The 280,410-nt window shown below is 45.8% G+C and overlaps 7 protein-coding genes and 1 pseudogene across 14 annotated transcripts; 4 read left to right on the top strand and 4 right to left on the bottom strand.

Moving 5' to 3' along the window:
• Window positions 1-2,751: 2,751 nt before the first annotated feature.
• On the bottom strand, window positions 2,752-88,292 carry OXSR1 (oxidative stress responsive kinase 1). 2 transcript variants are annotated; one of them, XM_020914943.2, is made up of 18 exons: window positions 87,889-88,292; window positions 69,524-69,636; window positions 62,684-62,792; window positions 54,789-54,930; window positions 42,772-42,827; window positions 33,809-33,918; window positions 30,952-31,053; window positions 28,347-28,480; window positions 25,127-25,175; window positions 24,431-24,496; window positions 19,797-19,919; window positions 16,003-16,038; window positions 13,135-13,281; window positions 11,450-11,514; window positions 9,183-9,235; window positions 7,403-7,471; window positions 5,865-5,929; window positions 2,752-5,459 (listed from the first exon to the last, which is right to left on the bottom strand). In XM_020914943.2, exons 1-18 carry the CDS (start codon window positions 87,956-87,958, stop codon window positions 5,385-5,387), a joined length of 1,584 nt encoding a protein of 527 aa, XP_020770602.1. In that variant the 5' UTR covers window positions 87,959-88,292; the 3' UTR covers window positions 2,752-5,384. The 2 variants fall into 2 exon arrangements, with proteins under 2 accessions (XP_020770602.1, XP_070311526.1); XM_070455425.1 differs by lacking the exons at window positions 69,524-69,636; window positions 87,889-88,292 and adding an exon at window positions 60,057-60,193 and having other exon boundaries at window positions 62,684-62,774.
• A 22,265-nt stretch (window positions 88,293-110,557) lies between these two features.
• Window positions 110,558-114,837, bottom strand: MYD88 (MYD88 innate immune signal transduction adaptor). The gene is made up of 5 exons (XM_020914932.2): window positions 114,454-114,837; window positions 113,429-113,563; window positions 112,901-113,081; window positions 112,640-112,731; window positions 110,558-112,369 (listed from the first exon to the last, which is right to left on the bottom strand). The coding sequence occupies exons 1-5, from the start codon at window positions 114,779-114,781 to the stop codon at window positions 112,215-112,217; spliced, it is 891 nt and encodes a 296-aa protein (XP_020770591.2). The 5' UTR covers window positions 114,782-114,837; the 3' UTR covers window positions 110,558-112,214.
• A 2,304-nt stretch (window positions 114,838-117,141) lies between these two features.
• ACAA1 (acetyl-CoA acyltransferase 1) lies at window positions 117,142-149,353 on the top strand. Of its 3 annotated transcripts, none has more exons than XM_020914923.2 (13): window positions 117,142-117,412; window positions 117,613-117,706; window positions 118,680-118,737; window positions 135,651-135,730; window positions 136,028-136,070; window positions 137,704-137,802; window positions 138,585-138,665; window positions 139,880-140,070; window positions 140,220-140,399; window positions 140,670-140,725; window positions 140,834-140,979; window positions 141,180-141,291; window positions 148,982-149,353. In XM_020914923.2, exons 1-12 carry the CDS (start codon window positions 117,242-117,244, stop codon window positions 141,253-141,255), a joined length of 1,275 nt encoding a protein of 424 aa, XP_020770582.2. In that variant the 5' UTR covers window positions 117,142-117,241; the 3' UTR covers window positions 141,256-141,291; window positions 148,982-149,353. The 3 variants fall into 3 exon arrangements, with proteins under 3 accessions (XP_020770582.2, XP_070311524.1, XP_020770574.2); XM_070455423.1 differs by lacking the exon at window positions 148,982-149,353 and adding an exon at window positions 148,223-148,528; XM_020914915.2 differs by lacking the exon at window positions 148,982-149,353 and having other exon boundaries at window positions 117,143-117,412; window positions 141,180-141,493.
• Window positions 141,644-240,550, bottom strand: DLEC1 (DLEC1 cilia and flagella associated protein). Its single transcript, XM_020914822.2, has 39 exons — window positions 240,269-240,550; window positions 234,007-234,205; window positions 228,862-229,702; window positions 227,715-227,865; window positions 213,457-213,567; window positions 211,739-211,932; window positions 211,312-211,532; window positions 209,809-209,887; window positions 183,327-183,414; window positions 182,643-182,816; window positions 181,943-182,079; window positions 180,235-180,327; window positions 178,468-178,558; window positions 177,676-177,838; window positions 176,599-176,791; window positions 175,791-175,849; window positions 175,045-175,213; window positions 174,717-174,810; window positions 174,377-174,507; window positions 174,107-174,265; window positions 171,112-171,251; window positions 153,710-153,863; window positions 153,146-153,256; window positions 152,095-152,225; window positions 151,487-151,678; window positions 150,504-150,574; window positions 149,896-150,047; window positions 148,064-148,182; window positions 147,511-147,581; window positions 146,609-146,811; window positions 146,416-146,523; window positions 146,188-146,313; window positions 146,015-146,109; window positions 145,786-145,870; window positions 145,465-145,680; window positions 143,043-143,204; window positions 142,267-142,420; window positions 141,902-142,025; window positions 141,644-141,815 (listed from the first exon to the last, which is right to left on the bottom strand). Exons 3-39 carry the CDS (start codon window positions 229,255-229,257, stop codon window positions 141,689-141,691), a joined length of 5,244 nt encoding a protein of 1,747 aa, XP_020770481.2. The 5' UTR covers window positions 229,258-229,702; window positions 234,007-234,205; window positions 240,269-240,550; the 3' UTR covers window positions 141,644-141,688.
• Window positions 218,986-219,548, top strand: LOC139031292 (thymosin beta-4-like). Its single transcript, XM_070456140.1, has one exon. It carries the CDS (start codon window positions 218,996-218,998, stop codon window positions 219,128-219,130), a length of 135 nt encoding a protein of 44 aa, XP_070312241.1. The 5' UTR covers window positions 218,986-218,995; the 3' UTR covers window positions 219,131-219,548.
• LOC110151587 (NADH dehydrogenase [ubiquinone] 1 alpha subcomplex subunit 3 pseudogene) lies at window positions 225,962-226,254 on the top strand (annotated as a pseudogene).
• On the top strand, window positions 237,218-258,705 carry PLCD1 (phospholipase C delta 1). Of its 2 annotated transcripts, none has more exons than XM_020914897.2 (15): window positions 237,218-237,395; window positions 244,447-244,611; window positions 247,795-248,023; window positions 254,560-254,689; window positions 254,790-255,021; window positions 255,434-255,635; window positions 255,874-256,018; window positions 256,095-256,244; window positions 256,337-256,495; window positions 256,711-256,870; window positions 257,060-257,176; window positions 257,568-257,746; window positions 257,839-257,971; window positions 258,049-258,198; window positions 258,345-258,705. In XM_020914897.2, the coding sequence occupies exons 1-15, from the start codon at window positions 237,362-237,364 to the stop codon at window positions 258,428-258,430; spliced, it is 2,271 nt and encodes a 756-aa protein (XP_020770556.1). In that variant the 5' UTR covers window positions 237,218-237,361; the 3' UTR covers window positions 258,431-258,705. The 2 variants fall into 2 exon arrangements, with proteins under 2 accessions (XP_020770556.1, XP_020770550.1); XM_020914891.2 differs by lacking the exon at window positions 237,218-237,395 and adding an exon at window positions 241,095-241,295.
• A 332-nt stretch (window positions 258,706-259,037) lies between these two features.
• On the bottom strand, window positions 259,038-278,672 carry VILL (villin like). Of its 4 annotated transcripts, none has more exons than XM_020914859.2 (20): window positions 278,006-278,672; window positions 273,360-273,426; window positions 273,146-273,220; window positions 272,608-272,813; window positions 271,290-271,398; window positions 269,967-270,077; window positions 269,470-269,669; window positions 269,009-269,087; window positions 268,818-268,916; window positions 268,024-268,162; window positions 267,774-267,874; window positions 265,710-265,847; window positions 265,446-265,604; window positions 264,767-264,946; window positions 264,080-264,225; window positions 262,996-263,140; window positions 260,460-260,645; window positions 260,220-260,291; window positions 259,539-259,814; window positions 259,038-259,289 (listed from the first exon to the last, which is right to left on the bottom strand). In XM_020914859.2, the coding sequence occupies exons 2-20, from the start codon at window positions 273,423-273,425 to the stop codon at window positions 259,176-259,178; spliced, it is 2,601 nt and encodes an 866-aa protein (XP_020770518.2). In that variant the 5' UTR covers window position 273,426; window positions 278,006-278,672; the 3' UTR covers window positions 259,038-259,175. The 4 variants fall into 4 exon arrangements, with proteins under 4 accessions (XP_020770518.2, XP_020770510.2, XP_070311523.1 ...); XM_020914851.2 differs by lacking the exon at window positions 278,006-278,672 and adding an exon at window positions 277,746-277,828; XM_070455422.1 differs by lacking the exon at window positions 278,006-278,672 and adding an exon at window positions 275,622-276,272.
• Window positions 278,673-280,410: the final 1,738 nt, after the last annotated feature.

Below are 280,410 nucleotides of genomic sequence, written 5' to 3'. Positions count from 1 at the left end.
AGAACCTGCAGCCTGTCTCTCTCCTCTTCCTCTCCTTGCACCTGTCTTTAGTCAATGGCACTGCTAAGACCAAAGAGAAGAGTGTTCTGATCACTGTAGTAGTGTAACTTGAATGGATACACAGTCATCTGCCGGTAGGGTAGAGGGTGGTGTTTGTACGTATGGTGCAGGGAGGGGAAAGTACTCCCCAGACATCACCTACAGGGATGCACTGGAGGATGTCTCAAATCTCTTCCAAATTTGAGAATGACTCTGAATATTTATTTATTTGGCTGTGCCATGTCTTACTTGCAGCACACAGGAGCTTTGGTTGCAGCATGTGGGATCTAGGTCCCTGACCAGGGATCGAACCTGGGCCCCTTGCACTAGGAGCTCGGAGTTTTAGCTACTGGACCACCAGGGAACTGCTAAGAACGACTCTAGTAAATAAAAACATGTGGTAGGAGTTCTGGTTTCTTGTCCAGGATGTAAACAGCTTAGCAGTTGTCACTGTGTTCTAGCAGGTAGAAAGCTGGACAAACTGAAAAATCAACAATTCTGCTTAGATCCATCAGGTCACAGGGCAAACTGCTCTCCCTCAAATTGGAGCCAGAAAGTTCAATACAGAGAATTATAACTTCTTGGAGCAGAAATTCACAAACTCAGACTTCCACAGCAATCAGTACCACAGTGAGAAAATCTGACTGTAATTGACAGACTGCTTGGAGGCCCAGGGTGGGTAAGTCTGAGGACAGTCAACACAGTATTTGAGAAGAGAGGTGCAGGACTGAGAATACCTGACTTCACTGTGTGGTACAGGCAAAAAGATCACACACACACATCAGCAGAACAGAACAGACAGCCCAGAAAAAAACCGATTCAACTGATCTTTGACAAAAGAACAATGGCAATACAATGGAGTAAAGATGGTCTCTTCAACAAATGGTGCTGGGATAACTAGACACAATAAAATGAGTCTGTTTTCTAGTATGAAAGCTGTATTTATACTATAGTCTCTTAAGTGTGCAACAGTATTCTAAAAAAAATATATATACCTTTATTTAAAAGTACTTCAGGGACTTCCCTGGTGGTCCAGTGGTTAAGTCTTTGCCTTCCAATGCAAGGGGTGTGGGTTTGAGCCCTGGTCGGGAAGGTAAGATGTCACATGCTTTGAGGCCAAAAAAGTCCAAAACATAAAACAGAAGCTATATTCTAACAATTCAATAAAGACCTTAAAAAAATGATTAAAAAAAAAAAAAATCTTAAAAAAAGTGGGCAAAAGACCTAACAGACACCTCATTGAAGAATATACACAGATGGCCAAGGGGCATATATGAAAAGATTCTCACACGCCGTCATCAGGGCCCAAATCTAAAACCGTGACAACGCCAAGTGCCTGTGAACACATGCATCAGAAGGGACTCTCACTCCCTGGTGGGAATGCAACAATGGCATAGCCACTTTGGATGGTAGGTGGTCTCCTAAGAAAAGACTACTTTTACCACAGAATCTGCCAGGGGGCTCCATGGTATTTACTCAACCGAGCTGGCACTCATACCCACATATTAACAAAAACATGCACAAAGGTGCCTAGAGCAGTTTTATTCGTAACTGTCAAAACTTGCACACAGCAAGTGAATGGATTAATAAACCGTGGGATATCCAGGCATGGAATACTAGCCATCAAGCCACAAAAGGGAATGGAGAGACCTTAAGTGCATATAACTGTGTGAAAAAAGCCTGTTCTGAAAAGCCTGCATGCTTTTAGGACAGTGAGACTATTCTCTGTGAGATCATAATGATGGGTACATCTCATTATCCATTTGTCCAAAACCATAAAATATACAACAGCAAGTGAACTCGAAGGTATACTATCGACTCTGGGTGATAATGAAGAGCCAAGGTAAGTTTATCAGTTCAACACATGTACCACTCTGGGGCAGGATGCTGACAGTGGGAGAGGCTGTGCCTGCCTGGGCCCAGGGGGTATATGGAAACTCTGTATACCTTCTGTTCAATTTTTCTGTGACATTAAACTACCCTGAAAGACAAAAGTCTACTTCAAAAAAACAAAACCACAAAATGTGCAGGGTAGGTGAGCTGATCCACAGGAGGAATCCATCAACTGTGGCCCTGAGCATTGCTACTATGAGTAGGCAGAGGTGAGGAGCCTGGCTTCTGGACAAGACCTGATCTTGCTAAAGATGATGGGCAAGTGGAGAGGTCTCCACACTTTACTCATGTGCCTGCCCTGACCCCCACATACACCATGGTCACTTCTGAGTAGTCAGCACCTCCTCCTCTGTCTCCACACAACCCGTTTACCTTAAAAGGAAATTCAATCAGCTATGATACCGTCAATTCCCAAGGTCCCAGGACCTGAGCCCTGAATTACCAGGACCTACCCCCCAAAGCAGTCCTGTCAAGGCTCAAAGACCACCTGTGGGGCAGGAGTTACTTACCCAGAAGGTGAAGAAGGGCTGAGTAATGGGAACAAGTTCAGCCTTGCTCTGAACTTTCCAAAAGAACTTCCCAAGGACTTGAATCTGGTATTTTTAGCCCACTCAATAGCATGGGCAGAGGTAAACAGGAAAGGTCGGTGAGAGGAGTTCATTATGCCACCCTAACAAATTTATCTGGGCAGATTGCTCTCTTTGGGGATTTCAGCTTCCCCATTTGTACAATGGCTTTACATTGTTTATTAATACACCTTTTCACTTCCTGCTGCTCCCATCAACAGTCACCAAAGTGAAGCATCCTTACACCACCACAGACAATTTATTCTTTATTGATTAAAAATGAATGAAACATGCAGCAAAGTACAAAGTCAAAAAAAAGGGGGGGGAGGGGAAGTCAAATATTTTACATCTTCCATAATCTAGCATATGTCATAAGGAGGAACCGCCATTTATTGATATACCATTATTCTGTCCTCCAGATTATTAAGAGTGTCAGCTGGCTCTAGGATTTGGTTCACAACTTAAGCAAAAAATCCCAAACAAATCCATGAATCATTTAGAAAGACCATACATTTTACAAATAGCATTGGCACATGTTACCTTGTGCTAAGTTAGTCCCTACCCCAGGACCCAGGAGATCCTAGGGGTCTAGGGAGAGAGGTGTATCCTGGACCACCACTCCCAGGAAGGAGCGAGATTGCTCACTAGGTCACGTGCTGTCTCACCTGCGAAGTTTCTGTTCACTCATTTTTTTTCAGCATCACTGCACATACCAGCAAAGGGAGTCCACCATACATCATGCAAAAGAAGAAGTAACACTGTCCTGGGGCTTGGTGTCTGGCTCCTAATTCCCAGCAGGGCAAAAGATGGATGGAAAAGAAAGAGAAAGCCCCAGCCCACTTCAGTTCAAAGGTCATGCCTGTCCCACTGCAGCTCACAGGTAATGGCCAGCAGGAGAAACTCAACAAGGAGATGGGCTGCTGCTTACTTCCAGCCTGGGCTTTTGATCACCTCCAAAAAAAGCTAGAACAGAGTGATGCCACTACCCTCTGGATTCAGAAATAAGCAGACTATGAAGGGCTTACTTGAAACGAAAATACAGACTCTAAGGTTAAGCCCCTAGTCTTGTGCCAAAGGGGACACTACATCTTTTCCATAAACTTATTCCTACCTTCCTGTCCTTTCCCCCTCAACTCTCTTCTAAGAAAAGAAAAAAGAAAAGCTAAATATCTGTCCATCAAGCTGATCAATCTCCTGTCTCCAGGCTCAACAGGCTCCCTCCTTTGACCAATCCTGCCAGGACTCTGGCATCTGATCCTCTGATCTATTTTCCTCCCAACCCTCTCATACCAAACCATTCCCTCCCTTCCTCTCCAACACCCACCCCTTTCCCAACATGCCTCTGTATCCAGGGCCGGTGAAGAAAGCCCAAGATTAAAACTATGAGCTCAGAATGAAATTAAAACTGTAACAAGTCAGTTGTGGGGAAAGCTTTCAGAGGTGCTCCAAGAAAAAACTAGGTAAAGCAATCTTGTTATTCACAGACCAACAAAGATGGAAAGGGATCAACTGATTCTGTAAGAGGCAGCTCTCCCCTTTCACTGGGGCCAAAGCCCATCTTTTTGTGTTGTTTTAAGGCCAGATTGAGGATCTCTTTCATTTGTAAAACTTGTTAGGGCTAATCTGCAGTTAGATAAAGGCTGACTGTGAAACAGTAGGAAAAAAAAAAAAATCAACCCCACTGGTGATTCACATATTGCATTATGAGTGCTCTTTTTTAAACCTAAAGAATAATTTATATTATTTCTGTAGAAAATCAAACAAACACTGTCTACTCATAAATCCTAAAAGTCACGGCACATGTGGTTTCACGTTCCATCTTGGGTCAGGTTCAGCACACGGAAGTGTGGACCCCTCCTAAGGGCCAGTGCAGGAGAGGGGGCAGAAGGCAGGCCTCTGGGGCCTAGGGCGACTCTCCTTTATTGCTGTAGAGATCTCAGCCTTGCATTTCCTCATGACTCGGAGGCCAGGCAAACTGATTTTCACGGGAGGATCAAGGAGTAGTTTTCTTCAGTTGTTTAAGATCTGAAATAAATATTTCCACACTGATATGAGTTATGATTTTTTCCTGTTCAAAACACCACTGCTGGGGTAACTCTCGTTTATTAGCCGTTATGTGATTTTCTTCCCTAAAAACAGTCCAAAGTTCCGCTTTGAAGGGTCCGATGGCTGAAGTTCGATTACAGTCAGATGTTTTGCACCAGCTGAAGTTAAGGCGAGCAACCCTTTCTGGAGCAAGTAATGAAGAGGGGTGCCTGAGAGCAGCTTCAGCAAAACGCTTAGAAACATCATCAACAAAACAAGAACACAGTTTAGGTTGCCTCCTTCTGAGGCTGTGCTTTTTCCTAACGAAGGTTGCTAGAATTCATATCAGATACAAAAAAAAAAAAAAAATCACTAAACTAAATTCTCTGGGCTCCAGCTGAACAATCAACTTTTAATTGCTACTTCAGTGGTAAAGAGATATCCCAAGATGCCCACATCCCGTCTGGTGTGGGAGAAGAAGCAGGATGAGGAAGCCCAATAGAGCTGCTACTTTCCACCCAGCACCATCACTGGAGTAAGGCAAGATGAGCTGATAGACCTCCCTCCTGGGCCTTGAGGCACCCGGGCCACTTCTCAGATGGAGGAAGACAGGGGATGCGTGCAGTAAGTTTACTAACGGAACTCTTTAAAAGGGATGCTGGCCACTGGTGATCCAACTTTTCTTTCCCTGTGGGAAAAAGCAGGGATGATGGCAGGAAAAACATAAAAGAAAGACCTCTAAAGCTCCTAGCTGGGAGGTTTGTTGCTGGGTTCTTTGGCAGTAGTGGGTTTAGGCCAACAGAAGCAACAGAGACACGCATGTGTGGAATCTCCTTCAGCTGCCTCTTCCAGGGCTCTGTTTTAGCTGATGCTGAGCTGGGCAAATCCTATTAGTTTACCATCATCAGGAATATCTGAGCCTTCGACACCAGATGCCTAAGAACCAAACAAAATGAGAAGCTGTGGTTATTCACAAACAAAACTGCAGGTAATAATTAAAACTGACATGGGGATTGTGAGAGAGAGGGCAGTTGGGGAAAGGTCTCTGGGATACAAACAGGAGGCAAAGAAAGGTGTAGGTGGAGTCTAGGTACAAAGGTGGAGTCAGATTGACAATCTCTTTTGAGAATAAACAGTTGAGAGCCTCAGGTAGGAGGCTTCCTGGGAGGGAGAGGGGAAGGGAGGCCAATGAAGAGAGACATCAGCCCAGGGCATGGGGAGGCTAAACAAACAATCACCAGACTTGATTATTCTTATCACTCAGGGAATATGGAAGCTGGTCTGCAGAGGCTGCTGGTGTGGAAAAGTGAGACAGTTTAACAAGAAGGAAGGGATGAATACCAGTTTGAAGGTGACAGATCGATTTGACTGGGGTTCTTCCACAATCTTCTGCAAATTAGCTGCCACTATAATCAAAAACAGAGAAGGTAATGACAAGTTACGTAAATCCACATTTCAACTATATGTTAACAACTTAAATGGTAGTTCAGAATCTCCTACATACAATCAAAATGCAAGCATTCTGCTTGCATTTAGGGAGCAAAATGCTCCCTAAACAAGAGGTGTTTTAAAATACAAGTCCAAGTAGCACAAATAAATCTTACCATTGTCAAATTAACTTTCTTTAAGATGCCGTATTAACTGAGGAACGACACTCCAGTTAAAGAGGTAGGACTTGCCTATTCATGGGCCAGAAGGCCCTAGAATGGGAATCAGCCAATTACGTGTAAAAATGACAGAGACACGTATACCCCACTGTTCATTGCAGCACTGTTTATAATAGTCAGGACATGGACGCAACCTAGATGTCCACTGGCAGATGAATGGATAAGAAAGCTGTGGTACATATATACAATGGAATATTACTCAGCTATTAAAAAGAATGCATTTGAATCAGTTCTAATGAGGTGGATGAAACTGGAGCCTATTATACAGAGTGAAATAAGTCAGAAAGAAAAACACCAATACAGTATATTAACACATATATACGGAATTTAGAAAGATGGTAACGATGACCCTATATGTGAGACAGCAAAAGAGATGTAAAGAACAGACTTTTGAACTCTGTGGGAGAAAGCGAGGGTGGGATGATTTGACAGCGTAGCACTGAAACATGTATATTATCATGTGTGAAACAGAACGTCAGTCCAGGTTCGATGCACGAGACAGGGTGCTCAGGGCTGGTGCACTGGGATGACCTAGAGGGATGGGATGGAGAGGGAGGTGGGAGGGGGTTCAGGATGGGGAACACATGTACACCCATGGCTGATTCATGTCAATGTATGGCAAAAACCACTACAATACTGTAATTAGCCTCCAATTAAAATAAATAAATTAAAATAAGTAAATAAATAAATTTTTTAAAAAATGACAGAGACTATTCATGGTTCACAAAGCCTAAACTATTTACTATCTGGCCCTTTAAAAGTCTACTGACTTGTCCTACACCATGGTCTTTTCCTTGAAAAACATGTACCTGTGGCCTGCCTGGGCCTGTTCTTACCTCCTGCTTTTTTTTAAGGACTATATCTGTAATGATTTTTTTCTTACCTCTTGGCTGCCCAAGGAGAGCTCATCCTCCAAAATGGATTAGATATGGCCAAGCTTACTCTAACTTGTGACTTCTGTCATTATTTCTACGATCTCCCAGAGACCTGGGTGAGCTTTTACTCACTATCACTGGGGGTAACAAGCAAATTCAAAAGTGAGATTTTTCTTTTTTGTTAAGAAAGGAGCTATCCCCAACACCTATTTCAACAAAGCCAAGAACCATCCCTAGAACCATTCGACCTACTCAGTAGAATCAAGGCCCGATTTTCTAGATCCTAAGGATATAGGCAAAGAGACAAGGGCACAAGGGCAGAGCACAAAGTAGTTACCTATGACTAAATCCCTTCCATCGACGAGGCCGGCAGAAATGAGTTCCTGAGAGACACCCTCCGCTGTGTCTGCAAAGACAAAGAAGAAAGTGATCCATTTTCTTGTGCATGCAAGTCCCTGCTAACTTCCAAAGCAGGTGCCGGAATGGCCAGACTAAAGCTAGCTGCTAAATCCACAGACCCAAGGTGGTGGTGGGGGGGAGGCCTTCTTCCACACAGAGGTTTTCCCTACCACCAGGATTACCTCAAGTGAGGGACATATCAGAGGTCGAGCTAGAGGACAGAACCTGGATCAATCAACCATAAGGCAAGTATGAGCTCAGTGTAAAGATAACATTCTAAATGACGGCACAGCTTAGATGGGGTCTTGCCTTTGTCACAAGAGTGCCTGACAGTGATGCTGCAGAAGAAACTACTAGCCTGAGGGCAACCCTGGACCCAGCCCTGTGAGCCTGGGGATGTGACGATGTGTGTGTAACATCTCCTGGAATAACACAGAATGATTCAGTCCCAATTGAATCTTTTTTTTTTTTTTTTTGGTCACACTGCAAGGTTTGTGGGATCTTATTTCCCTGACCAGGGACTGAATGCGTGCCCTTGAGAGTAAAAGTGTTGAATCTGAACCACTGGATCACCAGGGTATTCCCCTCAATTAAACCTTAAGAAAACAAATTTTAATCACTTTTCTTTGGGGATCACACTCCTGGTTTTTTTTTTGTCCTTCTTCTTTTTTTTTTCCCCCCTAAAATCATTTTCTTCTGTATTCTGGTAGGCTTTCCCTCACATCCAGTCATCCGAGGTTGTACTATCTGAGTACATATAGTCTATGGGCATACAACTAAAAAACTAAAAAGATGAGGTGAGAGTACCATCAATTAACCTCATCTCTAACTGACTCCTTCCCAAGGCCTGAACACTAAGGCTCTCAGAGGGAATGAGAGGACCTCTGGGGAGGGGCCGTGCACATACTTGTGCCGATGACCAGTGATGTGAGTGAGTATCTTAAAGAGCGACTCTGCCTGGCTTTAAGGCAGAAATCAGATACATCTCTGTATACGTGCATTTGTTCTCGTGTTCTCAGCACTTCAGTGAGCTGCTCATGAGACCGAGGCAGCGGGAAGACTACGCATGGCACACAGGACAGATGCCCAATAGCTGTGAGCCATTTCACAAATACGGATTCTGAGTAACAAAGGCAAGAAAGAAAATAATAAACCTTGTCCCTGGGAGAAGTTCACGGACAGAAACTACGCGCGACGGGGCTCAGCTTCAGCTGGGAGGCAGGGGACTGGAAGCCTTGCTGTTTCCTTACTGTCAAGGAGTACAAACATGCTCAGTAATAAGAGCCAGAATTCGGCACACTGGCAGATCCAGCTACACCTCTTCTCAGCTGTGGGAACTGTAACCAGTTACTTCACTCTCTCGAAACCTTGATTTCATCATCTATGCAATGGGGACAATAATCTTTCCTTAGGGGCCATTTTGAAAATTTAATGAAATGCTGCTTAGCACAACATCTGCCATAGTAAACTGGAGCTATATTTACTACTGCTTGTATTATACTATATTTTCTAAATGAGGTAGTTGTTAAAAAAAAAAAAACCAACAAAAACTGCGTTTTTACTTTATTCACACGTACACTCAACCTTTAGGCCAGGAACATTTTTTATCACCCTTTAAGAGGAAAATATACCTAAAGGACAGAAACTTCACACACATTTTCTTCAAATGACAAATGAGCAGTTATTTTGTTTTCAATGTTTTGATTTTGATGCCTCACCTCTCCCAGGAGTAAACTCAAATCGAATATCATTTAGTTCCTTTTTTGAATTCCTATGAAAGAAAACAAAATGTGTAAAATAAATTTCTGAATTTATACATTCAGAGCCTGACTACATATATTAGGAAAGCTATGCCAAGAGAAAGATCTTTCTGTCCGAAAGACCAGATGATCTGTCCTAATGAGCTCACACTGAGGGCTCAGAGCAAACAACTCAGAGTGATCATTCATTAAAAACTGTCCTACAACTCTTTTAATCTATGTCCTTCACTGGTCACTATATGCCCATTCTCATCCTTACACCCAACAAGACAACCATATTAAACTAAGAGGAATATACGAAAGAGCACTGGGAGGTGTGACTAAAATGACAGAGGCGGCTCTTTTCTTCCTCATCTCCACTCCTACCCCCGCCACACCCCTTCGCCAAGGACAGTACCTTGCCCACCACTGGGGATCAGTCTGAGCAGACTCATAGAATGAAATACATGATGCGCCCTCAATTCCACAGGGGTTCAGAGGAGAAGGATAAAGAATATACAGATTGGGATAATGAGGAGAAACTTTAGAAATACTAGTAGTTTTGTTAGATAGGATGTAATGGACAGGAAGGCTTTGGGAAGGGAGAGAAGATGGGGACAGGAATGGGGTCCATACTGGCCGGAGAGTTAATAAAAGGCTTCAGAGATTAAAATGTGACTGATGAGGGATAGTAACAGTGATTGCTCACCCCACCAAGTACTGAGATTAACCAAGCTCCCTGGAGGTTCTGGTTAAAGATGGAGAAATCAGAATACCATCCATAAAGGCAGATGTGCCTGATTACTTAGGACCCAAATCCATTTTATCTAAATAATGTAGAGGGCTTAGGTCTATCTGACACATGCTTGATGTTACTGAAATTGTGTTTAAAATACAGCTCCCCAAATCCAACACAACCTGCCCAACAGGGATTTTCTCCCTCACATTGCCTCTTTGCACTTGTTTACATGGACTTATACTTCGCTGCATATCTACTACTAAAACTTGCTTTTAGCTATGCTAAGTACATAATAAAAATCAACTTCCAACACAGACTTGACTATTGCATTTCATTTTCTCCTTTCTCAGTGTCTTAGCACAACAGCGAATAGTGCTGTACTTAGTCTGCTTAATATGTAATTGTTCAATCTATTCTTTCTGAAAGCTGAATAAAATTAAGGTCAAGTGTTCAGTATCACTTTTGTGATGTGACTGTCATGCCAAGTACAAACACCTTCAAAGATAACAATATGCTAAACTGAACTTCAAAGTCTTCATCAATGAGACTAAGACTCTAGCCTCCTCTTCCATAAACAAGTCTGGAACACAGTCCATTAAAAACCACCCTTCAAAAAGCTAACTGCATCACTTACGAGCGTTCTCTCCCCTTCTGAAGCGTATGTCAAGTAACATTTCATACTCTATATTAACTGATCTAAGATTTTAAAACAAAATTTTTAAAACAGACAAGTAGCATTCTTTGTAGACAATAAAAATAGGATGAAATTACCAAGACACTGTATGATTCAGAACGATCTGGTTCAGGTATACAGAATAGGCTTCTACAAAGAAAAGGTAGCCAAGTCTGCTTTCTTCACGTTCATGGCATAATTTCATTGCTCTTAGTGGTAAAATCAAAATATCTTCCAAAGGGAAAATTACAGAGTTTGGGACTGACATGGACACACTGCTATATTTAAAGTGGATAATCAACAAGGATTTATTGCATAGCACAGCAAACTCTGCTCAATGTTACGTAGCAGCCTGGATGGGAGAGGGTGGTTTGGGGGAAGAGCGCTTACATGTATACAAATGGTGGAATCCCTTTGCTATTTATCTGAAATTATCACAACATTGTTAATTGGCTATATACCCCAATACAAAATAAAAAGTTCAAAAAAAATAAATAAAAATCTGAATTTTAACCACCTCTCCAAAAAATAAACAATTAGTTAAAAAAAAAACCCAGAACATTCATCAAATAGGTCCTGCTGCCTCCTCTCTAATTATGGTCATACTGAGATGACTAGGAATTCACATGTGGAAAGAGGAATGGGTCAATGGTAATTCAGGTTCTCACACTACTGCTATTATATCTGAGGGAAATAATATACCTGAGAGCAAACACAAACATTTCTATCCAGTTACTCTCAGGCATGCACTACGAAAAGGAAGAGTAACTTCCAAAGAGAAATCAGCACATTCAGAGTATTCAGAAAAGAACAACAACAAAATGTCTTACTTACCGTAATCTTAGTACTAGACTGATTGGGACCTTGGTTTCTTGTGAACCTGCTCCTGAAGACAGAGCCTAAAAAGCATTGAAAAGTATAAAGTCATTGCCTGGAGTATTAAGTGTGGTGGTGACTGATGCTCATCTAGAGATGAATCATCCACTTGGCAGCAATTTTCTTCATCTCCAGGTGTGGGCATCCTAGTCCCCAGGACTCTCTGCTGTGGGAGGACATGCACCCTAAGGCAGCAGCAATAGCTGAATGTCAGTCTGAATCAAACACAATTGGAAAGATCACTGTCAAACCTACATGAAATGCCATACACAGTCACATCTCAATTTTGCATGTTCCAGAACTCTGTTCCCCTCTACAAGAGTGAAGAACAAGATATTGGGTTTTTCCCTTAAAAAAACCTGCCAGTGGCCATACATCTGTAGTAAGGTCTGAACTAGCTGCTGCTCAGGAAACCACCCAACCTGGAGGTTCCAGATCTTTAATCCTCTGAAAACCATAGAGCTGTCCCTTGCTTACTGGAGGATATACATTCTATATAGGCTGTTTATAAAATGAATCCAATCTTTTCACCAGTTTTCATAAGATGACTGTCTCCTTTCCCATACGATGGGCAGAAATGAAAAGCTCAGGCAAAGAAAAGGTTAAATGTAGTCAGGACTCTGACTAACTGGAAACACTCAGACAGTGGTCTCCAAAGGCAGAGCATTGCTGGGATGCAGCTGAAAACATCTGAACTTCTATTTTTATTTCTTCCTACCTGAATTTTAGGAAAAACAAAATAAAAGCACCGCTCCTATTTAATAAACGGGCAGACTCTGAACTTACTCTCACCACGGAGCCCAGTCACATGTTGCAGACAGTCCTGCGGCTTCCCAAGGGAAGAGTGGTGGCTACCCAGCAGGGGCGGGGGCAGTCCTCAGGGGGCCCTCACGCCCTCGGCACTCTCAGTGCCTTCTGATTTAATAAAGGGCACCTGTGCCTGACTGGGTGGATTCACAGATCACTTTACGACACGTTAATAAAATCAACCCCCACAAAACTGACAGGTATCTTAAAAAGAGCAGTGCAGGAAAACCACGGTTTGGAGGTAGTATTAACAAAGATGGCAGAAGAGCTCGCTGCTCCCTAGTGGCAGCTGCATTCTGAACTCAAGCACAATCAGGATACAATAAGAAGCTGATAAGACAGGGAAGCCCTTCTCGTTCGGCCCACTGTCCAAGCAGCAGGCACTGGTACGAGAGGGTCTCACTGTGACAGCGAGTACGCGTGTCTTGCCCAGCCTCCTGCAGCACTCCCGGAGCTCTCGAGGTGGTCCCTCGGGTGCCTAAGTGGCATACCCCGAGAGCAGCTCCCTTTGGAGGTTGGGGCAGGCACTGAGATCAGAAGAGAGGATGGAGGCTGACAAGAAATTTCAACGCCCCAAACTTTTGCTGTTTGGGATATTTCCATCATTAACTTACTTTGGTGCTCAAAAAAAAAAAAAAAAAAAAAAACACCACCCATGCGATCTTTGTTAAACTCTCTTATCTGCATACATGTAAAACTGTGAGAACAGAATTTCTAACTTATTTGAAAATCTACCAGGACATCATCCTTAGCGCACAAGGTGGTGTTCCACGCTAGCCTCCGCCTTCTTCTCCACCCAGAAGGCTGACCACAGAAGAAAACAGTCCCTGCTGTACCTGGGCTGCTATCGCTGGCTCCGCAGTGGGTGGCAGCGAGACTTGAGTGGGCTGCGCAGCCGTCGGCCCTGCTGGCTGAGGTAGATGAGCAGAAATCTGTTCTGGAACTTGGAGTAAAGTACCCACAGGATCAGTTGTGGAAAACAGCTGTAACAATAACACAAGCAGTGCTGCATAAGCTGAGAGGAGAGGGAGGCAGGCCTGCTGACAGTCGAGCAGTGTTAGGAGGGGCGACCTTTTCAAGTAGTTCTTGTGTAGTGAACTGGCCCATCTCTGCAACCTCAGTACACCGCTTTCAAATAGAAGTCAAATACGTCTATGCTTTTCTGTTTTTAAGAACTTTTGAGGTGTAAGTTTATGTCCCACTAAATCTACCTATTTAAGTATACAACTCAATGGTTTTTAGAAAATTTATACGTGTATAAATATCTCTACAATCAGGTTTCAGCACTTCTATAAACTCAAAAACTTCTGTGTCCATTTATAGTGAACTCCTACTCCCACATTTAGCCTCAGGCAACCACTGATCTACTTTCAGCCTCTATCAATTTGTCTTTTGTGGACATATCATATAGACCAAATCTTACAATATGCACTCTGTGTCTGGCTTCTTAGCACAGTTTTTTTAATCAGTCATGTTGTAGCAAGTACCAGTAGTCCATTTTTTTTTCCTTCTTCAGAACAGTAATTCTTTGTATCATATTTATTTTTAACTATATCTATGCCATCTCCTTTGCCCAGCAAAGCAGCACCTACAATATATAGACTTAAGTATATACTATGAAATTCTAGAAGCGACACTTTCCTATATTGGGGACCCTCCTTTACTTATAAAGAAAGAAGATCAACCAGTGATTCCTTAACATATCTGAAATGCATTTCAAAATGAATGTGAAGCTTTATAACATTAAACATTATTTTGCATGTTTGAAAATTTCACAAATTTTAGTTACGTAACTTTGGGAAAAAAGATCAATGTTGAACACAAAGTCAAGTTAAACATATTCAAAATTATAAGTTAGTAGGGAAAACAGTATCAATGCAATGGCCAAAATTTAGAGTTAAAAGAGAAAAAAAAATTAAAAGGGCAATGAGAGATCTAATAGCTGTTATCATATAAGCAAAATCAAGGAGACAAGGACGTATTAAAATTTTGTGTTCGCTGTGCTTGACAGAGAGGAAACCAAGTTACCTACTGGTTTTAATTTTTGATAGAAGAACAGAACTTTAAGATTAGTTTTGAAAATGCCTATTATTATTAATATGGGCTTCCCTGGTGGCTCAGATGGTAAAGAATCTGCCTCCAACGCAGGAGACCTGTGTTCAATCCCTGGGTCGGGAAGATCCCCTGGAAAAGAGAATGATAACCCACTCCAGTATTCTTGCTTGGCAGGCTCTAGTCCATAGGGTCTCAAAGAGTCAGACATGACTGAGTGACTAACACTTTATTAATATGGAAGGACTGTTGCTGAAGCTGAAGTTCCAATACTTTGGCCACCTGATGCAAAGAGTACATCATGAGAAACGCTGAGCTGGATGAAGAACAAGCTGCAGTCAAGATTGCCGGGAGAAATATCAATAACCTCAGATATGCAGATGACACCACCTTTATGGCAGAAAGTGAAGAAGAACTAAAGAACCTCTTGATGAAAGTGAAAAAGGAGTGAAAAGGTGGGCTTAAAGCTCAACATTCAGAAAACTAAGATCATGGCATCTGGTCCCATCACTTCATGGCAAACAGATGGGGAAACAGTGGCTGATTTTATTTTTTTGGGTTCCAAAATCACTGCAGATGGTGACTGCAACCATGAAATTAAAAGATGCTTACTCCTTGGAAGGAAAGTTATGACCAACCTAGAAAGTATATTAAAAAGCAGAGACATTATTTTGTCAACAAAAGTTCGTCTAGTCAAGGCTATGGTTTTTCCAGTAGTCACGTATAGATGTGAGAGTTGGACTATGAAGAAAGTTGAGCACAGAAGAATTGATGCTTTTGAACTGTGGTGTTGGAGAAGACTCTTGAGAGTCCCTTGGACTGCAAGGAGATCCAACCAATCCATCCTAAAGGAGATCAGTCCTGGGTATTCACTGGAAGGACTGATGTTGACGGTGAAACTCCAATACTTTCGCCACCAGATGCGAAGAGCTGACTCATTAGAAAACACCCTGATGCTGGGAAAGATTGAGGGCAGGAGGAACAGGGGATGACAGAGGATGAGATGTTGGATGGCATCACCAACTCAGTGGACATGAGTTTGGGTGGCCAGGAGTTGGTGATGGACAGGGAGGCCTGGCGTGCTGCGGTTCATGGGGTTGCCAAGAGTCAGACAGGACTGAGCGACTGAACTGAACTGATGCAAAGAGCCCACTCATTGGAAAAGACCCTGATGCTGGCAAAGACTGAAGGCAAAACGAGAAGAGACCAGCAGAGGATGAGATGGTTAGATTGCATCACTGACTCAATGGACATGAATCTGAACAAACAGGTGGAGATGGTGGAGGACAGGGAAATCTGGTGTGCTGCAGTCCATGGGGTTGCAAAGAGTCTGACATGACTTAGGACTGAACAACAACAGGCTCCTCTGTCCATGGAATTTTCCAAGCGAGAATACTGGAGTGGGTTGCTGTTTCCTCCTGAGCCTAGCAGGCCACAGTCCTTGGAGTAGCAAAGAGTCACACTTGACTGAGGATGCAGTAAGCATAAGGCAGGTCAGCCTAACAGGAGTCTGTTTAGTAGGATTTCCTATCATGCCATTTGACTAGTATAAATTCCCATTCCTATTTAAGCACATACAAAAAATGTGCTTAACATTAAAACCAAAACAAAAGCACATATACTTTAATGATTCAACTATCACAACTACTTACCTCAGAATTTGTTAATGATTCTTTCACTCTGGGAGACTAAAAGAAATACAAAAAAAGGAGGCTTGTTAACTGAAAACTCAGGTTACTTGTAGTCAGTTCCAAAACTGCACGGAATGGTGAAATGCAAGTCAACTCCATTTCATTCTGATCCATAATTAAATCATCGGTAACTCTAGTGAGTTTTCTGGAAAAAGAAAACTAAAATGATATGACTGAATTCTTTATCCAGCTAGCCTGTAATGTATCAATATTAAGAGTTCAGAACTTGAAGTTTATAAGCAAACATAAAGGGACTATCAGGTAGTAAGGAGGTCACATTCTTCAAAGTACAATTCTTTCTACTAGTCATCAACATATTACATGCGTAATTTCTCACATTAAATGTAAACATTCAAGCTAATTATCCAATATATTCTTAAAGCAGAGTAATTCTGATTATGGACTTCAATAAAGAAAACTTGAGCCAAAACTGAAATTCCAATTATAATCTGCCATATGAAAATTTAAAGTTAAACTGATTTAGTAAATCATAAGTTACCAGTAATTCTGGATACAAGCACTGGAAAATTAAAAAAACAACAACATATCTCTAAACAAATTCAATTTATGGTAAATTCTACCAAGTGTGAATGTGGATTAAGGTCAATTTATAGGTTTTTAAATTTTTCATTACCATTTCATTAATGAGAATCAAGGTTCATGCAATACCTAAGGTATCACAGCAAGTATATGCCAACAAAAAAATACCTTAAAAAAAAAAACTTTGTTTGGAGATAATTCAAACTTACAGAAAAATTGTTAGAATAAGAATAATACAAAGAACACTGCCATACTTTTTACCCAGACTCATCCAATATTAACCTTTCTCCTTATGTGCTTTATTAGTGTTCACTTTCTTTCTTTTTATATATATTTAATCAATAATGTACCATTTGAGAATAAGTTGTATATAATCATGGCTCTTTACAACTGAATACTTGTGTACTTAAGAATAGGAATATTCTATTACAGAACTTCACTCTACGAAAATTATCAATTTCAGTAAATTTAACGATAATACTTTAATTAACTATCCATAATCCAGCTTTTCCAATGACTTGATACTATCCTTTAGGGCCTTTGTTTTTCTAGTATAAGATTCTGTCTAGGATCATGTACTGCAGTCAGTCATCATGTCTCTCTAGATTTTATCTGACACATAATCACTTTCCCTGCCTAGTACATATTCTGAATAGACTGTTCTATGAGTCGGACATGACTGAGCGACTGAACTGAACTGAATTTGGGCTCTGATGTTTCTTCATGATTCAAACTGAAATGAATTCTACATAGTGATTATCTTCTTACGGTACCGTGTTTTAGAGAATCTCATGTATCCTGTGACCCTCATTAGTGATGTTAATTTTAATCACTGAGTCAAGACATCTTCTGATTTCTCAGGTAGGGCAGTAGCTATTTTTCCCCTTGCAACTAATAGGCAATCTATGGAGAGATACTAGAAGACCATGTAAATAAATAGCCTGTTTATCATAGATTTCCCATTTATTTAGCACCCACTGATGATCTTTATGATTGCTTTATGATGGGTGTAAAATGATGAATTTCCCCATGCACTCCTAGATTTACCACCACTGGCAGTTTATTGTAATGAAAAATCATCCTTTTCTCCCCATTTATTTATATATCTATGTATTACTTGTATAGGCCTATTGACTCCTACTCTTTTAATGAGTTATAATTATTTCTACACTTTATGATTTTGATGGTTAAATTCTCCCTAATTTTGCTAGTGGGAGCTCCTTCAACTTGGCTCTTACATTATTAAAAATAAAAAACCTTTTCTGTCAAAACAAGATATCCCAGATTTATCTTATATTTTCCCTGTGTAAGCCCTGGAATCAGCCATTTCTCCAGTGAGCCTTTGTTCTTTTAGTAGGGCATGGCATTCGAAACCAAGAGCTGGGCAAAAAGTGTGCTTACTCTTACTGTTTTCCTGACATTCTGCGTACTTGTAATCTTCGATTAGATGCCGGACACTGAATTTCACCTTGTTGCATGATGCTAATTTTGTATTTCTATAAATCTTGAAGCTTTGTTCTGGAATACAGTTAAGCTACTGGAAACAGTTTAATCCTTCTGGATCCTGCTTTGATGAGTTTTAGTTGGGTCTGGAGCAGTGTTCAGTCTAGGTTAATATATTATACCCCATTACTGAGAACTCTACAGAATGTCCTGTGAATTTTAAATTTCTCCAGTCTGGCTGCTGTTTCTGGCTGTGTGAGTGCTGGGCACTGTTCTCCACATGGGTAGTTTTTTCACATACGGTAATCGATAACTATATTCTGCTAAATACTCAAAAGGGAAGCTCTAAGCTTTTTTCTCTGGATAACTCTCTCCTTCCTGGCAATCTATCAAATTTTATATGATTTCATTTTTTACTTTTATTTACTCAACTTGGGAAAACACTTTTCAAGCCACAATGAAAAGAATAATCAATCAAATAAAACTGCCCCCAAACTGACCTGGATGTTGGAATCAGCAGAGAAGGACATTAAAATAATTATATTACATAACTTCAAAAAGTTAAGGAGAGACACGGAAGATGCAAAAGCAAACACCTAACTTTAAGTATCTAACAACCAAACCAAACACCAAATCACAACTCTAGCATTATGTCTGAGTTGAAAAAGAGATTGCATGGCATTAGTAGCAGATTAACACTGCAGAAGGAAAGAATGATGAACAGGCTAGCAATAGAAACTATGCAAAATGAAACTGAGGAAAAAAGAATTTTTAAAAAGTGAAAAGATCAATGAGCAGTCAGACAACTTTAAGCCTAATATACATGTTATCTGACTCTCCAAGGTGGAAGGACAGAAAAAACTATTTGAAAATATGATAGCTGAGAACTTTCCAAACTTAAAAAACAGTGTAAACCCAAAGATTCAAGAAGCTCAATAAACCCTAAATATGAAATGTGAAAAAAAAAAATCTAGGTATATCATAATCAAATTGCTCAAAACCATTCATAAGGAAAATAATCTTAAAATCAGTCAAAGTTAAAAGAAATGTGACTTGTAAATGAATAAGGTAGGTAAACAAGCAGATTTCACACTGGAAACAATGCAAATAAGAAAACTTTGGAACAAATTCTTTAAAATACAGGCCCATGTCATTTTATTGCACTATGCTTTCTTTACTGTACTTTGTACATATCATAGTTTGTTTATTTACAAATCAAAGATTTGTGGCAATCCTGAATTGAGCAAGTCTATCAGTGCCATTTTTCAAACGTTATTTGCTCATTTCCTGTCTTGGTGTCTATTTCCAGCAAAAACTAACACACTCACACTATCCAGGATATACAAAATGAAAATAAGGTACACTGTTCCTCTTCAGATAGAAGGTTAACAAATTTTAGGGACTAGGTTTCAACTGTTAGGCTTTCAAGTTCACTAATCCTTTCTTTTGAAATGTCTCATCAGCCATTAATCCAATCCAGTGTACTTTTATCTCAGACATTACAGTTCTCTTTTCTCAATTTAGGTCATTTTTATACACCCTAAATATTATCACAGTAAAACTGATATTGCAGTCCCCCTCTCCATGGAGATTTACTTGGGCTCCTGTTGTTAATAAGGTGTTCAAAATATTCTGTCTGTATTTTTTTTTTGTCTGTATTTTTTAATATTTTAGCTGGTTAAGCTGAACAGAACCACAGAATATAGTATTATCTCAGAGGCTTCAAACAGTAAAACAGAACTCTATAAAGCATATAGTTTAACAAAACGCACCCTGAGTTGTGAAATTGCTGCTTTTCCTTCCTCACTTTCTTCATCAAACTCATCATCACTCCACTCCCAGCCACCATCTTCTGTCTTATGAAGACGGCCACTGGAACCTGGTACTCTCCGAACCTGCTCATTAGGAAGAGAGACATGGACTGTGCTAGTGTTTGACACTTATGGTACAGAAAAGTCAATCATATTTCTCTCTCCTTCTATTACTTCAACACAGTAAGCAGATAATAATTTTCCCCATAAATAAGTTTTCCCATGTAAAGTCACATCCACCACCCTTCACTTGCTTTCTGGTCCTCATCTGCACTGTTTGTCTTTATTCACAACCACCGACTTTCCCTGTACTTTGGTAGTCTGAGTCTGCACACCATCCAAATCCCTCTTATGTGAAGTCATATGAAATCTGAGTAATGGCTTCATATCTTCAGACATCAAGAAAAAAATCAGGGCAGTTTAAGCCCCAAATAAATACGTTCAAGATAAAGAAGTTTATGGGTTTTTTTTTTATTTTAACTTTTAAAATCACAATTATACTTGCCAGTTCAAGAGTATTACAGCTGTGCAAATGTTAAGAAAAAGAGCAGTGCCCTAACTTTCATCTTCTTCCCCACAGGCAACCACTTTCAATTCATTTTAGCTTATTCTTTTAGAATGTATATATATTTATCTGAGTAATCTGTTCTTATTATTACCCCTTGATTTTCTGGTTTTAGAAATTATCTATTGACTTCTTGTTACAGAAGATGTGAATTTAACCCTATTATTAATTCCCTACTCTTTTTTCAAGATACATTGTAATTTTGGGTAAATCAATTGTGTTTTTTTTTTAGTTTAAAAATATCACATTTTAACACTTCTGAGTATTAAATGAAAGTAACATTGGTTAAAGTACCTGGCAAATAGAAAGCACCTAATAAATGTTTGTTGATTCTCAAACTGAATGTCTTTGCAAATAAAAATGACAAAGTAACATAGGTTAAAGTACCTGGCAAATAGAAAGCACCTAATAAATATTTGTTGATTCTCAAACTGAATGTCTTTGCAAATAAAATGACAAAGTAACATTGGTTAAAGTACCTGGCAAATAGAAAGCACCTAATAAATGTTTGTTGATTCTCAAACTGAATGTCTTTGCAAATAAAAATGACAAATGCATCTATATGTAACTAATTTATAACAAACAAATATAAATTATTTCACAGATCCTTTTAATGAACAGTGTTTCATCTTTAAGACAACAGTTCTTTAACCATTATCAAGATTGCTTTCAAAATACTTTAAGGCACTGAAATAGATGCATGCATAATTTCAATACAATTAAATAAAATGAAAACTACTCTAAATGACAGAATTATATAAAACAAATAAGATCACCTTTATAACCTGGATAATGCATAGTAATTTAAACAATAAATTAAAATTTGTAAAATTCAATATGTACTTCTATATAACAGGCCTAACAATGCTGTTAGACTGATTGAGGCCAGTTTTCAAACAACTACTTAGGTCAAATTGTATTCCACACGAAGATCCTGGCTTATTTTCAAGTTTGCCTTCCTTTGCAAAATTCGGTTTGTTTTCTAAAGTCAACATGTTTGGACTATATTAGACATTTAATTAACAACTTTAGAATTTTAAACTTTCACATAAAAAGTTTTATGAGGTGGTTCTCACTTTAGAAAACCTTTAAGAATATCACCCGTGTTAAAGTTTTCACAGTTACAAAAATGAGGGTTATTGCTGATGACAGGTCTTTCTCTAAAGAACTTCTCACTGTGGTGTACTCTACATGTACACCCAAGAAAACTTCCAGTATGTCTTCTGGATAATAATTATGGTAAACTGGAAAACCCACAAGGGAGGCTTTCCTATACGTATGAGAACAATATTTCCAACAAGAAGCCCCTTCATATAAATATATGGAGAATCATAAATTGATATATTTATGCAAAGGAAAATTATAAAATGCTTCATGATAGGCCTATATGAAACATTTTCTTACAGATTCTTGAAAATATATCAACAATCATCTTATGTATGATCTTAGCATCCCCTCACTTTTTTAAGAATGCCATTATTTTTGTTTCACTAGCAAGAGGGCTCTATCATGGCCGTAAACGTTACCGACAATAAATATTTTCTGTTTTGTGTCTGTGTATTTCTGAGGGTGAATGACAAAAGGAAAATGCTCTCCTTTCCCCCCGCTCCCTGATAAATGGGTAAATCAATGTTTATATAACATGATTATATAAACTATACAGTTGAACCATATATATTACAATTTCTTTTCTTTCCTGCAGAACTTTTTTATTTCCTCTGGAGTTAATATTTGCTTTCTTTCTTTAACAAAATAGTTATTTATTTTTGGATGTGCTGGGTCTTCGTTGCTGCATGTGGCCTTTCTCAAATTGCAGCGAGGAGGGGGGATATTCTCTAGCTGCAGTGTGTGGACTTCTGATTCGGAGCACAGGCTCCCAAGTGTGGGCTGAGTAGTTGCAGCACATGAGCTTAGTTGCCCCATGGCATGTGGAATCTTCCTGGACCAGGGATCAAACCCTTGTCCCTTGCATTGGTAGTGGATTCTTAACCACTGGACCACTAGGGAAGTCCTGCTTATTTCTTACTTGTCATATTTATCCCCAGATTCTCTCCCTGTTATGTAAACCTCCTCTCGTCATACTCATATACATTAGGTATTCATCAGTGTCATCTTCTAGAGGAAGCCTCTCACCAGAGCCCTGCGATCTGTTCCATCAGACTGACACCAGGTTTGGTACCTCAGATATCACTCTATCAACCAGAGGACTATGCTTCCTCAATCACATGACTTCCCTATTCTTATTTTAAGCACTTACTCTACTATTAGCATGGTATATTTACTAAAGCCATGCATTTCTGAACATAATTTGATTCCATTCCTACACTCCACTTAATAGTTTGCCTGGTAGAAAAAGAAAACAATTCTGGGTTAGAAAACATTTTTTTTTCCCTAATGTTCAATGTAAAGCTCCATTGTGATGTGGCTTCCACACATGCTACTGAGGTCCTTATGACTGTTGATTCTATCTGTAACCTTTCCCCATTCTCTGGAAGGCTACAGGATCTTTTCACCTCCAGTATTCCGAGCTGATACAATGAACATGAACTTGGGCAAACTTCAGAAGATGGTGAGGGACAGGGAGGCCTGGCGTGCTGCAGTCCATGGGGTCGTAAAGAGCTGGACATGACTGGGCAACTGAACAACAGCAACAGCATTCTGAGCTACCATGGAAATGTGCTTTAGTGTTGGTCTATTTCCATTCATTGTGCTGGGTACCTGAGCTCTTTCAAACTGGAAATACATGAAATTTTTCTTGAATAATTTTTCATATTTTTTCTTCTGTTTTTCTCAGTTTTCCTTTTCTGGAACTCCTTTTACTTAAACATTGACCCTTCTCAAATAATCCTCTAATGTTCTCATCTTTTCTGTCTCTTGGCTTTTTGGCTCTATTTTCCGGAAAATTTCCTTAACTTTACCCTAAAATCTTTGTAATGAATTTTTCCATTTTTTCTATAATGTTTTCAATTCTCAAGAGCTTTTTGTTGGTGGTAGTGCCATTCTTTAAATGCTTCTTTTCTTAAATTAACAGCTAAGGCATAATTCATAAAACATTGATCCATTTAAGGTATTACAATCCAATGATTTTTAGTATGTTCAGAGTTGAAAAACCATCTCTACAATCACATTTCAATCATTTTCATCACTCCCTCCACTTCCCACAAAACATCCCATACCCATTAGCAGTCCTATCCATTCCCTTACAATCTGCTCAAGTCCCAGGCAATCAATAATCTACTTTCCGTCTCTATACGTTTGCTTGTTCTGGATATTTCACATAAGCAGAATCACAGAATATGTCTTTCAGTTAGCATAATGTTTTAAAGGTACATCCATGCTATGCCATGTATCAGTACTTCACCCCTTCTTACTGCTGAATAATATTCCATTGTATAGGTTCATGACATTTTCTATATCCATTTATTAGTAGATGGACATTCAGTTTGTTTTCACATTTTAGCTACGAATAAAACTTCCATGAACATTCATGTACATATTTTTATGTATACAAGTTTTCAATTCACTTGGGTATGGCTAGGACTAGACTTGCTGGGTCATACAGCAACTTTGTTCAGTCTTTTGAGAAACTGCCACAAAAGTGACCATACCATCTTCCATTTCCATCAGTAATGTGTGAGGATTCCAATTTCTCCACATCTTTATCAATACTTGTTATTGTCTGTCTGTTTTGTTATAGTTATTCAGGTGGGTGTGAAGTGGTGTCTTCATTGTTTCTGTATGGTGGAAAGAAACTTCCCAACTTCCCAACTCACTTCGGTAGTTGCAAACAGTGATTTAACACAACTTATAATTAATTGATTATGTACCATCCTTTTTCATTCCAGTTGAAAGTGGAGTACTACTGAGGCATAGACTATTGCTAAAAGAATATATCAAGCATGCTAAAGAAAAGACTGAAAGAAAATGAGTAATATTCATACTGTTAACATAGTATTAGTCAAATACACTTTCAAAATGCAAAAGTAAAACTTCTAATTTTTCAAAAAAACTGAGTTAAATCCACATTTACCTTTCTAGCTCTTTCAGAAATGGTTGGTGCTCTCTGCAATATTTTTTCTTGAAGAAATTCTTTATTCTGGAGAGGAAAAATAAGTTTTCTTTTCATAAGAAGTTTTTAATGAACAAAAAAATTGACATAGAAATATTCACCACAATTAATGTGATATAGTAACTGTTTTTATAAAGTTTGAGAAAAGCTTCTATTCTTTCATTCTGAAGATCCTTTAATATACTACTACCATGACTTTATACATTGAGACAAAGCTTTAATGTATTGTATGAACCACCATCTATGAAAAGTTTGCTTTAACATATGTCCTTTGGGATTGTGGTCCCACATTTCCCAACTACAATAACATCTTATTTATCCCAAATCTTTGGGAAATGACATGTTTACAAATTCAGTAGTAAACCCTGAAATGATAGTTCAGTATATTTCACAGGATTTTCCACAGATTTTATTTATAGTGGTAATATTCATTTTTCCTGTTTTAAGTTTTACCTGACACTTAAATGAATTTATAGAAAAATATATTTAACTTAAATATGAAAGACTGTCTAAATAACGGCCCCAGCAATTATCTGACCTACCATCATCCTTCCAAAAATAATCATCTGAAGGTAATGCAACCTCTGAATAGTAAACCTCATGTAGGTGTTTGAGGGGGATCATCTGAATACATGAAACCAAGTTAGAATGTCCTACCTTGGCTTTTTGGAAAAACTTGTGCCTTAACAGTTCTGCTGCTGTTGGTCTAAAACCAGAAAAGAAAGTTTTTATAGTTAATTGAAGTGGAATGTGGGTTTTCATCTTCAAAAATGAAAACATGATTTCTTGAGCATCAAGATAAAAACTCAGAGTACTCCACTGTCTTTAACCTGCTAAAAATGAAAAAGGAAAAGCTCATTACAAGGCACTGAATAGAATTTAAAAACTCAACTAGAAATTTTCTGGTAACAATGATTGTAGGTTCTTGCAAAAATTCATTAGTGAAATGTTTCTTTTAGAAGCATGATTTCTTAATGGCTTTCAATATATTTGCTATTTAATATTATTTCCCACGAAGTTGGCTTTATCTACTTTAAAGAAGCAAAAAGTATATATTTAAACTGACAAATCAAGAACGGTGCTTCTTGCCACATAATTACCTGTAAGTCTCAACTTACGTAATTACACATTCTTAAAAAATAATTTCACAATTTCCTATAAAAAACTGAAGATTCTAAGAGTAATATATAGTTTCCAAATTTAATCTAAAGTTAGTTTTTAACTGTGCACAGTCTTACTTCATTTGAGTACAGGTATTGTTGTCAACTTCACAAACTAGTATAAGAATAAAGAATAAACAATGCTACACTTAAGAAATTGGATCTAACTGACGCCACATACCTACTATGTAACACTGAACAAGTCACTTCTTTAAGGTTCAGTATTACCTGGCTAAATCCCTAAAAGCAGTGATTCTTAAACACTGCTGTGCATTATAATATCTGGGAGTTAAAAAAAAATCCTTTTGACTAAAGAGATGAGGGTCATAATCTAGCTATGTAAGAACAAGACAGCAGGTAGCCTAGGTTTTGTATTGCCCTCCTGGAATACAGTTGGCATACCAGATGGGAACTGTTACACAAGAGAGAAATAAACTATCTTATAAATATAAAAAATCCCAGGCTGTTCCCTGTAACAGTTAAACAGCAAAATCTGTGGGGGCAAACTTGGGTACAGTTTTTAAAGCTCTCAAGGTGACACCAAAATGCACTCAAGCTTGAGAACCAAGGCCTCAGAGGATTCTCATAGAAATTAAAAGAGAGAATAAATGTGGAAGTGCTATGCAAACTCGAAGTAGACATTACCATTCCTACTTTTTCATTCAGTCACAATTTCAGCATGTTTAACAGTTCGTACAACACTGCTTCTTATTTGTTCCCTTCTTATGGGCTCATTTCCTTCTTTCTAAAATACACTTCAGAGGAGTTCTTTAAGTGATAAAACATGACTGGAAAACTCAATTTTTGACTGAAAATTATTTCATGCTTACTGGTGAATGATAGTTTGACTAGATTTAGAGAATTAGAGAATTCTGGGTTAACAGTTATTTTCTCTCAGCATTGTTCCACCAAAGTGTCTAGTCTTAACTGTTGTTATCGGGGAAGTGGTTTGTCCATCTGCCTGCTATTCCTCAGTTAGGTAATCTGTTCTCTCAGGCCGCACTTAAGACCTTCTCTTTGTATTTGTGTCCATTAGTTTCATGACAATGTATACAAGTGGAAAAAGAGGGATACTGCTTGGAATCTAGGACAATAATTCCTTAGCCTGAAAATACAGGTATGTCATCAATTCAGAATATTCCTCGCCATTATTTCTTCGAACGTTGCTTCCGGTCCACAGTGTGGTGTTTCACTGTGTGTTCTGTAATTCTGGATTGTGATCTCTTCAGTACAAGAATTGCAGGGACCTGTGTTTTGGAAGTAGTCTAACAGTGCAGTTTCTGATTGCTTCTGCCAGAAACAAAACTGGCTTAGTAATAACTGTTTTACTTTCTAATCCTGTGGGTCCCTGGATAATATGGGTATAAATTCAGACTGTAATAAATAAATAAATTCAGAGTGTCCATGTCAGAGGGCGTGATTATTCAGGAAAGATTTCTGTTGTGTTTCTGTTATAACAGATTTTTGTTGTTGTTGTTCTTTGATCTATCCTTTCACTCAGGATGCAGACTTATGAATGTTCTAGCTTTAGGCAGAAATCTTAGTACAAAATCCCCATATGGGTGGGCTCTATATCTCATTTTTAGTCCCCACTTGGAAGTTAAAAATCCAAACCAGTAGGTTATTAGAATGAATAGTGTCATACTGAAGGCAGCCACAGGATTAGTTTATAATAGTTCTTGGATTTATGGCTTCCTTATTGATTCTGGCATCTGAAGACCTCCCTTTATTATAGCTCATCTCTATTCTTGTTATTTAAGTCTGATAGATTTATCCAGAATTTCTAGGTGTTTGTAACAGAATTCTGTTATTTCAGTCAACTAATTTGGCAGAAGTAAGTGTTCCCTATGTTTTAATACCACTGTATTAAGAAAGAGGAAAAAAGTTCTAAAACCACAGGTTTGAACTTAGCTGCCTATTTTTCTTACCCTTTCCAATATTTCCAACAGTAAATTCTGAAGCCCATTAAATATACTAAAGACATGATCAAGGAAGTCAATTCAAACCTTTTAGTTTTGTTGAGCTTTAGAAAAATCAAAATTAAAAATCTTTTAGTGCTACGAAACTGAGTGGTCTATACACCACATGAAACAGAAAAATATGATAGAGAACAGGGCCCAAGGTTAGGAATCAGGAGTTTTGACTGACCTCAAAGATAAAAAATTATATGCAATAATCTTTAACTTCTATACTTCTGTTTAATTCACAGATACACATATTAGATGATCACGTTTCTTTAACTCACCTGCCATTCAATCTTTCTAGTGTTAACAATAAGCTATTTGATTTTTTGCTCTACTTAACTAAAATACATCTCCAATAAGGAAGTATGACTATTTGACATTAAATATAGTATTTGTTATTTCCCCTGTTAATAAAATCAAAAAGAGCATTAAGATACTGGTTTACTTATAACTCTTAAATGCAAATTAAAAATAAGCCCTCCCACTAACTTTGCAGCTCATTAACAAATACATTTATAACTCTAAGAAATTAACCAAGAAATAGCTTAACTATTTAGGGTGCACTGTATACTAAAAAGAAAGGAGAAAATATATAATTCACTCATTTTCAATTTAGTATAATGGTCAGTGTATATTTTTTCTAATGTTTAAGTTTAGTTCTTTTTAATTCTCTGCACACGTATGTACGTATGCATGTGATTCCCAATGGTTTACATATTATGTGAAGAGGATAAGTTTTATCTCATATTTTACCTTTTTTCTGGATCTTTTTGAAGGCACAATGAAATCATTTTTCTAAATGATTTTCCGTATTTTTTCAGCATTTCTTTATCTTGAACACCAGTTTCCAAAGAAGGAGGATCATTTTGCAGTGTCAGCATTAAAACCTGTGAGAATTTTCAACATAATGTAAACTTCTGAAGATTCAGTAATCAAATATTGTGGCCACAATTTTTCAGTATAGACAACCTCCAAACATCTGAGCAGATTTTATTATCTGAAAGTTCACATCTAGATCAGTTGTTTGGAAACTAGAGCTATTTAGGTGTTTTCCAGATAAATAATATCCTATAGACAGTTGGCTTCTCAGGCAATGTGCCTGCAAAGGCTAAACTGTATCAGCACTGTATTGTATGTACTTTAGTTGAAATCTTTCCTTCATGTCTTCTGTCCAATTCTTACACCAGCAAACTTAAAAAAAAAAAAAAAAAAAAAAACCATAGCAAAATTAAAGAGTGTGACCTTGCTAACTTTACCTATTCATAGCTCTATTTCAACTTGACCCCTTGTAACCTGGACTTCTCTTCCCAGAACTCCTCAAAAACTTAGATCACAGCAATCACTGATGATGTACTAGTTAACAAAGCTATAACCTTTTTAGTTTGCATTCTTTCAACCTTCCCTGCAGCAACTGTCCATCCTGAATCTCTCCTTTCTTTGACTTACATGGCAACACACTATCTTGATGCATAGAGACAAAGTAACAAAGGTCCTATTAATATGAGGCAATTTGGGGTGATTTTCTATACTATTTGACTTTTCAATAAAAGTATAACCCATTTTTCTAAGCACAAAGTCAAAACCAAAATTAAAAGGCTATAGTCAGAATTGTTATTTGCCATTCAGATTTAATTTATATTTACTAAAAGGGGATTACTAAGGTTGCAAGTATTTCTCATTTTGAGCAAATAGGTTAACATGTGTATGTCTGGCTACAACTTCAGGAGTCACTGCCTACAATAATATAAAGTAAACCTCATCTTTCTCTCTGACCTCCTTTCAAAAATAAGCCATTTCTTGGGCCTCAAAATAGCCTCCCATCTTACAGTTATAAAGAGTAATCTTTTTCAAAACCTTGTGAATATTCATTTACACCTAAGCAGTCTTGACCTTTAGGAAAAAACCAAGGCCTTAAAGTATCACTAACCTTTCACCCATCAAACATATAGGTTAAAAAATATATACAAACGTTTTGAATATGGACATTCAGAGAGGTTTTTCCTATTATCCTTACTGATTTTGTCTCTCTTTACGTTCTTAGTGCCTTAAAGGGGACAGAGTAACATTTTAAAGGTTCTAAAGTGCTCCAAGAACATAAATACATGAATATCACTATGACAAAAATTCACAATGGTACTCACCATTTTAAACAATCATAAGGCATTTTGTAAAGCGGGCAAGCAAGACTATAAACAATGGCTAGAGCTACAAATAGAATTCACGTGCATATTCTCACTTAGGGGTCACACAGATGAAAATGGTTGCCAACAGTACTGGCAGGACATTCTTGAAACACAAAAAACTCATTTATTACTAATGCTGGGGACATTAGGATTAATAACTACATTTCGGGTAACTATTCCCTCAGGATGGGGGCTTCCCAGGTGGCGTTAGTGGTAGGAAATCTGCCAATGAAGGAGACACGAGAGACACAGGTTTGATCCCTGGGTCAGAAAGATCCCCTTGAGTAGGAAATGGCAACCCGCTCCAGTATTCTTGCCTGGATAATCCTACAGACAGAGGAGCCTGGTGTCCTACAGTCCATAGGGTCATAAAGAGACACAACTGAGCAACTGAGCCCACACAGACACACACACACACACACACACTTCTTCAGGATGTAACAGGTCCTTAAACAAAAGATGCTTAGAGTCTTACCACAAAGCAAACTTGTATTCAATAACAAAGAAAACAATACATATGTATGGAACATGAACAATCTGCATGGATCTAACATACAAAAAGCACTTAAAAACAGTAGCTGACACAGATGAGTGCTCAATGAATGTCAACAGTAACTACGGTTAACATGCAACTCTTCCAACAACCTTAAGAGGTAGAAATGATCATCATCCCCACTGAGGCTGCTCTACACAGGTGACTGTGGGGGAACACACACTAAAACGAGACAGATTAGATCCGAACATCAAACTAGCTACATAGTCAGGAGATGGTGAGTCATTCAAATAAGAAGGTCAGCTACAATGTAAAGCTACCCAGTGTAACATACCAAATATCTAAAAGATATTCTAACTGCTAAAGAAGTTAGAAGGAATGCAGGGCAGAATACGATGGATAAGAATGTCAAATGATCCCACAAACACAAGCGCTCCAGATATGTGTGTTATTTACATGCAAATGGAGGACAAAATGCTAATATGAATGGCTGAGTTAGTGTAAATGAGAACAATTACTATTTTTATAAACTCTTACATTCACATAGTGCTTTTTAATATAAAAATACTTGTTCATATACTAATAAATCTACATAATTCTTAAAAAAGAATGTCAAATGAGGTAACCCTCTGAAAGAGAACTGAGACATGAGCTGGGATAGTATTGTGGTTATAAGCCTTACCTTCATTGGAGGATACTTATGATAAGGAGCTGCCCCCGTGGCCAGTTCAATGGCTGTGATCCCAAAACTCCAGATGTCAGCTTTGAAATCATAACCACGAACCTGTACAGAACAGAGAGATGTACAAGATTACTTTTACCACCCAGGAGCACTTTCAAGATAGCTTCTAATATGTATCAAGAACCACAGACTTTAAGCTGATAAAATATAATCTAAAGTAGGCAAAAGCTAAATTTACTTGGTAAGTGGAAAAAAGAAAAAACTGAATGAATGTCTAGCATCAACGAGGAAATGGTTAAGTATTGTATATTCACTTAGAGAAACATTATACATTCAACTAAAAGCAATATTAATGAATCCTATATGAAAATATTGAAAACCACTTTATGATATAATATGAGAAAGCACTTAAGAAAGAAGATTATGAAATTCTTCAGAAGTTTTGATACTATTGCAAACAGGTATACAATCTATTAAAGAAAAAAACAGAAAGACCTAAAACAAAAATAAAAGTTTGGCAGTCTTTTGTTTTCCAAATTTCCTATGTTACAATATTATTTTATCACCTTAATTTTTGGGGTGAAAAAAATTACAAGGGTAAGAAAATTTTTAAAGTTGCTAGTGTGAATATGTTGCCAAATTTCTCTCCTTTATACTGTCACCAGCATGTTATAAAATTAAATATTTTAATTTTCTATCCTAAGCAATATAGGAGGAGAAACAGGATTTGGGAGTGTGTGGTTTGAAACCTAAAATTAAAGCTCCATATTACATACTGCCTCAACATGGGATAAATAGAAGGACCTGTAATGACCTAAGGACAGTGACCCACTGTTCTCCCAAGGAGAATGTGCCCTAGGCCCCAAACCCTGCTTATCAAACAATCAGGTGCAGTTCCTGTTTATTTCTGAGTAGTAGGTTTCTGCTCCCTGCCAGCCCTCAGAAAACAAGCCAATCACACCTTCACAAGGAAACCAAAGGGCACATCACTTTCTTGACACTACAAAGCCTGCCTCCTGGAACGACTGTTCATTCCCTTCCTAATTGCAAACCCATAAGGCATGCAGTGTCCTCTGCCTCCAGATATGTGTACAAGCAAATAATAAATTGCGGCCAAGCTCATCAGGCCCAGTGTCAGGTACCTGCATGTTCAGTCATCTCCATAACCCTAGTGTGGGAAGTCCTGACCCACACTAGGGTCAATACAGGCATTGTAACAGAGTGAAAAGTAGATTCAGTTCTACATACAGAGTTTGACATAAGACATTAATGTAAAACATCTACAGGGAGTTGGAATACCTCCCCAATAGCTTAAAAAACAAGACTCGACTGGATATAATTCATAAATAATGAACAATGAACAGGTGGGAAGTAGAGACAGAAACAGCAAGTATGTGTAGTCAGAGAAGAGTCAGAGATAAGGTGCTGGGAAGCAGTGTTGCTTAGCAGTAAAAGGAAAGCCAGGGAGAAGTCAGAGAAATGGTCTAATAAGTAGGAGAATGAGGAAGCTAAAGATGTGAGTAAAGGGCATGCCAGTCAGAATGGCTGCTATCAGAAAGTCTACAAACAATAAATGCTAGAGAGGGTGTGGAGAAAAAGGAACCCTCTTACACTGTTGGTGGGAATGCAAACTAGTACAGCCACTATGGAGAACAGTGGCTTAAACAGTGGCGATTCCTTAAAAAACTGGAAATAGAACTGCCATATGACCCAGCAATCCCAATGTTGGGCATACACACCAAGGAAACCAGAATTGAAAGAGACACGTGTACCCCAATGTTCATCGCAGCACTGTTTATAATAGCCAGGACATGGAAGCAACCTAGATGTCCATTGGCAGACAAATGGATAAGAAAGCTGTGGTACATATACATAATGGAATATTACTCAGCCATTAAAAAGAATACATTTGAATCAGTTCTAATGAGGTGAATGAAACCGGAGCCTATTATACAGAGTGAAGTAAGTCAGAAAGAAAAACACCAAAACGGTATACTAACGCATATATATGGAATTTAGAAAGATGCTAACGATGACCCTATATGTGAGACAGCAAAAGAGACACAGATATAAAGAACAGTCTTTTGGACTCTGTGGGAGAAGGCGAGGGTGGGATGATTTGAGAGATAGCATTCTAACATGTATATTACCATACGTGAAACAGATCGCCAGTCCAGGTTCAATGCATGAGGCAGGGTGCTCAGGGCTGGTGCACTGGGACGACCCATAGGGATGGGATGGGGAGGGAGGTGGGAGGGGGGTTCAGGATGGGGAACACATGTACACCCATGGCTGATTCATGTCAATGTATGGCAAAAACCACTACAATACTGTAAAGCAATTAGTCTCCAATTAAAAAAAAAAAAAAGATGTGAGTAAAGGGGGAAAGGTCGACAGCTTCAAATGCCACAAAGAGAATAAAACAAGGAGCAAAATATGAGCACTGGATTCTAGAATTAGCAGAGTTTCCTTCCATAAGGTGATGGGATGAGTGACATAAACTGCAGTCTGTTCGACACAATCAGGAAATAGGGATGCAAGGAAAACTAGTCCTTCAAGAGCCACGTGTAAAAAGATCAGGTTATTTAACTTGTACTAAGGATATTACCATTAAATCAGTCTTAATTATACTATTCCTTAGGTTGCCTTTGTATAAATCTTGAGATTAACATGTCCTTTGCTAAGTTCTAGAGTTTGGGGTTTGTTTATTTTTAAGCATGATGCCAAGTCTTAGACAAGGAACAGAGGCATGTTTCCCAAAGGTAACCTAGCAGACCACTGGAAAGCAAACACTACTCAGTTTTTTTAATTTTGTAAAAAAACCTAAATCACTGTAAAAAGACAAAAGACCCAGTACCTGTTCCATAACTTCAGGCGCCATCCAGCAAGGGGTTCCAACAAAGGTTTTTCTCACTTTATTTCGAGTAATGTCACCACCAGTTGCTAAAAAAGCACTAACTCCAAAGTCTAAAACAGAATATAACCACAAGGGATTAAAAGTACAGTAACTAACATAAATACATAGGAAAATAATATAATGTAGTTATGGTCCTACATACATAGTATGACCTTTTTTCGTTTTTCCGCTGAACTTCTTGACTAAATTAACACATAGCTTAATGGGTTCCTCATTCTATTCCTCTCCACCTCCACACATCATCTCCTCAGATTTTCCTCCTTGCTCCAATCCATTCTTTTCATCTTCCCAAACTGAAACTCTATATCCATTAAACAATAACTCTCATTGTCCCTTTTCCTCAGACCCTGGCAACAACCATTCTACTTTCTGTCTCTGTAATTTTGACTACTCTAAGCATTTCATATTAGTGGAACCATACATAATTATCTTTTTATAATGGAGTTATTTCACTTATCACAAGATCTTCGAGGTTCATTCATGTTATAGCATGTGTCAGAATTTCCTTCCTTTGGAGGCTGCATAATATTTTATTGTATGTACATACCACGCTTTGTGTATACATTCATCCACTGATGGACATTTAAATTGCTTCCGTATTTTGCCATTGTAAGTAATGCTGCTATGAAAATGCGTGTACAGATAGCTGTTTCAATTCCTGCTTTAGGTTCTTTGGGGTTATATATTCAGAAGCGGAATTGCTGGATCATACAGAATTTTTATCTTTAACTGATTTAAGGAATTGCCATACTGTTTTCCACAAGAACTCTACCATTTTATGTCCCTCCAAATAGTGAACAAGGATTCTGATTTCTCCACATCCTTGCTATTTTGTATTTTTTTGATAACAGCCACCCTAATGGGTATGTTATTATCTCCTTCTAGTTTTGATTTGTATTTTTTCCCTGATGATTAGTGATACTGAGCATCTTTTCATGTGCTTTCTGAACATTTGCATATCTTCTTTGGAGAAATGTCTATTCAAATCAATTTTAAAATTGGTTTTGTTGTTGCTCTTGAATTTGAGGAGTTCTCTGTATATTCTGGATATTATAAGTCTCTTGTCAGATACATGATTTGCAAATATTTTCTCCCATTCTGTGGGTTGCCTTTTTCATCTGTGGATAATGTCTTTAAGTGCACAAATTTTTAAAATTTTCATGAAATTCAATCTATTGTTTTGTTTTCTGTTGCCTATGCCTTTGGTGTCATATCTAAAAATCACTACCAAATCCAATGTCATGATCATGTGCCCTGTTTTCTTCTAGAGTTTTATTGTTTTAGGTCTTTATATTAGAGTCCATTTTCAGTTAATTTTTGAATATTATGTTAGATAAGGGTCCAAATTCACTCTTTTGCATTTGGATATTTAGTTTTCCCAGAACCATCTATTGAGAAGACTCCTTTCCCCACTGAATGGCCTTGACACCCCTGTTAAAAATCATCTGATCATATTATACGAGGGTTTATTTTTGAGCTTTCTATTCTATTCCACTGGTCTTTATGCCAATTTTTATACCAACAATATACTGTTTCTATTACTATTGCTTTGCAATAAGTTTTGAAATCAGGAAGTGTGAATCCTCCTACTTTGTTCATTTTTTAAAGACTGTTTTGGCTACTTGAGGTTCAAGCTTACATATGCATTTTAGGATTTTTTTTCTATTTCTGCCACAAAAAAAAATTGAGGTTTTGACAGGCATTATTGCACTGAATCTGCAGATTACTTCGGGTAGTACTAACTTTTTAAAACAATGGTAAGTCTTCTAATCCATGAACAGGGGGGATGTGTTTCTATTTATTTACATCCTCTTTAATTTCTTTCAGCAATGTTTTATAGTTTTCATTGTACAAGTATTTCACCTCCTTGGTTATGTTAACTTCTAGGTATTCTAATTATTTTTGATGCTACTTGTATACAGAATTGCTTGTAATATTTTTCTCAGATTGTTCATTGTTAGGGTAGAAACTGAACTGATTTTTAAGTGCTGACTTTTTATCCTACTTTGCAAAGCTCATTTATTAGTTCAAGCAGCTTTTTTTTTAATGTAATGTTATGCTTAGGATTTTCTGCACGTAAGATCATAGAATCTGCAGAGATAAGTTTACTTCTTTCTTTTCAGTCTGAATGTCTTTTACTATTTTTCATGCTCAATTGTTCAATTCAGAACTTCCAGTACTAACACATTCTTCCCTGTTCCTGAACTCAGAGGAAGAGCTTTCAAGTCTTTCATCACTGAGTATGATATTCATGGTAGGTTTTTCATATGTAGCTTTTACTATGCTGAGGACGTTTCCTTCTGTTCCTACTTTGTTGCATGTTTCTATTATGAAAGAGTGTTGTGGTGGTGGTTTAAGTCCTGCCTGACTCTTGCGACCCCATGGACTGTAGCCTGCCAGGCTTCTCTGTCCATAGGATTCTTCAGGCAGGAATACTGGAGCGGGTTGCCATTTCCTTCTCCAGGGGATCTTCCCAACCCAGGAATCAAACCTGGGTCTCCTGCACTGCAGGCAGATTCTTCACCAACTGACTACGAGGGAAGCCCATGAAAGGGTGTTAAATTTTCTCAAATGTTTGCTCTGCACTGAGATGATCATGTGGGTTTTCTTTTTCTCTTTGTTCTGGTAATCTCATGTGTAACACTGATTTTCACATGTTGAACCACTCTTGCATTCCAAAGAAATCCTACTTGGTCATGGTGTATCATCCATTTAACATGCTACTGAACTTGATTTGCTACTAGTATTTTGCTGAAAATATTTACATCAATGTTTATAATAGATACTGGTCCATAGTATTCTTTTCTTGGGTTAGTATCTCTGCCTGACTTTGGGAATAGGGTAATTTTGGACTCAATAAAATGAGTTAGAAAGTGTTTCTTCCTTTTCAAATTTTTGGAAAACTTTGAGGAAGGCTGTTATTAGTTCTTCTTTAAATGTCTGACAGAATTTACCAGTTAAACCACTGAGTCCAGGGCTTTTCTCTGTCAGAAAATTTTTGATTATTGATTCAATCTCCTTACAAGCTATATATAGGTCATTTAAGATTTTCTATTTATTCATGATTTCATCTTGTTAGGTTTAATATTTCAAAAAATTTGCCCATCTAGGTTATTCAATTTGCTGGAGTAGAATTGTTCACATTACATCTTATAATCCTATTTATTTTGGTAGAATTGGTAGCAATATCCACATTTTTGGTTCTGATTTTAGTATTTTGAGTCTTCTTTTGTTTTTTTCTTAGTTTACCTAGCTAAAGGTATGTCAGTTTTTTCAACTTTCGGTTTCATCAATTTCTTCTATTGCTCTTCTTTCTCTATATCCTTTTCTCAACTCTAAATTTTATTATTTCTTTCCTTCTGCTAGCTGAGGGTTCAGTTTCTTCTTTTTCTGGTTCCTTAAGCTGTGAAGTTAGGTTGTTGATTTGCTAGCTTTCTTTTTTTGTAAATAAAGCATCTAAAGCTACAAATTTGGCCCTTAGCAATGCTTTCACTGTGTCCCATGAGTTCTGGTATGGTTGTGATTTTGTTTTCATTCATCTCTAAGTATTTTCTAGTTTCCTGTGTGATGTCTTCCTTCATCCATTGGTTGTCAAAATCTATTTGTCAATCTATTTTTGTTTAGTTTCCACAAATTTGTGAATTTTCAAGTCTTCTGTGGTTGGTTTCTAGCTTTACCTCGTTGTGATAAGAGAAAATACTTTATATGATTATCACTTAATCTGTGGCCTAAAAAATGGTCTATCCTAGAAAATGCCCCTTGGACACTTCAAAAGAATGTGTACACTGTTCTTATTGGGTAGAGTGCTTTGAATATGCCTGTTTCTAGTTAGTCAATGTGTTGTTTAAGTCTTCTATTTCCTTACATTCTGTCTGTTCTACCCATTATTAAGACTGGAGTACTAGAGTCTCCAACTATTACTATAGAACTCTCTACAGTTCCTTTTAGTGTTACAGAGCTATCTATAGTACCCTTCAGTTCTGTTACTTTTTGCTTCATATATTTTGCTGGTATGTTAATATTTGCATGAATGTTTGTAACTGTTTATCTACTTATTATATCTATTTAACCTTTTATTAATATATAATGTATTTCTTTGTCTCTTACAACCTTTTAAATACAAAGTTTATTTTGTCTGATATTAGAGTAGCCACCCTGTTCTCTCTGGTCACTATTTGCATAGAATATATTTTCCCATCCTTTTGCTTCTAATCTATTTGTATCTTTGGATCTAAAGTGAGTTGCTTATAGACAGCATATAGTTGGATCATGTTTTAAACCATTTTTTAATTGGACAGTTAATCTATTTAAAGTGATTATTGATAAAGAGGGACTTACTTCTATCATTGTGCTATTTTTTTCATGTGATTTAAAGTTTTGGGGGGCTTCCCAGGAGGCGCTGGTGTTAAAGAACTTCCCTGCTAATGCAGGACCCACAAGAGACATGGGTTCGATCTCTGAGTCAGGAAGATTCCCTGGAGGAGAGCAGGGCAACCCATTCCAGTATTCTTTTTTCTATTTAATGTATTTGTTTATTTGTCTGTATTGGGTCTTACTTGCTCCTGGGCTCCTCCAGTTGCTGTACATGGGCTGGAGGCATATGCGATCTTAGTTCCCCGACCAGGGATCGAACCTACATCTGTTGCATTGGAAGGTGGATTCTTAACCCATGGACCACCAGGGAAGTCCCCACTCCAGTATTCTTGCCTGGAGAATCCCACAGACAGAGAAGCCTGGTGGGCTATGGTACACAGGGTAACAAAGAGACATGACTAGAAGCAACTTAGCATGCATGTTAAGTTGCTACATGCAACTTAAAAACAAAAGAACAAAAAAACTTGTTCCTCATTTCCTGTATTACTTATTTTGTGCTTAACTTTTTGTTGCAAAATGCTTAAAATTTTTCCTTATTTTAAAAAATTTATATTCTATAGCTATTTTCTTTATGGTTACCATGGGGGTTACACTTACCACCCTAATGTTTTAACACTCTAATTTGCATTTACACCAGCTTAACTTCAATAACATGCAAAAACTTTTTTCTTTACAGCACTATTCTCATCTTTTCAGGTTGCTGTTATCACAGAATTACATCCTCATAAACTGTGTGCTCAAAAACATAAACTAATCATTTTAAATGCATTAGTCTCTTAAATTATGTAGAAAAGAAGATGTGGTGTTACAAACCAATGCTATTGTAATATCAAGTTTTAGACCAATAACTGTTTTCTGTAATGTGTTAGTCTCTTAAATTATGTAGAAAACAAAAAGTGCAGTTACAAACCACTGTTACAATAATAGTACTTTTTTTAACATACCCACATATTTACCTTAATTGAGTTCTTTATTTCTTCACACTGCTTGGAGTTATTATCTAGGGTCCTCTCATTTTACCTTGCACAACTCCCTTGAGTATTTCCTGCAGGGCAAGTCTAGTGGAAATATATATCCTCAACTTTTGTTTATCTGGAAATGTCTTAATTTTTCCCTCACTTTTAAAAGCATCCTTGGTTGACACTTTTTCCCAAAACTTTGAATACATTGTCCCTCTGCCTTCTGGCCTCCAAAGTTTCTGATGAGAAGTCTGCTGACAACCTTGTTTAGGACACCTTGTATGTGATGAGTCACTTGTCTCTTGCTGTTTTTACGATTCTTTTTCTTTGTCTTTCTTAAGTTTGATTATGTGTCTCTGTGAGTCTCTCAGAGTTCACTTTAGCAGGAGATCACTGAGCTTCTCAGACGTTTATATTCATGTTTTTCATTAAGTTTGAGATGTTTTCAGCCATTATTTCTCCAATTATTCTCTCTGCCCCTTTCTTCTCCATCGAGGCCTCACATAATGTGGATGCTGGTCTGCTTAATGATGTCCAAACAGACCCATCAGGCTCTATTCACTTTGTTCAATCATTTTCCTTTCTGTTCCTTGGAGAAGGAAATGGCAACCCATAAGTCTGTTCCTTAGACTCGATAATTTCCATATTCAAGATCATCAATTATTACTTCAACCAGATCAAATCTGCATTTAAATCCTTCTAATAAGTTTTTCATTTCACAATTCAAGTTATTGTACTTTTTAGCTCCAGAATTTCTTTCTTGTTTCTCTTTAAGTCTTCTTTCCTTATTGATATTTAGATTTTATTAACAATTGTTGTTTCAATTTTTCCATATCTTTTAACTCTCTCAACATTTTTAAGATGGTTGTTTTAAAGTCTTTGTCTAATATATCTGCCATCAAGCCTTTTTCAGTGATGGTTTCCTTTCAATAGATCATACTTTCCTGTTTCACTGAATGTCTTGTGATTTTTTCTTGTTGTTATTGAAGATGGACATTTGAATCTAATAATGTGCTAACTCTGGAAACCAGATTCTTCCCCTTCCCTGGGATTTACTGTTTTTTGTTATTGTTTTGTTTTTTGAGGTTGCTGTAGGCTGTGTCTATGTCAAGCATTGGCCTGAAATGTAAACTTAAGGCCTTCTCAGATCTTTTCTGCACCTTTTCCTGAGAACAAACATTCACTATTCAATCTTCCCTGCAAATCTTGTTTTTGTTTTGGTTTTGTGGCCACATCACATGGCTTGTGGGATCTTAATTCCCTGATGAGGGATGGAATCTAGTGCCTTGGCAGTGAAAGTGCAGAAGTCTAACAACTGGACCCACAGGAAAGTCCTGTAGTTATTTTCTATTGTCCTAGTCTTTAAGGCTTGGCTTCAAAAAGAGGAAGAGGAGAGAAATGAAGGAAGGAAAAAAAGGCAATGGCCTGTTCAAGTGCCTGGAAAGGAGGAGCTGTAACAACAATGGCTGCCTGTCTCTTTGTCTGCATCTCTGTGATCAGAAGCTGCAATTAGTAATCAGAGCAGATGCTAGGATATTTAAAGGACAGGGTTCTTTCTACCCACCATAGTTCCTGCAAGTTGTGTGCACGTTGCTCTAAAAACATATGCATAGCTGCCTGCCATGCGGCTGATGGGTAAGAAATCAGCAGCTCTGAAACCGACAAAAATTAACTGCAATTTACCTTCCAAGTCTTGTTCTAAAAGTTTCAAGCAATCAATAGAATGCAGAATTCCAAAATAGCTACACTAGACAGATTCTGCCAATTCAACTGTTGTCTAGGTAGGGAGAAGATTCTTGGTGCTTTCTACTCTACCATTTTCCTAGAATTCTTTCTTTTTTGTTCCTTACCATTTGATTGTGCTTCTCTACCCAATACAGCATTAATTGTGCCTGGTTTTGAACTTATGTAAATGGAATCACAAGCTATATATTCTATTTCGACCAGCTTCATTCACCCTGTGTTTTTATAATTTATTTAATGCTTCTGTGTACAGCTGGAGTTTCATTCATTTCCATCACTATGTAGTATCAAGCTCAAGTGCGTGTGTGCTCAGTTGTGTCCGATTCTTCGTGAGCTCATGGACGGTAGCCCTCCAGGCTCCTCTGTCCCTGGGATTTTCCTGGCAAGAATATTGGAGTGGGTTGCCATTTCCTCCTCTAGGGAATCTTCCCAACCCAGGGATCGGATTGAACCCATGTCTCTGGTGTTTCCTGCATTGGCAGGCAGATTCTTTGCTACTGAGCCACCAGAGAAGCCCATTATATAGTATTCTAAAGTAAAAATTAACTACAATTTACTTATACATCCTACTAACAAAAGGCTTGGTACTGTTCCAAACTTTCAATGCTTATTAGCACTACAGCACACTGAAGTATGAGTTTCGCTACACCATACATGTAGAAGCTCAAGTCTCTGGGTATGAACATCTTCAACTTATTAAAATGTTCCTACTAGCTTATATTCTCACCATCAGAAGGTGAGATTCTCTCTTGCCTTACGCCCACAATGATAACCAGTACTGTCAGATATGTTTGCTACATCAGTCAATATAATGTGATTTCCCAGTGTTATTTTATTGTGCATTAATTGCTAACTAGTTGAGGTTGTACACCTTTTACTATGTTTTGATGTCTTATTTGAGGTTATTTGACTTTTCCTTAATTAGTTCTTTGTACGTTCTAAATCTGAGCTCCTTGTCAAGTTATTCATTGTGCAAATGTCTTATCTACTCTGTGGTTTTTGCTTTTTTACTTATTAATGGTGACAAACTTTTCTTCTTTTGATGAACAATAGTTGCTAATTTTACAGGAGTTAAATTTATCAATCTTTTTCTTTATGTTAGAACATGATATGGCTTAGTTAAAATATTCCCTTACCTGAGGACATGAAGATGTGTGCCTAAATTTTCTTCTAAAGCTGAAGAAATAATTCAAGGTTTGGGTAGTTATCTTCCTCCTGCCAAACACCTGACTGTTCCAGCAGTGTGGGACCAAGCTGAGATTTTCTCAGATGATCTGCTTGCTCAACAGTCCTGCAGTTCAGCCATTCTGGAGTCTCACCCTGGGGGAGGGGGCATTTCACCAAGATACCAACACTGGAAGGCCTTGGACTCTAACTCTTATCTCTTCAACTCTGAGTCTACCAAAAGTACACTTCCACCTCTCAGCTGTGTCTTCCTAACTGGCAAATAACCCATTTCTTCCAGAAGAGAAGTATAACGTCCCTAAAGCACATTTATTAAACACAATGAAATTTCTTGACTACTTCTCCTTTAGAGGAAAGCTAAAGAATGGTATAAGAACTGACAGAAGATGACTCTAACAGGAGTTAGGAATAGATAACCATAGTAAGTAGTGGTTAGAAAATGCCTAAGACTGAAAATGAAGGATGAGTAGTGGAAGATACCTTGAGTCAGCAGGGATGTATCAACATAGTATGTGTGACCAGAGATGGTCCAGGGTACAGAAGAGAAAGCTGACTAAGAAAACATAGAAGATAAGTAATGCTGTTCTATCAGCCATTAACCTAAAATAAAAAGATAAAATAAAAAGAAATACTAATAAGTACCTGCAATCTGTACCGAGCCATCTTCTCCAAGAAGAATATTGCCAGCTTTCACATCTCTGTAAGGAAAAAAAAATTACTTATTAAAAAACACTTATTCTTTGGGGTTACATAATTTAAGAAGTTCAATATATTCACAACACTGGTAATATTTAAATGCTTTAATGCAAAATTGCATTAAAGAGTATTAGGGCCAATAGCAGAACTTTTATTTATTTTTTTTAATAGCAGAACTTTTAAAATTGTAGTCACTTGTACTAAAATCCAAACACAGTAAATAGAAAGCTATAGTAACATATAGCTTTTACTAGTAAATCTGGAAAAACTCAAGATTATTAAATATTTGACTGAGATAATAGGGGCCAAAGAATGTGACCCTCACTCTCACCTTATCTACTTTTAAAAATATACTGATTTTTCTACACATTATGAACACAATTTTAAAATGATCAGTATGTGGCTGATAATAGGGACTATTCTATGCTTGTAACATAAAGATATAAATTGTTCAAACTTATCTATATTCTTATTAGTAACTAAAACAACTCAAGTAATACATAAATACATTTCTGTTATAAAAACCTAAACATCACTGAAAAGGTCAAAATCCCTTTTGATCACTGTTCTCAGGTCTAATATTCTCTACAAAGTTTCCAACCATTATCAGTCTAGTTAACAGAATATGTTCCTGCGACATATCTGGGCTTTTCTTCCAACACAAATGATATTGTACTATCCATTCAAATCTACAACATGTTTTTCTCATGCAATGTGTCAGCAGAATCTGCAAAATTTACATTCCTCAACTCCTATGGGTAATCCATTTCTTTGATAACCTAGAGAAACTCTCACAAGGCACACAGAATGTACAAGGGAGGTGTCTATAGCACTGTCTGAAGTAACAAATAAAAAATGGTAACAATCTAGAAAGTCAACAGTAGCAGAAAGGTTAAATTAAATCTGTTACATCCATGAAATTTATTAAAGTCAATCAATATGTTATGACTTCAAATGCTCTCTAATACATAATACATACTGTCAGTGAACACTTCAAATAGGACAGTGCATTTTGTATGCCACAATTAGTTACACACACACACGCATGAACACATCTTTCCATACACACCAAAAGGAGAGCAATGAATTTAGTTTTTTTAAAGGAGAGGAGTAGGACCAGAGTCAAGGGGAACAGTGTTTGACTGTCCTGTGGGAGCGGACTCACCTATTTATTTCATAATTAAAAATAAATATAATTAGACAAACACAAGAGAGCCAGAACTTGAAGCTAGACCAAAAGAAAAGTGAGGCTAGGTCATGGAAGAAGGCCATTATTTGTCAGGAAAGGGAACCAGTGAAAGGACAACACATCTTCTCTTCCCTGTCCTTCCCATCTTCTTTTCCCCATCCTTAGATAACCATTCCTTGGTAAATAACGAACAACAGTTTCACAAATGTTATGTAGCAGCATCACCATACCAAGAGTACATAACACTTTTCCTGAATATATACTGAAGCATAAAGAAATCATGTTACTCAGTATTTTTTAATGCTTATAAATGCAAGGAATTTATAGGACTTCTTTCCAGAGGCTGACTTACAGTAAAGGCTGGCTCACTTTGTCCTACAAACTTAAAGTCTACACAATGAACAGGAGAGAAATGAGAATATTTCCTTCCTGTGGTGACAAAAACCATTCAACTAAGCCAACCATGAACCTTCAACTCCTTTTTCTGAATGACATCTAAAACTTAATGGAAAAAAACAACGTACAGTTCAGTCACTTCCTCCTCTGTTTTTGCAGCAGATTACAACATATAGTGTTAGTACAGAAGCTGATCCTCTTACAACTACATGAGAAGTTGGTGAAGAACTCAACGTCAACCATTCTACAGACATTCATCATTTGAAGCAATTGAAAGGTGAAAAAGCTTGATAAGCAGGTGCCTTACGAGCTGACCGCAAATCAAAAATATCATCGTTTTGAGGTGTTGTCTTCTCTTACTCTACCCAACAACGAACCATTTCTTGATCAGACTGTGACGTGACAAAAAGTGGGTCTTATACAACAACCAGAGATGATCAGCTCAGTGGTTGGACTGAGAAGAAGCTCCAAATTACTCCCCAAAGCAAAACCTGTAACAAAAAAAGGTCATGGTGGCTATCTGCTGGTCTGTCTGCTGGTGAAATGATTACATCTGAGATGCACCGAAAAATGCAATGCCTGCAGCCTGCATTGATCAACAGAGTAGGCCCAATCTGCTCCATGACAATGCCCAATTGCATACTGCACAACCAACACCTCAAAGGTTGAACGAACTGGGCTACAAAGTTTTGCCTTATGTACCATATTCACCTGACCTCTCGCCAACAAACTACTACTTCTTCAAGCAGCTTGATAATTTTTTGCAGGGAAAATGCTTCCACAACCAGCAGGAGGCAGAAAATGCTTTCCAAGAGTCTGTGGAATCCCAAAGCACAGATTTTTACGTTAAAGGAATAAACAAACTTATTTCTGTTGGCAAAAATGAGTTGATTGTAATGGCTCCTATTTTGATTAATAAAGATGTGGGAGTGAAGTTGTGAAGTTGCTCTGTGGTGTCAGATTCTTTGCGACCCCATGGACTGTAACCCACCAGGTTCCTCTGTCCACGGGATTTTCCAGGCAAGAGTACTGGAGTGGGTTGCCATTTACTTCTCCAGGGAATTTTCCTGACCCAGGGATCGAAACCGGGTCTCCCGCATTGTAGGCAGACACCTTTACCATCTGAGCCACCAGGGGAGATAGGCATGTGTAGGATGTGTGGGAGCCTAATTACAGTGATTTAAAATTCATGGTCTAAAAAATAAATAAATAAATAAATAAATAAAATTCATGGTCTGAAACCACAATTATATTTGCACCAACCTAACAGTGCATACAGCACACCTCTTATCTACTCATCAAATACATTTAAATAGCTAAAAAAAAGACAACCTGCTTTATATCAACTTACGGAGATAAATGAATCACTAAATCCATCCATCCATCCAACTAAACACTAAAATAAAACTTGGTTATCTCTGAAGAGATGTGGAGCAGCAAATCAATCAATTCAACTACATACCAAAACAAAATCAATTGTTCCCTCCTGTTGTCCCAGCTCCCAACTGCCACCTCTTAACTCTGTTCCAAATATCAGACTTATAAACTAGTATGCTGTAACAAAATAAGACAACTATCCATCTACACAGGAGACCAGTTAAACTACGACATACTATACAAACAAAGTACTACAAATACTAACAAACATATGTGGTAATACGTTTATTTCGGCATAAATCTCTCTCAAAGGAATCACAAGAAAATGGCAAGAAGTAGTTCCTTCTAGAGCAGGATACTAGAAGTTCAGTGGAGGAAGGAGACTTTTTAAAAATGCTTTATTTTTTAGAACAATTTTAGATTTACATAAAAATTGAGAAGATGGTGCAGAGGAGCTCCTACACAGCTGTCAGCTAGTTTCCCCTATTCTTTTTTTATTTCCCCTATTATTAACACTGCACATTAGTATGGTTCCTTTGCCACATTAGTCAATCAGTACTGATGCACTATTAATAGGATGTCCTTCTAATGGAATTTGTATGATGTTTTCCTCGTGATTCAATTGGTGTTAAGAGTTTAGGGAAGGAAAACCAGTGAAGTGTCATTTTCATCACACTGTGTCTAGAGTACATAGCATTACCATGAGTTAGCACCACTGATCCTGAGAAGGCCTGCTTTTTTATCCTTTACCATTCTGTACCATTTGAACTTTTAAGCCATGCATTGGCATTGTTACTGTTGTTCAGTCACCTAGTCATGTCCGACTCTTTGCAGCCCCATGAACTGCAGCACGCCAGGCTTCCCTGTCCATCACCAACTCCTGGAGCTTGCTCAAACTCATGTCCATTGAGTCAGTGATGCCATCCAACCATCTCACCCTCTGTCATTCCCTTCAATCTTCCCCAGCATCAGGGGCTCTTCCAACGAGTCAGCTCTTCCCATCAGGTGGTCAAAGTACTGAAGCTTCAGCATCAGTCCTTGCAGTGAATATTCAGGGTTGATCTCCTTTACGATGGACAGGTTTGATTTCTGTACAGTCCAAGAGACTCTCAAGAGTTTTCTCCAGCACCACAATTTGAAAGCATAAATTCTTTGGTGCTCAATCTTCCTTATGGTGCCTCTAACATCTAGTCATCATCTATATGACTACTTTGAAAAACCAAGACCTTTGTCAGCAATGTCTCTGCTTTTTAATACATTGTCTAGTTTGTCAAAATTTTTCTTCCAAGGAGCAAGTGTCTTTTAATTTTGTGGCTGTAGTCACCATTTACAGAGATTTTGGAGCCTGAGAAAATAAAATCTGTCACTGTTTCTGCTTTTTCCCCTTCTATTTCCCATAAAGTGATGGGATTGAATGCCATATCTTAGTTTTCTGAATGTTGAGTTTTAAGCCAGCTTTTTCACTCTCCTCTTTCACTTTTATCAAGATGTTCTTCAGTTCCTCTTCACTTTCTGTCAACAGGGTGGTGTCATTTGCATTTTTGAGGTTACTGATATTTCTCTCAGCAATCTTGATTCCAGCTTGTGATTCATCCAGCCCCAAAATTTGCATGACACACTCTGCATATACATTAAATAAGCAGAGCAACAATACACAGCCTTGATGTACTCCTTTCTCAATTCTGAACCAGTCTGTTGTTCAATGTCTGGTTCTAACTGTTACTTCTTGCCTTGCATACAGGTTTCTCGGGAGACAGGTAAGGTGGTCTGATATTCCCATCTCTTTAAGAAATTTCCATAGTTTGTTGTGATCCACACAGTGAAATGTTTTAGTGCAGTCGATGAAGCAGAAGTGGATGTTTTGGAATTCCCCTGCTTTTTCTGAGATCCAAAAGATGCTGGCAATTTGATCTCTGGTTCCTCTGCCTTTTCTAAATCCAGAAAATCCTTTTCTAAATCCAGAAAATCCTTTTCTAAACCACACATCTGTAAGTTCTCGGTTCATGTACTGCTGAACTGTAGTTTGAAGGATTTTGAGCATTACTTTGCTAGCATGTGAAATGAGCACAATTGTAAAGTAGTTTGAACATTCTTTAACATTGCCTTTCTTTGGGATTGGAACGAAAACTGACCTTTTCCAGTCCTGTGGCCACTGCTAAGTTTACCAACTTTGCTGACATACTGACTGCAGCACTTTCACAGCATCATCTTTTAGGATTTGAAACGGTTCAACTGGAATTCCATCACCTCCACAGGCTTTGCTCTTAGTAATGCTTCCTAAAGCCCATTTGACTTCACATTCCAGAATGTCTGGCTCTAGGTGAGTGATCACACCATCCTGGTTATCCTGGTCATTAAGACCTTTTCTGTATAGTTCTTCTGTGTAGTCTTGCCACCTCTTCTTAATCGCCTCTGCTTCTGTTAGGTCCTTACCATTCCTGTCCTTTATTGTACCCATCTTAGTATGAAATGTTCCTTCGGTTTCTCTAATTTTCTTGAAGAGATCTCTAGTCTTTCCCATTATATTGTTTTCCTCTATTTCTTTCACTGTTCATTTAAAAAGGCTTTCTTATCTCTCCTTGCTATTTTCTGGAACTCCGCATTCAGTTGGGTATAACTTTCCCTTTCTCCTTTGCTCTCTGCTTCTCTTCTTTTCTCAGCTATTTGTAAGGCCTCCCCAGACAACCATTTTGCCTTTCTTTTTCTTACAAATGGTTTTGGTCACCACTTTCTGTACACTGTTATGAACCTCCGTCCACAGTTCTTCAGGCGCTCTGTCTACCAGATCCATCTATTCATCAGCTCCACTGTAAGGGATTTGATTTAGGTCATACCTGAATGGCCTAGTGGTTTTCCCTACTTTCTTAAATTTAAGTCTGAATTTTGCAATAGGGAGCTCATGATCTGAGCCACGGTCAGGTCCAAGTCTTGCTTTTGCTGACTGCATAAAGCTTCTTCATCGTCAGTTGCAAGGAATATAATCAATCTGATTTTGGTGTTGACCATCTGGTGATGTCCATGTGTAGAGTCATCTCTTGTGTTGTTGTAAGAGGGTGTTTGCTATGACCAGTGTATTCTCTTGGCAAAACTATTAGCCTTTCCCCTGCTTTATTTTGTACTCCAAAGCCAAACTTGCCTGTTCCTCCAGGTTACTCCAGAAGTTATTTCTTAATTTCCTACTTTTGCATTCCAGTCCCCTATGATGAAAAGGACATCTTTTTTTGGTGTTAGTTCTAGAAGGTCTTCATAGAACCATTCAACTTTATCTTCTTCAGCATTAGTGGTTGGGGCATAGAGCTGGATTACTGTGATACTGAATGGTTTGTCTTGGAAAGGAACCGAGGTCATTCTGTCGCTTTTGAGATTGCACCTAACCACTGCATTTTGAACTCTTTTGTTGACTATGAAGGCTACTCCATTTCTTCTAAGGGATTCTTGCCCACACTAGTAGATATAATGGTTGTCTGAGTTAAATATTGGTGTTACCCATTCAAAAACTGTTTTCTGAGCTTCTGTCTTTTAAAAAGCATTTGCTTATTTTGTTGTGTCAGGTCTTGGTGTGGCAGGCAGATCTTTCACTGTGACACATGCATGCTCTAGTCGTGGAGCGCGGGCTCCAGAGCACACATGTGGACTCAGCAGTTGTGGTGCATGGGCTTCGTTGCTCTGAGGCATGTGGGAGCTTAGTTCTCTGACCAAGGAATGAACTTGAGTCCCTGCACTGCAAGGCAGATTTTTTAATCACTGGACCACCAGAACAGTCCCTAAGCTTTTGTCTTAAGTGAAGAAACAGCAATCTCTTGTCAGCAGAACCTATACTTTGGATGGCTACTTTTTCTGATCAATTAAGATAATAAATTCATGTTTCCCTTGTCAGACCAAAAATTGCAATCTATAGAACAGCTTCCAAGAGTAAAAGCAGAGGAATACCATGAAGCTAAATGGCTCACTGGATAATTAAACACCAGTCTGTCCTCACACACAACAGGACAAATTGAACTTTGAAGGAAAAGATTTGTAACTAAATATCTGGAAATCAATATAATAGTCCTTTTTTTTCTTAAACTTCATCTCAAATAATATCAAGCAACCCACCAGCCCCCAGTTATATCCTCCAACCACTCTTAAATAGCAAGAACAGTAAGTTCTGTTTTTCACAGCTTGATGCCATTTCTCACATGTCACTATTACACCAAAGTTGCAAATTCCTCTTAAAATTAAAAGTACAGAACAAGTTTCTCCCCATTACATTTTCATGACTCAACAAACGGCATGCCATGTGCTACGTGCTAAGTAACTTCAGTCATGTCTGACTCTTTGTGACCCTGTGGACTGGAGCCCTTTGCCCATGAGATACTCCAAGCAAGAATACTGGAGTGTGTTGCCATTTCCTCCTCCAGTGGATCGTCCCAACCCAGGGACTGAACCCGTGTCTCTTACATCTGCTGCACTGGCAGGCTGGCTCTTCACCACTAATGCCACCTGGGAAGCCCAATAATAGGCACAGTTCAAGAGAAGAAAGGAATCATAACAAAGCTGAAAAATACACTACCATTTATGCATCTTAAACTGACTAAACATCTACCATTTCTGTTAAAGCTAACCCCTTTAAATAGGAAAAAATATTTGGGTACATAGATACAGAGAGAAAAGTGTATCTCTAATTTAGAGACCTGTTCACTCTAGTAGAACTAAAGCCTCGGGTGTCAAGGAGAAAACACAGTAGAGACAGAGTAAAATTATTTGACCTAATCCAGCAGACTGATACAAATCTATCTGAAATAACAATTGGACTCTAAAGATATGGGAAGTAACAAAATCTACTGAAAACATCCATGTCTGCTTCCCAGTAAAACAACTTTCTCCCAACTTTCTCCTACTGAAGTATCAGTGCAGCTCAGCTGAAGTGTTAAGTAGGGTTTTTAGCCTTGGCTGCATACAAGGATCTCTGGGGAAACTTTCAAAAGTCCCAATGCCAAGGACTCATCACAAATCACTTAAATGAATTTCTGGCAGTGGATCTAGTAATCAGTACTTAGTAAACTTTCCCAGGTTATTCCAATATGAAGCCAATGTTGAGGACCTCTGATTTAATGTATAAGAGAATTTCTATTGCAACAACACGGCAAACAGATTTTCATCACTTACTACACAGGCCTTGGCCCTAAGACACACCATCCTCTGTGCCAAACACAAAGAAAAATGCTGGATAAATTAGGGGAGAATACTGTCACATAACTCAATATGAAATAAAAAATGGAAATCTTCAAGCTTCAGAAATGAAAAGGAAAAGAGTAGAGCCGTCAGCCTTGGAGGGCTTCCCAGGTGGTGCAGTGGTAAAAAGTCTGCCAGCCAAGGCAGGAGATACAAGAGACAGGTATGATCCTTGGGTCGGGAAGATCACCTGGAGAAGGAAATGCCAACCCCTCCAATGTTCTTGCCTAGGAAATCCCATGGACACAGGAGTGTGGCGGGCTATAGTTCATAGGGTAGCAAAAGAATTGGAAACGACTTAGCAACTAAAAAGCAACAACACTGAAATGATCGAGATTTTATCATTCATTGTGTTAAAGCGGTGTACTATACTCATTGACTTGAATATGCTGGACCATCCCTGCATCTTTAGAATGAAGCCCACTTAATCATCCTTTTAATGTATTGCTGATTTTGGTTTGCTAATGTTTTGTTGAGGACCTTTGCATATAGGTTTACCTTGTAATTTTCTTATAGAGTCTTCATCTGGCTTTGCTATGGTGGCCTTGTAAAATGAGTTTGTAATGTTTCCTTCTCTTCTAGTTTTTGGAAGAATGTGAGAAGGATTATAAAGTTCCTGTTTAAATGTTTAGTAAAATTCACCAGTGAAATTATTGGTCCTTGACTTTTGTTAGGGAGTTTTTGATTACTGATTTGATCTCCTTAGTGGTAACTGGTCTGTTTAGATTTTCTGTTTCTTCATGATTCAGTCTTGGTAGATTCTATGTTTCTAGGGATTTACCCATTTCTTCTAGGTGCTACAATTTGTTGGTATATACCTGTTCATAGTAGTCTCTTAATGATCTCATATTTTCGTGGTGTAAGCTGCAATGTTTCCTCTTTCACTTCTGAACTGGAGTCCTCTCTTTCTCTTGGTGAGTCTAGCTAAGAATCTATTTGTCTTTTTAAGAAACCAGTTCTTAGTTTCACTCATCTTTTCAACTGTCTTTTTGGTCTGTTATTTTATATATTTTCACTCTTGATGTTTTTATTTAATTTCCTTCTGCTAACTCTGGGTTTAGTCTGTTCTTTTTGTAGTTCCTTAAAAGTAAGTGATTTTAAAGATATCTATCTATCTATCTATATATATATCTATATCTATATATATAAGGCATATACATATCTCTTGTTGTGTTCTTCCACTCTTTCTGCCTTCTTTGATTTTAATTGAGCATTTTATGTAATTCTATTTTTCTCTCCTCTCTTAGCATATTCTTTTTTTCCTTTTTTAGTGGTTTTCCCTAGAGTCTGCTCTATACATTTACAATGAATTCAAGCCCACTTTCACATAGTACTATACCACTTCCCTGAGTTTTCTTTTAATTTCATATATCCCGGAATGGGTATTATAGTCTTGCAACCCAGAACTGTCAACAAGTACAGATAAAAAAAAAAAAAAGCTCTAAGCCTGCTCTCTGTGGCCAAAGAGGCACCAAACCTAGCAGGGACCTCATCCTTGATTACATAGCTGGACTATAGAGTCGCAGGCTGACCAATTAGGCCAGAACCAGAGGTGCCAATGAAGATCACACAGGAAACTTCACTCATTGTCCAATCTACATCTAGTGTAGACAGGTCCATGCTGCCTATACCAGCACCATTGACAGGCCCAGCCAATACCTCCCATTCTTCCACCCAGCAGCTGAGAGTGACCCAGGTCTGGTAACTTTTGCTCCTCTACTCAGTGGCAATAGATGACTTGAGACCCAGTGTCTCCCAACTCCTCACCCAGTAGCAAAAGGTGACCTAGAAAATGTGCCTTTCAAGTCCACAGGGAATACCAGAGAATGAACGGGAGCCCAACTAGCATCAGGTGGCAGGCCATAAGGTGAGCCCAAGGAAGTGTTCCCAGACTCACAGGCACAGCCACTCTCCCCCACCTTTCACCGAGCAGCAGCAGGCCCGGGCAAGTGCACTCTACCCCCATGGGTGGCATCAGCAAGAATCGAGAAGAGAGCCTCTAGTGCTACACGCACAAAACAAACCAGAACACCACTGCGAGGGCTCTCAAAATCAGGGAAACTGCCTGGTAAAATATATTACTTCAATATATCATTATCTCAATAGGATCAAAAGTCTTCTAACATAATATCCAAAATATCCATGATACAATTTTAAAAAAGTATTCAACATACCAAGAACCAGAAAAAATTCATAAGAAAAGACATCTAAGGGACTTTCCTGACAGTTCAGTGGTTAGGACTCTGCTCCGAATGCAGGGGGCACAGGTTCAATCCCTGGCGGGGAACTAAGCCCCTGCATGCCACATGTCATGGCCAAAAAGAAACAGGAACAGAAAGACTGATATCAACATGAAGAAGAATCAGATGTTGGAACCATTTGACAAGAATTTTAAACCAGCCACCATAAAATGCTTCTAATATGCAATTTGAAATTCTCAAATGAAAAACAGAAAATCTCAGCAAAAAAATAAAAAATGTAAAAAGAACCAAATAAAAATTATAGAACTGAAAACCTACACTAGCAGAAATAAAAGCTCCAGGAATGGGTTCCAGAATAGAATGGAGAGGACAGAGGATAGAATCAGCACACTTGAAAGAAAATCAAGAACATTTACTCAATTTGAACACAGAAAAAAATAGGCTGAAAACCAAGCCAGAAGGATTATGGTACAATATAGGTTCAACAACAAAAGATCTAACATTTCCATCATTAGAGTCCCAGAAAAAAAGGAAGGAAACTAGCTTACAAAGGTATTCAAAGACATAATGGCTGAAAACTTCCCAAAATTGGTGAGGACAAAAACCTAGATTGAAGAAATTTGGGAACTCCAAACTAGATAGACCTAAAGAAATCCACACTAAGACACATCATAATTAAACTTCTGAAAACCAAAGATAAAGAAAGCAATTGCTTTTTTTTTTTTTTGCTAGGCCATGCAGCATGGGGGGGATCTTAGTTCCCAAACTAGATACTGAACCTGTGCCTTCTGCATTGAGAGCACAGTCTTAAACCACTGAACCACCAGGAAGTCCCACAAAGAAACAATCTTGAAAATAGCCAGAGAAAAGCAACATATTTGTGCCAATTCACATGACAGATTTCTCATCTGCAACCATGATGGCCAGAATTAAGTAACATATCTTTCAAGTGCTGAAAGAAAAGAAATGTAAACTACAAATTCTTATATCCAGGGGAACTATCCTCAAGAAATGATGGGGAAATAAATATATCTTCAAATGAAGGAAAACCAAATCCAAGGACTAAACAAATTTGTACTAACAGAATCTATCACCATTTGTACAGATAACAATTCTTGTCATCCGTACACAGGGACTGAATAGATATAAAGAGCCAGAAATACTTGAGCCATGAAATGCTACATGGCTCTTCAAATGTTATTTTATTTAAAAAAATAACAATGTTTAATTTTAAAAGTTATCTTACAAAAGCTTTTAATAATTTCAGGAAATACCCAATATATAAAACAAATTAGAAAGGAATATTCCAAACTGTTATCAGTTGATTAAGGCAATTGACTCCTGGTAGGAAATTAGGAATTTATTTTTGGAGTTTCCAATTTGACTAGAGCATTTGTTATTTTCTAAATGTTTACTAGCTGTGTAACCACAGTGTATTGGAACTAATAATATAATACCAAGAGCCCTGCTAACACTCAGAGATTATGAGTAACTGTGCCAAAGAATAAGGAACAGCCTCAATGAAAGGAAACACTATTAACTACTGCTGCACTTATCCAAAAGAGAAGAGTGCTATCTTTACATACCTGTGAATTTGTCCATTTTTATGCAGGTATTCCAAACCCTCCAGCACTTCTTTGAGTATTGTAGCAATGGTAGCTTCATCCAGGACTCCACTTTTATGTTCCCCCTTTGCCACAATGTGCTTAATAATATCTAGAACAGAACCTGAAAAGAAAAGAAACAGTTTTCCATAATTTTTTAACTCATTCAATATAATTCAGAGCCATTTAAAAATCAAAACACATGCAAATCTTCTCATAAACTTAGCTGTGTAGGAAAGGAAGGAAAAATAGCAATACAAAGAAATATAAAAGTTTAAAATTAATATATTAATTCTACTCTAAAACAGAAAGCAACCTGATAATATCCAAATAGAAGTGTTACACCAGCATCTTCTTTAGACATCCAATGAGAATTTGAAAAAGGTAATAGAGGATTTTAAAATCACCTCTGAAGAATCCCTAGGTAAACCATATCCATCAATAACACTCTAGCAAAAGATCTAACAAACCAATTTAGGTTTCGAACATCAGATTAGAGTATGCAACATTGTTTAAATAAAGATATAAAACACAACTGAAATGCAGGTCAAATTTATTATTACATGTGTATGCAAACTAATTTAAAGGTTAAAATTATATGTCAGGTTAATAAGTAATTGAAATAAAACAGGTAAGGCAAAAAAAAACATGCAAGGAATAAAAGTGGAGGTTCTCTTTAAATAAAAGCCTAGATGTATTATCAATCTCATTCTTCCCAGGATGGGAAATGATATTCCTACTAAAAATCAGAGGGAGGGAAAACACACCAACATAATAATTAAGGGCTTCCCTGGTGACTCAGCTGGTAAAGAATCTGCCTGCAACGTGGGAGACCTGGGTTCGATCCCTGGGTTGAGAAGATTCCCTGGGGGAGGGCATGGCAACCCACTCTAGTATTCTTGCCTGGAAAATCCCCAGGGACAGAGGAGTCTGGCAGGCTACAGTCCTTAGCGTTGCAAAGAGTCAGACAGGACTGAGCGACTAAGCACATAATAATCAGAATCACAGAATGTTATCTACCATTAAAAAAAAAAAGCTTGCTAGAGATCAGTAGAATTTCTGGCAGTACAATGGCCCATAAAGATCAGAGAACCAAAACAAAATAATCTCCAATATTAAAAATTGTGCCAAGGAGTCTGGAATATAACATAAAGTACACTGAAAAGACTGAATGTCCACTTCTTGGCAAATGTTTCTATTGAAAATTTGCCCTGGTGGGTGTTTTTTATTGCACACACTTAAAAAGAAAAAAACATATTTCCAATAGAGAGAAAGAAGTGGTCTAGATGGAATCCTTGAAAACATGAGAGAACTGAACACATTTACTTCAGCTCCCACTGGAAATCCACTAACTTGATAAGCCTGATTAAAAGGGCATAAATCCAGAATAAAAAAGAAAACAAGATAACAGAAGAGATACATCATTAATTTTCTGAAAGACAGAAAGGAGAAAAAGTAACTTTGAGTATGCAGAGGGGGAAAACTGGAAACTTCAGTGCCTGCAGAAGAGGTGTATCAGTTAGGAAAACACAGATCTTGAGCTCCAGAAAGGCTCAGAACACAAACACCTTAGACCACATATAAGTATGTGAGGAGGAACTGATGGAAAGGTCTGAACATATGAAAACTGGTTGAAAGCTCACATAAAGCAGACTAAGATTCCCAGATCCCACCCTCCCCATCCTAGAAAGCAAGGTAACTACCATGCCCCACCTCTAGCAGGAGACAGGCTGTTTCTTCTCTGTAAACAAATAATGGGAGACTTCAGATTCTTGGTAACTTTTTAAAGATTTTCTCCCTCTTTATTTCTGGGATTCATAAGACTATGATCCACAAAGAGGGGAACTAAGGAACAAGTTTTGTTCTGTTTAGTTTAACCAATCACACGTTGACCCCCAGAGCAAAGTGACTACACCAACTGGCCAGGTATTTCATTCTTCTGAGAAATCCAGGCCACATTAAGAACTGTTCAGTAAGAAAACATATATACAAATGCCAACTGAGTTAAATGTCTGTAATGTAAAGAATATCTAAAATAAGGAATGCAAAGGGAAAAACTCCTACTAGGAATTAAAATCACAATTTTTTCATTCAATAGTTAAGTCATATTATATGAGATCTAGAACTAGGTGCCACAGAGTATGTGTCCAGATCCACAGAGCATGACTGCTGACTTTCAGGGACCTTCTAGTCTGGTAGATCAAAGAAATGGGGCAACAAACACCCTAGGGCACATCAAAGTCACCAGATATGCATTTTAAATGAGTCTGAAGCAGGAACTCCTTTTCAAAAATCTTAGATTTCTATTAATTTCACATCACCCAGTGATTAATAGGGAAATTAAAGCAACACACATTCCCAGATTATGCCCAGAATGGATATACCAAACAAGGCTATGTAAGAAGCCCCTTCTTCCCTGGGATAACTTGTCTTTTCAGTTTTAGTTTCCCAACAATATGATTTTTATAGGTGAGGGATGATCATGCCACTAAGATCTACATCCTTAACTGACAAATATTGGTCCTGGAAGGTTCCCCCTTCTTTCCAATACGATTTCCTCAGCATCTTGCAGCATCTTACACAATGCCCTACGATCCTCCCTCTTGAAATATCGAAATTATATATAATTCTTCATATAAACTAAGAGAAAGATGAAAGTATAAGCAAAAGAAAACTATCACTGAATGATTCAAATTAATATTTAAAGAAAAGGAACAATGAAGGAAGCCTATATCAGCATATAGAATACTATGTCCTTGGGCATAATCTGGAAGAAGTGTTCTATAGGGATAATCTGTTCTCAAACTTAAATACATTAAGAAATTACTTAGCAAACTAGCGAAAAATGCTGATTCCCAGGTCTTATAGATTGCCATTCAAGAGATCTGATGTAGGGCCCAAGAAGTTGCACTTTAACAACCTAGATTGTCCACTGAAACCCAAGAATTTTTTAAAGTAAAAGCAAGTAAATTAAATAATGGAAAACAAGAGGGATTTGGTACAAATTTTTTAATAAAGCAAAAAATTAAAGTGTAGATCATCTACTCCCCAATCTCACATCTGCCTTCATAGTCTATGGCACAGAACATTTTAAAAAAAGTGAAAACTTTTACTGTCCAAGAAAATCATTACTAAACATTAAAATGATATTGAAAAAGTGGTGAAGCAGTTGCTGGTTCAAGACATTTGTTAAATCTGACAATTATAGCTCAATTGAATTAATCACTCTGTCAATATGTTTATTTCCTCAGTTTATTTTTATGAAAAAACACTCTAAGTCCAAAATTAACTCACCCATTTTAGTTACCAGTATTTTTACCAAGTTTTAATCAATCTTAAGCCACTGGATGCTGCTTATGTCTTCCTAAGCCATGTAAGTTTTAAAAGAAGCCAAAATTTGCTTGCTCTGAGTATTCCATTTCTGATCAGCAGACATACCCTCACTGTTATTTGACCATCCAAAATTGGTCACTCACAATACCATGTATTTTTCACCTGGGTCATGCTCAGGGTCAATAAGTCCCATACTTTTTCTCTCTCAGAAGATGACAAAGATGAGAGCATCCTTAAATCACAAAGTAATTCACTAAGACAGTGAATTTAAATTAGATTTCTGCATTTCTATAGTTCCTCCCTTTAAAGCCTACAGATTCTTCTTTATCTTTTCCTTTCAGAAACTTTCTTAATTACTTTGATTTCTAAAAATCTTATATTGCAGTTTGGTGCTAATAAATGATAGAAATAGCTATTTAGATATAAAGTGGTTCTAATTTCTAAAGATTAACCTTCTATACTAATAAATTTCAACATTCAACATGAGTTCCAATTATTTAATTAATAAAAGATAAGAATATCATAGTTTTAAGAAAGCATTACAAAATAATTATAATAGGCACATTTCAACTTATTTTAACCATGATGTCCTCCTGGTCCATGGGCTTAAGAGTGCCAGTTGCAGTTCATTTTACAATTTAATTAGATTATTAAATTCTATATCAGTACAATGTTGCTAAATCAAAAATATGCATTTTAAATATTTTGGTTGGAAAAGTTGGTGTGAAAGGAAAAGGTAATATGAAAGAATGCAGCCTACGCATACTTGTGTTAACTCTGGCTGTTTACATTTTTAAATTATTCAGATAGAGCCCCTGCTTCTCAGTGGTCCCCGCCTCTCACTCTCTCTGCTCCAGCTGTGATCTCCTTATCAGATCCCAAGACACACCACTCTCCTCCATCTTGCCTCCACTCACCCCCAGTACAGCGTTCCCTCTCTCTGGGTCTTTCTCCCATTTTCCCCCTGATACCACCTCCACATCCATGTCACCCGGCTAATTATTACCTATTCTTCGAGTCTTCTGAAAAACATCACCTCCTGAAGGTGGTCTCGATCCCATCACAGCCATTCTCCCTCAATAGTTAGGTTCTCCTGATACTTGTTCCCATGATACCTGATACTTCCTCATGGCACTCTACACACTTATAACTATTTAATTACAACTTTTTCTTATAAGACCCATAAGAGCAAGGAACTGATTGACTGATTCACCAATGTACTGGTAATCAATAAGTATTTGATGAAAGGCATTTTAACTGAGCTATCTTGACAGTTCCCTCCTATTTAAAAAAAGTTTTTTTTGTCATGCTTAGTTCTATTTTTTGTTTTCTACATATTGCTTAATGTATCTCTTCAGTTTAAATGTGTTCACTTTAAAACTAAACAAGATTACACTTTTCTAAGAAAGATGCAAAATTTTTAATATTTGTAAAGTAAACATTTAGATGTAAGGTTACGTTGACTCATAAAATTAAAAGTAATTTTTAAAAGAATTAATGCTTGGAACATATTTGAAAATTATTGTCCAGGAAATTTGCTGAGTGCTATGCTGGAAAAACTGGGCACCATCCCAGGAAACTTAAGACCCGGAAGAACAGAAAGGTACATTTCAAAGACATCCCACCCAGATACATATATCACATCCTGCCTTGTGATCAGGACATATACTCACTGAGAGAGGAATGAGAATTCTTTAAAAACAAACCAAAAAAAAATTTTTAAGGCATTCTGCTTATAAGAAGCAGAAAGGATGGACTGGCATACAGCTATGGATGAGAGAATCAAGCAGACAATTTATTCCTATTCATCAGAGGACTTTTTAGCAAAACATTAAAAACTCTGTATTACACATTTTGCAAATTACATATAAAGAAAATTATGCTATAGGTGATCAATAACGAAAGACACAGTATTACCTAATATTGCCATATCTGTCCATACTGAAAGAACCATGCTCGACCACCATCTTGAAAGGTGGTTGGTGTTAGCAAGGCTTCCAACCATCATATGAACAGGGCCTTTAACAAAGCAATCCAGTTTCTCCAGTGTGTCACTAATGGGATTGAAAGAAAAAGGTGATTCTGGCTACACTGAAAAGCATCAAATAACAAGGGCTCATTATTATCAATGACTAAAATTTCTTGTGCACATACTACATGTCAGCACAGTGATGGATGCTTTACACAGTCATCTCACTTACTCCTCCCCAAAACCCTGAAATGCAGGAAAGGCATCCCCATTTAACAGACAAGTAAATAGGTTCAAAGAGTTTGCCTAGGGGCATAACCACCAAGTAGAAAATCTAGAATTTAATTCTAAAGCCTACAGACTTTTCTTTAAAGCTTCTCTGGGGCAGTGAGGTGTTCAATGAGTAATGGTATTAAAATAACAAACATGGATTCTCTTTCCTGTAATCCTACACTACAATCGAAAATGGAAAATAATGCTCCCATGTTAAATATGTATGCAAACAAGCAGCAAAGTGATGGGAAAGTTGGGCAGCTCCATCACTCACTTGTCTTATCTCGCCACATCATTCAAATCCATGACGTAGCAAAATGTCCAATTTATTACATGGCATGGACTTCTGGGTAACCATAACAAAATTTTCAATCTATACATACTAAGGGTCCACTGTTTGCAATTAGCAATACTTACATTTTATTCTAAGGACTAAAGCAGAAATAATTGTATACACAATAGTGCAGGATATAGTACATAATGATGTTAATATGGGGGACCAAGATTTTCTGTGTGAGAGAAAAGAGATTCGAGTATAATTTTTAAAGTTTTAAAGGTCTGCAAAGTTAAATCTGAATTGGAAATACTAATGTCAAATTATGATTTGTTTTAATATTCTATATTTCCAAGCTCTTCCAAACAGAAGCAGGGACAAAATAGTAGCAGTACTCAGATATCCAAGTTATGCTTTCTGAATACCATTCCCCATAAAAAGGATCAGGGCTCCTTAGAATATTGGCTGATTCTGAGAAAAGCAACATAAATGTGAACCATTTCCTGGAAAAGGAAATGGCAACCCATTCCAGTATTCTTGCCTGGGAAATCCCATGAACAGGGGAGCCTGGTGGGCTGTAGTCCATGGGGTTGCAAAAAGAATCAGACACAACTTAGTGACTAAACAATAACAGTTGTTCCATATATATGTTCCACATTTATATATGAATCTATTTCCCTTTATTATTAAAAGTGGTGAATAATTTTTCCAAAAAAAAAAAAAAAATGCGAACCATTTATACTGAACCAAAAATCAAGGTTATCAAAGGTTGATGGATCATGTCAAAAGGACACCACAGTATGTTTGAAGAGACTTCCACTAACAAAATTTTGAATAACCTGAGCATCAAAAAAAAAAAAAAAAAAGAGTGTAACCAATTGAAAGGCACTGAATATATGAAAAAAAAATCTTTGAGTTTATATAGTAATACTTCAAAAAAGAAAGCATCACTCAATGGGAAGAAAGAAAAAAAATCACTGGCAGTGATTATTAAACTAATTCTTTACTGTGAAAATTGGTCCTTAAAAAAACACATTTATCCTGTCTAAAGTGACTGCCCGCAATGCGGGAGACCCAGGTTCAATCCCTGGGTCGGGAAGATCCCCTGGAGAAGGAAATGGCAACCCACTCCAGTATTCTTGCCTGGAGAATCCCATGGACAGAGGACCCTGGTAGACTACAGTCCATGGGGTCGCAGAGTCAGGCATGACACAACTGAGCGACTTCACTTTCTTTAAGTAGGAATTACAGTATAGAATAATCAAAAAGTCCCAGTTAATATGGCAAAGTTCCTTTACAGCGAAGAATGCCACTTTATAAAAGTTAATTGAAAAAAAGAAAAAATTACCATTCTGCAACCTCTGACAAAATAATTGATTCAATCAAGGACTGTTAATGGATATTAGAAATCATTAGATCAAAGACTTGGGGAACTGGATACTCACAGTGCCAAAGTATCATCCCAAAGACTACTTGCTAGCCGCAAAGGGAAATAAAGCCAACTTTTCCATGGAGAGACCTGGCTGTCATAATCTTCAGCAATCAAAATCAACATCACTATTAAAGATACAACCGGAGAGCAAATACTACTTCTTGACATGATGCAATATGAAGTACACAGCACCACCTACAAAATACTCTGTCCAAACAACCCTTTAGGTCTAATTTTTAATTTGTAGGAAACAGAGGAATATAAATCAAGTTAAACATCACCAGGAAGAAGTAACCAGATAAAGCCAGAATGTGGAACATCCTACAAGATAGACCCTTCAAACCAGACCTTTCATAAGTTTGTGAAATGGAAGAGAGGAAGTAGGAGGAAACCATCCTAGATTAAGAGAAATTGAAGAAGCGTGACAACCAAATGCAACATGTAAAACCTGTCTCACCTTGCACACTAGCATTGTTAGTTAGATATTGTAACCTCAGTATCTCCTCAAATGCATGTCCATGAAAACCAAACCACAGAAGACAGTTGTATTTACTTTCCAAACCAGGAAAGTTGGCATTTCATTGTACTCTACTCACCTCCACTTAACAGCTTCATGACTAGCCACAGCTCATCTTTTACCACAAAAGATGTGTAGTAAGACACAATATTAGGATGATGGCACTGACTCATGGCTTGAATTTCTTTCTACAAAGAAGAGAAAACATGGTAATTCATTATATGCAAGCCTAAAACAACACTAGAATTTACTGAATCCAGATTTGGGAATTCCAAAGACTATGTCACAACCTTTTTAGGATTTTCGTGGTTCTGATCTCTTCAAGAATGGTTAAACCAAAAAACCACTTTGTTTCCCTCAGTCCATTCTGATTCCTACTCCTTTCACTCATTAAACCAGTAATCTCTGAAACCAGAAATGTACTATTTATCACACCTTGGCACAGTATCACAGAGGCCTCCACTGGGACACATTTTTTACTTCAAGGTGTCCCTGAAGAAATCTTGGGAAATCAGGTTTTACAGTCACAGAGAATAATTACTAATAAACAGAGAGTGGTTTTTTTGTTTGGCACTTTTTTCCCCAAAATAGTTTCATCTCATTTTTGTGAAATGATTAACAGTTCTCACTTTACAGAGGCCATAAACTAAATCAAAAGTAGAAACCTGAGCCCAAAGTCTAAGCTTACACTATTCTCAGTTAATTAATTTAAACTGGATTTGGTGTGATCAGATGCCTTATAGAAGTCCTGTGGTGCTTATCTTTCCTGTGTACTTATCTTTCCATCACTCCCACTGCCTTCACTGAAACTACCCTCAACACACCCCAGTCCTACGATAATAACTTCAAGAAAGCCATGTTGCTTCTAATCATGATTCTAATTAAACTTCAAGCTCCAGCTATAACTTCAAGTGAGCCATGCTGCTTCTAATTATGCACATTTAACCCTATTGTTCCCTCTGCCTAAAGTACACTTCCCTCATTTTCATCCAGCTAAAAAGACCAAATCACCCTGCCAATCTCAGCCAAAATACCACTTCCACCCAGCTTCCCAGCTTTAGTGACATGTCCCTTCTCTTGGCTTCTAAGCTCCATGCACATCTTACACTATAGCACATATGTATGGATAGAAAATTGGATGCTTATTTGCCTGTCCTCCCCTGTGAAACTGAGAACTTCAACCAAGCAAGTACTTAAAAGTGGATTCCTACACATGGTGGGAATTATCATACCATACTGTAGTTGCCTGTTTATTTTTCTGCATCCCTCACAAAACTGTAAGCTCAATGAGAGATCAGACTCTGTATTACTAGCACTTATCATTGTGCTTGGCACACAGTCTACCCTCAAAATATATTTGCTGAATGAATGCAATCCTACAGCGCTTTATACAGCTTTTTACTTACTGATGCACTTGCCCTATACCCTTGGTATTTGTTCAGTAAGATCAACTGTGTAAAAGTTGCTCCAAATCCCTGATTCATAAGAACTGTCCAACGAAAGGTATTCCTTCTCTTCTCATCTTCCCTACCCGAATGTAAGTTCTTTTATGGCAAGGACTTGGTTCTGTGCGTTTTTGCTACCCACGAAGTTATTAGCACAATCTTCTGTACTAAAAGCTAAGTAAACACAAAGGATAAGGAAGAGGAACTAAAGTAATAAACACCTGCCTACTGGCACAGTTATATAGGACTTGAATAGATAAGGTATGTACACATAAGAGGGAATGTACAGGACAGCACATACATGCCAAATGAGGTAAATGTTACCAGAATTCCAGAGGAAAGAACAGTTAAGGCAAGAAGTCTTCATAGAGTAGGCGGGAATTACGTTTGTGTTTTACAAGATGTGGGATATTATAGCAGTGCAAGGTACAAAGCACATAAAATTACAGAAAAGAAGAAAAGGATGAAATATGCAAGGCAGATTTTAGACACAGGAGTAAACCTGTCTAAACACAGGTCATGCTTTCAGCAGAAATTTACCAAGTGCCTACCTTATGCCAGGTACAGTACTAGTATAATGATGAACCTTCATGAAACTTACGGTCTGGTGAAGAAGTTAAACAAATACTAATTTACAATACATATGAATAAGGTCTGATAGGAGAAGTACTAAATACTATATGATTTCACTGAAGAGGTGAATTATCCAAAATTAGGAGTGACAATCAGGGAAAGATTCCTATAAAAAGTTTTACTACACTGACATTACAACCCTGTTGCGTGCTTAAGCGTTCAGTTGTGTCCAATTCTTTGCGACCCCATGGACCAAAGCCCACCAGGCTCCTCTGTCCATGGAATTTCCCAGGGAAGAACACTTGAGTGGGTTGCCATTTCCTACTCCAGGGGATCTGCCCAACTCAGGGATGGAACCCACCTCTTCTGCACTGCAGGAGGATTCTTCACCACTGAGCCACAGGAAAGGTCAACATTAAAATAGGAAAAATAAACATGTTTTTATGGGTTTTCATTGTTTAATTACCTGGGACCATACCGTAAGACCCAGGTAATTGTAACTGTGTTCAAGAATTTAGGATTCAACACATACCCCAATGTTTACTGTAGCACTATTTATAGTAGCCAGGACATAGAAGCAACATAGATGTCCACTGACAGATGAATAGATAAATTGTGGTAGGCCTTCCCTGGTGGTCCAGTGGTTAAGAACTTGCCTTCCAATGCAGGGGACATGAGTTCAATCCCTGGTCAGGGAACTAAGATGCCACATGCCACAGGGTAATTAAGCCTGCACGCTGCAACGAAGATCCCACGTGCCTCATTCAAACTCAAATTTCACAGCGCATCCTCAACACTCATAAGTGCTTCCACTCCTAGTCATGAAAATGCCTTCCTGACAGTCCTATATGTCTGGAGTACCAGATCTTTGTCTGGAATTTTTAGTGCTCCACCTCAGACTTTCGAAAGCCATGTTTTACTGACCATTGTTCACTCCTTTTTAAAACTCATTCATCTTGATTTCTATTCTTTGCCCTCTGGCTTTCTTTTTTCATTTTTTAAAATTTATTTATTTCTTAATTGAAGGTAACTGCTTTACAGAATGTTGTTGCTTTCTGTCAGATATCAACAAGAATCAGTCATAGGTATACGTGTGCCCCCTCCCTCCTGAACCCCCCTCCCATCCCACCCTTTAGATTGTCACAGAGCCCGTCTAAGTTCCCCGAGTCACACTGAAGATTCCCACTGGCTCTCTATCTTACCTGCAGTATTGTAAGTGTTCATGCTACTCTCGCCATACATCTCACCCTCTCCATCTCCCCCGACCCCCCACCACGTCTTTGAGTCTATTCTCTAGGTCTGTTTCTCCATTGCTGCCCTGCAAATAAATTCTTGAGTGCCATCTTTCTAGATTCCATATATATGTGTTAGTACATGATACCTATCTTTCTCTGACTTACTTCACACTGTATAACAGACTCTAGGTTCGTCCACCTCATCAGAACTGACTCAAATGTATTCCTTTTCATGGCTGAGTAATATTCCATTGTATATATGTACCACAGCTTCTTTATCCATTCATCTGTTGATGGACACTAGGTTGCATCCATGTTCTAACTACTGTAAATAGTGTTGCAATCCCCCTGGTTTTCTAATTACTCCAACATAGTTGACTTTCCTTCACTTCACATTACTGAGTCACTCCCCAAGTAATGTTAATTTATTCATTCATTCATTCATTCAGAGTGAACAGTCTCTGCCAGCAAGAAGTGCTCATCCTAGAACTAACAACTTTTCCATCTATAAAATTTTGACAGAATTTCTGTCTTTACAGTGTTATTCCCTGAATTTAGAGTCTCAATATCTCTTTGTGCAGTCCAGTGTTCCTCAATCTATGAGATCCAATTCATATGGGTCATGAAATAAACTTAGCAGATCACATTAAAAAACAGACAAAAACAGGATAAAAAATCATAGTGCATTCCACATAATATAATTAAGAACTATTTTATGAGAACGCCTCAGTTACATTAATATATATAATATGTATTTTATCAACACATTCATAACGTTATTAGATAATATGCTATCCTTTGCTGATTTTAAACCCCTGCCCAGCAGGGTCTCCCTCTGTGCCTCTTCAAAGTCTTCCCAGCCCAGGTGGCCCAGGACACAAACATCTCCCCAAAGGCCTCCACCTTCATAACAGGGAGTTCGCATCTACCTTGTACTTCAACATAGTATTCAAACTTTTCCGAGGCGTTGTCACACTCTGCCTTGTACAGCAGACAAGAACCTTAACTCTTCAACCAGATGGTGAGCTTTATGATAGAAGAAAAGACATTTTAAGCCTCTTAATGGTCCCCTCAGATGTTTGTCCAATGAAACTAGTCCAAGCATTTACCGAGGAGAGAAAAATCTCAATCACCTGCATTCTATGCCTTTCCTACAGCCTGTAAGTAAAATCTCTGGAGAAAATAGATGTAGTACTATCTGACAGCTGATTTTGTGATCACACTTTTTGCAAAGGTTGTTAGACAAGAAAACAGTTTGACAAGAGAAAGGAGCAATATACCGCCTCCTCACTAGTAACTGTCACACACAATACACACCTGTAATTGGTTTACATCAGTATTCTCTGGAGAACCCAGAGTATCCTTTCTGCATTATAATGAAGACAGTTTTGAAAAAACAATCTTACAACCACAACATCAAAAGTTGAATATGCTGAGCTGATAATTTTTTTAAAAGATAAATTGAAGGCCTTTGTACCTTTTAGATACAGAACCACTGGCACTTAGATCTCAAGTCCTAACACTAACACAAATACCACAAATCAGGCAGTCTTTATAGTTTTGATGCTTGTTCAGGGTTGAATGGAATCCTACCTGCATATGCACCAATTATTTTAAAGTCACTTTAAATCACTTTCCCCCATCTTTATTATTTGTTGATTTGCAAATACTATATATGCAATGTAAAGAGTTCTGGAATATGTGGGCAAATTTTATAAAGGTCTAACCAAATTTCTTTCCTTTTACTAAGCTATATCAAATGTGCATTCCTCTAAAAGTAAGGCCCTAGTGTAATAACACAAATATTACTTTCAAGAATGTCAAATGATATTTGAGAAGAGATGCTCTTTATACTTTTGAACTAAGATTTAATCATTTTATTAGTATTTTATGAAGTTAAAAAAATAGTAGACTTGAGTCATTAAAACCTGATTTTTTAGTCCAGACTCTGTTGCTTATCATGATTTAATTCCCTCATCTACGGAGTGGAGCTATTACCTATCTCGGAGATGTTTCTGAGGTTAAGGTACACTTTAACGCCTAGTACTGAAAAGGTGTTTGCTATTACTGTTATATGAACTTAGTCAAGTTATTTAAACTTTGAGCCTTAGCTGCTTTAGTCATAAAGTAGTAAATAAAAAGACGTTCATTCCTCTTTATACCATCCTTATGGATTATGAGGAGAAGGCAATGGCACCCCACTCCAGTACTCTTGCCTGGAAAATCCCATGGATGGAGGAGCCTGGTAGGCTGCAGTCCATGGGGTCACTAAGAGTCAGACATGACTGAAAAGTAAATGGCAAATGATAGGAATTCATATTGGACTTTTCAAATTCCAGTGTTAATACATGGATTAAAAATACTGTTTTTCTTTAATAAGAATTAGTTTACAATTTAGGCATCTTTTATGATCCCTGCAGTTCACATGTCCAAGTGGTGCTCTAAGGTCCTTGCTGGCAGCTGTAAACCCAAGTTCACCACATAATGTTTCAATCAGCATCTCCTTCCAAGTATGTGTTCTCTCACCAAACAACTCAAGATCCCTCTAGCAACCCAATTCTTCAGCTTCTGCATATGCATTACCAATTTCTGAAGAAATACATCTGCCCCATCTGCTGAAAATTCAATATATAATTATATTATCTCTTTATCACAGTTATACTACAAATTAAACCCAATCTGGGACAATGGAAAAGAATTCTGGACTGACAAATCATCCCAGTCCTAGTTTCTGCCCTTTCTACTATAACTGTGCATGATCTTAGAGAAATTATTTAACAATTTAACAATATTAATTCACATTTGAGGGGTAGTTTATGGTTTTCCAGTACTGCATCATTTGATCTTCAAGAAAAACCTCATGAGGTATACAAAGCAGAAGCAGATAGATATACTTCCATTTTAAGCCAAAGAAGTTGAGGATTTGAAAAATCAAATGATGTGGATATTCGCTTGCTGAATAGTTACTACATACTTAAAACTACTCTAGGTGTCATGGAGTATAAAAGAACTGCCAAACAATCCCTGTGTTGATGGTTCTTAACACCACAGAAACCTCACACAGCTGTAGATTCTCGGGGCCCCCTTTCTTCTCCCTGACTCTTGGAGGAGCCAATGCAGCCAATGATGCTCTCAATCTGCATCAATGGTCAGATGCAGATTGGTCCCACGTTCCTAGAAGACCAAAGCCTTTTAAAGGATGCTCCATTTGACCCAGGAATCACAATTGCATGATACTATTTTAAAGAGAGAAAGAAGCAAGCAAGCATTGTTTATAACAATAAAGAGAACACAAAAATCATTCAATACCAGAGAACAAGTTAGATGATATATTCAACAGAACACTACATACATATTGAAAACTATATTCATATTTATAGACATGGAATTCTGTGATAAATTTTTTAAAGACAAGAACAAGTATATGACATTATCATCATAAAAATACAAAGACTTAAATGTGCACTTATAACACATTTAGTGTCAATCTCAGAATGAGAGAATTGTAACTGATTTTCTTCCTCTCTAGTTACTTGGATTTTATAAATTTTACAATAAGCAATACTTATTAATGAAGAAATCACAAGTTTAATTTTAAAAAAATAAAAAACTTCAAGTTATTTCCCACTTTAACATGAATATACAAGAAATATGAGAAGTGCATACCAGGAGTTCATCCATGCTAGTCTGACATTTCTCAAGGTTTATCCGTTTGATTGCCACCTTCTCCTTTTTAGGGGCACAATACGCTGCTTGGACCACAGCCGTTGCTCCACTCCCTAAAGATAAATAAATAAAACGAGTAAATAAAAAGACGCAGCGATTAAAACAAGACATTTCTGACTCCTATACAATTTAAGGGCACACAATTTAAACAAAAGAATAATTCTTAACTTGTTCAGACAACACTCAACAACAGATGCAGAGAAACACTCTGAAAAGTAGGGTGTCAGTAAAAGCAAAAGCCTTGACCATTCATAGAACTATCAATAAATACCAGCACACATACACCGAAATAAAAATTGTTAGACTTCTAGAAGTTCTAGAATATTATAGTATAGGCTCACATTTCCCTGCTCTTCTCTTTTAAATACAACTAAACACCGTAGAAATAATTCAACAGACAATCATAAAGATAATCTAACAGACAATCAGAGAGGTAGAAAGAAGTAGATAGAATAGCTAAGGACCCTCAGGATGTGCGGAAAAGCATCACTGTGAGCTCCCTGGGTTTTTCTTTTATCTCCTACCTATCCACAAGTGGACACCAGAAGAGCCTGCCTCCCGGAACCACCAACCAGGATAGAAAGACAAATAAACAAACAATTGTGAAACATCCTTTCTGGACAAAGTACTGTGAAAGGGGAAGCTCAGTAGTGATCTAGAAGATAGATTTCTCAAACCCCATCGGGACAACCCAGCCAGGCCACAGCTTCAGCACCAGCAGCGTCTGCACCCCACATCCAGAGAACAGTTGACCAGATGCACCAAAGGGACAACTAGTTCCCTGTCCCACACCCGGGGTGGGGGAAGGGGAGTTGGGGGAACTGAACAGACACCCATCAGTCAGTCCAAGTAACACCTGTAGAGATGAAACAGGAGTCCCTGCAGGGCCAGAAGAATAATGCAGAGGAGAACAACACTGCCAGAACTCTGAAAACTCAATCATCACAGGAATTACCGAGCTCACCAAAGTAGGCCAGGACTTACACGCTAAGCCCAAGCAGAGTAACTGCCTACTAAAATAGAAATTTTAAATAGGATCAGAAGTCTCCTAACATTAATATCCTAAGCGTCCAGAATATAATTTAAAAAAAGAAAATCACATTGTCACAAGAGCCAGGAAAAACACACTTGAATGAGAAGACAATCACACTGATGCAAACACCAAAATGAATCACTAGTTGGAATTTCTGACAAGAATTTTAAGCAGCCATCACAAAAATGCTTCAATAAACAGTTAAGAATTATCTGAAAACAAATTTTAAAAATATAAAAATGTCAACAAAGAGAAGTTTTTTTTTAAGTACCAACTGGAAATTACACAACTGAAACATATAATTTCCAAAATTTAAGAAAAAAAAACCTTGCTGGAGAAAGCTCAATAGAAAAATAAAGATAACATAGGATAAATTTAGTGAACTTGAGGATAAAGTCAATAGTTTTACTCAATTTAAAACAGAGAGACTGAAAAAAAAAAAAAGAACAGAGCCTCAGGGAGAAATGGGATAGCAGTAAAACCTCTAAAATCCCTGTGGTAGGTAGAATAATTAACCAACCCCCTCTCTAAAGACAACCACATTCTAATCCTTGAGACTCATAAATGCTAACATAAACGGTAAAGACTTTGCAAGTGTTATTAAATTAAAATAAGGGTGGAAAGATTACCCCAGATCATCTATCTATCTAGGTGAGCCCAATGTAATCACAAGGGTCTTTACAGAAGAGGCACAGGAGTGTCAAGTCAGAGAAGGTGAAGCAATGAAAGCAAAAGTCAGAGTAATGGACCATAAACCAAGGAGCAAGTACTGACACATGCAACAACATGGATAAACACTGAAAACACACTATGTGATATAAAGCCATCACAAAAAACCATATATTCTATGACTCTATATCTATGAAACGTCCAGAACAGGCAAATACATAAACACAGAAAACAGATTAGTGGTTACCAAAGGCTAGGAGAAGAGGAGAATGGGAGGTCACTGCTTAATGGGTACGGTTTCTTTCTGGGGTGAGGAAAGTGATCTGAAATAAGACAATGAAGATGAATGCAAAACACTGCAAATATACTTTAACAAAAAAAGAAAGAAAGAAACACTAAATTTTACACATAGAAATGGTTCAGTCAGTTCAGTCGCTCAGTCATTTCCTACTCTTTGCGACCCCATGGACTGCAGCACGCCAGGCTTCCCTGTCTATCACCAACTCCTGGAGCTTGCTCAAACTCATGTCCATAGAGTCAGTGATGCCATTCAACCATCTTATCCTCTGTCATCCCCTTCTCCTCTTGCCTTCAATCTTTCCCAAACTCAGGGTCTTTTCCAGTGAGTCAGTTCTTCGCATCAGGTGGCCAAACTATTGGGAGTTTTAGCTTCAGCAACAGTGCTTCCAATGAATATTCAGGACTGATTTCCTTTAGGATGGACTGGTTGGATCTCCTTGCTGTCCAAGGTACTCTCAAGAGTCTTCTCCAACACCACAGTTCAAAAGCATCAATTCTTCGGCACTCAGCTGTCTTTACAGTCCAACTCTCACATCCATACATGACTACTGGAAAAACCATAGCTTTGACTAGATGGACTTCTGTTGGTAAAGTAATGTCTCTGCTTTTTAATATGCTGTCTAGGTTGGTCATGGCTTTTCTTCCAAGAAGCAAGTGCTTTTTAATTTCATGGCTGCAGTCACTGTCTTCAATGATTTTGGAGCCCAAGAAAATAAAGTCTGTCACTGTTTCCATTGACCTGATGCAATGACCTTTGTTTTTTTGAATGCTGTTTTAGGACAGCTTTTTCACTCTCCTCTTTCACTTTCATCAAGAGGCTCTTTAGTTCTTCACTTTTTCCCGTAAGGGTGGTGTCATCTGCATATCTGAGGTTATTGATATCTCTCCTGGCAATCTTAATTCCACCTTGAGCTTCATCCAGCCTGGCATTTCCCATGATGTACTCTGCATATAAGTTAAATAAGCCGGGTGACAATAAACAGCCTAGACGTACTCCTTTCCCAATTTGGAACCAGTCTGTTGTTCCATGTCTGGTTCTAGCTATTGCTTCTTGACCTGCATACAGATTTCTCAGGAGGCAGGTCAGGTGGTCTGGGATTCCCATCTCTTGAAGAATTTTTCCAGAGTTTGTTGTGATCCACACAGTCAAAAGCTTTGGCGTAGTCAATAAAGCAGATGTAGATGTTTGCCTGCAACTCTCTTGCTTTTTCAATGATCCAATAGATGATGGCAATTTGATCTCTGATTCCCCTGACTTTTCTATTTTTTTAAATTAAGTTATTTATCTTAATTGGTCCCCTGCCTTTTCTAAATCCAGCCTGAACAACTGGAAGTTCACAGTTCACGTACTGTTAAAACCTGGCTTGGAGAATTTTGAGCATTACTTTACTAGCGTGTGAGATGAGTGCAATTGTGCAGTAGTTTGAACATTCTTTGGCATTGACTTTCTTTGGGATTGGAATAAAAATGGACCTTTTCCAATTCTGTGGCCACTGATGAGTTTACCAAATTTGCTGGCATATTGAGTGCAGCACTTTCATAGCATCATCTTTTAGGATTTGAAATAGCTCACCTGAAATTTCATCACCTCCACTAGCTTTGTTCATAGTGATGCTTCCTAAGGCCCACTTGACTTCACATTCCAGAAGATCTGGCTGTAGGTGAGTGATCACACCATCGTGGTTATCTGGGTCCTGATATTTTTTGTATAGTTCTTCTATGTATTCTTGCCACCTCTTCTTAATATCTTCTGCTTTTGTTAGGTCCATACCATTTCTGTCCTTTATTGTGCCCATCTTTGCATGAAATGTTCCCTTGGTATCTCTTATTTTCTTGAAGAGATCTCCAGTCTTTCCCATTCTGTTGTTTCCCTCTATTTCTTTGCATTGATCACATGGAAGGCTTTCTTATCTCTTCTTGCTATTCTTTGGAACTCTGCATTCAGATGGGTTTATCTTTCCTTTTCTCCTTTGCCTTTTGCTTCTCTTCTTTTCTTAGCTATTTGTAAGATATCCTCAGACAACCATTTTGCCTTTGCATTTCTTTTTCTCAGGGATGGTCTTGATCACTGCCTCCTGTACAATGTCATGAACCTCCATCCACAGTTCTTCAGGCACTCTATCAGATCTAATCCCTTGAATCTATTTGTCACTTCCACTGTATAATCATAAGGGATTTGATTTAGATCATACCAGAATGGTCTACTGGTTTTCCTTACTTTCTTAAACTTAAGTCTGAATTTTGCAATAAGGAGCTCATGATTTGAACCACAATCAGCTCCAAGTCTTGTTTTTACTGACTGTATAGTTTCTCTATCTTTGGCTGCCAAGAAAATAATCAATCTAATTTCAGTACTGACCATCTAGTGATGTCCATGTGTAGAGTCATCTCTTGTGTTGTTGGAAGAAGGTGTTTGCAATGACCAGTGAGTTCTCTTGGCAAAACTCTGTTAGCCTTTACCCTGCTTTATTTTGTATTCCAAGGCCAAACTTGCCTGTTACTTCAAGTATCTCTTGACTTCCTACTTTTGCATTCCCGTCCCCTATGATGAAAAGGACATCTTTTTTTGGTGTTAGTTCTAGAAGGTCTTATAGGTCTTCACAGAACCGTTCAACTTCACCTTCTTCAGCATTAGTGGTTGGGGGATAGACTTGGATTACTGTAATACTGAATGGTTTGCCTTGGAAATGAACAAAGATCATTCTGTCATTTTTGAGATTGCACCCAAGTACTGCATTTCCGACTCTTTTGTTGACTATAAGAGCTACTCCATTTCTTCTAAGGGATTCTTGCCCACAGTAATAGATATAATGGTCATTTGAAGTAAAATGGTTAGTTTTATGTTATGTGACATATCTTAATCTCTTTTAAAAAGGGAATACTACTAACAACTTTAACTCATAATTCAACAACTTAGAAAAAAATAGAATCAGGAATATTTTCCAGCTCATTTAATGAAACCAGTATTATAAACACCAAAACTATACAAAGACATCACAAGAAATAAAAAAAAAACCTACAGACAAATACCTCTCGTGAATTTAGCTGCAAAATCCTTAACAAAATATCAGCTAATTGAAACCAGCAACAGAGTAGTATGTATTCCAGGTATGCTACTTTGGTGTAATATTAAAAACAAACAAAAAGCCAACAGTGTAATACACTACATCAACAGGCTGAAGAAGAAAAGTCATAAGATCATATCAATTGATGCAAAAAAGATTTTTTAATAATCCAAGAGCATTCATGATTTAAAGAAAAAAGCTCTCAGTAAACAAGGAATAGAGGGTAACTTCTTCAACCTCATAAAGAACATCTACAGAAAAAAGTTACAGCTAACATTATACTGATGAAAGACTGGCTTCCCTTTAAGATTGAGAAAAAGGCAAGGATGTTCATTCTTATTACTCTTTTTCAATATATCACTGGAAGTCCTGGACAACACAATAAAGCATGAAAAAGAAATAAAAGGCATCCAGATTAGATTGGGTTTCCCTGATGGCTCAGATGGTAAAGAATCTGCCTGCAATGCAGGAGACCCAAGTTCAATCCTTGGGTCAGGAAGATCACCTGGAGAAGGAAATGGCAACCCACTCTAGTATTCTTGCCTGGAGAATCCCATGGACAGAGGAGTCTGGAGAGTCCCAGTCCATGAGGTCACAAAGAATTGGATACAAGTGAGTAACTAACACTTCCACTTTCAGATGAGAAAAAAATAAATCTGATCCTGTTTGTAGAGGTCATGACTGTCCACATAAGAAAAGCTTCTAGAACTAATAAGAGAGTTTAGCAAGGTTGCAAGAAAAAACATCAACCCACAAAAATCAACTGCATTTCTAGATACTAACAACAAGGTAGAAACCAAAATCTTAAAACACAGTATCATTTACAAGTTCCCCCAAAACGAAACAAGAACAAGATCTGTATGCCGAAAATCATAAATTACCAAAGAAAACAAAAAAAGACCTAAATAATTGGAAACATACCATGTTTGTGAATTAGAAAAATCAACGTATTAAAGATGTCAGTACTCTCCTAACTGACTTCAAACAGGTTTAATGAAATTCCTATTAAAATCCTCACAAGGTATTTTGTACACATAGACAAACTTATTCCAAGGTTTTTTTTTTTTCATTTTAAAATGTATATGAAAAACGAAGGCCCTCAAATAATCAACAGAATAGTAAAGATGAATGAAGTTGAAGGATTCATACAACCCAATTTAAAGACATATTATATAGTTACAGTAATCAAGACAGTATGGTATAAGAAGAGGGACAGAGACACAGACACACATACACATCAGAACAGAGAACCCAAAAATAGACTCACACAAATGTAACACAGTGATTTTTGACAAAGGTACAACAGCAATTCAACAGAGATAGGATAACCTAACAGAATGGCTAAAGTAAAATTTCTTAAAATTTTTAATTAATTTATTTTTGGCTGTGCTGGATCTTCATTGCTGCTCAGGCTTTTCTCTAGTTGCGGCAAATAAAGATCCCGTTCCAGGGGATCTTCCCGACCCAGGGATCAAACCCAGGTCTCTCATGTCTCCTGCATTGGCACGCAGTTCTTCACCACCTCAACTTTACATTCTCTTCACTATTCTGCGCACCGTGGTGCACAGACTTCTCAGTGCAGTGGCTTCTCCTGTTGTGGAGCATGGGCTCCAGGGCATTCGGGCTTCAGCAGCTGTGGCACGTGGGCTGAGTAGTCACGGCTCCCAGGCTCTACATCACAGGGTCAGCAGTTGTGGCATATCAGCTTAGTTGCCCTGCAGCATGTGGGATCTTCCTAGATCAGCGATTGAACCTGATCAGGAATCAGGTGTTTCCTGCATTGGCAGGTGAATTCTTTACCAGGGAGGCCCTAAAAAAATTTTTTTAAAGTGATAACACCAAATGCTGCTGATGACGTGGTAAAACAGCATTATTATACATTGTAGGTGGAAATATAAAATATGGTATAGCCACTCTGGAAAATAGTTGGACCATTTCTTTTAAAACTAAAAAAAAAAAAAAGAAATGAATTTGTACAACTTGGCATTTATATGCCTGGTATTTATCTGAGAAAAACTAAAACATGTTCACACAGAAACTTGCATATAAATAAATATTCACAGCAGCTTTACTCATAATAGCTAAAAACTGGAAACTACCCAGATATCCTTTAATAGGATAACGGTTAAACATATGGTACATCCACACAGAGGAATACCACTCAGTAATAAAAATGAACAAACTGTTGATATTTGGATGTGATATGATGATATGATGACCAATGATAATTGGTCATCCAATGACCTCAAGGGCATTACACTGAGCGAAAAAAGCCAATCTCAAAGTTACATATTTTATGACTCAATTTACATGACACTCCTGAAATAACAAAAGTATCAGCAATGGAGAATAGATTAGTGGTTGGCAGGGATAAGGGATGTGGGTAGACAGGTTGTGCGTGCGTGCCTGCTTCCATTGGGTCTGACCCTTTGCAACCCTATGGACTGTATCCCGCCAGGCTCCTCTGTCCATAAGGATTCTCCAGGCAAGAACACTGGAGTGGGTTGCCATTACCTCTTCCAGGGGATCTTCCAACCCAGGGATGGAACCCAGCTCTCTCATGTCTCCTGCATCGGTATGCAGGTTCTTTACCACTAGCGCCACCAGGGAAGCCTGGGTAGACAGGTTAGGATGGCTATAAAGCGGTAGCCTGAGAGACTGTGTGGAAGAATACAGTTCTGTATCTTGAATTTAGTGGCAGTTACACAACCATGAAAAAGTGAAAGTGAAGTTGCTCAGTCGTCTCCAACTCTTTGGGATCCCGTGGACTGTAGCTCACCAGGCTCCTCCGTCCAAGGGATTCTCCAGGCAAGAATACTGGAGTGGGTTGCTATTTCCTTCTCCAGGGGATCTTCCCGACCCAGGGATCGAACCCAGGTCTCCCACATTGCAGGCAGACGCTTTAACCTCTGAGCCGCCAGGGAAGCCCAGTAAGGTAGCATCTTATACACACACCCTTTTCCCTTAACAGTATCCAGTGTGACCGCATGGACTGTAGTCCATGGGATTCTCCAGGCCAGAATACTGGAGTGGGTAGCGTTCCCTTCTCCAGGGGATCTTTCCAACCCAGGGATCGAACCCTGGTCTCCCACATTGCAGGCAGATTCTTTACCAGCTGAGCCACCAGGGAAGCCCAACCATACATCTGTAATAAAAGTGCACGGAACCATACACACGTGCACACAAATGAGTACAGTACACATATAGTTAGCTATGAGTAAGTTCCACAGATAGCTAAAAAAAACCCTGCCTAAGCTTCAATCCATCTGTTAATCTTAATAATCTTCATACTCCATTTGCACAATATCACTCCTCAGATACTAAACCACAGACACTACTTGATACTGTACTTCCTGACAGTGCAACACTTTAATTTACTTTCCATATCCCAGATGCAATTTAGTTCATCCCCATCTCCATGCCTCTGGGCGAGCCATCCACCTTGTTCCCTACATATTAATCCACACCTCCCCCTCCTTTTAAAGAAAGCACAATTCAAAACTCACCTAACTTCAGGAAGCTCCATGGAAAACACACTTAGATTCAAACTTTAGCTCCACTACCATTAGCACAGTAACTCTGGGATCTCTATATGCTTGGAAATACTAGTGGTAAAGAACCCGCCTGCCTGCAGATTCAGGAAATGTAAGAGACACAGGTTCGATCCCTGGGAGGGGAAGATCCCCTGGAGAAGGCAAGGCAACCCCCTCCAGTATTCTTGCCTAGAGAATCCCATGGACAGAGGAGCCTGGTGGGCTCCAGTCCATGGGGTTGCAAAGAGTCAGACACGACTGAAGTGACTTAGCAAGCATCAAGTGAAGCAATGTTCAATGAATGTCATTCTTATTCATTTATTTACCTATTATCTTACATGTTTAACTGTCAAAAAACATAGCTGTGTCCCCCCAAGAATCTGGCATAGGGAAGGTTTATTATGCTTCTAAATTATGTGAATCTTTCTCAAAATATGTGAGGATAAATTATCCTCACCAGCTCCCCATCTTCACCCATACCATTTAAATTGTAGCTTTTTCCCATGTTTTAATCACCAGTTCTCCTGCACATACAGCCTTGGACAGAGATGAATTGTAAACAGTAAAAAGAATAAAATGTGCAAATCATTAAACCTTTCCTCCTTCCTCTCTATTCTCTCATCTTCTTTCCAAATAAAAAGGTAATTTCACCAAAATGTTGACAAAAGAGGGTACAGGGAAGAAAAATATTGAAAGCATGTTGCATTTTATATGATACATTCTACTCAAATTTGCATTTTCTTAATGTAAGTACTGTGCGATACATATTTTCTCTTTCTCTTCTTTAGAGCAGGTTCCTTCATGAGGAATTTTTCAATCCTTAAGTCAACTTACTGGATATCAACCATCATTTTTTCTTAAACAGAATCAAATTAGAAACCATCAGGACACACTGCACATGTGTGTGCTTAGTCGCCCGGCTGTATCCGACTCTTGGCAACCCCATGGACTGCAGCCTGCCTGGCTCCTCTGTCAGTGGGGATTCTCTAGGCATGAATACTGGAGTGGGTTGCCATGCCCTCCTCCACGGAATCTTCCCAAACCAGGATCAAACCCAGGTCGCCCACAGTGCAGGCGGATTCTTTACCATCTGAGCCACCAGGGAAGCCCAGTAATACTGGAGTGGGGAGCCTATCCCTTCTCCACGGGATCTTCCCAACCCAGGAACTGAACAGGGATCCCCTGCATTGCAGGCGGATTCTTTATCAGCAGAGCTACCAGGGAAGTCCATATTGCACATAGTAAAAGTAAATATTATCTATCAACTATACTTCAATAAAATTAAAATGCAAATATCATCTTGTAAAACTTTTATCTCAGTGTAAATACACACGCAAATATGTAAATGCTATCTGTTAGGAATGGTTTAGCCAAAGTGTGAAAGTTACTGTTCTAATGCCCTCAAATAAGCACTGGCCTAATATGAAGAATAATATGGTGGAAAATAATTGTAAAACAATGTAAAACCATTTCCAATAAAGCATCCTAATTCAGTTCACTATTTTTATATATTGTCCATCCTCCATACACCAACCCCCAGGTCCCCTCTCTTCCACTCTTCTGTCCTCTTCGAGCTGATTCTTTAACTGCTGAATTAGTGTACATTACATACCAGAATGAATCAAGTGCAAAATCATGACTGAGTTTTCTTCTGAAATCCTTCAAACTGGGTGATGCTATCCCTTGAGACAGAAAAGAAGCTGCCCAAAGGCATGAGGGGAACTAAAAAAATTTACTTCCAGTCTCTCTCCACTTAACTAGATCCTGAAATAAAGAGTAGGCAAAAATATGGATTTATTCCTATCTGTGAGGAAAAAATAAGTCAAATGAACCAAATCAACGGCAGATATTTTTCCCCCAAAATTCTGACCAACCATCACTATAACAGATAGGTATTATAAAGATTTTAAGTATTTTTTAGTAAGGGTTTACACAGCCACTAAAGAGTTAGTCCAGGCTGGTCATTCAGAAAGATAACTAAGGCGTTTTCACCTGAACCATGGAAAGCACAAGAATAAACAATCTTGTAAACCTTTTTCTCAATCAGCCTTCTTGTCAGAGTCATAGTGAAAATTAAAACTCCTTTACAGAAACACCTGTAAGGGCAGTCATTATCATAAAAATCATGCTTGTTCTCCATACAAAGATGAAAATAAAGTCGCTTTGCCATATGCTCTGAGTAATTATTCAAGCAGCCTGATGGTTTTACAATGAATCATCTCTCTTGTTTACTCTGGTGATCTCTATCTCAATGGATAGTAACCCCATCTTTCCGGATGCTCCTGCCAAAAAATCTTGGATACTTCTCACATCTAATCCAAAGGCATATCTCTAACTTCAAAATGTATTATACCAGCATCTGACGGCTTCTCATCATCTCCATTACTACCTCTCTCCCTGGGATAACCTCCCCTTCTACCCCCATACCCGCACAACACTATTTTCCACCTAGCAGCCTAGGTAATCCTTTTAAAACTTTATGTGAAGCAAAAGCCAGGACTTGCTAGGCTTCATACCATCTGATAGCCAGGACCATCCATTCCTACCAGTTTACTCTCCCGATCCCTTCAACCTTGTTTCCCTCTGCTCCAGCCACCCTTGTCTCCTTACTCCTTAGTCACATAAGCATGTTCCTTCTCCAAGACCTTTGCTCCTGCTATTCCCTCTGCTGGGAACCAACTTCCTGCAGATAACCACAACACTCACTTCTCCACCTCCTTCAAGTCTTTCCACAAATGTCATCTTCTCAGGAAGGCTTTCCTTGACCTACTTAAAACTCATCTCTCTCCCCAGGGGTTCCCATCCCTTCCCCTACTTTTATTTGTTCTTCATCATCACCAGATTATAAAGTCCATAAAAGAAGCGATTTCTGTCTGCTTTGCTGCTGTCATCTCTAGCATCCAAAATAGTGTCTAACACACAAGAGGAAGTAAATATTTGGTGAACGGATTAGTCAATCGAGCAGTAGCATACATTTTCAAGAAAAAAAAATCTGCTCCCTTGAGGCAAAACAAACACAAAAATATCATAAAAATCATGCTCGTTCTCCATACAAAGATTTCATGGGTGTTACCTCATTATTACCATCATAAGCACTGGTTAACATTTATTGAGCTCTTATTTTGTGTGACAAATGCTACGCTGAGCACTCTTTACTTGCATTTTTTTCTCATCTAATTCTCATAATAATTCCATGAGTTAGGTATTATTGATCTTACAAAGCAAGGTAAGACAGGTCATTAATTACTGAGCGGCACAGAAGAGCCTAGAAACTGGAACTACATGATGTTTCAACACCATGCTCTTGACTGGTGGGCAACTGTCTCTTCAGATTAAAGCTAACATTTATTAACTGATTATTATGTGTCAGGTTAAATTATTTACTTGCAATGTCTTATTTAACTATTTTAATTTTAAAAAACCAAAAACAAAAAACACGAGGCCAACATTTTCAGTTGCCTAATCCAACATACAATTTTCCCTTCTTTAATAACAGAACTTTGACCTGTTTTTTCTGAAGTAATAATGTGCTGGATAAAAAGCGTCATTCATTTGCAAATGGCCAAATGACACAGTTCTGCCCAATAAAATGGAAATGTAAGTCACTGAGTAAGGCTTCCAGGAAAGAAAGCCCTTTCAAAGGGAACCACCTGAGTTGTCCTGTGACTCTGTCCTTTCACCATACTCTTCTGGTCTGGAACACAGGCACAAGGCTAGGAGTGGAACAACTATCTTGCAACTCTGAGAATGCAAGTCATGTGCTAAGTGAAGAGGAGTGAAAAAGCAGGAGTCTGGGTGCCTCATGGCACCCAGGCTGCCACCTCAGTTTTCCTGTCATACAAAGGAGTCAAAAGAGTATTTTACTAAGCCACTATTATTTGTTTTCCATTACAGAGAGTCGAGTGCAATCCCTATTTGATACAACCCTATGAGATTGTTGGCCCAATGTGGCCTCCTGAAAATGTTACCATAGTGAAGTCTTCCAATCAGGGGAGAAAATACACTAACCATTAAACATCACTCCATCAACGGAACATTATGTCTTTCACATTAATAGAGGAGCTAGGGGTGGGATCCTGAAATCTGTACTTGGTAACTGATACTTTAGACATCAAATGTGTAGCTAGTGAACAACTGATGAAAATTTAAAAGGCAGGGAGATAGTAGAGAGTAAACTTAGTGGGATGCCTTCACCAAAGTATCAAAGGTTGGTGAATCACACCTTACTAAAAACAGATCTTAAAGAACAATTTTTTAAACCTAGGCTGAGGTAAACACTAAATATTTACTGAGGTTTTTCAAAATGCATGATAACAAAAGCAACATGGCAAAGCCTTTGTCAGACTGATTTCCCACTTTGCCAATATATTGTACTGTGGGCAATATAGGGCCTTACACAGCTGTACTACCATGTCCAGAATAAATCCCCAAATCCATCTGAACTTGAATGAGATCTGGAAGTAAGAAAAAAAAAGATTCAGTGATGTTCCAAAAAACATTACAACAGATTCAAAATACTACAAGATTACAAGTGTTAGAAGACTTCAAATCATGTAGTATTTCGCATTTTATGGCAGTACCAAAAAGTAGGAAATGGAAGAAGGAGAAAAAAACAAAAGGATAACAATCATCAGTATGGAGTAATAAATACGAGCTAAAAGCTTCCTATAAACACTTGTAGTTCCATACAACAGCCCCAGTGACAAACGTACCATTATCCCCATTTTACAGACAAAAACCTGAAACTAAAACTAATAAATTGCCCAAGATCTGATGGGTAGCAAGAGGTAAAGCCAGGATTTGAATCCCAGGTCAGTCCAACCCCAAAGTCCATACTCTTACAGTTGCTTCAACACATATCAAGTACAGCAGAACGCCTGGTCAGAAATTCTAATACAACAGCAGAGACTAGGAAGGAGTGCAAAAACACTGAAAAGATGAATGATTATTGTGAGATTAATACTACATCTTTTACAAGCAATCATACTTAAAGAACTTCAAACCCTTGCCAAAACATGCTTAAGATAATAGAATTTTTTAAAAGGAAGTCCTTTGAATTCCCAACCTATATTTTTTATTATGTTCTAGGAAGGGAATTTTCTTTTGTCTATAGGATTTTGCTAGAAAATGAGGGAACAAAACAACATGAGACACTAACCCCACAAATACAGTTCTAAGAAGCACATGTAAAAAAAAATTATAGTTCAAATAAATATACATTTTGATAAGAAAGGAGACACCATGATATTATTTCCTTAAAATAGAATCTTTGAAAACAGATATTCAAAAGATTCCCTCAAGCCTTTTTTTCCAGACTTTGATCATTTGTTTCCTGAAAAAAAGAGAGTATAATCTGGAGAAATTACAAAAATCCATTTTGAAAACTACTTAGAGCTTATTACAAAATACTGTATTTCAAACATTTCAGCATGGAAGCAAAGTTAGAAAAACTGTACAGTGCTTTATTGGCCCCTGCTGCTTGTGCTAAGCTGTAGTTCAAGAAAAAGCTTTTTTTCCTCCCTTTTGAGAAGATGAAGTGAGACACAGTGTATAAAGAGTGGAGTAATAGAAGTACATTAGGAACTTCTAGGAACTTATTAACAAGAAAGAAAACATTTTAAAAATGACAAAACAGGATACACAAAAGAGAATAAATCTAACTAAAAGGGTTATCTACAAAAAATCTGCTCCAGTTTCCCCCCCTCGCCCCATTGCAAGGATATTTCCTTTAAGGTGGGATGATGACCACCATCTTTCAGTTACTTCCAAAAATCAATCAAAATGCAGACGCAAGGACAAGAATCCTGGGTTAGGCAATAGTTGGACACCAGTACTGACTGCGCCCATAACTAGTTCTGACTTTGGACAAGTCATTTTACCTTTCTGTCTGTGTCTCTGGGCTTCCCAGGTGGCTCAATGGTTAAAGACTCTGCCTGCCAATGCAGGAGATGCACGTTCAATTCCTCTATCTCCTGCACTTACAATATCTCTAAGTCTTCCATTGTGGCTCACACTGTAACAAATCTGCCTGCAATGTGGGAGACCTGGGTTTGATCTGTGGGTTGGGAAGATCCCCTGGAGAAGGAAATGGCAACCCACTCCAGTACTCTTGCCTGGAAAACCGCATGGACAGAGGAGCCTGGGGGGCTACAGTCCCTGGGGTCACACGACTGAGTGAGCATGCATGCACGTGTCTTCATCTGTAAAACCTTACCTCATGCCTTACAAAAAACTCAACTCAAAATACATCAGGGGACTAAATTTAAGGGCTAAAACTATAATATTTAAAAGAAAACATAGGAAAAAATGTTTGTGATGTTGGGCTAGTTAAGATTTCTTAGATACAAGACCCAAAGCACAATCAATAAAAGCAAAAATCAATAATCTCTACCAAAATTCAAAACTTTCATGCTTTAGCAGACAGCATTAAGAAAATGATAAAATTGAGGGGGGGGGGGGAGGGAATGCTGTAATAAGGGAATTCCCTGGTGGTCCAGTGGTTAGCACTTGGCTCTTTCACTGCCATGGGCCACTTTCGATCTCTGGTCAGAGAACTAAGATCCAGCAAGTCCTGACTCCCTGCTGTCCCACTTTGCCAAAGAAATGAAAAGACAAGAGTAAATATCTGAAATCGCGTATCAGGTGAAGGACTCATATTCAGAATGAATAGACACCTAACACTCACACTCGCCTCTATAATTTAGTGAGAAGAGAACAACCCAGTGGACAACTCAAGCGGGAAAAAGATTGGAATACACATTGCACCAAAGAAGAGATATGAAAAGCTAATAAATAAGCACATGAAAGGATGCTCTCCATCATTAGTCATTAAGGAAATGCAAAACAAAAATCACAATCAGATATACTTCCCATCCATTAGGATGGCTTTAATCAAAAAGACAGACAACAAATTCTGGCAAAGATGCAGAGAAACAGGAACCCTCATTCATGGCCGAAGAGAATGTAAAATGGCACAGTTACTTTGAAAAATTTGTTCCTTAAAAAGTCAAACATATAATAAATCTACCATGTGACCCAGCAATTCCACTCAATAAAAATGTAACATGTTCACCTGAAGATTTGATGCAAAATGCTCACAGCAATATTATTCAAAATAGGCAAAAGGCGGGAGCAATCCAGTGACCATCAAGTGGTATCCAATAAAAAGGAATAATGTACTAATACAGTCAGCAATATGGATGAACCTCAAAAAACATTACTCCAAGTAAAAGAAACAAAACACAAAAGATCACGTATTATATGATCATATTTATGGGAAAATGTCCAGGAAAGACAAATCTATAGAGACAGAAAGTAGATTTGTGGTTGCCTTCGGCAGGGGGTGGGAACAGGGAGTGACTGCAAATGGACATGAGACATCTTTTTGGAATGATGGAAATGTTCTAAAATTGGATTGTGGTGATGACTGAACAACTCTGTAAATTTACTAAAAAAAAAAAAAAAAAACCCAAAAAACTATAGTACTGTACAGTTAAAACAGGTGGATTTTATGGTATATAAATTTTTAAAAATGAAAAAATTTTATTCTATGTGAATGAAGCAAAACACAAAACACTATATATTACACAATCCCATTTACATGACATGTCCAGAAAAGGCAAATCTATGAGTTGGAAACGTTTGCGAATGCCTGAAACTGGAGGTAGGAACAGGGATTAATTGTAAACAGGCACAAGGGATCTCACTGGGGTGATGAAAATATTCTAAAACTGGATTATACTGATTGGTGCACCACAATAAATTTACTAAAATCATTTAATTTTACACTTTAAAATGGGTTAATTTTATACTAAAAAAAAATGGGTGAAATTATATCTCAGAGTAAAGTTGTTTTTAAAAATAAGGTGGTCAAATCACATGAGAGTTCTTAACTTTTGGAGTGAGAAGATGACTAACCCTATCCCAGAGGGCTGGCCTCCCTTTTGCTCACTCACAGACATCCTATTGGTCTGAGAATAGCAAATCAACAAGTTTCTAAAGCTCTAGAGCCTTGTGCCACCTTAATACCAAAAGCATTAACAACCACAATGCTACCCTTCACCCTAGAAAGATGTACACCTTACCAGAAAGGTAAAGCAAAATTCCTCTTCTCAAATGATAAGAGACCCCTTTTCCTTGCTTTTTTAGACATCATTTTGGAGTCTCCCACTTAATCCCTTTTTTCAATATGAAATTCTGATGGAGGTACTCAGAAGCAATTTTAGAACGAACCAGTGCAGATCAAAGATGTAGCACATGGTAAGGACCAGATCCATGAAGCAACTTAAGGAAAAAGACTGGATGTCTTCACATAAATCTTACCCCAGATTTGTTTTGATACAAGAAGCAAGTGGGGAAAAAAAAAGAAATGTGACAAAGTTTCTCTAAACACTGACAAAATGCAATAAACAGTCACTCCCCCCAACTCCCAAACAGCTAAGGAGTTTTCAGCCACTCTTTGTTATAAAACTAATTTAGGACAGGATGCTGATCTAGCAAAGCAGACAATCATCCTCCAATACACAGGGGTCTGCTGATGTCCGTTGGATCAAGCTTCTGTTTAGCTAAACCCACTCCCTTCTGATTTCTAAGATCACTAGATTATTGTTGTCCAACAAATACTCCCCTTATCCCCAGTCCCCACCCTCCCCCAATCACTGTGCCTCTGAGAATTACAATTCATGTTTGTGCAAGCTTTGATCTCTGCCAGCTGGTATTCCCAGACCCCTTTCAAATCCATTCCACACACAACAGCCAGACCCATAGGATCGTATCATGTCTCTGCTTGAAACCCTCCAATAACACTTAAAATTTCCTAGGCTGAGAAGGTCCCTAAAATCTGGCTCCTCTATTACCTTTCTAACCTTACCAGTCTTCTTTCGGGTCCTAAAACACATCAAGCTTTTCCCCTTCTCTGGGGCCTTTGCATTTCCTCATCTCTCAGTAAGGAATAATCTTCCCTTTGCCCTCAAGACTCTTTCTCATCCTTCAGCGCTCAACTTACATGTCGACACCTCAGAAAAAGCATCTTCCTTGAAATGGCCCCAATTAGGTCTCCACGTTATTCTCTCTCAGAACATCTTGCTTGTTTCCTGACTAGCACCTGTAATTCTTTTTATTTGCTTACTTATTTAATGTCTACCTCCCTGGCTGGGAAGTCAATTCCAAGCAGTCGTAAGTTGGTCTATGTCGCTCAGTGCCGTACCTGCAGCTTCATCTGGAGAGGCTCCCCAGTTCCGCCCGAGCAATGCCTGGCACTTCCCGGGGGGTTCTCACGCGGATGCAGAACTGAACAGAAGCACCTTAACCTATCACCCCATAAATAGATGACCGAGCCCCAACTGCAATACCCCATTCCTCGCAACGCCTTGTAAAGGCCTGTCCCACATATTCACTTTTCTTTTTTCTCTCAGACACATCTGTGGCTCAGGTTCAAACATCTGTCGCCACACAAATCTCTGACGAGCCTCTCAGACCCCACCCCACCTCGCCGCACCGGCGCGCCTCTCAAAATCCCCTCCACGCCTTGCAGGAGCTGCACAAACCCCGAGCCTCACCCACGCGCCCTACCAACCCCCGAGACACTCTAGCGCCCACGAATATCTGGGAGACCCAAGCTCCCCGAGCTCCCGCGGGACCCCACGTTCCGGCGTGTCACCCGCCGCCCAGCGCGGCGCCTCCCCCTTCCGCGGCGCCAGCTCTCACCTATCACCTCCTGCAGCTCGTAATCGTCCCTGTTGATGGACCAGGGCAGGGCACTGGAGTCCTCGGTCATGACGGCGGCACGACACTCGGTCTTCCCGCAAACTCACTGACCTCTCTCTTCTCCTCGCCGCGCCTCTCCCCACCCCCAACCGCTGCCGCCGCGCCCCCACCAACCGCCTCGCGAACAGCCACGGGTCGGACGGCGCCTGGCGCTGGGTGGCCGCGCGGCAGAGCGGTGGGGGGCTCGAAGCACCCGCGAACCTCGCCTCTTTGCTCCTCCGCGGCCGGCACTCCCCTCCCCGGCCCAGGTCCCGGCTTCGGCCTCCACGGCAGCAGCGACAAGAGCTTCGCCTGGGCCCAGCCCCTCTGTCCCGCCCTCCACCTCAGCCCCACGCACTGGCCAAACTTTCCCTTCTCCCTCCACCTGCCGACACGCAGCGCGCTGACGTCACCGCGTCGGGCATGCCCCCCACCTCGGCCCCGCCTCCAGCTGCCATTTCAAGTGTGGCTGGATAAGCAGCGAGCAAGAAGGAAGCCCAAGGAAGACGAATTTGATAGTGGAAGAGAAGAAATACTTTGAAAGGAGTTTAGCAAGGGCATCGGAAAGCCATAAAAGAGCTGAAAGTAGCAGCGGTAGTAGCCACACTAAACATGGCGACCAAAGGGCAACCTAGTGGAGGGGGCGGAGCCACTTCTGGCGGCGAGGGCACGTTGCCGTCTCCGTCGTCGCATTCATTGGCTTATTTGAGAAGGAATCAGAACGGCAGTAAGTGGATGTGGACGTCAGTCATAAATTAGTCCCGCCTCCACGCGCTCGGCGCGCTGTTCTGCGACAAGGCTCCGGTCCCGCAAGATCACGGGTACGCTACTCGCTTTGCAGCGTTCTCCCAAGTGACGTCGCCACGTAACCGTCACACCCCCGAGACGTGCGAACGGCTCCGCAGGGTGTGGAGAAACCCGAGGGAGCAGCTGGGTGGGGTCGCCTTGCGGTGTGGACGACTGCCAACTGGAATAAAAGGTCTCGGTCCACGGGACAGAGTGGAACCGGAAGCTCGCCTCTGTGACGACACTTTTTTCTAGGCGGAAGTTATTTCTACAGCGCCAGGCTCGGCCTTCCCTGTAACTTTACTGGATAGGGAAGGTGTTCTCTCCGTTCTCAGCTTTGGAGCTCAGATGATCACCTGTCTTGGGGCCTTGGAAGGTTGCCGTTTTTTCCCTGAGGCAACTGGGACCATTAAGCTAGTGCTATTTGGTTCAGCAGATTCGAGGTCATGTCAAAGACCTTGGCTTTTGTGTGACGTCATTGAACTTCAATTTTTCTCAGGTTGTCCACTTAGTTCCTTTGGGGAGGTCAATAAGATGAAACTGAAAGCCTTTGGTAAAATGGAGTGAGGAGTAGCCACGTGGATTGAGCTAGGTTTGAAAGTCTTCTCAGTTGGATGTCTTTCAGATCAATAGTAGTCATTATGAAAGACATCTTCACCCAAGCCCTTCCAGGCACCGGAAGCCCTGTGCAGGAAATCCAGCGACCACGAAGCCAAAGCAGTCAGCTAGGAGCTGCGGCCACCAAGTTAGCACGTTTCCACATTTTTGGTGGGATTAGAGAATGTTTCAGGAGGGGATCCTGAAAAGCTAATATGGTATAAAACAGGTGTAAATTGAGAGGCTAGAATATCCCAGTCACAGAGAAGTGCCAGAGTTTCCCAAGTTTGAAAGCATAGCACAGGCGTTACTGTAAAGATTGGTTTCAACCGTTGACTACTGACACCTTTATTGCCGTGTGTTGCCTTTTTGCAGAGAGAAGGATGGGGATCAGATCTATCAGGAGCTAAATATGATGATAAAGATTAGAGGTCTCAAGATTTGTACAATAGATCCATAAACCAGAGATTCTTAACTTGAGTTTATTGGCCTTGTGGACCATGAACAGCCTTCAGAAGATTTGTGGGGGTTTTGTGTTTTTTGCACGCCTTTAAATTGTATGCAGAATAATAGATACTTAAGGGAGAAATTTGACCACCTTTCCCCCTTCTCTTTTTCCCCAGTGAAAAGGAGCTACTGACTTAAAAGTGAAAATCCAAGATGTTTATTGACCCACATTCTTGGTGATCAGGGTACTATACATTGGTTGATGGGTTGTTTTCTACTTCTTCCAAAGTAGAAAGCTTGATGGTTTAGTTGAGCCAGAACCTGCTCTGCAGATCTGGTCATTTTATTTCCTCTTATCTCCTGGGCTTTCTCCATGTGGCCTGTTAGTTGTTAAGATCTCATACTTTTAATGAGCAAGGAATTGGTGGCTGTTTGAGGCCAGAATCTCAGCGTATGAAGTATGTTCCATGTGAGAACACTTAACATAAACACTGGGTGTATAGTGGTAAACAAGGTGACTTAGTTCCCGTTGTCACGGAGTATAGTCTAGGAGACAAAAGGCAGTGTGTGCTATGTGCTCAGTCACTCTGGCTTGCCTGACTCTTTGTGACCCAGTGGGCTGTAGCCCACCAGGCTCCTCTGTTCATGGGATTTCCCTGGCAAGAATACTGAAGTGGGTTGCCATTTCCTCCTCCAGGGGGTCTTTCCCACCCAGGGATTGAACCCACATCTCCTGCATTGGCAGGCGGATTCTTTACCATGAGCACCAGGAAAGCCCTGTAGATGGCATCAAGTACAGTGTGTAGAATCAGAAGATGAGAGTCACTGTCTGGGCTGAGAAGCTGGGAGGGAAATTATGTTCATACTTCCTCTTCTTTCTCTGTTGCCTTTAAGCTGTTTACCTGCATCGTCCTTTGCTTTTAGCACCTGCAGGGTAGAGGGAAAAGGACTAATTTCAAGACTAGTGATGCCTTGAAGTGGTAATTACAGCTTTAATAGTTCAAGTTTTATAGACTTCTTAAATGAAAGAGAGTTGAAATCTATAAATGAATGTGTACCATATGTGAAAAACCTGAATGTAAAGAAAAGCACAAATTTAGATCTCCTAAGTTGATTTTCTTAGCAGTTCCATATCAGTGCCAGGACCAACTATAAACTCCTTGAATCTTTCTCCCCCCTCCCCCCCCTCTCCATTATCACACCTCACATGTAGTATAAAGTCATCTCTTGTAAGAGGGCATTTCATCCATTCCTGGCATAGATGTGCTTCCCACCTCTGCACCTGGAATAGTCCCTGCACAGACACATATTCGGGCATGGTGTTGATTAAATCAATGGAGTTCACGAGTAGAGAAGATATGCACAAGCTAGGAGTCTGGAGCCTGGGGAGAATCTGACATCTTGGCAAATCCAGGAAAGGGACCAAGGGCATACACATTGGACTATGGTGACAGAGTCTCAGAGTCTCAGAACCTGGAAAAAAATAGGTAAGAAAGTAGAGTCTCAACATCAAACTGAATTCTGAGCCAGAGAGTAACTTCACATTTACCCAGGCTGGCACCATGACAACTTGATGAACTCAAGCTGAATTCAGCAAAAGATGGGAAGTACTTGACTGAGCTGGAACAGGTTCCTAGGTACCTACTACTTTTGTAACACGATCTCTTAAAGGTGGAATGTGTCTAGAAGCCTTCATTAGAATGTTTATTGTAGTGTTATTGTAATAGGAAGAAACTGGAAACAAACTTGAATGAAGATATCTGTTGATAGAGGAATGATAATTGCTTGTGTATATTATGTGAAGGGCTTCCCAGGTGGCACAGTGGTAAAGAATCCACTTGCCAATGCAGGAGATGCCAGAAACATGGGTTCAATCCTTGGGTTGGGAAGATCCCCTGGAGTAGGAAATGGCAACCTGCTCTAATAATTCTTGCCTGGGAAATTCCATGGACAGAGGAGCCTGGTGGGCTGCAGTCCACGGGGTCACAAAGAGTCAGACAACGTAGTGACTGAGCACATATTATGTGGAACATCTCAGGATAAACAAGAAGCTCATGTGTTAATGCTAGCTGAAGTAACGACCCCGAACTAAACTAAACTGGCTGGTATAACCCAAAAGCTTATTTCTGACACACATATAGTCCAGGACATATGTCCTTGGTCCCTTTGGTCCAAGTTGACAGTTTGCCTCCTTCAGTCTTGTGGCACCACCGTCTTGTCTTCCTCCAGACCCTCTGCATTCAGCCAGCTGGTTATCTGAGAGGGAGAACACTGCAGAAGCTTGCCAACTCTGGAAGTTGTGTTTGTTGCTTCTTCCCAGGTTGTGTTGGTCAAACCGGTTGACTGACCGCAACTGAAATCCAGGAAACTGGGACATGGCCTCGCCTGTGCCCAGGAAGAAGCAATGGGATTAGTCGGCATCTAGCCAGTCTCTGCTACAACTGGCAGCTTTGGTTGCCGCCAGACCAGAGCTGCTGACACGTAGAAGGGATGTTCTCTTCTGCACATTTTGAATTTTGTAAATCCAAATATTATTTGTTCAAAAGAAGTTAAGGGAGGACTGGTTCATCCATCCTGTGAAATATTACATAGCAGTTAGAAAGAATGCAGTAGGTCTATACATATTGGAGTGGAATGATCTATAATCAAGGTAAACAAGTTGTAGATAAATTTCTGCATTGACTTAGTTTGGGCAAGGATAACAAATTACCACAGAATGGGTGGCTTAAATAAAATTCTTTTCTCACATTTCTGGGGTCTGGGAAATCAAAGATGAGGCTGCTGGCAGATCTGATGTCTAGTGAAGCCCTGCTTCCTGGTTTGTAGACAGCCATCTCCTCATTATATTGCATGCGGCAGAGGCAAGAGCAACCTCTCGTCTCCACTTAGGAGGGCACTGAACTCATTCATGAGCATTCCACCTTCCTGACCTAGTTACCTCCCCAAAGCTCCACCTCCTAATATTACCACATTGAGGGTTAGGATTTCAACATATGAATTTGGGGCAGACACAAACATTCAGTCTGTAATTTACATGTATGTAAATATATGGAATAAGGTCTGGGAGATGCATGTAAGTTATAGACTGAATGTTTGTGTCACCCCAAATTCAAATTTGGCTTTAAAATTTTACCTGTCTGGTGAAAGTGAAACAATATCTCAGTTTTAATTTGCATTTTCTTAATTATTAACAAAGCTGGGCATTATGTTCATGGGTCTCCAGAATACTTTCATGAAACGGACCTTAATGAATTGCTTTAGAGAATTACATTGCTAGTGTTACACAATATTATGTTGTTTTCTCCTTGCAGTTCAAACAATATACACAAAGCAGTACATATTTGATGATAGAAACAAACTAACAAAAGTGTACATACAAGAGTGATTGCACTCACAAAGAGGTCAAAAGTAGGCACAATTGAGTACAAAACACTTCAGTTTCAACGAAACAAAACAATTCAGTTTGGTGACTAGGGAAAACGAAAGGGATGCAGCTAGGATGGGGTACCCAAGACTTCCAGGATTCGTTTAGTGTGCTGTTTCTTAACTTGGTGATGAGGACAACAGTGCTCATCAACTATCCCGAGATGTCTGTGTGTCCTTTTAAAGTATATTTCATAATTGCAAAGTTTGGTTTCTCATGGCTCAGATAATAATAATATACATGGTACTTGACGATCTGCGTACCCCTTCTTTTGAGCTGAAGGGGACGTCTGACACTCTTCTCAGCCTGGTTTCACTGTACCTCCCTTTGTTCAGGCCCTTCCTCCCTCCAGGAATGCCACCTGTGTTCTGTTCCACCCATCCAGGTCTTACTGGTCTGCCAGGTTCAGCTGATGGTCAGCCCTCCCTTCCCCCCTACTCAGATCGCTTTTTCTGAGATTGTTCCAGGCCTGAGGGAAGTCATATGCATTTATTACCTCACCCAGACCATTTCTGGGCACTTAGCCTGTACTGCCAGGTAACCATAGATTTCTCTTTTTCTGAATATTCTGTATTTCAAATTGGGTGGTAGATCACCCATGAGGAGTGTGGGATACCCTATCTCACCAATAGAAGTAAAGGATTTGTGTGGAGTTTTGACCTTGGTAGTGACGGTGGATTGCCCACCTTAAGCCTTGCCAGCATGATGACAGTCTAGAAATGTATAAAGAGCTGCGTTTCTTGCCTTTTTAGGAAAATTTTCAAAAATATATGTACCATTCAATACTCCACCTTAGGCAGGAGTTTCAGAATCTCTGAGTCACAGCTGTAGTCACAACATTGAAAAATATAAGTATCTCTCACTAAGCTCAGGAACTGAATAATCAGATTTATCTTCTGATAATTTGGTGTCCCGTGCTCTCTGAACTTAGGGTAGGTTTGGACAGCATGGTTCATCAAATTAATATAAATTCAGATAAGCCTAAGAAAATATTCATCACAACAGTTAAACTGCCTGTAATGTGCCAGGTAGTGTGCTAAAGGGTTATAAATGTATACTTCATGTAGTCAGTAAAATAGCTTTGTGAGGTGTCTATGCCAATTTTACAAATGAGGAAACGAACTGAGAAAGGCTAAGAGGCTTGCCTCCAGATATTCCTGGAAATGCTTAGCACAGAACCTGGCTTGTAAATGCTCAGTAAGTGATAGCTGTTGCTCCTCAGTTTGGGGGACTAGAGTGACAAAGCTTTATGGAACGTGGATTTGAGCAACAGTTCCAGCAGGTCTGCTTGCTCAGGAAAAACAGGTTTCAGTCACCATCATGCGGTGTCATTCATATCATAGCATGACCTGATTTTTTTTTTAATCTTTTAAAAAATTTTTTTAATCTTTAAAAAAAATATATTTTGTTCGTTTATTTTTGGCTGTGCGGGGTCTTCGCTGCTGTGTGGACTTTCTCTAGTTGTGGTGATCCGGGGCTCCTCTCCAGTTGAAGTGCATGGGCTTCGCATGGCAGTGGCTTTTCTTGTTGAGGATCACAGGCTCTAGGGCTCGCAGACTCAGTAGTTGCAGCTCCCAGGCTCAGGAGCACAGGCTCAAGAGTTGTGGCACACAGGCTTAGTTACCCCATGGCATGTAGGATCTTCCCACATCAAGGATTGAACCCGTGTCCCCTGCATTAACAGTTGGATTCTTTGCCACTGAACCACCAGGGAAGCCCCAGTACTACCTAATTCCTTGTTGCAATGTCTGGGGAAGGAAATAAAGGCTTTCTCTTTGATTCTCGGTGGATTGTCAAGCCTTGTTTGCCTGTAACATCCAACCTGAATGAGAGAATTTGGGGTTCAGGCATACCAAAAGTGGAGTTCTGCATGACTGAACGTTGAGTTGGAAATTTCAGGACATCAAGAAATGGGGACAAAAGCACCGTATCAGGTGTAGTGCGCATACATTTATGGGCAGTTCTCCACGTGCTCAGCTGTGAGCAATCGGCCAGAAAATGGGACTGTCCTCCGTCATCCAGGGGGGCCTGGGCTCCAGGCCTGATGTTAGTTCCCTGGTGAATGGTGGCAGACGGTGACAGAGGACGGGCTCTGTCCCTTTGGGCAGAGTCTAAGCTCTGTCCACCCCATTCAGCAGACAGGAGGTTTTGTCAGATTCTAATGTTAACTCAGATTCTTCTGCCTCAGTCTTTTGGGGGTGACTTGTTCTCACTTAGTGTTAATTCACCCAAATCCAAGAGGGAAAAAAATAATTAATTTTAAAGATTTGGTTGCTTTGTGGTAACCATTGTAGAATAGTTGATGCTGTAACGGGCCTTCTTATGCATCTGACAAACCTTGGGACACAGCCTGAAAGCAGGAAAACAAAGAAGAACTGCCTATTGCACAAGCACCAAGTTTGTCGTCAGAATGAAAAGCTGTTGCATCTGGGAAGAAAAAAAACTTTCTCAATATGGAATTGAGTAATTTCACCTGGTAACGTACGTACACATGGTGTGTTATTCACGTTTCACCTGGCAGGGAGACCCAGGAAAGAAGCAAATTTGGAGTGTGAAGGACTCCTTGGAAGGTCCTGGTAAAGCTTGTGCATGTGTATGGACATATTCAAGCATGGCATTCTACATTAAGTCTAAGTTACCAGTCTGTAGGAAATATATGACCAGGAGGTGAATGTGCCCACAAACTGCCTAGGGAAAAGGAATGGATCTTAGGACCACAGCCCCTGGATATAGAAAGGCTAGGGAAGGAATTTGCACTGTGAAGATTTAGAGAGGTGGGCAGATTTGAAGGCTACAGAGTAGAACATGCAACTGGCATGTTGGTTCAAAGCACCCCAAAAAAAGGGTCTTAATTTTTCAGCAGAGGGACTTCGCTGGCAGTCCAGTGGTTAAGACTCTGCACTTCCACTGCAGGAGGTGCGGGTTTGATCCCTTGTCAGGGAACTAAGATCCCACATGCCGTGTGGTGTGGCCAAAACTTAAAAAAACAAAAATTTTTTTTTAACATAAAATTTGAGGGATGGATTGTTAATATAATTGTCCCTGAAAGGGCCCAAATTCACAGTTTTCCTGCAGCCCTTATGTCAAAAGCTGTTTCTTACTTGCTCAGATCGTGGTGTTCCTTGTATACCGTAGGGGTGAAAACTCCCCTACCTGTGATGTCCAGACCATGAGGGGAGAAAGGAAGAGGAAATAAAAGCACTGCCTGCAGGTATGTGAACAAGAGAAATGGAAGAGCAGGCAGGCAGGCGTGCTCCAGGGTCCTCATTTCTGCCGTCCATTCTCCTCAGCACCCCCCACCCTCAATCTTGAATAGGGGAAACGGTAGAAACATCTAAGACAGACGGGCCAACTATGAAGAATTCAGAATGTCAGAGGCTTGTGGGCTGCTTCCCTAGGTAAGACTTGGGGGAGGCTGCAGGCCGCCAAGAGAAGCCTTCCACTTGGCTTTGCATCATGTCCAGTATGCTGTAGGAACAATAATGTAGCAGTGACAGAGGGCAGAGCCTAGGCCGTGAAAACCAGGATACCCTATCCAGTCCCTCACAGCTTGTACTTGGTCCATGGGGAATCGGAAGCTTCCCCGTGCTCCATGACAGCACTTGGAAGTGCCGTAGAGGCTGGTGTAGAGGCTGGACGTGAAAAGGCTTGCAGGGGGGAGGATTTTATGGCTAAAGGCAGGTGGTTGCGACCATGGACTTCAGCTCTGAGGGCTGGCATCTCATTCTAGAGGCCAGATGAGGTGCACTGCATCCAGGTAATTATAGAAGTTCAGGAAGGAAGCCAGGTGTTTCATGGCAGAACTAGAAGACCTCACTGGAGTCCAAAGCAACACTTTCCTTCTACCGTGAGTTCACATTTGAACCTCTGATTTCCTGAGCTCCAAGACCTTAGTTGTTTTTTTGAAAAGCTATGCTTTTTATATCAAGAGTATAGCCAATTAGCAATGTTGCGATAGTTTCAGGTAAAACCACAAAGGAACCCAGCTATACATCTACATGTATTCATTCTCTCCCAAACTACACTCCCATCCAGGATGCCACATAACACTGAGCAAAGTTCCCTGAGCTATACAGTAGGTCCTTTTTGGTTATCCATTTTAAATACAGTGTGTGTATTAGATCCCATACTCCCTACCTCTTCTCCACTGGCAACCATAAGTTCATTCTCTAAGTCTGTGAGTCTGTGTTTGTTGGTAAATAGGTTCATTTGTAAACTTTCTTTTTAGATTTCACATATAAGGGATATGTGGGATATAAGGGATATGATAGTTCTCCTCTGTCTCCCAGATCTTCTTGGTAAGGTGAACAGGGGAAGAGAAAGAGACCCAAGAAGCAACGTTTACTTAAGAGAGACCAAGTTACTCTGAAACATACTGTTTGAACCAAATCAGCTAATGCTCACCAGCAAGCCTAAATGTCCCCTTGCCACCTGGCAGGATAGGGGCTTATAGGAAAGATTAGAGTACAGAAGACAAACCACGTTGTCCTTGCACCTCGCCGTTAGTGTGATTTAATACGCATCCCTGCATAGGATGTGTCCAGTTAAGGCCAGCCTTCTGGTGGAGCACACAGACCCTCACAGCCAGCACGGGGGCAGGAAAGGGGAGCCTTTGTCCAGGAGCAGCAGTGATTTGAAGCAGCTTATGGGCCTAGTGTTCATCTGAAAAGTGGGCAGGCCCCACAGCAGAGCAAGGAGGACACCATCAGTGGGCATGGTGGGACTGTGGTTGGCTGAGCGCAGCAGTGGGCTCGCAACAAACCTGTTTTGTCACTTAGGACCTCTTGGTTGCCAGTGACAGAAAACCCAAACTGCATTAAGGATTCTAGCATTCCTACTGTAACAGTAGCCAAAGTAGAAATCTATTTCTCTTGTATGTAAAAGTCGAGTAGAGACAATTTTGAGCTGATAGTTCAACCCAATAATCAAGATCCCAGGCCCTTCCTATGCTGTGTCTGCTATCCTCAACATGGAGCTTCTAAGGGATTTCCCTGGTGGTCCAGTGGTTAAGACTGAGCTCCCAATGCAGGGGGCCCGGGTTCAATCCCTGGTCAGGGAACTAGACCCTACATGCCTCAACTAAGACCTGCTGCAGCCAAATATTTTAAAATAAAACAGAGCTGCTAACTTCCACCACTGCACCCACATTCCTGCAGCATGAAGTAGAGGGAAAGTAGAGGGCACACAATTTTGTTAAGGTCATGAATTATAAGTTGCATATGTCACTTTCTCTTTTTTAAAATATTTTATTGAAGTATAGTTGATTTTCAGGGTTGTGTTAGTTTCTGATGTATGGCTAAGTGATTCAGTTTATATATATGTGTATATATATATATATATATATATATATACACATATATATACATATATATGTGTATATGTAGATGCAAAGTGATTCAGTTATATATATATATATGCTTATTCTTTTTCATATATTTTTCTGTTAACGGTTTATCATAGGGTATTGAACATAGTTCCTTGTGTTATACAATAGGGCCTGGTTGTTTATCGGTCCTGTATATAATAGTTTGCATCTGCTAATCCCAAACTCAATGCCTTCCTCATATATGTGAGCAACTCAATTCCAGAATCCTATTTGAAGGCCATTGCTGATACCAATTATGGTACTTATCCAGTCCCAAAAGGAAGTAAGGGGCATGCTCAAAGTGGGTCATTTGAGGAGAGTTTAATAAAGGAGCTCTCTGCTAAGGCATGGGCTGGGAAACCAAAAGGAATGTGCAGTAGTCCTCTGTTGCCAGCCTCAGGAAACCAACCGTCCCGAGGCTTGAAGGAGCAAGGATGCAGAGGACTGCTGGAATCAGAGAGGGTAGGTAAAGGAGAGGTCTACCTGAAAATAGCTGTGGCCTGTGGTAGAAAGAAGTCAGCCCTCAGCAGCCCCGCAAGAAAGGAGGCAAGGGAGTAAATATCCTGACCTTAGTACTTCCTGTGCTTCCACTTTCTACTTGTGCTGACAATTAGCCAATCCCAACAGAAAACCAGAAGGCAAGGGGAGCCTATTGATATAATTCTTGAAGATCAATATCCAGGGGCACAGAGCCTTGCAGAGAACAAGGGGAGGAGAAAACAGATAATAACTATCTAGAACACAATCCAAACTAGTTTAAACAAACAGTTTCCTGAAGATCAAACCAGTCAATCCTAAAGGAAATAAACCCTGAATATTCACTGGAAGGACTGATGCTCAAGCTCCAATACTTTGGCTACCTGATGTGAAGAGCCAACTCATTGGAAAAGACACTGATGCTGGGCAAGACTGAAGGCAAAAGGAGAAGGGGGCGGCAGAGGATGAGGTGGTTAGATAACATCACCGACTCAACAGACTTAGATTTAAGCAAACTCCAGGAGATTGTGAAGGGCAGAGGAACCTGGCATGCTGTAGTCCATGGAGTTACAAGAGAGTCGGACACGACTTAGTGACTGAACAACAACATATCTGAAAAGTCAACTGTAAGACTTATAGCAGGGGCTCAAAAGAGGCCGTCAGTTTTTTCCCTCCATTCACAGGCTTCATATAAAGGCAGGATCTCCCATCATGCTGCACGATGGCTCTAGAACTTACCTTTTTCATTCAAGGACAGTGGGATTTATCAAAGAATTCATTGGATCTCATTGAATCTGGTTGAAACATTTGGCATGCCTGAACCAACTGTGATGCTCAGCATCAAGGAGAGGTGTTGCTTGGTTTAGATCTGTGTCTGGAACTGGTGTTGGAAATCACGAAGCAAAATCACAGCATGGAGCCTAAATGAAGAGAAGCAATGTTGATGTTAGGTAATAAAAACACAGAGCACCCTATATCTCTCTTCCCAGATGTACCTAAGAATCACCTGTAGAATTTTATGAATTACGCCTGCAGTGGGGCCTGAGATTCCTTATTTCTAGCAGATGGTATGATGCTGCCCGTCCAGGGACCACATTTTAAGTAGCGAGATTCTACAGCTGCACTGTATAATGGTGTAGCCACTGACCATGTGTAGCTGTTGGGCACTATAAATGCGGCTAGTCTAATTGATATGTGCTGTAAGTGTAAAACACACACTGGATTTTAAAGACTTAGTATGAAAAAAGAACCCTAAAATGTCATCAACAGTCTTTATACAGATTCCATGTTGAAATGATATTTTAGATAGATTGGGTTAAATAAAATGTTAAAATTAATGTCACCTGTTTCTTTTTGCTTTTTTAGCATGGCTACTAGAAATTATAAAAATACATATGTGGCTCACCTAGTTCTGTTGAATAACGCTGTGTTCGTTATCCAACTCGTGAAGGTGGTAATTCTCAAAAGCAGGTGAAGTTGGGGTTCTTAAAACATTTTCACTGGTGATACTCAAGTCAGAAGAGCCTCATAAAGCAGAGACCTCATGAGAGTTAACCTCGTGGGTCTTTGGACTTGGTGCGCCCTCAGGATCTTGTGATCTCAGGGTTAGGAATTTGCAGATTCAACTGATGCATAAGTGCTTAGGACGTGGGACACTAGAATGGGCGAGGCAGGGTTTGATCTGAGGAAACGGAATTCTGGAGATCCCAGAATCTCTCCTGTAGCCAGCAGTTACTCCTCTCAATCTTGTTTGTGCACTTGCCTAAAGCAGAAATGATCAGCTTGCTTATCAACTCCTCAGATCTATCCTGCACTGTAGCCTCAGCTAATCTTCCCTACCCTCTGGGTTTACCAGTCCTTTCCTGCCCAGACACATGTACCCTGTCACAGCCTGCATTTCAGGGGCTCCATACTGAACCTGGAGGGATCTCATCCTATCAGTCTACTCGCCCCTAGATGTGCCCCTCACTTTTTCCGTCTGTCTGTATCATTCCCTTACTGCTTGGATCTCCTCCTCTGCCTGGTCTCTACTCCACCAGTTTCGCCACCTTTCAAAGCCAGCTTCAGGGTTATCTGCCTCTTACAGAGGTCTGTCTTCAGGTCTTACAGGACACATTGCCTTTGGTACAAGTCAGCATACGTGCTATGGAAGGCTGTGTGGTCTAATTCTTGAGTTATTTGGGTTTTCCTGCATTTGTGTCTTGATTCATTGCCTGGGTTTTAAATTCCCTGAGGCCAGAGCCCTGGGTAGTTTCTGTTTATATTCTGCTTTTGAACTGGACCAAGATAATAAGCAGGTCCTCAAAAACAAAATTTGGCTCATTTTCTCAACACAGAATGCTGATTGAAAATGCACAGATTTTTACATATGCATAAATATATGTTGCCAGTGATCATTTTTATATTGAAAATAGTTCTTTTTAAAAAGCACAATGGTAGCTAGATGCTGATGAGGATGTGGAAAAAAGAGAAAACTTGTGCAATGCTAGAAAAGTAAACTGGTGCAGCCACTATAGAGAACAGTAAGGAGGTTCCTCAAAAGATTAAAAATATAACTGCCATATGGTCCAGCAGTTCCACTTCTGGGTATATATCCAAAGCAAATGAAACACTCTGTCAAAGAGATACCTGCACCACCATGCTTTTATAGCAGCATTATTCGTGTCAGGCGAGCGTATGCTCCTCGGTTCTTTGTCTCATCACAACAAAGATTTGGAGTGACGGACATTAAAGCCCTCATTGCGTCACAGCTGTTGGGTCTTGGACAGACCATGTCATAGCTCTTAGACAAATCAGTGTTATAGTTTTATTTTATTTAGAAGATAGCAGGAGAATCCATCTTCAAAAATGAAAGTGGAGTAGCGCGCCAGCACGTGGGGTGGGTGGGTAGAGAGAGAGAGACAGAGAGAGAGGAAGAAGGTACGCACGCGTGGGAGAGAGAGAGAAAACCCTTTGGCTCCTCTTTTATGTTTTTTTCTTCCCCCTGGGCCTGTCCTATGCAAACTGGGCTTCGGCAGGAGCGCTGTTCTACCTGAAGTCCTCACTCCGGTCCTCAGACCTTCCTTTGACCTTCCTCTGTTCTATTTTTGAGGGCTTTTCCCTTCCTTGTCTTTTAGCCACCGCCATTTTGGACTCCTTTTCCCTATTCTAACTACCTAACATTCCCCCCTCAAGAGATGGGAGGCCCAATTCTTTGGGAATAAGGGTGTCGAGGTCTTTCTGGCTACTTCCTGCTGAGCTGGGACGGCGAGGGGTATTGGGCCTCCCCCTCCTGCTAGTCTCAGGCCTCAGAGTCCTTATAGCGGTGTCCATCTAAGGGTGAGTGATGTTTTCCATGGTCAGCTGTAGTTTTGTATCTTTGTTGAACTGGCACTGCATGTTGTAGCTTGTTGACCTGACCAGAGACAAAACAGGTTAGACAATTGATAATGCATGGAACAATCATAAGCAGCATCAGTATGGCGTAACAAGGACTAGTAGGGGCATTAGCCAATTCTAAATTCACATCGCCAGGATGGCGCAAGTCTCTCCTTGTTCAGAGATCAGAAGATCTGTCTCCTGTCTGTTTTGGAGTATTATTTGCAACAACCAAGATGTGAAAACCACCTAAGTGCCCATCAATGGCTGTATGAGTGTGTTTATGTGTGGTGTGTGTGTGTGTGTGTGTGTGTGTGTGTGTGTGTGTGTGTGTGTACACACGTTTCATCCATTAAAGTGCTTCTGAGGTGGCTCAGATGGTAAAGAATCTGCCTGCAATGCAGGAGATCTGGGTTTGATCCTTGGATTGGGAAGATCCCCTGGAGAAGAGGATGGCTACCCACTCCAGTATTCTTACCTGGAAAATTCCATGGACAGAGGAGCCTGGTGGGCTACAGGGGGTGGCAACAAGTCAGACACTAACTGAGTGTTGGACACTCAGACAGTGAGTGACTAACACTGTCATCCATTAAAAAAGAAGGAAATTCTGCCATTTGGGACAACATGAATGGACTTTGAGAACATATGCTAAGGGAAATCAGTCAGACAGAAGAAGATAATTTATGTTCTCAATTATATGTGGAATCTAAACAAAACCAGACTCATAGAAAGAGAGATCAGATTTGTGGTTACCAGAGGTGAATGTTGAGGGGAGGGGGAATTAAAGTGGTTAGAATGTACAGACTTCCAGTTATAAGATAAATAGCTACTGAGGTTATAATATATAGCATGATGACTGTAGTTAACAGTTATGTGTGACATACAGAAAAGTTAAAAGAGAGTGTATACTAAGAGTTCTCATTACAAAAAAAAAATACTTCTCTTTTGATCTATACAAAATGATGGATATTAACTAAAGTTACTGTTGTAATCATTTCACAAAATATATGCAGGTCAAATTGTACACCTTAAACTTACATAGTGCTATATGTCAGTTATATCTTAATAAAACTGGGGTGGGGAGGACAAGATGGAAAGTTAAGCTTTAGGCATTGCATAAATACCCAGGAGACTTTGTTTTTTACTTCATTTTTATGTTAAAATTTTTCAAGTTTTTTATCTTGAGATAATTATAGACTCACAGGAAGTTGCAAGAATAGCACAGAGAAGTTTCTGAACCCTTCACACAGTTTCCCCCAGTGGATACATCTTATGTAACTAGAGTCCAGTATCAAAACCAGGAACTTGACATCGGTATAATGCGTGTATGTGCAGTACTTTGTCATTTCATTATGTGCAGGTCTGTGTAACCATCAGCACAATCAAGATATAGTACTATTACAACACCTTAAAACCTCCCTCTGCTACTTTATAGCACACCCATCCCCTTCCCCTGCAACTATCTCTGACTCCTGACAACCACTAATCGGTTCTCCATCTCATTCATTTCCAGTAGAATTTCATTTTGATTTATTGATAGTTTTTGTAGCGTCTCTCTTTGTGTAGATATTTAGGTGTGGCACTGTGTATACATACATAACTTACCTCAGTTCTGATTGTGTTGACCTGACCAGTCTCAGTGAGGGGTAGGAACCTTTCTTTAAGTCCATTTACTCTCCCCGGTTTATAACTGTCTCAAATATTTTCTCTATACAAATCGAGGTCTTCCCTGGTGGTCCATGGTTAAGACTTTGCACTTCTACTGCAGAGGGCATGGATTCCATCCCTGGTTGGGGAAGTTCCGCAGGCCATGCAGAGTGACAAAAAAGGAAAAAATAACAACAATAATAATAAAAGATTGAGAATCACAATAGATGATATGTGAATACTCAAGATAGAGGACGCTAGACCGGACCTAGTGGGCTTTGATCTTTTTAGGAAAGAGGAAATAGAAAGGACCACAGAGTCCCTCCTCCCAGGCAGCAGTCACTTCATTTCTCCCTTTTGTTTGAGCAGATGTAAACACTTGAAATAGAGATTACCCCGGTGCTTATCAACTTCTGTAATCTGCCCTGCACACAACTACTAACCTTTCGCTTAAACCATCAGATATGATTTAGAAAACTGAAGAGGAAAAGGAAAACATTGTATTAAAATATTTTTATTCTTTTGTTCTTCCTTCTTGGTAGTCCAAGATTCCTTTTCCGATCATTTATTTTTTGCTTCATAAACTTCTGTTAGCTATTTTTTAAGAGTAGAACTGCTGATGACAAATTCTTGCAGTTTTCCTTCATCTCAGCATGTCTTAATTTCCTCTTTATTCCTGATTTTCTCTGCATATAGGATTTTGAGTTGACGGTTCTTTTCTTTCAGCACTTGGGATATGTTGTGCCACTTCCTCTGACTTCCTTGGTTTCTGATGAGAAATTTGACCTCATTCAATTTTTTTTTCCCCCATTATAGGGAAGTTGTCATTTCTCTAGCTACTTTCAAGATCTTTTCTTTGTCTTTAGTTTTCAGAAGTTTAACTACAGTGTATCTTGACATGGATTTCTTTCTTTTTTTTTTTTTTGACATGGATTTCTTTGCGTTATCTTGTTTGGGATTTTATCAGCTTCTTGAATCTATAAGTTTATGTCCTTGCCATATTTGTAAAATTTTAACCATATTTATTTGAGTATTTTCTTAAGCTCCACTTTCTTCCTCCTCTACTTTTGAGACTGCAATGACATAAATACTAGGTATTTTCTTACAGTGGCACAGATTCCTGAGAGTGTGAATTTTTTTTTGTCTGTTATCTCTTGTTCAGATTAGGTGATTTCTATTATTCTTTTTTAAAAATTTTATTTATTTTTTTAATTGGAGGACAATTGCTTTCAGAATTTTGTTGTTTTCTCTCAAACCTCAACAAGAATCAGCCATAGTTCATTTTGTTATAGAACTCATCTAGGAAGATTTTTATTTCAGTGGGGTTTTTTTCAGTTTTAAAATTTCAATTTAGTTCTTCACCTGTTTTGTCTCTTTGCTGAGACGCTTTTCATTTGTTTGAGGTATGTCTAAAAGCTCACTGAAGCATTTTTACATTGGCTGCTTAAAAATCATTGTCAGATAATTTTAACATCTGTGTCATCTTGGGGTTAACAACTGTTGGTTATCCTTTCTTGCTTAAGTTTAGATTTTCCTGGTTCTCGGTATAAAGAGTGACTTTCAGTCCTGGACATTTCGGGTATTGTGAGACTGTGGATAGATATTTAAATCTTCTGTTTTAATAGGCTCTCTCTGTCACCAGACCGGTGCTGTCAGATAGAGGTCAAAGTTCAGGTTCCCAGCCCAGCCTCTGTTGACGCCCTAGGAAGTAGGGAGGTAAGCCTGTGAGCTTAGTCTCTCAGCTGTGTCAACCCTGCGATCGGCAGCCCGCCAGGCTCCTCCATCCATGGGATTCTCCAGGCAAGAGTACTGGAGTGGGTTGCCATTTCCTTCTCCAGGGGATCTTCCCGACCTGACCCAGGGATTGAACCCAAGCCTCCTGCCTTGGCAGGTGATTTTGTTAGCACTGAGCCAGCTGGGAAGCCCGCGGGGAGGTAGGGTGGGTGCCTAATTACCGCTGGGCTAGTGCAGGAGTCCCGGCTGTCCGCTGCGCCTGTGCGCAGACCACTCCGGTGGGAGGGCAGGATGCCTTGCTAACTGCTGCCCTGACTGCTTGCACCCCCAGCGGAGGAGGACGTTGCTGCTGGTCGTGATGCTGACCCTGATGGCCAGGCCTCCTGAGCGCTCCCTGCAGACAGGAGCCGGGGCCCAGGTTCCTGGTTTGCCTCGGCTGCAGTGTGCCGGTGGTATTACCTGCAGTTTTTCCTGTGGTTTGGCTGGAGTAGAGTATTAGTGTCTAAAAGTATTCTTTCTTGTTAGGTTGCCCCTTCCTGGCTAGAAAGAGCAGGACTTCTTCTTTTTTTTTTTTTTTGTCTGTACCCATTTGTTTCTAGGTTACTAGCTTCTCCAGTGCTCAGTCTGAGATATTCGAAGCAAAAAGAAAGACCTGGGAATCACTGCCATGTCTTCCTCCGAGTCCCAAGGCCACTAGCCTGTTTATCTCCCTCTCTGTCCTTTGAAGTCTTTTTATTTATTTATATATTTCTATCTTGGGGAAGGAAATGGCAACCCACTCCAGTATTCTTGCCTGGAGGATTCCACGTGGACAGAGGAGCCTGGCGGGCTGTAGTCCATGGAGTCGCAAAGAGCTGGACTTGACTGAGTAACTGACACGTTCACTTTCTTTCTAGTTATCTATCTATATCTCCCAGGGGTGTTAAGCTGTACTTAACAGAGGGACGGGGGAGAGGTGTGTTTATTCCATATCTGGTACTTCCCCGGTACCAGAAGTCCCCAGGGACTTATAGACCATCTCTGCTGTCACCTGGTGATCAGCAGCCAACGGGGACGATGTTCGCCTGAAATAACGGTGACTCCCTCCTCCCTCGCCTCCCTGCCGCCCCGTGGCTCTGCCTGTGTTCTGCTCTGTGATTCTGAATTCACCCTCCGGAATTTGAGATCCTTCCAGCCTGGTTTGAACAGGCATTCTCCAGTTTTCTACCACTTGCCAGTTCCTGGCCCGAGCACTCAGAATTCCCTTCAGCCAGAGGCCCACAAAGGCTGCTTCTTGAGGGCGGGAACTCTATCTGTGCCTCTCAGGCTGGAGACTTTATCCCCTTGCAGGGTGACTGCTGCACAGCCATGTCGCGTCTCCCTCTTTCCAGGATCAGTAATCTGGTCCTTCTGTCTCAAATGTCATGGAGTTCCTGAGAATCTCTTTTAAGTTAAGGAGAAATATTTTTGAGTTGAAGAAAATATTTTCAGTATGTTTATATTAAGACTCAAAACTAGTGAGTAATTATTATTATTATTATTTTTTTTTTTTAGTGAGTAATTTTTAAAAAGCCAACTATCCAAGATGAGATTTTCAGATGTCTGGTAATATATTATCAAATTTCCTCCACTCCCCCACCGAGGCAGGAAACAGTTATTTTCTTTTCTGTTTCAGTCATTCTTAATGAATGAATGATTTTGAAATACCCACCTTAGGGAGATGCAGGAAGAGAGACTTTTGTGCAGGTGGAGTAGCAGTGATGCTTGTATTTTTTAACTTAAAACATTTTTTTTAATTGTGAAAAATTTTAGACACATGAGCAGAGAGAAGAAATGCACCTCCAGTTTAATAACTGCTATATGGTCACATTTGCTTCATATAGCCTTTGTTCTTTTTTCTTGCTTAATTATTTAAAGGAGAATCCAAGACATTACTCATTTCATAACAATATGCTTCAGAATTAGACTTTAACAAAGTGCTCATTTCCTTTATGTAACCACAATGCTATATCACATCTAAAACAAATAGTGATAATTCTTTAGCATCATCTAGTACCCAGATTTCCCCAGTTGTCTCTCTTTTTAGTGATAAAATATCCATAACATAAAATTTACCATAGCAATCAATTTTTAACAACCATCTCCAGAACACTTCATTGTGCAAAACTGAAACTCTGTACCCATTAAACAACTCTTTTTTTTTTCAAATAATATTTGAAATTGCCTTTTAAGAAAATTGAAATATAGTTAATTTACAATGTTGTATTAGTTTCAAGTATAGTGAGGTGATTCAGTTTTATGTGTGTGTGTTTATTCTTTTCAGATTCTTTAAAAAACAACACTTCATTCTCTCCTTCCCACAGGCCCTGGAAACCACCATTCTATTTTCTATCTCTAAGAACTTGGCTGGTCTAGATACCTTATATAGGTGGAATTATATAGCATTTGTCTTTTTGCAACTGGCTCATTTCACTTAGCATCATGTCGTCATATTGTAGCATGTGTCAGAATGTCATTCCTTTTAAGGATGAATACTATTCTGTTATATGTATATAACCACCTTTTGTTTATCCATTCATCTGTCAGGGGATACCTGACTTGCTTACTCATTTTAGCTATTGTGAATAATGCTCCTATGAATATGGGTGTACACATGTCTCTGATATTAGCACCCTGCTTTCAATTCATTGGGGTTTATACAAAGAAGTGGATTTGCTGAATCATATGGTATTTCTATTTTTAATTTTTTTGGAAATTGGCATACCACAGCAACTGTACCATTTTACATTCCTGTCAACAGTGCACAAAGGTTCCAATTTATCTACATCCTCATCAACTCTTGGTATTTTCTGAGTTTTTGATAGTAGCCATCCTAATGGGAATGAAATGCTATTTCATTGTGGTTTTGAATTGCATTTGCCTAATGATAGCATCTTTTCATGTATTTTTTTAGTCACTTGTGTATCTTCTTTGGAGAGATGTCTATTCAAGACCCTTGGTCTTTTTTTTAAAAACGTGATAGTTTTGTTGCAGCTTTTAAAACTATTTTTTAGAACTTATTTTTGGCTGTGCTGCGTCTTCGTTGCTGTGCGTAGGGTATTCCCTAGTTGCAGGGAGCGGGGGCTCCTCTCTAGTAGAGGTGCTTGGGCTTCTCATTGCGGTGGCTTGTTGCAGAGCACAGGCTCTTAGCACACAAGCTTCAGTAGTTACAGCTCGTGGACTCTAGGGCATGCAGGCTCAGTAGTTGTGGCGCAAAGGCCTTGCTGTCTCGTGGCATGAGGGATCTTCCCAGACCAGGGCTTGAACCTATGTCCCCCTTCATTGGCAGGTGGGACTCCCAACCACTGCACCACCAGGGATGCCCCCTTGCTCATTTTTTAATTGGGCTGTTTTCTTTTTTTGTTGTTAAGAGTTCTCATATATTCTATATATTGTCCTCTATCACCCCAAAACATCTCTTTTTTTTTTTTAAAGTATTTATTTATTTGGCTGCTGTGCCAGGCATTGGTTGTGGTCCGCAGGATCTTTTTTAGTTGCATCATGCAAGATTACAGCATGCGGCATGTGGGATCTATTAATAGTTCCCTGACCAGGAATCAAACCTGGGGCTCCCTGCATTGGGAGGATGGAGCCTTAGCTCTTGATTCTGTGAAGAATCAAGCTTTTGATTCTGTCCGAACCCAGGTCCATTGTCACATAGATTTGTAATCTTGTGTTTAATTTCTGCAGCTGCCTTTCAAAGCTTGCCTTGGATAATTGCAGCAGTGAAGTTTTCTCTTTTGAAAAAAGAGTAATTCTCTGTCAAAAGTTCTTAGAGGACTAAGCCAAAAGTGAGAAGAGGAAGCTTTCTCAGTCTCTGGGAACCCGCCTGTGGGGAGGTGGGCACTGGAGGGAGGTGGGAGGGGGGGTGAGCATCAGATGAGAGTGAGGTGAGCACACTCGGGTCACCGTCATGACCGGAGAGAACAGGGGCTTTCCCCATGATGTGATGTGTTACCCAGAAACCCCTTGCCATGACCAGGAGCAGAACCAGAGATTGTCCCCCCCACCCCCACAGTCGTGGGGGTACCAGGCAGATCCCGGGGGCCCTGCTGGGACCACACTGAGGCTGTGTTCCCAAGGGGCCACTAGAGAGGAAAGTCTGGCCTTGGGGCTGCTCTGAACACAGGGGGCGTTTCTAGGGGTGCTGAGGGCACAGGGGCCAGGCTGGGATGCCTCCAGCATCCACAAGGCTCGGGAGCCAGGACAGGGTAACAGAGACCAGGGAGAGAAAAGCTGAGGTCGCTGGTAATCTCTGGGCACTCTGAAAGATCACCGGGCTCATTTCTGGGATTAGGATTATGGGTGGTTGTTTTTTTTTTTTTTTCTTTATATTTTCCAATTTTTCTCAAGGGAACAGTAAAAAAGTGGTGCATTCTATTTAAAAACAGATCAACTCCTTTAGGATTAACATAGACATGCCCCAGGATGGCCACTCTTAACAATTGAGTTTTCCAAGGATCTGTGATCTAGAATGGGGATCTTATCCAGACTCTCCTTGGAGCCTGGAAGAGCAGCCCTGTCCCACCCACGCGCGTGGCTGATTCCCCGGAAGGCCAGGCTTGGCAGAGGCAAGCAGTGTCCCCAGCATTGGGAGCTGAGCTGCTGTTTCTAACTTTGCAGCCCCGGTGAGGCCTGGGGGGAGGAGCCCCAGCCTTCAGGAAGCCCCTGCCAGACCCACTTGAACCTCCCCAAGGGACCAGTTTTTCGTACCCGGAAGAGCCTTATCCCAGGTTACTGCTTCCATACTCTTTCCAGACACAAATGAAAGCTGCTGCTCCCAAAGTAGAGACTCTTTATTATAAACCTAGGATACAGAAGGGGGCAATTACAAACAGAAGCCTTTCTCAGCTCTCTTTGACCTTCTCAATGAATAGAAACAGGTTTGAAAGATAACCTTTTTGAAATTGTTATGTAAAATATTCCCCAATATAAAAGGGGATAGGCACCTGGTAGCTAAGTGCTTCATGAAAATCATGCAGAGTGGGGCCTCCAGACCCTCCTGAGACCCCGAGGGAAGGTGCTTTGCCCCCAGCCCTCACTGAAGGTAGAGCAGAGAAGACATACATTTGCTTTTAGATTTAGGGTCCTGGGTTCCATCCTGGGACAGAAACCTGAGACCATGACAGTTTCTCCTTGAAGGAGAGGTGAAGAGAAAAGAACAGACAAATCTCCCAAAGAGAGAAAAACAGCTGTCGCAGCTAACCTGTTGTGTGAGTTCAACAGCTCTTTTCCTTGCTCTGCGCTTCACTGAAGGTGTAAATGCTGGTAGAGTGGGTCCTTTGCAGAATCTGGTTCCCATGAAAAAGGAAAACAGAAAAAGAATACAAGAGTGTCCCATCTTGGTCCGGGGTTAGGATCCCCTTGTGGTGGGACTATCCCACCAGCTGTTTCTGGGAGCTGTACCCAGGGAAATGTGTGCATGAAGATGCCTGTATGTATGTGCATGAGAGTGCCAGCGCATGTATCCATGTGTCTTGGCATGTGAGCTTGTATGTGTCCATGTGCCCACAAGCTTCGGGGTAGGAGGCTCTTGGGTGGTCCCTGTAAACTAGTTCCAGCAAACAATTTGGTAAGGCAGTTAAGCAACAGAAGACTGGTGGGAAAGTTCTCCCTGTGAGTGCGCCCAGGAAAGAAAGACTTCCTGCCCACACCACCATGATGACCTAGCCCGAGAAACCAAACTTGATGGAGAGGCCAGAAGTCAGGATCCTGTATCGTGCAGGGCAGAGCTGAGAACCACAGGCACTCAACAGGTGGAAGTGAAAGGCAGCCCCAGAAGCACAGGCCAGACTCTTGGGGACTTACCACATTGAAAGTGGGCAGAGGCTGGGAGGAGTCAAAAAGGCAGATGAGAGGTGGACCCTTGGGGGATCAGGCTCAATGCAGGATCTCCCTATGCTGGGCCAGCCTGCTTCGCCATCTGTCCCCTGGTGCAGGGGGAAGTGGGGTGTGAGGTGTGGGGCCCCGGAGCACTGTGGAAGCAGATGCGCAGCAGCATCCTGGTCCCAGCAGTGGCCAGCTGGCTCTCAACCAGGAGACTCAAAACAGTGCTTCACCATTTCCCACAATGATTCAAACACAGCGACTGCCTGTTCCCCCCACCCTGCTTAGTTCTCAGGCAGAGAAACTGAGGCCCAAGACGGATGGAGGGGTCAGAGCTGGCGCTTCTGGTCTTCCGCTGAGCCCCAGCTGCCTCGGGTTTCCACCATCCTGGCTGATGATCCAGCAAGTGGGCGTGCCACCTGTTCTATGCAGGACATGAGAGGTGCTGTCCAGATATGGACCATGGCTGCAGCTGTGTCCGTGGAGCAGGCATGTCCAGGGATCGAGAGGCCAGCGGAGCACAGATCCCCCTACAACCGCAGGTGGAGGCAGGGGTAGAAGGACATGTACAGGCACACAGAGGCACGCACTCCCAGGGGCTGAGGCAGTTCAGGGCATGGACAGGGCCTTGGCGAGGCGAGTCCAGAACCAGTTCTGGGTGCAGGGGTTGGTATAGTCACAGACTGTGATGAAGCGCAGGATGCTGGGGAACTCTTTCTTCATCGGCTTGTACTTGATGGGGATCAGTCGCTTCTGGTGGGCACCTGCAAGCCAGAGGGGGCAGAGCTTGCTCCAGGCTCCCCGCCATCACGGGGCTGGACCAGTCCTCCAGTCAGGGGTTAACAAAAGCCCTTTCCCAATAAGCACCCCCGGTGCCTATTCACCCACACAAAGGGCACTCTTGTGCACACGCACTTAGGTGTGCAGAGACCTGCCTGAGTTCCCTGATGCTACATCCATGGCCCTTGGCGAGGGACAGCTGGCATCTTGAGGCCCTGCCCACTGCTCTGTGGCAAGGGCAGGGCTGAGCTCACCTGGAGAGAGGCTGAGTGCAAACTTAGTCTGGAAGTCACATTCCTTGCTTTGCAGGTATTCGTCGGAGACAACCACCACCATCCGACGGCACCTAGGGGAGAGTGGGCAGGCTACAGGCACTGTGGTGACCCACCCGGGGACAGCCTTGGAGGATCCCACTGTGCCAGGCCAGACAGGGGCCGGCCGGGAGGACCCCAGCATGGAGATCCCTGGCAGGGCTTTGCACACCCACCCACTTGCCCCGCAGCCACATAGCCAACCTCTTCTCAATGAGTTCACTGGCGATGGACCAGACACAGGTGCCAGGCAGGACGTCACGGTCAGACACACACAACTTCAGCCGATAGTTTGTCTGTTCCAGCTGCCGGATCATCTCGTGGACAAACTCAATATCGCTGGGGCAGTAGCAGATGAAGGCATCAAAACACTCGGGCTTTTGCCCTGGGTGCGGAGCACAATGGGGATGGTCAGAGCCCTCCAGGAAGGCTGGGGATGAGCCCAGCCAGGTGCCCCCTGCCTAAGCGACCCTGGTCCTGGATCCTACACAATCGAACAATGAGTGCCTCCTCTCCACCCCAGGCCAAGCCCTATGTTAGCCACGAGCTAGACACATCACTTCTCATACTTGAAGCCAGAGGTTAGACTATTACTATCCCCATTTCTTAGGAAACTGAAGCTCAGAGAGATTAAGTGACTTGCCCAAGGTGCCACAACCCATCTGCTTCCAACACTCATGCTCTTAACACCACAATGTCCCATGGCCCAGAGGGGCAGGACTGGGCCCTTACCCAGGGGGTCATCGCGAATGGTGATGCCTGCCATGTCATTTATCCGAGGGATGCTGCTGTCTATAGAGTCCACCTGTAAAGGCTTCTCAGATGCCTCCTGCTGCTGCTTCAGAATATACTTTTGGCAATCCTCCTCTGTAGGGAAGAGACAAGGTGTGGCCAGCTTCCCAAGGGTACCCCATGCCTTTACTCACAGTCAGGATCCAGCCCCAGCCCCACCTTCCTGGCTGTGTTGTGCCCCAGGGCTTCTCCAGCCCACTGGTGCCATCCACAGTTCAACAGCTCTGAAAAGGAGAGCTCCCATCTGGCTCTGGCCATCCTAAAAGGATGTCACTGGTGTTCCGGTTATGAGAGAAGCCATCAAGGTCAGGCTCGTGCCTCTGACCCATTTCCTGCCCCCACCCCACCCCACCCCTGCCTCTTAAGGCTCCTGAGAATTAAACCCAAGGTCTCCTTCTAGGATCCACTGCTGATACGAGCAGAGCATGAAAGAAGCGCTCAAGAGACCTGGTGTTTATATGCAGCAAGGGCAGCAGCCCCAACCAAACAAGGTATGCCCGTCTGTGGGCCACTGTCCCCATGCCCGTGCAAGTATATTGTATGTCAGAAAGTGGCAGGACAGGGTGCATTGTCTAGGGGCCTGAGATTTCCAAGGCTGTCAGCTTTCAGCCCCTTCCCTGCCTATTGCTCTGCTTGAAGCAGTCCCAAGCCCCCCAGAGAGGACCCGGATTCTGACTCCTGGTCCTGTGTGAGAGCTTTGGTCTTAGTGGTTTCCTTGTGCTTTTCGGGGCCTTCGCCTCCCTTCTCCAGCCCCTGTCATCCCCGATATTGAAAGAGGGAACTAGTCTTGCGCGGTTTCCCCTCTGCGGTTTGTCTCCAATGTCTCCCTTGCTACCCACAAAGTACCCCGCCACCCCGCCGCCTCCAAGGAGGGATGGGTCCCTCCAAGGAGGGACCAGTGAGGCTCAGGTCCTACATCCCCCGCTCCCACGTCGGATGTGAAGCCGGAAAGGGAGCTTCCTCACCGATGCTGGGTCCCAGTTCCATCAGCACGTCTTCGCGGCCGAGCTTGGCGAGCAGCTCGAGCAGACGGCCCACTGAGGCGCCCGGACGTCTCTGCCAGTCGTCCAGCAGCCTGCTAGTGGGGTCGGCGTACTTCTCCAGCTGCTGGATCTCCAAGTACTCGAAGTCCATCGCCTCCGCCAGCACGGTCCAGTCTGCCGCCACCGGCGCCCGCACGTTTAGGAAGAGCGACAGGCGGCGCCGCACTCGCACGTTGAGCGCTGCCAGGGGCAGGGAGGACATGGAAGCGGCCGGGAGAGCGGACTCCGCACCGCGGACTCCTTCAGCCATGGCGGGCTACCTCGGGAGCCGCCGCGCAGTCGAGTCGCGTTGTGGGCCTGCGCTTCCTCCTTCCCCTTCGGCCACCCCGCCCACCTGGTCCCGCCCCGCCGGTCTCTCTTTCCGAGAAGCACCGCCCTGCCCTACAATCAGGAGCCCCAGTAGATGTGCGGAGGCGGGGGGCGCCCCATCACTGCCTTCGAGATCTCGGGGGGCCGGGGATGTGGGGACCCGGAACCTGCCTTTTGAGGTGTTCTGAGCTCCACCTATCTGTCCACTAGGGTCTGGCGCGGCAGTGGGACGATGACCTTATTTCCGTGTTTATAGGAGAGACGGGACTTAATCTTTGGGAGGTCGGGGAGTTACCTTCATTCCACCGGGGATCTGAGGGGTTCAGGCGGTGCCGCGCTCGAGGATGGCGGGGAGGGGGCACAGTAACATGCCTCGGTTCTGCCTCCCTCCACCCCCCCCCGCAATTTGGGGGCGCACTCCTGCCCATAGGACTTTGGGGACTCCCTGGCTGTACACTCGGAGATGGAGGAGGGAAGGGGCATATTTGCCTTCTGGCGCCAGAGGCATGCCACAGCCATGCCCTTCAAAAGTGGGGAACACAACCCCTCCCTCCGTGTTTGAGGGTAACAGTACACCCCGGCCTTAGGTGTCTTAGAAGAATCCCAGTACTACCCTCTGGGGTCTAGGGGAAAACATTGACATTGGGAGTCAAGCGGGCACCTAGCTTTGCTCTTTAGGGGGCAGGGGACACCTCCTGACCTGGGGAGCTTTGGTTCATTCACTCATTCAGTAGGTATTTGTTGATCACCTACTAAGTGTCAAGTATATTTCAAGCACTTAGGATACAAAGTCTTTCCCTACCTTGGTGGAAACCCCAATCTAGTGGGGTTCATTCAGTTCAGTTCAGTCACTCAGTTGTGTCCGACTCTTTGCGACCCCATGAATCGCAGCACACCAGGCCTCCCTGTCCATCACCAACTCCTGGAGTTTACTCAAACCCATGTCCATCAAGTCGGTGATGCCATCCAACCATCTCATCCTCTGTCACCCCCTTCTCCTCCTGCCCCCAATCCCTCCCAGCATCAGGGTCTTTTCCAATGAGTCAACTCTTCGCATGACGTGGCCAAAGTACTGAAGTTTCAGCTTCAGCATCAGTCCTTCCAATGAACACCCAGGACTGATCTCCTTTAGGATGGACTGGTTGGATCTCCTTGCAGTCCAAGGGACTCTCAAGAGTCTTCTCCAACACCACAGTTCAAAAGCATCATTTTTCGGCGCTCAGCTTTCTTCATAGTCCAACTCTCACATCCATATGTGACCACTGGAAAAACCGTAGCCTTGACCAGATGGAACTTTGTTGGGAAAGTAATGTCTCTGCTTTTTAATATGCTATCTAGGTTGGTCATAACTTTCCTTCCAAGGAGTAAGCGTCTTTTAATTTCATGGCTGCAATTACCATCTGCAGTGATTTTGGAGCCCAGAAAAATAAACTCTGACACTTTTTCCACTGTCTCCCCATCTATTTCCCATGAGGTGATGGGACCGGATGCCATGATCTTGGTTTTCTGAATGTTAAGCTTTAAGCCAACTTTTTCACTCTCCTCTTTCACTTTCATCTAGTGGGGTAGGTGGGCACTAACCCCAAATTGACTGTAAAATTTGTTTTTTAAAAATGTGTATGTCTGTATATGGCTCTTTCTCCAGATAAGGGAGTCCTGTCACATCTTGGCAACTCTGTACAATCCATTCTCCTGCCACCCCAGAATCCCAAATTCCCTCAGTCGTCTCGAAAGACTTCCCAGGCGAGCCCAAGCGCGTCAAGGTAGGCTGTGGGGCACCTCGGAATTATCTCGGTCTCCCAGCCTGGGGGAGACATCAGAGAAGGTTAGGAAGGGAGAAGAGGAATAAGAGGCCCCGGCGCCTCTTTCCCAGGTAGGAAACTGTAGGCAGCGCTCCTGACAAACCCGCCATCTGTTTGGTGGCGGGCAGTGGGCAGGGTTGTAGGGAAAGGAACCCCCGGCAATGGTGAAATTTTCTTCAAGAAACGAAAGGTGCCCCTGCAAACACGCCCTGGGGTTTGGCAGTAGGCGGGGCTGCAAGTGGAAAGGATTCCTGTTGGCGTTTCTGGGCGAGGCTTCAGAAAACTCCACCTCCCGGTTGGCAGGCCTAGGCTACTGTGGGCGGGGCTTTGAGTGAAAAGACCCTCTGGTGTCTAACTTTGGGAAGCTAGGCTTGAGGCTTGGGGCGGGACCTCAGGCAGGCTCGCCAACCAGAGGTTGGCTGAAGCGGGGAGATGGGCGGGACTTTTAGAGGGACAGGCCAGTCAGACCAGTAGGTCTGTGGGTGGGACTTAGATTTCGGTGGGTCAGAGGTAAGGTTCAGCGCCTGCGTGGGCCACGGTCTGTCGGTTGCTGCCCTCTCTTCCTGGCTGGTTGAGGGTTTCCCTGGCCGAGCTGCGCAATGCGGAGGCTGCAGGTGGTGCTGGGTCACCTGAAGGGCCGGCCCGCTTCGGACCCGGAGCCGCAGGCCGCCCCGTGTTGGAGCGGTGCGCGGCGGGCGTCCGCAGAGGATGTCGTGGTGGTGCACGGGCGGCGCACGGCCATTGGCCGCTCGGGCCGCGGCGGCTTCAAGGTGAGGCACCTGGGCTCGAGAGTCAGGTGTGAGATGGAGGCCCTGGGTGGGCTGGGGTCTGGCTCCTCTGTTCGTTTCCCTTCGGCGTCGGTGGCGGCTCTGCGCCCGAGCTGTAACCGCTTTGTCCCTTTGGGGAAGGGCGAGGCTGTGGGAGCTGGGGTCCTGACCCGGGATCCTAGTGGTCGCCCTTTCGGCTGTAGGATACCACCCCCGACGAGCTTCTCTCCGCCGTCATGACCGCGGTTCTCAAGGACGTCAAGCTGAGCCCGGCCCAGCTGGGAGATATCTGCGTGGGTGAGTGCACTACCCTGGCCCTGCGCTCGATCCTCGCCTTCCCATCCCGTCAACGCCCTCCTCATACACCGCCCTCCATTCAGGCGCTTTCCAGGCCTCTTCAGTGAGGGGAATGGCGACGGACTGCACGCAGATAAGTGTAATCGTCTCTTAGGGCTATAGACTCCACCACCCCTCCCACCCTCGCGTCCAGGCACTTTTTGTGCCGGCTCCAAGCACATTCTTCATATTAAGTATGATAGGAAGTAGGAATCGCAAGAGACAAACATTTCCACGCTAGAGTCTTGGTGCCAGGGTTTGAGAACACTCTAAGAGACAGGAGACTGGGTTTCTCTACCCATCCTGATGTACTGTCTATGCCAGGGTAGAACAGAAGGAGCATCGAAAAACCATCAAAGTCCAGCTTTGCAGTTGAAAATAGAGCAACTGCCTGGGGGATTTGCCGTAGAGCTTGGACCTGAATCTAGGGCCTCTTGACCTTTAGTCTAATCTTCCCCCACCTCTGCTTCCCACCTTAGCGCAGAACCTAACATTTTATAGTAAGAGTCTCATCACAGAGGTGCCACCCCTAGGTGGGGGATCACTGTTCAACCCCTGGAGTGAAGTAGGTGGAGGCCACTCACGGAGGTGTGCATTTTCAGAAACACTTTCCTAACTGACAGGACTGCCTCCTTTGACTTCAAGCTTTGCACTACATTCTTCTTTCCATGTTACCTTTAAAGGCAGGTGACCTACCCAGAGTGTGCTGATTTGGAAAAGCAGGGTGCATGGGCAGGGGGTCGTGGACCTCTCAGGGACTGGATCTAGTGTCTGACCAGGATACACTGCTGTGTAGCTGGCTCAGCCTGCTCCAGACCTTGACATTTCAGTGGTTCTGAAGGAGGATTTTGGAATGCCCCCTCTCTGGTCATCACAGCCGTACCTTAGTGCCCAGAGCACCTCCTGGCACTGACTAGAGCTTTGTTGTCCACAGGAAATGTGCTTCAGCCTGGGGCCGGAGCGGTCATGGCCCGAATCGCCCAGTTTCTGAGGTAAACTTTTCTAGTTCTTGCTCTTCGTTGGTTATTCAGACTCTTGCTTGGGCTCCCGCCCCAGAGAACTCAGCCTGCTGGTGGGAGAAGATCAGGGTCTGGTGGACTCCAGACACAGCCAGGATGCTTGGCACCCTGTTTTTCTGGATGCTGCCTTTCCCCTACTTTGAAAGGAGGGTGTGTTTACTGGTGCGGATCCAGGACAAATAGCCTTTGGGCCTGGAGCAGAAAGTTTGCTGTGGCCCAGTCTTTCTTAAGCCTAAATCAGCTTTTTGCTTTGGCTTTTGTAAGTGTCAACTCTGCCCTTTTGTCAGGTAAATATCCAGATTGGCTCACTGAAGAGAGACTCTGAGCTTTTGAAATGCTAGTTGAGCAAGCTGGCATCTCCAAAGCAGAGCCCATCCACAGAGACTTGGGAATGGGCCAGAACCCAGGGGTTGCCCAGAAGATATTCGCCCTGGTGAATTGCCCTGGTGAATTGCCCTTTACCCCTTGTCCTAGGATGGGGGAGGAGCTTTAAATTATTTTCATGTGTAGATTTAAGAACCACTTAGCTCTCTAATCCCAGTTGCATGGAGAAGCAATAATAGGGACGTGAACTAGTGAAGGAACAGGAAAAATGAGAAAAGATGTGGAGACTAGGAGACATTTTCAGACTGCTTACCTAGAGTTCAGAAGATTCCTTGCTCTGGCTCCAGATTTGCCTTTCCGTCTTATCTACATGCCACCCTGTCTGCCCACTTCTTTCCCTAAGCTGGTCAGTCTGTCCCCATGTAGTACTGTCCCCGCCGCCCTTCTCCTCGCTGGTTAAACTCTGCCCAAACAGTGTCACCATTTTCACCAGACTTCCCTGAGCACCCAGGCTTAGCAAGAGGGCCCCTTCTTTTCCAGTCTGCTGGCTATGTGCTTCCTTTTGATGGGCTGTGCTGTCTTGCTGTGTTGCTGTAGATGCGGCTAGTTAATTCACTTTCTGTATGTGGTCGGGCGTCCTCTCGGGTGCTGTATTATAAAGCATGTCAGCATCCCTCACACTGAGTCGGTGTTTACCGAACACTGGGTGGATTGGGTGAAGGGGCGATAACTAAGTAGTAGGGTGTTAGGGGACCTGGGAAAGGTAAACAGGCTCCAGGTGCCTAGGACATTCTCCACCCAAGAAGGTCTCAGCAAATCCTGGCCTGGACACCAGTCCAGAGGTTGCCAGCTCTGGTTACACGCTAGAATTAGCAGGGTACTTTCACCCCGAGGTTCTGAGTCCATAGGTCTCAGGATTTGCCCAGGACTTTGTGCCCATGGCCAGCCCAGGTTACATTAGCAGAGGTGGCTCCACCAGCTTCTGGGGCTGAAACCAGTGTGAAGCCTGGGGGGACCCACCAGAAGGAGGGGTGTTGGAATACCTAGTACCTGGCAGGGTTCTTTGTTCAGCTGGGAACAGGCTTTCCACAGAGAATGGTGGGAGCATAAAGGCTGAGAGTACGGATGGTTTCTGACCTCATATTTTAGACATTCTGTTTAAATTGAAGCATAGTTGATTTACAATGTTGTATTTCTATTGTATAGCAAAATGATTCAGTTACACACACACACACACATATATACACATACACACATTGTTTTTTAAAAAATATCCTTTTCCATTATGGTTTATCACAGGATAGTGAATATAGTTCCCTGTGCTATATGGTAGGACGTTGTTGTTTATCCATTTTTATATAATAGTTTGGATCTGTCAACCCCGAACTCCCATGCCATCCTTCCCCTAATCACTGCCCCCACACAAGTCTGTTTTCTGTGAGTCCATTTCTGTTTTGTAGATGAGCTCATTTGTGTCATATTTTAGATTCCACATGTGAGTGACATCGTAAATTTGGCTTTCTTTGACTGCACTCTGTGACAGTCTCTCTCTAGGTCCATCCGCGTCGCTTCATATGGCGTTATTTCATTCTTTCTATGGCTGAGTAGTATTCCGTTGTATATACCTACCACATTGTCTTCATCCACTCCTCTGTTGATGGCCGTTTCCATTGCTCCTTGGCTATTGTAAATGGTGCTGCAGTGCACACTGGGATATATGTATCTTTCTGAATTGTAGTTTTGAATGGATGTAGGCCCAGGAGTGGGATTACTCAATCACATGGCAAGGCTATTTTTAGCTTTTTGAGTACCCTCCATACTGTTTTCCCTGGTGGCTGCACCAGGGTACATTCCCACGAACAATGTAGGAGGGTTCTGTTTTCTGCACACCCTATCCAGGATTTGTTATTCGTAGACTCTTAAAATTTTAATGTTTTATTTTATATTGGAGTACAGTTGATTTACAATGCTGTGCTCGTTTCAGGTGTATAGCAAAGTTATTCAGTTATACATATAAATATATTCATTCTTTTCCCATATTACTGAGTTAAGTTCCCTGTGCTATATAGTAGGCCCTTGATGATGTATCTATTTTATATATAGTAGTATATATATGTTAATCCCAAACTCCTAATTTATCCCTCCCCCCACCTTTCTCCTTTGGTAACCATAAATTTGTGTTCTAAGTATGTTTCTGTTTTGTAAATAGGTTCATTTGTATCACTTTTGTAGATTCCATATTTAAGTGATATCATATATTTGTCTTTCTCTGTCTGACTGACTTAGTATGATCATCTCTAGGTCTGTCCATGCTGCTGCAACTGGGATTATTTTGTTCTTTTTTTGTGGCTGAATAGTATTCCATCGTATATATGTACCACATCTTCACCCACTCCTCTGATGATGGACATTTTGGTGGCCTCCATGTCTTGGCTAAATGTAAATAGTGCTGCAGTCAACACTGGAGTACATGTGTGTTTTTGAGTTATGGCTTTCTCCAAATATATGCCCAGGAGTGGGATTGCCAGGTCATATGTTAGCTCTGTGTTTAGTTTCTAAGAAACCACCATCCTGTTTTCCATGGTGGTTGCACCAGCTTACATTCCTGTCAACAGTGTGGGAAAGTTGCTTTTCTTCCTGTCCTCTTCAGTGTTTATTGTCTGTAGACTTTTTGATGATGGCCACTGTGACTAGTGTGAAATGATACCTCATTGTAGTAGATTTACATTACTCTATAATGAATATTGAGGTTGAGCATCCTTTCATGTGCCTCTTGGCCATCTGTACATCTTCTCTGGAGAAATGTTTATTTAGATCTTCTGCCCATTTTTTGATTGGGTTGTTTGTTTTTTTATACTGAACTGCACGGAGCTGTTTTTGTATTTTGAAGATAAATCTGTTATTGGTCACTTTGCAAATATTTTCAGCCATTCTGTGGGTTATCTTTCATTTTGTTTATGGTTTCCTTTGCTGTGCAAAAGCTTTTAAGTTTAATTTGGTCTCTCTTTCTCTTTTTTTTCTTTCTTTCTTTTTTTTTTTTTTCTTCTTTTTACTCTGGGAAGTGAATCAAAGAAAGATATTGCTGTGATCTATGTCAGAGAGTATTCTGCCTGTATTTTCCTCTAAGAGTTCTGTAGCATCTGGCTTTTACAATTAGGTCTTTAATCCATTTGGGTTTATTTTTGTGTATGGTGCTAAAGAGTGTTCTAATTTCATTTTTTTATTAATACATTGAGCTGTTCAGTTTTCCAAGAACCATGTATTGAAGAGTCTGTCTTTTCTCCATTGTATATTCTTGCCTCCTTTGTCCTAGATTAGTTGACCATAGGTGTGTGGGTTTATCTCTGGATTTTCTACCCTATTCCATTGATTTGTATTTCTGTTTTTGTGCCAGTACCAAAACTGTTTTGATTATTATAGTTTTGTAATATAGTCTGAAGTTAGGGAGCCTGATTCCTCCAGCCCCATTTTTCTATTTTTTTAAATAAATCATTTTGTAGCTGGTGATACACCACACATTTATGTATTTGTTTGGCTGCACTGGGTCTTAGTTGTGGCATGTGGGATCTTTAGTTGCAGCAAGTGAACTCTCAGTCATGGCAGGCAGAATCTAGTGCCCTGAGCAGGAGTCACACCTAGGACCCCTGCACTGGGTCTAGGTTCATTTTTCTTTCTCAAGATAGCTTTGGCTATTCAGGATCTTTTGTATTTTCATACAAATCGTAAATTTTTTTTTCTCATTTGTGAAAAATGCCATTGGTAATTTGATAGGGATTGCATTGAATATGTAAATTGCTTTGGGTAGTATAGTCATTTTGATAATATTGAGTCTTATAATCCCAAAACATGGTATATCTCTCTTCTGTCTGTGTTGTCTTGAATTTCTTTCATCAGCATCTCATAGTCTTCTAAGTACAGTATAGGTCTTTTGCCTCCTTAGGTATTTTATTCTTTTTGATGTGATGGTAAATGGGATTATTTCCTTAATTTCTCTTTCTGATTTTTCATTGTTAGTGTATAGGAATGCAAAAGATTTCTGTGTATTAATTATGTATCCTGCAACCTTACTGATTCATTGATGAGCTCTAGTAGTTTTCCAGTAGAGTCTTTAGGATTTTCTGTGTATAGTATCAAGTCATCTGCAAACAGTGATAGTTTTACTTCTTCTTTTCCAACTTGGATTCCTTTTATTTCTTTTTCTTCTGTGATTACGTGGCTAGAACTTCCAAAACTATGTTGAATAAAAGTGGCAAGAGTGAGCTACTTATTTTGTTCCTGATCTTAGAGAAAATTCATTCAGTTTTTCCACTGTTGGGAATGATGTTAGCTGTGGGTTTGTCATATATGGCCTTTATTATGTTGAAGTAGGTTCCGCCAAGCCTACTTTTTGGAGAGTTTTTATCATAAATGGGTGTTGAATTTTCTCAAAAGCTTTTTTTGGATCTATCAAGATGATCATAATGGTTTTTATTCTTCAGATTGTTACTGTGGTGTGTCACATTGATTGATTTGCATATATTGAAGAATCCTTTGCATCCCTGGGATAAATTCCATTTAATCGTGTATTTATGATCCTTTTAATGTGTTGGTGAATTTGGTTTGCTAATATTTTGTTAAGGACTTTTGTGTCTGTGTTCAGCGGTGATGTTGGCTTGTAATTTTCTTTCCTTTTTTCTTTAAATATTCTCTCTCTCCAGTTTATTCTTTTTTAAAAAAATTTATTCATTACTGGACTTCCCTGCTGATCCAGTGGTTAAGAATCTGCCACTAGTGTAGGCGACACAGGTTCAATCCCTGATTCAGGAGGATCCCTTCTGTTGCAGAGGAGCTGAGCCTGAACGCTGCAAGTATTGAGCCCAGGTGTCTAAAGCCAGTGCTCTGCAACGAGAGAAGCCACGGCAATGAGAGACCTGCGTGCCGCACCTGGGAAAAGCCCCCGCTCAGCCAGAGACCCAGCGCAGCCCAGAATAATTAATTAAACAATTTGAAGATAAGTCATAAATGTTTGAAGAATTTTAGTTTGGGCTGCACTGTGTCTTCCTTGCTGCGTGCGGGCTTCTCTTTGGTTGCAGTGAGCAGGAGCTCCTCTTCATCGTGGTGCACGGGCTTCAGTAGCTGCGACTTGCAGATTCCAGAGACAGGGCTCAGTAGGTGTGGCCACGGGCTTAGTTGCCCCACGGCATGCAGAATCTTCCCGAACCAGGGGTCGAACCTGAGTCCCCCTGCATTGGCAGGTGGATTGATTTTTAACCATTGGACCACCAGGGAATTCCTGTAATTTTCTTTTTGTGGTATTTGTCTGGTTTTAGTATCAGGGTGATGGTGGTCTCATAGAATAAGCTTGGGAGCATTCCTTCCTCTGTAATTTTTTGCAAGAGTTTCAGAAGGATAGCTGCTACCTCGTAATGTTTGATAGAATTCACCTGTGAAGAATTCACTTCTGTTTGTTGGAAGTTTTTTAATCACAGTTTCAATTTCAGTACTTGTAATTGGTCTGTTTGTATTTCTCATTTCTCCCTGCTTCAGTTGGAAGGTAGTACCTTTCTAAGAATTTGTCCATTTCTTCTAGGTTGTCCATTTTATTGGTGTAAAATTGCTTGTAGTAGTCTCTTACGATCTTTTGTATTTCTTTGATATCAGCTGTAACTTTTTTCATTTCTAATTTTATTGATTGGAGCCCTCTCCCTTTTTTTCTGAGTCTAGCTAAAGGTTTATCAATTTTATCAACTTTGTTTATCTTTAAAGAATCAGCTGCTACTCTCATTGATCTTTCATATTGTTTTCTTCATCTCTGTTTCTCCTCTGATGTTTATGATTTCTTTCCTTCTACTAAGTTTGTGTTTTATTTGCTTTTCTTTCTCTAGGTGCTTTAGGCATAAGGTTAGGCTGTTTATTTGAGATTTTTCTTGTTTTCTGAGATAAGACTGTCACTGTAAACTTCCCTCTTGTAAGTGTTTTTGCTGCATTGCATAGGTTTTGGATTGCTGTGTTTTGACTGTTATTTATTTCTAGGTATTTTTAAAGTTTCTTCCTTTATCTCTTCAGTTATCTGTTGGTTGTTTAGTAACATGTTGTTTAGCCTCCATGCATTTGTGTTTTTTTACAGTTTTTCCCTGTATTTGATTTCTAATATCATAGCAATGTGGCTGGAAAAGATGCTTGATATGATTTCAATTTTCTTAAATTTACCAAGGCTTGATTCGTGGCCCCGGATGTGATCTGTCCTAGATAATGTTCCATGTGCACTTGAGAATAAAGTATATTCTGCTGTTTTTGGACTGAATGCTCTATAAATATCAATTAAGTCCATCTGATCTAATGTATCATTTAAAGCTTATGTTTCCTTACTGATTTTCTATCTGGATCATCTATCCCATTGGTGTAAGTGGGTGTTAAAGTCCCCTACTATTATTGTATTGCTGTCGATTTCCCCCCTTTTTTCTTAAAATTAAACTTTTTATTTTGAGATAGTATATTTGAGATAATCATATGCAGTTTTAACAAAGAATACAGAGACCCTCATGTACTTTTTTCCTAGCTTCACCCAGTGGGAACATTTTGAAAAACTATTGTACAATTTTCCAACCATGATATTGACATTGATACCATCAAATTACAGAACATTTCCATAGAACATTTCCATTACCATGAGGACCGTTTTATATCCACACCCACTTCCCTTCTCACTCCTCTGCTTCCTGATCCTGGCAACCACTAACCTCTTCTCTATTTCTGTAATTTTATTTCAAGAAAGGTATATAAAGGGAACCACACTGATTGTAGCCTTTTGGAATTGGCTTTTTTCACTCAGCATAATTCTTTGTAGCTTTCATTCCGATTGTTGTATCATAAGCCTGTTCCTTTTCATTGCTGAGTAATATTCCATGGTGCACGGGTAGGGCCCACCCTCCCCAGGGCTGCTGGACTGGGTAGAGAGGTTAAGAGGGAACCTGGCCTCATCTTGAGGGCCTACTGTGAGCTAGTTTGTGTCCAGCACACGGCTGGAGCTTTTAAGAAGTGGTATTGATGCATTTCCTATCTCTGTGCCTCTTACAGTCCTTCTTGGAAGTAGAACATGTGAAGTACCATAGTTGTAGAGTTTGGAGCAAAATGAATTTTGTGAACACTCTTCTTATTGCAGACAGACATCTTTGACACAATCTGGGAAACTTGAACATGGACTAAACATTACATTATTTAAGGGTTATTGTTATTTTTTGTTAGGTATGACATTGGCATGGTAGTTATATAAAAACAATGTCATTCGTTGGCTTGGCAGGTTGAATGGGTTACTAGTGAGAGGACATTGCATCTGGGATTCGCTTTAAGCACTCCAGCCTTGGGAAGGATGTGGGAGGGGTAGAAAGGAAGCACTGTTGACCAATGTTGACAATAGTGGAAGCTGGGTGATTTGTATGTGGGAGTTCATTATATTATTCTCTCTACTTCTGTGTGCATCAGGACATTTCCATAAAAAAAGGCCTTTGAGTGTGCAGTGTCACTGAACCCACGTTCTATAACTGGAGAAGGGTGATCTTGTCTTATCACAGTGTCTGGTCTGTGGCTCCTGGTGGTTTGTTTGAAGCCAGTATTTAGCAGTCGTACGCCAGGAGACTCCTGGCTGGAACCAGTGTTGTGGAATCTCTAGCTGTGAATTGTATCAGCCTTGGTCATCCTGTCCTAGTGCTGTCTGCTTTGCACGTATAATTCTGTTCTTGAGGTGCCACCAATCTCTGTGGAAAAACTGTTTGCGGCTTCACGTAAGAATTGTTGCCCAGTCTGGGGTCGGTCCTGACTCCATCCCACATCGCCGGCCGTGTGACTTGCAGCAAGTCCCATCGCCTCTCTGGCCTCAGCTGCATGGCTGTAAGAATGAAGAAACTGGCTGTGGTGTCCTGAGGGTTCAGAGTGGCAGGCAGGGTACCCTCCATATCCTGTCTGGCTTTGGAGTGGGCCATATGGGGAGGAGGGTGAGGGCGGAAGTGCTTTGGCTGACTTGACCTACCACAGCAGTTTCTGTTTCTTGAAAGCCTGCAGATGAGAAAGCTGAGGCTCAGAGAGGTTAAGTAACTTGGCCAAGGCTTCACAGTAGTGGCACTGATGGAGGGGGAGTTCGAACCTGAGACTCTCTGGTACCATGCCTGCACCACGGTGCCTCTCACAAGCAGGGCCAAGAGGACCCTCAGGAATCATGGGAGGGTTTGTCCTCCTGTGAGAGGTGGTAAGCTCCCCATCTGTGTGAGTGTGCAACCTGGTGATGGACTGTCCCCAGGGTCGGGTCAGGCTGAGGCTGCCCAGCCCCTGGCAGGCCCCTCCCATCTCCCACAGCAGTGGCCATGACCGAGATGAGTATGCTGGCACCTCAGTTTTCACTGTCGTGGCTGTTAGCATTTGCTTTAAACATTGAAGTCGTCCTGTGTTGGGTGCATATATATTTACATTGTTGTGTCTTCTTCTTGGATTGATCCCTAGATTATTATATACTGTCTTTCCTTGTCTCTTGTACCAGTCTGTGCTTAAAAGTCTAGTTTATCTGATGTGAGTATTGCTACTCCAGCTTTCTTTTGATTTCCATTCGCATGGAATATCTTTTTCCACTTCCTCGCTTTCAGGCTGTATGTGTCCCTCGGTCTGAAATGCGTCTCTTACAGAGTCTTGTTTTTGTATCCATTCAGCCGCTCTGTGTCTTTTGGTTGGAGCATTTAAATCATTTACATTTGAGGTAATTATCCATATGTGTGTTCCTATTGCCGTTTTCTTTTTTAAAATATTTTTTTATTTATTTTTGGCTACATCAAGTCTTCGTTTTGGCCAATGGAATCTTCATTGTGAAATGAGGGCTTCTCTCCAGTTGTGGTGCATGGGCTTAGTTGCCCTGTGGGACCTTAGTTCCCTGATCAGGAATCACACCCACATCCCCTGCGTTGGAAGGTGAATTCTCAAGCGCTGGGCCACCAGGGAAGTTCCGCGTCCCCACCTTATTGCCGTTTTTGTAATTGTTTTTGTTGGTCTGTTCTCTTCTCTGGTGGTTTGATGACTATCTTTAGTGTTGTGTTTGGGTTGCTTTTTCTGTGTGTGAATCTATAGTAGTTTTGGTTTGCAGTTCCCATGAGGTTTTGATATGTACAAGGTTAAGTTGCTGGTTCTTAATTTCAAATGTAGTTCCCATTTCCTTCAGTTGTACTCTCTTCTCATGATTGCTGATCTTTTTTTAAGTTCTTTTATTTATTTGGCAGTGTCGGTCCTAGTTGTGGCATGTGGGATTTTTTGTTGTGGTGCTCAGGCTCCATAGCTGGGGTGCGTGGGCCTAGTCGCTCCATGGCATGTGGGATCTTAGTTCCGGGACCACAGATTGAACTCACATCCCCTGAACTGCGAGGCGGGTCTCCAGCCACTGGACCATCACGGTTGCTGGTTTTTGACATCCTACTTGTGTGTGGACGATTTCTTATTACTTTGTTTGCTTTTATTGGAGAGCTTTCCCATTTTTTAAATTTTCTTGTTAGGGAGTTAGCTGGTTTTGTGGTGCTGAATTCTCTTAGCTTTTGCTTGTGTGTAAAGCCTTTGATTTCTCCACTGAATCTGAATGAAAACCTTGCTGGGTATTCTTGGTTGTGGGTTTTTCCTTTTCATCACTTTAAATAGATTGAGCCACTCTCTTCTGATCTGCACTGTTTCTGCTGAAATAACCTTAAAGCGGTTGATAGCCTTATGGGGATTCCTCTTGTGTGTTATTTGTTGCTTTTTTAAGTTTATTTTTTCCTGTGTTGGGTGCTGAGTCTTCACTGCTGCGTGTGGGCTTTCTCTGTTTGAGGCAAGTGGGGGCTACTCTCCAGTTGCAGCGTGCGGGCTTCTCTTGCTGTGGAGCATGGGCTCTAGGCTGCAGGCTTCAGCAGTTGTGGCACACAGCTTCAGTTGCTCCGCAGCATGTGGGATCTTCCCAGACCAGGATTGGAACCCGTGTCCCCTGCCCTGGCAGGTGGATTCCCAATCACTGGACCCCTGGGAAGCCCAGGCAGCCTTTCTTCTGATGGGCGGCTGGGGCTGTGTTCCTAGAGTTGGCTGTTTGGCCTGAGACTTTCCAGCACTGGAGCCTGCAGGTTGTTGGGTGGGCCCTGGTCTTGGTGCTGAAATGGGGACCTCCAGGGGAGCTCACACCAATCACTATTCCCTGGAGCCGGAACCTCAGCCGGCGGGCTGCAGCCACCCTGGGCCTCCCCAGGAGACCCTCGAAGACCGCTCGGGGGGCCTTGCCCAGGTTCCTGTAAAGGGGGTGCTTTAAGCTGGGCCCCGGTGCACATGAAACCGGCTGTGCGCCCTCACGGGGGTCTCTGTTCCCCCAGCCCCGTGGAGCTCCTCCCCTCAAGCCCTGCTGGCCTTCAAGGCTAAATGATCTGGGGGCTCTTCCTTCTAAGGCCAGCCCCTCAGACAGTCTTGGAGGTCTCTCTTATGTGGGAACATCCTGTGTAGTCTGCATGTGTTTAATATTTGTTGGTGCGAGAACTCTCTTTATAGTGTGTCTGTCACATCTTTCCTTAGTGTGTGCTGGCCACTGTCCCCTCTGATAGGAGGTGTGGCTGGCCTGTCAGGGCGGGGTCTGCCCCCAAGTGTTGAGCAGAGGCCCTCAGATCACTTCCTTAGCTGTGTTTGTGATATGCGGTATGAGGTAAGTGGGGCTGGAGCACTCACACTCAGAGAGAAACTACTGAGGATTCCTATTCCGGAGCTGGTCACTGTGGGTGTGCTCTCAGATGTACCTTTCTCAGATGACACCATGGCACCTCTCTCAGCCCCATCGTAACTGTGGGAACGCCGCAGCTGGCCCTGGTGTCTCTCAGGCGTTGTTTTCGCCAGGCTGCCAGCATCCATCCACTGACATGAGGGCTCAGGTTGCAGTAATTATGGATCTGGACTCCCTGGGGATGCCATGGAGCAGCTCAGACTCTGCCCTGGCCCCACCTCAGCGTGTGCATGTCCACAAAGTTCTCAGCTGCAAAAGCTAGACCTGTCTGGGCTGCAGGAGATGTTCTGCAGGCACTGTGTTCACAAAGCCCATTGTTGTTCAGCTGCTTAGGCATGTCCAACTCTTTGCGACCCCATGGACTGCACCACGCCAGGCTTTCCTGTCCTGCACTATCTCCCGGAGTTTGCTCAAACTCATGTCTATTGAATTGGTGATGCCGTCCAACCACCTCATCCTCTGTCGTCCCCTTCTCCTCCTGCCCTCAATCTTTCCCAGCATCACGGTCTTTTCCAATGAGTCTGCTCTTTTCCAATGAGTCTTTTCCAGACTCCAATGAGTCTGCTTTTCCCATCACGTGGCCAAAGTATTGGAGCTTCATCTTCAGCATCAGCCCTTCTAATGAGTATTCAGGGTTGATTTCCTTTAGGATTGACTAGTTTAATCTCCTTGTTGTCCAAGAGACTCTCTCAAGAGTCTTCTCCAGTACCACAGTTTAAAAGCATCAATTCTTTGGTGCCCAACCTTCTTTATTGTCCAACTCTCATATCTGTACATGACTACTGGGAAAACCATAGCTTTGATTATACGGATCTTTGTCAACAAAGTGATGTCTCTGCTTTTTAATATGTTGTCTAGGTTTGTCATAGCTTTTCTTCCAAGGAGTAGGTGTCTTTTATTTTTTTTTTCCTTCTTTTGAATTTTAATTTATCATAAATTCTCAAATGTAAAACTTCCTGAACCAAGAGTAGGTGTCTTTTAATTTCATGGCTACAGTCACTGTCTGTACTGATTTTGGAGCCCAAGAAAATAAAGTCTGTCACTGTTTCCATTTTTTCCCCTCTCTATTTGCCATGAAGTGATGGGTTTGAATGCCATGATCTTATTTTTTTTAATGTTGAGTTTTAAGCCAGCTTTTTCACTCTCCTCTTTCACCTTCATCAAGAGGCTCTTTAATTCCTCTTTGCTTTCTGCAATAAGGGTGGTGTCATCTGTGTATCTGAGGTTATTGATGTTTCTCCCATCAGTCTTGATTCCAGCTTGAGCTTCATCCAGCCTGGCCTTTCGCATGATGTACTCTGCATATAAATTAAATAATCCCATTGTGGGGTGTAAATCTGCTGTTGATGCAGCTCGGAGGAGATTGCAGCTCTTCATTAGTTGCACAGCCTCTGAGGCTCAGCTGTGGTTTCAGCCCCACCTCTGCATGTGGGTCACCCTCTGGTCCCTGCTCCCAAGTCTGCCCCAGAGCACATCGGCCCACTCCGGCAGGGAGGGGCGTGAGAGCCTGTCCTGGCTGGAGCCCTTCCAGGTGTCTAGGAAGTTAGGGTTGCCCCCTGGGAGAAAGGCTCAATGGCGGCCCCACCCATTGCACATCACTCAGCAATGGGGCTTCGCTTGTTTAGTGGTCCCGGCTTCCTCCATGAGCATTCTCGGTTGCAGAGCTCCTCACTCCCGCCACCTCAGGCTGGCTCCTGGCAGCCAACGGCAGTCCTCTCTCTTGGTCTGCTTTCCAAACCCCAAGTTCCAGCACCCAGCCCCTGTGCGCACCAGCAGACACGTCTCAGGCTGGGGCGTGGGGGGCTGTGGCCGGACCGTCTGCGCAGGTTTGTCTGTCCTGCCTGCCACTTGCTGTGTTCTCCTCCGAGTTTCCGAAGCCCCCCTTCTGCCCAGCTGATCTCCCTGCCAGTGAGGGGGCTTCCCCACATGCAGGAACCTCCTCTCCTTCAAGCTCCACCCTCAGGGGTGTAGGTCCCATCCCACTTCCTCTTCCTTTTCCCTTCTTTCTTTCTACCTGGTTATGTGGGGATGTGCTATCTTGCCTCTCATCTATGTGTCTTTCTGAATTTGAGTTTCGTCTGGATGTGCACCAAGCAGCGGGATTCTTGGATCAGATGGCAACTCTATTTTCAGCTTTTTGAGGCACCTCCATACTGTGTTCCATAGAGCTACACCAGCTTACATTCCCACCAATGTTGTAGGAGGGTTCCCTTTTCTGTACACCCTCTGTAGCATTTGTTATTTGTAGACCTTTAAACGATGGTCATTCTAACTGGTGTGAGGTGATACTTCATTATGCTTCTGACTTGCATTTCTCTAATAATTAGCGATGTGGAGCATCTTCTCCTGGGCCTGTTGGCCGTCTGTCATACTTGAGACATTTCTTTTGTACTGGCTCTCTGTCCTGGCCACAGGCCCCCTCCTCTGTTCTTTAGGGCAGCAGTCCCCAGTCCTTTCGGCACCAGGGACCAGTTTTGTGGAAGCCAGTTTTTCCACGAACTGGTGTGTGTGGGGGATGGTTTTGGGATCATTCAAGCACATTAAATTTACAGTACACACTTTATTTCTATTATTATTACACTGTGATGTATAATGAGATGATTATACAACTCACCATAATGCAGAATTAGTGGGAGCCCTAAGCTTGTTTTCTTACAGCTAGACAGTCCCATCTGGGCGTGGTGGGAAAAAAGTATATTGCTTATATCCAATCTACTCCATAATCTCATTTAGGTTGCTGTCACTGCAAAAAACCCTGCTTCATAAAGATGGGATGTTGGAAATGGAAGCAGGTTTTTCAGTGCTTTTGTGGAAACCTCAGGATGTTGTGCGTTGATTTGAATCCAGAAAGTGTGGAGATTTGAAATTGTCTGAAACATAACTTTTAAGGTCACCATTGTTTTCAGTCTAAGGCAGTTGATTCTCTTCTAGCACAAAGTCAATTTTCCTGGCTTATTCACAAATGGGTTGTGGATCCATTCCTTCTCAGTTCGGGGGTCTTTTGTGGTTGGGAAGTAATGCTCAGACTCTATTGAAAGCTGAGATAGGTGATCATGCAATAGCTGGAAGAAAGAAGGCCCTGGCTCAGTCTGTTTCAAAATCTCTGCTAATGTTTGAAATGTATCAAAAATCCCAGTGTTCACTCATTGCCTGCATAACCCCGGTTTGGCCTTGAGTGCAGCCACTTTATCTGCCAACTTGAACACAGTTGTCATTCTACCCTGAAATGACAGATTGAATTCATTGAGTAGGTTAAATACATCACTCAAAGTAGGCAAGTTTTGTGATCCATTCTGCATCACTGAAATGTGGTGACTTTTCCTAAAAGAAATGTCTGGAGTGGCTCTTGTAACTCTGGCCAGTGATCTTGTGTATAAGACATGTGTGCTCTGAGTCCATCTCCTCAGAGAGTTATGTGAACAGACATGAGTTGTGGGCAAGTACTTTAATGTGGCTGATAACTTAATCCCATCCAGCAGAACACTGCTAAGTTCAGGTGACTCTTTCAGATAGCCAGCATTTCCCTATGGATGATGCGGCGTGTAGACTTACATTCAGAAGCGAACTCTTTGACTTGAGTAGTGAAACCAGAAAGCCATCCAGCCATGGCAGCTACTGCATTCATGCATGTATTGACACAAAAAGACCAATTCAGTTTTCCTGATAGGTAATCATTCAAAGATTTGAAATGTTCTGCAACTGTGGTGTGGTTGGCAACAAAAGGGCACATAACATGTCCTCATACACATCCTCCTAACAAACAGATTGCGCAGACAAGCACTTTGCCTTGTTGTCCAATTCGATAGACTCACCAACCTGGACTACGGACCACGGTGAGTCATTTATCCTAACAGCTGTGTTGGGCTCTCCTGGTGGCTCAGATGGTAAAGAATCTGCCTGCAACATGGGAGACTTGGGTTCGATCCCTGGGTTGGGAAGAGTCCCCTGGAGGAGGGCATGGCAACCCACTCCAGTATTCTTGCCTGGAGAATCCCATGGACAGAGGAGCCTGGCGGGCTGCAGTCAGTGGGTTTGCAAAGAGGCAGACACGGCTGAGCAAGTAAGCACAGCACACAGCACAACATCCTGTAGTAACGTTTTCATCAGTTTGTCTAGTTGTGGCGCTCTCTGAAAGAGGAGCATGTGCCACCATTTAAACTGCAGCCTCTCCTCTAGAAGTTCACAACAGTTGTCAGGCAGCTTCAGTCTTCACCAGTAGTGAAGGGCTTCTTAACTTCAGCTATAAGGTCAGCCACTACAAATGATGCTCTCAGTACAGGTCCATTTGATGAAGTGAGTGGTAGCCTTCAGTGATTGCTTCTGTTCTTCATGTTCGAGTTTTTTTCTTTGTTAAAATGCCAAAGGCTTGTCTGTCTGGACTCTTGGTTGCGCTGGATCTTCATTGTTGCACCCAGGCTTTCTCTAGTTGTGGCGAACAGGGGCTTCTCTTGTGGAACAGGGGCTCCAGGCACATGGGCTTCAGTAGTTGTGGCGCACGGGCTTAGCTGCTCTGAGGCATGTGGAATATTCCTGGACCAGGGATCAAACCTGTGTTCCCTGCATTGTCAGGTGGATTCCTACCCACTGTACCACCAGGGAAGTTCCAAAGGCTTGTCTTTTAATGCAGGGTGCTTGGTCTCCATGTGGTGAAGCAGTTTTGAAGGTTTTTTAGCTTTGTTGGATAGCTGGTCACCACATATTTACAAAGCAGACTTGGAAAATGTGAGTCACTTGTAATGAACCCGTAATTTAAGTTGACTCTTAGTATTTTCTTTTAAATGCAGCTTTCTTTTTTGTTGGCAGTCTTAAGCATCTTCTACTGTCTCATCATTGGGTCTTCCCACCTTTTAAAGAAGCCCTCCAGCGACGTTTGTTTTCTACTCATTTTGGCTCGGGTTAGCTTGTGGGCTTATGAAAACTGAGACAGGTGCATAGCGTGGGAAAGAGGCCCAGACAGAAGTGGTCAATAAAATAATGGGCGAGCCACAGGCGGGCTGAAGTGTCAGATTCTGACTTAAAGCCTGCCACTAAATGCAGCTTAACTGTCGCTTGCCACTCACTGATAGGGTTCTGATATGAATCTGCAGTTGATTAGTAATGGTCTCTGTGTGGTCAGACCTCTCTGCTAATGATAGATGTGTATTTGCAGCCACTCTCCACCCTAGCTAGCCTCACTGCCTGGCTCCACCTCGGATTGTCAGCCATTAGATTCTTAGAAGGCGCGCACAGCCTAGATCCCTCGCATGCCCACTTCACAGAAGGGTTTGAGCTCCTATGAGAATCTAAGGCTGCCACTGACCTGACAGGAGGCAGAGCTCAGGCGGTAGTGCAAGTGATGGGGAGCAGCTGTAAATACAGATGGATTTGAGTGAACACGTCACTCGCCTGCCAGCCTGCCACCCACCTCCTGCCGTGCCGCCCGATTCCTAACAGGCCAGGGACCGGTACCGATCCATGGTCTGAGGGCTGGAGACCCTGGCTCTAGGAGAAAGAGGGATGTACAGTTTTCACTTTTGAACCTTCAAAGGCAAGGCTTCTCGTGCCTTTGGGCCGTGCTTCGCCTTGGTTGAGGAGGATCACTGGATGGAAGGGCATGTGCTTGTGCGACCCTGGGGCGTGAGCACCTGCAGAGATGGGTTCGAACAGTGTGAATTGCCTGGAATGCGGGCAGGGCTGCCTGTTGGTTCCCCTGGTCTTTCTGTCCGCCCTCCCCCAGCTCCCCCACAAAGGGGCGGTCAGGCTGGCCAGGAGCCCAGGCCTGCTTTCCCTGAGAGCTGGGCAGAGAGGCGGTCTGACTTTCCCGTCTTGCTTTCTGTTTCAGTGACATCCCGGAGACTGTGCCTTTGTCAACTGTCAATAGACAGTGTTCGTCGGGGCTCCAGGCGGTGGCCAGCATAGCTGGTGAGTTGTGACTGGGTGGGCACCCATGGCTGCCACCTGGCCTCAGTCCTGGTTCCATGGGCTCAGGTCAGCAGAGTCCTTGCCTGTGGGGCAAGCAGTAATTTTTGAGGACTGGACCCACAGAAAGCATGGAGGAGAGCCTCCCACTGCAGCCCCAGACTTTTCTGAGCACTCCTGGGTCTCCATCTCGGAGGCTGGGGCTGAGTCCCCCTTAGAGACTAGGTGGGGAAGAGGCTCCCCTGTTCCCAAGACAGATGGACTCCGGGGAAGGATGTTTATAAAATGCTTTTGTTGCAGGTGGCATCAGAAATGGGTCTTATGACATTGGCATGGCTTGTGGGTAAGAATTTCTTTCTGCCGGAGCTTATTAACCAACTCGTAACAATGAAACTAATGTTCCTCTCCTGAATTCTCAGAGGCTATGATTTCATGCTTCTCCCTGCAGCCCTTTCAGGCAGCTGGCTGCGAGGTGGTTCCTACAAATTCTGCTTAGAATCAGCCCCCAGCTCTGGCTGTTTGGGAACCGCGCACACCTCTCAGCACCAGAGGAAACTGGCTTTGAAGAGCTTTCTTTTCTTGGAAATCTGTCAGGCTGGAGATGTGGGCAAGCATTTTGAGAAAACACAGCACAGGGTTCCCGTCTGTGGCAACCCTTGTTGATTCGTGATGGTTGCTGAGAGTGGAAAAAGTAGTTTTGGTTCCCAAAAGCCCAGGACAGCTGCCTGCTCTAGAACTAGTTTGTTCATTTAACAGGCTGTCTGTCCCCCGCCCTGTCCAGGGTGGGAACTTGCGCTGCCTCCTGGGCTCTGAGGGACACGGTCAGGTCTGTGGTGGTTTGGCCCCTGTCAGCTGTGACTCCTCCTCAGCTGCAGCAGATGGAGCCCCCGTGTACTGGGCGGCACTCCAGGGAGGGGAGGCTGGGGTGGGCATCTGGTGCTGGGAGCGCAGGCCACTTCGGGGCTTCGGCAGGCTTGGGGGGCCGGCAGCCCCAGGATCCTGACCCGCTCCCTCTGCCTCTCACTTCCTCTTCAGAGCAGTTCTTAATCGGAGCCCTGCCAGGCCATCTCGGAGCTGTGCCAGTTGGCACTGGCTGTCCAGCCCCGTGTCAGCAATTGCAGATGAACCCAGAGACCACACCGCAGGGACTCTGGCCGGGCAAAGGCCACTGGCCAGGCTGCCCCCAAGCTTCTCGCTCTCTCACTGGAGGATGGGTGGGGGTGTGTGTGGACTGAGGAGGAGGTTGGAGCCTTCATGGGTTTCTGACGGGGAATCTGAGTCCTCAAGCAGGTGAAAGACCAAATTACAGGGTTTAAGGGTTTGGGCCAGGACAGTCCCCCATGTCACAGGCTGACTGTTCCCCAGACTTTGCTCATGACGAGTGACTCATGATATTGTAGGTGGCAGTGGGCTCTGGAGCCCGACTCCCTAAATTTGGTCCCCACTGACAAGTCAACTCGGCTTTTCAGCCTGGCATTGCTCACAGCGCTCTAGTACTTGGGAGGAGTTTTCCAATAGTGCTGGGCGCGTGAAAAGTGTGCAGAGTTATGTGTTACCACCCTCTGAAGCCTTATATTCTGCCACCTCCTGGAAGCCCTCTGTGACCACACTAACCCACGAGCTCAGCCTTCCCCTCGGCTCCTGCACCTCCTCCTCCAAACAGGTTGGCTTGCTCTTTGACATGTGGCTATTAGAATATTATTGGTCTTGTCTCTCTTCCAGATTTGTGGACCCTGAGGGCAGGGCCTGGGCTTGTTAGAATGTTTGCCCTACTGTGGCCAACACTAGGCCGCTTTCCTTGGGCTGGCTGAAGGAGCAGTTGTCTTAGGAGAGTGAGGCCCTGCCCGGGGGTGTGGGCTCAGCAGCCCTGCACCCCCAGCTCTGTCTGGCCAGCCCGGGGCTCCCTGGCTATTTCCCAGCACTTGCCGGCACCGAGCTGTCTGTGGGGAGCCTGCTAATCACCTCCTCCTCCTCAGGGTGGAGTCCATGTCCCTGGCTGACAGAGGGAACCCTGGAAATATTACTTCACGCGTGGTAGAGAATGAGAAGGCCAGAGACTGCCTGATTCCTATGGGGTGAGTACCTGCCTCAACTCCCTGCCTGGCCCGGAGCAGGCTTGGATCAGGAGCTTGGATCCCCTTGTGGCCCCCCGCCTCAGGCCTGGCTTGCTCTGCAGGGCCTCTGGGGCTGGGACTTCCTGAGGCCCCCAGTGCACTCTGCGCCCCTGGGTTTCCAAGCATGGCCCAGCCTATCACTCCCACCCTAAGGGGCTCAGTCACACAAGGCCTGATGGCAGCTGCACCCCAAAACCTTGGCCTCAAAAGTCGAGGAAGCGGGAGGCATTTGCCCACCGGCCATGCCGGTGAGGGCATTGGGCCCTGGACAGTGCGGCCTCAAAGGCGCCACCGTCGCAGAGCCGCTGAGCACTGCAGCCAGGGCCACCCCGGGGCCGTGGGCAGGGAGTCCTGGCTCCGCAGGGCATGTGAGGGGACGCGCGGCTGCCTCCACAACAGGGACCATCTCTGAGGGAAGCCTGGGCCAAAGGCCCCGCTGGGGCTCTGGGATGAGGGGAGGCTGCAGCTCCAGGGCGCAGAAAGCTGGGTGTGGCCTTCCCACGGGGACCCGGGAGTCCTCGTCTCCTCACAGGAAAGCAGTTTCCCTTGAGGCGCAGAAGCTGGCCAGGCCGGGCGGCGCCCCACCCACGCCCTCCTGGGTGCTGGTCTCTGGTGGACGCGCGTGGAGTCCCAGCTACGGCGCCTCCTGCCTGTACTCCTGGCGGCACTGGGACACAGGTCTCCCCGCCACGTCTGCAGCCCCGGGCCGCACACAGACTCGGCGTTCCCCGCCCGTGTTCTAGGATAACCTCAGAGAACGTGGCTAAGCGGTTTGGCATTTCGCGGGAGAAGCAGGATACCTTTGCACTGGCTTCCCAGCAAAAGTGAGTGCTGTCTGGGGTGAGATGTTGAAAGGTCTGGAGTGTGAGCTTTTGAGGCTGTTCTAAGTGGGCTTCCCAGGTGGTGCTAGTGGTAAAGGACCTGCCTGCCAATGCAGGAGACATAAGAGACACGGCTTCAATCCCTGGGTCAGGAAGATCCCCTGGAGGAGGAAGTGGCAACCCACTTCAGTATTCTTGCCTAGAGAATCCTATGGACAGAGGTGCATGGCAGGCTGCAGTCCATGGGCTTGCAGAGTCAGACATAACTAGAGCCATTTAGCACATAAGTGGTGTCAGATGGAGCCGCCCTAGGCTACTGCTGGGCAGCAAGTAGTTCCCAGCCTCTCCCTCCCAGGAGGGGAGGTGGACCAGGGATGGCGCCACTGCACACACAGCACCACATCCCGTTATGGCCTGCTTACTGAGTGTCTTTCCCCCTGGTAAACGGGCTGTGGAGGGAGTGGTCTCCAGCCAGGTGGGCCTCTCTGAGGCGGTGGTTCTTAGCCACTTGGGTTCAAGCTCTGATCAGTCAGGTAAAAGCTGTGGCTTCTTCCCCTGAGAATGCCCCTGGGCCTTTGCATATGATTGCAACAATCATCCTAAAATGCCGTATGCTTTTACACTGTTTAAATACTAAGGTTTATCCAGTAGTTTAGTGTATGTCATTTTTATTATTTTTAAAATATTTCTTTGGCTGTGCTGGGTTTCAGTTGTGGTATGTGGGATGTACTGACCAGGGATCGAACCTGGGTCCCCTGGGACCACAGAGTTGTAGCAGCTGGACCACAGGGAAGTCCCGATGTCATTATAAATATGTCGAAACACAGGAAACAGATGGGATTGGGCTGGTGGGAGGGAACGGAAAAGTCGACAGAAGCCAGCACGAATATTCCGGGGGCTCCAGCCTCAGGTTGGCTTAATCCCTTTTGGGTGAAGGGCTCAGAGGGGAGCCCCCTGCTCAAACCTCCCCTTTGAGGATCTGATAAGGCTGATGACCAGAAAGGCCCTGTGAGGCCCTGGGCTCCCACTCCCCGGGCAGGAGGGGGACCCACAGCAGGCCCTCTGCATACTCCCCTGCGGCAAGTGTGTCCCCGCATGTAGCAGCCTGAGCTTGCACATCTGTCCCAAAAGGCAGGGGGCGGGAGCCTCAGGGAGGGACCCCAGGAAGGAAGGTAACCCCATGGGAGCCTGAGCCTGGCTGTCCACGGTGCTGGCAGGGCAGCCAGAGCCCAGAGCCAGGGCTGTTTCCAGGCTGAGATCGTGCCTGTCACCACCACGATCCGTGACGACAAGGGCACAGAGCAAAGCGTCACCGTGGCCCAGGACGAGGGCATCCGCCCCGGCACCACCATGGAGGGCCTGGCCAAACTGAAGCCCGCCTTTAAGAACGGGGGCTCTACCACAGCTGGTGAGACGGGGCTGGGGGTGGCGGAGGAAGGGGCTGCTCTAGCTGGATGTTCTCCCCTGGGTGCTGGGCCACCAGGCAGGTGGATGGGGAAGGTGTGGACCACCTCAGCGTGGCCCCCAGGCCCCCCCAACCCTCTGCTTTGCCTCCAGGAAACTCGAGCCAGGTGAGTGATGGGGCTGCTGCCATCCTGCTGGCCAGGAGGTCCAAGGCAGAAGAGTTGGGCCTTCCCATCCTGGGGGTCCTGAGGTCCTATGCGGTGGTCGGGGTCCCGCCTGACATCATGGGCATTGGCCCTGCCTACGCCATCCCGGTCGCTTTGCAGAAAGCAGGTGAGATGGCTCCTTCACCCCCGAGATTCAGACCCAGTTCCTGCTGCTCATGCTGCTGCCTGAGGCAGGTGGGGGACAGGAGCCTGGGGTGGGCCTGCGGGTGCTGCAGAGTGCACCCCGACCCCCAGCCGGGCTCCACGCACCCATCTTGAACAAAGGCAGCCCCAGCAGGCAGCCTACAGGCCATGGATGGGGCAGGGCCCTAGGGAGACTGAGGATCCCATGAAGGGGGCCGCTGGCTCAGCTCAGGTCTTTCCCCCGGGCCTGCAGGGCTGACGGTGGATGATGTGGACATCTTTGAGATCAACGAGGCCTTTGCCAGTCAGGTGAGCCTTTGTTTTGCAGCGTGGCCTAGGGTCCCCAGTTGGAGCCAGGGGGCTAGGAGCAAAGGGGATCAGAGAGGGGTCCACAGCTGATGCTCCACCTCCCCCCAGGCTGTGTACTGTGTGGAGAAGCTGAAACTGCCCCCTGAGAAGGTGAACCCTCTGGGGGGTGCAGTGGCCTTGGGCCACCCGCTGGGCTGCACGGGGGCTCGACAGGTCATCACGCTGCTCAACGAGCTGAAGCGTCGCGGGAAGAGGTGAGGCTGGCCCTGTGGGGATGTTGGGGGAGGTGTACGTACCCCCGCAGGCATCTGTCACCTGGGGGGCAGGCTGGGGCCCACATGCCCTGAGGTCTGGCGTCCTCTGGGCCCACAAAGGCCCTGGTGCACCCAGCTCAGACCTCCTGTCGCGAGCTTGGTGGCCGTGCCTCCCCCCCACCATATGTCTCCTTCCCCAGGGCCTATGGGGTGGTGTCCATGTGCATTGGCACTGGCATGGGAGCCGCCGCTGTCTTTGAATACCCTGGAAACTGAAGCGGCCCACATCGGAGGTGCCGCACGGGAGGGATGGTGAGTCAAGACCCCCTGAGCTGATGTGAACACACAACGTGAACAGCTGCCCCAGCACAGGAGCGGGAGAGGAGGCAGGCTCCTCCGGCTAAGACACAGAAAGCTGGCCTGGGTCACCCAGCCCACAAGGCCACCGCATGATCCCCGGGGAAGGCGCTGTGGATGAGGAGTGCAGCAGACACAGTAAACATGCGGTCTTAACCACGCTGCCTGTGGTTCTTCCGCAGGGCCAGTTCTCACTAGGCTGGTCCCGCCTCTGCTCCACCTGAACACTAACTGCCCTGGTCTCCACCCCAGGAGCTGTTCGGAGGCCCCCCAGCAGAGGCCCATGCCCAGTAAACCACTCCCGAGCTCTGGGCTGTGTTTATTTCCAGGACTGGGGGCTGAGGGCAGAGCCTCAGAGCCGGTGCTGGGGGGAAGCGTATCTCTCGTCGTACGAGCCGCGGCCCCGGAGCCGCAGGGCGCACGGCTTCTCTCCGAGCACGCCCTCCACCACCAGCGTGGACTCATACAGGTCACAGCTCCTGTGGGAGGCCGGGGCTCACATCAGGAGGGGCCCTAGGCCCAGGGCTCTGGGGGGCAGCGCCAGCCAGGCAGCGGGGGCCCATACCTGGCGGTGAAGGAAACATGGAGGGTGACGGAGGTGGGGGGCGCATTGACTGGTCGTGCCTCCAGCAGCCCACTGCTTGGGGAGACCCTGAAGGCCACGGGGTCCCTGTCTGGCTCCTGCTGGCCTGCAGGATGGGGAGGACTCGCAGGCGGCTCCACACACTGCCTGCGGCACTGACCCCCACCTCCTGGTGCCTCTGCTCCCGCCCACCACCCTGGGGGGGATCCCCCTGGGGGACCACTTTGGATGGGGGAAGTGGCTGTCAGCACAGCAATTCCCAGGTGGTCCGGCCCATCAGCACAGGGCCACAGGCCCCTTCCCGGGGGTCTCAGTCTAGCGGAGTTGGGGAGGAGGGCCTAACACACCTGTCAGCACGGCCCAGTAGCTTCGGCAGCCACTCAGGTTCATGAGGTAAACCTCCCGGGCCCGGGCCTGGTTCACGAAGCAGGTGCCGAAGTCCACCCAGCTGGTGGAGAGCTGCAGCTCGGGCACGGCCACCACGGCCCGCAGGGGCACCACCTGGGGACAGAGCCGGCCACCCGGGGGAGCAGCAGGGACACGGGACCCTGGACCCTGCCTGCCCCCCGCGCAGCAGCTTCTGAGGAGCCCACAGGCTGCGCCGCCGCTGGAGGGAGGGGGTTCCAGCAGCAAAGGGCCCAGGGAGGCGCTGGCTGCTCCCTTCTCCCTGATCCAGCGCTGTGGTTTCCGCCCCCTCATCCAGCCCTCTGCTCCCCTTGGGCTCCGGGCCTCTCCCCTCAGAAGCTCGTGGGGCTGGGGTGTGGAGCTTGTCACAGCCCACAGAACGGGGCCCATGGCTTTCTCACCTGGTACACACACAGTCCCAGACAAGCCCCAGAGGCGTCCCTCAGCTGCTCACTGTCGGCATCGTCAGGCCATTCCCTGGCCCCTGTCTTTCTCCATTAAGCAATGTGCAGGCTTCACATGCCACCTCCTCCAGGAAGCCTTCCCTGAATTCCACCCTCCAGCACCCCACCTGGCTCTGAGCTCCTGAGGCCGATAAGGAGGGAGATGACGCCATCTCTCCACGTGCCAGATGATGGGGGTCGGTCCTCCGCTGACTCCCCTGAGCGGAGCTCAGCCCAGTGCCCCGTCTGCCGTGTGAGCCAGGCTGGGGACTCACCTGGGAGGTCTGGTTGCTGTATGCCAGCAGCAGGTTCTGTGTGAACACCATCTGCTTCTCTCCGCTCGGGCTCTGCTCAATGTCCACCCCGGGCAGCATCTGGTCAGCCGGGAGCTTCTGATAGGAGAGCAGCTCCAGGGAGAGCGAGAAGGACACGTTCACCTGAGCAGATTGTGTGCGAGCCGTCACCTCAGGCTGCTGGAGGCGGGCCTCCCTGGGGCTCCGTCCTTCCCTCCCACAGACCCTGCAGGCCCAGCCCGGCCCCCGCTCAGCCTGTGACCCAGCACGGTCTGCAGGCCCTGCTCCATGCCCAGCAGCCCTCAGGAGCGGAGGGGCCCGGGGAGTGGAGCTGTCCTCCCCTCGGGTGACCGGGGCCGTGTGCAAGCCCGCAGGCGCAGGGCAGGCCTGTGTCTGTCCTGAGGGCAGTGCGGAGCCCCAGCTGAGTTTCAAGCATGGGACACGGACTCAGCTCAGCCTTGCTCGGGTCACCCTGGTGGCTGCGGGGAGAGGGCTGAGGTATCACTGAGGCCTCACGCGAGGGGCCTTGGACACGTGGCTCCCAAACCCAGGTCTGTGGGCCCAGCTCCACAAGCTTACCCAAGGGACCTGTTAGGAATACAGATTCCTAGGCCCCATCCCTGGCCGCCTCATCTCTGGAGGTGGGGCCTGGGAACAGTGTGCCTTATGTTTATGGAAAGACGGTGGTGAAACCCTGCAAGAGGGCAGGTGAGCGGGGAGAGTCTGCGCCACGGGGAGCTGCTCTCAGGACCAGGACGTGGGCAGAGGGGATGAAAGGCAGACTGGTGTGTCCAGGGCTCCGGAGGGTGGGCTCTGATCTACGTGTGGAGACCCCTGCGTAGAAGGTGTGCTGGGCGGTGTGTGTGGGAGAGTGAGCAAGTGTGTGTGTGTGTGAGTGTGCATGTGTGGGGGACAGTGGGGGGGTGTGGGGTGTGGGGGACAGTGGGGGGTGTGTGTGGGGGACTGGGTGTGTGTGTGGGGGGGGACAGTGGGGGTGTGTGGGGGACGGTGGGTGTGTATGTGTGAGACAGTGGGTGTGGGACGCTGGGGGTGTGTATGTGTGGGGGGGACAGTGGGGGTGTGTGGGGGGCGGTGGGGGTGTGTGGGGGACGGTGGGGGTGTGTGTGTGGGGGACAGTGGGGGTGTGTGGGACAGTGGGGGTGTGGGGGGGACAGTGGGGGGATGTATGGGACAGTGGGGGTGTGTGTGTGGGGGACAGTGGGGGTGTGGGGGGACAGTGGGGGTGTGGGGGGGACAGTGGGGGGTGTGTGTGGGGGACAGTGGGGGTGTGTGTGGGGGGGACAGTGGGGGTGTGGGGGACAGTGGGGGTGTGTGTGTGGGGGACAGTGGGGGTGTGTGGGGGACTGGGGGGGTGTGGGGGGACAGTGGGGGGGTGTGTGTGGGGGGACAGTGGGGGGGTGTGTGTGGGGGACAGTGGGGGTGTGTGTGGGGGGACAGTGGGGGTGTGGGGGACAGTGGGGTGTGTGGGGGACAGTGGGGGTGTGGGGGACACTGGGGGTGTGTGGGGGACAGTGGGGGTGTGGGGGACAGTGGGGTGTGTGGGGGACAGTGGGGGTGTGGGGGACAGTGGGGGTGTGGGGGACAGTGGGGGGGGTGTATGGGACAGTGGGGGTGTGTGTGTGGGGGACAGTGGGGGTGTGTGTGTGGGGGACAGTGGGGGTGTGTGTGTGGGGGACAGGGGGGGTGTGGGGGACAGTGGGGTGTGTGGGGGACAGTGGGGGTGTGGGGGACAGTGGGGGTGTGTGTGTGGGACAGTGGGTGTGTGTGGGACAGGGGGTGTGTGTGGGACGGTGGGGGTGTGGGGGGGGACGGTGTGTGTGGGGGGGGGACAGTGGGTGTGTGTGGGGGACAGTGGGGGTGTGTGTGGGGGACGGTGGGTGTGTGGGGGACAGGGGGTGTGTGTGGGACGGTGGGGGTGTGTGTGGGGAACAGTGGGTGTGTGTGGGACAGTGGGTGTGTGTGGGACGGTGGGGGTGTGGGGGGGACGGTGGGGGTGTGTGGGACGGTGGGGGTGTGGGGGGGACGGTGGGGGTGTGGGGGGGACGGTGGGTGTGTGTGGGACAGTGGGTGTGTGTGGGGGACAGTGGGTGTGTGTGGGGGACGGTGGGGGTGTGGGGGGACGGTGGGTGTGTGTGGGGGACGGTGGGGGTATGTGGGGGACGGTGGGGGTGTGTGCGCACACTGGATGGTTTCTGCCTGCCTGTCTGTCTTGGGAGCTGGCCCGAGTGTGGGGCATGGCAGGCCTGCATACTGCTGATGTCTGTGTCTGAGTGCAGCCCTGGGCGGGCGCTGCGTGGCTGTGCTGTCTGTACATACACATGCAGGAACGTGAGAGCAGGGTGCCCCCCCCCCCGGGGCAGGGACCGCAGATGCTGCCACTGACCAGCATGTTTTCCTGTGGGTGGAGCACCAGCTGCCTGCCCCGCGCTGCCTTCTCCTCCTCACCCTCCTGCTTCCAGCCAGGGGCCCGGGCCCGGGGGCGGCTCGCCCCCTCTTGAGAAACGGAGAAGGGCTTGGAGACCAGGAGCCGGAAGTAGTGAGGGATTTCTGTGGCGTTGGTCAGCTTCAGGTGGTGGGTGGTCACCAGCTCACTCAGCACCTGGCAACCGCAGGAAGGGGGGACTCAGACCACGAGGCTCTGCCCCTGGAAGGCTGGTGGGGGGCACCCGGGTGATGTGGGAGGGCAGGGCGGCTGCACACTCACCCCGGCGCAGGGCTGCTCCGGGATGAGGTCGCTGGCCTGCTGCCAGAACACCATGGTGCCATCGTAGTCCCACTCCACACTCAGCCTGCCAGCGACAGCCCGGGATGGGCCTCCGGGCCTCACCTGCCCCTGGCCCGCCCCTCCCTCCCACACCCATCCTCTTGTTCCCAAGGCCCAGGCTGGTCCCCAGCAGGGGCAGGAGGCAGGCCAGGCAGCCCTGCCGACTCACTGCGCGGGCCTGACGTAGCCATGCAGGTCCAGCCTCATGGGTCCCACGGCAAAGTCCTGCAGGCGGCGCCTCCGGCCTGGAAGCTCCCTCTCCACCTACCGAGCCCAGGCCCCATCACTGGAGTCCTGAGAGGTGCGGTGGGGGGAAGCCCTCCCCAGGCCCAGATCGCTCACCTCATCGTCCAAGCTCAAGAAGCCCAGGGCATAGCCGACACACTCCACCTTGTGCAGGATGTCGGGGCCCAGCACCACGGGTGTGAAGGAGACGTGGATGGTGCCGCTGCCTCCCGCAGGGACCACCTGGCAGACAGCAGCCTCAGTGCTGGACACCCCCCCCCACCCCACCACCCCAGCCTTGGTCAGGGGGATGTTCCCTGAAGCTCCCAGCCCCACCCCACTCACCACCTGCTTGGGGCTGATGGCGAACAGGTGGTCAGAGGGCGCCCCCTCGTGCCCTTGCAGGATGACCGAGATAATCTGGGGGGCGCTGGCACTGGAGCTGCCCTCGGCCTGTGGTCAAGGGAGTGGCCGAGGCTCAGCGTGGGGTTGAGACCCGCTGACCCGGCCCAGCAGCCCACCCGCCACCCCTGCTCACAGACGGGGTGGCTCCGTGGCTGGACTCAGACTCGGAGGGACTTGGGGACCAGGAGGAGCCGCTGCTCTCCGGGGTCTCGGGGTACAGGAGGTCGTTCCCAGCGTGGTCGCGCAGGGGGAAGGGCGGCCCGTAGAACACCAGCAGCTCCAGTAGCCGGTCCTCCCTGTCCTCTGGGGTGTAGGTCTCCCAGTCCAGGCGGATGTCTGGGGCAGATGCAGGGGAGAGGGGCGAGGAGTAAGGAAAAGCAGACAACTCCTGCCTGGGCCCCACTCCCTGCAGGCCCCAGAGGCCACCAGTTCTGTCAGACTGAGGCTGGTGGGGGCCTCATTTCCCAGTGTCACGTCCAGGCAATTCTTGTGTTAAGCCTACAGGCTCATGCCATCAGCTCCATTGCCCCTTGTCCTCTGGATCCCAGCCCAGCTTTCGTGTCCAAGTCACAAACCCAGGCCTCCCCATGCTCTCCCCCCACAGCCGCTTTTCCTTCTGGCTTATCTGCTGACCTCCCAGGTCCTCCCACGCGGGCAGCCCCTGCCTTCTCTCCCTCCACCCTTTAGCTCCCTGCAGGCAGCATAGGGGCTGCCGGCTGAAAGGAAAAGGCGTCCCCTGAAAGTTCTGTCCAACGCCAAGTGAATGTGACCAGGGCGGGCGTCTGGCCCGGGCACAGCAGGAGACACCAGGTCCTACAGGCAAGGGCAAGTCCTGGCCTCAAGGTGGAAGTGGCTCTGACGACCCCTGATCGGCTTGGCCACTCCGCGCCTTAGCCCCTGAGGTCCTCTCCCCGTACCCCAGGCCCCCTGGGCTCCAGGGTCCAGGCTGTGGGCCATCAGCTGCCCTCCCATCCTGGCCCCCCACCTGGCACAAGCCTGTACCAAGAGCCCCAATTTCTCTCATGAGCATCTCACCACAGGGGCTGGAATTATTCAGGCGAAGGATCCGGGTGACTGGGTCTCCTCCGGAGACCTGGGTGCCAAACCTGGAGGTGGGGGACCGGGATCAGCACATGCCTCGCAGGCAGATTCACCTCAGAGAGGAGGGCAGGGAGGAGGCCCACAGTGGGCTGTCTTCACCCCGGAGTCACAGAGCCCCAGGGCTGGGGGCCCGCCCCAACACGACCCCCCAGTGAACCGTGACCCAGGGCTGCTCAGCAGCCTAGTCACCCCCCTCCCCAACCGCCCTGACCAACCACAGAAACCCCAGTGAGGGGCCCCGAGCGTGGCCCTGACCTCGGGCCACACCGACTGCTCACTCCTGTCCCCCCAGAGCCCTCTGAGATGTGCAGATCATGGCCATGGCCCCGAGGCCTCTCTCCTGGGTAGCCCTGGCCTGGGGCTTTCGTGCTGGGTGACACCAGGTGGCCCTGGGCCAGCTAGACAGCAAAGAGTCGGTGTGGACAGCCTGGGATGGAGGCCAAAGGGTTCCAGGGGTTAGAGGAGGGGAGGTGGGAAGGAGCGGTACCTGATGACAGGCTCCCTCTGGACCTGGTCAGTGGTGTAGTAGGTGGTCCTCTGGGAGCTGATGGGGCAGCCCACCACCACCATATGCACCGGGATGACTGCTGGGGGCAGGTCTCCCACCTACAAACACACATCAATCCTCGGTCCCTCTCGTCCCCAGCTGCCACCGCATCCCTGAGGTGCCCATCCTCTCCTCCAGTCAGCCCAGGGTCTCCACGTGTGACCAGTCGTCTCCCAGCCTGATGGTCTTTGGCCTCTTGTGGCCCTTTGGATGAAATTTCTTCATCTTTTAAATGGAAATGATGATTATCTTCCCCGCTAATCAAAATCACTTATTTTTTAAAATTTAACATAAGACTATATATTCACCCATCATCCTATCCCACCCCACAGCATGATTCACTGTTAGTATTTCAGTTAGAACTGTCTAGACAGACTTGTGTGCATAAAACACAGATATACATGAGGGGCATTCTGGGCATGCTTTCGTTTTGGTAATCTTTTTTTCTTTTAACCACATATGATAATTTTACTAAAGAAGGTTTACAGCATTGTTTAACTAGCTGTGGGAATCCCAGTGTATGGATATAGCCTCACGTTTTATCCAATCTTCTGGTGGACACATGTCTACACTGTCTCCTCCCGCCCCCCCGCCCCCCCCCCATTATAAACAGTGCTGAGAAGAAAAATAAGCCTGGTATGAAACTTGTCTGTTCATGCAGCCACTTCTTTCCTTGGGGCAACTTTAAATGTGTATCCCCAGCGCCCTGCACAAGTGCCTCTGAAGGGCGGCACACATTTCCCAGCAGCCCCCTTCCCTGCACCTCCATCAACAGTTTTAAACCTTGCTCATCTCACAAAACCAGTATTTCAAGGTGCCTTTCATTCTCACTTCTTTTTTCGTGGCCATGTTTTGCAGCTTGTGGATCTTAGTTCCCAGAGCGGGGACTGAACTCGGGCCCCCTGCCATGGAAATGCGGAGTTCTAACCACTGGACCACCACGGTCTTCCCCTTACTTCTGTAGTTAGCAGTGCTGATGAAACACTTTTCATGTTCACTGGCCATCTCTAGCTGTCATTCTTGAACTGCCTATTATGACCCTTTGCCGCTTGAGATGCTTGTGCCACCGCTCTTATTGTTAGTTAAGAACTCTTTGTATATTAAGGTGATCAACACTTTGTCATTGGATAGAGCACAATTTAAAGCAGATAACTACCATAACCCACCTGTCCAATTTACTAAATAGTTCAAGAAAATCTGTGTGATAATTAAATGACATAGGACTTGGAACACATTTCACCCCTTCATCCTACACTAGGAGCTCCCTACTGGCGTGGTCTGCTCTCTTATTCATCCCTGTACCCCCACAGTCCAGGGGACCACACAGGACCCTGTACATATAAAGTCTCAGTTCATGCTGAGTGACGGAGTCAATGAATGGGCTGACAGGGAATGAACGATGGCCTCACCAAGGCCTGGGGGAGGCTGTGGCTCTGGGAGGCCATGCTGTCCCTCTACACTTACTGCCCACTCTGGATCTCAGACTCTGGCCAGGGCAGGCAGCCCATCTGACTCCTCAGCCCTCCTAAGTGTGGTCCCAGCCTCAGGTGGACCTCATGGACAAAGATGTGGGTGCTTCTGCTCACGGGACCCCTCCTGCAGGAATCCCAGGGCTGCTGGCCAACGCAAAGGCCCATCCCAAGCTCAGCGGGCATCACCTTTCTACTTGGTGAGACCTGTGAGGCTGAGGGCTGGGTGTTGGAGGAGAGCAAGCCTGCAGGTGGGGGCCAGGGTGGGGGTCCCTGTGCCCCAGGCCACCCGCCCGCGCTTACCGTGCAGATGAGGTTATCCCAGTACTCCCCCCACATGTTGGCACAGGCAGTGAGGTCGATGCTGAGCTTCTGGTGGGCGCCCAGCATGCCCTGGGAGACGTGGGGGAAGAAGGCTGCTCCTTTCCCATGGGACAGCATGCTTTCCATAAGCTCTGCAATGAGACCCAGGAATGGGGATGCAGCCCCCCAGCCCTGGGCAGGAAGGAGGTCCCAACCCTCAAGTGTCAGCAAAGCAGTGAACCAGACAAGCCTCCCTGCAGTCTCTCCCTGGTCCGCCGAAAGAGACCCTCCTCCTGCAAGCCTGGGGTCCAGGGTCCGGCCTCTCTCACCTGCCGTGAGGCCAAGTGGGGGCCCTCACTCCTAAGCCACCAGCCACCACCCATCCCAAATCAAAGCCAGACCCTGTGCACAGGCCCTCTTCCTTAGCAAGAAGGTGGCCGTGTTCGAAAGAGGGGGTGCTGTTCGGTGGAAGCCGTGGCCATCTCAGGGACCCGGCTAGAAAGGATACTGAGGAGTGACTCTATGGCCAGGGTCCCCTTCCTGCAGCAGCTGGCCCACATCCTCAAAGGCCCCCCAAAACCCTGCTCTGGCCGGGCCTGGGCTCTTACCCCACTGCTCGCGCTTGGCCAAGAGCTCCCGCATCCGTGCCGTCTTCAGCAGGGCGGGAGGCATGTCGGGGCTTGACCAGAGGGGACATGGAAATCGCATCAAGCCATCCAGGCCCTTGCCCAGACCTCAGCCATCTCCCCAGGCAACCAGCACCCCCCCTCCACCCCTGGGTTCCCAGCAGAGGAAGGTGGCCCTGCTTCTCTCCCGTGGAGAGCTGGTCAGGGTCCTCTTCACCTCCACCTGTGGTCTTTGCTCCCTCGGCACCCTACCACCCGAAGCATCTCAGCAGCAGGCTGCCTGCCAGTCTCAACAAAATCAGGAGTGCTCCAGGGCAGGGACCCCTGATCCGCAGGCTCTGTGCCCTGGTGACCCCGGGATGCAGACCCAGTCCAGACTCCCGGCCTTTGCCCAGCCTTCTGCAATAGGCCGTCTCCAGTCTCCTGCGGACATCTATCCTGCCATTGCACATGCTAACTTTCTGCAGTTGACACATTCATGGCTAGGGAACTGTTCGTGGCAGCCCCCACCCACCCCCAGCAGTCAGAAGTTGCCCCCCACTGCCCCTACCTTAGGAGACCTGAGGGGAGGTGTCTACAGTGGGGTGTTGGCAAGCTGAGCTAACTTCTGGGATATAAATACTTCCAATGTGATTGATTTCAAGCTACAGCTTTGCAACATGCCTCACTCCACCTCTGCCCACGGTTGCCTCCACCTACAGTAACCTCTTCCTCATCCGAGGGCCCCAGGACCACCTGGTCTATCCAAAGCCCTCTCCTTGGCGGCCCAGGCTGACCAGAAGGGGCCACACACCCCGCTTTCCTCTCGAGGCCTGGGAGGTAGGCAAGCAGGGCCCCCTACTCCTTGCGTTTGGCCACATCTACGTGTGGACACCCTCCTCCACCGACACACACCCACGGAGGCCAGTGGGGCAACCCCGGCTACGACCTCCCAGGGAACAGTCACTGAAAACAACCCGACTTACGGGCTGGGTTTCTGGCTCAGGCTGTTTACGGGGCTCCCGAAGTACTCGAATTCGAGGGTGAAAGGGGTCTGGATCGGGGAGCAGTTGGTCAGGAAGAGCTGGCGGTTCACGCGGGTCCGCAGGCGCACTGCCGAGCCGAAGTCCAGGAGGAGCGTCTCGGGGTGGCCCGGCCACAGCTCTGTGCTGGGAGCACTGCCCAAGCGCGCGGGCACCAGTTATGTGCCACCCTCAGCCCTGCCCGGCCAGCCACTTCAGGCTGGAGGTGCCCACCTGCCCAGAAACCAGGCTCTAAGCCCTCCTAAAAGCGCCACCCCACAGATGCACCCTCCTTGCCAAGACAGGAGGCTCTCCCAGGCCAGGAGCAGGCCGCGTGTCGCCCAGCTGCCCACAGCCCATCCCCCGCTGTTCCCCCGCACCATGGACACCGGCCCCTGGCGTGTGGAGAACGACCACCCGGAGGGCAGGGATGGGGCGTCGGGGATCTCTCCCCACAGAGTTCGTGAGGGGCCTTCTCCTGGCTGTGGGAATCAACTGGAAGAGGCTGGTTCCACAGTGAGGCCGCCCCTCTGAACGGCCGCCCCAGCCCGCAGGCCCGGCCCTGGGCTCACCTGTCGTCACTCTCCTCCTTAGAGACGCCGATGGCTACCTGCAGTCCCCGGGGCTTCCCTGAGATGCCCAGAACCAATGGCTCCCTCATGCCTGCCACATCACAAGGGAGGGCCAGGGCGGTCACCGCTTCCTGCAGGGAAGGTCACCGGGGGCGTGTCACTGCAGGTAAGACCCCGGGTGGGCCGTGGCAGAGGGGCCTCAGGCGGCCTCCTGTGGCACAGTTCAACCCAAAGGCCTTGTCCAGGCTCATCTCTGCAGAAGGGCTCCCAGCCCCTCGGATGGGCCACCATCCCCAGACCCTCAGGAGGCCTGGCCCCTTCCTCAGAGCTTCTGGCTGTGACTCGGCTCCCGATATCTGGGTGTGCCCGCCTGAAGGAGACCCCCGCCAAGCAGATCTCGGGAGAAGCTGCACATTTATCCTGATGAAGCTGCTATCACAGAAGTCAAACCCTTCCTGCGTGAGGTCTGCTCTGGGCCAGGCCGGGGCCTACTCATCTGTGACCCTCGAGATCAGGCTCAGCTGTGGAAGAAAGCCCCACGTCCCCATGCTCCCCAGAGAGGTACGGGGACCTGGGTCTGCGAGTCCCTGTGAGGAAGAAGCTGCTTTCTCCACAAGAACTGCAAACAGATAGCTGGTAACCCGCCCCAAGGACTGAGCACGTTCCGCCCGATGGCCTTCCTGTGGGCTGAACCCAGGAGAAGCTGTGTCCTTCTGAGGAACTGGGGCACTGCTCAGACTCCCTGGGGGCGCCCAGCACAGGGGCATCTCTGGGCAGGTGGAAAGGTGGGCCCGCCTGTGCCACAGAGGATGCCTGGCGAGCGCTAAGGGTGGTGCTCAAAGAGTTTCGAGGCCTATACCAGCCTGTTCCAGCCTTCCGACCCCGTGTTCCTAGAGAGCAGGCCCAGCAGGAATGGAACCCCAGACCCCAGTTCAAGAAATCTGTTCCTCGCTTCGGCCCAGGACAGGGGTCTGAGGCAGATCTCCCGGCTGGCAAGGATGCAGACAGCCGGGGCCTCCCGGGGCAATGCAGCCCCTGGCTCCACACTCACCAGGGTATGCGCAGTCAATTCCAGGCTGAGCTGGCGCTCCTCGCTGGGGCCCAGCGTGCCATGTCTCGGGGAGACTTTCACTGTGCAGACATCTGCTTGGAGCCCCAGGAGCTGGCAGACACACAGGCAGGTCAGGGGCTGGGCTTCCAGGATGGACCTGGGTCCTGACAGAGGGATCAGGACTGCTGCATGCTTTGGGGAGGCTGGCTGACTGGGGGCCCTCAGTGAGACCAGCAAGGAACAGTGCTCCCAGGTGGGGATAAACCACAGGTCCCTTCTCCTCTCCTTGCCCATGCTAGATGGACCTCACACCTGTCAGGGGGTTCCCTGGACTTAACAAAAGGCTGCCCTGGGAGGCCGAGGGTGATGGGGAACAGTGAGTAGCTGGCTTTGATGCATGCAGACATGTCCTCATCTCCCCTGGTACCCAGGACAGTCTACAGAGTCGGCCCCCGGGGGCAGTGATCTGTTCTGGGTGGTGTCTGGGGGGCAGGGTGCCCCTCAACATGGGCCTCTGGGGTTGAGAGCTGCAAGGGTGGGGCCCGACGGAGTGGGCTCACGTACCTTGCCCCAGTGGAAGCGGGTGGGCAGGAGCGTGCCATTGACGAGTGTAATGGGCATCTTGGTGGGCACGCCCAGGTAGAGGTTGGTGACCTCCACCTGGCTGCTCCGCAGGTACACGCAGGGCTCCTGCACCTCAGCGTACACAGGAAGGTGGCTGGAACACGGGATAAAAGGCATACTCATCAGAAAAGAAGAAGTAAAACCTACCCATATGCAGATGACATGATAGTCTTTGTAGAAAATCCCAAAGAATCTATAATGTTAAAAACTCTTAGAACTAATGAGTGAGTCAGCAAAGTGACGGGCTAAAAATCAACACATAAAAATCATACACATTTTTTTTTGGCAGCACCAGGTGGCTTGTGAGATTTTGTAGTTCCCCAACCGGGGGTCAAACCTGCCGAGCCCCCAGCAGTGAAACAGTATAGAGTTTTAACTACTGGACCACAGGGAATTCCAAACTCAATCACATGTTTACAGGCTAACAAGGAACAGAAGTTAAAAGTATAATTCCACTTACAATTGCTCAAAAAGTTGAAATAGACAAATATCTAATTAAACACATACAGAATTTGTGTGCTGAAAACTAAAAAAACACTGATGAAAGAAATTGAAGATGACAATCAATGGAGAGACATAGATCATAATCACAGATTAACAGACTCAACATATAGGTCAGTTCTCCCAAAAATGATCTATTAGGTTTAACACAATTCTTATCAAACTCCGAGCCATGATTTTTGTAGATAAAATTACTGGATATTAAGATTTCCTATACAGCTACATCAATCAACGAGTGTGTTACTGGTAGAGAGATACACAATAAATCAATGGAACAATGTAGAAAACCTAGAAACAGACCCACCCAAATACGTCTGAGGGTATTTTTTTCCTTATGTAAGGAATGGGGATAACATGTATTTTGCTTTTAATTTTTTATTTTGAAATAACTGTATGTTCCCATGCAGCTATAACAACAACAAAAATAAAAGGAATCCAAGTGTACTCTTCCCCCAATTTCCCAACAGTAACAGCTTGCATAATTATAGCACCATGTCACAAGCAGGAGACCAAGATGGACACGGTCCAGCAGTTTTATTCAGACCCCATGAAGTTGACATGCACTAATCTGTATTTACTCCTACCCAATTTTATCACATGTAGATATCCATGACACCACCACAGTAGAGACACAGAATAGGTCCATCACAAGGATGTCTCCATGCTATCTTTTCTTCTTTTTAACTTTCTCCCTCGATCCATTTTTTTGCCATAAATTTCTGAGTCTTGTTCACTTTGTTCAATAATTAAGGACAAATAAACCTCTGCCATCTAAGTCACCCTGGCAATCTTCAAGAGTATCAAATAAGAATGGATTTCCCTGGCAGGCTACTGGTTAAGACTCCACATTTCCAATGCAGAGGGCGCGGGTTCAGTCCTCGCTGGGGAAGATCCCACATGCTGCAAGGTGCAGCCAAAAAGTAAAACAACAACAACAACAAAAAAAAAAAATCAGAAAAAATATCAAATAAGAAAAATCCTGTCCCTGTAAAAGCTATAAAATATCTTTGAAAATGAGGCTTAACTGCAGTTATAAATACAAACATCTAACTACAGAGTCCCAAAATACACAAAGCAAAAAATGATAGGACTGAAGGGAGAAACTGATCATCCAAAAATAATGATTAGATGGCTGGGCAAAAAGCACATGAGAAATAATTCACTAATTATTAGGGAAATGCAAATCAAAACTACAGTGAGGTATCACCAGTCAGAAAGGTCATTATCAAAAAGTCTACAAACAGTAAATTGCTAGAGAGGGTATGGAGAAAAGAGACCACCACCCTACACTGTTGATGGGAATGTAGACTGGTGTAGCCACTATAGAGAACAGTATGGAGGTTATTTAAAAAACTAAAAATTACCACATGATCCTGCAATCCCACTCTTGGGCTGGACAAAACCATAATTCAAAAAGATACATGCACCCTAACGCTCACACCAGTGCTATTTACAATAGAAAGGACACAAAAGTGAATTAAATGTCCATCAAGAGAAGTGAATGAAGATGCAGTACGTATATACAAGAGAATATTACTCAGCCATAAAAAAGAATGAAATCATGCCATTTGCAGCAACATGGATGCTAGAGATTGTCCTACTGAGTGAAGTAAGTCAGAGAGAGAAGGAAAAATATATGATATTGCTTATATGTGAAATCTAAAAAAAAAAAAAAAAGACTACAAATGAATTTATTTGCAAAACTAAAGTAGAGTCACGAATGTAGAAAGCAGATTTCAGGTTACCAGGGGATGGGGGTGGGGGATACACTGGGAGGCGTGCCTGACACAGACACAGACACTGCGATCTATACAACAGGTAGCTAGGAAGACCCGCTGGAGAGCACCGGAACTCCACTCAACACTCCGTGGCGGCCTAGAGAGGAAAGGAACCTAACAAAGAGACGGAGTGGGCGTACGTGTAACTGATTCGCTCTGCTATACGCCTGAGATTAACACAGCACTATAAACGTAGACATTCCAATAAAAATTCAGAAAAAGTGATGACTAGAGATTTCAATGCCTCATTTTAGTCAGTGGACAGAACAGGGAATCCCCGGGTGGTCAGTGGTTAGGACTCTGTGCTTTCACTGCTCAGGGCTCAGGTTCAATCCCTGGTCGGGGAACTAAGATCCCACAAATTGCACGCTGTGGCCAAAGATAAATCAATAAATGAAAATATGTGTAAATTAAACAATGCACTCCTAAATAAGCAAGAAGTCAAATAAATAAAATTTTGGGCTTAAAATACAAAAATCAGTGTAAACTACTACATTAATTTTAAAAAAAAGGACAAAGGACATGATCATTTCAAACAATGCAGAAAAAACATTCAATGAAATCTAACATTCTTTCATGAGGAAAACCAGCAAACTCGGAACAGAAGGAAACTTACTCAGCCTGATAAAGGACACCTACAAAAAGCCTATAGTTAATATTGGACTTAAAGGTAAAGACTGTTTTCCTTTTAAGATCAGGAACAAGGTAAGGATGTCCACTTTTTAAAAAAATACAACATTTTGTTCAATGCAGACATTGACTTCATCTGTATATTTTAGAACTAGGGTGAGGATTCCCACTCTTGCCTCTTCCATTCAACACTGAACTGGAGTATTATTAGGTCTATTAGGCAGGAAAAAGAAAAGAAAGGCAGATGTAAAATTATGTCTAAATGCAGATGACACAATCTTCTATTTAGAAAACCATTAGACATAACACATCGGTTGTAGGGTACAAGGTCAAAATACAAAAAACTATTTGTATTTCTACACATTAGCAATGAACAATCATAAAGTGTGATTAAGAAGAATCCATTTCCGAAAGTATCGAAAATGACACAATCCTTAGAAATAATTTTAACAAAAAAGTATAAGACTTATACACTGAAAATGACAAGACATCACTGAAAGAAATGAAAAATGACCTAAATAAATGGAAAGACATTTCCTGTTAAAGGATGGGAAGATTTAATATTGTTAGGAGGGCAATACTCCCCAGACCAGACATGCAGATTCAATATACTCCCTATTAAAATCCCAGCTAGGTCTTTGCAGACATTGATAAACTGGTTCTAAAATTCATACAGAAATTCAAAGGACCCAGAATAGCCAAAACAATCTTGAGAAAGAGAAATGAAGTTGGAGAATTCATACTTCTTGATTTCAAAACTAACTCAAAATGTATCAGAGACCTAAAAATAAGAACTAAAACTATAAAACTCTTCGAAGAAAACATGTGAGTAAATCTTTCTGACATTAGGCGATGGTTTCACAGGTATAACACCAAAAGCATAAGCAACAAAAGACAAAAATACATAAATTGGGAATTCACCAAAATTAAAAACTTCTGTGCTTCAAAGTACACCATCAAGAAAGTGAAAAGAGGGACATCCCTGGTGGTCTACGGGTTAAGAATCCGCCTGCCAATGCAGGGGATGTGGATTCAATCCCTGGTCTGGGAAAATCCCACATGCCGTGGGGCAACTAAGCCCCTGTGGGCCCATGTGCCCAGAGCCTGCGCTCGGCAGCAAGAGAAGCCACGGCAGTAAGCAGCCTGAGCACCGCAACGAGAGAAAGCCCGTGCGCAGCAACGGAGACCCGGCACAGTCAAAAATAAGTGAACAAATCACACACACACACAACCAGTGAAAAGACAGTTCTCAGAATGGGAGAAAATATTTGAAAACCATATACCTAATAAGAGACATGTATATAAAAAGAACTCTTAACCTAAAAAAAAAAAAAAAGAAGAAAGCATACCTGCATCTCAATAACAAAAAGACAAATAACCCTATTTTTAAAAAATGAGCAAAGAACTCAAGAGATAGTTCTCCAAAGAGGATCTACAAGTGGCCAGTAAGCTCCTGAAAGATGCTAAGCATTATTTGCCGTAAGGGAAATTCAAATCAAATCCTCAGTGAAATATCACTTCGCACACACCAGGATGAGTACCATTAAAGAACTGTTGTTGTTTAGTCGCTAAGTCGTGTCTTTTGCAGCCCCAAGGACTGTAGCTCACCATACTCCTCTGTCCATGAGATTTTCCAGTGGATTGCCATTTCCTTCTCCAGGGGATCCTCCTGACCCAGGAATCGAACCCATGTCTCCTACACTGGCAGGCGGATTCTTTACCACTGAGCCAGCAGGGAAGTCCACCATTAACGGAGAGATGGTCACAAGTATGGCTGAGGAAAAGAAGCGGGAGAGCGGGGCGGGGGAGGAAGGATGGACAGTAGGCTGGGACTGACAGCTATCATATCTGTCCCGTGTATCATTATTATAATGAGATACACTATGATGTTAACATCATGACCTATTTGTGAAAAATTCTGGAGAACAAGGAAGCAAATATAACGCTATTCCAATGAGAAAAAAACTAAAAGAAAGGGTATAGTCAGATTAAGTGATAAAACAGAGAACAAAACTATTACTTAAGACCCCTGGAGAAGGCCAGGCAGAAATCCCTTGATGCAGTAGGCAGGGCAGGGTGGGCTGAGGGGAGGGAGCAGGGAGGCGCAACCCAAGGAGTGCTGGGAGATCAGTGCAGCTGGTTCAGCTAGGTTAGCTCCCAGAGCTCGGGCACTGTGCTGTGGAAGACGGAAAATCCTGCAGCAGGATTTCCCCCAGCCCCACTCTCCATGAAGAATGTAGATGTGGCCCTGGAGAGCGTTCAGAGATCCTGCAGTAACACTGGGCTTCCAACCTGTTTTAGACAGAGAACGGCCAAAAAGATCTTGTTTAATGAAGGAAGGAAGGGACTGACTCGTGAAGCTGGCTAGTGTGGGTTTCCTTGACTGCTTGTCCTGCGTTGTGGTTCTCAAAGGCCCCTTCCTCTAAGGTTATTCCCGAAGCCCTGAGGGTGCTCACACACACTTCAGTCCTGGGAGGAGGACGCCCTCCACTCCTACAACCACTTACCCAGAGGAATCTGATACCACCAGCTCCTTATGCAAACCAACTTCTTCCTCCAGAAAGGCAGGAGTGGGCAGCCAAGGATTATCAGATGTAGAAGAAAAACCCAAGACCGAAGGATTCCAAACCAAAATGTGAGGAAATACAAAGTTTCCTTGGGGTAACTTGAGAGGGCTTTGTAAGACAGTAACAAACAGACAGAGAGATCCACTTGAATGCAGAGTTCCAAAGAATAGCAAGGAGAGATAAGAAAGCCTTCCTCAGTGATCAATACAAAGAAATAGAGGGAAACAACAGAATGGGAAAGACTAGAGATCTCTTCAAGAAAATTAGACATACCAAGGGAACATTTCATGCAAAGATGGGCACAATAAAGGACAGAAATGGTATGGTCCTAACAGAAGCAGAAGATATTAAGAAGAGGTGGCAAGAATACACAGAAGAACCATACAAAATACAGATCTTCATGACCCAGATAACCACGATGTTGTGATCACTCACCTAGAGCCAGACATCCTGGAATGTGAAGTCAAGAGGGCCTTGGGAAGCATCACTATGAACAAAGCTAGTGGAGGTGATGGAATTCCAGCTGAGCTATTTCAAAACCTAAAAGATGACACTTTGAAAGTGCTACACTCAATATGCCAGCAAATTTGGAAAACTCAACAGTGGCCACAGGACTGGAAAAGGTCAGTTTTCATTCCAATCTCAAAGAAAGGCAATGCCAAAGAATACTCAAACTACCGCACAATTGCACTCATCTCACATACTAGCAAAGTAATGCTCAAAATTCTCCAAGCCAGGCTTCAATAGTATGTGAACGTGAACTTCCAGATGTTCAAGCTGGATTTAGAAAAGGCAAAGGAACCAGAGATCAAATTGCCAGCATTCGTTGGATCATAGAAAAAGCAAGAGAGTTCCAGAAAAACATCTGCTTTATTGACTATGCCAAAGCCTTTGATTGTGTGGATCACAACAAACTGTGGAAAATTCTGATAGAGATGGGAATACCAGATCACCTGACCTGCCTCCTAAGAAATCTGTATGCAGGTCAAGAAGCAACAGCTAGAACCGGACATGGAATAACAGACTGGTTCCAAATTGGGAAAGGAGTACATCAAGGCTGTATACTGTCATTCTGCCTATTTAACTTATATGCAGAGTACAACATGGGAAATGCTGGGCTGGATGAAGCACAAGCTGGAATCAAGATTGCTGGGAGAAATATCAAGAATCTCAGATATGCTGATGACACCACCCTAATGGCAGAAAGCAAAGAAGAACTAAAGAGCCTCTTAATGAAAGTGAAAGAGGAGAGTGAAAAAGTTGGCTTAAAACTCAACATTCAGAAAACTAAGATCATGGCATCTGATCCATCACTTCATGGCAAATAGATGGGGGAACAATGGAAACAGTGACAAACTTTATTTTTTTGGGCTCCAAAATTACTGCAGATGGTGACTGCAGCCATGAAACTTTTAAGACGCTCTTTGAAAGAAAAGTTATGACCAATCTAGACAGCATATTAAAAAGCAAAGACATTACTTTCCCAACAAAGGTCCATCTAGTCAAGGCTATGGTTTTTCCAGTAGTCATGTATGGATGTGAGAGTTGGACTATAAAGAAAGTTGAGTGCGGAAGAATTGATGCTTTGAACTATGGTGTTGGAGAAGACTCGTGAGAGTCCCTTGGACTGCAAGGAGATCCAAGCAGTCCATCCCAAAGGAGATCAGTCCTGAATATTCATTAGAAGGACTGATGCTGAAGCTGAAACTCCAATACTTTGGCCACCTGATGTGAAGAACTGACTCATTTGAAAAGACCCTGATGCTGGGAATAATTGAAGGCAGGAGGAGAAGGGGACGACAGAGGATGAGATGGTTGGATGGCATCACTTACTCAATGGGTTTGAGTAAGCCCCAGGAGTTGGTGATGGACAGGGAAGCTTGGCACCCTGCAGTCCATGGAGTCGCAAAGAGTCGGATACGACTGAGCAACTGAACTGAACAGATAGCTACAGAAAAGGAACACTTCACAAACAAAAGAGCTTGGAACAGGGGCATCCATCAGAGACCTAGTTAGAGATCTGCAGGGCCAAGGACATATCCCTGCGAGGAGAAAAACCCCAAGAGATAGAGTATACAAGGAAATGCTTAAATCCATGCACTACAGATCCAGCAGACTTGAGCTGGACTATGGTAGCTACTGTTTTTACTGTCCAGCAAGCTCTCCCAGTGCTTCTTTTGGAGCCAGATTCTCCCCACTGAGGTGTATGGAGGGGGCGGGGACCAAAGAGATCCAATCAGATTATATCTCTGGAGAAAGTGATTTCATTCTTCATGGAGGCTATTAAGCTGGGAGTGCGTGAGCCTGGAGCTCTAAGTGGCCCCCTTCCCTGAGACATTGTGGCCAACAGGGGAGAGAACACCAACAAAGAGAGAGGAGCTGCGTGGAAGGATGGATGCAGGAAGAGGGAAGGAGGGTGGAGAAGGAGCAAGAAGTAGAAGCCCAGACAAGAGGCTGGAGCCCCTGGATTTGGCAGGGCAGGAATGCCCAGGTATGTGAGCCAATGGTTCCACTTTCCTGCCTAAACTGATATATTTCCATCACTTGCAACTAAATATTCTAATACAAGGTCCTTTAGAAGAAAGAATACAGATAAGAACGGAAATAAGCAGAGATGAGAGAATAAAAGGCATTGATTCTCCCTGAGGAGAAAACAGACTTAATCTTGTTTAAGGACCAGGAGGAACCATGTGGTTACAGATGAGTATGCAAAGACTCATCCTGAGACCCATGACGGTAGTCGTGGGAAAGCACGCTTGAACGAGACACTGCTGGGACTTTCCCCCTGTTGCTGGTTCAAGTACAATCTGAAAATATCTGTGACTGTGAGGGTTTGGGGTGATGGGTAGTCTCACTGCCTGGAGGTGAAAGTATAAATTGGCACATTCTCTTCGGAGGATAATACATCAAGTACTCATGAGGATCTAAAACAAGCAGTTAGGTGTTTTTATGACAAGATACATGGCGAAACAAGTACAAAACAAAGTTTAAAGATATATATAGAGATTAAAACAATAATAATGAAAAGAACATCTGTGTTCCACCCCCGTCCAGTTTAAGAAGCAAAATATTACCGCCAGTCAACTCAAGAAAATGAATATTATGCTTCAAAATAGTTTGAGAAGGGGTGGGAAGAAGTGGATGAAGCATGTGGATGATACAGTATTTGCAATGATTTGATAATTGTTGAAGGTAGTGATGGATACACAGGGGCTCATTATCAGACAGGAGGTAGATAGATCCCCCTGAGGGTAAAGCAACTGGAGATTTATTCCCTATGGACTGAAACTCCAAGAGGAGACTAGCAGGACAATTAACGGAGGAGGCTGTGCCCAGACCACATACTTTTCATTCCTGAAGTCAGGAGACTTCCCTGACCACACATGCACAGAAAGGTTCCTTGAAGGTCAAAGGGATGCGTGCACACACATGGAAGGATCCTGAGATACACCAAATGTGAACCAGGCACATCAGAATGATCAGCCCCAGGAAACCCAGAAGAAACGCCCCATAAAAGTAACTCAAATCATCATGAGGGCACGACTCAGGAACTCAGGACTCTCCCTCTGAGTCTGCCCTTGTGTCTTATCCACACGTACTGTACTCTCTTACTAAATACTTTACTTGCTTCACTACTTTCCAGCTCTGTGGAAATTCTTTTCTCAGAGATGAAGGACCAGGGCCCTTGTCACTCTAGTGGCTAGGATCTGGGGCTTTCACCGATGCAAGCTGGGCTCAGTCTCTGGCTGGGAACCCAAGCCCCTGTTCCAATTTGTTCCAGACCAAGGTCACCAGTGTTCAATTATACTATTCCATTAATATTTTTATATATTTAAGAAATTTTCCATAAGAAAAGAAGGAAGGAGGGAAGGAAGAAGAGCATGTGGGAGGGAATATCATTAATAACCTTCAAAAGTTCCAGTGTGTTCCACGCAGAACAGTATGGAATATCGTTCATTTAAAAATGCCACCTAATACAGATGGCTAACAAACACATGAAAAGATGCTCAACATCACTCATTATCAGAGAAATGCAAATCAAAACCACAATGAGGTACCATTATACGCCAGTCAGGATGGCTGCTATCCAAAAGTCTACAAGCAATAAATGCTGGAGAGGGTGTGGAGAAAAGAGAACCCTCTTACACTGTTGGTGGGAATGCAAATTAGTACAGCCACTATGGAAAACAGTGTGGAGATTTCTTAAAAAGCTGTAAATAGAACTGCCATATGACCCAGCAATCCCACTTCTGGGCATACACACCAAGGAAACCAGATCTGAAAGAGACACGTGCACCCCAATGTTCATCGCAGCACTGTTTATAATAGCCAGGACATGGAAGCAACCTAGATGCCCATCAGCAGACGAATGGATGAGGAAGCTGTGGTACATATACACCATGGAATATTACTCAGCCATTAAAAAGAATTCATTTGAATCAGTTCTAATGAGATGGATGAAACTGGAGCCCATTATACAGAGCGAAGTAAGCCAGAAAGATAAAGACCATTACAGTATACTAACACATATATATGGACTTTAGAAAGATGGTAATGATAAACCTATATGCAAAACAGAAAAAGAGACTCAGATGTATAGAACAGACTTGTGGACTCTGAGAGAAGGCGAGGGTGGGATGTTTCAAGAGAACAGCATTGAAACATGTATATTATCTAGGGTGAAACAGATCACCAGCCCAGATTGGGTGCATGAGACAGGTGCTCGGGCCTGGTGCACTGGGAAGACCCAGAGGGATCGGGTGGAGAGGGAGGTGGGAGGGGGGACTGGGATGGGGAATACATGTAAATCCATGGCTGATTCATTTCAATGTATGACAAAAACTACTGTAATGATGTAAAGTAATTAGCCTATAAAAAAAAAAATGCCACCTATTTTTGTTGCTGTTGTTCAGTTGCTAAGCCCAACTCTTTGCAACCCCATGTACTGTAGCACGCCAGGCTCGCCTGTACTTCACTGTCTCCTGAAGTTTGCTCAAATTCATGTCCACTGAGTCAATGATGCTATCTAACCATCTCATCCTCTGTCACTCGCTTCTCCTTTTGCCATCAATCTTTCCCAGCATCAGGGTCTTTTTCAATGAGTCGGCTCAGTGCATCAGGCAGCCAAAGTATTGGAACTTCAGCTTCAGCATCAATCCTTCCAATGAATACCGAGGGTTGATTCCCTTTAGGATTGACTGGTTTGATCTCCCTGCAGTTGAAAGGACTCTCAAGAGTCTTCTCCAGCACCACAACTGGAAAGCATCAATTCTTCAGTGCTCACCCTTCTTTATAGTCCAACTTTCACATGGGTACAGGACTACTGGAAAAACCATTGCTTTGACTACATGGACATTTGTTGGCAAAGTGATGTCTCTGCTTTTTAATATGATGTCTAGGTTTGTCATAATTTTCCTTCCAAGGAGAAAATGTCTTTTAATTTCATGGCTGCAGTCACCATCCACAGTGATTTTGGACACGGAGAAAATAAAATCTTACTCCTTCCACTATTTCCTCTTCTATTTGCCATGAAGTGGTGAGACTGGATACCATGATCTTAGATTTTGTTGAGTTTCAAGCCAGCTTTTTCACTCTACTTTCACCCTCATCAAGAGGTCTTTAGTTCCTCTTCACTTTCTACCATTGGTATCATCTGCATATCTGAAGTTGTTGATATTCACCTGGAAATCTTGATTCCAGCTTGTGATTCATCCAGCCCAGCATTTCACATGATGTACTCTGCACAGAAGTTAAATAGACAGGGTGGCAATATACAGCCTTGGCGTACTCCTTTCCCAATTCTGAGCCACTCTGTTGTTCCAAATCCAGTTCTAACTGCTGCTTCTTGACCTGCATACAGGTTTCTCAGGAGACAAGTAAGGTGGCATTTCCAAGTAAGGTGTTTCCATCTCTAAGAATTTTCCACAGTTTATTGTGACCCACACAGTCAAAGGCTTTCATGTAGTCAGTGAAGCAGAGATAGATGTTTTTCTGGAATTCCCTTGTTTTCTCTATGATCCAAGGAACATTGGCAATTGGATCTCTGGTTCCTCTGCCTTTTCTAAATCCAGCTTGAAGATCTGGAAGTTCTCAGTTCACATACTGCTAATGCCTAGCTTGAAGGATTTTGAGCATAATCTTACTAGCATGTGAAATGAGCACACTTGTATGGTAGTCTGAACATTCTTTGGCATTGCCCTTCTTTGGGATGGGAAAGAAAATGGACCTTTTCCAGTCTTGTGGTCACTGTTGAGTTTTCCAAATTTGCTGGCATATTGAGTGCAGCACTTTAACAACATCATTTTTTAGGATTTTAAATAGCTCAGCTGGAATTCCATCCTCTCCACTAGCTTTGTCTGTAGTAATGCTTCCTAAGGCCCACTGAACTTCACAGTCCAGGATGTACAATTCTAGGTGAGTGACTACATCACTGTGGTTATCTGGGTCATTAAGACCTTTTTTATATAGTTCTTCTATATATTCTTGCCACCTCTTCTTAATCTCTTCTGCTTCTGTTAGATCCTTACCATTTCTACACTTTATTATGCCCACCCTTGTGTGAAATATTCCCTTGACCGGTCTGATTTTCTTGAAGAGATCTCTAGTCTTTCCCTTCTATTTTATTGTTTACCTCTATTTTTTTGCATTGCTCATTTAAAAAGGACTTCTTATCTCTCCTTGCTATTCTCTGGAACTCTGCATTCAGTTAGGTTTATCTTTCCTTTTCTCCCTTGCCTTTTGCTTCTCTTCTTTCCTTATCTATTTGTAAAGCCTCCTCAGACAATCACTTTGCCTTCTTGCATTTCTTCTGCTTGGGGATGGTTTTGGCCTCTGCCTCTTGTATGCACCTTCATCCATAGTTCTTCTCGCACTCTGTCTACCAGATCTTGAATTTATTCATCACCTCCACTGTATAATTGTAAGGGATCTGATTTAAGTCATACCTGAATGGCCTGGTGGTTTTCCCTACATGCTTCAATTTAAGCCTGAATTTTGCAATAAAGAGTTCATGATCTGAGCCACAGTGATCTGAGTCACCTGGATCTGAAGCTCCAGGTCTTCTTTTTGCTGACTGTATAGGGCTTCTCCATCTTCGACTGCAAAGAATAAAATCAATCTGATTTTGGTATTGACCATCTGGTGATGTCCATGTGTAGAGTCATCTCTTGTGTTGTTGGAAGAGGGTGTTTGCTATGACCAGCATGTTCTCTTGACAAAACTCCGTTAGCCTTTAACCTGCTTCATTTTGTACTCCAAGGCCAAATGTGTCTGTTACTCCAGGTATCTTCTCTTGACTTCCTACTTTTGCATTTCAATCCCCTATGAAAAAAAGTTTATCTTTTTTTTTTTGGTGTTAGCTCTAGGAGGCCTTCATGGAACTGTTCAACTTCAGCTTCTTAGGCATTAGTGGTTGGGGCACAGACTTGGATTACTGTGATACTGAATGATTTGCCTTGGAAAGGAAGCAAGATCATTCTGTCGTTTCTGAGACTACACCCAAGTACTGCATTTTGGACTCCTTTGTTGACTATGAGGGCTACTCCATTTCTTCTAAGGGATTCTTGCCCACAATAGTAGATAAAATGTTCATCTGAATTAAATTCACCCATTCCTGCGCATTTTAGTTCACTGATGCCTAAGATATTGATGTTCACTCTTGCCATCCCCTGCTTGACCACATTCAGTTTACCTTGATTTATGGACCTAACATTTCAGGTTCTTATGCAACACTTCTCTACAGCACTGGACTTCACCTTCACCACCAGACACATTCACAACTGAGTGTCATTTACACTTTGGCCCAGCTGCTTCATTCTTTCTGAAGTTATTAGTAGTTGCTGTCTGATCTTCCCCAATAGCATACTGGACACCTTCCAACCTCAGGGGCTCATCTTCCAGTGTCATAGCTTTTTGTCTTTTCATCTGTTCATGGGGCTCTTGTGTCTTCAATCCTGCAGTGGTTTGCCATCCCCTCCTCCAGGGGACCACGTTTTGTCTTGGGTGGCCCCGCACAGCACAGCTCATAGCTTCACTGAGTTATGCAAGCCCCTTTGGTATGACAAGGCTGTGATCCATGAAGGGATCCACACATACACTCAATATTTGACAAGAAAGCCAAGAACACCCTAAACAGACATTTCTCCAAAGGAGATATAGAGATGGCCAACAGGTACATGAAAAGCTGCTCAATGTTGCTAATTATTAGAGAAATGCTAATGAAAACCACAATGAGGTATTACCTCATGTCGGAACGGCTATCACCAAAGAGTCTACAAACAGTAAGTGCTAGGGAGTGTGTAGAGAAAAGGGGACCTTCCTGCACTGTTGGTAGAAATGTAGATTGCTTCAGCCACAATGGAAAATATTATGAAGGTTCTTTAAAGAATAAAAATAGGGTTACCATATGATTCAGCAATCCCACTCCTGGACATGTATCTCGAGAAAAGTCTTACCTGAAAAGATACATGCACCCCAATGTTCACCGTAGCCCCATTTACAATAAGCAAATAAATGTCCATCGACAGATGAATGGATAAAGAAGATATGCCACATACATGCAATGGACTATTACTCAGCCATAAAAGAATGAAATCATGCCATTTGTAACAACATGGATGGACCCAGAGATGATTGCACTAAGGGAAGTAAGTCAGAGGAAGACAAATATCATATATCACTTATATGCAAAATCTAAAAAAAATGATACAAATGAACTGATAAAATCAGAAATAGACTTACAGAGATAGGGAACAAATTTATGGTTACCAAAGACGATAGTAGGGGGTGGAATGGGTGGGGGATAAATTCAGTTCAGTTCAGTTCAGTTGCTGGTCATGTCTGACTCTTTGCAACCCCATGAATCGCATCACGCCAGGCCTCCCTGTCCATCACCAACTCCCGGAGTCCATTCAAACCCATGTCCTTTGTGTCAGTGATGCCACCCAGCCATCTCATCCTCTGTTGTCCCCTTCTCCTCCTGCCCTCAATCTTTACCTGCATCAGGATCTTTTCCAGTGAGTCAGCTTTTCGCATCAGGTGGCCAAAGCATTGGAGTTTCAGCTTCAGCATCAGTCCTTCCAATGAACACCCAGGACTGATCTCCTTTAGGATGGACTGGTTTGAACTCCTTGCAGTCCAAGGGACTCTCAAGAGTCTTCTCCAACACCACAGTTCAAAAGCATCAATTCTTCTGTGCTCAGCTTTCTTTATAGTCCAACTCTCACATCCATACATGACCATTGGAAAAACCATAGCCTTGACTAGATGGACCTTTGTTGGGAAAGTAATGTCTCTGCTTTTTAATATGCTGTCTAGGTTGGTCATACACAGTACTGTATATTAAACAGGTAAACAGCAAGGACCTACTATACAGCACAAGGAACTATACTCAATATTCTGTAGTAAACTATAATGGAAAAGAATCTGAAAAAGAATATAAATATATAAAAAAGAATATATATACACACATATATATGTGTATATATATATATACTGAGTCACTTGGCTATACACTTGAAATTAACACAATATTTTAAATTAACTATTACTTCAATTTAAAAAAATGCCTAATGGGGAAAGGACACTCTCTTCAACAAATGGTATTGGGAAAAGTGGATAACCACATGCAGAAAAATGAATTTTAATCCTCATCTTATACCACTCACAAAAACTAACTTGAAATGGATCAAAGACTTAAACATAAGACCTAATACTATAAAACACCTAGAAGAAAACACAGGGGACAAGTTCCTTGACATCTTGAGGAATGTTTTTTTGGGTCTGACACAGAAAGTGCCAAAAAACAGTAAGAGAAAAATGAACAAGTGAGGGACTTCCCTAGCGGTCCAGTGGTTAAGACTCTGTGCTTCCACTGCAAGGGGCACAGGTTTGACCTCTGTTTGGGATCTAAATCCTGCACACCATGGGCCGTGCTGTGCATCCCACCAAAATAAATAAAATAGAAAGCCTACACAAAATAATAAACAAGTGAGACTACATCAAACTAAAAAGCTCCTGCGCAACTAGACAAACAGTGAACGAAATGAAAATGCAACCTACCAAAGCAGAGAAGCATTTGCACACTGTGGACAAAGAATGCGGTCTGCCGTCTCAGTCAACAGAGGATGCTGCAGCCATCAAGCCAGCAGCCACTGTACCTGTTCCCAACAGTGCACCCTGAGTGGGATTCAGGATAGAATTCCTGAATCCATTAAGATGCACATCAAAGAAATTATTTCAATAAGCCTAGACCTTTGTGTCTTCCCATTGCCAGGTAGCACAGTGGTAAAGAACTCAAATTTAAAAATGGGCAGAGGAACTAGACATTTTCAGAAAGAAGGCATCCAAATAGCCAACAGATACATGAAGAGATGCTCAGTATCACTAAGCATCAGGGAAATGCAAATCAAAATCACAATGAGATATGACTTCACACCTGCTAGAACTGCTATCTTTAATAAGACAAAAGATAACAAATGTTGCTGAGGAAGTGGGGAAAAGGGAACCCTTGTTCACCACCGGTAGGAATGTAAATTGGTTCAGCCACAACAGAAAAGGTATGAAGGATCCTCAAAGTATTAAAAATAAAACTACCATCTGACCCAGCAATTTCACTTTTGAGTATATATCCAAAGGGAATTAAAACAGGATATCAAAGATATTTGCATCCCCATGTTTACTGCAGCATTATTCACAGTAGCCAAGGTATAGAAGTGTCTTAACAGATGAATGGATAAAGAGAAGGTGGTTTTTGCATACAATGGAATATTATTCAGCCACAAGAAGGACATTCTGCCATTTGCAACAACATGGATGAACCTTGAGTACATTGTGCTAAGTGAGGTAAGTCAGAGAAAGACAGATTCTCTATGATCTCACTTACATCTACAATCTAATAAAGCCAAAAGAAAGAGTAGCACAGTGCTTTCCACCAGCTGGGGCTGGGCCGATAGGAGAGATGCTGTTTAAGGGTACAAATTTCCAACTAACATGTGAACAAGTCCTGGGGACCTAATGTGAAGTATGGTGATTATGTACAATACTGTATTATATACATCAAAGCTGCTGGGAGAGTTGATTATTCTTACCACAAAAAGGAAAATATAATTTCATAAAGTGATGGAAGTGTAAGCTAACACTTCAACGGCAATCATGCTGAAATATATAAATGGATCAGGTCAGTATTTTCTTTTTTTTTCCTTTTTTTTTTGGCTGCACTGTGCAGCTTGTGGGATATCTCAGTTCCCCAACCAGGGATGGAACTCATGCCCCAGACAGTGCAAGAGTGGAGTCTTAACCACTGGACCCTCAGCGAAGCCTCAGGTCAGTACACTGTACACCTTAAGCTTACACAGTGTAACAAGTCAACTGAACCTCAACGGAAGAAAAAATCTGCCAGGTATTTTGCATCCATTCTCCGGCTGACGAACAGTAGTTGTTTCCAGCGTTTCGCTCTCATTGACAGTCCAGCTATGAGCCTTCCAGGATGAGCACAGGGCTCCCACTGCACACATGGAAATCTCTCTGCAACTACATCCAGAAGGACTAATGCTGGACCAAGAGTACTGTCACCCTTTAAGCAGGTAACAAAATGCCGTCCCAAGTGGTTGCATTCCTGTGCATTCCTTGAGCACACATACACTAGAAGGATACACATACCCCATAATACTACTGGTGAGTGATCTCCAGGTAATAGATTATGGATCATTTTCATTTCCTCTTTTGCAATTTCTAAATGTTACAATATAAACATCTTATCAATACCTTTAAATCCCCAAATGTCTGCAAATATGTAACTACATACGCTATAAATAAATATGCCATGAATAGGCAGTGTGTGTTGTACAGGCTCCCTGCATCCCCTTACCTCCAGGCCCCGTTCACCACCTCCAGCTCCAGGACGGTCTGCAGACGCTGGCAGCGCCGGGCCTCCAAGGTGATGCTCACTCTGCACTCCCCCAGCGGCTGTACTTGGCCACTCGATGGCTCGATGTCGAAGGGAGACACCTGATGGGGAAAAGGGTGAGGAGTGGGGACTCCTGGAACTGCAGAACTGGGGGCTGGCCATGACCAACCAGGGTCACCCCCAAGCTGCGCCTCCGAGCCCCCTGAGCGTTTCCAGGGTGCGGAAGAAGACAAGCGGATGGGGGAGCACAGATGAGCAAGTGTTCAGGGTGAAGAGAAGATGATGATGAAAACTGAATCTCCGAGGAAAGGAGGTGGAAGGCAGAGGGAGGCGCCTTCGGTGTGGTTGCTCTGAGAGGTCTGCCCGCCCTGCTGCGCAGGTGCGGGTTAGAAGCTGCGGCTCCAAGGAAGCCAGGCCAAGCTCCCAGACTGCGGCAGGGCCCAAGCTTCTACGTGGCCACAGATTTGTCCTTGCACTTCTGTGTCTTCTTGGGACAGAGCCCTCCCTCATATCCTCTGCTTTAGTTCCTCTCTGAAACACCTAGAGTACAGTAACTGATGCTCCTTTCCTAAGTTGTTTTACAGATGCTTAAACCACCGCCAAACAGAAGAAGTTAACTACTTGATGACCATGAGCGCACAGTCCCCCATGAGCTGGAGTCTGAGGACTGACACTGTTAATCGTTGTGACACTACCTTGTCATCAACCAATCAGAGAACTGTGTACAAGCTGATCACATACTCTATAACCCCCTTTCCTCACCTAGTCTCTAAAAACGTTTGGCTGAAACCCTTCGGGGGTTCGGGGCTTTTTGAGTGTGAGCCACCTGTTCTTGTCTGGCACCTTACAACAAACGCTACGCTTTCCTCCGCCACAACCCAGAGTGTCAGTAGATCGGCTTTACAGCATGTGGATGATCAGGACCCAAGTCTGGTTTTGGTAACACCCCTGTGATCCCTTCCCCACATGGTCACCCCCTCACCAAACCCCCCACTGAAGTTAGTTCACATTTACCTGATGTGTCCACCCCCTGCCCCATACCAGGTGCTAAAAAGGAAGGGAGAAGGCTCGGGGACTATAGTATCCCTGACTGCACGCCCCAGCACCCCTAGATGGGTCACAGTGGCTAGCAGGGTGTCACTGGGCATTGAAAGATCACAACCAGGAACAACATAACTTCTCTCTCCTCTCCTCCTTCCTTGAGACCAGACCATGAATGAGTGCAAGGCGCCTGCCTGCAGGGTGACCTGGCTGCCACTGCCCTGACCCACCCCGCCTCCCGCCTTGGCAGCGGCGCTGTGCTGTCTTGGGCCCCGTGCTCTCTCGCTGCAGAGGTTTCACCGCCCAGGCCCTGGGGGGTGGGGAGTAGGGCTGGCCTACACCTCAGGAAAAGTAGCTCTCTCTCCTGAGCTTTGGGTCCAAGCTTAGCTGGGAAGGGAAGAGCTCCTTTGTATTCTTCGCTCATTGTTTTTCACATGCACTCCATTTCACATGGAGCCCAAGGTATGTGTGTGTGTGGTGGTGGGGGGCAGGTTTTGGTCTGGGGCTGGGTTTCTGGATGCTGACTTGGGCACATCCAACAAACCCCAATGTTCTCAATATTACTTTTGAGAGTTCACAAGAATACAGTACAGAGAACTATAGAGATTGCTACCAGCTTCAATTTGGATATAAATCTTAATACAACATGAAATTGACAACTACTTCAATGATAAAATGTAGTTATTCTTCACAGTGGGAGGAAAAACAGACTGGGAATCAGGGAAATGGGATCTGATATGATTCTGCCACCTAGAAGCGGTGTGGCCCTGGGGAAGCCCCCAACCCCCTTTATATCTATCAAATGAGGGAGTTGGCTGAGGCCCATAAGTTTCCAACTGTGCTCTGGGAAATCCCAGGGACTCCCCAGAAGTCCTAGAGCAGGGGGGTGGGATGTGGGGAGGCAGGATGCCTGATCAGGGGGCCTCTGGTTCATACTCTACTGTACATCTTGGGCTTCTGTTGAAGGTTTCATTTGAATAAAAGGTTACTGAGAACACCTGTCCCCGTCCCAGTTCCAGTTTCTGGTTCCATGAGCCAGGCAGGGGGACCAGTGAGCCCTGGGGGTAGCCAGCATTAACTCCAAGCCTGTGGAACGGATCCCTTGGCGATGGTTTTGGCCACTCGACACAAAACTCTTCACTTCTGTTTCAGAGTGCCCAGTGGAGAAGCGAGGCTACCAGGTGAAGAAGAATAGTTTTCAGGGGGAAAGGGAGTGGGCAGCAGGACGGGGGACCTGGCTGAGCTTCAGCCAGAGGGAGGCTCAGACCCTCCTGACCCGGCCAGAGTCTCAGGTGCAGCGAGCGCTCCCACGTGTGAGGAGTGGGTGTGCTGAGCCAGTCATTTCCTCTGCCTGCTGGTGGTGTGGCCTGGGCTTGCTCAGGATTGAACACGGTGTTTAGACACGATGCCCAATTTAGACGTTGACGGTAAACACTTAGCCACTTTTAATATTTTCTATTTTCAGGGAAAAAGGAAGCGTGTTATTTGAGAGGCCATGATTTTCCTTTTGGAGACGCTTTGGTTTGGGCACACGCTCACCACCTGGTGGCCAGTCCTCAAAACTGCAAGCACGATCCTTGGGAGGCTGGGAATCCCAGCAGCCAGCCCGCCCTTTCCCGGAGGCCCTGGAAGCCTCCCTCCCAACTCAGCTGCCCACTTTCTTCCTGACTCCAGCTACTCTGACAGAGGGAGAAACCCTTGTCCTATTTCTGTGTCAGAAGGCAGAGAGAGGAACAGGAAAATCCAGTTTTCGGGGTTCCGGTCTGCTGTAGGAAGGATGGGGAATGGGGGGACACTGCCAGGCAAAGGTCACCAGGCAGGCTATTCCTCTCCCAGCCTGAATGTGCAAGCTTGGGTGTCAGGGTCTCACAGCTCACACACCACTCCTGGGGCGGGGTGACACCACAGGACTTACGTCCTCTCGCCTTTCTTGCAGGGAGGCCTGGCTCTCCTTCATGGCCCACGTGGCCGGGAGCTGGCTGAGGTTCCGGATCTGGATAAAGTTGGTGGCTTTCTGTCCCAGGCGCAGCAAACCAAACTGAAGGGCTGAGACGTCGATGACCAGGGCCGGCCCCTGAGGCACCCAGAGGGGCCGGTCACGGGGCCACCGGGGTGTGGGCTTGGGGCCCTACCCCGGTGCCCCCCTTTCCAGCCCGCCTTAGCCGCCTGGCCCCATCACAGGCACCTTAAAGGCAGCCTCGATGTGCAGTACCACGGGCGAGGGCGAGTCTTTGATCTCACACAGCAGGTCCTGGCTCATCGGGCCAGGGACACCCCCAGTAAAGTTCAGCTCAAAATCCTCCACCTCGCTGGGCTCTGGGAGAAGAGGGGTGAAGTGAGGTGGGGAGGCAGGCAGGAGCGGCTGGCTCCCTCTGTGGCTGGCCCAGATGTAGGGCCCCTCCTCATGTTGTGGCCGGGGCTGGGCTGTGACTGAGGCTGATCGTGGGGCCTCGAACTCCTGCCCAGGCTCCTGTGACCGCGAGCTCTCCCTCCCCAGCCAGAGACCCCCGCACTCCCTGCAGTACCGATGGTCCCCATGCAGGGCTCCACTTCAATGATGTGACAGTCGCTGATCTTCCCCCACATGTACCTGATGGCTGACTTGCTATTGTTCCACATCTGAAAGACACACCCCGACCCGGGCTCCCTGGGAGGCTGTACTTGCTAAAGGATTGAGGGGTTTGGGGCTCACAAAAGGTCCTCTCCAATCCCTCCCAGCTAATTCCCGGCCACTCGACAGCACCAACAGGGTTTGTGGGCAACATATCAGGCCAAAGACCTCTGGACCCAGGAACTTGTGCCGAGTTCAGCACCATCTCAACCAGCCCAGGCTGGGAAGAGACAACCACCTACCTTAAAATTCTTCTTCACGTTTATGCCAATATAGCTCTCCCCAGGGATGATGAGGGCATACGGTTCTAGGAGAACCTGGAAAGGTTCCACTGAGCCCTTCACCTCGATCTCCAGGACGATCATGTCATCCATGTGGTATGAGGGGTCCTTGGAGTTTTCCAAGTCCAAGCTGAACACAAACCCGCCATGAGCTAAGAGCCATTGTGTCCCCTATCTCTGGTCTTGGGAAAGGAAAGCACGCTCTGCCCACAGCTACCAATCCCCCTGAAATCAGAGGTGTCAGCAATGCCCCGAAACAAGCGAATGCCTGAAGCTGTGCTGGCAGCTCAACCACAGGTGAGGACCAAGGTCCCTCCCTGTGTTTCAGGAACCATAGGGCAGCCGCAACAGCCTGGAACTCCCCAGCAGCTGACTGGAGACCCCCCAGCGACAGCCCGCTTAGGGTACAGTTGGCAGAGGAGCCACCAAAACCTTCCTTCATTAGTCACCACCCCCCAGGGGCCACCGGTGGCAACCGTGAGCACGGGGCAGTTTCCAGGTTCCAGGGTGCAGTCAGAGAGATGTTCCCTGCGTGCAGAGCCCGCTCCAAGCCTGCTGCCAGGGCAAGGTGAGGAGCTCTCACCTGCCAAAGCCTGCTGGGGGTCAGGGGCTCATCGACTCAGTCCTGGGGCCTCCCCCTCCAGCATCCTCCCTGGGAGGGCAGGCCTGGTGCCCACCCATCAGCCAAGGGCCTGGGTCCTGCTCACCTCACGGGCTCTGGGACTTCCTCCAGCACCATCTGGAGCACACTGTGAAAATCCCTTGGCTGCAAGACAAACACAGCACCCTGAAGACGAAAGCCCACCCCAGGGAAGACTCGAGTCACAGCAGCAATCCTCCCTGTGGCCCGGCTGCCACAGACACCTTCCTGCTTCCCTGTGGCCTCTCCCCACACTGGGGGAATCAGGGGCTGCCAGGACGTGAGCCTTGGCTCAGAGACTGGGGGCCACTGCAGTCTCAAGACTGGCATGCCCACCTCTGCTGGGCCTGGGGGACAGGAAGGCCCTTGGCAGTGCCCTCAACGTGTCTGAAGCATCAAGCCTTCCAGGGGCTGAATGATGGCTGAGAGGTAGACCTGCTGTCTTACCAACAGGGGCCGCTGGGAAAGCCCGTCATGCTCCCCCTTTGCTTGTTACATACAGGGCTTCACTTTGGGAATCGAGGGCTGTGTGAGCCTTGCCCTGGGAAACCCCACCTCACTGCCTGGAAGCTGCTGTGAGCTGGGCAGGAATGGTAACACTTTTGATGGAGTAGAAACATGGAAGACATTAGAGTCGGAGTGAGGCCAGACTTGCTCAGGACAGGGTGTGTGGGATGGGGACCAGCAAGACGAGCTGCTTCGTCCTGCGCACCAAGCCCGTCCACTAGCCCCACTCTTGGTTAAGTGCTGGCCTTGGCAGGACACCGGGGGTCTCAGCAGGGTCAGCTGTGGCTTCGATGTCACCAAAGAACAGGGAGGGTGGGTGAAACCAGCATGACCCAACTGTGCAACCACCAAGATGGCCCCATTTGAACCTCTTGAGGGGAGAAGCTCAGGATGAACTTGTGGTCCGCGTGGGGGCTGAGAATGCCCCTCTTGGGGGTGATGCAGAAGGCCGTCTCCCTGTCTGGCTGGTACTTGATGCTGTCTGCGCTGTAGCTTTCTCCGGGCATCAGGGACCGCAGGTTGGGCTTCATGATCTGCCAGTGGAAGGCCAGCTCCACGTGCCTGCGGGGGCAACCCTGACAGTAGGCCGTGGAGCCAAGGCCATGGCTGCTGACGGCAGGCATGGGTGGGGCGGGAGATGGCAGGTGAGAACTGCTCCTTGTGCCAGGTAACAGAGCCTGTGTAATGCCTGGGTCACGAGGACAGCAGGCCAGGAGGCACCCTGAGGTCTGCCCTGGCATAATGGCGAGGCTGAGAGGATGGTCAGAGAATAAATGGCAATGAGAGCTGAACCCACAGAACTTCAGCTGTCTGACCCTGGGACTTGAGAGAGTTCCCCTCATGGGCCAGGCAGGAATTCTCTGGAAAACTGTTCCTGGTTAGGGATGGACCAGAGGATCTGGTTAAGGATGGACTAGAGGGGCTTCCCCGGTGGCACAAGTGGTAAAGAACCCGACTGGCCATGCAGGAGACATAAGAGACATGGGCTCAGTCCCTGGGTTGGGAAGATCTCCTGGAGGAGGGCATGGCAACCCACCCCAGTATTCTTGCCTGGAGAGTCCCATGGACACAGAAGCCCAGCAGGCTCCAGTCCACAGGGCTGCAAAGAGTCGGACGTGACTGAGTGACTTAACATGCAGAGGGTCTGGAGCAGCGCTGCTCACTATGACTCCCTGCAGTGCTGGACATCGTGCAGACCTGCTCTGTTCAACATGAGAGCCCCCAGCTACCCAGGCACTGAGCACTTCAAATGTGGCTGGTGCCACTGAAGTGAGTTTTTCATTTTATTTTAGATGATTTCCATTTAAATGGTCACCTGTTGGTAGCAAGTACCATGATGAACAGTGCACATCCGGATCCTCCCATCCTGTGCTCAGATTCAGGACATTAGGTTGGGTGAGGAGGGAGCGGGGTGTGTGCTGGGGTCCCACACAGGCATCACTCACGTGGCGTTTCTAATAATCAGCAGTTTGCTGGCCGTGGACTGAAGGTTTTCAGGTTCAAAGCGTATGAAGTGCTGGGCTGTTAAGTCTGTGAGCTCTCCGGGCTCTGGCTGACTTTTCTCACCAGAAATATAGATCAGGTCCAGAGCAACCAGCTGCCCGATTCCTGACAAGGTTAGGGGAGCAAAGTTTCACTAGGGCTGAAGTCAGGACTCTGGCTGAAGGCTGTCACAGGACCCAGGTCACCATCCACATGCAACTAACTGGCCATGATCGTGACCCCAGGAAGTGCACACATAGGGGAACAGGGAGCCAACAGCATACAGACTCATGTCACGTTGTCACAGACCAACAGGAGGTGACTCTGCTAACCTAGCACGTAATGGGCACTCAATTAATGCCTGCTGGGTGAGCTGGGTGGATGGTAGACAGACAGGTGCCAGGAAGGAACACGGCACCCAAGGAAACACAGGAGGATGCCCCCTCTAACTCTGCAGAAACCTATGGGCGCCCTGGCTGTTTCTGTGTGAGTCACTGGCAGTTCCCCAAAGCTCTAGGTGAGTTTCAAAGTAACGTGACGAAAGATGGTCCTCCAGGTTTCCACCTCTGTGCACTAGACGGCCCCTTGGGACAGGCCTGAGGGCCACACTGGCGTGGGTCTCTAAGGTCTGGCCAGAGCAAGAGGCCCCCAAACTGGAGCCCAGTGCCTGGAGGCTGCAGCATTCCGAGTGCACCACCGCTCCCCTCCCCACAGCCATGGACCGGACACCCGCCCTGGGAGCGCACCGTGCCCACCTGAGGTCACCAGCTCCTTTATCTGGCAGTTGTCGCACACGATGGCAAAGGTCTGCTCTGCCTTTCCCAGGCTGGTTGGGAGGAACAGGACCTGGGAGGAAAGGGCTGTCCTGAAGCCTCCCGGGAAGGGCCTTCTTCCCCATCACCTCCTCCTCTCGACCGCACTCCCTGCCTCGGGCCTCCCCTCCTGCCGTCTCCCTAGGGTCCAGCCCAGGCTCCGGGATATGAGAAGAGAATTCACAGGGATGGAAATAAAAATGGCTCTTAAACATGTTTAACCTCACTCATGATCAAAAATGGAAATGCAAACCAGCCAGAAAAAGTTTCATGCCTCCTACTGGCAAAGAGCAGAAAGTTAGCAATCATGAATGCAGTGACAGGATGTCTTCATTCTCTTCAAACTAAAGGTGCAGGGTAGGGTTTGGTGGGGAGAGACGGAGGAATATAAAGGCAATGAGGTTGGCCAAGATTTGAGAAAAGTTGAAGCTGAGTAATGAGTACATGGGTGATCCTTAAACTATTCGATTTTTTTATATGGGCTTTTTTGGGTGGGGGGGGGCGGTTCTTGGCCAGTTTCTGTCCTTTTTAGTATAGTTGATTTACAATGTTAGGTTAGTTTCAAGTGTACAGCAAGGTAATTCTATTATACATGTGTGTATGTGTACATATATATACACACACACATATCTATTTTCAGATTATTAGTATTATGATGATTATTATTTTGACTGAGCCACAAAGCTGGGGGAATCTTAAGTTTCCCAACCAGGGATCAAACCCATGCTCCCTGCAATGTAAGCACAGCCTCCTAACTACAGGATCACCAAGGAATTTCCTGTATATGTTTTAAAATGTCCATAACACATTTTTTTAAAGTTTGAAAACATATTGTGTTGGGAAAGACATGAGAAAACAGGCACCTTCATATACTATTGTTGGAAGTATAAAATAATATAATCCAAATGGTGGGGATTTGGCAACATGTACCATAATTAGAAGGGCAGAGGCCCTAGGTCAGCAAATGTACAACAAGGACTGTATCCTGCAGGTAGGACAGAGTGATGTATGTATAAGCTATTCACTGAGATGGCCAGAGATCAAAAATAATCTTCATATTCATCAGCAGGAAACGGCTGACCTAAATTAGTCCATACACACAGTGGAATACCATGCAGCTATAAAAAATGAGGTGTAGGAAGTACATGGTGCAGAACAGAGTGTAGAGTGGGCAACGATTTGTGTGAAGAAGAAATGGAAACATAGGAAAGAAAAAACCATGCGCTTATGTTGTCATCACATACGTCTGCAAGGGCACCCAGACCTGGTAAGGTTGTGGCCTGTGGGTGGCCAAGGGAGTGGGGGGAGAGGGAGCATTTCACCATGCATCTATTTGCATATTTTGAATTTTTAATCATGTGAATCTATTTATTTGGAAGTATGAAAAAGTTTTCAAACAAACAACATCCCAATCAGTAAACAAAATTTACAGAAACCACCAAGGCTTGGACCTGGGAGTGGACATCTGGGTCATGAAAACACGAAGGTGGGAATTCCCTGGCAGTCTAGTGGTTAGGACTCAGCACTCTAACTGCCAAGGGCCTGGGTTCAATCCCTGGTTGGGGCACTAAGATCTCATAAGCCATGCAGCACAGTCCAATAAAACAAAACAAAAAACCCCACAGAGGCAAAGGAAATCAAGCAAGCAGCTGAGGAAGCAGCAACCGATCATAAAGAGGTGGGAATACCTGCTACTGTCTCATCACCTACCTCCATGAATATGGCCTGCCCTGGAACCAGCTCAAACACCGACGGCAGGATCCCAAAGGGAGGCTGCTCAACAAAGCCCATGGTGAAAACAGCCTTAAAGAAAGCAGATGATGACCCAACAGTATGAAAGAAACGGTAAAGTCTCTTGTTCAGATGACCCATGTCTCTCCTCCAAACATCCATGTTGTGATTTGAGGGCTCTTACGGCATCCAGTCCCCTGTTCATGAAGAAACTGAGGCTCATCCATTCAGCCAGCACTTACTCAACCTGCACCAGATGGGGTTCTGACGTTTAAAGACGCGTACGTCACGGAGCATCTGCAAAGAGCTGCCTATTGGTCGGAGGTACAAGAAGACCACTGACAAGGGTTTCAGACGCAGAGCAGGAGGCGTGTGAAAAGGTCTCCCCCCGGAGGTGGGCTCCCTAGCACAGTCCTTTTCCTATTGCAGCAGCCTGTGTGGTTCGTGCCGGCTTCTGTGTCTGCCTCCATTCCCAGCCCAGCCCCGGCCGCGAGCTCCTGAAAGAAGCTGCCGACTTGTCAGCAGAGCTGCAGCCCCGATGCCTACCCAGGAAGCCACCAGCCCATGCCTCCAGGTCCCTGGCACGTGACAGCTATGAGTGAAATGTCTCAGGGAGCACGTGCTCTCCTGGATGCTTGTTTCCAGAGATGCACAGAAAGCAAGGTATCTCTCCTCTGAGAAAGATAACGGTGTGCATGGGCGTGATAATCAGTGTTGTCAGCACTCGGCTGCCACGGGGCATGCGGGGTGGGAGGGAGCCTGGGCAAACGGTGGGGCGGGGGCGGGCATGTGCGCACGCCCTGCTTCTCAACTCCAGCCGACAGGGCCACAGGGGATCCTGGCCCAGGCTGCACATCTTCCAGTGTTTCAGAGAAAGTGGCAATGTACATTTTTATATGATATCTTTTTTTTTTTTTTCTCAACATGGCATGCGGGATCTTAATTCCCCAACCAGGGATTGAACCCGAGCACCCTGCAGTGGAAGTGCAGAGCTCCACCCACTGGATAACTAGGGAGCTTCCTGAAATCTATCTTTAAATATTGACTCAAGATATGTTTTTAAGCAATGCTGGATTTCCCTACTGACTCAAGACAGTGAAGAATCTGCCTGCAACGTGGGAGACCCGGGTTCAATCCCTGGGTTGGGAAGATCCCCTGGAGGAGGGCATGGCAACCCCACTCCATTATTCTTGCCTGGAGAATCCCATGGACAGAGGAGCCTCGTGAGCTACAGTCCATGGGGTCACAAAGAGTTAGACATGACTGAATGACTAACACTTTCACTTTCAAGCAATGTTAGCTCAAAAATGTTTCGAGAACCTGTGCCAAATAAATATGCCACCAAATTCAACTAAAGAGCTTCCAGTTTGTAGCCTCTGCTAGTCAAACATTTGCCACAGTAATGACTGACTGAATGACTCAGTGAACAAATGAATGAATATAGTGACATCCAAGGCAGGCCTTGAAGGATGGGAGAGGTGATAGAACCTGTCCAGGGTCACACAGGTATTAAGGGTATAGCAAGAACTACAGTGCTATACTCTGTACCTCTTGATTCTTAAGGGACTGCGGCTATACAGTTCTGTCCACTGCGTTTCCAGCCCCAGGGGCACTCGAACAAGTCCCTCGCAGGGGTTACTGCATTCGATGGACTTGCTTTTTCCCAGGAAGCGCTGTGAGCACTCACCCTGAAGCTGGGCGGCGGCCAGCTCTTCTTAGGCATGATACAGAACTTGCCCACGCTGAAGCCCACGTTTTTGCAGATGAATCTGGTTATCTTCATGCCCCCAATGAGGCAGTAGCCGCAGTCCAGCACGGGCGACACTGCAGCCACAGGGGAAGATGGGCAAGAGAGACAGCACGGGTTCCCTGGAGGCGCGGCCCAAGCTGAGAGCAGCTCTTGGGGGCGGGGCGAGGGAGGGGGCGGGGCGAGGGGAGGGGGGGGCGGGGCGAGGGGAGGGGGCGGGGCGGTGGAGGGGCGGGGCGAGGGGAGAGGCGAGGGGGCGGGGCGAGGGGAGGGGGCGGGGCGAGGGGAGGGGGGACGGGGACAAGCCCCGCCCCTGCTTCCGCCTGCAGTGGTGCCCCAGGACGCCACGTGCGTGGGCCTCACGGTGTCCCCGAGCCAGTGCCGCCTAGGCTGGGGTCAGCTGGGCCGTGGCCTCCTTTTCTGATATGTGTCACCCAGAGTCCGCCTCCCTCGGGGAAGTAGGACGGTCAGGGCCTAACTCTGGAGGAATGCGGAAGCTTCCGGCAGGTCCCTCCGCAGGACTCAGAAGACCCTGCCTTAGGGGTCAGGCTGTGGGGTGCCACCCAGGGGCCCTGTGGGCAGGTGGTCCTTTAGAGGGGCACCAGCCCTCACCGATCCCCGTGGAGCAGCACGCACTTACACGTCAGCACCGGGGGCGGCCTCCGGGCCTGCAGGGGGATCAGGAGCGTGTGCGCTGACTGGGTCTCCACTAAAATAAAGTCATCAAAATCCCCAAGGCAGTCGGGAAAAAACTGGACAATGTACTGGCAGGTCATTCCAGGAGCCACCATTCCACCTTTTCCTGGGAACATCCCTGTGGGTGACAAAAGTGACAATGAGACTCTGGAGACCAGGTAAAAACCCCAGGACCTGGGGTGGGGAGGGCAGTGATGGGGCCCACTGGGGATGGCCAGGGAGGGCCATGCCTGGCCCTGTGGCTTAGCAGTTACTTTGTGGGCAGCAGACAGACACTTGCGATTTCTAGGGAGCAGAGGGGACACGATCAGAGTTGTTCTTAAGGAGAACACCGAGTCACAGGAGCAGAAAGTCTGGCTGGGAGGCCACTGCCGCGGCCTAAGTGAGGAACCAGGGTGCAGTGACGGTGAGCAGAGCAAGGACAGGACTGAACTGAGCTTGGGGGTACGATCCAAGGAGGACCTGTCAGGCTGGGGGCGGGGCGCTCTGCTGGAGGGCAGGTGGGAGGCCGCCTGGGAGCACGAGGTGTGCAGCCTCAGGAGTCACCCGAAGCCCCGTGGGGACGTAATCTGAGGCAAGGCCAGCATACAATTTCAAGGATGGGCAGGCCACTCCACCCTGAGCTCACCCAATCCCAGGGCGAAGTAGGGCGTGGACGGAGGGAGGACTCGAAGGTGGCGGCTGGTGGATGTGGTGTTCTGCAGGGAGATCACCATCTGTGCAGAGACAAAAGCAACACGTGTGGACACAGGCTATGAAATCTGGGGCTCACATAGTAATATGGGAATGGGGTGGGGGGGGTGAATGAAATGAGCCTGGCCCCATGTTGGTAACTGTTGAGCTGGTGAGGGGTCCATGGGGTTTCAGGTGACTATTCTATCCACTTTTGTTTGTTTTTAGAAAAAAAAGAAACTACAAGGTAAGCATGAAGGTGGGGGTAGATCTGACTCAGCCTCTGTCCTGTTTAAAACCACAGCAATGTTTGTTTTTAAATGTTTATTTTGATTTATTTGGCTGAGCCGAGTCTCCGTTGTGGCATGTGGGATCTTGGCTTTCTGACCAAGGATTGGATGTGGGTCCCCCACACTGGGTGCGCTGAGTCGCAGCCACTGGGCCACTAGGCAAGTCCCCAAAATCACAGCTAATGTCTATTGAGCTTCTCCTATGTGCCTCCTCGACTTCCCAATGACCAGTGAAGTGAAGTGAAGTGAAAGTCGCTCAGTCGTGTCCAACTCTTTTGAAAGGTGGGAACTACCTCTATCTTAGGGCAAATAAACTGACGTCCAAAGAGCCTCCTTCACTGGAAAGTAAGAGTGGTGAGAGTGAGCCCAGGACCCTGAAGCTCTGCCTCCTCACCTCTCACTCACTGCTCTTTCTCCACATATTCCATTTTTGTTGTTGTTGTTGACCACGCCACGTAGCACGCAGGATCTTAGTTCTCCAACAACCAGGGATCGAACCTGCACTCCTTGCAGAGGAAGCTAGGAGTCTTAACCACTAGACCACCAGGGAAGTCCTCCGATATAATCCTTTGAGCCACTTCTCAAGGCCCCAGGGGTGCTACCTGTATTCAGGGTTGTAACTGGGCCTCTCCCCATCACTCAGCCTATCCCCCTCATTAAACCCTGCCTTCTGTTCCCCGTCCCTCAGATCGGCAGACCCCTAAGGTCTCAGCACCTAGAAGTGAATTCACACAGTGCTGACCCCCAACAGCACTCGGCACAATGCCCAGCAAGGAAGAAGAACTCCACGCATGCACACACCTTTGGCTCCTATTTTGGGAAATACTACACTGGGAAAAATGTATGAGTTATAACACGACAAGCCATTTTTCCAGCTTAAAAAGTAAAACATGAAAAACACAGATGAAGCCTGGCCCCAGCCCCACACCAGAAAACAGCTCCATAAATTTGAAGCATGTCTTCATACTTTTATTAATAGGGGTGCATTCCTAAATCAACATTTAAGTCCATTTTTGGCCAGCACAACATACTGCCTCAATCCACCTGTGAACCAGATCCAAATTGGAGAGACCCACGTTATAATTTTTATTTCTCCAATATTGATGATGATGAGCATCTTTTCACAAGTTTGCTATTTTAGGTGTCCTCTTGTGTGCTATGTCTGATCACAGTGTCCATTTGCCATTGTGTACTTTTTCTTATTGACTTGCAGAAATTCTTTATATATTCTGGGCACTAACATTTTATAAGGTATATGTTATAAACAAACCCAAGTTTATAACTTGTATTATCTTTTGATGTATTATCTTTAAAATTTTAGTACACCAGGGGTCATCACACCCTACTTCCCACCTCCTAGAGCTCTGATTGCTGTCAGACTTGGGTAGGGGGGAGTCAGCTCCAGAATCACATCCTAAGGGTCTGCTGTTTTCAAGCCCTTCTGATGCCACATGTCACAGGCCAGGTTCCCCACAAAGTGGAGTCTTGTATCAGCTTTAAAATTGTAATGTAACATTTATCAACCTTTAGGTTCACAGTTTATACTTTAGTGTCAAGAAATCTCACATCTCCTATATTTTTATCTTACCTTCTTGCTTGAGATCTTTGCTGGAAAGAATTTTGTTGAGGCTCTGGAGTGAGGTAGGGATTAAACTATTTTCCCTAAGGCAAGGAAACTAATTCCATTTTGCCTTTTCATATCTGCACACATGCACAGACAGCCCTGGCAACTGTTCCCTCAATCTGGATTTTCCCAAATACAGGGCTAGCTTGCAGGGGTCACTACGAATTGAGGTGTTCATGACAGCAGCTGCCCTTCGTGTCCACGGAGGCACATCTCTAGAGAGCCTTGCTCCCAGCTACACAAGCCAAACCCCTGACCAAATGAGGGGCAGGATCCAGCAGTTTATGAAGAGATGTCCCGTGGGACAAAATAATCAATTGCACTGACCAGGGTTCAGTGCAGTAACATTCTCATATTGGCTCTGCCTCCTTCCACCCCCTTTCCTCACTGCTCCCTGGAACTGTAAACAAAAGCACATACGCTCACTTATGGGGAATCTGGGCTGTGACACTTGTCATCAGAAGAGTCTGAAAACAGCAGATTCTGAGGCTGTGACTCTGGAGTTGATGTTCTCTTGTCTGACGGCAAGCGGAACTCTAGCTGCTAGGAAGTAGGGTGTGATGACCCCTGGGATGCATCACAATTACTAAGGTTTCTTCCCCATGGTCGACTGAAATGAGGAGGTGCAGGCGGAGGGAGGTCAGGCACTGAATTGTGGTAGCTACAGCATGGTTGCTAGGTCTGGGCAAACAGTAATTATAAGGATTGTGAAGGGGGCTGGCTTTCCTTAAATGCACTGGAAGCCATAGAGGAAAAAAATGGTAGGCTTTAGGGCAGCCAATTCAAGGGCCACCAGGAAGACATTCCCTGCATTCCTGGGTTACACGCAATTTGTTCCTGGGGTATGTGTGTGCGTATGTGTGTACGTTTGCTTACTTAGGTTTTTACTTAGTATTTCTGAACCTATGTTCTTTTTTTTTCTTTCAAATGTCTTTTAAAGTTACCAAAATATGGAAAGAAAACGAAAGAGAAAGTATGTCAAACGTAATAAGCTCCTGGCTTACAAGGTATATAGATCTCCATTCCTACCGCAACTCCTTAGCCTGCAGCCCACGTCCCATTCTGCTCCTTAACTCAGGACAGGTAAGTCCTCTCACAGCTCCAAAGGACAGAGGATGGGATGGTCCATCTTCTCCCCCCCCTGCCCAAATAATACATTATTTATTTATGCCCGGTAGCTTGTGGGATCTTAGTTTCCCAACCAAGGACTGAACCCGCACCCCCAGCAGTGAAAGCATGGAGCCCTAACCACTGGACCGCCAGAGAAGTGCCTGAGTCTACATCTTTAAGCAAGACTGGCTATGGCTCTCACTGTCATACTTCCTTACTTGGCTTTGGTTCAAGGTAGTACTAGGCTCTGTCTTAGTCTGAAATATAAACTGGGTGGCTTATGAACAACAGGAATGTACTTCTCACAATTCTGGAGGCTGGAAAGTCCAAGATCAAGTGGCCAGCAGGATGTGTTTTGATGAAGGCCCTCCTCCATTCATAGCTGGCAACTTCTCACTGTGCCCTCAAGGGGCAGGAGGGGCAAGGGATCTCTCCAGAGCCTCTTCACAAAGGCACCATTCAGGAAGGCTTCATGCCCATGCCCTAAGCACCTTCCCAAGACCCCACCTTCTAATACCATCATCTTTGACAGTTAGAACTTCAACAAATGAGTTTTGGAGGGACACAAACATTCAGACCATAGCAGGCTCATTCCCTAAGGATGAGGATATGGTCCTTTTTCTAGTCTCCAAAAGTTTATATAAGATAGGGATTAGCTTGAATGTTTGGTGGTATATACCTGTAAAATGATCTGGGCATGGTGTTTCCTTCGGTAGGTTTTCTTTTTAAGGTATTTTCATCACATTGGACAGCCACATAGCTGAAAGAGTCAAAGGGTTCTACAAAGCTCTAAAAACAGAAATCCTGCCATCTTCCCTTGCCTCCACACCCGCCATTTCCCACACCCAGATGAAAACACTTTTTCCTCCTTTAGCTGATTATTTTGGAAATTACTTCCATGTCTCCAGATGGCATGCTAATTTTTTTTGTTTGTTTTAGGTATTAATTATGGATGGATGATATGGATATTCTCTTTCCTCGCCCATAACCAGCTTAACCGTATGCCATCCTACCATCCTTCCTACCCTCATCTTCTAGATGCAAATTATGTCATACTCATGGTTAAATTGGCTTTCCTGGGGGCTCAGCTGGTAAAGAATCCGCCTCCAGTGTGGGACACTCAGGTTCAATCCCTGGGTCAGGAAGATCCCCTGGAGAAGGGAAAGGCTACCCACTCCAGTATTCTGGCCTAGAGAATGCCATGGACTGTGTAGTCCATGGGGTCCCAAAGAGTCAGACACAACTGAGTGACTTTCACTTTCTTTCATGGTTAAATTAGTAATTAATGTTTACATTACTGGTTGCTATGTAAAAAATATTCACAGCTGAGCATGAAATTCTCCCTTGAACAATTTTTGTTTCTTCTGAAGCTAATCAACCGATTGTTTGCTATGTACTTATCAATGATTTTTTAAAGTTTATTTTAATTTTTTTGGCCACACTGCATGTGGGATCTTAGTTCCCCAACCAGGGATCAAACCCACGCCTACTGAATTGGAAGGTGGAGTCTTAAGCACTGGACCACCAGGGAAGTCTCTCCCTTATCAATAATTTAATCTTTTTCCACTGCGCTACAAGGCTCTTCTCAAGATCTCCCGGATGTATCAGGGACTCTGATCAGTGTCACCCCCACGGGTCAACTCCTCCTATTCTGGCCTCTTCTAACCTGGACTGGGTCACCTGTTACAACTACTGCTGTCACCCAGGACAGGTCAACCCCTGTAGCAGTTTTCAGACACATCCATGAGTTCTCTGACACTCCTCCCATTGAGACGTGAGGTCTATGTAGCTTCCCCTCAAATCTGGGCCAACCTTAGGGGCTCACTTGTACCCTATAGCAATGCAGAGGATACAATGACTTCCTCTCCTACTGCAAGGGAGCCTCCAAGGTTAGGTCATAAAAAGTGATGCAACCTCCCTCTTGCTGATAGGGAACTCACTTCAAAGCTCTGATCATTCACTTTGAGCTGCCTGATTACCCTGAGGCGGAAGCCCAGGCCACACAGAGAAATCACATACAGACTCAGCTGACAACCAACATCACCTACCTTGTGACTGAAAATGTCTCAGCTGGTTCCAGTCCCATCTTTCAGGTTACCCTCAGGCACTAACTTTTTCTAGCTAAGGTCTCAAACATCATGGAACAAGCCCTTCCCACTCGGCCCTGTAAGAATTTCTGATCCAAAAAAATTCTACAGGCATGATAAAAATGATTGTTTTAAGTTGTGAGGCTTTGGGACTTCTCTGGTGGCCCAGTGGCTAAGACTTCGCACTCCCAATGCAAGGGGCCCGGGTTCGATCCCGGGTCAGGGAACTAGATCTCACACATTGCAACTAAAAGACCTCGCCTGCTGCAACTAAAGACTCCACATGCCACAACTTTAAAAAAAAGAGAAGACTCTGCATGCCATAACTAAGACCTGGCACAGCCAAGTAGATAAATATTAAAAAAAAAAAAAGTTGTTAAGCTTTGCAACAGCAGTAACAGAAAAGCCCCTTAATCATTACTAAGCTGGGCCTTTCCTTTACCAGCCTCCTATGTTGGATCTCTTGTTTCCCACATACCAAGCCTTCATCTTCCTTGGTTTACTCACCTATATAGGGAAGCATGCTCCCCACAAGTTTCCTGAGAAAGGGTGCATGGGACATATATTTTTAAAGACTTGAAAAGTTTGAAAATGTTTTTATCCTTAAACCGTATAGTTAAGCAAGGTAAACAACTTATGTACACAGTCATATTGCCCAAGAGATGCAATGTGCACATTTCTAAGAGATGTCACCAGATAAAATTCCATTTATACACAGACTATGGAGGACTGTGTTTCTCCTTTTGGGAGGCATGCTCTGGGGAAACTGGCCACTGTGGTCCAAGGAAGGGAAGAGAAAGTAAAGGATCTAGCTGATGTGGAGAAGCCTCAGGGAGAAGAGTTGAGGTCTCAGCCAAGAGCCAGCATTAACCACCACACATGTGAGTAAAGGAGACTTTGGCTCTGGTCTCTTGGCTGAGTCCCCAGACAGCGCACAGAAGAGATAAACTCTCCTCTCTGTGTCCCCCTGATCAGAGAGCAAACTGCTATTTCACACTGTGAAGTCTTAGGGCAGTTTGTTGCCTAGTCATAGAAAGTGGAATGCTGGACATATTAAAAGAGACTCCAATGAAAGTTGCCCTTTAAAACCATGTCGGAAGGGACCACTTCAAGTACTCCCTTTCTCTGCTTTCTTCTGTCAAGTACTTTTAACCACAAATGCTGATCTGAAGCCCCAGAATGTAATATATCTGAGTTGTATGCCTCCCACTGTATAAATACTCAGAATCCTGCAACTGGACAAAGAGTCACTGTGGTGATCTGAACTGGAGGCTCAGTAAATTATTAGATGCAGAAACTTTCACAAATCAACGTTATTCCAAGATTCTTCAGATGACTGTGGGTGGAGCTATAGGCGTGGAATGAGAGAAGGCACAATGGAATTAGACTGTAATTAGAGGTTTCATCATGAAGTCATAATTTTAAATATATAAGCACGTGGATATAGAAATATGCATGTATATATGTGTGTGTGTATATGTATGTGTATATATATGTATATATATATACACCTCTATATATATATATATATATATATGTATGTGTGTGTGCACGCTTAGACCTATGAAATTGCTGTATTTTCGCCTCTAAACATTTTAAGGACTTAAAAGCAATGACACCCCAGTAGCAAATAGCAGATCTAGTGCTTAGATCTTGGTTTCTAAATACCATTCTCCACTAAAAGCAACCAGAGCTTCTGGAACTGATGCCAGAACTGGGATAAATAGAGTACAAAATCAGCCTGGAACATCTTGTTCCAGAATGTAAGGAAGTGCTCAAGAAACTGCTAGGTCACATTAAAAGAACACAGAGATACACACCAAGGAAACCAGATCTGAAAGAGCCACATGCACCCCAATGTTCATCGCAGCACTGTTTATAATAGCCAGGACATGGAAGCAACCCAGATGCCCATCAGCAGACGAATGGATGAGGAAGCTGTGGTACATATACACCATGGAATATTACTCAGCCATTAAAAAGAATTCATTTGAATCACTTCTAATGAGATGGATGAAACTGGAGCCCATTATACAGAGCGAAGTAAGCCAGAAAGATAAAGACCATTACAGTATACTAACACATATATATGGACTTTAGAAAGATGGTAACGATAACCCTATATGCAAAACAGAAAAAGAGACTCAGATGTATGGAACAGACTTGTGGACTCTGGGAGAAGGCGAGGGTGGGATGTTTCAGGAGAACAGCATTGAAACATGTGTATTATCTAGGGTGAAACGGATAACCAGCTCAGGTTGGGTACATGAGACAAGTGCTCGGGCCTGGTGCACTGGGAAGACCCAGAGGGATCGGGTGGAGAGGGAGGTGGGAGGGGGGACTGGGATGGGGAATACATGTAAATCCATGGCTAATTCATATCAATGTATAACAAAAACTACTGTAATGATGTAAAGTAATTAGCCTCCAACTAATAAAAATTAAAAAAATAAAAAAAAAAATAAATAAATAAATAAATAAATAAGAACTCTGAAAAAAAAAAAAAAAAGAACACAGAGACACTTTATAAGGCTCCCGCTGGACAAATCTGGGATTCTTTCAGAGGCAAGATGGGTACTGACTTTAAATGAAATGATTCATTTTTGGCTAGATTAGCATAAGCTTCATTAATTTGAATGACTCTAAATAGATTTGCCTGCACTGATGAAATGAACACAATACAACAGCCAACATGCTTTACAGCATGGCTACGTACTTTGAAAAAAAATGAAATAACTGATTAATCATGGGGGGAAAACCAATTGCTTAATTAAAATTGACCAATCTTATTCTCTTGATTGGATGTACACTGACCCCAAAACTGGATACAGAATAGGTTCCAAACGTTTCTTGTAAGATTTACATTGTATTTGACACTAGGGTGTTTAAGTGCAGCTGTGGGCTCAAGATCAAACTGACATTCAGTAATGATTCTGCATCAGAGACTAAAGCCCTCAGGGTTAAATCCTCTTCTCCAGGAACTTCTAACCAACATGGGGAGAACTGAGAAGTTTTTAATGAGGAAAATGGTGCAGGCCTGACCTAAGATAAAGACACCAATAAAGGACAGCCTGTCACAGATATTCCACAATTAATTTCACAAGGTTTTCTGGGAAATTCATTTTAAAAATTCTGAAACTGTTTTAATACCATCATTCAGACTACTTAAGAACAGACTGTCCAACTGGCCTCTCTTTTACCACCAAAATATGCAGACAAGATTCACTGTTCCCGGGACTTCCGTTGTGGTCCGGTGGTTAAGAATTTGCCTGCCAATGCAGGCAACACCAGTTCTATCCTTGGCCTGAGAACTAAGACCCCACATGCTGCAGGCAATGAAGCCCATGCACTGCAACTACTGAACCAATGCACCCTAGAGCGCATGGTCTGCAACAGGAGAAGCGACCGCAACGGGAAGCCTGCGCGCTGCAACTAGAGAAAGCCTGTGTGCAGCAACGGAGACCCAGCACAGCCAAACATAACAAAGTAAGTGAAATCAACAAGAGTTTTTAAAAAGATTCACTGTTCTCAGACTATAGTTTTTTTCCTCTCCCTTCTCAGTTATAAACGTTCTCTTTGCCTTTGTTCACTAACAACAATGTATTGGCCATTATCCGTCAAATAAGTATGCAGACCACTAATTCCTCTGTCAATGAGTTTTCAAATATATGAGTATAGTATACTCTGCAGTGTGCTGGCAAATGCTTAATGATCAGTTCTTGGGGTGGGGAGCGCCCTGATTCGGTTTGCTTTGATTTGCTGATTTCAGTGGTGTAAAAACTCCCAGTATGGTCAATTTCAAGACCAATGTGACATCACTGAGCAGGGACTTGGGAAGAGATGCGCATGGTCAGCGCTCATGAGCTAGTAGGACCTGGCTCCAGCACACCGTGGGGTACACGCACATCTCAGAGACATGGTGGTGTTAGTTCTACATTTTCTTACTTCCCTCTTCAAATTTAGTTGATGTCTTCTTTTACATCTTCACTTTTATCCTTCTGCTGTTCCTTGTAGTTATTATCACTTTCACAAAATTTTTAAAATTAGGACTATTTCAAATATATTTTCAAATTTCTAGGCATAAAGTTGTTCATAAACCTCGTTATCTTTCTAATGTCTGTAGGATCCATAATGATGTCCTCATTTCCCCGATACTGGTAATTTGTACCTTCTCTCATTTTGATCAGTTTTGCCAGGAACTTATCAGTTTTATTAACCTTTTCAAAGAATTAACTTTTGGCTTTGTTGATCCTCACTATATTTGTTTTCTATTTAATTAAAATGCTTTCTTATTTTAATTATTCCCTCCCTTCCAGCTTCTCTGGGCTAAATTTGCTATTTTTTTCTAATTTTTGAGACGGGTACCTTGATCACTGATTTTCAGACTGTCTCTTTTCTAATATATGAACATAAGTCTACACATTTTCTTCTAAGGATACCTTTAGCTACATCCCATAAGTTTTGGTGTTCCATTTAAAAAATTATCATTATTTTCTATTTTCTAATTTCTATTATAACTTCTTTGACTCATAGTCTAGTTCAGTTCAGTCGCTCAGTCGTGTCCGACTCTTTGTGACCCCATGAAATGCAGCATGCCAGGCCTCTCTGTCCATCACCAACTCCCAGAGTCCATCCAAACCCATGTCCTTTGTGTCAGTGATGCCACCCAACCATCTCATCCTCTGTCGTCCCCTTCTCCTCCTGCCCTCAATCTTTCCCACGTAGGCTAGTAATAAATTGCTTAATCTTCAACTATGTAGGGGAGTTTCTAGTTAGTTATATATTTGTTATTCAGTCTACTTGGTCCAAACACTGTATGTTTTCAGTCCTTTGAAATCTGTTATTTCCTTTACGATCTAGGACATAAGACAATTTTGGTAACATGTTCCAAGTATACTTTTAAAGAAACTGTACACTGCAATTGCTGGTTGCAGTGTGATATATAACTCAATTAGATATAGTTTGTTAACTATATTATTCAATTCTTCTATGTCCTTACTGATATTTTTGCCTACTTGCCCTTTAAGTTTCTGAGAAAATGTTAAATCTCCTCATGTTTGTTATTGGTTCTGTTTTTCTTCTAGACTTATAAAATTTTGCTTATGTATTTTGAGGCTGAGTTATTAATATATGTAGATTTTAAATACCTGAATCTTTTGGGAAAAGATTTTTTTTTTAAACCTTTGATCAGTATGAAATGTCCCTTTTATTTCTACTAATGCTTCTTGCCTTAACATCTACTTTCTCTAATATTAGCATAGCCACACCAGGTTTTTTTGGGGTTTTTTTTGGTTGAATTCTATCTAATATCATGTCCATCCTTATGTTTTCAATACTTCAGTATCTTTTTTATTTTTCAGGGGAAAGTAATTCAGAACATTTTCTTCAAGCCTGGCAGGAACTTATAACAGTTTGTGTGTAACAGACATCACAGTGGAGATTTGTATTCGTATTTCTAAAAGTTATATCAGTAGCATTTAATTGGTTTTGGTTTTTCTATCCAGTCTGATGATCCTTCTCCATCTTTTCTTTTTTTTGGGAGGGTCTTTTTTTGGAGGGGGGGCATGCCATGAAACTTGTGGGATCTTAGCTGCCCAACCAGAAATTTAAAACCATGCCCTTGGTAGTGAAAGCACAGAATCCTAACCACTGAACCGCCAGGGAACTCCCTGATCTTTCTCTTTTAATTGAAGTACTTGGTCCATTTAATTACTTCATGCAATTATCAACAAATCTGAGTTTAAATCTGTTTTTATTTTTAACTTGAACAATACTATCCACCATGCTTTTTTCTTTCTTGTCTCCTATTAATCAAAAATTTAAAAAAAAATTTCCATTTCTCCTTCTATTACCTTGTTACTTTAATATTATTTTACTATTTGAATAATGATTAGACCAGAGACTACAACAAGCAACCTTGAATTACTAAAGTTTCCATATTAATTATCACTTACATGTTTGTAAGACAATCCAAGGATCTTGGAACACTTTAAATCCACTTACCCTTCTAAGTTTTTATTAGAAGTCCCTACATATATTTAAAACACATATTGTTATTTATAATAACTATACTATTATTATGGTTATGTTACATTTAATATTAATTTAGATGTCTACACAAATTTACCCTTACTGTTGCATTTCCCTACTCCCATGTAGTATAATTTTCATCTGACTGGAGAATTCCTTTGATTCAGGTCTTCTGGTGATGAATCATTACTGCTGATAATGAAGTATCAGTTTTTATTTGTCTGAGAAAGATTTCATGTTTTTTTTTTTTTCTGGGCGATGCTATGCAGCTTGCAAGCTCTCAGTTCCCCCACCAGGGATTGAACCCAGGCCCTCGGCAGTGAAAGTGTGGGGTCCTAACCACTGGATGGCCAGGGAAGTCCCTATCTTCACCTTTAAAGGATATTTTCACTAGGTTTAGAATTCTAGATTGTAAGTTACTGTCTTTCATTGGTTTGAATCTTCCATTCCAATACTTTCTTGCTTCTATCATTTCTGTTAGAAGGCAGTGAGTCTTTTCCCTCTAGATGCTTTAAGTTCCTCCGAAATCCTGTCTTTAGTTTAGAGCAGAACTTTATTATAATGTGTAAATATGTAAGTATAGGTGCAAGGTACAGTTTTCCTTATTTTATCCTGCTTAGGGTTGTTAGCACTTTACTCTATGACTTGAAGTCTTCATTACTTTTGGATCATTCTCACCTGTTATTTCTTCAAATACTGCTTCTGTCACATCTCTCTCTCCTCTTTTTCTGGGGCTTCCATTATGTAACAGACCTGTTTACTATGTCCCATATTTTTAATGTGATTTTCTATATTCTTTCATCCATTTTCTTTCTGCTTCAGTCTAACCATTTCCACTAACGTATCTGCAAATCTTCATCTGTGTCTAATTTGCTATTAAGCCTTTGTCTTGAGTAATTTCAGTTCTAGAATGTTCTTTTTTTTCCCCTGTAGATTACTCAGGCTATCTAACTGCAATATTGCCATAATTGGAAGTCACCCCAGAACACAGTTCAGTTCGACTTTTTGCGACCTCGTGGACTGCAGCACGCCAGGCTTCCCTGTTCATCATCAACCCCCAGAGCTTGCTCAAACTCATGTCCATAAAGTCGGTGATGCCATTCAAACGTCTCATCCTCTGTCGTCCCCTTGTCCTCCTGCCCTCAATCTTTCCCAGCATCATGGTCTTTTCCAATGAGTCAGTTCTTCACATCTTCACATCCAAAGTATTGGAGTTTCAGCTTCAGAATCAGCCCTTCCAATGAATATTCAGGACTGATTTCCTTTAGGATGGTCTGGTTGGATCTCCTTGCTGTCCAAGGGACTCTCAAGAGTCTTGTCCAACACCACAGTTCGAAAGCATCAGTTATTCAGTGCTCAGCTTTCTTTATGGTCCAGCTCTCACATCCATACATAACTACTGGAAAAACCATAGCTTTGACTAGAAGGACCTTTGTTGGCAAAGTAATGTCTCTGCTTTTTAATATGCTGTCTAGGTTGGTCTTAGCTTTTCTTCCAAGGAGCAAGTGTCTTTTAATTTCACGGCTGCAGTCACCATCTGCAGTGATTTTAGAGCCCAAGAAAATAAAGTCTGTCACTGTTTCCATTGTTTCCCCATCTATTTGCCATGAAGTGACGGGACCAGAGGCCACGATCTTATTAGTTTTTTGAATGTTGAGTTTTAAGCCAGATTTTTCATTCTCTTCTTTCACTTTCATCAAGAGGCTTTTTAGTTCTTCTTCGCTTTCTGCCATTAGGGCGGTATCATCTGCATATCTGAGGTTATTGATATTTCTCCCGGTAATCTTGGTTCCAGCTTGTGCTTCATCCAGCCCAGTGTTTCCCATGATGTACTCTGCATATAAGTTAAATAGGCAGGGTGACAATATACAGCCTTGACGTACTCCTTTCCCAATTTGGAACCAGTCTGTTATTCCATGTCTGGTTCTAGCTGTTGCTTCTTGACCTGCATACAGATTTCTCAGGAGGCAGGTCAGATGGTCTGGTATTCCCATCTCTTTCAGAATTTTCCACAGTTTATTATGATCCACACAGTCAAAGACTTTGACACAGTCAATAAAGCAGATGTTTTTCTGGAACTCTCTTGCTTTTTCTATGATCCAACGAATGCTGGCAACTTGATCTCTGGTTCCTCTGCCTTTTCTAAATCCAGCTTGAACATCTGGAAGTTCACGGTTCACGTACTGTTGAAGCCAGGCTTGGAGAATTTTGAGGATCCTTGGCTAGTGTGTGAGATGAGTGCAATTGTGCAGTAGTCTGAAGATTCTTTGGCATTGCCTTTCTTTGGGATTGGAACGAAGACTGACCTTTTCCAGTCCTGTGGCCACTGCTGATTTTTCAAATTTGCTGGCATACTGAATGCAGCACTTTTAACAGCATCACCCCAGAACACATATTGTTGTTAATGCTTTATTTTGGGACATTAGATTTATAAGCGTTGCAAAAACAATCCAGGGAGCTCCCATACACTCTTCACCCAGCTTCCTCTTACATGACCATCTTAGATAACAGAACAATGACCAAGACTATTAAGAAATTAAGCTTGGTACAATATATTAATGAAACCACACAATTTATGTGGACTTCTCCAGTCTGTCCACTAATATCCTTTCTCTGTTTCTGGATCTAATCCAGGAACTCGAGTTGCATTAGACTGTCATATCTTCTTAGTCACCTCCAACCTGCAACAGTTTCTCAATATTTCCTTGCTATCCATAACCTTCCATGACTTTGAACCTTTTAAAGAGTACTGGTCAGTTATTTTGTAGAATGTTTTTCTAGAATGTCCTTCAGTTTGAGTTCTCTGATGATCACTCCTGACTGGACTGAGATTATATTTTATTTTCAGGAGTTTCACAGAGCTGATGTGTCCTTCCCAGTATATTATATCAAGGTTATATTCTATTGGTGCATTTTATTAGTGGTGATGTAAACCATAACCACTTGCTTAGAGTGGTGTCTTCCAGTTATTATATACTGTACAGTTATTATTTTTCCTTTGTAATTACTAAATATTTGGGCAGAGACTATGGAATTATCTGTTTCTGCTCACACTTCTACCTAGTAATTTTAGCAGTTATTAGTATGTCTTGCCTATAGATTTTATAGTGTGACAATTACTGGTAATTTTTAAATTATCATTCTTTCTACATTAATTATGATCCTTTCAGAACAAAAAGTTGTCCCTTTTCTTCCATTTATTTATTCAGATGTTTAGATATGTTAGTATGGATTCACGGATATTTATTTAATTCTTCAAGTTATAATCTAACACCGTTATTATTTGGTTAGTTGCTTGAGTTGTTTCTCTTCTGGCCATTGGGAGCTGTGTGCCCTTGTGACATGCCCTCTCCCCTACTTTTTTCTTCCTCTGTCTCTAAGATTTCCTTACTTTCTGGCACTAAAAGATGCTCTGCATTCATCTCCTAGCTCCTCTACCTCAACCCTGGAATCAAACAGGCTCCCAAGGAGCCTGGTGTTCTTTTTTTTGGGAGAACAGTACATAGAGACCAAGATCTGGAGACAGCAGGCATGCTAAATGTTACTGGGGTGTCATTATTTCTGTCCCGCCAGGATACAGCAAGGAAACATGCCCTGTGTACTGACCAGCACATTCACATACATCTCTGTTTACTCTTGCATTTATCCAATTACGTGTGTTGCACTCCCCACACATACACACCCGTATTTTTAAATCATGAATTCATATTTATACTTCCAAATGCAATCTAGCAGTACAGAGTTCATTCTAGCATTCCTCCTTTCCTTATTTGTAACTTCTTTTTGCAACAGTGAAAAGCCTAATTCTCATTCATGTATATTTTTTAATTTAAAAGGTTTCATTAGGTCCAGGATCCAGACAGCAGAGTAGAAGGACGTGAAGCTCACCTCCTTTCAGATATATCAAAAATACATCTACATGTGGAAGGATTCTCACAGAATATCTACGGAACACTGGCAGAAGACCTCGGACCTCTGAAAGGGCAAGGAAATCTCCATGGAACTGGGTATGACAAAAGAAAAAGCAAGAAAAAAAAAAAGGAGAGAGAAAGGAATCAGAATGGAACCTGTGGCCAAGGGAGGGAGCTGTGACAGAGGAAAGCTTCCTGCCTGCTGGCCGGGAGAACTGTCAGGACAGAGGGCGTGCTTTGGAGCCCTGGATGAGAACTCGACAACTTGTCTGCAGCAGCTAGACTGGAGAGAGACCTGCACGGTGGCCAGCGCCTCTGCTCCGCACTCCCCGGTCTCAGATGCACGTCTGCTTGGTACGGGTGGGGGCTGGGCGGGGGAGCCTGGGTTTCAGAGATCAGACCCAGAGAGGGGGCTGGGGTGGGCTGTGTGGAAACAGGCTGAAGAGGCTGGAATCCGATGCAACTGCACCTCAGAGAAGGAAGCTGGGCAGCCTCGGAGGCCAGGCACCACTGTGAGCGGAGGGGCGGAACCCATCGCTGCAGCTTTTCCCGCAGGAGGTCTCAGGCAGCGGAACAGGAGTGCGGTCCTGAGCCCCTCTGCCCGCTGCTGCCCCTGGGCTTCAGGAGCGGTCTTGAGCTGCCCGCTCCCTCGGTCCCAGGCTCCAGGAGCAGCCCCTAACTGCCGCCACAGCCCTTGCAAACTCCAGGAGTGGCTGTGAGTCCACTCCCACTGTGTGTTCTGGGGGCACACGTGAGCAGCCGCTGCCTCTGAGAGCTCCAGGCCCAGGCACCGGCTGCAGCATCATAACGGCCAACACAGGCTGAGAAGAGGTGACAGGCATCCATACTGAAAACAGTCCTTGCACCAAAAAAAATACTAAACCCACACAAGCCACACAGGAACACTCCCACAGACAAACGGCCCTCCAAGACCACAGTAAATAGATGCTTTTCATAAACTCAGAGAGCAAGAGAAATAAATAAGTAAAATGAAGAAGCAGGGGAACCACTCCCAGTTATAAGACCAAGAGAATTCCCTTTCCCTGAAAGAATAAACAATGAAACAGACCTCTTCAGTCTAATAGACACTGATTTCAAAAAGGAAATAACGAAAATACTGAACAAATTAAGAAAGGGTATCAACAGAAATGCAGAGTATATTGTTAAGAGGAACTAGAAACTCTAAAGAGGAACCAAGAAAAATTATAAAACTCATTTCCGAGACTAAAATGAACTAACGGCAATGAACAGCAGAACAAATAATGCAGGAGAACGAACAAGTGATCTTGAGGCTAGAATAAGGGAAATCACCCAATCAGGACAGCAGACAGAAAGCCAAATGAAAAAAATGAAAATAGGAGATCTATGTGATAATCTAAAGCATGCCAACCTATGCATAATTGGGATTCCAGAAGGGCAAGAAAGAGAAAAGGGGATTGAAAATATATTTGTAGGAACTATGGCTGAAAACTTCCCAAATCTAGAGAAGGAAACAGATACCCAGGTACAGGAAGCACAGAGAGTCCCAAACAAGGTAAACCCAAACAGACCTACGCTGAGACATAAAATAAAAATGGCAAAAGTAAAAGATAAGGAGGATTATAAAGGTAGCACCAGTAAAACAAAGAGCTAATTACAAGGGACCCCCCATAAAGCTGATTTCTCTACAGAAAAGCTGCAGGCCAGAAGGGAATGGCAAGATATATTCAAAGTTCTGAAAGGGAAAAATCTGCAACCTAGGATACCCTACCCAGCAAGATTATCGTTTAGAATAGGAGGGGAGAGAGAATTTCTCAGACAAGTAAAAACTAAAAGAATACAGCAATACTAAACCTATCCTAAAGGAAATAGTGAAAGGTCTTCCCTAAATAAAAAAGAAGAAAGGATCTATAGGAAAGAGAAAATCACGACTGGAAAGCAAATCACCCAAATAAACCAGTACATGCGTGCTAAATCACTTCAGTTGCATCCAGCTGCTTGGGACCCATGGACTCTAGCTCTCCAGGCTCCTGCTCCATCGGATTCTCCAGGCAAGGATACTGGAGGGCCATGCCCTCCTCCAGGGGAACTTCCGACCCAGGGATCAAACCCGTGTCCATTATGTCTGTCTCCTGCATTGGCAGGCAGGTTCTTTACCATTAGCACCACCTGGGAAGCCCAAAACACAGAGTTTTTAAAAAAATAAAAATATTTTGGTGAAAGTGATGAAACAATAATGAACAGCAAAAGGATGAACATGAAGATGTAAAAGAGGACATCAGAATCATAAAATGTGGGGGAGGACAGTAAGAAAATGTAGATTTTTTTCCTTTCCTAGGATGTGTTTGAGCCTGTATGACTCCCAGTCTAAGGTAGGTAGATATAGAATGGGCTTAACAGATTTGAAAAACAGGGTAATCACAAATCAGAAGCATAAAATAGATTAACAAAAAGAAGAGAACATAAATATACTACAAAAGAAAATCAAACTACAAGAGAAAAAGAAAGGGACAAAGAAGAATCGTAAAATCAACTGGAAAATAAGGTTTAAAATGGCAATATGCATATCTATCAGTTATTACCTTAAATGTCAATGGACTAAATGCTCCAGTCAAAAGACACAGAGTAGCAGACAGGATTAAAAGAAAAACAAAAAAACAAGAGCCGGCAATATGCTGCCTATAAGAGACCCACTTTAGAGCAAAGGAAACATGCAGATTGAAAGTAAGGGCATACAAAAGGTATTTCAGACAAAACAGGCTTTAAAACAAAGGCTATAAAGAAAGATACCATATGATGAAAAACGACAAGAGGAGGATTTTATACTCGTCAACATAAATGCACCTAATACAGGAGTACCCAAATATATAAAACAAACATTAACAAACATAAAACTCCTAGAAAAGCTCATAGGCAAAACATTCTCTGACATAAACCATATCAACATTTTATAAGGTAAGTCTTCCAAGGCAACAGAAATAAGACCAAAAATAAACTAGTGGGACCTAATCAAACTCACAAGCTTTTGCACAGCAAAGGAAAACTTAAAAAAAAAAAAAAATTGAAAAGACAACCCACAGAATGGGAGAAGATATTTGCAAATCATAGGACCATTAAGGACTTAATTTCCAAAATATACGAAGAGCTCATACAACTCAACAAAAAAACAAGGAGCCCAATCGAAAAATGAGCAGAAGACCTAATTAGACATTTCTCCAAGGAAGAAATGCAAATGGTCAGTCAATAGGCACATGAAAAGATGCTCAACATGGTGCTCAACATCAACTAATTGCTAGAAAAATGCAAATCAAAACTACAATGAGGTACCACTTCACACCAGTCAGAATGGTTATTATTAAAAACTCTACAAATAACAAATGCTGGAGAGGATGTGAAGTCTCCGCCATTAGGAGAAAAGGGAACTCTCCTTGTTGGTGGGTGGGAATGTAAGCTGGTACAGCCACTATGGAAAACAGTATGGAATGTTCCTCAGAAAACTAAAAACAGAATTACCAGCAATCCAACTCCTGGGCATATATCCAAACAAAACTCGAATCCAAAAAGATGAACACACCGCTATGTTCACAGCAGCACTATTCATGACAGCCAAGACATGGAAACAATCTAAATGTCCATTGACAAAGGAATCAACATAGCTGTGGTGTTTATATACAATGAAATACGACTCAGCAATTAAAAAAGAACAAAATAATGCCATCTGCAGCAACATGGATGCAACTAGGGATTATCATACTAAGTGAAGTAAGTCAGAAGGAAAGACAAATACCATATGATGCAACTTACACGTGAAATCTAAAATATACCACAAATGAACCTATCTATGAAACAGAGTCATGGACAGAGAACAGATTTGTGGCTGCCAAGGGGGCTGGGGGAAGGGTGGAGCTGGAGGTCGGGGTTAGTAGATGTAAGCTATTACATACAGAATGGACAAACAACAAGGTCCTACTGTGTAGCACAGAGAACTATCTTCAGTATCCTACGATAAACCTTAGTGCCAAAGAGTAAAAAAAAAAGAACGTGTATGTATGTATAGCCGAACCACCTTGCTATACAGCAGACATTAACACAACACTGTAAATCAACCATAATTTTAAAAAATCCCCCAAATTACAAAATAAATAAAAGGTTTCATCAGTGTCAACACAAGTTTATGAAAAAAATGATACTGTGTGCCCTTCCCTGAAATGTGCTAATTATGTACGTTTCTCTGGGCAATGAGTGGTTTCTTCCAACCATACAGACTCAAAGATCCTACTCATAATCATTATACTGTACTTTAATTTTAATATTCATTTACATATACTTGCGTATATATTTAAACAGTCTGCATATTTAGCAACCTTTTAAAGGAACAGGTATCTTTAAAACTGCTTGTAAGCTGTCACTCACCACCTTATCCAAACTCCTGGGGGACGGCAGACGAAAGGGAAGAGAAGGATGCAAGCTCAGCCCCTCTCACAAAAACACCCAAATCACAACTAACTGCTGAACAATTACCGATACAAAACCTAGAACCTACCAAAAAAGGGATCCAAAGACAAAGAAAAGCTGCAATGAGACAGGAGGAGGAATGCAATCGTGAAAAATTAAGTCCCATACCTGCTGGGTGGGCGACCCACATAGCAAGCCCTTGGGAGGTACACACATACACACGTTATATTTTTATATAGCAAATGGGCTCCTTTCATTTATTCTTGATTTACTCTGTACGAGGAGTAAGCAAGGCTAAGTGGTAGGCCGGTATTCAGGTAATTCAGTCAACAGACCTACCATCTGTGAGTACTAATACCAAAATGGTCTAAACAAACCTAGAATTAACCCCTGCCCATGTGGCTTTCAACCTGGTGGGAAAGATAAATAAAAGTGTGCCACGAAAGAATAAAGGCAGGAGGGGAAGACGGTCCCACGCAGCCGGTGCTCGCTTCCTCTCCAGGCCCCACAGTGGGCACCTGCAGGTCCTGGAGAAATGTCTTTTGTCTGTCCCCCAGCAGCTCTCCCCTTGCCCACTCCACGCCCAAAGTGAAATAATGTTAGCTCTCTTTCTCTGAGTCTGCCAACCTCACCATCTCTGAAATGCAATGACCAGACACAGAAGTCCCAAACACACAAGTCCAAAGGAGAGTAACTGTTATATTCAAGGAGATAAATGCTGTCTTTAACATTTAGCCTAAATGACCGGCATATCAGCGTGCTTTTGCACACTGGATAAGAGCTCCTAAAGAATTATGGATTTGCAAGTGCTCTTTACACTGCAAAGTACAATGCATATGTGTGTGAAGGGACTGTCACCATTAAACACAGCTACATTTATACCCAATGAACAGAACTGGTGACTGAGCTTGGTCTTGACCTGATTCTCCAGGATGGAGGAAGGCAAGCATCAAGAGAGAAGCTGGGAAAAGGAAAGAGGAAAGTCTCTACACACAGCTCTGAAAGCTCACTGGATATAGTGTTAAGTGAAAAAAGCAAGCTGCAGAGGAGAGTAAGGACTGATGCTGAAGCTGAAACTCCAAAACTCTGGCCACCTGATGCGAAGAACTGACTCACTTGAAAAGACCCTGATGCTGGCAAAGATTGAAGGCAGGAGGAGAAGGGGACGACAGAGGATGAGATGGGTGGATGGCATCGCCGACTCAATGGACAGGAGTTTGAGTAAACTCTGGGAGTTGGTGATGGACAGGGAGGCTTGGCAGGGGCAGGGAGTGCTCGCAAAGAGTCGTACACGACTGAGAGACTGAACTGAACTGAGGACAGTAAGTAGGAGACAGCGTTCAAATATACCTACATATTTGCCTATGGTTTCAAAAAGAAACAATGGAAGAACCCAAACTAATAGAAACAGTCATCTCCAGGAGCAAGAAGAGTAAAAGGAAGAGGGGAAATAAATGGAAGTTTGAGGGAAGGTTTTTCTAAAGATCAGAAAATCACCGATAATAAATGCAGAAAGAATAGTAGAATTTGAAGTCACCATTTTATAACCCTTAATTAAAAAAAAAACTGATCTAGGCAACAGCCATCTAATGCTACTAAAGCATTAAATGAGAGGTTGGTAAGATCTTTATAAAGGGTAATTTAGGTTCATAACACCTGAAGCCATTCATCACTGATAACGGGAAAACCACGTATCACACTCTTCCTGACGGGATGCAGCAAGAAATGTACTCTCCCACCAAAGAAGTATTCTTGCCCAAAAAAAAGAAAAAAAAAAAATCTTGAACATGAATTTAATCAAGCTTCTGCATCTAACAAGTTTATAGAAAATATGGAGGATAAAAGAATATGTTTAACATCACCGTAATAAAGCAGTTAGGAAGAGTCAAACTGAGACAGAAAGCAGAGAAGGACTTGAGGTCAACTCCTCTTACAGAAACACCTGAACCACAACTAACCACTGAACCACCACTGACAAAAGAGATTTGAACCTACCAAAAAAGATATTCTACCACCCAAAGACAAAGAAGAAACCACAAGATGGTAGGAGGGGCACTTCCACCATAATAATCAAATCCTATACCCGCTAAGTGGGTGACCACAAACTGGGAAGTAATCACATTGCAACTGAGTAAGAGTTCTGACACCCGAACCCCGTCAGACTCCCCAGCCTGGGGGTCTCCTGTCTGGAGGAGGAGCGCCCAGAGCATCTGGCTTTGAAGGTCAGCAGGGCTTGAGTGCAGAAGCCACACAGGACTGCCGGAGGGCGCAAAAACGACGTGACATGGCACTGGAACTCAGAACAAGGCAACAGCTCCTAGGAGCTCGGGCCAGGCCTACCTGTGGGTCTCCGAGGGTCTCCCAGGGAGGTGGGGATCAGCTGTGGCTCACTATAGGGGCAAGGGAGCTGGCGGGGGACACCCCAGGGAACACCCGCTGGTGCGATCTCTCCCGGAGGGCGTCATTTTGGCATTGAGACCTGGCACCACCCAACAGGCTGCAGACCCCGGTGCTGGGACACCTCAACAACAACAGGATGGGGACGCAGCCCGCCTAAAGACAGCCTGACCCCACGGCTGCCTATAACACACCTCCCGACACGGGCCTGCCCGTCAGAGGGACGGGACCCAGCGGCACCCGCCAGTGGGCAGGCACCAGTCCGTCCTCCCGGGAGGCCTGCCCAAGCCCGTGGACCAACCTCACACACCAGGGGACAGACACCAGCGGCAAGAAGAGCCAGAACCCTGCAGCTTGAGGAACAGAGACTGGAAACGCAGAAAGTTAGACAAAAGGAGACGACAGAGAAACATAGCAACGGCTACACGCAACTCTAAGCCAGGAAACCGGGCTACCTAGAGGAAACGGACAAATTCTTAGAAATGTATAGCCTTCCAAGACCGAACCAGGGAGAAATAGAAAATATGGACAGACAAATCATATGTACTGAAATTGAAACTGTGATTTTAAAACTTCCAACAAATGAAAGTCCAGGACTAGATGACTTCACAGGCAAATTCTATCAAACATTTAGAGAAGAGTCAACACCTGTCCTTCTGAAACTCTTTCAAAAAGTTGCAGAGGAACCAACCTGTCTAAACTCATTCTATGAGGCTACCATCACTCTGATACCAAAACCAGACAAAGATACCACAAAAAAAGAAAAGTAAGGCCAATATAACTGATGATCATAGATGCAAACATCCTCAACAAAATACTAGCAAATCAAATCCAATACATTAAAAGGATCATACATCATGATCAAGTAGGCTTCATCCCAAGCATGCAGGGATTTTTCAAAAACCACAATTCAGGCAGTGTGATATATCACATAAACAAAGTGAAGAATAAAAAACATACACTCATCACAATAGATGCAGAAAAGCTTCTGACAAAATTGACCACCCATTTATGAAAGAGTTTCCATTAAGTGGACATAGAGGGGAAACTACTGAAAGGAAAAAACTGAAAGGATTTCCTCCAAAATCAGTAACAAGATAAGGATATCCACCTTCATCACTTTTATTCAACATAGTTTTAGAAGTCCTAGACCCATGGCAATCAGAGAAGAAAAAGATATAAAAGGAATCCAAATTGGAAAAGAAGTAAAACTATTACTGTTTGCAGATGACATGATACTATACATACAAAATCCTAAAGACTCTACTAGAAAACTACTAGAGCTTATCAATGAATACAGTAAGGTTTTAGGATACAAAATCAATACACAGCAATCTCTTGCATTTCTATATACTAACAATGAAAAATGAGAAAGAAAAATTAAGGAAACAATCCCATTTACCATAGCATCCAAAAGAATAAATTACCTAGGAATAAACCTACCTAAGGAAGCAAGAGACCTGTACTTTGAAAACTATAGGATGCTAATGAAAGAAACTGCAGATGACACAGATGGAAAAATATACCATGTATATCCTTGAATAATAAAAATATATATATATATAAATAAAAAAAATAAAAAAGGAAGAATCAATACTATCAAAATTACTGTATTACTCAAGGCAATCTACAGAGTCAATGCAACTCTTATTAAATTACCAATGGAATTTTTCACAGAATTAGAACAAAAAGTTTTTTAAATGTGTATGGAAACACAAAAAGACTGAACAGTTAAACCTATTCTGACAAAGAAAAACAGAGCTGGAGGAATCAGGCTCCCTGACTGCAGGCTAGAATACAAAGCCACAGTAATCAAAACAATATGGTACTGGAGCAAAAACTGAAAGAATCAACTGAACAGGAGAGAAAGCCCAGAAGTAAGCTCATGCACCTATGGTCAATTACTCTACGACAAAGGAGGCAAGAATACACAGTGGAAGGACTTCCCTAGTGGTCCAGTGGTTAAGACTCTATGATCCCAATGTATCGGGGCTGGGTTCAACCCCTAGTCAGAGAACTAGAGCCCTCATACCACAACCAAGACCCAGTGCAGTCAAATAAGTTTTTAAAAAATAGAATATACAGTGGGGGAAAAACAGTCTCTTCAATAAGTGATGCTGGGAAAACTGAACACCTACATGTAAAAGAATGAAATTAGAACAATCTCTAACACCATACACAAAGATAAACTCAAAATGGATTAAAGATCTAAATTTGAGGTTAGATATTATAAATCTCTTAGAGGAAAACATAGGCAGAACACTCTTTGACATAAATTGCAGCAATATCTTTTTCAATCCACCTCCTATAGTAATGAAAATAAAAACAAAAGTAAACAAGTGGGATCTAATTAAATTTAAACACTTTTTCAGAGCAAAGGAAACCATAAAAAAAAAAAAAACACCCTACAAAATGGGAGAAAATATTTTCTAATGAAGCAACTGACAGGTTAATCCCCAAAATATACAAAAATAGCTCATTCAGCTCAATACCAAAGAAACAACCAAATCAAAAAATGGGTGGATGATCTAAATAGACATTTTCCCAAAGAAGACACACAGATGACCAAAAAGCACATGAAAAGATATTCAACATCACTAATTAAGGAAATGCAGAACAAAACTACCAGAAGGTATCACCTCACCAGTCAGAATGGCCTTCATCGAAAATTCTACAAGGAGTTCCCTGGTGGTCCAGCAGTTAAGAGTCCGCCTGCCAACGCAGGGGATACAGGTTTGATCCCTGGCCCAGGAAAGAGCAGCCCCACTGGCTGCAACTAGAGAAAGCCTGCACACAACAAACAAGACCTAGCGCAGCCATAAAGAAAGAAAACAGAAAACCTCTACAAACAATAAATGCTAGAGGCAGTGCAGAGAAAACAGAATCCCCCTACTCCGTTGGTGGGAATGTAAACTGGGAACACCATTATGGAGAACAGTATTGAGGTTCCTTAAAGCTAAACATAGAACTACCATATGATCCAGCAATCCTCCTGCTGAGCATGTATCTAGAAAAAATGTAATTCAAAAAGATACATGAACCCCAGTATTTACTGCAGCACAACTTACAATAGCCATGACATGAAAGCAACCTAAATGTCCATAACAGATGAAGAGATAAAGAAGATAGATACCTATGTATTAATAGAATGGAATATGACTCAACCAGAAAAAAGAATGAAATAACGCCATTTCAGCAACATGGAAGGACCTAGAGATTATTATCTTAAGTGAAGTAAGTCAGATAGATAAATATGACAAATAGCATATCATTTATAGGTGGATTTCTAAACAATTATAAAAATGAACTTATTTGCAAAACAGAAATGGACTCAGACTCCAAAAACAAACTTACAGCTATCAAAAGAAAAAGGTAGGGGGAGGAATAAATTAGGGATTCGGCATTAACATATACACATTTATATAAAAAAGATAATCAATATGGACCTACTGTATAGCACAGTGGACTCTACTCAATATTCTATAATAACCTAAATAGGAAAAGAATTTGAAAAAGGATGCATGTATACGTATAACTGAGTCACTTTGTTGTACACCTGAAACTAACACAACACAGGAAAACAACTGTACTCTAAAATAAAAATTAAATTAAAAACAAACAGTAAAGCCGGGGCTTCCCTGGTGGCTCAGTGGTAAAGAATCCACCTGCCAATGTGAGAGACATGGGTTCAATCCCTGACCCAGGAAGATCCCACACGCCATGGAGCAACTAAGCCTGCGCTCCTCAGCTTGACAGCCACAACTACTGACCCCACCCGCTGCAACTACTGAAGCCCTGGCGCCCTAGAGTCTGTGCCCCGCAACAAGAGAAGCCATCACAATGGGAAGCCAGGGCACCGCAGCTAGAAAGCAGCCTCCACTCTCCAGTTAAGACAGAAGTCTGCGCAGCAACGAAGACCCAGCACAGCCAAAAATAAATAAATAAATAAAATAAAGCAATGAGCCAAATTTAGACTGTAAGAAATTACAGTTTCTTCTACAGACGGCATTTTAAAAAATAAAAGGATGGAGGAATTATTAAAAAAAATGTGGGAGAAATAAGAGATACTCTAACCAAACGCAATGTTTGAATTCTGATTTAAAGAAACTAGTTATAAGTTGACTTTAAAAAAAATAAATGGATAAAAATCAGACATGAGTGGATATTAGCTGATATTAAGGAATCACTGTTAATACTGCTGGGTGTGATGATGGTTATTCTTTAAAAGTCCTTACCTGGTAAGAGATACTCACTAAAGTATTAACTGAAGAATGACATGCTGTCTAAGCTTTCCCCCTTAAATACTCCAGTGTACGCATGTGCACACAGATCCACATACATGAAACTGTGGGGGCAACAGATGAAACCAGACTTGCTGGATGCAGGTAGGTAACTGAAGCTGGGTGATGGGCTCATAAGGGAACATGACAGTTTTTTCCCTAGTTCTGAGTATGGCCTGTGTGTGTGTGTGTGTGCATGTTTTTAAATTTCCACAGCAAAGACTTTTTAAAAATAAGGAAGCAGAGTGGGATATGTAAAGAAACCAGATTCTTACCTCATAAACTGGTCCAATTTCATAATCTGTGAAAAATCCGATGGAGGGCTTAGCTAGAAACACTGGAGTATCAGCACAACTGTGGGAGGGCAAGGGAGGGTGAGAGAGGCTGTTAGTTTCATCCCTGTAAGTGATTCATGGAAAATAAATACATTCAAGCCATCAAAGAGACTGGCAACACATCATCCTTCGGGTTTTATTGTTCGCAAAGCAGGTCACCAAACAATTTTACAGCAAGATTGAATCTTTGTGAAGATATATATATATAGCTACACACAGAACAGGGAAAACTCTGGAGGCTTAAACACCAATATATTTTTTTAAATTTATTTTACTTTTACAAACCCTTGTGTCGAGGGCTGACTTTCAATAGATCGCAGCGAGAAGCTGCTCTGCTACATAAAAAGTCCCAAACACCAATATGTTAATTGCATTTTTTACATAGGTGCTATTTTTTCTCAGCAAATCTTTTCATTTTTGGTTTTTCTCTTTTCTTTTTGGCTGCACCAAGTGGCTTCTGGAATCTTAGTTCCCCAACTAGGGATCAAATCCAGGCCCCCTGCATTAGGAGCACAGCGTCTTACTCACTGGACCACCGGTGAAGTCTAAGCAAATTTTTTTTTTTTTTTTAAATAAAAACATATTATTTCTCTAATAAATAAACATTAATAGTTTTTTTTTTCCAGTCTATTTGGCTGTACCAGGCCTTTGTTGAGGCAGGCAGGATCTTTACTGGTAGCATGTGGGATTTAGTTCCCTGACAAGGGATCGAACCTGAGCCCCTGAATTGGGGAGCACAGAGTCTTATTCACCCGACCATTAGGGAAGTCCCACACTAATCATTTTAAGTCCATTAAAATTAAGAACCCATGAAGCAAATCGTTCCCTTTATATGGACAATTACTGAAATATAGACAAACGGCTTCCTAGGTGGCTCAGTGGGTAAGGAGATGCAGGTTCGACCTTCTGGGACAGGAAGATCCCCTGGAGCAGGAAATGGCAACCCGCTCCAGTATTCTTGCCTGGAAAATTCCATGGGCAGAGAAGCCTGGCGGGCTATAGTCCACGGGGTCCCAAAGAGTCAGACACGACTGAGTGACTGAGCGCACACACTCTTTTAAAGAAAAATCACTATCTGTACTAGTTACTTGTCTTTATGCAGATTTTAAACATTTTTATTATCCAAGACACATGAATGTAACAGCAGGAGCACATGGCTATGGAGATGCCTCCCATTTGACCGAGGCTGTTCAGATATAAGCAAAGGGCCAACACTAACCCCTATTCCTCAAGAAAAGGTCAGAAAAGCACAAACCCAGGACTCTGGGGATGTCCCAAGGCCACACCCGTAGGCAGCCCTGAAGCCCTGCTCAACTCGGATCCTGACCCTCTGGCCCCAAACCTCGGGGACCCTCCAGAAGCAAGGCAGATCCACGACCTTCTTTCTGCGCTTTCCTCTGCAGGGTCAGATTCTCTGAGAATACAAGTCAGGAAAAGACGCACCTCTCCTCCAGCTCTCCGTCCTGGAATTTGCCTATCCGTGCTGGCTTCTTGGGAGGAAAGAGAAGAGACTTGCCTCCCAACGGAGTGTTAGGAGGGAAAAAGCGAGGGTTTCTCAGGAAGCGGTTCCGACTCTCCATCCTGGCAAGCTGAAGCCGTTCCAGCTGCCTCTGGGGCGCCCGTAAATGGTTCATCCAGTTTTTATTCTTCGGTAAACCTGTTTTCTTTGAAATGGGAGAAAAGGATAGAGTCAATGGGAGGCCAATGGGCCGTGTGCATTGACATCTTGCTGATCCGAGACCCCTGATGGCCAAAGACACCCTCCTGTTTTGCTGTGGCTTCATTACGACAACGTGTGTCACCTGGAACCCCTTCCCCCTCATCATGGCCCTGCCCCCCACCCCCCACCACACACTGGCTTCAAACTCACCTCGACGGCTGCTCTGGGTCTGAGTTTGGCCTTAAAAGACGAGTCCCATGTGAGGCTGTCCATAGTATAGTCCGTCTCCTCTGCAGACTGAGAGGACATCTTCCTGCACGTGGGCTTCTTGCTCAGCTCTTTCTTTGGGATGGAACGTTTCTCAGAACTAAACGTCAGTTTTGAATATCCAGGGACAGAGACACCTGTGGCACCGGGAAAAACAGGAAGTTACCAGACCCAGGGGAGGAGGTGAGCCATCCAAGATGACCAAATGAAATTACCAGAGGCACCGCTAGCTTCTTTTTTCTTTCTTCTAAATGTTTATATTTCCTACACCAGATGTATTAAATAACTGCCCTTCAGCGTATCAGTTACTCCTGGAACTTACTCTGTATCCTTGAGACTCTAGTGTTCACACTGTATTATCTGTTCACTTGTCAAACACGGCCAGGAACAGGAGAGGACGACTGTCACACATACGCATGGACACATACCGCATGTGTGAACACGCTTTTAAAAGGCTCACATGAGAAATCAGTTTGTATTAGCTTTGTGGACTGCAAAATCATCTCCAAAAGGTTAAGTGAGGATATTCAACGTTCCCAGCAGGAGAGCAGTGAAACCAGTCCCATCACATCTCCCAGCACAGTAACAGGTGAGCGCTCAACAACATTTACTCAGTACTCTAATGACCTGTATGGGAACAGAGTCTAAAAGAGAGTGGAATATATATGTATGTATACTGACTCACCTTACCATATGCCTAAAAATAACCCAAGACTGTAAATCAACTATACGCCAATAAAACTGATTTGAAAAAGAAATAGAACCAGATCCCACAGGAAAAAAAAAATCCTCAATACATGTTAAATCCATCCTTATTTATCTGCCTAGGATAGTATTTGAAAGTTGGCTAGAAATTAAGTGGCTGGGTATCCCAGGCACTCGGTTCTGCTTCCTTCTTTCTGGCCTCACCTGTCAGCAGGGCCCAGGCCGTCAGTTAAACTCTCTCTTCATCTACATCCTCAATTCTCTGGACCCCCATCCTCCTACCCCAAAGGCTTTCTCAGCTCCAAACCCCCAAGCGGTCATCAGAGTCCCACTGACTGGGGCTGCTGACGAGCTTGCCTTTGGAGCCTGGCACCACCAGGCTGCCATCCAGATGTTTGGTCACAGGATCTACAGGGTGACACTTCCAAAACTTTACCTTCCTGCTTAAGCCCACAAGACAGCTTCCCACGCACTCATTCTCAGAGGATCTTGCCTCCCACAGTGCAGGAAACTAGCCCAGTATCACATTCACACACACGCAGCCTTTGCTGCTCCCAACCTTCTCTCCACACTCAAAGTCGCTCCTGGCCTGTAAGGGCTATGCAGAACCCTTAGGTCTGTGTTCTGAGCCCATGAGACACTTGCTCCCTTGCTCGTCTATGTCTGCAGATCCGCCCTCTCATGATTTATTCAACTACATTTTAAAATAATGCCACACCTTGTCGTTGGGCAACCGATTGGGGTATCATATTCCATTTTGAGAAGCTGAGACTTTTATCTCGTAGGCGTTAGTAAGCTAGTGAGGAAGTGGCATGCTCACAGCTGACCCTCCCAATAGCCATGACCAAAAGATCTACGAACAAGGAAATGGCACAGAGGTGGCTGCTGTGGTCCTGCTTCTAAAGAACTTCCGTGGAATGGGATCAGAGGCTGGAAAGGCAGTACAGAGGCATTACCTTTAGGTGCAGAGCAAAATGGCACTGGATCACTGTAGTAATCATTCGGGCAGATCAAATGATGCTTCCGTAGCAACTCATTGTCCACGCACCACCTGAAGATGGTCTTCACTACACAGAAGGGAACGAGAAAAGGTGTTTCAAGGCAGATTGACGCCAAAGAAACTACACTCAAGCTTTCTTCATCCTCCCAGCCTAAACCACCTAATAAAATTCTTTGGTGGTCATTTTGAGATTTAAGAAACTTATCAGTGAGTATTTAAGTTGGTCACTTATAAAAGGCCAACCATTGGGCAAGGCTGTGTTGTGATATTATTTGAGCCAAAATATGGTTACTCGCAGAGAGGTCAATAAAAAAGAGTTAGGAGAAATAGAATAGATTGATGAGTGGCCCCAATTTTTCACTCTTCTCTGGCTTCAATCTTCACATGGCTAGAAGCCTGCCATGTGAGTGTGCAGTTCCTATCACTAGAGACAGAGCCCACTTCTTCACCCTTGATGTTGGCGGTACGATGTGCTTTGACCATGAGATGCTGGCAGGATTCTGAAAGGTGCTTGTGCAGCTGAGCCTTCCCTCTTGTGTCTTCGCCATCGTCATGAGAAGAGCTCCTGGCCCTTCACCCTGGACCCCAGCAGGTATCCCTGTGGAGCAGGCTTGAACCCAACATGTGGCAGGGGGAACCATGTTCAGCTGGACGCACAGCTGGACGTTGGTCTAGCCAGCTAAGCCCAGCTAGATCAGCCAACCACCAACCGACCAGAGAGAAGATCTCATTTAATAGAATGGGAAGTTGATAAATAACATCATTGGTTGATGAGCATGGAAACAGTAGAAAAGGTATCTTTTTCAGAGGCTTCCAGAAGAATTAGAGCTAAAAATGGCCATGTCTGACAAGTGGACTGAAGTTGGGAAAGGTGAGGTGGAGGATTTTTTCCAACAGACTCTTTTTTTCAGCAGTGTTAGATTTGTAGCAAAATTGAGAAGGTGGTACAGAGGTTTCCCACATATTCTCAGGCCCCACACATGCACAGCCTCCCCCTGTATCAACATCCCTTACAACTGATGATCCCTACACTGACACACCATTATCACATGAAGCCTGAAGTTTCTATTAGGATTCACTCTTGGTATTCTACAGTCTGTGGGTTTGGACAAATGTGGAATGACATATGTAGGTGAGGATTTTTTTTCTATTTTATTAGAAGTTTTTCTAAACAATTTGGTTTTTTAAAACCATGTACACAAGACTTCCCCGGTAGTCCAGTGGTTAAGACTCTGCCTGCCGATGCAGGGGACATGAGTTTAACCCCTGGTCTGACAAGATCCCACAGGCCATGAGGCAACTTAGCCGGTGCGCCAAAACTACTTAGCCTGCACTCTAGAGCCCACGAGCCACAACTACTGAAGCCTGCATGCCGAGAGCTTGTGTTCCACAACAGGAGAACCCACAACATTGAGAAGCCCATGCACTACAACTAGAGAGCAGTCGCTGCTCACTCCAACAAGAGAAACTCCAAGGGCACCAATAAAGACTCAGCACAGTCAACCCCACCCCCAGCAAACAGATGGGGGAACAGTGGAAACAGTGACAGACTTTATTTTCTTGGGCTCCAAAGTCATTGCAGATGGTGACTGCAGCCATGAAATTAAAAGACGCTTGCTCCTGGAAAGAAAAGTCATGACCAACTTAGACAGCATATTAAAAAGCAGAGACTTTACTTTGCCAACAAAGGTCTAGTCAAAGCTATGGTTTTTCCAGTGGTCATGTATGAATGTGAGAGCTGCAACATAAAAAAGCTAAGTGCTGAAGAATTGATGCTTTTGAACTGTGGTGTTGGAGAAGACTCTTGAGAGTCCCTTGAACTGCAAGGAGATCAAACCAGTCCATCCTAAAGGAAATCAGTCCTGAATATTCATTGGAAGGACTGATGCTGAAGCTAAAACTCCAATCCTCTGGCCACCTGATGTGAAGAACTGACTCATTGGAAAAGACCCTGATGCTGGGAAAGACTGAAGGCAGGAGGAGAAGGGGACGACAGAGGATGAGATGGTTGGATGGCATCACCATCTCAATGGACACGAGTCTGAATAAACTCTGGGAGTTGGCGATAGACAGGGAAGCCTGGCGCGCTGCAGTCCCTGGGGTTGCAAAGAGTCGGACATGACTGGGCGACTGAACTGAACAGTCAAAAAAAAAAAAAAAGAAAAGAATCATGTGCACTACTACTTTGATAAAAATTAAGGAATAAATAGGGTGAATGGAAGACTTGAAAGTTTTCAAGCTTTGTTGCTTGTTCCATTAACACACATGGTGCTTTAAAGAGGACTTTCTGGATTTCCCTGATGGTTCAGGGGTTATGTGAACTGCAGGGGCGCAGGTTATGCTTCCACTGCAGGGGAGGCAGGTTCAATCTCTCACTGGGGAACTAGGATCCCACAAACTGCGCTGCAGCCAAATAAAGGGGAGGTTTTTGAATGTAGGGGATTACGGAGCAGGAGAGAGGTCAGGGAATTAATTCATCATGAAGAACTTCAGCCCACAGCACTGAAGCAAGGGACTCTTGGGACATGATCTGGACTCTGCTAGGAAACTCAAAACTGCTCAGTCACCTACCCACTCCTGTTTCTGGAGAACAGAGGCTTCCTTCCAAAATTCACCAAAAGCCTCTCATTGGTCCATCCCAGAACCACAGCTGAAAGGGCCATTCTGGGCAAATGTGGAGCCCAGGCCTCTCCTCTGCAATACAGAGCCCTCAGCAGGGACTGGCAGCAATGCAAAACTGACACAATCCAGCCCAGTTCCCAAGGACTTGGCAATGGCCTATTTGAAATATTAAAAGATAAGATAAAGCTTCCAGAAAAATGGCAAAGGCCATGTGGCAAGGAGGTGTATCCTCTCTTCTGATACCATTCCCTCCAAGGTCCTCCCTAGGCCGTGGGCAGTTCCGTGTCTGCAGGAGTGGGGCTGGTGGGGCGCAGCTTGTTATCAGGGCTTTGGGAAGTCTCTCTCCACCCCAGGCGTGGACTAGGTGAGCCCTGGGCACCCTGAACTGGCCGTGTGACCTCTTGTAGGAAGGGTGGGCTTCCTACATGGACCCTGCTCCTGAGCATGGCAATGCAAGGCACTGGCTGCTCCCCTTCCCAAAAGATAATGCAGATAAAATACCAGCAAGGAAAGGGAACAAAAGCACAGAACATTCTGCAGAATTCTGATCTTTCTCCCTCTGTCTGGAGAATTTTCACGTTTTCCACCTTGTGACATTTGTATTAGCCAAGACAGAAAGGTTACTTCAGTGTCTCAAATAACAATCATCTTCACGATCAATCATCCAGGTTACGAAAGAGGTTCTTGGGACACCACTTTCTGCCCTGAGAAGCAGAACCAGAAAGGTGTCCAGGGAACTGGATTAAGGTCTCTACTTCTGCTATTTCTGAAATAAAAAAGAGAAACCTTGCCAGCAGAAGGCTGAGAAACCAGGGTGGATAACGTCTGCCTAATATTGCGTGCTAAGTCGCTCAGTCATGTCCGACTCTGTGATCCCATGGAGTGCAGCCTGCCAGGCTCCTCTGTCCATGGGGATTCTCCAGGCAAGAATACTGGAGTGGGTTGTCATTTCCTCTTGCAGGGGATTTTCCTAACCCAGGGATCAAACCCACGTCTTTTCTTTTCTTTTTTTTTTTTTTTTTAACCACGTCTCTTAAATCTCCTGTATTGGCAGGTGGGTTCTTTACCACTAGCACCACCTAGGAAGCCCATAACTTAAAATTATCTGGGGTAAAAAAATAAAATGAAGGTCACTGGGAAACGCTCTTGGCTGATAACTGTTTCCCAGTTCTCAATGTTTTGTTCCACTTTCATTAAAAGCAAACAAACAAATAATTATGTAATCTCCCCTGATCTCTAGCCAGAAGAATCCTACCAAAGACCAGGGACAGTATCTGACTCCGCAGACTTGGCAGATAGCAGACAACCAACAAATCCTCCCGAGAATCCACTACCAGTTATCTCTGCCTAAATCCAAGACTGAGGGAGGGGGTCTGGCAGCTACACGAGTGCTGCAGAGAAGGGGGAACAGGAGATATGGAATCTGCACGGGGTGCTCACGGTCTCACGGGGCTGAGCTTCAGCGAGGGCAGACCTGAGAGGGGACAGGGCCCCACACACCCTGGGGGAAGTCATCTACAACCGCGAGACACTGCCTGGACGACAGGCCTTCATCCTCCTCCTGACAGAAGAGAGAGACGGGCTTTGACAGCAGACACAAGTCCAAAGTTGGGTCCCAGCCCTTTTCAGCTGTGGGAATTTAGGGAACATCTGAGCTCCTCTCTCAACTCCTACACCTGTAAATGGAGAGAAAACCTATCTCGCGGGGTTGTCGGAAGGATTCAGTGGAATAACATTCGCAAAGCATCTTACCCATCACCTGGTCCCCAGCAGGACCCCATAAGTGTAAAGCTTTCTGAAGCCACTGTACCTTCTACCTCTCCCTCCCTGCAGGCCACAGACATGTCAGGTCTCCTCACCCTAAAAGCACTGTCCCTACCGCCCTGGAAAATGACAATTTTCAGGGATGCAGGATGACAGATCAAAATCTTTGGGGGGAACATAAGGTACCAGAACTTCTTGGAGAAATGGCCGATTCCAGGTCTGGAGCAATAAACACACAAGATGAACCTGGAACATCTGATCATTTCAGAAAGTAAGGAAGTTTACCACAGGCAACCAATGTTATGCCAATAGAGTCAGGCATCAACTTGAAAAGGCCCCAAGTGGCTAAAGATGGGACAATCTGAGCATCAACAGGACAATAAACATAACTAGTTACGAAATCCATGAGTTCATAATGATAGGAAAAACTAACCAACCAAACCTTTTCATTCATCTTTGGCAGATGTTAGGGAAACCAACTCATTAATTTAAAAACTGGCAGATAAAGGGAAAGAATTAATTCTGCTCCTATCCTGGGGTAATCAGAGTCATCACAGAGAACTTTCTCTTTACAGAAGTATTTCAGTACCATTAGCATTATAATTTGTAACCCCTAATGAAACAATATATCTAGGCAAAAACTGGCAGCATCATGAAAACAAGAGATATCAAACACCATGCATCTCATGAAGGGAGCACACAGCACCATCTATGAATTGGTCTCTATACCCTTCTCCTCTCAAAAGTTGAACTTAAATCTCATAAAGTCTCTAGAAATAACTAGTGAACTGCAAGGAATACAGGGATCATAAGAACAGGTTAAATGATACCACAATGGTGAAATCACCAAAATCCAGACTACAGACAAATGTATAGAAAAAATGACCCAATTTCTCTGACAAAAAAATTTACAAAGTATCAGAGAGATGGTAGACTGAAAAGAGTTCTTAGCACTGGTTGCTGGTGTGGGGATTTGATGAGGAAAAAACATACTGGTCAAATCTGAGAATACCTCTCCACAAAACACGAGTCAGTTACAACCTAACATGTAGAATTTAACGCAGCGCAGACCAGACTTCCCTCACTCACAGCTCGCTCCCTCTGCAACAATGTCTGACAAGCCCGATATGGCTGAGATTGAGAAGTTCAATAAGTCGAAATTGAAGAAAACGGAAATGCAAGAGAAAAACCCACTGCCTTCGAAAGAAACAATTGAACAGGAGAAGCAAGCAGGCGAGTCGTAATGAAGCATGCGCCACCAGTATGTACTGTACATTTCACAAGCATTGCCTTCTTATTTTATTTCTTTTAGCTGTTTAACTTTGTAAGATGCAAAGAGGTTGGATCAAGTTTAAATGACTGTGCTACCCCTTTTCACATCAAAGAATGGAGAACTACTGACAACGTAGGCCGCGCCTGCCTCTCCCATCTGCCTATTCGGCTGGCAGGGAAGGAAAAGAACTTGCATGTTGGTGAAGGAGGAAGCTGGGTGGGACGACAGTGAAATCTAGAGTAAAAAGCTGGTCCAAGGTGTTCTGCGGGCTGTAAAATGCAGTTTAATCAGAGTGCCATTTTTTTGGTTGTTGTTCAAATGATTTTAATTATTGGAATGCACAATTTTTTTAATATGCAAATAAAAAGTTTTAAAACCTGAAAAAAAAAAAAGAATTTAATGCGGAGACACGAAGGTGACCAGGTGATCAGGGCTAACATCAGTTGTGCCTCCTGATGTGCGGCAGTGAGGGCTGGGGCAACCAGCATCATGTATGGTGCTGCTGCCAAGCATGAATGGGAGTTTGGTCACAAGGAAACATCAGAACCGCCTTACAGAGTGAAAGGCTTCTCAAGAACTGTCAGGAGGGACTTCCCTGGTGGTCCAATGGCTAACACTCTGAGCGCCCGACGCAAGGGGCCAGCGTTCGATCCCTGGTCAGGGAATTAGATCCCACATGCTGCAACTAAGATCAGGCACAGCCAAAATAACTAATTGAAAAAAAAAAAAAAACTGTCAAAAGAGAGGATCCTGGAAAAACGGGCGTACAAAGCACAAGCACTCTGTCTCCCCACCCAGGCGCAAGCTGCACTAGCAGAATCAGCCTAACTGAACATGGCATCTATCGAAGGCTTGCACTTCCAGGGGGAGGCCTGGAGAGACAGTTGCAGTGGACTTAGCATAGGAGCAGCTACCTGCCCCTCACCCTCCGTCCCAGGCAGGCACCTGGGCATGTGTTTCTGGGGCAACCCACACACAACCCGTGACAGCGAGGGTGACCCAAAGAGATGCTGTCCTCCAAACACCTGGGATCTGTGCTCTGACTGTGACCACAGAGGCGCAGGCCTGAAGAAGCACCTCCCACACTGGGGCATGCCCCGCCTCCTCCAGGTGGGAGTGACTTCTAGGGAATTCACATGGCTAGCACCCCCCCTCCTTCATCTTTCTCTTTTCCCTCTTTTGAAAGCCAGATATTAAAGACTGAGACACTCAAAAACAACTGCAGATCAGGGAGAGATCAGAACATGACCACATACACTCAGGGAAGGGTTCAGAAAAGAACCTTCAGATTATAGCTCAGGCTGAACCTCAGCACAGACAGCTGACAATAACTAACGAACAAAACCAAAAACAATTACAAGATAACCAGCAAGCTGTGTGGAAGGGGGAGAAGCTGATTTCTAAAGTCACATGATTATTAGATTCAAATGTCCAGTTATCTAACAACAAAAAAAATAAAAAACATACAAAGAAATGGGAAAGTATGGCCCATTCAAAGGAAAAAATTAAATCAACAGCAACTGTCCTTGAAAAAGACCCGACTGCAGTTATACTAGGCGAAGGCTTAGAACAACTGTCTTGAAGATGCTCATAGAGCTATTAATAAAAGAACATGTGGAGAATATCAAGAAAATGATGTACAAAAACACGTAAATATCAACAGACAGAAAACCTATACGGAAGGTAGAAAGACATGTTGGAACTGAAAAGATCACTAACTGAAATGAAAAATGAATTATTAAAGGGATTCAAAAGCATATCTGAGCAGGCATAAGAGAGAATCAGTGAACCTGAAGATATAAAAAAAAAAGGAAATTACTGAGTCAAAGGAAAAACTACTGAAGAAAAGCAAAGAGAGCCTAAGAGGCCTGTGGGACACCAGCAAGTGAGTAACACACACTGTGGGAGTCCCAGAAGGAAGAGAAAGGGAAAGGGGGGCAGAGAGGATGTATCTAAAGAAATAGTGGCTGAAAAGGTCCCAGATTTAATGAAATACATGAATATAAACATCCAAGAAGCTCATGAATTATCAGATGAACTCAAAGACTCTTATTGACACGCTATAATTAAACATTTGAAAGACAAAGAGAGAATCTTGAAAGTAGCAAGACAGTAGTGACTCATCACATTCAAAGATCCTCAATAAAGTTGTCAGTAGATTTTTCGACAGAAATTTTGGAAGCCAGAAGGCAGTGGGTCAATATATTCAAAGTGCTAAAAGGAGAAACTATTAACCAAGAATCCTATATCCAGTAAAAACTGTCCTTCAAACGGATAGAGAAATTAAGACATTTCCTGATAAACAGAAGCTGAGGGTGTTTGTTACCACTAGACCTGACCTGCAATGCTCAAAGGAGTGCTGTAATGTGAAATGAAAGGACACTACACAGTAACTCCAAGCCACATGAAGAAATAAAGATGTCAATAAAGGTAAATACATGGATAATCATAAAAATTTTCTACATGATTTAAAAGACTAATACATTTGAAGGGGAAAAAAAAACTATTAAAGCTAAAACAAAAAAACAAGTTCAAAGTTATGTGCTAAGTTGCTTCAGTCATGACTCTGTGACTACAGCCCATGGACTGTGCCCCGCCAGGCTCCTCTGTCCATGGGACGCTCCAGGCAAGAATGCTGGAGCAGGTCTCCACGCCCTCCCTCCTCCAGCGTGCCTCCCCAACCCAGAGACTGAGCCTGAGTCTCCCAGGTCTCCTGCAGTGGCAGGCAGGTTCTTTACCTCTCGTGCCACTTGGGAAGCCCCCAAAAGTTACTATTATATTAAGCTAGTATCATAAAAGTCAGCATTATAGTGACTTTGGTTTATAGCTCCAAGTCTTTATTTTCTACACAATTTACAAGACTAATGGATTAGTTGGTACTTCTGGGCACACAACGTATAAAGATGTAATTCTGTGACATCAACAACCAAAAGGGGTGGGGATGGAGATGTAAAGAAACAAAGAATTTTGTATTTATTGAAGTTAAGCTGGTATAAATTCAAATGAGAATGTTATAATTTGGGGCTTTTAAATGTAATCCCTAAGGCAGCCACAAAGAAAACAGCTGTGGGATATACTCAAAGTTAAAAAAGGAAATTTAAACATTTCACTACAAAAACTGACTCAACACAAAATAAGACAGCAACACTGAAGAATTGATGCTTCTGAACTGTGGTGTTGGAGAAGACTCTTGAGAGTCCCTTGGATTGCTGCAAGGAGATCAGTCCTGACTATTCACTGGAAGGACTGATGCTGAAGCTGAAATTTCAATACTTTGGCCACCTGAATGCGAAGAGCTGACTCATTTGAGAAGACCCTGATGTTGGGAAAGACTGAGGGCAGGAGGAGAAGGGGACGACAGAGGATGAGATGGCTGGATGGCATCACCGACTCAATGGACATGAGTCTGAGTAAATTCCGGGAGTTGGTGATGGACAGGGAGGCCTGGCGTGCTGCAGTCCATGGGGTCACAAAGAGTTGGACATGACTGAATGACTGAACTGAACTAATGCAGGAGATGAGGGACAAAAGAGATACAAGACCAAACAATACCAAAGTGACAGAAGTTCCTCCTTATGAGTAATTTTTTTTTTTTTTGAGTAATTACTTTAAATGTAATTTGGCCTTCCCTGGTGGCTCAGATGGTAAAGAATATGCAGGCAGGGCAGGAGACCCAGGTTCGATCCCTGGTTTGGGAAGATCCCTGGAGGAGAAAATGGCAACCCATTCCAGTTTTCTTGCCTGGAGAATTCCATGGGCAGAGGAAACTGGTGGGCTACAGTTCATGGGGTTGCAAAGAGTTGGACACGACTGAGTGACTATCACTTTCTTTCACTTTAAATGTACATGGATTCAACTCTCCAGTCAAAAGACAAAAATTGGCAGAATAGACAAAAATACATGATCCAAATAGACTGCTGTCTACAGGAGACTCACTTTAGATCCAATGACTCAAATAGATTGGAAATGAAAAGATGAAAAAAGATTTCCATGCAAATAGTAATCAAGAGAGGAAGTGGCTATACTAATAGAGGAAAAAAAGACTTTTTAAATAAAAAAAGGTTACAAGAAGCAAAGAAGGACATTACATATCAATAAAAGATTCAATAGAGAAAGAAGATATAATAAGCATAAACATTTACACATCTCATGACAGATCATCAAAATAATGAAGTAAAAAATGACAGATCTGATGGAAGAAATAGATAGTTCTACAATAATACTAGTTGGACACTTCAGTACCCATTTATAGTAATAGAAAGAAGAACCAGGCAAAAGACAAGTAATGAAACAGAGGATTTAAACAACCCAATAGAGTAACTAGATCTAATGGACATATAGAACACTCTACCGAACAATAATGGCATACACATTCTTCTCAAGTGCATTTAAAGAATTAATATCAATCCTCAACTTTTTCACAAAAAAACTGAAGAGGAGGGAACACTTCTTATCTCATTCAAGAGGCCAGCATTACCCTGATATAAAGCCAGATAAAGACACTACAAGAAGACCACATCCATTATGAATACCGATGCAAAAATCCTCACAAAATATCAGCAACATACTGAAAGGATAGTTCACCATCATCAAGTGTGATCTATTCCTGTGATGCAAGGATGGTTCAACATATAAAACTCAATCAATGTAATACACCACAGTAACAGAATAAAGGGGAAAAGAGTCCCATGATCACCTCAACTGATACAGAAAATTGTTTGAAAAACTTCAGCATCCTTTCATGATTAAAAAAATAAACACAAAGAACTAGGGACAACCAGAAACTATTTCAACATAATGAAAATCATGGATGAAAACCCATAGCGAATGTCATCCTCAGTGGTGAAAGACTTAAAGCTTTTCCTCTAAGATCAGGAACAAGGCAGGAATGCCTACTTTCACCATTAGTAGTAAACATAATACTAGAAGTTCTAATCAGAGCAACTAGGCAATAATTAAAAGGCATCCAAACTGGAAAGGAAGAAGTAAAATTATTATTGTTTGTGGGTGATATGATCTTATAAGTTGAAAACAGTGGGATTCTCCAGTGGCTCAGAAGTAAAGAATCTGCCTATAATGCAGGAAACACAAGTTTGATCCCTGGGTCAGAAAGATCCCCTGGAGGAGGGCAGGCAACCTACTCCAGTATTCTTATTTTTTTAAAATTCATTTTTATTTGGCTGTGCCAGGTCTGATCTTCAGTCTTCATTGCAGCACACAGTAGTTGCATCATGTGGGATCTAGTTCTCTAACCAGGGATCGAACCCAGGGGCCCCTGCATTGCAAGCCTGGAGTCTTAACCACTGGACTACCAAGGAAGTCTCCCATTCCAGCATTCTTGCCTGGAGAATCCCAAAGACAGAGGAGCCTGGTGGGCTACAGTCCATAGGGTCGCAAAGAGTCAGACATGGACTGAGCATGCACACACGCAGAAAACATTAAAGATTTCATACACACAAAAAACCTCTCTTAGAACTAATAAGTGAATTCAGCAAAGTAGCAGGACATAAAGTGAGCACACAAAAATCCGATGCATTTTTACACACGAAAATGAACCATCTGAAAAGGAAATTATGAAAACAATTCCATTCCCAAGAGCACCAAAAAGGACACAATACTTGAGAATTAACCCTGGAGATCAAAGACTTACATAATAAAAAATACAAAACACTGCTGAAAACAAATGAAAGAGGACATAAACAGAAATACATTCCATGTTCATGGATTAGAAGACTTCATATTGTTAAAAACGCCGATATTGGGACTTCCCTAGTGCTTGAGAATCCATCTGCCAATGCAGGGGACACGGGTTCGACTCCCCCTCTGGGAAGCTTCCACATGCCACTGGGCAACTAAGCCCATGCGTCACAACTGCTGAGCCGGCGCTCTAGAGTTCCTGCACTAGCAACAAGAGAAGCCCCTGCAAGGAGAAGCCCATGCAAGAAGCCTCTCTACAATTAGAGAGCAGCCTCTGTTCGCCGAAGCTAGACAAAGTCGGTGCACAGCAACGAAGAGCCTGAGCGCCAGGACAAAGACCCAGCATAGCCAAAATATTCTTTAAAAAGTGTCAGTACTACCCAAAGCGAAATATAGATTCAATGAAATCTCTATCAAAATCCCAATGACATTTTTTATGACAGAAACAGTAAAACCCATCCTAAAATCTATTATGGAATCTCAAGGACTATCCAATAGTCAAAACAATCTTAAACAATCAAAGCTGAAGGACCTACAATTGCTGATCTCAAAACTTACAAGAAAGCTACAGCAATAAGAATGTAGTACTAGCATAAGTGGACACAGAAACCAATGGAATAGAATAGAAAACCCAGAAAGAAACCTTCACACATAAGGTCAAATGATTTTTGACAGTGGTGTCAAGGCCAATCAATAGGAAAAGGACAGGCTTTTCAACAAACGATGCCAGGAAAACTGGACATGTTTATGTATAAGAATGAAGTTGGATCCTTTTTAACACTATGCAACTCAAAATTAATCAAAGACCTTAAATCCAAGACCTAAAATCCAAGACCAAGACCTAATAAACTCTAGGAGAAAACACAGGGCCAAAACTTCACAACACTGCATTTCGCAATGGTTTCTTAGCTACAACACCAAAGGCACAGAGAACAAAAGAAAAATCAACAAACTGGACTTCATGAAAATTAAAAGTTGTGCATCAGAGGAAAAACGCAACCCACAGAACAAGAGAAATATTTTCAAATCACATATCTGGTAAGGGATTAATAACCAGGATATACAGAGAATTCCTAAAACTCAACAACAATATGATGGATTAAGAATGGGCTTGAGGAGTGTTCTGCCCGCCCTCACTGCCGCTAAGATCAGGGTGGCCGAAAGAATCACAGTCTTCCTCAAGAATGTCTGTGCCAAGGAACTGGTGCTGGGGGCATCCTTCACCAGTGGGGGCCTGCCTGTAATTCTGCCCACACTCAGCCCCAACACCAAGTACTCGGTCATGATCAACTGGGCCATACCCTACAAGTACCCAGTGCCCCTCTGAGACGATAGAACATGCCCAGCTACCCTCAGGACCCCTGGGGCCCAAGCCTGGAGTGGCTGAAGAAACTATGAGCTCCTCCGTTGACGGAGAGAGGTCCCCTCCCCGATGGCTCCCAATAAATATGTGAAACTACCCCCCCTCCAAAAAAATGGGCTTGAAAAGACATTTCTCCAAAGAAGATACCCAAATGGTATCTTCACATGAAAAGATACTCAAAATCACTCATCATCAGGGAAATGCAAAATTAAAACCACAATGCGGTACCCCCTCACACCCATCAGGATGGCTACACCACCCTCCCCACACACACAACCCCACACCCACCCCCATCAAAAAACTAGAAAATAAGTGTTGGTGAGGATATGGAGAAATGGGAATCCTTGTTTACTGTTGGTGGGAAAGTAAAAATGGTACAGGCACTGTGAAAACCAGTATGGTGGTTCCTCAAAAAATTAGAATAGTACTACTATATGATCTAACAATTCCTCTTCTAGACACAAAACCAAAGAACTGAAAGCGGGATCTCAAAGAGCTTTTTGTACGTCCATGTTCAGCATTATTCATAACAGCTAACACCTGGAAGCAACCCGAGAGTTCATCAACTGATGAATGGATAAGCAAAATGCATATATAAACACAATATTATATAACATATGAAGGAAGGAAATTCTGACACAGGCTACAATATGGATGAACCTTGAGGGCATTACACTAAGTGAAACACGCTAGCCTTAAAAAGACAAACACTGCATGATTCCACTTATTTGAATACTACTTAAAGTAGTCAAAATTATACAGACAGAAAGTAGAATGGTGGTTGCCAGGGGCTGGAGGGATGGAGGGACTGTGAAGGTATTTTTAATGGGCATATCAGTTGTGTGAGATGAAAAAGAGTTATGGAGATGGATGGTGATGATGTTTGTATAATGAATGTATTTAATACCGCTGAACTGTACTCTTAAAAATAGTTAAGAGGGTAAATTTTGTGTTATGTGCATTTTACCACAATTTTTAAAGCCTGGGGTAAAACTCAATGGTCAAGAACATGAAAGACAGGAAACGTTCAAAGAAATGTCCCAGGTGAAAAGTCTAAAAATGAGACAAGACAGTGGCATGCAACACGGCTTCCTAGACAGGATGCTAGACCACAGAGAGAAATGGATGCTGTGGGGAAGCAGGTAAAACCTGCGGGCCATCTGTGAACTGGAGGATAACACTGCCTCAGTGCTGACTCCCTGGCTTAGCGGGTTGTGTGCTGGTTATGTAGGTGAGAGTCCCTGCGCTGGAGACATGCACACTGGCGTGTTGTGATAATGAAACAACACAGGTGCAACTCACTCTCCAAACATTTTGAAAAAGACTAGAGAGGTTCTGTGGGTTGCATTTTTACTTTGTTGGTAAGAGCCTTTTGATGCACAGGTTTTAATTTTCATGATGTCCATTAGTCTTTGAAAAAGACGAATGGGGTAATACAGTAATATATTAACAGCTGGGGGGTTAGGGTGAAGGGCCTAGAGCAGCTCATACACACCTGGAGGCATCTTGATAAAGGGCTCAAGGAACTGTACTTTGGCCTGGTGCATGGCCCGCTCTTTCTCCGCAAGAGCCCGTGCATTGGCCTGAATGATGTGTCTCTCCAACATTTCAACTTCATCCAGCCGCTGCTTATAGAGCTCCCGAATCTGGCAGGTGGGTGATCAGATGCACAAAAATACAGTGAGACGACACAGCTTTACTCAGCCTCCCCCGAGCAGCATTGTTTCCCATGAAGCACAGAACAGTCACAGAACTGCAGAGACCACCTGGTCTAAACAGACAGATCTGAACTCTCAGACCCACGGAGGCAAATGGCTTATAGCTTTTTACAGTAAAGTCAGGAACAGTGCCAAGTCTCAAATCCTGTCTCCTGACTTCTCAGTAAAGACGTCTGTCATCTGAACTCTGAAATACCAAATGCAAGTTAACACACCACCTGCGGTAGACAGAGGGTTGTGTCACTCAGGACAGAATGACTTGCTACCTGGCTGCAGGGAGCATAGTGAAGTGAAAGCCTCCAGCTGTCGACCCCTTCAGAATTCACCTCAGCTGCTTGAAAGCATTCAGCTGAGACTCCTCCGAGAAAGTCGTGGGCAGCGTGGCCAGCAGTCAGCCTTATCAGAAAGGACTCAGGACAGCTGCTTTCCTCCTTATACAGATAAGAAGAGACGCTGTTCCAGAGACTGGGCATGTTTCCTAAAATCTGGTCATGCATGCCTCTCGGTTAAGATTGCGGTTTGTGGGACAAAGGCAGGCACCCCAGAGCGGACGTGACTTTTAGCTTTATCATCTCCAGGAAACAACTATTCTGCTTTCTGCTGTTTCACTTATATATGCAATTGTGTGTGTAGAGATGTGAAGAGAGATAGGTGCTACAGTTATACACCTTATGTGAGTAGAGATTTGCCTGAGAGCGTGTATAGCGTCCTTCCACTACAATGTAGGATATACGGCGGAACGGACTTGGTCTGCTCTTTCCCAGCTGCGTACCCCGTGCCTGGAACAGCCGCTGCACCCGACAGGGGCTGACACTTGCCGGGTGGCTGAGAAGCGCCCTGAGTCCCCAGCACAGCCGCAGACGCGACGCCGCCATCCCCTGGGTGAGCACGCGGAGAAGCGAGCGGGGCGCGGTACCCTGTTACCTGCTGCAGCTGGTCCACGAACTCTTCGTGCCGCGCATCCTCGCTGCCGCGGGCCTTGATCAAACTCGAGCTCACCTCCTCCCCTATTACCTCAGCGGTGTACAAGTTGCGGAAGACGCCGGTGAGCAAGTAGGAGATGTCTTGGGTGAGCAGAGAGGTGGGGCGCAAGCGCAGCAGTTGCGGCTCGGGGAGCGGCGGGAGCGAGAGCTGCGAGACGAGGCGGCGCCGACCCCCGAAGCCATGGTGGAAGGACTCGGAATAGGCGAGGGAGGACAGCCAGGCGGACTGGCTGGGGCTGCGGATCCGGGACAGACGCGGGGGGGGCGTCCACGTTGCCCCCGCGAAAGCGTAGGATCCAGACTCAGCCAGCAGCCTCTCTGGCTTTCCAGTCTCCATGGCAACTGAGACGCCGCTAACTCCCTGCCGCACTTCCACTTCCGGCCTGCCTCTTCCGCTTTGCGTCTATTGGAGGGTGCCATGGAGCCGTCATCCTCAAGTATGCGCACAGCGGTGTCGCCTTTACTAAGATTAGCTTAGTGTGAAGACCAACAGAGAAAGGGTTAATTGACGCAGCCAGGTCCTTCTGGTTGCAAGGCGTCTCTATTTTGTCATGAACCAGAAAGGACAGGAAAGTAATTAGTCTACAGAGAAAGCAAGTATAGTCGTGGGTTTTGGGTAGAAGTGAACGACAAGCAGAGATTTAGAAGAGTGAGGATCAAGGAAGTGTAAATTAAAAACTGCAATGCAGGGACTTCCCTGGCAGTCCAGTGCTTAAGACTTCGCCTTCCAATGCTGGGTGTGCAGATTGGATCCCTGGTCTGGGAGCTAAGATCCCCCATGCCTGGCAGCCAAAAAAAAAAAAAAAAAAATCAAAACAGAAACAATACTGTAACAAATTCAATAAAGAACTTAAAAAAGCCTCCAATGCAGTACCTCTACGGGCTTAGTAGAATGTCAAGAAATTGAATGAACAAACAGGTGAACAAACCAGCTGAGTGCTGGTGAGGCAACTCAATGTCTCATATCCTGTGACAGGAATGCAAACTAGTATGCTGTGCTGTGCATGGTCGCTCAGGCATGTCTGACTTTTTGCAACTCCAAGGACTGTAGCCCGCCAGGCCCTCTGTTCATGGGGAGTCTCTGGGCAAGAATACTGGAGTGGGTTGCCATGCCCTCCTCCAGATCTTCCCCACCTAGTGACTGAACCCAGGTTTCCCATATTGCAGCCTGATTCTTTACCATCTGAGCCACTAAGGAAGCCCAAGAATACTGGAGTGGGTAGCCTATCCCTTCTCCAGGGGCTCTCCCCCACCCAGAAATCAAACTGGGATCTCCTGCATTGCAGGTGGATTCTTTACCAGCTGAGCTACCAGGAAGCCTATAAACTAGTATAGCAACTTTGAAAAACAGTTTGGCAGTGTCTTATAAAGTAACACAGCAGTCCCACACAACTAGGTGTTTTTCCAAATGAAATGAGAAAGTTTGTGCCTACAAAACCCTGTACGAAGATGTTTATAGCAGCTATATTCATGATCTCCAAAAAGTGAGAAAAAACCAAATGTTCTTTCTACTGGTGAAAAAAAAATAAATTGTTGTACACCTATGCAATGGAATACTCTCAACAACAAATAGGAAACAGACTAGAGATACACATGACAGCATAGAAGAATGTCAAATTCATTATGCTGAGTAAAAGAAACCATTCTCAAAAAGGCTACACATATATACTGAATGAGTCCACTTATAGGATACCCATTTATAGAAAATGCAAGCCAGAAAACACATCAGTGTTTATCAAGAGTTGGTGATGGGAGCTAATGTTGGCTCCAAGGAGAATGAGGGAATTTCTTGGGGGGATGGAACTATTCACCAAAAAGGGTAAATTTTACTGTATGTAAGTTATACTTCAATTTTTTCAGTGAAAAAGTAAACAAGTAGGAGTAAGCCAGGAGAGAAGGAAAAAGGGTACACCATGTAGAAAGACCCTATTGAGCTAAAACCAGGAGAGGGCCCCACTATGGGTGGAAATGGAGGGTGGAGGAAAACTCCTAGGCAAAGGCCAGATCATAAATGGGTTTGCAAGCAACATTAGGGAATTTAAACTTTATTCTGAGGACATTAGGAGGGCATCAAGGGTCTGAAGCTGGGGATGTGGTGGTCAGCTGTATGTTGTACTGAGATCACTCTGGTTGCTATGAAACAAAAGATTGGTGGAAACGGGAGGCATCAGGGAGCTCAGTCAGGAAACTCCCACTGGGGTCAGGAAAGAGGGGAAGGATGCTGGGATTCAGGTGAGAGGAACAGACTGGAGATGGAGCTAAAAGATGGACTTGAGAAGACTCATGGATGGGTGTAACGGGAGTGACAGAGAAAAGGGGCCAAGGACGACTCCCACCCATCCTGTGGGTGATGCGATATCCACTGAGGCGGCGAGGAGAGGCCTGCACTTGTCAGGGCAGCAGCTTTGACATCACAGTGACTCATCCTCGCCATGGCACGACTGCTGCTCACAGGTGGTACAACCGTCCTCTTCTTACTACTGGGATGAGTCTATGTGTCCTACAGCCTGAAACCCACTTCCTGCGATGAGGCCCAGGATGCTTGCCCACGTATGTGGGCTACTTCCGGATCTTGTGGTTGGGCCTGCCTCTTTCACCTCTAATTTCTGGCATCGCTTCCATCCTCAGAGCTGGGAAGCCAGGGCTCCTGTTCTAGGCTGTGTACTTGAGAGCATCCTGCTCTCACTCTCCTGGAGCTGCACCCTCGCCCGAGTGAGGAGGCCACGAAGTCAACATGATGTGCCCCAAGCCTGTGCAAACATCGTGAGCCCACTACAGGGCCTGTGCAGGCTGTTTTTTAAGGCCTTCCTCTCCTGGCTGACTGGTAGCTACAGTAAGCGGTAGTGTGGGGAGGGGTGGAAGTGGAGGGCACGCAGACAAATGGGCTGGTTGGTCCAATTGTTCATAAACACGTGAGCCTCCCTCTGTGTGCAGTAAGGAGTTAGTAGAACAATCCGGGTGGTGGTGGGGACTCTGTTGTTCTAGTGTTAGAAGGGGGCCTGCCCAAACCGGGTGGTCTCCCCAGCCCCCTTCCCTGCCCTGGGAGTGACAGGACAATGGATTCTCGCCATTGCCTTTGACCTCTCCATCCTGCCTCCAAACAGCCTCAGAGAAGGTCACAGAGAGTCTGGCCCAGCCTGAGAGAGGCCTCCCCTTTTTCCCTGACCTTCCCATCCTCTGGCTTCAGCCCCCCTCAAGCTCCTTCCAGGCCAGGATCCCCAGGAAAGCTGCAGTGAGTCCTCTGTGCTCATCTTCCTTGACTTTTCAGCAGTATTTGCTGCTGCCCGGTCCCTCTCAGTAAAACACTGTGTTCCCTCACTCCCCACTTTCTTCTGTGCTTCCCCATCTCCACCCTCTTCTCACTCTTCTACTTGAAGCTCCCTGCCTGATAAGCTGGATTCATTCCTGATTTCACTGTGCCCAGCAACCACTTTCTCTTTGCTCTGTGACTAACTGAATGGTCCCAACCCTGCACCAGTAGAAAAGGCGCCAGTCCCCTCGCCGGTGAGAACTTGGCCAGCACAGAGGGAACTTCCTGAGCCCCCGTCTTCACTTTACAACCTGTTCTGCCGACCAGCATTTGTGTTTGTTCATCTCTGGGTTCCCACACATCTTTGACCTTTTACATGTTTTTTACCTTTAAAGTCAGAAGAGAAAGACAAATACCATATGATTATCACTTGTATGTGGACTCTAAAATATGACACAAATGAACTTATCTAAGAAAAAGAAACAGACTCATAGACATAAAGGACCTGTGGTTGCCAAGGGGGGGCAGGGCAGGGGGGAGAGGGTCAGAGAGTGATGGACTGCAAGTTTAGGGTAAGCAGATGCAGACTATTATATATAGAATGGATAAATAACAAGGTCCTACTATATTGCACAGGGAATGATATTCAATATTCTGTAAAACCATAATGGAAAAGAATACCAAAAAAAATGTATGTGTATAACTGAGTCGATCTGCTAAACAGCAGAAATTAACATTGTAAATCAACTATATATCAATAAAAATTCTTTTTTTACTTCGGAATTTCAAAAGTTATATATCAGTATGGTAAAAATGCAAATAATACATAAAAAATAAAAAGTATCTTCCTCTCAATCTCTTTACTTGGGTTATTTCTATATCATTCTAACTATTATTTCTGCCTATACAAATGAAATGTTTATAAAGATTTTTTTAATTTTTAAAAAGCACCAATGATATTAGACATTATGCATATTGTCCTGCAATTTGCTTTTTTTCACTGCAACTCAAAGATGATGGTTTTGTTTTGTTTTACGTTTAAAAGATGCAGGGGAACACACTGTAATGGAAATATCAAGTTATATTTAACCAGGTCCCTGCTAGTGAACTTTACCTTATATAATGTTTATATATATAATATACAGATGATACAGAATTAAAATTTCTTGGCCAAGGACTTCCCTAGTGGTCCAGTGGCTAAGGCTCCATGCTCCAAGGCAGAGGGCCCAGATTCTATCCCTGGTCAGGGAATTAGATCTCACAGGCTGCAACTAAGAGTCTGCATGCCACAACTAAGACCCAGAGCAGCCAAATAAATTTTTTTTTAAAGAAACTACAAACCTTAAAAAAATTATAAAAATAAAATTGCTTGGCCAAAGCATATATATTTTTAATATTTGAGATATTGTCAAATTGCCTCTCAGAAAGATTATCCAGAGGAGGCTCCCGTTAGAACTATGTGAAGGCTTATGGGCATTTTCAACATGCTTTGAAGTATAGCCCAGAGTTTAGCTCCAGCCCTCCTCCCCCTCTAAAACTCCAGACTTGTACATCCATCTTGTACCTGGCATCTCACCTTGGCTGTCTGCAGTTCCCTCAAATGTAATGCGTCCACAACAGAGCACCCGCTCTTCCTCAGCCTTCCCCATTTCAGCTTCTGGGAACCACCTGCTTGCAACGGTCCAGGCCAAAAACCTAGAGTCCTCCCCGACTCTTCTTTTCACAACCCCTGCTGTTCAGTCCTGCTGGCTCACCCATCAAAATGTATCCAGACTCCTCCCACTTCTCATGACCTCCACCCCCACCACTGGAGGCAGACCCACCATTCACTCTCACCTGAATTAATGCAAGAGCCCCTTCCCTGGCCTCCTTGCTTCAGCCCTGTCCCTCCATGATACTCCCCAACCAGCAGCCAGAGTGATTCTTTTAAAATATGAATCAGGGACCTCCCTGGAGTTCCAGTGATTAGGAGTCCACGCTTCTGCTGCAGGGGACCCAGATTCAATCCCCGGTCAGGGAACTAGGATCCTACAAGCTGTGGGGTGGAGAGAAAGACAAATTTTAAAAAAATAATCTTAAAAAATAGTACAAATGAACTTATTTACAAAACAGGAATAGAATCACAGATGTAAAAAATAAACATGGTTACCAGAGGGGAAGGTGGAGTGGGGGCAGGGTAAATTAAAAGATTGGGACTCACATATACACACTACATATATATATAAATAACATACATATAAAATAGATAACTTAATAAGGACCCACTGGATAGCACAAGGAACTCTATTCAGCACTGTGTAATGACTTATATGGGAAAAGACTCAAAGAGTATATGTAATATTGATTCACTCGTGCTGAATACCTGAAACTAATACAACATTGTAAATCAACTATACTCCAATAAAATATTTTAAAATCTTTTAAATAAAAATTAAAAAACATGAATCACAACACATGCCTTGTTGACTTGAAAATGTCCAAGTGCTCCCCATTTTCCCCGGAGTAAAAATGGCAGCCCGTAGCAGGCCGGTCAGGACTTGGTTCCCATTACTTCTCTGGCCTGCCTCACTCCTCTCGCCCCGCCTCTCTCTGCTGCCACCACACCTCACCCATCCAAGTTTGTGTTTCTGGGGGAGGGATTGGGCAGGGCTGGCTCTGAAGCATGTCTGGAAAGTTGGCATTCTTGGGTTAATCCTCTTGCCTCCCCAGGGTAAGCTGGAGGGAAGGGCCAAGCGAAGTGACTTAAGGTGGGCACCAGCTCTGGCCTGTAGGTCTGGCCTGTCTCCAAGTCATCCCAGAAACTTCCCCTGACACCCACCCTCACACACATTGGGGACAGGAAGGTCAGCTGGGGGTGTGAGATGCCTGAAAGTCCACCATTAGACAACTCATCTCTGGGCGGGCATGGCCCCTCCGAGCCTGCCAAAAGCCTTATGAGTCCCCAGGATCTCAGGGCATCCTGCAGAGGTAACTAACTGAGAGCTGGATTTTAGGGGGGTAATTTGGGCACGTGGCCAGGGCTGGGCCCACAGAGGTCCCTGGTTGTTTAGGGCAGAGGGAACAGATTCCAGCAACTGCAATTCAATGCAAAGCCTCTGGCTTGGCTCCCCCAGCCCCTCTGCACACAGACACACAGTCCCCACACTGAACAGGCTTACACACAGCAGAAGTAATCAAGTAGAATGCCTCCCCCTGGTAGAAGGGAGGGGCAGGCAGGAGAGGAGAGGAGAGGAGAGTTTGGGGAGCTGCTGACCCACAGGTCAGAGCAACGGCCTGGCTTCTCTGAGCAGGGCGTGGCCCAGCCCTCTTTTCTGACTGAACCTGGTGGCATGTGCCAACTCTGAGTCAGCCATGCCCATCCGGCCCAGCAACTCCAGGCTCCAGAGGAGGTCTCAGCTTCTCTGGCCTGAGCCAGAGGCCAGAAGAGGTACTGCTTGCGACAGGTTTGCTGTGTGCAAAGGAAAAGCCAGGCTGCAGCCCCCACCAGGGGCATCAGAGAGAGAGGTGACTGATCAATCCCTGGTTTCAGGCTTGGGGCTCGGAGCTGGGAAGTGACATGAATAAACAGGGATGATGCTTACGATGAAGCTGAGCCAACTGCTGGTGTTAAGTTTTGTGGTGTGGCTACCTGGGAAGAGCAGGGCTTGGGGGAGGCATAACCTGCTGAGCAGAGGGGCTTGCAGGTCTCTGGGGATGTCAGAGGTCCCAGGACTTGCCCCAAGGCCAGCGGAGACCCCCAGAGGGCAGGTCTGGAGGCAGGCATCCTGGCCTGGAGGAGAGAGTGAGGACAGAGAAGGACCCCTCGGCCTCCTTGACCCCAGGCTGGATCCAAAGGGAGGCTTTGTGTGGACTTGCTTGTTATTGAGCAGAAGGGAAAGCAAGGAGGGCTTGGACAGGCCTGAGGGCAGGCCACTTGGGGAGAGTGCCAGATTAAGGGCTAGCCCTCTCTGTGCAGGAGAGGCGTGCCGAGAGAGGGGGGCTCTCCAAAGTCCTGACCCAGCCTCAATCATCAGGATGGGACGACTTGGCCTCTGGCTGGCTTACATCCCTTCTTGAGGTATTCAAGGCCACCCAGACCTGCCTCTGCTGGGAGGGGGAGGCGCTGGGGTCCAACTGGTTCTGCCAGACTCTCACTGTTGGCTTCATCTGCCCAGGAAGCCTGGGGGATTCACTGGTGGGCTCAGCACCATCACCATCCCCATCCTGGAAGGTCTTCTGGGGGCTCTCACAAGGCATTTCCCAAAAGTTGGTGGGCAGCAGGATTCTGGGATTTCGGGGGTTCTCTAGGGTACTTGATAAAAAGTGTGTCAGGACTGCAAGAGTTGATTGTGGGAGTAGGGGCAAGGGTACCCCTTGTCCAGACAGTCCCTTGGGATGCCACCCAAAAAAGGAACCTTGGAGATGTCCTAGGTTCTGTCCCCCACTTTGTTGTACAGATCGCCAGGCATTTGGGGTGTGAGGGGCTCAAAGGAGAGTTCTCTGCAACTACCGACTTTTAAGTTTTATGGCTTCTGCCCCAGCCCTCGCCAAAGGCACTCCCAGGGTTTGAAACTTCCCAGAGAGAGGGAAGGGGACCCTTCTGCAGACTAGATCCGGGCATGCCTTTCCGAGGACCTTCTAACTCGGAATGCACCCATTCTGCAGAAGAGAAAGCAGACATCCGGGGAGCCGCGGCTGGACGCCTGGACTCCAAGGCTGCCTTCTGCACCAGCTAGGGATGGGTGTCGAACGTTACGCGGTCCCGGTCCCAAGAGGACGCAGATTCTTTCGCGCATCACTGTAACCCGGCGAAGCGCCCACAGGCAGGGCGTGGGGCCCGGCCGCCGGCGCTAATGACAGGGCCCGCGGCCTGTGGGTGGCGGCGGCGGAGGAAGCCAGAGGGATCTGGCTATTTCTGTCCGGGACGCGCCCACAGGCCTAGGCCAGGGATGGCCGGGCTTCCAGGCCCCCACCTCTGCCCTCCCAGCCAAACCCCAGGAGGGGCGGGGAGAGGCGCGGGTTGGAGGGCCCAGGGGGCGGGGGCGCGGGCGGGCGCGGGGCGGAGCGGAGTCCCGGGCCCACCTCCGGCCTCCTGCCCCCCGCAGTCCATTCGAGTCCCTCCACCACACTCCGCTCGGACCCGAGGCCGCTGCGCTGTCGCCGCGGACGAGTGTCCCGCGGCGTACCCCTCCCGCCACGCCGTCCGTCGGGCATGGACTCGGGCCGGGACTTCCTGACCCTGCACGGTGAGTGCTCGGCCCTCTCGCGGAGAGCGGGGGGCGGGGGGGCGTCCCCTCCTGGGCCGACCCCGTGAAAAGCCGTCCCCGGCCCAGGGCGGAGGACCCCCTTACTCCTTCGGCCGCCCTCCGCCCCGCCCCGGGCCCGCCCCTCGGCCCTTTTGTCGCATTGAGGAAATCTCGACCCGGCTGCCGGGCGCGACCCTGGGCGTTTCCAGGCTTGTCCCGCAGATCCGGCCGGTGGGGAGAAAACGGGTGTGCGAGTCTGAAGACTTCCCTAAAGACGACCCCCGGCCCCGTGGCCTTGGGGGCGACCCCACTCCCTTATCCTGGTCACGGAAGGCTAGGCTCCAGGGTCTGGTGCGCTCGCAGGGGCCAAGGAGGGAAGGAACCGGCATCCACGGATAACCAAGTTCTCTCCTCCCCGTCCGGGCCGCCCGGAGAGGCTCCCCAGAGCACAGGCGTGCCTGGACCGCGTCCGGGCGCGTGAGTGATGCGGGGTGGGAACAGTGGGGCGAGGAGGTGTGCGAGGTGAGGTGGGGCCGTGCCGCAGTAACTGTCCAGTGCAGAAATCATGGTCAGCGACCCCCGGGCTGGGAAGAGCAGCCCGGTCGCCCCCATCTGCGCGCCCTCCTGGCCGGACAAGGCTCGGGTCTCCACTCTAACTGCCTGTGGCTCTCAGCTTTGTCCAGCCAAGTTCTGCCTCTTCCGAACGACCGGGAAACAGTCTTGGACCAGCTCCTTGTCCTATCGCACCCTCTCCAGAAGAGAGAGCAGCCTTGGCCTCCGGACTGCAGGGACTGAGGGGGGTGTCCTAGCTGCACGGGGTCCCCAACCTACACCTGGCCTCTCTTTGTGCCAGCCTGGGGTCTTACCCACTCTTAGAGGGCTTTGCACTCTTGCCCCCCAGGTCATCTGCCAGCTCAGCAAACCCTGCCTCTCTCACTGTGATCACTGCTTAAGTCAATCTCCCTGTTTTCTAGTACCCCTGGAGTCCAAGAGGTTAGTGCCCACCACCTATCCATCTAAACCATGCTGGATGGTCTAAATCAAGGAAACTATCCATCTAGACCATGATTTCTGTGCTGGCAGTGGAAGTAATAGATGGGAAGGGGAAAGGCAGAGCCTTCCAGCTGTCCACTAGAGACCCCCTGGAACTCAGGGAGACTCAGATGTTCCTTTCAGCCAGTACCCAGTCTGTCTCATGTTTCCTGGTTGGCTCAGACCTGAGCCCCATGGCCCAGAGAGACCTTGTTCAGTGCCCAGAGCTGTTACCCTGTTACCAGTTGTCTGGGCTCTCAGGGCAAACTCTTCCAGCTGGGCTGTGGGATCCCTGCCTTTTCCAGTGCCCCCTCTTCTTCCCTCAGGACAGAGGTATCCTTTGTGCTCCTCCAGACTGGCAGGGAGGCTGGGCGGCTCAGAGGCTCACAGGAGAGACCTCTTTCTCTCTCATCGTCCTTTAGCTAGTGCTGTCTATCCTGCAGACGGCCACTTCCTCCGTGCCTGCTTCACACTCAGACGTCCTATAAGCCCTCTGGTGGCCTCTGACACAGCTGCAGACTCAGATCATGGGATGGGCTCCAGCCTCTGGCCTCTATGCCTTTGTCCAGTCTCTTTCACTGTGTGTGTGTGTGTGTGTATGCTTAGTCACTCAGTCGTGTCCAACTCTTTGTGACCCCGTGGACTGCAGCCCACCAGGCTCCTCTGTCCATGGAATTCTCCAGGCAAGAATACTGGATTGGGTTGCCATTCCCTTCTCCAGGAGTCTCTGTTTCTAGGAAGCCCTGGTATCTTGCCTGAAGAGGGAGCCGCACGGAGTCTCAGTTAGCACCTCCCAGTCTTGTGGCATGGGCTTGGCAGCCCTGGCCCGTCCTGTCTGAGACCTGCCTCTCAAGTGCCTGACTGCCCAGCCCTTCCTGCGGAGCTGGCACGAACCCTGCAATCCAAAGCTGTTCCCCTGGAGGCCCTGCTGCTTCTAGCTCATCACCCAAAATTACCTCCCTTAACTGCCTTTTTCCCCTCTGCAACCCCCGACCCACCTCGATTGTTTCCAACATGTCTGTCCCTGGGATTCCAGGCCCACATAACACGGACACACACTGATCCACAATGATCTTAACTTTTTTGTGCCGTGGACCACTTTAGCAGTCAGATGAAGCCTGTGGACCTCTTTTCAGGATCAAGTTTTTACATGTATAAAGTAAAATACATAAGAATTCGAAGGAAGCAAATTATATTGAGATGTGATTCTATCCATAGGTCCTCGAGGAGTCCTTGGCACTCTGGTTAAAAACCATTGTGTGGTTTCTTTAAAACAGAGGCTTCTCCTTACCCTCAGCTCCCTTCACTGCAAATGAAGAACAACTTGTTTGTGCCCATATTCCAGCTCACCTTCGCTAACACAGGTTCCCATGCTTTATAATTCTCCAAGGTGAGACCTTAGGCAAGTCACTCTGCACTTCAGTTTATTATTATTATTGCCATGCTTGTCCATGCTAATAACTGGCTTTGCGAGTGACTCACTGTCAGTGCTGGTGACAAGCTGCAGTGAGGCAAATGAAGGAACTGTTCAGAGGCAGAGTAAAAGAAAGGAGTGAGTCAGGCGTCTGGGTGATGTCCTGACCTTGGCACACAGTAGGGGCTCAATAAATAATTGCTGGGTGAATGAAAGTGGGGTGGTAACTTACATGAAAGAGCCCACTGTTTCCGAGCACACTGGCAGCACAGTTTCATATAGAGTCCTCACCTATTTATCAAAGCAAGCCTGTGTTAATGGACTCATTTTTAAGATCAGCATTTTTTCAAGAATTCCATTCGCATTTGGCACCTTGGAGATTATCCCACTCAGGTAGAGAAACTCCCTGAGAAGGAAACAGGCCTACCTGGGATTCACATGTGAAGCAACGGCCCACTCAGTCACAATGGATTCGTTGAGTAACTGAGGTAAAATATTTGGCGGGCTCCGGTGTCCGGCCGAGCTCCATCCTCAACTCTGCCTGGCCTGGCCCCACCCGGCTGTCCGCTAGACTCTGCAGCCCAGGCCGCCGCGGGGCCGGGCTTCCCTCCTCGGCTCAATCTCGCCCAGTCCTCTGGTCCACCGCCAGGTCTCCAGCTGAGTGTTTAAGATTCCCGGCTCAGTCTCCGCCCCTTGGTCGGACTCCGCCCCCACACTGCCTCCAAAGTCGAGGTACCGCCCTCCCTGCCCCAAAACGGCCTTGCTTTCCATCGCTGTTGCCTCCCCCGGTTCGTCCCCTGGACTCTGGCTCCGCCCCCCACCGTCTTCCTGCGTCTGACTCCGCCTCAAGTCACCTCCCAGACCTGGCTCCTCCCGCTCCCCGCCTCTTTGGCTCTGGCTCCGCCCCAGCCCGCTTTCTGGACTCTGACTTTCGCCACTGATCTGCTTCCTGGGTTATGGAATTGTCCCACCCCGCCTCCTGGTCCCGGCTCCTCCTTCGGAGCGCCCCGCCTTCTGAGCTCGGGCCCCTCCTCTCCCCGCCTTGATTCCACTCTCCCCTCATCTCCCGGAGGCATCGGTTCTACCCCTCTGGAACTGGCCCCGCCTCCTAGGATATGGCTCCGCCCCTTCACTGCTGATTTCTGTATCGCCCCGCCTCTAGACTCAAGCCCCCACCCACCCATCCAGGCCCAGCCCCCCGGTTCTAGCTCCGCCCAACTACTCCAGGTCTCCGCCCTTGCTCCCCTCCGAGGAGGTGGTTCCGCCCCTAGAGCCACAGCCGCCTTCTGGACGCCGCACTGTCCCGGGCCAGGTTTGCTGGGCGGCAGGGGCACTTCGGAACATCATGCAGTGCTTTGGGGTCCGGAGGCCGAGCCGGAGACTGAGCCGCTCCAGAGAGCTCTACTTGCAGGAACAGAGCCTCAAGGTGGCAGCGCTCAATGGGCAGAGGCTGGGTAAGGGATTCAAGGGTCCGGAGATCAGGGGAGGCTGGGAAAGCAGCTGGAGCAGAACGCAGACTGTGTGTCTCGAGGCCTGGACCTGTTTAGTGCTTCTGTGAGTGTATGACTCGCAGTGGGGCTGTTTTGGCAGGGTTGCCATGTGGTGTGAGTACTGGGGGGATTGGTGACCCTGCCCCTTGCCACTCTCAAACCATCGTGCTTACACGCCTAGTGGTAATTCTGTCACTTGTATGGTACTTGGGACCACTGTGCGGCAATGAGGATATGCCACGCTGTGTAATCAAATGGCACCGGCGTGACAGTGCGTGAGCCATTGTGATGCTACACACCATGTTTGATTGTGGGTGACAAATGTGACAGTGGGTGACCCAGACAGCTGGGTGATTCTGTCATCTGCATTATGGTGTGTGTATTCTATAGATTTTCTGCTGTTGTTCCTTGTGGCAGCATGCCCGAGTGATGGCTGTATAAGGTAACGTTTCCTAGCACTGATGCTGTGGGCAGGCTTCTGAGTCCCAACTCCACCGTGTAACTTCCTTGACCCTCAATTTCATCATCTGTAAAATGGGAACAGTATTGCCTTCCTCCTAAGGTTGTTGGGGTGCTTAAATACATGTGCTAAGAACAGGATCTTACTTAAGTATGAACTATTATTATGGTGGCTACTATCATTATGACAATGATGATGTTCTGGCACTGTACCTTGTTTGGCTGTGTGTGACTCCATGTAACAATGCGTGTCACTGTGTGTGACCCACTGCCTCTTCCGGGTTGTGTACGGCAGTGTATGATGAGTATGGTGGACTGTGTGACTGTGTGTGGCTGTATCTGTGTAGCTGTGCACTGCTTTGGATTCCAGACTCAGCTTGTCTTCATCGGGCATCACCCAGGCACATGGGCAGGGCTCTTGGCATCATACACCCCTCCTATTAGCACTGCAGCTCCTCTGCGCTCCCCATGTGGCCACCTCATTATATGCCACTAGCCTGGGCAGACTGATGAGGCTGCAGGGTCAACCCAGGGGTCCCTGAGCTCAGAGGCCCCTCTGTGCCACCTTCCCATGGGAGAAGGTGCTACACCTGAGTGAGTGGGGCTGGGTGAAGGGGTGCCTATGGACCTTCTGGGTGCTAAGGGAGCAAGGGCTGGGGGCAGAAACAAAAGGGCCTCAAACGAAGCTCAGAGAAGGAGGTATCTGCTCAGGTTTCCCAGCAGCCTGGAGGGCCACTATTATCAAGACCCCCTTTGGGACCAAGGTCTGTGTTCCGGAAGCCATGTTGGCAGCCAAGGGACTTATCTCTGCCTGACTGCCGACAGGGCTACAGTCTGGCTCCAGGACAGGATGAACGTGTCATCTGTTCACGGTGTTTTCCAGAACTGGAGGGTGGAGCTCCCACAGGCTTCCGACCCTGTGCCCCCACTCCCATCTGTGCCATGCGTGTGCACCCCCTGATGCCCCAGTTGGGCGGGGATGGGGGGTGGGGGTGCAAGCAGAGGGTAAGGGGATGTCCCTCTCAGCTGACCTCAGCCTCAGGAGGGACAGTGGGATCCCCCAGCTGAGCTGAGGCTGAGCGGCTCTCTCCTCTAGAAGATAGTGGGAACGACCTTCTCTCCGTCCTTTCTCTTGAGCCCCCAAGACATAGCCAGCAGTTGAGGACATTCTGTAGGAGCCTTCTCCTCCACTGGGCCTCCCCTGGGGCTGAAGGGGAACTGCTGACACTAAGGCAGGGAGGTGGGGAGACTTGGAACAAAGGTGAGGGAAGGTCACATCAGACATCACCCAGTGCTGATGGCGGAATATAGGTTCAGAGAGGGAAGGAAGTTGCCTAAAATCGTGGAGGGGGAAGCGTTAGCATGGGGCTATGTTCCCACTGGAGGAGGGTGACTAGGGAGGGATAGAGGCTGAGGCCTGGGGAAGTGGTCCAGAAGATTCTGGAGGTCCTATGTGCGTCTGGGGGTAGGGAGTGGGGTCATGGATAAAGTGGGAGAACCTATCGGGCTGGGGATCTGGGTTGAGACAAGAAAAGCCTGTAGTAGACCTAGGCACAGGCCCCTCACACTAGACACACACAGTTTCTGAAGCCTCCACTCTGCTTGAGCAGGATAAAGACTGCTGAAAAGCCACAGAGTTTTCATTTGGGGGGACAGAAGGGACCCCAATAGACCTATTGACTCTGAACAGTGCTATTGGCTCTGAACAGTGCCGGCTGCTGGGCTCCATGTGGCTTGGGTGATAGGCTCAAGATGTGCATTTAGATGTACCTTCCACCGTTACATTGATGGGTTATTATGGTGGTGTGGGGTCCCTCTTTGATCACAGTTGGCACAGGGTCTGCTTGGGATGAGGGATGCTGTGAAACTAGGCTTGGTGCCCCTTTGGTATCTCCTGCTTGGGTCTAGTAGGACAAAGGACACTGTCTCTGTGGGATCCCACGCCCCAGGCCAGCCTGCATCTCTGAAAGGAGCCGGGTGGGAGGGGGTCAGGCAGTTAGGGTTCTCCCTACTGCGGGGCCTTGAGCCAGGTGCTGCCTCAGCTTCGGAAAGGCCTGCACTATGCCTTTGGGCTGCTCTACCCTGAGAGCAGACCCAGGCCACTCAGAGATGGGGTGGACAGGGAGGGATGAAGCATCCCAGCAGGTCTAGCCTGGACCCAATAGATGATTCCAGAGCCATTGGACTTGGGAGGCTGTTGGGCTTATGATACTCCTGGTGCTCTGGGATCCATTTCCACTTGTGTTTACCCCTCTTCTTTCCTGCCTGATCTTTTGGTCCTAGCTTCCTTCAGGTCACTCTGAACCCTAGGTATGATAGGGAGGAGCCTACTAAGTCTTTTGGAGCCAGGCCATTTTCTAGGGGTATGGTCCCCCAGAAACCATGTCTTCTTCGTCCATTCAGCTGTGGGTTGCAGGTCATTACGTATAAAGTGTGGCCTTGAACAGGTGGGTACCCTAAGGTTTGCACAGCCTCACCTGGAATCAGAGATGCCTTCCCAGAGAAGGCAGGGCTCCTGAATCAGGTTGGAGCAAGGGTGATGGAGGGAGAAGTGAATAGAGAGCTGAGGATGAGGCTGGTGAAAAATGAGCCAGCATGGGGCTTGGGGCAGCAGGTACCCTAGAGGAGGTGGCATCCTACCAGCTCTGTCCCCTAGGCCTACAGGATGACAAGGACCTTCAGGCATTGCTGAAGGGCAGCCAGCTCTTGAAGGTGAAGTCCAACTCATGGCGGCGAGAGCGCTTCTACAAGCTGCAGGAGGACTGCAAGACCATTTGGCAGGAGTCCCGCAAGGTCATGAGGACCCCGGAATCCCAGCTGTGTGAGTGCCCTGGGCTGCGCGGGGAGGGGCAGGGAGCTGCTCCTGCGCTCTGATGGGAAACACTGGCTGGGGTGGGGTGGGGTGGGGCTGAAGGTCAATCGTGGACCATGACCTAAGGTAGGGAAACTGAGGCCTGGACTGGCGGGCAGCGGTCAGTCATGCAACCAGGATATCAGGTATGGGGAATCTGAGGCGGCCAGGCTCGGGGAAAGGAGTCAGTTACATCACTGACAGGGAAACTGAGGCCTAGTCTCGGCTAGAGAGGGCAGTCATGGACCACAGATGGAGATGCTCACGCTTTCTGGAAGTGGGGATACATAGCCATGGCCACAGATGGGAAAAGTCAGGCTCCCAAGTAAGGAGGGAACAGAACAATGTTACCAGCGCTCACAGGTATCCACCCAGACATTTGTGGGAAGGAGGGAAGTTGGGCGGATGGATCAGGACTCAGGTGTGGTGAGGCCCAAAGTCCAAGGGCAGATAAGACCCTTCCGGGTATTGGTGGACAGGATGAGAGGTGGGGCCGCAAGAGGCAGCTCCTCCCTGGACAGGCAGGTTGGGGTGGAGCACAGCTGGGACTTGAATAGAGAGACCTTGGCTGGGCAGCTCCCTCGAGGCTGTGGGCCTGAGGGCTTTCTGGAAGCTTCAGAAAAGGTGTAGGAATTCGGAGCTCAAGCCTGTGGATGGAGAGTGCCTCCTGCAAGGTCTTAGGAAGCAAGCTCTGCCAACACAGAATGCCCCAAACATTTTGCAAAATGAGAGGTTCCCTCTGCACCTTTACTCAGTGGGAAAAGTTTAGACCAAAGCTATCCAAAGAACTTTCCATGATAATGGACATGTTCTATATCTGTGCTGTCCAATATATCAGCTACTAGCCACCGGTGGCCCTCGAGCACTTGGACTGTGGCTACTGTGCTTGAGGAACTGAATTCCTAATTTCACTGAATTTTAACTAATTTATACGTGAATAGCCACATGTGGCTGGTAGTATGAAAGATCATGGCAGCTGGAGTTCTCTCACAGTCCAAGTCCCTGGAAATTCATCACCCACTCACCTGCCCTTAGCTGAGGACGGGGTGCAGGCAGGGTGAGCCCGCGGGGATGAGCCCAGACACAGGCTCAGGCGGGAGGAGGAGAGGGAGGGTCCGCCAGGCTCCAGGACGCTGGACAGAATCCTGAGAAGGTGTAACCTGCAGGCCTGCAGCAGGGTCAGAGGGAAGGCAGGACAGGAGCAGGGTCAGATGGAGGGAGCCTGGCTGGGTCCTGGGAGCTGTGGGCCATGGGAGGTCTGAGCAGGGGAGGGCAGGGTTGGAGGGGATGGACCCAGAAAGCTCTCAGAAAATGACACTGCACAAATGTCGGTCACATAAGACAGGAGTGACCCAGCCCTTGCCTCTGTCTGTGGCTCCAGCCAGGCTCCTTCACAGACCTCTGCCCTGATACGGGGTTTCCGGTTACATGCTGGCAGTTGGCTGCCCCATGGGAATGGGGCATCCTCCTCTTCCAGCCCTGGGGACTCCCGGAAGCCCATCCACCAGCCAGGACATGGTTCCCAGTGTGTGCCAAGCACTTGGCGGGGGTGGGCAGAGGGCAGATGGAGGAGTAGAAGATCTGGGCCTTGCTAGACCTGTGCCGGTGAGATGGGAACCTTGTACCGGGACAGCTGTGGGCAGAAGGGCAGGAGGGAGCTCCCAGGCCAGAGACCCAGGATGAGCAGAGGTGCAGGGATAAGAACGCGGAAGGGCTGTGAGTGAAGGGCCTGCATCCTGACAGGATGGGCCACAGGGGCGATAGCCTGGGGGTTGGGCATCGGGCGCGCTCAGGTGAGGAGTGTCCGAGACACAGAGACAGGTCTGGGCTGGGCATGCCTGTCATCTGCTTCCCTCCTCCAGGTGAGAGGTGAGCCTGCGCTCCACCCCCGGGGCCAGGAGCAGCGGAGGGGGGCAGTCTCCCAGTGCTCTGTGTCTCTGCTTCCTGCTCCCCAAGTCTCCACTGCCTCCCTGATCCCGACCCCACTAGTGTCCCTCTGCTTTGGTTACCGCAGGCAGACAAGGGTTATCAGTCAGGAAGGCATCTGGACTTTCTCTCTGGAGTGGGTGGGGAGCTGGCCCCTACCACCCAGGCTTCCTGTTTTCATTCCCAGTCTGGGGCAGCTGCAGCCGGTGTGGGGCCTGGCAGGGCTGGGGAGGCTGCAGGGAGGGATTAAACAGGGATATCTCTGCACCTCGGACAGCCCAGGGTCTGTGTGTCTCACACTTCAGAGCTTGCTGCCCGGGATGGCATATGCCTCACATGTGGGGTCTGCAGGTGACCGGGAGACCCTTGGGCACTCACCAGGAAGGACAGGCAGGCTGTTGCCCAGAGCTGGTCTCAACCCAGGGAAGATGGATGTGGATAGTTCAAGATGGGGTTGCAGCAGGGGCAGAACCTGGCTCCAGATGATGGGAGGCCCAGCTGTAGGACTAGCTCCCAGCCAGGCCAGGAGGGCACCTTGGGGTTGAAGGGGGGCATGCAGAGCCTTGCTGCTCCCTGAAGCTAGGAAAGCTGGGCTGCCCCAGGAGGGCCCCCTGCTGTCCCCAAGGATAGAATGACGTCTCAGACCCCCAGGGGCACCCTCCGGTCTACCTCTCGGGGTCCTGGAGCACCATCCCTCCCAAGGGGCTCCGTGAGATCAGGGCCCACAGATGCATGCAGGCAAGGCCCTGGCTGCCCCCCGACACAAGCACTTTTCCCTCTGTCATCGGACCTCCATCTCCAAACCCCAGGCCCAGGGCTCACTGAGGGTGGCTCCAGTCTGTGGAGTGGTCAGAAGAGCCTGGAGGCTCTCATGGCTGTCTTGGAGGGAGGGAAAGGGCCCGAAGTCAAGTACAGCAGGAAAGCACATGGCCACCCCTCCGTCACAGGCCCCAAGCTCCAGAGTGGCCTCTCCCAGTCACTTTCTGAGAGCCCTGCCCTGCCCCGATCCTCTCCCAGGGGCCCCACTTCCTCCCAGCACAGAAACAGGGGGCCTGGGACCACAGGAGCCCTTCCCGCCCTAAAGTCAGCCTCTCTCCCCCCGGGCATTTCCACTCTGCCTGCTGCTGCTGTCTCCCTTTCCTTCTCCACGCCAGCCTCTTTCTGTCCCCACTCTGATTATCCACCTGCCCCTCATGGCTCTCTCTTGCCCCCGCCCCCTTCCCGCAGTCTCCATCGAGGACATTCAGGAAGTGCGGATGGGGCACCGCACAGAAGGCCTGGAGAAGTTTGCTCGGGACGTGCCTGAGAACCGCTGCTTCTCCATCATCTTCAAGGACCAGCGCAGTACTCTAGACCTCATTGCCCCATCACCAGCCGATGCCCAGCACTGGGTGCAGGGCCTGGGCAAGATTATCCACCACTCGGGCTCCATGGACCAGCGGCAGAAGCTGCGACAGTATCCTTTTGGGGGCAGTGGACCCAGACCCAGCCTGCGGCTACTGGCTATGGTTGTCCCCAGGGCAGCCTCGGTATGGAAGACACCTGGCTTGGGCCATCATAACCAACCTACTGTAAACTGGGTGGCTTAGACAACAGAAATTAATTTGCTCACAGTTCTGGAGGCTGGAAATGCAAGATCAGGGTGGCAGGCAGGGTTGGGTTCTGGTGGGAGCTCTCTTCCTGGCTTGTAGATGGCCATCTTCCGTCTTAACATGGGGGGGAGGCGGGGAGAGACAGTGAGCGAGATCTCTGGTGTCTCTTCTTACATGGGCACTAATCCCATCACCAGGGCCCCACTCATGGTCTTATCTAAGTCTCTCAAGGCCCTGTCTGCAAATACATCACATTGAGGGTCAGGGCTTCAATGTACAGATTTTGAGAGAACATAGTTGGGGGAAGCAGGGAAGGTACTTGGGCCTTCTTTTGTCCACTCTGACTCCAGGGCCAGACGCCAGTGCAGCTCCGTGATGGCCCTCGTGCCCTCGCTGTAACCAGCTGGGCTGGGAGACTAGGGAGGTCGAGGGGAGCTGCCTGCTTCAGTGGGAGACCTAATCTTGGACTTAAAAAAAAAAATTATGTATCTTTTTTTTTTAAACAGTCTTAGTTTTCTTTTTTTATCTATTAAAGATTTTTTTTTGGCCCTGCTATTCAGCATGTGGGCAGTTCCCTGACCAGGGATGGAACCTGAACCCCCTGCATTGGAAGCTGACTCTTAACCACTGAACCGCCAGGAAAGTCCCCTAGTCTTAGACATTTTAATGTTTCCTAGAGTTACTGCATTTTTTCCCCGCCTCTGGGAGTTTGGGAGGCCATGGTCCACTCCCACTTACCCCTATCCCCTGTGCCATTCTTTGGAGAGTGATCAAGTTCTCCCAGGCCTGATGCAGGCCAGCCAGGGGGCTTGAAACAAATTTACTTCAAAATCTAGGGGCACAACAATGTGCTAGTCTATGGTTGAAAGAGATCAGGCTTCTGGTATATAGGATTAGGGTGGAACCAGTACCAACTCTTTTTTTTTTTTTTTGTATGACAGCTTTACTGAGATATAATTCACTTACCACATAAGTCATCCACTAAAAGTGTACAAGTCCATGCTTTTTAGTGTATTCACAGTTATGCAACCCATCACTCAATGAATTTTAGAAGATCCTCATTATCCTAAAATGAAACCCATACTCTTTAGCAGTTCCCATTTCCCCACAACCCCCAAGGCCTAGACAACCACTAAGCTACTTTCTGTCTCACAAATCTATTGATACTTTGTCTTTCTGGACATACTATATAAATGGAATACCTACAGTCTTTTTTGAATGGCTTCTCTCACTTAGCATAATGTTACGGAGACACACTGGTGGCTCAGCAGTAAAAAAAATCAGCCTGCCAACGCGGGAGATGTGGGTTCAATCGCTGGGTTGGGAAGTTAGATCCCCTGGAGAAGAAAATGCCAACCCACTCCTGTATTCTTGCCTGGAAAATCCCATGGACAGAGAAACCTAGTGGGCTTATATAGTCCACTAGGACTGACTCTTATATAGTCTGACTCTTGCAGAGAGTCAGACACAACTTAGCGGCTAAACAACAGGGTTTGTCCATGTCATAGCCTGTATTAGTACTTTATTCCTTCTGTGTGCCTAATAATATTCCACTGTCTGGCTATTCCACATTTATCCGATCAGCAGGTGATGGCCATTTGGGTTTCTGCTTCTCTGAATGATGGTGCTCTGAACACTTGTGTATAAGTTTTTGTGTGGACATATGTTCTCATTTCTCTTGGACACCTACCGAGAATTTCTGAGTCTTGTGGTAACTATAAACTTTTGAACAACTACCTATTTTCCAGAGAGGAAGTGTATACTCCCACCAGTAGTGTATGAGGGTTCTGACTTTTCACATCTTCACTAATCCTTGTTATCTGCCTTTTTTTATGACAGCTATCCTGTGGGCTTGAAGTGGCATTTCACTGTGGTTTTGATTTGCATTTCCTTGATAGCTAATGAGTTGAACATCTTTACATGTGGTTACTGGACATTTGTATATCTCTTTGGAGAAATAGCTATTCAACAGATCCTTTGCCCATTTGTTGTTCTTTTTAATGGATCTATTTAATTTTAAATTGTGGTAATATATGCATAAAATTTGCTGTTTTAAGCATTTTTAGGTAAACAGTGCAGTAGTGTTAAGTACATTCACACTGTTGTTCGGCCATCTCCAGAACTCTTCATCTTGTAAAACTGAAACTCTGTACCCATTAAACAGTAGCTCCTCATTCCAGCCTCCCCCAGCCTTTGGCAACCGCTGCTGTACTTTCTGTTTCTATGAACTTGATTGCTCTAGGTTCCTCATATAAGTGGACTCAGCCGTATTTGTCATTTTGCCATTGGCTTATTTCACTTAGCACAATGTCCTCAAGTTTCTTCCATGTTGTCACATATGTTAGAATTTCCATCCTTTTAATATGAATAATATTCCACTGTATGTATGCACCACACTTTATTCATTCGCCCACTAGTGGACACTTGGGTTGCTTCCACTTTTTGTCTATTGTGAATAATGCTGCTATTAACATGGGTGTACAAGTATCTGAGACCTTGTTTTCAATTCTTCGGGGTACATACCTAGAAGTGGAATTGTGACATCATCTGGTAATTCTATTTTCAACTTTTTGAGGAACACCTATTCTGTTTTCCATAGCATGTACCACTTTACATCTCCACCAACAGTGCTCGAGGCTTCCAATGTCTCTACATCCTTACCATCTCTTGTTATTTTCTTTTTTAAATAGGTATCTTACTGTGGGTTTGATTTGCATTTCCCTTATAATTAATGATATTGACCATTTTTATGTGCCTTTGTGTATCTCCTCTGGAGAAATGTTTATTCAGATCTCTGGCCCATTTTTTAATTGAGTTACCTTTCTATTATTTAGTTGTGAGAATTTTTTTAATATTATAAACACAAGTCTCTTATCAGATATACGCTTTACAATTAATTTCTCCATCCTGTGGGTTCTGTTCTTATTTTGGTGGGTTTCCCTGAAGCACAGAATTTTTGTTTCAGTGAGCTCTAACACATTTACCTTTTGCCTTTGTTGCCTGTGTTTTTTGTTGTCATATCTAAAAAGGCTTAGCCTAACTCAAAGTCACAAACATTTACTCATATTTTTTCTTATAGTTTTAGCACTTGCATTTACGTCTCTGATTCACTCTGAGTTCATTTCTGTAAATTCTGTGTGTGGTGTGATATGAGAGATTCACCTTTTTATTTCTTTTGCATGTAGACATACAGTTATTAAAAAGACTATCCTTTCCTCATTGAATTATCTTTACACCCTTGTCAAAAGTCAATTGACCACAAATATGAGGGTTTACAGGAGAAGGCAATGGCATCCCACTCCAGCACTCTTGCCTGGAGAATCCCATGGATGGAGGAGCCTGGTAGGCTGCAGTCCATGGGGTCGCTAGGAGTTGGACACGACTGAGCGACTTCACTTTCACTTTTCACTTTCATGCATTGGAGAAGGAAATGACAGCCCACTCCAGTGTTCTTGCCTGGAGAATCCCAGGGACAGGGGAGCCTGGTGGGCTGCCGTCTATGGGGTCGTACAGAGTCGGACACAACTGAAGCAACTTAGCAGCAGCAGCAGCATGAGGATTTACTGCATGACTCTCAATTCTATTCCATTTGACCTTCCTTTTTTTTTTTTTTGGCCATGCCACACAGGGGGACAACCAGGGATCTGAATCCGTAACCCCTGCAGTGGAAGCTTGGAGTCCTAACCACTGGGCCACCAGGGCAGTCCTCTGTTCCATTTATCTAAATTCCATTTATCTAAATGTCTCTTCTTGCACCAGTACCACAATGTTTTAGTTACTGTAACTTTGTAGGAATCTTTGAAATCCTGAAGTCTGAGTCTTCCAAACTTATTTTTTTCAAGATTGTTTTGACTCTTTTGGGCCCCTTGAATTTCCATACGAATTTGAGGATGGGGTTTTAGGTTTCTGCAAAGTAGCCAGCATGACTGTGACAGGTATCGTGCTGAATCTGTAGATTAATTTGGAGAGTATTCCTCATTTAACAGTATCAAGTCTTCTTTCTGATCTGCAAATATGGGGTATCTTTCCATTTATTTAGATCTTTAATTTCTTTCAACAATGTTTTGTGGCTTTCAAAGTATAAGTTATACATTAAAAGAATTTGTATTTTTATGCATTTTGATGTTACTATATGGAATTATTTTCTTAATTTCATTTTCTGATTACTCATTGCTAGTGTATATCCAGCTCCTTTGGGAGACATTTTGAACTCTGTAGAATCTCTTTATTGTGTGCTTTTTAGCATTTCAGAGACTTTTAAGTGTTTTTCTGAAGGCTTTGTCTGCCTAACTTTGAACTTTCTTTATTTTAAATAATTTTATCTATTCATTTATTTTTGGCTCTGCTGGGTCTTCATTGCTTCGTGGGCTTTTCTCTCGTTGCAATGCACAGGCTTCTCCTTGCAGTGGCTTCTCTTGTTGCTGAGCATGGGCTCTAGGTTGGCAGGCTCAATAGTTGTGGTTCCTGGGCTCTAGAGCACAAGCTCAATAGCTGTGGCGCACAGGCTTCGTTGCTCTGAAGCATGTGGGATCTTCCCAGACCAGGGATTGAACCTGTGTCTCCTGCACTGGCAGGCAGATTCTTCACCACTGAGCCACCAGGGGAGCCCAATTTTGAGCTCTCGTAACAGCCCAGTTCTATGGCACTTTTCCAATAGTAACTCCTTTTGCACAGGCTTGTGCTTGGACAATCTCATGCCCTTTGCAGGCTTCTGCTGCCTAGACCTTGAGGTCTTAAAGCCATTCCAGCCTGCTGAAGAGCAATCAGCACTGGGACCTTATGCTTGGGTGGACCACTGTGAACTTGTATTTTTTTTAACCTGGAATTCTACCATAATGTTTTTTTATGTAAATGTATAATATATTTACATAAAACATACATATATATATAAATACAAATTTAACTATATTGGTATGTTAGAATGAAACTTTAAGGCCCAGAAAACCTGCCTCCTCCGGAAACTACTGACATTTGAGTTCTCCCTTTAATCTTTTCTTGCTGCATTTCATTTTGTCTAACGATGCATTTGCCCAAAATAATGAAGATTAACATATTTGTGTCATTTTTTATGTAACATTATGTCATAATTATTTCCCTGTGTTAGTACAGTCTCAGCTTTAATGACTGTGTACTGTTCCACTGAGTGAATGTACTATAAACTAGTGAGCCATTCTTTTAGTGTCAAACATCTCATTTGTTTTTATTCTTTCACCTCTGTAATAACATTGCAAAGGACTACGTTCATAAAACCTTTCATATGCAGAAGTATTTCCTTACCTAGACTCCTAGAAGTGGAATTACTGAGTCAACTGATATAACAGGTTGATATCCCTACATTACCTTCCTAAGGGTTGTACCAGTTTACTTTGTCCAACTAATGGATGAGTGTCCATTTAACCTCACCCTTACTTGCACTGGGAATATACTTTTAAGTTGCTAAATTTATCATCTAATAAATTGCATCTTATTTCCAAATTGTTAATATCTTTGATTACTAGCAATGTTTGCAAAAGTTTGGTTTATATCCCTTTCTCGTTTAGTTTTTAGGGTCATCATACTCTTTTCTTTTTAATTAATTCTTCAAAAACTTTGCTGCAAATGCTTCCTCCAGTCTGTCAGATAGATGAATTTATTTTTTCTTTATTTGATTCTCAGAATTTTAAAAATGTTTATATGGCGTGATTTATATTGTTGTTTCCTTTCTGATTTCTTCTAAAAACTGCTATCATGTTTTCATTGTGCTCATGAGTTCCCATTGTCTTGTTCTATAATTAGCTCTCTGTTTTCTCCAGAATGTAGTATGGAGCCCCTCCTTTTCTAGTTCTCAAGTTCAAGGCTGATGGGAGAGATAGAGGGAAAGAAGTGGGGACCAAAGCACTGCAATCAAGACACCATGATCCAGGCTTTGTTTTGCATGTGATGTCCCCACCTTTGATCAGTGGCTTGAAATTTGCTATTTCCTACTAAATAAGCCTTAAATGCTTTAGTCAAGTTGAGTAATAATTATACATTGAAAACCAAAAGGACATACCTTGAAATATTAACAGTAGTTAACTCTGGGTGATAGAACTATGGGGCCTTTGTTCACTTTTCTTCATTTTCTCAACTGTCTGTAATGGACCTTTAAGAGTGAGAAAATAAATACTTTTGAAATTTTGAAAGGGTTCAAAGCCAGAAAGTAGGAAAAAGACTCTTTCGTTGGATGTCATATTTCCTCCAAAGAGGCTACTAGGTCCCACTGAAATGCAGATGTGCCAGCAGCCAGGCCTGCCGGGAGCTGGGTGTATAGGAGCCCTCGGCCCACCTGGGCCTAGGAGTTGACCCTGAGCTTGAGCCATGGCTCTGGCTGGGACCTGGGGGTACCAGGGCTCCTGGGGTTCTTTCCTTACTTCTTGCCCAGCTGGATTCATTCCTGCTTGCGAAAAGCTGACAAAAACAAGGACAACAAGATGAGCTTCAAAGAGCTACAAAACTTCCTGAAGGAGCTCAACATCCAGGTGGACGACAGCTATGCCCGAAAGATCTTCAAGGTGAGGCAGGAAGCGAGGGCTGGGTCTGCCCAGCAGTGTGTCTGGAACACAGCCTGGGGCCGGCTCTGAGCCCTGCCTACCTGGCGTCCTGGCTCTGCAGGAATGTGACCACTCTCAGACAGACTCCCTGGAGGATGAGGAGATCGAGACCTTCTACAAGATACTGACCCAGAGGAAGGAGATCGACCGCACCTTCGCAGAGGCCACCGGCTCCAAAGAGGCCCTGTCGGTGGATCAGTTGGTGACCTTCTTGCAGCAGCAGCAGCGGGAGGAGGCGGCGGGGCCGGCACTGGCTCTCTCCCTCATTGAGCGCTACGAACCCAACGAGACGGGTGAGGGCCTGCGACCTGCAGTCCCGGGCCCCACGCGGCGGGAAGACCTCTGGGGAGACGGCAGCCCGAGTAGGGAGCTGGAGGGCAGGGGACGCCTCAGCCATCCCCAGGGCCCCTGGGCGATATTTCCCAGCCCATGCTGGGCACAACGCTTTAAGACGTCATATGGGGGCCCAGTCCTGGAGAAGGTGGTGAGGAGGTCCTGCCCTCGGGGGGCCTCACCGAGTAGGGGACAGAAGAGCAGGAGACAGAGCCCCACGCTGGGGTATAGTCACGGTCTGGTCAAGAGACTCAAACGTACCCCCTTCCAAGAGATACCCGAGCACCAGCTCAGGATGGGAGGCGGGGCTGTGGGACCCCTGCTCCCAGGGCGCTCTGACCGGCAGTCGCCTTCCCGCCTCCCGCCTCCCAGCCAAGGCGCAGCGTCAGATGACCAAGGACGGCTTTCTCATGTACCTGCTCTCGGCTGACGGCAGCGCCTTCGACCTGGCGCACCGGCGCGTCTACCAGGACATGGACCAGCCGCTCAGCCATTACCTGGTGTCGTCCTCGCACAACACCTACCTGCTGGAAGACCAGCTCACGGGTCCCAGCAGCACAGAAGCCTACATCCGGTGGGGCAGGGCAACTTGGGCGTGGTGGGGCGTGGCGGGGCGGGGCCGGGCTTGACCTGGGCGGGACCGAGGGCCTCGCCCACACCCAACGCGCAGCTGCTGCTGCTGCTAAGTCGCTTCAGTCGTGTCTGACTCTGAGACCCCATAGACGGCAGCCCACCAGGCTGCCCCGTCCCTGGGATTCTCCAGGCAAGAGTACTGGAGTGGGTTGCCATTACCTTCTCCGCCCCACCTGCAGGGCGCTGTGCAAAGGCTGCCGCTGCCTGGAGCTCGACTGCTGGGATGGGCCCAACCAGGAGCCCATCATCTATCATGGCTACACCTTCACCTCCAAGATCCTCTTCTGCGACGCCGTCAGGGCCATCCGGGACTATGCCTTCAAGGTGGGCGCGTCCCTGGGGGTGAGGAGGAAGAACTCGGGGGCCACCCACCTCTCTTAATCTACCCCTGGGCTTCCAGGCATCCCCCTACCCCGTCATCCTGTCCTTGGAGAACCACTGCAGCCTGGAGCAGCAGCGCGTGATGGCCCGGCACCTGCGCACCCTCCTAGGGCCCATGCTGTTGGATCGGCCATTGGACGGGGTCATCACCAGCCTGCCTTCCCCTGAGGTGCCCCATGGGGACCCGGTGCCCAGAGGAGAGGGCAGGGGACTGGCCGGGAGGACAGCTGGATGTTGACCAGCTGCCCCCTCCATCCTTAGCAACTGAGGGGGAAGATCTTGCTGAAGGGGAAGAAGCTCGGGGGGCTCTTCCTGCCTGGAGGAGAAGGTGGCCCAGAGGCCACTGTGGTGTCAGATGAGGATGAGGCTGCTGAGATGGAGGACGAGGCAGTCAGGAGCCAAGTGCAGCACAAATCCAAGGTTCGAGGGGGAGCTGTGGGGGCGCGGGGGCAGCCCTGGGGCCTTCCCCATCATCACCCTCCGCACCGTGTGGGATGTTCGCCCTGTCCGGGTGCTCTGTGGCTGCCACTCAGACCCTCTGCCCCCTCTCTCTGTCTCTGTCTGGGTTTCTGGCTCTCTCAGTGCCCACCTGCCCCAATCCCTGAGTCTAACCCGGGCCTCCCCATGGCCCCCAGGAGGACAAGCTCAGGCTAGCGAAGGAACTCTCCGACATGGTTGTTTACTGCAAGAGCGTCCACTTTCGGGGCTTCCCCAGCCCTGGCACCTCTGGGCAGGCTTTCTATGAGATGTCATCCTTCTCTGAGAACCGCGCCCTCCGACTGCTCCAAGAATCAGGTGAAGCTGGCCCTGCCTCCCCACCCCCTAGATTGCTGCCCATCTGTCTGACCATCTGAGCTGGCCAGGGCCAGGACTATCTCCCACCCCTCCAGATATTGCCCAGAGCTGGCACTCCACGATGTTAGGGAGGGGCTTGGGCTCACCCATAAAGCCTCTGCTTTTGACCAACTCATACCACCCCCGCAGGAAACAGCTTCGTCCGCCACAACGTGGATCACTTGAGCAGGATCTACCCGGCTGGGTGGAGAACCGACTCCTCTAACTACAGCCCCGTGGAGATGTGGAATGGGGGCTGCCAGATCGGTATGGGCTGGCTGAGGCTTGGAGGAGCCCTGGGTGAGGGTTTCTGTCTGGAGGGCCAGGGGCCTCTGAGGACCCAGGCAGAGCCAGATTCACGGATTTGTGGGCTTCAGAGCTGGTAATCTCAGTTTGGAAATATCTCCCGCCCACAAATACAGCCTCTGAAATTTCATCATTAGCACACTTGTCCTTTGAATTCTGGCCCCAGAAATGGAATGTAAGGTTGGTGTGGTGGGTCAATTAGGGTAGCAGCAGGGCAGTAGGCATTGGAGTGATCCTGGACCCTGCTTCTGCCTCACTATGTGACTCTGGGCCCCAGTGTATCCCAAGCCACCTGGGCTCTGGGACCCCTGAGACCCCCCCACAGCCTGTGACTACTCTATCCTGCCTGTAGTGGCCCTGAACTTCCAGACACCTGGGTCAGAGATGGATGTGTACCAGGGCCGCTTCCTGGACAATGGGGCCTGTGGCTACGTGCTGAAGCCTGCCTTCCTGCGAGACCCCAACTCCACCTTCAACTCCCGTGCCCTGGCTCAGGGGCCCTGGTGGACTCCGAAACGACTCAATGTCAGGGTACGGCCAGCCACTGGGGGGACAGGTGCCCCGGGCCTCCCTTCCCCCTCCCTACCATCCTGAACCCTTAATTATCCCCTGCCTCTCCTCAGGTCATCTCTGGGCAGCAGCTGCCAAAAGTCAACAAGAACAAGAATTCAATTGTGGACCCCAAGGTGACAGTGGAGATCCACGGTGTGAGCCGGGACGTGGCAAGCCGCCAGACCCCCGTGGTCACCAATAATGGTACGTGCTGGGCCCGGGCTGAGCCTGGCTCCTGGAGCTGGCATCCGTGCTCTTGACACGGTGCTTGCACCCCCTAGGTTTCAACCCGTGGTGGGACACGGAGTTTGAGTTCGAGGTGGCTGTGCCTGAGCTTGCCCTCGTGCGCTTTGTGGTGGAGGACTACGACGCCTCCTCCAAAAACGACTTCATTGGCCAGAGCACCATCCCCCTGAAAAGCCTCAAAGAGGGTGAGTGTCTGTGAGGAAGGAGGCGCCCCGGGGGCGGGGTGGGATGGGAGGCATTTCTCGGGGGGGGGCTGGCTGTCCCTCGGAGCATCCTCCCTGAGTGAACGGAACTCTCCTGGTGCACCCCTCCCCGCCCTTCCGCCCGCCAGGATATCGCCATGTCCACCTCCTCTCCAAGAACGGAGACCAGCACCCATCTGCCACGCTCTTTGTGAAGGTGGCTCTCCGGGACTAGGCTCGGGGGGGTCTGGTGAGGGCTGCCCTGAGCAGGCCGGCTCCTCTGTCCACATCTGGGGGCCCGATGGGGGCTGTCTCAGCCCCTTGCTCAGAGCCGGCAGCCCTGCACCGCCTTCAGCTCCAGCCTACTGTCTGCTGCTGCCTCTTGGGAGCCCAGGTGCTGGCCCAGTCCCTGGTGCTGTCCTCACTTCCGTTAGGAACCACACTGCAGCCCTCTCTCCATCCTCCGGCCGAGCCCTGGGTTGAGGGTTTTTATAAAAATCGTAAAACTAAGTACTGTGGTCTCTTTACCTGGATACCAGAAAAATCCCTGTAAAGCGTGTGTGTGTGTACATGTGTGTGTGTGTGCATGTGTGTCCCAGAGCCCCGCAGCCCCAGCACCTCATTCTCTACTTCTCTCCACCTTCACAGTGGGGCAAGGGGTGGGAGCAGTGCCTGTTCCCCTGGGCAGGACGGACCAGCACGGAACAAACCCGTTCAAGGTGGAGGGCCTGGAGGGCTCAGGCTTTGGAATGTCACAGCCCACCCGCCACCCCGTCCCAGAGGCCCACTCTCCTAAGAGGCAGACCTGAGTGACCCAACCCTGAAAGCCCACTCACCACACCTTGTCAGAGCCACCGGCTTTTATTTTAGGGACCAGGAGTCTCCAAGGAGGGAGGGCTCAGGTATTTGCAGGGAGGTGCCAGCAGGCGGGTGCCCACACCTGGGCCATCTGTGTGGCACTGGCAGGGCAGGGCCTGGGCTCAGAAGAAGCCGAGCTGCTTCTTCTCCTCCTGCTGCCTCCACTTGGCCATGCTGTAGAACTCCTCCTTGGACTTCCCAAAGATATCTTGGAAATCAGAGTCTGAGAGATAGGCCTGGGGCAGGGCGGGGGCAGGAGAGTGGGTACAGAAGCAGGGTGTCAGCTGAGCCCATAACCCTGTCCCACCCACCCAGAGGTGCTGTCCTCTCCCACGTCTCTCTGCCCATCACCCCATCTGGAACACTCATCTCCCAGGGCAGCCGCCCATGGCCCACCACCTGTGGGTCATGCCCTGGGTGCCTGCAGCTCAGCTTTCCCTGCACAAGGGTGGGGACTGGGAGCGGCAGGGGTTCTGAGCACCCACCTCCTTATGGGCCGGGTCCACGCCCTCCGGCAGGTCCTCGGCAGCCTGGTGCATCAGCTGTTCCCGGGGCAGGCCCCCGCTGCCCAGGGATCGGGGGCTGCTCTGGTAGCTGCTGCTGCTGGCGCTGCTGACGGTGCTCCGGCTGCTGGGGCCCACGTGGGGGCCCAGCCCCAGCTCACTCTCGGAGCTGTCCTCGCAGCTCTTGAGGGCCCGCAGGGCCAACGGGCCTGCCCTGTCATTGCCTGGCCATCTGGACAGCCGGAAGTTGACGATCTCCTGCCAGGAGAGGGGCCTCAGGCTCAGGAAGCTGGGGGATAGGCTCCCTCGGGAGGCCGCACTGAGCTCCCTGGTCCTCTTGCCCCCAACACCACTCCTGCCCCTTCTGGCGCCTGGCTCCTTCCCTGCTCATTCTGGTCTCTGGGCCATGCCAGCCCAGACTCACGAGTGCGTGTGTGTGTGTGAGTGTTAGTTGCTCAGCTGGGTCCAACTCTGTGACCCCATGGACTGTAGCCCACAAGGCTCCTCTGTCCGTGGGGATTCTCCAGGCAAGAATACTGGAGTGGGTTGCCATGCCCTCCTGCAGGGCATCTTCCCAACCCAGGAATCAAACCCAGGTCTCCTGCATTGCAGGCGGATCCTTCACTATCTGAGCCAGCAGGCAAGGGGGGTCCTAATACTTACAGCTGTTATCTCAGAGATGGTAGAGACTGCTCCTGGGTCACCCTCCAACACCTCCTCGTAGGACTGGGTGTTCTAGGGGCAAGAATCAGGATGGGGGCTCAATGGAGGGGCAACAAAGGGATCAGGTTCTGTCCACAGACCGGAGGTCCCTGGGCAGGGTGATGGCTCCCACTCAGTATACAAGGGTGGTCCCCTCCCCCTGGATTAGGGTGGAGATGGGGGAGTTCAGGCGTCACTCACACTCCATTTGTAGGGGTCCCAGGTGCAGAACCATCCGGTGAAGGTGGGAGGCTCGTGGCCCTGCTTGACCAATACGATGGGTGTGGCCAGGCTCCTCCCTGCCGGGTGGGTCTTCAGATACTCCTGGCCCCAGGCCACAGCCTCCTGCTTCCACTCACTGGCAGCTGCCCCCAACCACAGGAAGATCTGGGCCACAGAGGGGGCCTGGCCTTGGGTGGGGGGATCTCACCTCTTCCCTCCCAGCCCTGTCCATCAGGTGCTCAGCCCCCTCCACACACATCCCAGCCAACCAGACCCACCCAGCAGGTGGGCCACACACCCGGAAACATGCCAGGAGGTTCGCAGGCGTGCACGTGTGCAGTCAATCCACACACACTTACTGAGTACCCATGCTGTGCCAGGCACTGTCTTGGGACAAGGGACTCAACCATGGACAAGACATAGACAAAATCCCTGTCCTTGCAGAGCTTTCATTTTGCTGGGGGAGGCCCCAAAATAAGTAAAATATGTAGAATATCAGATAGAGAAAAATAAGGCAGAGAAAGAAAAGTGGTGGTAGTGTGGTGAAGTGGTAGATACTGTCAGGGAAAGCCTTACTGAAAAGATGACATTTGAGTCAAGATCTGAGGGAGGTGGGGGGCGATGGGGGAAATGCTCTGAGCAGAGGAACAAGTAGTGCAAAGGCCCTGAGCGTGCTGGCATGTTCAAGGAGTAGCCAGGAGGACGTGGTGGCCGGAGCAGAGTGAGTGAGACGGGGAATCAGGGCTGCTGGTCACAGGTCTTTGCTTGTGCTCTGAGTGGGATGGGAGCCCAAAGACCTCCCTGACACACTCACAGTCCCACACACACACACACACACACATAGCCACAGCTACTCAGACACAACTATCCATCACCACTCAGCCAGAGGGCAAATCACAGCCACACACAATCACCCACACACAGACGCAGCTGCACCTAAGCACAGTCATACAGTCATACTGGATCACACAGCCTGGGAAAACATTATCCTGAAACATCACTGCATCCAGCCACACTGAAACGTGATTACACAGTCGCATGAATACATTCACTCAGGTGCCCACACCCTCAGTCAGTTTCACAGTATCTCTTGCACAGCATCATTGCTCCAGGCAGGTCTGGCCACTTACAGCTAGTTCCTCAACCACACAGCCATTACACACAGCTGCATGAACACAGACAAATGCACGCATGCCAACAAATGGCAAGGAAAACACAACCATACAAAAATCTATGGGATGCAGCCAAAGCAGTCCTGAGAGGGAAATTCATGGTGATACAGCCATCCTCAAGAAAACTAGACAAATCTCGAATAAACAACCTAACTTGTCACCTACAAGGATTAGAAAAAGAACAAAATCTAAAGTCAGCACCAGCAAGGAAATAATAAAGATCAGAGAGGAAATAAATAAAATAGAGGTCAAATGCAGGTACGTGGGGACCCTACACACACATATATATACACACAAGCAATCACTTTATGGTCACTACACACACATACACACACACACACAATCACTTTATGGGTACTACATGCATACGCACACACACAATCACTTTATGGCCACTACACACACATACACAACACAATCACTTTATGGACACTGCACACACACACACACACACACACACAATCACTTTATGGACACTACACACATACACACAATCACTTTGTGGCTGCTACACACACTTACGTATACATACACGCAGTCATTTTATGGCCACTATACACACATACATACACACATATACACAAACACAATCACTTTATGGCCAGTACACACACATACGTATACACACAGTCACTTTATGGACACCACACACACACACACACAAACACACACACACACAGAGTCACTTTATGGCTACTACACACACATACGTATACACACACGCAGTCACTTTATGGACACTACACACATACATACACACACAGTCACTTTATGGCCAGTACACACACATGCATGTACACATAGACAATTACTTTATGGCCACTATACACACACGCAGTCACTTTATGGCCACTATACACACATACGCACACGCAGTCACTTTATGGACACTACACACATACATACACACGCAGTCACTTTATGGACACTACACACATACATACACACACAGTCACTTTATGGCCACTACACACACACAGTCACTTTATGGACGCCCACTCAGCACTGACGTGTCGGCCACAGGCACTGGGTTGCCTGGACTTACATGGTCAGAAGGCACACAGTTACCTTACACCCAGCCCCACAATTGGTTACAAGCACACGTGAGCCCTAGACACACAGCCACAGTCTCCCAGGGGCTCCCTGGGACAGAGTCCTCCCTGGCGTCTCATCCACAGCCACAGGATCACGGGCACTCAGGGTCTCAGGGCACAGGTAGTCACCCGCAGCCTTATATGCAGTCGCATGGCTAGAAACAGGAAGCCGCACACACACTCTCACCCAGTTAGACAGGTGCAGACGCATCCCATTCACACCCCACCTGGGCACCCAGGTGACCGCACCTCCTGCCAGGCGTCCAGCAGCATGACGTCATACTTGTCCAGGTCCTCTTGGCTGAAGAACACTACTTCTGTGAGGACCAGGGGGCCCGTCTGGCAGGAGCACTCAAACAGTCGTGGCTGAAAGTCGGACACATCCTCGGGGGGCCTGGCCAGCATGTCACAAGGCCGTGAGGGGCGCAGAGAGCCCTGGGCCTCTCAGCCGGGGCCACGCCAGCCCTCCGCACAGCACCCCTCCACCACCCCTCCGGGGCTGGGACACAACGCCTCCTGGGGCGGGAGGCACTGGCCTCCTCTGAGCTCCCCCATCCCAGTGTCCACTCCCCAAACGCCTGCCCTTCGCCAGGCCTCCATGTGTCAGTGGAGAGAGCTAGGTGATCTGATTATCCACAGGTAGCCGAAGCACAAGCTGCCCCGTGAACTTCCCGGGGAAGGAGCGCCGGGAAGGAGGGGGCAGCGGGCTGAGTGCGGAGGGCAGGCGGGCAGGGAGGGCCCAGGGGGTGTCCTGCTGCCCCGGGAGGGAGAGCCGCCTGGCCCCACCCTGGACTGGGAGCCCAGGAGCTGCGCCTCCGGCCGAAGGTGGGAGGAGTAGGAGGAGGGAACCCAGACTCAGAGAAGGGACCACAGAATGCAGGCGCTCAGGAGAGGCATGGGGGGAACAGCCAGGTCCCACAGACACTGAGAGACCAGCTCTGCTTCCAGAGCCCTGAGAGACCTCACTCTGCCCTTCCTTATCCACTGACACAGCACATGCACACTATTCTTGCACACTGCACACACGCTGTTTCCCATGTGTCCCATTACCCTGGGGACACCACCTGTGGGCAGTGCGGGATTGGGGGACGGTGCTTTGCCCTCGGGCCCTCTGCGGATGGGATGGTCCAGGACGGGACAGGGCAGGGAGCGCATTTCTCCAGCAGAGGGCACCACGGCAATGTGCTCCCCAGCATCTTCCCGCTACAAGTCAGTGGGGTGTGCACCTGGGCTCTCTCTAGTTCTCTGTGTGACCCTTAACTAATCACCCACCCTCTTGGGCCTCAGTTTCCTCCTCTGGGTCAGGGGAGCACCCTCCTCCCAGCCTTGTCACCTCCTGTTGCTGGGGTAGGGCGCCCGGCCCCCCAGAGCCTCCCAGAAGTCGGGAGGCTCCTGGCCCTCCAGCACTATTTCCGTGTCTTCCCTGGAGATGATGGTGACCAGGGCCCGCGCCATCTCACGCTGGTCACCGCTGCAGCCCTGGAAGGCAGAAAGCCGGGTCAGGCCCTGCAGCGGGAGAGGGCGTCACCTCCAGCCCCTCACCCCCTGCTAATGGGGGCCTGGGAGCGGGAGTCATGGGAGGCTTGGGCTCCTGGCCAAGCACACGTGAACAAGGGTCTCCTTGCCTCCCTGCACCCCACCCCTGGCTTCTGTCTCCTCAGGCGATCAAGGTCACAGGGACCCTCTCCAGGTCAGAGCACAGGATGGAGACTTCCAGATGTGCAGATCACTCATGTTTTACGCTGAAGATCAGAGAAAACCCTGACAGCTGAACGAGGCCTCCTCCTTTTCCCAAGACACTTGGGGAGGGACGTGGTCCCTGAACGAGGCTGGAAGGAGGGGAGGTGGCCCGGGCCTGGCCTGGCTCTGACCTGTGGACACTGTTGTCCACCTGTCACATTATAACCTCCCCCAGGTTCCAGAAAGGACAGGTGGCTCTCCACCACCTCCTTCCTGGCCTGAGGCTGGGCTTGAGGTCAGCCTCTGCTGGCCTGGTGCCCCTGCCCCGGGCGTGGGTTACCTTTCCAAACCAGAGGTAGCAGAGGTTGGCTGTCACCAGCAGGAAGACGTCGTTGGAGTTGAGGGCTGAGGCACGGGCTGGCACCTCCAGGGTCCGGGCGTTGTAGCTGTTGGTGCCCTGGATGTGGAAGAGGCTCACGGCGGGTGCCAGCTGCCCCTTCCTGCTGTGCCCGCGGCGCCCCTATGAGAGGACTGGGCCTCAGGCTGAGGCAGGGGCTCCTGGGCTGCCGCCCTTTCCCAGTGGGGGCTGCACTGCCTCGGCACCCAGGGCCCTGTCTCTTAAAGCTACCTCTGTTTTCTGGACCCTGTGAGTGTGCAGTGAGAGGATCCCCTCAATCTGGAATAGGGGACCAGGCCCTTTCTAAATGGATCCCTCACCCCATCTTGGAGGGGTCAGAGCAAGGATCCCCCGGGTCTTAAAGGTGGAAGGTGGGGAGCAGCTGGGTCTGTGTGTGACCCCAGACAAGGCCCCGGCTCCCCTCCTGTTCGGCTTCTTCATTACACCCCATTCTGTGGTTGGCCGTGGGGACGCGGGGGAGGAAATCGGGCAGGCAGGGGTCACCCTTGGAGCGCCTGGGCCTCAGACAAACACCAGGATGCTGCTCAGCCTGTGCATGGAAGGGCCACGGGCACCCAGAGGAGCGGGGGTACTGTGGCGGGGGCAGCGAGGTGAGCCCTACCTGGAAGATCACAAGCCGGCCCTGGAAGATGGCGAGGAAGTGGGGGGGCTCGCTGCCCATGGTCACGTGCTCCTGCACCAGGGCCCCACGGCACCGCAGGCTCAGCTCCTCGGCATTGCCCCTCAGGGCCCTGATCTCGTGCGCCGTGGCCTGGAGGCCCTGTGGGCGGGAGCGGTGAGGGCCTGGCGCAGGTCCCAGGCCCCGGCCGCGGCTCCTCGGCTTCAGGGCTTGAGGGTGCCCGCCACCCGGCTCGGGCCGGCGCACCTGCCACAGGTACAGGACGTGCTGGCCAAGGCCCATCTTCTGGTAGGCATACAGGACAAGGTAGCAGCCGTCAGCGCACAGCTGTCCGTGATGCTTGCGGTCCACGGGCTGCCTGCGTGACTCCTGGATGCACCACATCTGGGGAGCAGCGGACCAACAGGCACGGGTGGGGCCTCCGCCTAAACCAGCCCACCCACCTGTCCAGCCAGGACGCTCTCTGCAGCCAGAGGCAGGCCGCACCTGTGCAGGCAAGGGGCTCCCCTCGAGGTGGGCACCCACCCCATTCTCTGTGCCCCCCCCCCCCACCATGGGCCCCTGGGGCCCACATCTGCGCCAGGCTGCTTGCAGCCAGGACTCAGACTTGGTGTGGAGCGCCTGTGACAAACAAGCAGGGAGGACTCCAGAGGCTGCCCCGGCCACTTCAGGCCACCCCAGCCTGACCCCGCCAGCCACAGCCGGGCGAGGGCCAGACAGGGCCTGCACTGAGGCTCACGGCTCAGGCCAGGGGAGCAGAAGCTGGGCAGAAGCAAGGCCCAAGGGTTCTTGGAAAATCTTCCTTTTCTCAAGTGTCATTTAGAAAAGCAAAGCCTGTTCAAAGACTGAAAGGGAAACAGTCTGTCACACTTGGTGTGACCTCTTTTTCCTGTGGGGGAGCCAAGCCAGGGAGACCCTGGTCGGATTCTGATCACCCACAGGGGCAGGGAGTCCACTCTGAGATTCAGTTTTTCCCACCTGTAAAGTGGGGGTAACAGTGCTCACTTTGATGTAGTAAGAAACAACACTGGGGCATCCTGAGGCCTGTCTGCAGTCTCTGAAAAAGACCAGAGTACCCAGCATCCTGCTTCTTGCAGAAGAGGCTGACTCCCGTCCCATGCCTCCAGGAGCTGCACTCACCTGGCAGCCAGGCCTCCTGCCGTGGGCCTCCCCTGGCTGCCTGTCCCCTGACTACTGGGGTGGGTGGGTCCCCCTCCCTGCCTTGGTACTTGGGGTCTGGGCTACAGACCCCTCCTTCCTTCCTTACCCTGATCTCCATTTTCCTGTTTCTCCTTTTCTCTTTCTCCTGGATGCCCATCTCTCCCTGGGTACCCTATCTCTCCCTGACTCCTCCTCCTCTCCTGGGCCTTCGCCCTTCCCGTTCTGCCCTATCCCCTCCTCCCTCTAGCTTCTGTCTTCTTCCTCTGTCTTCTCTCCTCTGTCTTCTCCCCCCTCTCCCTCAGTCTCTCCCTGTCCTCCAACCTGTCATCCTTTCTCCCTGCTCCCCGTCCTCCTATTCTCAGCCTCTTCCCCGCTCATTGCCACTGTCCATCCATATCAGGGCAAAAGTTGGAGGGAACCTGGGAGAAACAGTATTTTCTATGACCTTGGCCTACCTTGAGAACTAGCACCCCCTCAAACAGGCCCAGCTGTCCTGTTCCCATTGTCTCACAGCAGCCCCACACCAGCCTGGGGGCCAGGTGCGACCACAGATTTAGCCCCATTTTACAGATTAAAAAAAAGAGAGTCTTCTAAAAAACTGAGTCCTGAAGAAATTAAGGGCCCTGACCAGGGGTGACCCAGTAAGTCAAGAGGCAACCCTGCCCTGTACAGAGCCTGGAAGTAGCCCCCAAACCCTGCATCTCCCAGGACATCTGTCTGAGCCCAGATAGGGGGCTGACAGGGTGTGACTGTGTTGAAGGCTGGATGTGTGGGGGTATGATCATGTGTGATGTAGAGTTTGTACAGCTAGCTGCATGTTTGCAACTGTGTACCTAGCTGTGAATAAGTGCAATGACAAAGGTGTGTCTATAATACAACAGGTATGGTTGTGTCAAACATTCGACAAAAGGGTACAATTAATTGTCCAGATGTTACTGCGCTGAGTGCCATGAGTGTTACCCAGCAAGCGGCCACTGTTGTGTGGGAAAGTACTGTCACACACAGTATGAGCTGGCTCGGGGCGGTGTGTGTATATGTACGAGGGTCTCTGATTGTGTGCAGACGTGCACCAGGGCATACCTGCGACACTTCAGCAGCCACATGGTTCACCTGAAGACATCTTCACCCAGCCAAGGCAGTGCCCCTCACCTGCACGCTCCCAGAAGCGTCGTCCACCATCCTGAGCTGGGCGGCTAGCTCAGGCTGGCTGTGCAGCTTGCCCACGTCTAGCTTCACCTGCAGCAGTTTACCTGAGGGTGGGACAGAAGGTGTCTTGCCCCGCCCATCACGTAAAACGCCCCCTCCAGCCACACCCCCACTCTTCTCTGGGATATTCTGGGCCCCGCCCCGCCCATAGTAGCTCGGAGCTCCGCCCCGCTCTCTGGCCACGCCCTCTCACCCATCCCACTAAGGTTCTTGTTCTTGCGCTGAGGCCCAGGCCACGATTGGAAGAGCTGCTTGAACCCGGCCGACTCAGCGCCGTCGTCCATCACCTCCACGCTGGTGTAGCTCGGGTAGCCCTTGGCCTGGATGAAGCTCTGGGGCGGGAGTTGTGTCAGGCGTGTGGTCCAGGGCCCACTGCTCCACTCTACCTCGCGGGACCTGTGGGGCCAGCTCCGCACTGGACAGCGTTAATTAGCTGAGCTCACGACCCGCATAAGGAGCTGGCTCCTACACTACCGACTTCTCCGAGGTCCCCGAGGACACGCAGGTTCCCCTTACTCCGGGTGTCCGGAAGGGCGGGCTATGACCGCCCCTCAGACCCCAGGCAGAACCCTGCCTCCCCTCCTGGAAAAGGAAGGTGGGCCCAGTGCTGGAGGATCCTCAGACCTCAAGGTAGGTCCCCCACGCCCCCCTTTTACACATGGCTTCTTGGATGCTCTCTGGTCTTTCCCTGCCGGGGCCTCCAGGGAACCACAGCCTGTGGTACCCCAGAGAAGGGCCGTGTTTTCCCCTGGGGTCTTTGGTCAGAGTGTGTCTCCTCCCTCAGACAGGGCAGTGGGTCTCCAGGCTTGGACCCCAGGACGGGGTTATATTCTCCTCCATCAGACAGGGCTCCAAGGGCAGGAGGTATCCCCCTCCTGGCCCCAGGGCAGGACGACCCCTCCCTTTAGACCCCAGGACACGGATGTCTCCCATCCTCAGACCCCAGGGCAGCACAACGACCCTCTGAGACAGGGCCTCCAGCCTCACCAGAGCCCTCTTGAAGGCAGCCCCTCTCTCCTGGAGGCTGGCCAGGCGTCCCTGCCACACGTAGATCTTGAAGCCACCCTGATCCAGGATGTAGCAGTTCTGGGATCAGAAGTGGGGCTGGTCAGTACGTGGTCTGGACTGGGCTGCAGTTATGGAGTGGGTGGGGATGGCTGGGACCAAGCCTGCCTCACCTCCTCCTGAAGTAGATCTTGGGCCAATGGGCAGGTTGACAACTCTTGGACCACCAGATCCTTGCCCTTCTGGCAGACTCTAGGGGGCAGGCATGCAGATGTGGGCAGCGCAGCCCCTTCCTGGCCAGGCTCCACTCCTGCTGCCACTGCCCCTCTCCTCCAGAGGCAGAAGGCTTGGGGGCTGGGTGCCCGAGTTGAGGTCTTCACCGCAGCCTTGCTGTGAAGCCTTAGGTAGTGCCCTGGCCTTTTCAGAGCCTCAGTCGTCTTGTCTGTACAATGGGTTTCTCAGATAGGCAGCCATGCAGGAGTACAGGCTGAGTCTAAGGTGCCTCATGGCCTGCTCCAGACAGCCAAGAGCCTTTCCTAGAGGGCTTCCTAGAGGCAGCATGTTACTGCAGTAACAATGGACACACCCACCTGGGCTATTCCACCCACCCTGCCCACTCCCAAGGTCTGCTCACTGGTAGAGGTGGACATTGGCCTTTTGCAGCTGATTCATCCTCTTGCTGGGCATCGCGTCATGCAGGTTGCCCACTCTGCGGCCCAGCACAGCTTCCATGATCTCCATGAGGTCAGTGGCTTCAGCCTCATCATCCACCACACTGACCTGTGCACGACCACCACGCTCCCTGTCCCGGAGGCTGTGGGTCAGGAACAGGCCCTGCGGGACCAGAGGGGGAAGTCAGGGCCTCCCCAGCATGCCCCCTTCACCTCTCAGACATTCCAGCCCAGACCCTTCCTGTCACTGCTCAGCTCCCAGAGGTAGGGGGCCTGGGGAGGTACCCCCTGATCCTGGTATCTAGGGGTACCCCCAGTGTGGAATTTGGACTCAGCTTGTAGGTGCTTCTCCGCTTCTTGGGCAGAGAGCCATGCCCACCTCTTGGGGTGGCTGGAGGGTGGGCCCACGGACCCCTCCCTGCAAGCCCTGCAGCCCTTCGTTCCTGGGGCGGACACTGACCTGCGCCTTCCTGGCCGCGCTGGCCTTGGGCCCATTCCACTGGATCATTATCCTCCCCAGGTCCAGCAGGAAGATGTCACTCTTGTTGAAGCTGTGCCAGGAGAGCTCCACCTGCGGGGGCCAGGGTCGGAGACGGGGGGTTGTGCTGCCTGGACCCCGGGAAGGGCCTGCAGCCAGCCCCTTCCCATGTGGGCACGGCTCAGGCGTGTCACTTGTGTGCAGCTAGCTGTATGTATGAGTGTGGTGTGGTGTGTGTGGTGTATGTGTGAGCCGTGTGTAGGCATGCATCGGTGTAAGCATGTGAGACCTGGAGGGTCACCGTGTGGGTGTGGCTGGGTGCGTCTCTGGGTGTCTGTGACTACCGGTTATGTGTCCGTCCTTTCACAGGGTGTCCGTGACTGAATCTGACACTTCTCAGCGCGTGTCCACAGCAGTGCGTGTGTACGTGGACACGTGGGTACAAGTGGGGCTCACACATCCGCTTCTCCATGCGTGTAGCTGTGTGTGCTCCTGGGTGACATGCACATGTGCCTGTGTAGGAGACAGTGTGTGATCCGTGCTGAAGGCAGTCCTCACCCCAACAGAGGCACTTCTGAGAGTAAACGCGGGGGCCCTGAAGAACTATGGCAGGCTAACAGGCAAAACCTGGGGCTGCCTGGTGGCCCTGCATGACCCAGATGTACAGTCACTGAATCTATGCGTGACACTGCATGGGATTGGGCGGGACTGTCTGTGAGTCCCAGAACTGTGTAGATGGTAATGTGCACAATTCGGGGGCACCGTTCATATTGCAGTTGTCAGATTCCTGTTTATTACACTGGATGGCAGTAGACCATCTTGTTCTCACAAGACCAGAATTTTCCATCAATATCCTGATGGCAGTAAAAAGCATTCAGGTCTAATTTGCACAAGGCTCTCAATGGGCCAAGCAGCTCTGGGGCAGCAGTGGGAGAGGCTGTGTGTGCCTATGGGTGACAGCGACGATGTGTATGAGAGTGTGGGGCCGTGCACCTCCCCAGATCATGCTGTCTCTCATGGTGCTGCTTACCGGGGCCACCCAGGTGCATCATCTCGTCCGCCTCACTGTCCTAGGTCTTAATGTGCTCCGGGACAGACAAGGAGACCAAGGGTCAGAGGAGACACGGCAGAGGTGGGGCGGGAAGCCGGGCTCTGCCTTCTCTCTCCTCATCAGGATGGGCCATCGGGGAATGCTGACCACCCATGTTCCCCTCACTGCCCCCACCACCCTCCACACCTCCTGACACTCTGGGACATGCAGTCCAGCTGAGTCCAAGGTCAGGCGGCATCCCTCGCAGCTCTCACCTCGGTGGCAGACAGGTGCTTCCCCCCTCGGATGCGCAGCAGTCTCTGGATGTTGTACACGTTGGTCTCCACATGCTTGAGGGCAGAGGCCAGGCCTCCCTTCCTGTAGCTGAGGAGAGCACAGGGTCCCATGTGAGACCACAGGCTGCCCCGAGTGGCAGTGAGTGCAGACACGAACATGGGCATGCACATGTGGGGACACATATGTGCCTGTTTAACACATATGTGCAAGCAGATACGAACACATGTGTGCAAGCATATGGGGGCACGACTGTGCATGTGCTTATTCATGTGTAGATATGTGGACACATGCACATGTGTATCCAGGTATGCATGTGGGGTATGTGTATCTATATCTGTGTGAGTATAGATGTGTATGCATGGAATTCACATAACTGTATGTGTGTGTAGGTGGACATGAATACTCACTGATGTGTGCCCACTGGTAGGTGGACATATATGGGCTGGCATGTTGTCTGCACGTGCATGTATACACGTGTGCATGCATTTATGTACATACTATTTACATGTATTTGGTTCAACAGAATGAATACTGGCAGTTTCCTATGGTTCAATGCATTTGGTAATTAAATACATATTTGAAGCAATTTACAACAAAAGACGTATTTATACTGGGCATGGTAACACAAAAGTAAACTCAAAACTGGGGTCCACTCCTGGATATACACCCAAGAGAAATGAAAAACAAATGTCCACACAAAGATTTATATACAGTAATGGATGGTGAGTAAACTTATTGCAGTAATTACTTCATGATACATGCAAGTAAAACCATTATGCTGTACACCTTAAACTGATACAGTCTGTATATCTCAAAAAAAATGGGGGCAAAAACTAGCCCAAATCTGTATGTTCATAACAGTATTACCCGTAACAGCTAAAAAGTAGAAACAAGCCAAATATCCATTAAGTGATGAAAACAAATAAAATGTGGTATAGGCACTCATGGCATTGTCTAATTCTATTTAAGTAAAATGTCCAGAAGAGATAGATCTAAACAGAAGGAAGGGAGTATGGGAGGAGGTGGGGAGTGATGCTAAAGGGTAGGGGGATTCTTGGGGTGGTGACGAAAATGTTCTAAAATTGTGGTGATGGATCACAGAAGGCTGTGGATATACTATAAACACTGAATTGTGTGTTTTATATGGGTAGGTTGTATGGCATGATTTCAATATAAAAACAGAAACAAAACAACAACCCCAACACACCCCACACACTGTGATGAGGAAGCCAGTTGCCCCAGCGGCCAGCCCCCGCCACATCTTCCGGCCCTCTCAGCCCCCTGCGTCTCACTCACATGATTCCCGAGCGGAAGTAGCTCCGAAAACAGGCGGACTCGTGGCCTTGCACCTCGCGGTGCTGCACGGTGGCGCCCCCCAGCGCCTCCTTCAGGTGCTGCATGAAGGAGCCCGGCGCGCCATGCGCCGCCACTCCCGCCATCTTGCCGACCCAGTAGTGCAGGTCTTTGGGCACCCCCGGCGTGGCCTTCAGGCTCTGGGGGACCTAGGGCCCAAGAGTGTGTGTGTGTGTGTGTGTGTGTGTGTGTGTGTGTGTGGTAGGGGGGCTGAGGTCCCAGGGTGGGTGGGGTGCGCTGGGGCCCAAGGTGGAGGAGGTAGCAAGGGCTTTGGGGAGACTGGTGCTCCCGCAGGTAAGAGGGAGAATGAGGAGGGAAGGGTAAACAGGGCTCAACGGCAGCAGCCTCCTTGTGGGATGCGATTCTTGGGCTCCCAGCCTGCCTCTTCCCAGGGTGGAGCTTAATCTGCATCATCGGAGCCCCCAGTGGGCTGTGACCCTCCCCCCGCCCAGTCCCCCCAAAAGGCTCCTCAAGCGCTCACGTGCAGAACGACATAGCAGTGCTTCTCGAAGAAGTTCCCGTAAGCCGGCTCGGGGACTGGCACCATCTGCAGGTTCTGGGAGAGGAGGGTGCCTCGTGAGGACTCAGGACAGCCCCTCCCGGCAACTATGACCCTCTGGGCTGGGAGAAGCCTAGTCTCAGAGACCCGAACACTCTCTCTGTCGCCAGTTCTTCTGTCTGGTCGTGCCGCTCACCTCAATGATCCATATGTGGAGGTCCCTGTGACTCTCAGTGTCCGGGAGGCCCCTCCTGGTGTCCATCCTAGATCCGGAGGGAGTGAGAGGAAACACGAGCCGGAGTCCTCAGGCCCGGCCCCCCGCCCGTCCTCTGGGCTCCAAGCAGGAGCTCTCCCCGCCCACAGCTCTCCAAAGCCCCTTCATCATGGCCCGTGCCTCTCATGAGGAGGGCTGCGTAAACACAAGTCCCAGAAAACTGGGACAGGTACTGCAGATGTCAGCACAGAGGCTTTGCACACAGGGACCTAGCTTGTGGTCTGTGTTTGCGCTCTTGAAAAAAGGCTGAGCTTGGTGGACTTTGATAGGCTTTGAGTCTATGGACCACCTCTGCCAACAGAGAGAGTTCAAAACAGACAGATGTAGGATCTGCAGCCAGAGACAAGCACTGTGGATGGTGCTAGGCTTGCAGAGGGCGAGGGCCCTGCTGAGTAACAACAGGTGCTGCAGGCAAGGACAGGCTCTGCCAACAGGGACACAGCTCTTGAAGTAAGACAGAATCCTGTAGGCAAGACAGGCTCTGCTCACAAGGCAAACAAGCGAAGGTCTTTCAGACAGCTGGAAGGTGGCCGTGCAGGGTCACAGCACCTGCCGAGAAAAGGCTCTGTGTACAAGCACAGGCTCTGCAAACAAGGACAGCTTCCTGAGACCCAAGAAAGGGATGGAACAGGCACAGGTTCTCCTGACAAAGATGAGTTCTGTCGACAGACACCACCTTTGAAAAGATGACCTGTGTGAAGAGACACAGACTGTACCTGGGGAAATTCAGACAGGCTGGGCAAACAAGCAAAGGCTGTAAATGCTGAGAAAGGCTCTATGAACAGTCCTGGGTTCTGCTGGTATGGAGGAGCTTTTCAGAAATGGGAAAGGTTTTGCAAATCTTTGTGGATGGGGACGAACTCTTAAGACAGGGACTTTTTGTAGAAAGGTCAGACACTGCAGGTATGAACAGGCACACAGATAGGCAAGGCTCTGCAAGCAGGCATAGAGTTACCAGTCAGAGATGTGCTTCTCACAGAGGCAACTCTGAAACAAGCCAAAGCTCTCTAGGCATGGTCAGGCTCAGCAGGCAGGGACAGCCGCGGGAAACAGCTCCTGCACACAGGGAGATGGGAACAGGCTGGGCAAGCAGTCATGAGCTCTGCCGAGAGACTTAGGCTCTGTGAAAAGACACAGGCTCTGTAGACAAGGCGCTCAGAGACAGAGTCTTGGCAGACAGGGAGAGGTCTTGTAAGCCCACACAGGCTCTGCAAACAGACAGCCTCTGTTAACAGTGATGTCTTTAGAAAGGGCAGGATATGCTGAAAGGAGCCAGCTGGGAAATCAGCTCTGTGGTCCAGCACAGATTCTCCAGACGTGGGCAAGATATTGAAACAGGGCTGGGTTCTGTAAAGAGCCCAGGTTCTGCAAACAGGGACAGGCTTTAGAAAAGGGTGAGTTCTATAAACAGATAAAGACTCTGTAAATAGGAACAGGTCTTGTTAAAAAGTACACATGCAATTATTAGGAATAGACCGTGCAGACTGACATGGGTTCTGCCAACAGGGATGGACTCTACAGAAAGACAGAGGTGCTCACAGACACAGCGACCCCTGGTGGTGAGAACTCTTTGTAGCGTAGAGCTTGAAGACAAGTTTCTATCCAGGCAAGCTCAGATAGGCCCTGCAAATAGGCAAAGGCCCGGAAAACCGCCCCAGACGGTACAAACAGGGCTCAGGTTCTGCAGACAGAACCTGGCTCTGAAAGAGGAAAAGACTCTGTGAGCAGGGACACAGTCTAGAGACAGAGATACTTCCTGCCGAGGAAACAGGTTCTGCTGACTCTGACAGGTGCTGAAAACAGACAAATCTTTGAAAACAAGGATAGTGTCTTTAGGCAGAAAGAGATGTCCCAGCCAAGGACGTGAGACCAGCTCTGTAGACAGGGAGAAGTTTGTATGCAGGGCAACTTTTGCAATTAAAAAAAAAAAAAGTATCTTATCCATGAGGAAAGAGGGACAGACTGTTTAAAGAGACTCAGCTTCTGAAAAAAGACAGATTCTCCAAACAAGCTTAGGACAGAAAGAGGCTTGGCAGGGAAGATGAAGATTCTGCAAACCCAGGACAGACTCTGAACATACAGCCTGACTCTGAAGAAGGTGACAGACACTGCAGCAAGTAATAGGCTTAGCCAACACGAGCAGCTTGGGTAAATCAGGCCAAAACACTCTCACGTTCTTGATACACAGCTGAATGCTTAATACACACAGACTGCAAACAGCCATTGGCTCTCCAAACAGCAACTTTGTTGTGCTCTGTGGTTCCAAGTGTGCACTGGCGAGAGGAGTGGAATGAGAAGGATCTGGGGAAGAAGGGAGCTCTGGATTTTGTTGCATGACAGCAGGTGACTCCCAATGACCCCAGGCTTCCCTGCACCTCTTCTTCAGAATGCCCTGTCTGAGATTTGGTCATTGCTTCACTGGTGAAAGTTCTTTTGACCTCTAAATCCCACCAGCTGCAACTTTTCCTTCTTGCCGCTGCTTTGCCTCATAGATCCAGAAGTCCCTTCTTTCTGAATTTCTCCCCTCTCGTGGCCCTGGTGTGGTGTTCACGCCCCTCCCTTCCCCTTCCTGCTCCACTCCAGCGTGCTGTATCGCTGTATCGCAGGAGGAACAGCATTGACTCTGCATGACCAGGGGAAAGGAAGCGGCAGGGGCGATACAGAGTTACAGAATCAGAGGCACAGTGTGATGGGGGCCATTGAGAGCGGCCCACATTCCTGAGGTCTTTATCCGGGCAGGGCCCAGGCCCTGGTGAGCTCACACTGGGAAACCACCAACCCTCTCAAAGAGGGCCAGGGCGGCCATGGATGTGTGTGGGGTGGGGAGGGGTCGGGGAGGGAGCCGTTCGGGGAAGGGGGGTGGGGGGAGGGGGAAGGGGGTTCCTGTGGGGCTAGAGCTGCCTCCTCAACCGGAGCCGGAGTCCCTGGGTGCTCATGGCCTGGTCTCCCTCACTAGAGCACAGGATTCCGGGGCTTCTCTTCTTGTTTACTGCCGGCTCCCACTGCCTGACACCCTGAAGGCCCATCAGCCCATGACTGCGGAGGGGAAAGTGGATGGAGTCACCGTGCGCTCTGACTGTGCCCAGAACTGCTGCGGCCGTGTCATGAGTGACGGGCAGAAGGAGTGACTGCCGACAGCAACCAGGGCACAGGCGGGCAGTGATGAGAGGCACAGACCAGGAGCTGTAACTGCGAAGCGGTGACAGAGGCACAGGACGCCTGGCTGGCTCAGCAGAGGGGCCACCAGGGCTCCCTGTGGGCAGGGAAGTCAGACCGTGGCCAGGAAGTTGTGACCGGGCTGCTTTCACTGGGTGGGGACCGCATCACCCCCAAGGGGCTCGCAGGGTGCCCCGATATCCAGTGCTAGCCTGGGGAGTCACACTCTCAGGCTCCCGGGGCCTGAGGCCTCATCCCGTGTCACCTGTCTTCCACGTGGGTGCTGGGGGGTGGAGAAGGGGTGCTCAAAGGGTGGGGGCCCTCTCCCCCCAGCACCCTCTTCTCCTTCCCCCAGGCGGTCCCTTCCTCCCTAGCATGCTCCTTCTGACCCACAGGCACTCGCACCCAAGCATGTCCCTTCTTCCCCTTCCATCACCCACCCTGAGTGGGGACACACCCCCCGACGCGGTGTCCTCTCCTGCAGGAAGCCCCTTTCTCGTCGCTGGGGGCTCACTGTCCCGGCACGGCCCGCTTCCTCTCTCAGATGCCCAGTTCCTCCTCTGACTTGCTCTTCTCTCCTGGTGCCCCCTCGTTCCCTGGGTGCCCCCACCGTCCCCCACGCACCCTCTCTCCCCCGCGCCCCCTTCTCTCTTGACTCCCCCCCCTCTGTGCATGCTTCTTCCTCCAGACACCCCTACCTGTCCCCTGGTGCCCCCTTCCCACCCCTTTCCTCCCCCAGTGAACCCTCTCTCCCCTAGCCTCTTTTCCTCTGCCCTGGGTTCTCCTCCCGTTCAGCTGCCCCCTTCTCTCCCCGGGGCCCCCTTCCTCCCCGGGGTCCCCCGCCCCGTCTTTACCCGAGCCTCCTCCCTCCTCTGGTGCCCCTTCTCTCCCCGGGGTGTGTAACTTTCTCCTCCTGAGATACCTGTGAAGGGGCAGACTCCGCGGTCACTTTGCCTGACTTGCAGGAAGCGAGGAGGGGCGCTGCCTGCTGGAATGGGAGGAGCAGGGAGGGCCCGGGGCCCCCAGGGTATGGGCTCTGGGAGACAGACACCCCCATCCTGTAGAAAATCTGCCACTTTCTGCCCCCCTCCCAACCCCGCTCCACCCAGAGCTGCTCCGAGTGTGGCCTCCCTGGCCCCCCAGTGTTCTCACCTGCTGGCCGGCTCCAGCCTCCCCAGCTCTGCCGGGCCCCTGGGCAACCCTGGGCCCAGTGACCCCACGTGGTACGCTCCTGATTCGGAGCAGCCCTCCCACCCTGGCCCCGGGAGTCTCCTCCCCGCCCAGCCTACCTGCTGGAAACGGCTCCTGCCTTCACCCTGCCTATGGGCAGTGCTGGGCCTGGCATGGGGCCCGGCTCTGCCCATGGCCACTGTAACTCAACCCCTATCCCCGCCTGGCCCAGCAGAACATACCTCAGCACTTGGCAGGCGCGGGCATTCACCCTGAGTCAGTCAGTTAGTCAGTCAACAAATATTGACCCAGCTCTCTGAGAGGAGCCAGCCCTGTCCCCAGGGCCACGGCTGGACTGGTAGCCAGAGAAAGCTGGGGATGGAGGCCCGGGCTGTGCTGAGATGTGGGCTGTGGAAGCCACCGAGACTTCCCTTCTGACAGCCCCTGATCCCTGACCTCCAGTAGGCCAGGCCACCCCAGGAAACTTTAGAAAGAAGCAGGACCAAGGCTATTTATTGCGGGGTGGGTTGGCAGTCTGGCTTTGTGAGACCCAGGTCACTTCAGAAGTGGGGGGAAGGGGGCATCTCTGCTGTCCTCCACGGCCTAAGTTGGGCTCACTGCCCAGCACAGCCCTCCCCAGGGAGCCTTGATACCCATCGTGGGAGAGGCCAGTCCAGCCCTTGCCAGGAAAGATACCTCTTCCACATCTCCGTTGCCCCTTTCTTCCCTTTCTGATTGTGGGATGCGGGAGGAGCTGGAGACAGAGCCTTCCAGAAACTCCAGGGTCACCACAGCCTCTGCCCCAGCCACAGCGCAGCCGGTGTGGACTCCCTTTCCAATGCAGAAACACTGCTGAAAGCTGCCACTGACCCCAAGACCCTTTCTCCATATTCAGTGCTCATTGCCACTGCCCCCTGTCACAGGCTGGGGTGACTCCAGGAAATCTAGGTCCAACTGTGCCTGGGAGGACGTACCGCCAGTGCGTGACTGTTTAGCAGATAGAGTTACTGGGTCCCTGTGTATGAACGGAGGCCTGTGTCACAGGGCGCTTGGCCAACACCTGTGCGTGTCTGACCTCGTGTGTAGAGAATGCCTTTTTGAGCCTCTGTTCCCTTTTGGGACCTGCGCATGCGCAGTGCATGCATGTGTGAGTTTGGCTCTGCCTACCTGAGCACCTGTCCCGGCTCCTTTTGTCCAATATTCAGCAAAATGCTGTGCACTTACTTCTCCCTGTCTCATCTTAACTTCTCCGCTCATTCTGGTTGATCTTTGTTCCTCATTCCCTAGAAATGTTTCTTTCCTAGGTGCCAGAGTCCGAAAGCCGGGGGCTGACTCCCTGTCTTCACCTTACCACCACCCCCTACAACCAGAGACTTGCTGACCCCTCCTTCCCCTTGAATCTGCCCCCAGCCCAAGCTTTTTCCCCACTGCTCTGGCTACTCCACAGTCTCCTTTAGAGCCTTTCAGTGTCAGCGGGCGCAAAGCTCAGGCCTTCGCTCTCGTCGCCTATTTCCTTCCCAAGTTCCAGTCCCCAGGCTTTAAACACCATGGAAACACCAGTGTCCCTTCTGACCCGAACTCCCACTCTTCCTGACCCCCCCTCAGCCTCCATCCATCTCCTTCCTCTGGTCACGTTTCCCCTGACATGTCTGCCTTCACGCTTGACATCCACGTCAGGCTTTGTTCAAATCTACCTCCTCACAGCCTCTGAAAAAGGCAGAAACGTCTAGCTGGTTGCTCCAGGCCCCAAAGCTGAGCGCCATCCCAAGTTCCTCTTCTTCCCTTACCCCCACCAGGCTGGCCAGTGGTTGGTTCATCTGGGCTCCTGAGCCTGGCCAGCCCGCTCTGGGAGGCAGCCTCTCACACTAGTTGGTACCATGAGCTCTCTGGCCCCTATGTCCATCTCCCCACCATAGCCAGAGAGATTGTTCAGCCATAAATCAGATCATGCCACTCCCCTGCTTCAGATCTTCCACTGGTATCCCTAAAATAATATCTCCAGTTGCCGTCCATCTGGCTGCATCTCCTATCTCTCTCCCCAGTTCTATGTTCTTCTACAGAATTCCTGTCTCAAGATGCCAACTTCTAGTCTCTGGATCTTTGCACTTGTTTCTTTTGCTTATAGGCCTCTCCCCTTGAGAGAATGTGGTTCCTTTTCCACATTCTGGACTCAACCAAAATGACCCCTCCCTTCCATGCCTGTTGTAGGCGGGGCAGGACACCCCACCGGCAACATGTAGCCTCAGCAGCTGTCGGGGGAGGCACAAGGACCTCTCCAAGACCCCTCTCCTTAGAAATCCGGGGTCTCTGGGACCCAGAAGAACTTGGGTGGGCCTAACTGCCCTAGTGCAGAACAGCCTCCCCTGTAACCTGTGAGCCCAGCGAGATGGCAGTGGGCCCAGGGCCTGGCCTGGGGCCCTGATGAGCAGCCCCGTTTTGTGTCTGGTGTGGACACGCTCCATGGGATCAGGCCCTTGACACACAGAGAGGACATCGAGGCCCTGAGCCGTGCTCCCAGGCAGCTAGTATGCTACAAGGAGGCGGCGGTACCGGCCTCTCTCTCCCTCCTACTCAGAACAAGGAGGGGGCTCCGCCACCTGCTCTTCCTGCTTGGCCACCCTCCCACGCATCCGGGCTTGGACCCTGA

This window comes from Odocoileus virginianus, chromosome 26 (assembly GCF_023699985.2).
Source record: "Odocoileus virginianus isolate 20LAN1187 ecotype Illinois chromosome 26, Ovbor_1.2, whole genome shotgun sequence".
Lineage (NCBI taxonomy): Eukaryota > Metazoa > Chordata > Mammalia > Artiodactyla > Cervidae > Odocoileus > Odocoileus virginianus.
The sequence above is the reverse complement of the archived record's forward strand: the minus strand, read 5'-3'. Positions and strand labels throughout refer to the sequence as shown.

Coding starts and splice junctions, on each gene's coding strand:
- OXSR1 (XM_020914943.2), bottom strand. CDS start 87,958: ATGACCGAGGACTCCAGTGCCCTGCCCTGGTCCATCAACAGGGACGAT. Junction 25,176..28,346: donor CAAAAAGATCCAGAAAAAAG/GTAAAATATGAG, acceptor TTCTGGTTTTAG/ACCAACAGCAGCAGAACTGT. Junction 7,472..9,182: donor TGAGTTTACTCCTGGGAGAG/GTGAGGCATCAA, acceptor TTGTCTTTGCAG/ACACAGCGGAGGGTGTCTCT.
- MYD88 (XM_020914932.2), bottom strand. CDS start 114,781: ATGGCTGAAGGAGTCCGCGGTGCGGAGTCCGCTCTCCCGGCCGCTTCC. Junction 112,732..112,900: donor AGTGAACTCATTGAGAAGAG/GTTGGCTATGTG, acceptor ACTCTCCCCTAG/GTGCCGTCGGATGGTGGTGG. Junction 112,370..112,639: donor TGCACTCAGCCTCTCTCCAG/GTGAGCTCAGCC, acceptor TCTGGCTTGCAG/GTGCCCACCAGAAGCGACTG.
- ACAA1 (XM_020914923.2), top strand. CDS start 117,242: ATGCGGAGGCTGCAGGTGGTGCTGGGTCACCTGAAGGGCCGGCCCGCT. Junction 136,071..137,703: donor GACATTGGCATGGCTTGTGG/GTAAGAATTTCT, acceptor CCTCCTCCTCAG/GGTGGAGTCCATGTCCCTGG. Junction 140,980..141,179: donor CTGAAGCGTCGCGGGAAGAG/GTGAGGCTGGCC, acceptor CTCCTTCCCCAG/GGCCTATGGGGTGGTGTCCA.
- LOC139031292 (XM_070456140.1), top strand. CDS start 218,996: ATGTCTGACAAGCCCGATATGGCTGAGATTGAGAAGTTCAATAAGTCG.
- DLEC1 (XM_020914822.2), bottom strand. CDS start 229,257: ATGGAGACTGGAAAGCCAGAGAGGCTGCTGGCTGAGTCTGGATCCTAC. Junction 152,226..153,145: donor AATTGACTGCGCATACCCTG/GTGAGTGTGGAG, acceptor CCTTCCCTGCAG/GAAGCGGTGACCGCCCTGGC. Junction 150,048..150,503: donor GGCCAAGCGCGAGCAGTGGG/GTAAGAGCCCAG, acceptor GTCTCATTGCAG/AGCTTATGGAAAGCATGCTG.
- PLCD1 (XM_020914891.2), top strand. CDS start 241,187: ATGCAGTGCTTTGGGGTCCGGAGGCCGAGCCGGAGACTGAGCCGCTCC. Junction 256,496..256,710: donor AAGTGCAGCACAAATCCAAG/GTTCGAGGGGGA, acceptor CATGGCCCCCAG/GAGGACAAGCTCAGGCTAGC. Junction 256,871..257,059: donor CCGACTGCTCCAAGAATCAG/GTGAAGCTGGCC, acceptor CCACCCCCGCAG/GAAACAGCTTCGTCCGCCAC.
- VILL (XM_070455422.1), bottom strand. CDS start 275,848: ATGACCAAATCTCAGACAGGGCATTCTGAAGAAGAGGTGCAGGGAAGC. Junction 265,605..265,709: donor ACGTCCTGTACCTGTGGCAG/GTGCGCCGGCCC, acceptor TCCCGCCCACAG/GGCCTCCAGGCCACGGCGCA. Junction 263,141..264,079: donor CCCTACCCCAGCAACAGGAG/GTGACAAGGCTG, acceptor CATGCTGGCCAG/GCCCCCCGAGGATGTGTCCG.